Genomic DNA, 288358 nt, shown 5'->3' with positions numbered 1-288358 from the left:
CTCACAGAGCTTGTTTGTCCTTCAGTGTTAGTTATGAAGATGCGATGTTAATTTACATTTACATCATTTAGCAGACTGTCACGCTCGTCGAACAGAGAGGACCAAGGCGCAGCGTTGCGGGTGAACATATTTATATTTATTAACTAGATCACACGATCAAAACAATGAACGAAACGTGAAGTCCTTCGATGCACAAACCAAAAGGAACAAGAAACCACAACACAAAGTGAAAAGACCGATAGTTAAATATGGCTCCCAATCAGAGACAACCAGCTGTCACTCGTTGCCTCTGATTGGGAGTCACTCAGCCCAACATAGAAAATCAAACATAGAATACACACCCTGGCTCAACATAACATTGTCCCCAGAGCCAGGGCGTGACAGTACCCCCCCCCAAAGGCGCGGACTCCGGCCGCGCCAAACAACCACAACAGGGGAGGGACCGGGTGGGCACTCCGCCTCGGCGGCGGATCCGGCTCCGGACATGACCCAGGCACGGGTTGTGCTGGACTGACGACGCACACCCCTGGCTTGATGCGTGGAGGAGGAACGGGCCGGACCGGGCTGACGAAGCGCACCCCTGACTTGGTGCGGGGAGCAGGAATGAGCCGGACCGGGCTGACGACGCGCACCACTGACCCGGTGCGGGGAGCTTGGACGGGCCGGACCGGGCTGGCGACGCGCACCACAGACTTGGTGCGGAGAGCAGGAACGGGCCGGACAGGGCTGACGAAACGCACCATAGACTTGGTGCGGAGAGCAGGCACGGGCCGTGCCGGACTGACGACGCACACCACTGGCTTGGTGCGGGAAGCTTGGATGGGCCGGACTGGGCTGGCGACGCGCACCACAGACTTGGTGCGGAGAGCAGGAACGGGCCGTGCCGGACTGACGACGCACACCACTGGCTTGGTGCGGGAAGCTTGGATGGGCCGGACTGGACTGGCGACGCGCACCACAGACTTGGTGCGGAGAGCAGGAACGGGCCGTGCCGGACTGACGACGCACACCACTGGCCTGGTGCGGGAAGCTTGGATGGGCCGGACTGGGCTGGCGACGCGCACCACAGACTCGGTGCGGAGCGCAGGAACGGGCCGGGCTGGGCTGTCGACGCACACCGCAGGTCTGGCGCGGGGAGCAGGAATAGACCGGACCGTACTGGGGACACACACCACTGGCTCCACACCGGGATCTGGAACGGGCCGGACCGGACTGGCAACACACGCCAGTATCCCTCGCCGTGCCTCTACACCTTCCATCCCCTCTTCTACCAGTGGCCCCCGTAACCTGGCGGCCTCCTCTGCAACCCCGCTGGACCGCTCCATAGCGGCCTCCTGCTGCCCCGACGTCGTGAGCCCCCCCCCTAAAATTTTTCTGGGGGTCTCTCCTCCCCGTGGGCCAGGCCTCCATCATTCTCGCCCACCTCTCGCTCCTCTGTCTCCAACCCTCGTCACTCAGCTCCTCAATGGGCTTAACCCAGTCGAAGCTGCCACGGAGATCTATTAGCGATGGCTCCTGGACACGCTGCTTGGTCTGGTCTTGGTGGTTTCTTCTGTCACGCTCGTCGAACAGAGAGGACCAAGGCGCAGCGTTGCGGGTGAACATATTTATATTTATTAACTAGATCACACGATCAAAACAATGAACGAAACGTGAAGTCCTTCGATGCACAAACCAAAAGGAACAAGAAACCACAACACAAAGTGAAAAGACCGATAGTTAAATATGGCTCCCAATCAGAGACAACCAGCTGTCACTCGTTGCCTCTGATTGGGAGTCACTCAGCCCAACATAGAAAATCAAACATAGAATACACACCCTGGCTCAACATAACATTGTCCCCAGAGCCAGGGCGTGACACAGACGCTCTTATCTTATGAGGCAATAGAGGCAAATTTGAAGTCTTGAATCTTGTTTGCGTGTTCTAAAGTCTTGTAAAGATAGGGGGGACTGGGATAAGCAATGTAACATCATAACGTTTTTTAGGAAAAGGTTTTGTAAAACATTCACCTTACATCACCTTACATCGGATCATCTTGAAACGTTCTCTGTAAAGCTATCTTTCATCAAGGTTTTATATGGTCTGTAATTGGTTTCTCTCTTTTCATTGTCAGTGTCCTTTTTTAGCGTTATGATATCCATAACATCCATAACGGTTGTGGATGTGATGGATATTGATGTGTCAGATCTTGGCTTCAGAACCTTGTGCATTCACCACATTTTGTGGGCTTGTGCTGAGATGTATGCTTCAGACTTTGACAGAAGCAATTGTTGATATCTTGAAAATGATGTGTTTTAGCTAAGTTTATCTTGGAACATTTTTGCTGAAATGCATTTCTCATACATGGCAGTACAGTTTTTTTAGATAGAAAGATGAGCGTGTTTATAAAAAATCTGAATAGACCTGTATTGTCTTTTTCAAATGAAAGCCCCCCCCCCCCCCCCCAAATATACAGACTTCATCCAGTGGCCAGAAAAATAGATTGGCAGTATAGGAACGTGTATAGTCTAATTTGCATATTTTGTTGCAATATTTCAGAAACATTTAAATACAACAAAAATCCTATTTTTGTGTCTACATTCAACTGGTAAAGATTCATTTTGATTTATATAACTGGAAAAAAAGCGCCATGCTCTCTACCAATTGAGCTACAGAGGACCACAAAAAACATGTTAGGGTGTGGTGCCTGGCCTTGTGTTATACAGGCTATTCAATCCTAAGGTACTATGTCTTCTGCTGACCTTTTGTGTTATGATAGATTTTGATCATGACATCTTTATGATTTGTAATGTCTATTTCAGACTCTTAACATCCATAACGGAGGTTGTTATCCCTCTCTAAAGTAATAATGGAAAATAGATTTTGTGTTCAGCCAAGCCTTTTCTTAAAATTGGCAATCAATGTTTTATATACAAACTTAAACTTAACATTCATAACACTTCTTATTTGCTTTATTTCTCCAACATGCCAATATTTTGAAATCCGCTTTCTTGGGTATACACTCATCCAAGGGGTACTATAGACATGCACATCAAAAGTTGTATTTATATTTTGTCCATCTCTGATTATGCATTCTAATGTAATATCCATAACTCTGGAATCGCCCATACCTCAAATCAGGTCAACTCGACCCCGCGTAGCATTGAAGCTACATGTCTGAGGCTCACAAATCAAATCAAATCAAATTGTATTTGTCACATACACGTGTTTAGCAGATGTTATTGCGGGTGTAGCGAAATGCTTGTGCTTCTAGCTCCGACAGTGCAGTAATATCTAACAAGTAATATCTAATTTCACAACATATACCCAATACACACAAATCTAGTAAGGAATGGAATTTAAGAATATATACATATATGGACAAGCAATGACAGAGCGGCATGGACTAAGATACAGTAGAATATTATAGAATACAATATATACATATGAGATGAGTACTGCAAGATATGTAAACATTATTAAAGTGACTAGTGTTCCATTTCTTAAAGTGGCCAGTGATTTCAATAGCCAGCAGCAGCCTCTAATGTGCTAGTTATGGCAATTTAACAGTCTGATGGCCTTGAGATAGAAGCTGTTTTTCATTATCTCGGCCCCAGCTTTGATGTACTGACCTCGCCTTCTGGATGATAGCGGGGTGAACAGGCAGTGGCTCGGGTGGTTGATGTCCTTGATGATCTTTTTGGCCTTCCTGTGACATCGGGTGCTGTATGTGTCTTGGAGGGCGGGTAGTTTGCCCCCGGTAATGCGTTTGGCAGACCGCACCACCCTCTGGAGAGCCCTGCGGTTGCGGGCGTTGCAGTTGCCGTATCAGGCGGTGATACAGCCCGACAGGATATTCTCAATTGTGCATCTGTAAAAGTTTGTGAGGGTTTTAGGTGTCAAGCCAAATTTCTTCAGCCTCCTGAGGACCATTTCAGTTTGTCAGTGATGTGTACGCCAAGGAACTTGAAGCTTTCCACCTTCTTCACTGCAGTCCCGTCAATGTGGATAGGGGGGTGCACCCTCTGCTGTTTCCTGAAGTCCACGATCATCTCCTTTGTTTTGTTGACGTTGAGTGAGAGGTTATTTTCCTGGCACCACACTCCCAGAGCCCTCACCTCCTCCCTGTAGGCTGTCTTGCATTGTTGGTAATCAAGCCTACTACTGTTGTGTCATCTGAAAACTTGATGATTGAGTTGGAGGCGTGCTTGGCCACGCAGTCATGGGTGAACAGGGAGTACAGGAAGGGGCTGAGCATGCACCCTTGTGTGGCCCTAGTGTTCAGGATCAGCGAAATGGAGATGTTGTTTCCTACCTTCACCACCTGGGGGCGGCCCGTCAGGAAGTCCAGGGCCTCGAGGTTAATGATGAGCTTGGAGGGTACTATGGCGTTGAATGCTGAGCTATATTCAATGAACAGCATTCTTACATAGGTATTCCTCTTGTCCATATGGGATAGGGCAGTGTGCAGTGTGATGGCGATTGAATCGTCTGTGGATCTATTGGGGCGGTAAGCAAATTGAAGTGGGTCTAGGGTGACAGGTAAGGTAGAGGTGATATGATCCTTGACTAGTCTCTCAAAGCACTTCATGATGACAGAGGTGAGTGCTATGCAGCGATAGTCATTTAGTTCAGTTACCTTTGCTTTCTTGGGTACAGGAACAATGGTGGCCATCTTGAAGCATGTGGGAACAGCAGAGTGGGAAAGGGAGAGATTGAATATGTCCGTAAACACACCAGTCAGCTGGTCTGCGCATGCGCTGAGGACGCGGCTAGGGATGCCGTGTGGGCCAGCAGCATTGCGGGGGTTAACATGCTTAAATGTCTTACTCACGTCGGCCACAGAGAAGTAGAGGCCACAGTCCTTGGTAGTGGGCCTCGTCGGTGGCACTGTGTTATCCTCAAAGCGGGTGAAGAAGGTGTTTAGCTTGTCTGGAAGCGAGACGTCGGTGTCGGCGACGTGGCTGGTTTTCCTTTTGTAGTCCGTGATTGTCTGTAGACCCTGCCACATACGTCTCGTGTCTGAGCCGTTGAATTGCGACTCCACTTTGTCTCTATACTGATGTTTTGCCAGTTGAATTGCCTTGCGGAGTGAGTAGCTACACTGTTTTGTATTCTGACATATTCCCAGTCACCTTGCCATGGTTGAATGTGGTGGTTCGCGCTTTCAGTTTTGCGCGAATGCTGCCATCTATCCATGGTTTCTGGTTAGGGTGGGTTTTAATAGTGACAGTGAGCACAACATCAGCTATACACTTCCTGATAAACTCAGTCACCGTTTCAGTGTATTCTTCTAAATTATTTTCGCAAGCTACCTGGAACATATCCCAGTCCGCGTGATCAAAACAATCTTGAAGCGTGGATTCCGATTGATTAGACCAGCGTTGAAAAGTCCTTAGCACGGGTACTTCCAGTTTGAGTTTCTGCCTATAGGAAGAGAGGAGCAAAATGGAGTCGTGGTCAGATTTACATTTTAGTCATTTAGCAGACGCTCTTATCCAGAGCGACTTACAGTTAGTGAATACATATATATTTTTATACTGGCCCCCCGTGGGAATTGAACCCACAACCCTGGCGTTGCAAACGCCATGCTCTATCAACTGAGCTACATCCCTGCCGGCCATTCCCTCCCCTACCCTGGACGACGCTGGGCCAATTGTGCGCCACCCATGAGTCTCCCGGTCGCGGCCGGCTGCGACAGAGCCTGGATTCGAACCAGGATCTCTAGTGGCACAGTTAGAACTGCGATGCAGTGCCTTAGACCACTGCGCCACTCAGGAGTCTATTTGTCTATTTGCCAAAAGGATGGCCTTATAACCATCCCGGAAGTTCGAATAGCAATGGTCGAGGATTTTAGCAGTGCGAGTACAACAGTCGATATGTTGATAGAACTTCGGCAGCCTAGTCCTCAAATTTGCTTTGTTAAAATCCCTGGCTACAATAAATGCAGCCTCAGGATATGTGGTTTCCAGTTTGCATAACGTCCAGTGAAGTTCTTTGAGGGCCGTCGCGGTATCGGCTTGAGGGGGGATATACACGGCCGTGACTATAACCAAAGAAAATTATCTTGGGAGATAATACGGTCGGCATTTGATTGTGAGGTATTCTAGGTCGGGTGAACAAAAGGACTTGAGTTCCTGTATGTTACTACAATTACACCATGAGTCGTTAATCATGAAACACACACCTCCGCCTTTCTGTTTTCCGGAGAGAAATGTATTCCTGTCTGCGCGATGAACTGAGAACCCATCTGGCCTCACCGATTTCGACAGAATATCTCCAGAGAGCCATGTTTCCGTGAAACAAAGTGTGTTACAGGCCTTGATGTCTCTCTGGAAAGAAATCATTGCCCGGAGCTTGTCGACCTTGTTAACCAGAGACTGAACATTAGCGAGTAGTATACTTGGAACTGGTGGGTGGTGTGCGCACCTCTTAAGTCGAACCAGCAGGCCGCTCCAAGTGCCTCTCCTCCGCCGGCGATGTTTTGAGTCAGCCGCTGGAATCAGTTAAATTGCCCTGGAGAGAGCAAACAAAGGATCTCCTTCGGGAAAGTCTTATTCCTGGTCGTAATGCTGGTGAGTTACCGCCGCTCTGATATCCAATAGTTTTTCCTGGCTGTATGTAATGATACAAAGCACTTTCTGAGCTAATAATGTAAAAAAAATATACATAAAAAAGCTCCTAAGAGCTAGTAGCGAGGCCACCATCTTCGTCGGCGCCAGAGTCCAACAAAGCGGCATTGGGGAGATAACAACATCTTTGGCTCACGCTTGCCGGTGGACGAGCATCGGCGGGGCGCAGGGACAGAACTCTGGGAAAAGATGACAGAAATTGCGTGGGACTGGCGAAAAGAACCTGGACCCCTCTCCCTCCTCCTCCTCCTTAACGGCCCCTTCTCCAACGGCTTCCTCCTCCCCTTCGCCAATCGATGAAAAGTGATTCCTTTAACATTAGCCTAATTGAAGGACCCTTTTGAATTGGATGGAGAAAGACACAGCACACACACCCGCACGCACACACACACACACAGCACAGCCCACTGAGTCGTGGGTTGGAGTTCATTCTCTATCCACAGGGCCTTTTCTTCTCTGTAAATGGCAGGTTCTCACACAGGGGTCGGAGGTCAGATTGTGGGGCATCATGTGACCTGTGTCTCATGACAACTGAAGCCCCCCTGGGCCCTCCCTCCTCTTTAAGAGTACAGTAACACTATGTGCTGAAATCACACTGCTGTGCTAAATTCTGGATGGACATTCTCAGCATTCATACTGTACATGTAGAGAGAGAGAGGATGATGGGGGTTGGCAGGGAATGAGAGAGAAAGAGAGGAGGGTGGGGAAGAGAGAGATGTGGAGAGATAGAGTAAAGATTGAGAGTGTGAGATGGAGAGTAAAGATAGAAAGTGAGAGAGTAAAGAGATAATGTGAGTGCTAGACAGTCTATGTAAGAGAAAGAAGATTCAGAAAGCATCTGCGTCACTATGACTGTCTTGTGTTATCACTCCATAAGATTGACTCAGTGAAGGTGCTGACCTTCCACTTATTCTGATATTATATTGAACAATGATGAGGCCGTCTATTTGTAATGCCTGCCAAACACGTCTGCCAGCCCAGGGAACCTGATGAGATTTTTTTAGCCGGCAGAGAACCGTTGGTTAAGGTAGCCTGTGTCGTATAGTTCACTTTAGATTAAGGATGGCTGTGTCTGCCTGAGGGTCCCATCTCTCTCTCTCTCTATAAATTGGTCATTTAGCAGACGCTCTTATCCAGAGCGACTTACAGGAGCAATTAGGGTTAAGTGCCTTGCTCAAGGGCACAGCGACAGATTTTTCACCTAGTCGGCTCGGGGATTAGAACCAGCAACCTTTCGGTTACTGGCACAACGCTCTTAACCACTAAGCTACCTGCCTCTCTCTCGCTCTCTCTCTCATACTAGTGCTGCAATAAGAGACAGAGAGGATAAAGACAAGATGTTTCCTCTCACTCTTCTCTATGTCCTCTCTCTATATCTCTGTGGTCTGTCAGAAGGCATTGTGTGGCTACCTGCTCGCCTCCAATCGACACGGAGGTACAAAGCTCCTTTTCTTTCTTTCTCTTTTTCTCCCTCTCGCTCTTCCTCCCTCCACCTTCCTCTCATTTCTTATCAGCAGGCATATTTCAAGACCTGGGCATTCACTCGATTGTTTGGTGGGGATGGCTAGCAGACTGGTGAGGGAGTGTGTGTGTGTGTGTGTGTGTGTGTGTGTGTGTGTGTGTGTCTGTCTGTCTGTCTGTCTGTCTGTATCAGGGCCGTTAAGGAGGAGGAGGAGGGAGAGGGGTCCAGGTTCTTATCGCCAGTCCCACGCAATTTCTGTCATCTTTTCCCAGAGTTCTGTCCCTGCGCCTCGCCGATGCTCGTCCACCGGCAAGCGTGAGCCAAGGATGTTGTTATCTCCCCAATGCCGCTTTGTTGGACTCTGGCACCGACGAAGATGGTGGCCTCGCGACTAGCTCTTAGGAGCTTTTTTATGTATTATTTTTTTACATTATTAGCTCAGAAAGTGCTTTGTATCATTACATACAGCCAGGAAAAACTATTGGATATCAGAGCGGCGGTAACTCACCTGCATTACGACCAGGAATACGACTTTCCCGAAGGAGATCCTTTGTTTGCTCTCCCCAGGGCAATTGAACTGATTCCAGCGGCTGACTCAAAACATCGCCGGCGGAGGAGAGGCACTTGGAGCGGCCTGCTGGTTCGACTTAGGAGGTGTGCACACCACCCACCGCTTCCAAGTATACTACTCGCTAATGTTCAGTCTTTGGTTAACAAGGTCGACGAGCTCCGGGCAAGGATTTCTTTCCAGAGAGACATCAAGGCCTGTAACACACTTTGTTTCACGGAAGCATGGCTCTCTGGAGATATTCTGTCGAAATCGGTCACCAACTGTTAGTCGGGAGCTTCATGAAATGGGTTTCCATGGCCGAGCAGCCGCACACAAGCCTAAGATCACCATGCGCAATGCCAAGCGTCGGCTGAAGTGGTGTAAAGCTCTGGAGTGATGAATCACGCTTCACCATCTGGCAGATCGACGGACGAATCTGAGTTTGGTGCAGTTGGAACAATGGTCTGGGGCTGTTGTTCATGGTTCAGGCTAGGCCCCTTAGTTCCAGTGAAGGGAAATGTTAATTCTACAGCATACAATGACATTCTAGATGATTCTGTGCTTCCAACTTTGTGGCAACAGTTTGGGGAAGGCCCTTTCCTGTTTCAGCATGACAATGCCCCCGTGCACAAAGTGAGGTCCATACAGAAATGGCTTGTCGAGATCGGTGTGGAAGAACTTAACTGGCCTGCACAGAGCCCTGACCTCAACCCCATCGAACACCTTTGGGATGAATTGGAACGCCTACTGTGAGCCAGGCCTAATCGCCCAACATCAGTGCCTGACCTCACTAATGCTCTTGTGGCTGAATGGAAGCAAGTACCCGCAGCAATGTTCCAACATCTAGTGGAAAGGCTGTTATAGCAGCAAATGGGGGACCAACCCATGATTTTGGAATGAGATGTTCGACGAGCAGGTCTCCACATACTTTTGGCCGTATAGTGTATTAGGCTATCATATTATTGGGCTATATCAGTCAATAAGGTAGACGTAGTTTGAAAGAGAACAGAATAGGAGAGTGGATACTGACTTGAGCAACGTTTTGCATAACTTCGATAGGAGCGGGACGATTTGCAGGCAGACAAATGTTTTATCAATATTTATTTCCAGTCAATGTCGGAGCCTAAACCATAGCTTATCATATTTAGGAAGTTAATTTACCATGGAAAGACAACTTTGCTGTGCTTCTTCACCCATGCATGTAGCCTACAGGCTATTTAATTGAGACCACGCATAGGCGCCCAGCAAACATGTCCACATTGGCACGATGTGTGTCCAATGCAGGCTAAAATATTGGCCCCACGTAGGCTTCCCACCAAATTGGCCCCCATGGCATTGTCCCAGTGTGGCCCAGTGTGGGCAGCCCATATCTGGTGATGGCAGCCCATTTTTTCCCAGCAAACAACACATGTAGGGTGCCCACATTGAGCCGGTGCACCTTTGCTCATCGGCTCCACATTGGCCCCAAGGCAGGTGGCCCCAAGAAGAACGATTTCCCAAATAATCCTGTTTACATGGACACATCTTAAATCAGGCTACCTGACGGCACTCTGATAAATGCAGAAAATCGGCAATCAAAATAAACGTTCTACCACAGCGACCATGATATTTTTGGGAAGCATATTTGATTCTGAGTTCGGACATATAAAGTTTGTATGTGAAAACTATTTTAAATACGCATACATTCAGTTGTTCCGAACTCACTTCACTCACTCAATAGAGGGAGGCTCTCTCAGCTGGTGGTGGCACATGCGCAGATCAAAAACACAGCTGGAAAGCCGATTTAAGGTGCTAAAAAAACCAAGTGTTCGAAACCAGCATATGTTTACTTTGATTTTGACCTTACAACGATTAAGATAAGCAGAGTAAGGTGTTTACATGACTATTGCATAATCTGCCTACGGCCAAAATCAGTTTAATATCAAATTATTACTGTTTATGTAAACGTACTCATTGGCAGTGTATGTATAAGATACCTTTTTGTTGACATTACACAACAGAACACTTAAACTTGAACTCTTATTAACGTTTGCATAAAAATAACTTGTGATAATTGGCTTTAAAGTTCCGAACTCTCATTGGTTTGAATGGTGTCAGCAATTCCCACTTTGCCCACCAAACACCCAATGGGGTCATTTTTGCTGGGTGGTTACATCACACACAGTTAACTCATCTGTGAGTAAGTTAAAAAACCAAAGGAGGGGGCAACGAGGGGAGAGTGGGGGATAGAGACATGAGGTAGGTAGAGACATTAGGAATGAGGGGGAAAAAAATCAATACAGTAGAGTATCGCAATATTTTTTCTGTCGATACTGTGACTCCAAGTATCAATTTGTAAAATAAAATAAATATTAAAAAAATGAGGGGTGCGTGTCTCTGTGTTCTGTGTCGGCCCTGTATAAGGGCCCTTGACCTGACCTCTTGTGTGGCCCCATGCTCCATTGTGCTGCCATGTGAGTGAGTTAATGCTCCATTAGTATTCATTAGCTCCTCTCTTTGCCATATTGTGCTCCCTTCATTGACATATTGTTCAGAGAGCAATGAGCCAAGAGAGAGGAGGGCCCTGCACTATACAGACACGTGCTGCACACACTCCCTCCGCTAGTCCCTTTGTGTCGCACAATTGACCAATACTTTTTGATCTCTCTCTCTCTCTCTCCCTCTCTCACTATCTCTCTCTTTCTCTTTTTCTCGCTCCTGCTCTCGACCTTGTGCTTTCTCTTGCTCTATCTCTTCTCTCCGTGCACACTTCTCTGACTCTGTCCATCTTCTCTTTTTTTCCTCTTCTTTTTTTTTTCTTCTCCTGGGGTAGTGACCAGCATCCCAATGGTCTGTTGCCTTGGCGATGAGTGACAGGGAGGACGCACCACCCAAGCAGGGTGGAGATGGATGAAATGGGGTGAGCTGAGGTGGGGGTTGGGAGGTTGGAGCAGTAGGGAAAGAGACTACTGATTTGAAGAGGAGCAAGAAAAAGAGGAATAAGAAGCCACATTGAAATGGTGTTTGCAGTTGTAATGATTCTTTGTGGAGAGATCAACCTTGATTATTCTCATTCTCTCATATCTGTTCCTATGTGCTGGTGGCTTAGTGGAGAAGGAATCCAATCAGGGTTGTCAAGGTCCAGGGCAACTGAGGGAGACAATGCTCTTCCATTTTGTCTGAAGGATGTCCCAGTCAATGAAAGAGGAAAGCGAGGGGACGAGAAAGAAATGAATGAGTTGATTTCCAGGAGAGTGATCAGAGTACCATCTCAAAATAACAATAGTTAATTGAGGGAAATTCTCCATTCTCACGCATCCTTATTAAACAGGGAGAAAAGAGAGAAGACAACATTCTGGCGGATTGGAATGAATCTCATTCTGAGCCACCATTTTGAAACCTTCATTGTTATGTTAATTTGACTGACCCCTGGTAAGCGTCTGTAAAATGGCAGGTCGAGTAGGAGATACAGTATCTTGATTGAACACAAAGGCCACCCAGTGTTGTTAAGGAACTACTAGTAGCCTAGATCATATCGTAGCTGGTTCCCTCCAGTGTGTGGCTTTAACCATCCACCTGCATTTACACAGGCAGCCTAATTCTGGTCAATTGTTCACTAATTGGTCTTTTTATCAATTAATTTCAGCTATTTTGCCAATAATTGGGCAAAATATCAGAACTAGTGTATCACTACTACCACCAGTATTCCCTTCCTGTCATCTCATCTGTTTGTGTTAGGCTGCATTTAGACAGGCAACCCAGTTCTGATCTTTTTTACACTAATTGGTCTTTTGACCAATCAGATCAGCTCTGAAAAAGATATGATGTGAAAAGATCTGATGTGATTAGTCAAAAAACAATTAACGGTGTAGGATCTTAATTTGATCACCCTGTTGCAGGATAACTTTACTGCAATGCAGGAAATGTAAATTATTAATGTAGTGTATTTGAGGTTTATAAAAGCTTCTGAAGTTTGTAATTCCCACTTTGAAATTTCAGACCTGATTTTCCCTTACGAGAAACCCCTACATAAATGTCCATGAATTATAATCCACATAACAATTCACATTTCCTGTTGCTGTATGATTAAATACCTGCTGTAGCAAACTGGCTCAAATTAAGATCCTACATCTGTAGTGGAAAAAATATCAGAATTGAGCTGCCTGTGTAAATGCAGCCCTAGTTGCTCTTTTGATTACAGTGTCACATCTTCCCTGCCTGGTCTAAATTAGCTCCAGCCTTTTGCCTGGTTGACTACACCTCGTTAACATAATTCATTTTTATGGTACAGAATGAGTGTTCTTCGTTAATAGGTGATTGCTCGTTAAGTCCCCAAGCCTGTGGAGGACTCAATATGTAGTTATTGCTTCTCGTTAAGTCCTTGAGTGTGGGTGATTTAAAAAGTCATAGTCAATCGACTAATAATATAATAATACTCTTAGCAAAAATGTTTATCTTTATTTACAATCTGTAGAAACTATGAAAATAGAAAGGTTCAGAACCTTTGTGAAACATTACAGCACAGTTGAAAAATATAATACAAATAGAACTGGATGGTGTTCAGAGATAGACGGGAGGGGTTGAGTGGAGCTGAAGGGTGGGACAAAAAATAAGATAACTAATGTAGAATATACTGCGTCCGTAAAATGTATATAGGTTCAGAACTTTTGTGAAACAGCACAGTTGAAAAATATATGGCAAATAGAAATCAAAACTGGATGGTGTTCAGAGATAGATGGGAGAGGTTGAGGGTAGCTGAAGGATGGAACTAAAATCAAACAAAATATAACTATTGTAAAATATACTGTGTCTGTAAAATGTATATAGTATGTATAAGCTGGAAGTAGAAGTGTTGTTGTCAATTAGTTTACTTCGATTAGTGGAGGGGTGGTAGGGTTAGGGGAAAATAATAAAGGAAAATATATTTTAAAGTATATATACAGTACCAGTCAAAAGTTTGGACACACCTACTCATTCAAGGGTTTTTCTTTATTTGTTCATATTGTAGAATAATAGTGAAGACATCAGAACTATGAAATAACACATATGGAATCATGTAGTAACCAAAGAAGTGTTAAACAAATCAAAATATATTTTATATTTGAGATTCTTCAAATAGCCACCCTTTGCCTTGATGACAGCTTTGCACACTCTTGGCATTCTCTCAACCAGCTTCATGAGGTAGTCACCTAGAATGCATTTCAATTAACAGGTGTGCCTTCTTAAAAGTTAATTTGTGGAATTTCTTTCCTTCTTAATGCGTTTGAGCCAATCAGTTGTGTTGTGACAAGGTAGGGGGGTATACAGAAGATAGCCCTATTTGGTAAAAGTCCATATTATGGCAAGAACAGCTCAAATAAGCAAGGAGAAACGACAGTCCATCATTACTGTAAGACATGAAGGTCAGTCAATACGGAACATTTCAAGAACTTTGAAAGTTTCTTCAAATGCAGTCGCAAAAACCATAAAGCGCTATGATGAAACTGGCTCTCATGAGGACTGCAACAGGAATGGAAGACCCAGAGTTACCTCTGCTGCAGAGGATACGTTCATTAGAGATACCAGCCTCAGAAATTGCAGCCCAAATACAGTGAGGGAAAAAAGTATTTGATCCCCTGCTGATTTTGTACGTTTGCCCACTGACAAAGAAATGATCAGTCTATAATTTTAATGGTAGGTTTATTTGAACAGTGAGAGACAGAATAACAACAACAAAATCCAGAAAAACGCATGTCAAAAATTTTATAAATTGATTTGCATTTTAATGAGGGAAATAAGTATTTGACCCCCTCTCAATCAGAAAGATTTCTGGCTCCCAGGTGTCTTTTATACAGGTAACGAGCTGAGATTAGGAGCACACTCTTAAAGGGAGTGCTCCTAATCTCAGCTTGTTACCTGTATAAAAGACACCTGTCCACAGATGCAATCAATCAGATTCCAAACTCTCCACCATGGCCAAGACCAAAGAGCTCTCCAAGGATGTCAGGGACAAGATTGTAGACCTACACAAGGCTGCAATGGGCTACAAGACCATCGCCAAGCAGCTTGGTGAGAAGGTGACAACAGTTGGTGTGATTATTCGCAAATGGAAGAAACACAAAATAACTGTCAATCTCCCTCGGCCTGGGGCTCCATGCAAGATCTCACCTCGTGGAGTTGCAATGATCATGAGAACGGTGAGGAATCAGCCCAGAACTACACGGGAGGGTCTTGTCAATGACCTCAAGGCAGCTGGGACCATAGTCACCAAGAAAACAATTGGTAACACACTACGCCATGAAGGACTGAAATCCTGCAGCGCCCGCAAGGTCCCCCTGCTCAAGAAAGCACATATACAGGACCGTCTGAAGTTTGCCAATGAACATCTGAATGATTCAGAGGAGAACTGGGTGAAAGTGTTGTGGTCAGATGAGACCAAAATCGAGCTCTTTGGCATCAACTCAATTCGCTGTGTTTGGAGGTGGAAACATTATGCTTTGGGGGTGTTTTTCTGCTAAGGGGACAGGACAATTTCACCGCATCAAAGGGACGATGGACGGGGCCATGTACCATCAAATCATGGGTGAGAACCTCCTTCCCTCAGCCAGGGCATTGAAAATGGGTCGTCGATGGATATTGCAGCATGACAATGACCCAAAACACACGGCCAAGGCAACAAAGGACTGGCTCAAGAAGAAGCACATTAAGGTCCTGTAGTGGCCTAGTCAGTCTCCAGACCTTAATCCCATAGAAAATCTGTGGAGGGAGCTGATGGTTCGAGTTGCCAAACGTCAGCCTCGAAACCTTAATGACTTGGAGAAGATCTGCAAATAGGAGTGGAACAAAATCCCTCCTGAGATGTGTGCAAACCTGGTGGCCAACTACAAGAAACGTCTGACCTCTGTGATTGCCAACAAGGGTTTTGCCACCAAGTACTAAGTCATGTTTTGCAGAGGGGTCAAATACTTATTTCCCTCATTAAAATGCAAATCAATTTATAACATTTTTGACATGCGTCTTTCTGGATTTTTTGTTGTTGTTATTCTGTCTCACACTGTTCAAATAAACCTACCATTAAAATTATACACTGATCATGTCTTTGTCAGTGGGCAAACGTACAAAATCAGCAGGGGATCAAATACTTTTTTCCCTCACTGTAAATGCTTCACAGAGTTCAAGTAACAGACACATCTCAACATCAACTGTTCAGAGGATACTGTGTCAATCAGGCCTTCATGGTCGAATTGCTGCAAAGAAACCACTACTAAAGAACACCAATAATAAGAAGAGACTTGCTTGGGCCAAGAAACACGACCAATGGACATTAGACCGGTGGAAATGTGTCCTTTGGTCTGGAGTCCAAATTGGAGATTTTTGGTTCAAACCGCCGTGTCTTTGTGAGAAGCGGTGTGGGTGAACAGATGATCTCCGCATGTGTAGTTCCCACCGTAAAGCATGGAGGAGGAGGTGTTATGGTGTGGGGGTGCTTTGCTGGTGACACTGTCTGTGATTTATTTAGAATTCAAGGCACACTTAACCAGAATGGCTACCACAGCATTCTGCAGCGATACGCCATCCCATCTGGTTTGGGCTTGGTGGGTCTATCATTTGTTTTTCAACAGGACAATGACCCAACACACCTCCAGGCTGTGTAAGGGCTATTTGACCAAGAAGGAGAGTGATGGAGTGCTGCATCAGATGACCTGGTCTCCACAATCCCCCGACCTCAACCCAATTGAGATGGTTTGGGATAAGTCGGACCGCAGAGTGAAGGAAAAGCAGCCAACAAGTGCTCAGCATATGTGGGAAATCCTTCAAGACTGTTGGAAAAGCATTCCAGGTGAAGCTGGTAGAGAGAATGCCAAGAGTGTGCAAAGCTTTCATAAAGGCAATGGTTGGCTATTTGAAGAATCTCAAATATAAAATATATTTTGATTTGTTTAACACTTTTTTGGTTACTACATGATTCCATATGTGTTATTTCATAGTTTTGATGTCTTCACTATTATTCAATTTTAAAATAAAGAAATACCCTTGAATGAGTAGGTGTGTCCAAACTTTTGACTGGTACTGTGTATTTACAAAAAAAAATATATTGGGGATCGAAAATGATGCCGACAATTACATTGATGGAAGCCACATTCTATCTGCAATATTAAAGCTTATCTACCCCTTTACATTTTTTTTTTGTTAAGTTGACCCCTGATTCTGACGAGCTCTCGTTAAATCCTAATATCGCTAGTGTTACCTCCTCATTAGGTCTCCCAGGTTGTTTGTTTGTTGACGTGGTATGTAATGACACCAAGACTGTGGTTGGTAGGGCTCCTCTCCTCTATACTGCCTGCTGTCTAAGCCTGCTGTCTATTGATCAGGGGATTGGAGGAACACAGGACAGGTTAGGAGGGATTTGAGCGAGCAGCACCACTTTGACACTGAGCAGCATTAGACATTCCTGTGGTCAGGAATCTCTCTGGAACAGACAGACAGACAGACATACAGACAGACAGACTGGCTGACAGACAGAGAACCTGTAGCTGTACTAACAGACCTGAGGAGAGGAGGGCTGGAAGGCACTGCTCACAGACATATACACTGACTGTACAAAACAATAAGAACACCTGCCTAATATTGAGCCCTCTGAAATAAAATCACACACATGCGGTTGGTAGGTACAGTGCCTTGCAAAAGTATTCATCCCCCTTGGCGATTTTCCTATTTTGTTGCATTGCAACCTGTAATTTAAATGTTTTTTTATTTGGATGTCATGTAATGGACATACACAAAATAGTCCAAATTGGTGAAGTGAAATGAAAAAAATAACTTATTTCAAAAACTTCAAAAAAATAAATAACAGAAAAGTGGTGCATGCAAATGTATTCACCCCCTTTGCTATGAAGCCCCTAAATAAGATCTGGTGCAACCAATTACCTTCAGAAGTCACATAATTAGTTAAATAAAGTCCACCTGTGTGCAATTTAAGTGTCACATGATCTCAGTATATATACACCTGTTCTGAAAGGCCCCAGAGTCTGCAACACCACTAAGCAAGCGGCACCACTAAGCAAGTGGCACCATGAAGACCAAGGAGCTCCCCAAACAGGTCAGGGACAAAGTTGTGGAGAAGTACAGATCAGGGTTGGGTTATAAAAAAAAATATCTGAAACTTTGAACATCCCACGGAGCACAATTACATCCATAATTAAAAAATTGAAAGAATATGGCACCCAAACAAACCTGCCAAAACTCACGGAGCAGGCAAGGAGGGCATTAATCAGAGAGGCAACAAAGAGACCAAAGATAACCCTGAAGGAGCTGCAAAGCTCCACAGCGGAGATTGGAGTATCTGTCCATAGGACCACTTCAAGCCGTATACTCCACAGAGCTGGGCTTGACGGAAGAGTGGCCAGAAAAAAAGTAATTGCTTAAAGAAAAAAATAAGGAAACACTTTTGTTGTTCGCCAAAAGGTATGTTGGAGACTCCCCAAACATATGGAAGAAGGTACTCTGGTCAGATGAGACAAACATTTTGCTTTTTGGCCATCAAGGAAAACGCTATGTCTGTTGCAAACCCAACAGCTCTCATCACCCCGAGAACACCATCCTCACAGTGAAGCATGGTGGTGGCAGCATCATGCTATAGGGATGTTTTTCATCGGCAGGGACTGGGAAACTGGTCAGAATTGAAGGAATGATGGATGGCGCTAAATACAGGGAATTCTTGAGGGAAACCTGTTTGTCTTCCAGAGATTTGAGACTGGGACGGAGGTTCACCTTCCAGCAGGACAATGACCCTAAGCATACTACTAAAGCAACACTCGAGTTGTTTAAGGGGAACCATTTAAATGTCTTGGAATGGCCTAGTCAAAGCCCAGACCTCAATCCAATTGAGAAAATGTGGTATGACTTAAAGATTGCTGTACACCAGCGGAACTCATCCAACTCGAAGGAGCTGGAGTTTTGCCTTGAAGAATGGGCAACAATCCCAGTGGCTAGATGTGCCAAGCTTATAGAGACATACCCCAAGAGACTTGCAGCTGTAATTGCTGCAAAAGGTGGCTCTACAAAGTATTGACTTTGGGGGGGGTGAATAGTTATGCACGCTGTTTTTTTTTCTGTGTCTTATTTCTTGTTTGTTTCACAATAAAAAAAGATTTTGCATCTTCAAAGTGGTAGGCATGTTGTGTAAATCAAATTATACAAACCCCAAAAAAATCCATTTTAATTCCAGATTGTAAGGCAAGAAAATAGGACAAATGCTAAGGGGGGTGAATACTTTCGCAAGCAACTGTATGAGAGAGATGTTTTACAGTTAAACCCACCATCATCCATCGCTCTCCTTTATAGAGGGGAAGAGAGATGGAGGGAGAAAGGGGGAGAGGGGGGAGGAGAAAAGAGGAAGCAGCACAACCTTGTCCAGCAGATACATTAGTCACCCTGCTCTTATGCGGTGTGTGTGTAGAGTTTGTGTGGCTGTGCTCTATCGCATGTATAAGGGACCTTCGCTGCACAAGGAATCGTACAGTACACTAGGAGAGTTAGTTACACATACAGTATTCAGACCTCTTGACTTTTTCCACATATCTTCCTCATCAATCTACACACAGTACCCCATAATGACAAAGCGAAAAAAAACATGGTATTGTGTGTGCAAAAAACAGATACATAAGTATTCAGACCCTTTGCTATGACACTCGAAATTGAGCTCAGGTGCATCCTGTTTCCATTGATCATCCTTGATGTTTCTACAACTTGTTTGAAGTCCACCTGTGGTAGATTCAATTGATTGGACATGATTTGGAAAGGCACACACATGCCTATATAAGGTCTCACAGTTTAAAGTGTATGTCAGAGTAAAAACCAAGCCATGAGGTCGAAGGAATTGTCCGTAGAGCTCCGAGACAGGATTGTGTCGAGGCACAGTTCTGGGGAAGGGTACCAAAAAGTTTTTGCAGCATTGAAAGTCACCAAGAACACAGTGGCCTCCATCATTCTTAAATGGAAGAAGTTTGGAACCATCAAAACTCTTCCTAGAGCTGGCCGCCCGGCCAAACTGAGCAATCAGGGAGAAGGGCCTTGGTCAGGGAGGTGACCAAGAACCCGATAGTCACTTTGACAGAGCTCCACAGTTCCTCTGTGGAGATGGGTGACTCTTCCAGAAGGACAACCATCTCTGCAGCATGGCACCAATCAGGCCTTTATGGTAGAGTGGCCAGACGGCAGCCACTCCTCAGTAAAAGGCATATGACAGCCCGCTTGGAGTTTGCCAAAAGGCACCTAAAGACTCTCAGACCATGAGAAACAAGATTCTCTGGCCTGATGAAAACAAGATTGAACTCTTTGGCCTGAATGCCAAGCGTCACGTCTGGGGGAAACCTGGCACCATCCCTACGGTGAAGCATGTTGGTGGCAGCATCATGCTGTGGGGATATTTTTCAGCGGCAGGGACTGTGAGACTAGTCAGGATCGAGGGAATGATGAACGGAGCAAAGTACAGAGAGATCCTTGATGAAAACCTGCTTCAGATCACTCAGGACCTTGGACTGGAGTGAAGATTCACCTTCCAACAGGACAACGACCGTAAGCACACAGCCAAGACAACACAGGAGTGGCTTCGGGACAAGTTTCTGAATGTCCTTGAGTTGCCCAGCTAGAGCGTAGACTTGAACCTGATTGAACATCTCTGGAGAGACCTGAAAATAGCTATGCAGCGAAGATCCAATCAGAGAGAATCTGCAGAGAAGAATGGGAGAAACTCCCCAAATACAGTTTTCCAAGCTTGTGGCATCATACCCAAGAATACTTGAGGCTGTAATCGCTGCCAAAGGTGCTTCCACAAAGTACTGAGTAAAGGGTCTGAATACTTATGTAAATGTGATATTTCAGTTGTTGTTTTTTTATACATTTGCAAAAAATGATAAAAACCTGTTTTTGCTAAGTCATTATGGGGTATTGTGTGTAGATTGATGAGGGAAAAAACAATTGAATCTATTTTAGAATATGGCTGTAACGTAACAAAATGTAGGAAGGTCAAGGGGTCTGAATACTTTCTGAATGCACTGTCCAGTATGTTGAGGTTGACGGAGCATCAAATTGCCTCTCAGCACTGGTAACCAAGGGGTGGCAACAGGGTCCTGAAAAAGGTCACCACACACAGGGTCAACTGGAGGCCCAACTGGAAGTGTGTTTGAGCATGCGTGCATAAGACATCGAGAGGGAGCGAGAGAGCGAGAGACTAAGGGGGATGGATGAGAGGAGGGTAGGAGGTGTAGGCTAGTAGTTCGTGGGGGTTGGGCTACTATGGTGCTCTCATCATGTTTTATGGTTTTTAAGAATGTGTCACAGTAGTTTGAAATACATCCGATAGATGTTAAAGCCCTCTTAGATAAATACGAGGGCTGATCATTACCCTATATGGAGGCGGCTGAGATCTATTAAGAGCATTCTAACATGACTCACATCAGCAAACCATTTAACAGGCTTCCTACTAGCCCATAAAGAAGTTTGTCCTTAGTTGCTAGTGCTAGTAATGCCTCTTCTGGACTACTTTTTGAGGGGGATATGCTTCATGATCATATTAATTGTTCCATGACTGTAACATCATTATAGAGTCCTATAGAAATTAAATACATCAGCGATTAATTAAGACATAGAATACTAGTTGATACTAATGACTGTTTCTTTAGTAGCTGGTTTATCAGTCAGCATATTGCACCTTGTCTGCTTTCCACTCCATCAAACATGTGTCTGCCTTGATTACAGAGCTGATTCATTAATGTCATTATGATTAATTAATGTCAGGGAGGGAGAGGATGGCTGGTTGGACATGATAGACTACCATTGTCTCACAGAGAAAGAGCCTGTCATTTAGTCTGCTGTTGAGCCTAAATGTCCCTCTTGGTTAATTTACAGTAAATGGAGCCTATTCTTTCTTTCATCTTTCTTTACCCTCACTCGCTGTAAATGTCTTTTTTATTTATTTATTTCCTCTTTCTTCTCCTCCAGTCCTCTCCTCTCTCCATCTCCCTCCCTCTGTTTCAGAATCTTTCTTTACCCATTTAGTTAAATGGAGCTTCACGATTGAAGAGAAACAGTGTCAGTGGGGAAAATGCTTAGTAAGAAAAGCTACCTGAGAATGAGTATTTTCTACAAGTACAGTGCATTCAGACCCCTTGACTTTTTCCACATTTTGTTACATTACAGCCTTATTCTAAAATGGATTAAAACACATTTTTCTCATCAATCTACACACAATACCCCATAATGACAAAAGAACAGAAATATCACATTTACATAAGTATTCAGACCCTTTACTCAGTACTTTGTTGAAGCACCTTTGGCAGCAATTACAGCCTCGGGTCTTCTTGGGTATGACGCTACAAGCTTGGCATACATGTATTTGAGGAGTTTCTCCCATTCTTCCCTGCAGATCGTCTAAAGCTCTGTCAGGTTGGATGGGGAGCATCACTGCACAGCTATTTTCAGGTCTCTTCAGAGATGTTAGATCGGGTTCAAGTCTGGGCTCTGGCTGGGCCACTCAAGGACATTCAGAGACTTGTCCCGAAGCCACTCCTGCGTTGTCTTGGCTGTGTGCTTATGGTCGTTGTCGTGTTGGCAGGTGAACCTTCGCCCCCAGTCTGAGGTCCTGAGCGCTGCTTCACTGTAGGGATGGTGCCAGGTTTCCTCCAGAAGTGACGCTTGGCATTCAGGCCAAAGAGTTCAATCTTGGTTTCATCAGACCAGATAATCTAGTTTGTCATGGTCTGAGAGTCTTTAGGTGCCTTTTGGCAAACTCCAAGCGGGCTGTCATGTGTCTTTTACTGAGGAGTGGCTTCCGTCTGGCCATAAAGGCCTGATTTGTGGAGTGCTGCAGACATGGTTGTCCTTCTGGAAGGTTCTCCCATCTCCACAGAGGAACTCTGGAGCTCTGTCAGAGTGCCCATTAGGTTCTTGGTCACCTCCTTGAACAAGCCCCTTCTCCCCCAATTGCTCAGTTTGGCCGGGCGGCCAGCTCTAGGAAGAGTCTTGGTGGTTCCAAACTTCTTCTATTTAAGAATGATTGAGGCCACTGTGTTCTTGGGGACCTTCAATGCTGCATAAATGTTTTGGTAGCCTTCCTCAGATCTGTGCCTCCACACAATCCTGTCTCGGAACTCTACGGACAATTCTTTCGACATCAGGGCTTGGTTTTTGCTCTGACATATACTGTCAACTGTTGGACCTTATATAGACAGGTGTGTGCCTTTCCAAATCATGTCCAAATAATTGAATTTACCACAGGTGGTCTCCAATCAAATTGTAGAAACGTCTCAGGGATGATCAATGGAAACAGGTAGCACCTGAGCTCAATTTCGAGTCTCATAGCAAAGGGTCTGAATACTTATGTAAATAAGGTATTTCTTTTTTTCATTTTTAACAAATGTTCAATACTTTCCAAAAAGCTGTTTTCGCTTTGTCATTATGGGGTATTGTGTGTAGATTGATGAGGACATTTGTTTTATTTAAAAAAAGGGAAGGGGTCTGAATAATTTCAGAATGCACTGTATGTGTTTTAACTTTCCCCCATGTGTACTGTATGCATTATTCATTAGAGAGAGAGAGAGAGAGAGAGAGAGAGAGAGAGATTCTAGGTTTGGTTGCTTTCAGTGAGCTAGTGTGAGTGTAAAGCGTTTTTATTTTTTTCTTTCATAAGCATTGCCTTATTTTTATTACTGTCATTCATATTCCATTTACCCAGCTCAATGTAACATCGATAGGTGTAGGCTACTACATTATACTAAAATTGTCCCTATACCCATCATGAGATTGCTACAACCTAGCCTATGAATGAAAGTTTACAACGTAGGTGCACAGGTCGAGAGAAGTTTGAGTAGTCAGGGTGACAGACATTGACACATTCAAAACCGCCTTGCACAATCTTGCATGCATCTAGCTGATCTAGGGTGTAATCATTAGTCCAACAGTTGCAAACAATATTTTCTATTGGACAATTCGGGTATGTTCATCCCAGTTTCGTTCCATTTGCTTCTGTTTAAGAAACGTTTTTCAACAGAATCAGCGGAATTAATACACCCCTGATCACACGCAAACACAGTTCACTTTCATAGCAGCCACATATAAACATCATGATCCCTTTGATAGTTGGATCATTCCTTCTCGCATCTACACACTCTCCTCCTCTCACCTTTTCCCTTCACTTGTGGACTTCAGTGCACAACACATCAGCTGTCTGTGACCAGGCTATCATTTTTTTTCAAGCCAAACCTTCATATTATAACCACTAACCGCTACACACAGCCTACATCGTTGTCACCATATTAGCTAACGTCAAGTCAACATAGCTACTAGAACTAGTGCGTTAGTAAACCCGCTACAATCATGCAGTACAGTGTACATTTAGCAAGCAGTTTAGTTACACCTGTCATGCTAAATAAATTCCCAAAGTGTCCCCCGGCCAAAAAGTGTCCCCCTCTGCATCACAATGGGATTCGCTAAACTATTAGCGTCCGTTTCTATATCAACGGTGTGATGACCTAATGATTAGAATTTTGGAGATCATTACAGCCTAAATTACGTTCTTTTCATCATCGCTATGCAAACAAGGCTGATTTCCGCGACAGTTTCGCTGTTAACAACATAAAATCCATGTCTTAAACATTGCTACATTTCGGAAATAGCAAAGAAAACTGCTTGACACATGAAAGTTACTTACCTTACAGATCAAAAAGTCAGTTAATCTCCACTCCATTCATATGCAAATCCATTTGATTCATACACTGGCTTGTCTGGCTGTCATATTTTTATTTTAACCTGCCCTTTCCTTATCTACACTGACATAATATGATTTCAGAAGTCCTCTATTATGATTCAGTTTTTTCTATCTCGCATAGCTCATTAGTACACCCTTGTGGTTGAATATATATGTATATATTTTAGGTCCTAGGATACAACAATGAATAATGTGGAACAAATAAATACCATCAAAGGATACCTTACAACTTACAATAATGAACACCTCGTGAAACAGCTGTGAAAACCAACCTGGTAATATTTAAGATTTTAATACATACACTTTGATATTTTATTGGTACAGTTGTGCCATTAATTTATTTTCACAGATTTTTTTTTCTACACTCACATGGCAATCATAGACTAAAATACTTATTTCTGGTGTGTGGAATATAGAGGAGGTGGTTGCTGTGTGAGTGGGAGGTTCTGCCTGTCACTTGTTCTCAACAGGCAGCCAGTCTCAGAAGGGGGACTCGAAGAGGGAGAGTGCAAAGTCCAAGCACTGCTGCTCTCTTTGTTCTGAGTGTTTTTAGTTAATCTGTGTATCTCACATATTATGTGCCCAGTATGATAGAGCAAGAAAATTTTCTTAGCAGATATAAAGTATTCACCCCTCTTGGCAAAAAAATTGAATTTGAGTGTGGATAACTATTCACCCCCCCCCCCTCTCTTGGGGTATGTCTCTATAAGCTTGGCACTGGGATTTTTGCCCATTCTTCAAGGCAAAACTGCTCCAGCTCCTTCAAATTGGATGGGTTCCATTGGTGTACAGCAATCTTTAAGTCATACCACAGATTCTAAATTGGATTGAGGTCTGGACTTTGACTAGGCCATTCCAAGACATTTAAATGTTTCCCCTTAAACCACTCGAGTGTTGCTTTAGCAGTATGCTTAGTGTCATTGTCCTGCTGGAAGGTGAACCTCCATCCTAGTCTCAAATCTCTGGAAGACTGAAACAGGTTTCCCTCAAGAATTTCCCTGTATTTAGTGCCATCCATCATTCCTTCAATTCTGACCAGTTTCCCAGTCCCTGCCGATGAAAAACATTCCCAGAGCATGATGCTGCCACCACCATGCTTCACTGTGGGGATGGTGTTCTCGGGGTGATGAGAGGTGTTGGGTTTGCTCCAGACATAGCGTTTTCCTTGATGGCCAAAAAGCTCAATTTTAGTCTCATCTGACCAGAGTACCTTCTTCCATATGTTTGGGGAGTCTCCCACATGCCTTTTGGCGAACACCAAACGTGTTTGCTTATTTTTTTCTTTAAGCAATTACTTTTTTTCTGGCAACTCTTCCATAAAGCCCAGCTCTGTGGAGTGTACGGCTTAAAGTGGTCCTATGGACAGATAGTTCAATCTCCGCTGTGGAGCTTTGCAGCTCCTTCAGGGTTATCTTTGGTCTCTTTGTTGCCTCTCTGATTAATACCCTCCTTGCCTGGTCCGTGAGTTTTGGTGGGCGGCCCTCTCTTGGCAGGTTTATTGTGGTGCCATATTCTTTCCATTTTTTAATAATGGATTTAATGGTGCTCCGTGGGATGTTCAAAGTTTCTGATATTTTTTTATAACCCAACCCTGATCTTTACTTCTCCACAACTTTGTCTCTGACGTGTTTGGAGAGCTCCTTGGTCTTCATCTCGCCGCTTGCTTGGTGGTGCCCCTTGCTTAGTGGTGTTTTGCGGACTCTGGGGACTTTCAGAACATGTGTAAATATACTGAGATCATGTGACACTTAGATTGCACACAGGTTAACTTTATTTAACTAATTATGTACTTCTGAAGGTAATTGGTTGCACCAGATCTTATTTAGGGGCTTCATAGCAAAGGGGGTGAATACATACAGTGGGGAAAAAAGTATTTAGTCAGCCACCAATTGTGCAAGTTCTCCCACTTAAAAAGATGAGAGAGGCCTGTAATTTTCATCATAGGTACACGTCAACTATGACAGACAAAATGAGAAAAAAAAATCCAGAAAATCACATTGTAGGATTTTTAATGAATTTATTTGCAAATTATGGTGGAAAATAAGTATTTGGTCAATAACAAAAGTTTCTCAATACTTTGTTATATACCCTTTGTTGGCAATGACACAGGTCAAACGTTTTCTGTAAGTCTTTACACACTGTTGTTGGAATTTTGGCCCATTCCTCCATGCAGATCTCCTCTAGAGCAGTGATGTTTTGGGGCTGTCGCTGGGCAACACGGACTTTCAACTCCCTCCAAAGATTTTCTATGGGGTTGAGATCTGGAGACTGGCTAGGCCACTCCAGGACCTTGAAATGCTTCTTACGAAGCCACTCCTTCGTTGCCCGGGCGGTGTGTTTGGGATCATTGTCATGCTGAAAGACCCAGCCACGTTTCATCTTCAATGCCCTTGCTGATGGAAGGAGGTTTTCACTCAAAATCTCACGATACATGGCCCCATTCATTCTTTCCTTTACAGGGATCAGTCGTCCTGGTCCCTTTGCAGAAAAACAGCCCCAAAGCATGATGTTTCCACCCCCATGCTTCACAGTAGGTATGGTGTTCTTTGGATGCAACTCAGCATTCTTTGTCCTCCAAACACGACGAGTTGAGTTTTTACCAAAAAGTTATATTTTGGTTTCATCTGACCATATGACATTCTCCCAATCCTCTTCTGGATCATCCAAATGCACTCTAGCAAACTTCAGATGGGCCTGGACATGTACTGGCTTAAGCAGGGGGACACGTCTGGCACTGCAGGATTTGAGTCCCTGGTGGCGTAGTGTGTTACTGATGGTAGGCTTTGTTACTTTGGTCCCAGCTCTCTGCAGGTCATTCACTAGGTCCCCCCGTGTGGTTCTGGGATTTTTGCTCACCGTTCTTGTGATCATTTTGACCCCACGGGGTGAGATCTTGCGTGGAGCCCCAGATCGAGGGAGATTATTAGTGGTTTTGTATGTCTTCCATTTCCTAATAATTGCTCCCACAGTTGATTTCTTCAAACCAATCTGCTTACCTATTGCAGATTCAGTCTTCCAAGCCTGGTGCAGGTCTACAATTTTGTTTCTGGTGTCCTTTGACAGCTCTTTGGTCTTGGTCATAGCGGAGTTTGGAGTGTGACTGTTTGAGGTTGTGGACAGGTGTCTTTTATACTGATAACAAGTTCAAACAGGTGCCATTAATACAGGTAACGAGTGGAGGACAGAGGAGCCTCTTAAAGAAGAAGTTACAGGTCTGTGAGAGCCAGAAATCTTGCTTGTTTGTAGGTGACCAAATACTTATTTTCCACCATAATTTGCAAATAAATTCATAAAAAATCCTACAATGTGATTTTCTGGATTTTTTTCTCATTTTGTCTGTCATAGTTGACGTGTACCTATGATGAAAATTACAGGCCTCTCTCATCTTTTTAAGTGGGAGAACTTGCACAATTGGTGGCTGACTAAATACTTTTTTTCCCCACTGTATGCACGCACCACTTTTCCGTTATTTATTTTTTAGAAATTTATGAAACAAGTTATTTTTACTAAATTGTGTATGTACATTACATGAAATCCAAATAAATCCATTTAAATTACAGGTTGTAATGCAACAAAATAGGAAAAACGCCAAGGGGGATGAATACTTTTGCAAGGCACTGTAATGACAACATGACAATAACAGTAGCTGTAGATGATTTAATGAAAAGTTGGAAAGTGGTTAGTAATGGAGGAGATCAGGTGGATCCACGTCTGGGTGTTGGGCAGAACCCCTAGGTCCTGGAGAACAGGAGAAGACTTAAAGGGAACAGGGTAGGAGACAGAGACGTAAATAAGCAAACACACAGGTTACACTTTACTGTGAGAACATGTGATGGATTAGTGCAGTGTTATAAATGGGAGATATGTACTTTTCAACACTTTTGGAAGGTATAGCCTACCTCAAGCTGGTCCCCCTCTGACTCAGAGCACAGAGAATCAGACTCATCCGAACTCACTGGCTCTGGTGGATGGGATACCTCCTGGAGGGGTTCGGACAGTCGATGGTCCTAAAGTCATTTGGAGACGTAAATTGAAGAGGTACATTTTTATAAGCTCAGCATAACTACAATTTCTTGCTTTCTCAAATCTCAACCAAAGCTTAACATACTTTGTCTATTGGGCTTCACAGAAGTGTAGGGCGTCAGTGCTTTCAGTGGTCGACCGTCCAACTGCTCCAACTGGAGAATATTGTTGGCTTCCACCGAGGTAACCCTAGGAAGACAAAGAGAAAAATATCAGTGTTAGGTAAACTAAAACTATCTTTAGGTTATTTTGTGTGCAAGTGCAAATAGTTATTATCTGAGATGTTTTATATTCACCTTAACAGATGGTGACCGCAGCTAGGAGCGAAAGAGCAGAGAGGTTTCCCAGGTCTCACCTTCCTTTCGTCCTTCTTCCAAACCAAGTAATTTGCCCGGATGTCGTAGCACTTGGTCCCCTTCTTGATTCTGCTCCGGTAGCTCTCCTTCTGTTTCTCCTGCGCCTTGTCGATGTTCAGTCTCACCTTGATTGATAACAGGAATAAATGCAATTATATTTCATATTACAAATACATTTCTTACATATCTCTTGGAGGGCCAGAAAATAAATGAACAGTGGACAAACATTTTTAGCTGGTCAAAAACCTCCACATCCTTCTCAGTCCGTGCCTGAAGGTGGTCCTCGAAGGCGTTCTGTTCTGGTTTGAGAACTTCCACTACATCAAGTGTGGTTTCAGTGATCTGAAAGTATGTTATACAAAAATAGCAATAGACAAACAACAACACTAAGTAAATCCCAAATTTGAAACACTACAGTATATGCAATAATTGTATATACAGTCGTGGTCAAAAGTATTGGTCTTCACAAAGTTCGCTGCTTCAGTGTTACGAGATATTTTTGTCAGATGTTACTATGGTATACTGAAGTATAATTACAAGCATTTCATAAGTGTCAAAGGCTTTTATTGACAATTACATTACGTTTATGCAAAGAGTCAATATTTGCAGTGTTGACCCTTCTTTTTCAAGACCTCTGCAATCCGCCCTGGCATGCTGCCAATTAACTTCTGGGCCACATCCTGACTAATGGCAGCCCATTCTTGCATAATCAATGCTTAGAGTTTGTCAGAATTTGTGGGTTTTTGTTTGTCCACCCGCCTCTTGAGGATCGACCACAAGTTCTCAATGGGATTAAGGTCTGGGGAGTTTCCTGGCCATGGACCCAAAATGTCGATGTTTTGTTCCCCGAGCCACTTCGTTATCACTTTTGCCTTATGGCAAGGTGCTCCATCATGCTGGAAAAGGCATTGGTCATCACCAAACTGTTCTTGGATGGTTGGGAGAAGTTGCTCTCGGAGGATGTGTTGGTACCATTCTTTATTCATGGCTGTGTTCTTAGACAAAATTGTGAGTGAGCCCACTCCCTTGGCTGAGAAGCAACCCCACACATGAATAGTCTCAGGATGCTTTACTGTTGGCATGACACAGGACTGATGGTAGCGCTCACCTTGTCTTCTCCGGACAATGTGTTTTCCGGATGCCCCAAACAATCGGAAAGGGGATTCATCAGAGAAAATGACTTTACCCCAGTCCTCAACAGTCCAATCCCTGTACCTTTTGCAGAATATCAGTCTGTCCCTGATGTTTTTCCTGCAGAGAAATGGCTTCTTTGCTGCCCTTCTTGACACCAGGCCATCCTCCAAAAGTATTCGCCTCACTGTGCGTGCAGATGCACTCACACCTGCCTGCTGCCATTCCTGAGCAAGCTCTGCACTGGTGGTGCCCCGATCCCGCAGCTGAATCAACTTTAGGAGACGGTCCTGGCGCTTGCTGGACTTTCTTGGACGCCCTGACGCCTTCTTCACAACAATTGAACCTCTCTCCTTGAAGTTCTTGATGATACGATAAATGGTTGGTTTAAGTGCAATCTTACTAGCAGCAATATCCTTGCCTGTGAAGCCCTTTTTTGTGCAAAGCAATTATGACGGCACGTGTTTCCTTGCAGGTAACCATGGTTAACAGAGGACAATGATTTCAAGCACCACCCTCCTTTTAAAGCTTCCAGTCTGTTATTCTAACTCAATCAGAATGACAGAGTGATCTCCAGCCTTGTCCTCTTCAACACTCTCACCTGTGTTAACGAGAGAATCACTGACATGATGGCAGCTGGTCCTTTTGTGGCAGGGCTGAAATGCAGTGGAAATGTTTTTTGGGGATTAAGTTCATTTTCATGGCAAAGAGGGACTTTGCAATTAATTGCAATTAATCTGATCACTCTTCATGACATTCTGGAGTATATGCAAATTGCCATCATCAAAACTGTGGCAGCAGACTTTGTGAAAATTAGTATTTGTGTCATTCTCAAAACTTTTAACCACGACTGTACAATTGCATTGTTTACCTCAGTCAACAGCTGCGGCTCTGGTCCGTACTCGGTGGAGGCCTGGATGCTGCTGTTGTGTGCAAAGAGAATTACCTTCAGGTTGTTCTCCCACCCTTCCTGGTACCAACCAAGGGACTTGCCCATGGCAGTCTTGAGGGTCTGGTTGGTCCATTCACCAAACCTGGAGGAGGGGGTAGGAAAGCGATATCTATTGGCAATGTAAGATTTTGAAATATGTCTGATTATGTACCATGGAAAAACAAAAACAAATTGTAAAAAAATAATTAAAACAAACCATTGGTGACAGAATATAACCTATAACATCCGTACCTTGTTCCAGCATTCATGACCTCGGTCACTCAAGATAACCTCAGGAGAACCGTGGGTGTTGAAGATGTCCATCATCACCTTGGAGTTGGCCTCGCCAGTCTCGTCCTTGATGGGTATCATAAAAAACTAAAATAAATGTTTGGTTCCAAGTACCCTTTTTAATGGGTTACAGAAGGGAATTTATAGTTAAGCACGTTCTCTTCCTTTACTGACTTTAATGGGTATTGCCTCCACCCACATGGTAAAGTGATCAGTCGCCGTCAGACACCAGCTGTTGCCATTCCTGGATTTCGTGAAGGGTCCGATGAGGTCCACCCCTAACATTTAAAGTGTTAGAGAGAAGATTACTTTATTCTTACCCGTATCTGTGTTATACAGTATGCAGATTTTCATATTTGTAAGGATACTGACACACACACACACACACACACACATTCTATAATATTGAACTCTGCTGTGGTCAAATAAAGCAACCATTACAAAACAACTTGTCAGGGCAAAATTTGAATTGGGACACTTACCGATCATGTGCCATGGTGAAACAACTTTGATGGGCTTCAACTCCGACGACACAGTCTTCGCTCTCTCAAACTTCTGGCAGGCTAGACAGGGTACTGAGCTTTTAAGCAAAAAGTGACACACTGAAACATTGTGTGCTCTCTGAAATGACATTCATTGAAATCATAATAATTTCAGATATAATAGAATGCGATTGATAAACAAAAGGTTATTTCACTTGCCCAGCTGTCCACCTCATTGACAATTCCCCGTCAGAAGAAGCGTAGGTTGATTTTGGCAATCATGTGCTTCACTCCGAAATGGCCAGCATGCATCTCGGTCAGCACGGCCTCCTTCTCCTCCTTAGTAAAAATCTCCCTCCTGTGTGGCTGTCCATCCTTGCCCCGTAGGTACATATGATTGCCTAACAAGTTGGAAGAGAAGAGTTGTTGAAATACTCAAGTCTAAGTACATTTGCACTGCTGTCTTTCTCTGTTTCTCTCTCTCCATTTCTCTCTCGGTCTGTCTTCCACTCTCTTCCCACCTCTCTCTCTCTCTCCCTCTCTCTCTCTCTCTCTCTCTCTCTCTCTCTCTCTCTCTCTCTCTCTCTGTGTCTGTTTAGCGAAGACACCTAGTTAAGGGCATTTTGAATTACCATAATTGCTTACACCTATCCATTTGATTGATCAGGTTGAACTTATAGCTAGATACCTCAATATGACAGACATATAACTATATCAAACCATTCCATTGACTCCATTCCAGACATTATTATGAGCCATCCTTCCCTCAGAAGCCTCCACTGAACTATATGTGTAGCTAGCAACATTGGCCATACTGTGTCTATTCCATGTAATGCTCTACTTTTGAGTCCTATAATTTACATTTTCGTCATTTAGCTGACACTTTTATCCAGAGCTACTTACAGGAGCAATTATGGTTAAGTGCCTTGCTCAAGGGCACATCGACAGATGTTTCACCTAGTCAGCTCTGGGATTTGAACCAGCGACCTTTCAGTTACTGGCCCAACGCTCTTAACTGCTAGACTACCTGCCGCCATAGGAATGGATCACTACACCTCTACAGAGGGGGACTACTTTTCGTGGATGTTTGGAACAAATGGAGCCTATTATTTGTGTGTGTAGGCTAGTTCATGCTGTGTTGGAAGCCTTGTAGCAGTCTGTACTGTAATTAGTACATAATTGCAACATAATTGTACAGTAATAGGCCTAATTGTACAGTAATAATTGTATAATTGTACATTATTAAAGGCTTAATATAACTCAACTATTGAGTTTTATCCGCTTTAGGTGTGGTAGTGGTAAAGGTAGAGGTATCCAGGGATGTAATAACTTAACTCTCCCTCCCTCCTTTCTCCAGGTGTGGTAGCCGTGGTCGAGGTATCCCAGGATGCCGTTGGTGAAGAGGACTATCGAGCCCAGGCACCTGTGCCACACGGTGCTGCCGCGGGCCATCAAGAACGAGCTGGAGTGTGTGACCAATGTGTCCCTGGCTAACGTCATCCGACAGCTCAGCAGCCTCAGTGAGTCACACACAATGTCTGCACACATACACACCTTAATAATACACACACACGGACACGCCGAAAACACGTTGTTGCACACGCATGCTCACACACACTGTTCACACTCACACCTAAACAACACACTTCGTACCCACATTTTTCTGTTAGGTAAGCACGTTTCTTCTTTTATTATGCTTGACTGTATTACTGCATTATACTTAAGTGTGTGTATTAAGTGTATGTTCTCTGTGTGTGTGTGTTCTACAGGTAAGTACGCAGAGGATCTGTTTGGGGAGCTGTTCAACGAGGCCCACTCCTTCTCCTTCCGGGTCAACTCCCTCCAGGAGCGCGTGGACCGCCTCTCTATCAGCGTCACTCAGCTAGATCCTAAAGAGGAGGAGCGTGAGTACCACACACCATGTTTTACATATCTCAACCTAAAGAGGAGCGTGAGTACCACACACCATGTTTTACATATCTCGACCTAAAGAGGAGTGTGAGTACAAACACACACACACCAGTGTCAAACACAAACACACATATATGCAGGCAACCGTACTCTCACACTCAGACACTCTATCCTCACACACTCCTTTCTCTAGCACTTCCACCACTAATTATTCCTTATCAGGATAAACCCATTCCTGTGTGTGTGTGTGTGTGTGTGTGTGTGTGTTAATGGCCTTATTAGAGGAACAGGCCACAGTGAGACGGTGTCATCTATCATCCCAGCAGCTCCAAAGAGCCACACTGTATAAACCAAACCCTTCACACACACAGACACTCCCTCATCCGCAGGCTCAATAAGCCCTCATTATAGCCATTCTAACCAGACGTCCACTGATTCACTTAGCTCTGCCTCACACAATGGCCTGTCTTTGTGAGCAAATGAGATATCCAGATATATGTGATATGTAATAGTGGTTTAATAAAAAGGAGAGGGATAATGCCCGGCTGTCAGTGGAGGGGCCTGGTTAGGGCTGTCAGGTAAAACAAGTTCTAGAGAGAGTGGAGTAGGGGGAGAGAGAGAGAGATGGAGAGAGAGACAGAGAGAGAGGGGAGAGAGAGAGAGGGACTTAGAGAGAAGGAGTGTAGTAGTAAACCAATACCACGCTTCTGTTGCGCCATATCGATTTCCCATTGGCCAACAGGGTTTTTACAGCTTGGATTAGAGAGGTAGAGGTAGATAGATATAGTGCCTTCCGAAAGTATTCAAAACCCATGACTTTTTCCACATTTTGTTGTGTTACAGCGTGAATTTAAAATGGATTAAATTGAGATGTTTTTGTCACTGGCCTACACACAATACCCCATAATGACGAAGTGAAAACAGAAAAGTTTGCAAATGTATTGACAATGAAATACAGTGAGGGAAAAAGGTATTTGATCCCCTGCTGATTTTGTACGTTTGCCCACTGACAAATAAATTATCAGTCTATAATTTTAATGGTAGGTTTATTTGAACAGTGAAAGACAGAATAACAACAAAAAAATCCAGAAAAACGCATGTCAAAAATGTTATAAATTGATTTGCATTTTAATGAGGGAAATAAGTATTTGACCCCCTCTCAATCAGAAAGATTTCTGGCTCCCAGGTGTCTTTTATACAGGTAACGAGCTGAGATTAGGAGCACACTCTTAAAGGGAGTGCTCCAAATCTCAGTTTGTTACCTGTATAAAAGACACCTGTCCACAGAAGCAATCAATCAATCAGATTCCAAACTCTCCACCATTGCCAAGACCAAAGAGCTCTCCAAGGATGTCAGGGACAAGATTGTAGACCTACACAAGGCTGCAATGGGATACAAGACCATCGCCAAGCAGCTTGGTGAGAAGGTGACAACAGTTGGTCCGATTATTCGCAAATGGAAGAAACACAAAAGACCTCTCAATCTCCCTCGGCCTGGGGCTCCATGCAAGATCTCACCTCGTGGAGTTGCAATGATCATGAGAACGGTGAGGAATCAGCCCAGAACTACATGGGAGGATTTTGTCAATGAGCTCAAGGCAGCTGGGACCATAGTCACCAAGAAAACAATTGGTAACACACTACGCCGTGAAGGACTGAAATCCTGCAGTGCCTGCAAGGTCCCCCTGCTCAAGAAAGCACATATACAGGGCCGTCTGAAGTTTGCCAATGAACATCTGAATGATTCAGAGGAGAACTGGGTGAAAGTGTTGTGGTCAGATGAGACCAAAATCGAGCTCTTTGGCATCAACTCAACTCGCCGTGTTTGGAGGAGGAGGAATGCTGCCTATGACCCCAAGAACACCATCCCCACCGTCAAACATGGAGGTGGAAACATTATGCTTTGGGGGTGTTTTTACTGCTAAGGGGACAGGACAACTTCACCGCATCAAAGGGACGATGGACGGGGCCATGTACTGTCAAATCTTGGGTGAGAACCTCCTTCCCTCAGCCAGGGCATTGAAAATGGGTCGTGGATGGGTATTCCAGCATGACAATGACCCAAAACACACGGCCAAGGCAACAAAGGAGTGGCTCAAGAAGAAGCACATTAAGGTCCTGGAGTGGCCTAGCCAGTCTCCAGACCTTAATCCCATAGAAAATCTGTGGAGGGAGCTGAAGTTCGAGTTGCCAAACGTCAGCCTCGAAACCTTAATGACTTTGAGAAGATCTGCAAAGAGGAGTGGGACAAAATCCCTCCTTAGATGTGTGCAAACATGGTGGCCAACTACAAGAAACATCTGACCTCTGTGATTGCCAACAAGGGTTTTGCCACCAAGTACTAAGTCATGTTTTGCAGAGGGGTCAAATCCTTATTTCCCTCATTAAAAAGCAAATCAATTTATAAAATATTTGACATGCATTTTTCTGGATTTTTTTGTTTGTTATTCTGTCTCTCACTGTTCAAAGTGTCAGTAGGCAAACGTACAAAATCAGCAGGGGATCAAATACTTTTTTCCCTCACTGTACAAAAATATCTAATTTACATAAGTATTCACACCCACAGTTTTTCTGGGTAAGTCTCTAAGAGCTTTGCACACCTGGATTGTACAAGATTTGCACATTATTCTTTTTAAAATTCTTCAAGCTCTGTCAAGTTGGTTGTTGATCATTGCTAGACAGCCAGTTTCTTGCCATAGATTTTCTAACCGATTTTAAGTCAAAACTATAACAAGGCCACGCCGGAACATTCAGTGTCGTCTTGGTAAGTAACTCCAATGCATATTTGGCCTGGTGTTTTAGATTATTGTCCTGCTGAAAGGTGAATTTGTCTCCCAGTGTTTGTTGGAAAGCAGACTGAACCAGGTTTTCCTCTAGGATTTTGCCTCTGTTCTGTTTCTTTTTATATATTAAAAACTCCCTAGACCTTGCCGATGACAAGCATACCCATAACATGATGCAGCCACCACCATGCTTGAAAATATGAAGAGTGGTATCGCTTTGTATTCAGGACATAAAGTTAATTTATTTGCCACATTTTTTGCAGTTTTACTTTAGTGCCTTATTGCAAACAGGATGCATGTTTTGGAATATTTTTATTCTGCACAGGCTTCATTCTTTTTACTCTGTTATTTAAGTTAGTATTGTCAAGTAACTACAATGTTGTTGATCCATCCTCAGTTTTCTCCTATCACAGCCATTCAACTCTGTAACTGTTTTATAGTCACCATTGGCCTCATGGTGAAATCCCTGAGTGGTTTCCTTCCTCTCCGGCAATTGAGTTAGGAAGGATACCTGTATCTTTGTAGTGACTGGGTGTATTGAGACACCATCCAAATTGTAATTAATAACTTCACCATGCTCAAAGGGATATTCAATGTCTGCTTTTTTTATTTTTACCCATCTACCAATAGGGTACCCTTTGTGAGGCATTGGAAAATGTCCCTTGTCTTTGTGGTTGAATCTGTGTTTGAATTTCACTGCTCGACTGAGGGACCTTACAGATAATTGTATGTGTGGGGTACAGAGATGAGGTAGTCATTCAAAAATCATATTAAAAATGATCATTGCAGACAGAGTGAGTCCATGCAACTTATTATGTGACTTGTTAAGCAACATTTTACTCCTGAACTTATTTAGGCTTGCCATAAAAAGGGGTTGAATATTTATTGACTCAAAACATTTCAGCTTTTCATTTTTAATTAATTTGTAAACATTTATAATAACATCATTCCACTTTGACATTGAGTGTAGGCCAGTGACAAAAATGTAATCCATTTAATCCATTTAAAAATCAGGCTGTAACACAACAAAATGTGGAATTGTGGAAAAAGTCAAGGGGTGTGAATACTTTCTGAAGGTACTGTATACTATACTGGACTGGGCTACCTCTGTACGTTAGCTCAACACATTGGTACCCAGGCTAGGGGGGAGGGGGCTGTAGTAGAGTTTGTAACTTAGAAGTAAGAGGTAATAATGTTTATTAGTTCACATGATCAATACTTAAAGATTTGAGCATGGCATGTATCAGTGCTGTGTGTGGAGTTGTTGCCTTCTTGGAGTTATTCTTGTATTCACTTTTAGTTATATTAGTGTCCCACTTAGGTCCCTCACAACTTTCACACACACTCCTCCTTTTCTCCTCTTCCTCCATTCTTCCACTGCATCTTCATCCCTCTCTTCCCCCTTCTCCACATATTTGTGCTAATGTTATGATGGGTGTGATTTAATAGTCCAGTCTGCTATAGAGTGAGAGGATATAATACACTCCCCCCCCCCTGCCTTCTGTGTTGTAGCTCCGGCTCTGTCCTATAGGTGACAGTGAATAAGGATCAGATCCATTTGGGTTGGGGTGTGGGGTTGGGGCAGGGTAGTGTGGGTTTGGGTTTGGGTTTGGGTTGGGGCAGGGTGGGGTAGAGGGACAGAGACACGGCTGTATTGCATAATGCTGAGCACTGCAGTAAAAGCAGTAGAGTGTTAAGTCTTTGTACTGCAGACTGCAGCGGAGGTTAAAATGGCCGAACTGTCTGCAGGTTAGTTAGAGATCTCCAGCTGCAGAGAGTTGCAGTATGTGCCATTAGACTCCACACAACAGTGTGTGTGTGTGTGTGCCATTAGCCTCCAAACAATAATCATTATAAGATAATTTAATCATCACAGAACAGCAGGAGTTACTGTAAAGATACAACAGTACAGAAAGTAACACAGCTTGTTCTGCAACTATATGACAAAATGGGGAAAGAAGTGGTAAAGAGATAAAAATGGGGGATGTAGTAAAAAGAGCGAGAGAGATGGACGTTATGGGAGGGGCTTAAGATTTGTTTCCTGTAAAATGTACGTTTCATCCCCCACCGCACACACACACCCCTCTCCACCGCAGGCATTCTGGGTAATGGTCTGTGTGAGTCTGTAATCCATGATGAGAGACCGTCAGGAGGCCGCAGAGCAAGGGAAGGAGAGGAGGATGAGAGAGAATGATTGCAGGCGGCGTCACGTTGTAAATCAAGGCAGGGGGTAAGGAGATAAAGAGAGGTCGCTGAGAGGAGGACGGGAGTGGGGGATGAAGAGGATAAAGGGGGGCTCTTGAAGGAATAGAACCATTGAGGGGGATGAGGTTTACATTAACACAAGGGTGGGAAGGGCTGGTGTGTGTGTGTGTGTGTGTGTGTGTGTGTGTGTGTGTGTGTGTGTGTGTGTGTGTGTGTGTGTGTGTGTGTGTGTGTGTGTGTGTGTGTGTGTGTGTGTGTGTGTGTGTGTGTGTGTGTGCGCATATTGGAGTAAGGTGGAGTGGTTGTATGTAGGTGAGCTATCTAAAGAGAGAGCATGCAGGATGACTAGCTCATGGGTAGAGAGGAGAGAGAGGACACTGTTTTGATGCATACAGCAGCGTCACTGTCCTATACACATATTTAGCAGATGTTATTGTGGGTGTAGCGAAATGCTTGTGTTCCTACCTCCAACAGTGCAGTAATATCTAACAATTCACAACAATACACACAAATCTAAAAGTAAAACAATGGATTTAAGAAATATATAAATATTAGGATGAGCAATGTCGGGTCCGGAGTGTATATATATATATATATATATTACACTACCGTTCAAAAGTTTGGGGTCACTTAGAAATGTCCTTGTTTTCGAAAGAAAAGCAATTTTTTTGTCCATTAAAATAACATCAAATTGATCAGAAATACAGTGTAGACAATGTTAATGTTGTAAATGGCTATTGTAGCTGGAAACGGCTGATTTTTAATGGAATATCTACATTGGCGTACAGAGGCCCATTATCAGCAACCATCAGTCCTGTGTTCCAATGGCACGTTGTGTTTGCTAATCCAAGTTTATCATTTTAAAAGGCTAATTGATCATTAGAAAACCCTTTTGCAATTATGTTAGCACAGCTGAAAACTGTTGTGCTGATTAAAGAAGCAATAAAACTGGCCTTCTTGAGACTAGTTGAGTATCTGGAGCATCAGCAATTGTGGGTTCGATTACAGGCTCAAAATGGCCAGAAACAAATAACTTTCTTCTGAAACTCGTCAGTCTATTCTTGTTCTGAGAAATTAAGGCTATTCCATGCGAGAAATTGCCAAAAAACTGAAGATCTCGTACAACGCTGTGTACTACTTCCTTCATAGAACAGCGCAAACTGGCTCTAACCAGAATAGAAAGAGGAGTGGGAGGCCCTGGTGCACAACTGAGCAAGAGGACAAATACATTAGAGTGTCTAGTTTGAGAAACAGGCTTTTTCTTTGCAACTCTGCCTAGAAGGTCAGCATCCCGGAGTCGCCTCTTCACTGTTGATGTTGAGACTGGTGTTTTGCGGGTACTATTTAATGAAGCTGCCAGTTGAGGACCTGTGAGGCGAGTTGCTGGCTCCAGGTGGTGGAGTTGGCAGCGAAGAGTCGTCTCCATGTCCTGATTGTCTCGCTCCGACTGGCCATTAGACTGTGGGTGGAACCCGGAGGACAGGCTGGCCGACGACCCAATGAGCGTGCAGAACGTCTTCCAGAACCGGGACAAGAACTGAGGACCCCGGTCGGACCCCATGTCCACCGGGAGTCCATGGATCCGGAAGACATGTTGCACCATGAGCTGGGCCCTGGCAGAGGGTAGTTTGGGGAGAGGAATGAAATGGGTGGCTTTGGAAAACCGGTCCACCACAGTAAGGATGACGGTGTTGCCATCAGACAGGGGGAGACCAGTGACGAAGTCCAGGGATATGTGTGACCAGGGACGCTGAGAGACAGGAAGGGGTTGAAGGAGACCAGCCGGTGCTTGCTGAGGAGTCTTATTCTGTGCACAGATCGTGCAGGGGGCGACGAACGCGGAGACTTCAGGGACCATGGTAGGCCACACCAAAAGCGTTGTCACACAAAGGTCAGGGTCCGACGGAAACCTGGGTGGCAGGTAAGCCGTGAGGCCCACTCCAGGTCTGTGGAACGGACAGTGTCAGGAACAAACAGCCGGTTATCTGGGCCCCCGGGGTTCGGCTGGGAATGCTGCGCCTCACGGACCTGCTTCTCAATTCCCCAGCTGAGAGCCACCGCCAGACACGAGTTGAGAGGATGGTCTCGGGGTCCGATGGGGTAACCGCGGGGCTATAGTGGTGTGAGACCGCATCCGGCTTGATATTATTGGAACCCGGGCGGTAGGAGAGGGAGAAGTTAAACCGGGTGAAAAGCAGGGCCCACCTAGCTTACCTGGAATTGAGACACTTGGCGGTGCGGAGATATTCCAGGTTCTTATGATCCATCCACACAATGAAAGGATGTTCCGCCCCCTCCCACCAGTGCCTCCACTCCTCCAACACCATCTTCACCGCAAGAAGCTCACGATTCCCCACATCGTAATTCCTCTCAGTGGCGTTAAGATGATGGGAGAAGAAGGCGCAGGGATGCAGCTTGAGGTCCATGGCAGAACGCTGGGACAGGACCGCCCCTATTCTGACATCCGACGCGTCGGCCTCCACCACGAACTGACGGGACGGGTCAGGATGAACTAATATGGGAGCTGTGGTGAAGCGGTGTTTGAGGTCCTGGAATGCCCGGTCTGCAGCTGGGGACCACGTAAACGGAACCTTGGGAGAGGTGAGTGCAGACAGGGAAGAAGCCAGGGTGCTGTAACCCCGGATAAAGTGCCGATAAAAATGGGAAAATCCCAGGAAGTGTTGCATCTGCACTCTGGATGTAGGTTGGGGCCAATCCACCACCGCTCTCACCTTTCCGGGATTCATCTGTACATTCCCCGCAGTGATGATGTAACCAAGGAAGGGGATGGTGGAGCGATGGAATTCGTATTTTTCCGCTTTCACAAAAAGCTGGTTCTCCAGGAGGCGATGGAGGGACCTGTCGGACGTGGAGCACGTGTTCTTCGGCTGAGCGGGAGAAAACGAGGATGTCGTCGAGGTAGACGAAGACAAACCGGTTCAACATGGCGCGCAGAACGTCATTAACCAGGGCCTGGAACACAGCTGGAGCGTTGGTAAGACCATATGGCAGGGTTCTTCAATTCCGGTCCTGGAGGGCCGAAACACCTCTGTTTTTCATCCTCTCCTTCTAATCAGGGGCTAATTCAGACCTGGGACACCAGGTGAGTGCAATTAACTACCAGGTAGAAATAAAAAACAGAAGTGTTTTGGCCCTCCAGGACCGGAATTGAAGAACCCTGCCATATGGCATGGCTAGATATTCGTAGTGACCGCTGGCCGTGTTGAAGGCAGTCTTTCACTCGTCCCCATCCTGTATCCGCATCAGGTGGTAGGTGTTCCGCAGGTCCAACTTGGAGGAAACGGTGGCCCCATGGAGCATCTCGTGGCCGAGGCGATGAGTGGTAGCAGGTAGCGGTTCTTAACCGTGATGTCATTGAGGCCCCGGTAGTCGATGCACGGGCGCAGGGTTTTGTCCTTCTTCTCCACAAAGAAGAACCCTGCGCCGGCGGGGGAGGCAAAAGGCCGGATACACCCTGCAGCCGGGGAGTACTCAATTTAGGTCTCCATAGCCTTGGTCTCCAGACCCGACAGTGAATACAGTCATCCCCGGGTGGTGTGGTGCACGGGAGAAGGTTGATCCCGCAGTCATAGGGTCGGTGCGGAGGAAGTGAAGTGGCCCGGGCCTTACTAAAAACCTCCCGGAGGTCCTGGTACTCTTTGGGAATGGCGGAGAGGTCCAGGGCAACTTCCGAGCCCACAGGAAGGCGTCCCAGGGCAGGCTGTGCCGACTTCAGGCAATGGGCGTGGCAGAACGGGCTCCAGCCCATGATGGCACCAGCAGTCCATTTGATGCGGGGATTGTGTTGCTGGAGCCAAGACAATCCCAATACCAAGGGAACCTGAGGGGACTTAATAAGTAGGAATTGGATAGTCTCGCTGTGGTCCCCTGACACTCGTAGGTTGATGGGAGTGGTATTGTGGGTGACCCTGGCTATAGTGTGCCCATCTAGCGCTCTAACGTCCATGGGAATGGAGAGTGGGGATGTTCAGCTCGGACGCCAGAGTAGCGTCCATAAAACTCTCATTCACTCCTGAGTCAATGAGTAATCAAATCAAATCAAATCAAATTTGATTTGCCACATGCGCCAAATACAACAGGTGTAGACATTACCATGAAATGCTTACTTACAGCCCTTAACCAACAATGCATTTATATCTTAATAAAAAAGTAAAATAAAACAACAACAACAAAAAGTGTTGAGAAAAAAAGAGCACAAGTAAAATAAAATAACAGTAGGGAGGCTATATACAGGGGGGTACCAGTGCAGAGTCAATGTGCGGGGGCACCGGCTAGTTGAGGTAGTTGGGGTAATATGTACTGTACATGTGGGTAGAGTTAAAGTGACTATGCAGCAGCGTAAAAAGATGTAGTGTGGGTGCAAATAGTCCGGGTAGCCATGATTAGCTGTTCAGGAGTCTTATGGCTTGAGGGTAGAAGCTGTTGAGAAGCCTTTTGGACCTAGACTTGGCGCTCCGGTACCGCTTGCCGTGCGGTAGCAGAGAGAACAGTCTATGACTAGGGTGGCTGGAGTCTTTGACAATTTTGAGGGCCTTCCTCTGACACTGCCTGGTATAGAGGTCCTGGATGGCAGGAAGCTTGGCCCCAGTGATGTACTGGGCCATACGCACTACCCTCTGTAGTGCCTTGGGGTCGGAGGCCGAGCAGTTGCCATACCAGGCGGTGATGCAACCAGTCAGGATGCTCTCGATGGTGCAGCTGTATAACTTTTTGAGGATCTGAGGACCCATGCCAAAACTTTTCAGTCTCCTGAGGGGGGATAAGCTTTGTCGTGCCCTCTTCACGACTGTCTTGGTGTGTTTGGACCATGATAGTTCATTGGTGATATGGACACCAAGGAACTTGAAACACTCAACCTGTTCCACTACAGCCCCGTCAATGAGAATGGGGGCGTGCTCAGTCCTCTTTTTTACCCGGAGAGATTTCGACTGGTTCCACCACAGCAGGGTGGGATGGAGAGGGGAGAGGGAAAGTTCTCCTTATTGCCCACCAGAGTACTCGCCCCTACCGTGAGCCTGGTCTTCTAGTGGACAGGAGGACACGAAATTACCAGTAGTCCCGCAATACAGACAACTCTTAGTGTAAAGCCTGCGTAAACGTTCGGCTGGAGGTAACCTAGCTCTGCCTAGATGCATCGGCTCAGGAAGAGACGAATCGGTAGACTTCGGAAACTCTCGGGAAACTCAGGTAACCTCGGATTCTGTCAGAGACGGAGATGTCGGGGACTTCCGGGATGCCTCGGAGGCGAGGTGGAATCGGACCTCCTCTCCTTCATACGTTCCCGCAGCCACCCATTGATCCGGATAGTCAAGGCGATAAGCGAGTTGAGATCCGTAGGTAGTTCCGGGGCTGCTAGCTCGTCCTGAACTTCCTCCGATAACCCGTGCAGGAACATGTGTCGAGCAGCGATTCCGGGTTCCATGCACTCTCAGCTGCCAATGTGCGGAAATCCACTGCATAGTCTGCCACACTGCGGGAGTCTTGCCGAAGCTGGAGTAACTTCTGGGCAGCCTCTCTCCCGGACAATGGAGCATCGAAAACTTTCTTCACCTCGTCCATGAACTCCTCCAGACTGAATCACACGGCAGACTGTTGTTCCCACACTGCCGTAGCCCAGGCGAGAGCCCTCCCGGACATCAGCGTGATGAGGTATGCTATCTTTGAGCGGTCCGAGGGGAAGGAGGAGGGCTGCAGCTCAAAGATGATGGAACACTGAGCGAGAAACGCCTGACATGTTCCCGACTCTCCAGCGAACCGTTCCGGTGGATTTAAGCGGGGTTCTGTTGACAGCCGGGCTACTGAGGGGCTGGGAGGTTACCGTCGTGGTAGGCTGCTAAACAGACAACCTGCAGAATTGCTCCAGCAATGTATTCAACGTGCGGTCATGGCGTTCGGCCAAGGTCTAGAAACCCTCCATGGACATTTCCTTCCACCTAATGGCATGGTTTTTGCACTGACATCCACTGTCAACTGTGGGACCTTATATAGACAGGTGTGTGCCTTTCCAAATCATGTCCAAACAATTGAATTTACCAAAGGTGGACTCCAATCAAGTTGTAGAAACATCTCAAGGATGATCAATGGAAACAGGATGCACCTGAGCAAAGGGGCTGAATACTTTAAATAAGGTATTTCTGTTTTTTATTTGTAATAAATTTGCAAAAATTTCTACAAACCTGTTTTTGCTTTGTCATTATGGGGCATTATGTGTACATTTATGAGAAAAATAAATAATTTAAGCAATTTTTGAATAAGGCTGTAACGTAACAAAATGTGGAAAAAGGGGTCTGAATATTTTCCGAATGCACTGTATAATAAGGGTTACATGGAGAAAATCTGACCTCTCTAAAATGAAAATGGATTGCCATGCCTTCAGCAAAATATATTTGACCTAAACCCTCCATGAACACTTGAAAAAATAGAAGTGACCCTCCCCTATACCCAAAATAATAATTAAAACAAAAAGTGGATATTAAAAAACTGGTCTACCGTACCCTCACTTCTTGGACAAAACAGAGCCTTAGATATGCCATTTTAGAAACTGTTCTTCATCCTGTAAGCATTACATTGCAGGAATTTTGATAGTGCACAGGGCTGCGGGCCAGAAGGTTGTTCACAGACCACTGTGGACAAGAGTAGGAGTGGAAAGATCTCCTTTATACTAAAATAATTGCATGAATGTATCATCATATTTGCAGGTCCGAGATAAAATAGCCTTTTATAAAAATGTCTTGCAATTCTACATCATTTTACAAATTAGCAGAATCTTTTTTAATATCACTCAAATTACACAAATTACAGGCTAGGAATGGACAGAGAGATAGATAGGCCTATGTGTTCATCTTATCATATTTCTCCAATGCCAAATCAGTGTGTCTTGTTTGCAATTAATTACATCTGAGACTTCAGGAATCTGAGCATAGTACTTTCAAAAGTTAGGTCTACCTTTCCACCCAAGACAAAGTAGGCCTACCAACGCAGAAAAATATAAGCATTAACTGCTGGCTACTCTTCTTCCGTGGCTTAACCCAACGAGATAAGATCACAAGTGTTTCCCTAAAAGCTGTCTGGGTTTAAACGTCTTCTATTGTACAGAAAGTGAATAGCTTAATCAATTGATAGTGACAGAATTAGATTACTTCCCAAGCAAAGTCTATTTTTTGTCTCCTCGACTATAGAAGGTTGTAGCTCAGCCTCAATGTCAAAGAAACTAAACAATGATATCCCCATATGCATCGGAGTCACGTCTTTCCCGGGAATTATACAGCTTGTTTCTATCATAAAGCATTGCGGACCAAAGCGCTGTCATAGATCACTTTATATAATCAGATCTGTTTTATTCTCTTTAAAATCTTAAGCTAACAATGGGTAGGCCGGTGCTTTTTGCCATTATTTGAATAAAAGGTAGGCCTATGGCATACCCTCTCATACCCCTTCATTTCGAGTCCTGGTTTTAACTTAACAGCCCTTCACTGACACGGAGGTAGTCTATTTAAAACCAGTTAAATGTAACTAAATGGAATCTACGTAATCCTCAAAAGTACTTATTTATCATGAGAGGGCCATAAATAATAACTAGTAATGCTGCATACTCAAAGAAAGGTTGAAATCTCATCTTTCTGGTAAAAATAATTATACATTGCTGAGGTGTAGTCACTTTTGAGGACACAAGCTCAAGTACAGTCGTGGTCAAAAGGTTTGAGAATGACACAAATTCTAATTTTCGCAAAGTCTGCTGCCTCAGTTTTGATGATGGCAATTTGCATATACTCCATAATGTCATGAAGAGTGATCAGATGAATTGCAATTAATTGCAAAGTCCCTCTTTGCCATGAAAATGAACTTAATCCCCCAAAAACATTTCCACTGCATTTCAGCCCTGCCACAAAAGGACCAGCTGACATCATGTCAGTGATTCTCTCGTTAACACAGGTGAGAGTGTTGATGAGGACAAGGCTGGAGATCACTCTGTCATGCTGATTGAGTTAGAATAACAGACTGGAAGCTTTAAAAGGAGGGTGGTGCTTGAAATCATTGTTCTTCCTCTGTTAACCATGGTTACCTGCAAGGAAACATGTGCCGTCATCATTGCTCTGCACAAAAAGGGCTTCACAGGCAAAGATATTGCTGCTAGTAAGATTGCACCTAAATTAACCATTTATCGGATCATCAAGAACGTCAAGGAGAGAGGTTCAATTGTTGAGAAGAAGGCATCAGGGCGCCCAAGAAAGTCCAGCAAGCGCCAGGACCGTCTCCTAAAGTTGATTTGGCTGCGGGATTGGGGCACCACCAGTGCAGAGCTTGCTGAGGAATGGCAGCAGGCAGGTGTGAGTGCATCTGCACGCACGGTGAGGCGAAGACTTTTGGAGGATGGCCTGGTGTCAAGAAGGGCAGCAAAGAAGCCACTTCTCTCCAGGAAAAACATCAGGGACAGACTGATATACTGCAAAAGGTACAGGGATTGGACTGCTGAGGACTAGGGTAAAGTCATTTTCTCTGATGAATCCCCTTTCCGATTGTTTGGGGCATCCGGAAAACACCTTGTCCGGAGAAGACAAGGTGAGCGCTACCATCAGTCCTGTGTCATGCCAACAGTAAAGCATCCTGAGACCATTCATGTGTGGGGTTGCTTCTCAGCCAAGGGAGTGGGCTCACTCACAATTTTGCCTAAGAACACAGCCATGAATAAAGAATGGTACCAACACATCCTCCGAGAGCAACTTCTCCCAACCATCCAAGAACAGTTTGGTGACGACCAAATGCCTTTTCCAGCATGTTTGATGGAACACCTTGCCATAAGGGGACCTTACATCTGAGGTCTATTTAAAGAGTGCATGGTGGGTGGAGGAATTGGCCGACAAATCTATGGATATAGCTGCCTATAGCCTAATTTCATCTGTCAAACAGGTAGACCTACCTCTTATTTCTTAAATAGGAAGAAATAGGCTCCAACACAAAGCCCTCTTGTTGTTAGTAAAGTCTAATTAAAATGAAGTCTTTTGAAATTAATTATGCCTACTTGAATTTGCCTACTTTCAGCACCATGAGCTGTCCGATTGATTGTGCCACAGCTGCTGCTTCAAGTTTCAGCACCACAATGTAAGTTGCTCAAATCTGGTTTATTGTGAGGTCCATTGTTTTTATTCAAGTTAATTATAGTAGTAGCAAGCTATCAAAGTTGACCTCCGGTCCTCCTTCTCATCTCCTTCTAAAACTGAACAGAACATAGGCTAAAGGCGAGTCGGCGCACAAGATATTGGATTTTTTGAACTAGGCCTAATCAAAAAAAGAAATCTGCAGAATTCTTTGACTCTACTCCTGAACTGCCTTGATATTGCACGCCCAGCAGAGAATCAGAGATGAGGGGCAGCATCAGGCACACAGTGATATATAGCCTAATAAGAAACTAATTCTAAATACTGAGAAATATTGAAATGTAATTCATTACAAATTACATGACCCACCCCTGGACTAGATTAAGAAAAGACTAAACCCTCTCCTTGACAAACATTTTAGAAGCATGACCCTCCCCCATTTTCTTCCAGGCACCCATTATGTAAATGTCGACCCAGCCCTAATTATCTTTCTGTTCTTTTTCTATTTTTCTCTCTGCATTTCACTGTTAGTCTGCACCTGTTGTTGACGAAGCATGTGACTATATATATACAGCTGCAGAAAAAATTAAGAGACCACTGCAAAATTATCAGTTTCTCTGGTTTACTATTTATAAGTATGTGTTTTTAAAAATAACATTTTTGTTTTATTCTATAAACTACTGACAACATTTCTCCCAAATTCCAAATAAAAATATTGTCATTTAGAGCATTTATTTACAGAAAATGACAACTGGTCAGACCTCGAATAATGCAAAGATAATAAGTTCATGTTCATTTTTAAACAACACAATAGTAATGTTTTAACTTAGGAAGAGTTCAGAAATCAATATTTGGTGGAATAACCCTGATTTTCAATCACAGCTTTCATGCGTCTTGGCATGCTCTCCACCAGTCTTTCACATTGATGTTGGGTGACTTTATGCCACTCCTGGCGCTAAAATTCAAGCAGCTCAGCTTTGTTTGATGGCTTGTGACCATCCATCTTCCTCTTGATCACATTCCAGAAGTTTCAATAGGGTTCAGGTCTGGAGATTGGGCTGGCCATGACAGGGTCTTGATCTGGTGGTCCTCCATCCACACCTTGATTGACCTGGCTGTGTGGCATGGCGCATTGTCCTGCTGGAAAAACCAATCCTCAGAGTTGGGGAACAATGTCAGAGCAAAAGGAAGCAAGTTTCCTTCCAGGACAACCTTGTACATGGCTTGATTCATGCGTCCTTCACAAAGACAAATCTGCCCGATTCCAACCTTGCTGAAACACCCCCAGATCATCAACGATCCTCCACCAAATTTCACAGTGGGTGCGAGACATTGTGGCTTGTAGGCCTCTCCAGGTCTCCGTCTAACCATTAGACGACCAGGTGTTGGGCAAAGCTGAAAATTGGACTCATCAGAGAAGATGACCTTATTCCAGTCCTCTACGGTCCAATCCTTATGGTCTTTTGCAAACCTCAGCCTGGCTCTTCTTTGCTTCTCATTGATGAAGGGCTTTTTTCTAGCTTTGCACGACTTCAGCCCTGCCCCTAGGAGCCTGTTTCGAACTGTCCTCGCCGTGCACTTCACCCCAGCTGCCGTTTGCCATTCTATTTGTAGGTCACTTGATGTCATTCTACGGTTGTTGAGTGACATTCGAATGAGTTGGCGGTCATCCCGGTCAGTAGAGAGTCGTTTTCACCCTCTGCCGGTCTGTAGCTTTGTTGTCCCCAATGCCTGCTGCTTGACCTTGTTCTTATGATCCGCCGTCTTTGAAATTTTAAGGATGGAAGCAACCTGACGCTCACTGTATCCCTCTGCCAGTAAAGCCAGAATTGAACCCTTCTTTTCCTCACTCAAAACGTTCCTTTTCAACTCTTTTGGCATGGTCAATAGTTATTTTTTGATTAATATTACTTTTGAGGTACTGTTAGCCATCCAGCTGGTCCTATTGCAAGAGGATAGTGATGACCACAGCAGTGGTTTTTATACTTTTCCTCGTTAAATAAGATTTGGTTCATGTGATCACCAAATCAGTACCTAATTCAGTAGAATGAGGTGTGCCTGTGTTGGAATTCAACAGACACTGGAATGGAATGGCTGTCATACATGTAGAGATGTGGTCTCTTAATTTTTTCCACAGCTGTATGTATATATATATATATATATATATATATATATATATAATTTATTTTTCTGCAGCATGCCAACAAAAGACTACACATACACAATCAAACACAGTCCCGGAAAATTGCCAAAGAATTCGGACACCCGAGACATGGACTGTTCTCCATGTTCCCGTCTGGCGGTGCATCAAGCCTCAGACCAACAGACTCCTAAACAGCTTCTATCCCCTGGCTATCAGACTGTTAAATGGCTAACAACTACTGCTCTCACTCTCCCACAAACTATCAACATTGACTCTATGCCCATCCACAGGTCTCTACCCACTCAGACACAACCTATGCTGCTGCTAAAATTATTATTGATTAAAGATGTATTACTCCATTACTCTGCTGTCCATTGATTATTTATTGCTATTACCATTAATACCTACAGTATCTATTTTATCCTGCTACTGGTCACTATTAATCCTGTTTACATGTATATATTACCACTAGTACAGTGCCTTGCAAAAGTATTCATCCCCCTTGGCGTTTTTCCTATTTTGTTGCATTGCAACCTGTAATTTAAATAGATTTTTATTTGGATTTCATGTAATGGACATACACAAAATAGTCCAAATTGGTGAAGTGAAATGAAAAAAAGTACTTATTTCAAGAAATTCTAAAAAATAAATAACGGAAAAGCGGTGCTTGCATATGTATTCACCCCCTTTGCTATGAAGCCCCTAAATAAGATCTGGTGCAACCAATTACCTACAGAAGTTACATAATTAGTTAAATAAAGTCCACTTGTGTGCAATCTAAGTGTCACATGATCTCAGGATATATACACCTGTTCTGAAAGGCCCAAGAGTCTGCAACACCACTAAGCAAGGGGCACCACTAAGTTGTGGAGAAGTACAGATCAGGGTTGGGTTATAAAAAAATATCAGAAACTTTGAACATCCCACAGAGCACCATTAAATCCATTATAAAAAAAATGGAAAGAATATGGCACCACAACAAACCTGCCAAGAGAGGGCCGCCCACCAAAACTCACGGACCAGGCAAGGAGGGCATTAATCAGAGAGGCAACAAAGAGACCAAAGATAACCCTGAAGGAGCTGCAAAGCTCCACAGCGGAGATTGGAGTATCTGTCCATAGGACCACTTTAAGCCGTACACTCCACAGAGCTGGGCTTTACGGAAGAGTGGCCAGAATAAAGCTATGTATGTTATGTACGCTCAAGCTTTCTGTTTTTTTTTTGGTCTTATTTCTTGTTTGTTTCACCCCCCAAAATATTTTGCATCTTCAAAGTGGTAGGCATGTTGTGTAATTCAAATGATACAAACCCCCCAAAAATCCATTTTAATTCCAGGTTGTAAGGCAACAAAATAGGAAAAATGCCAAGGGGGGTGAAAACTTTCGCAAGCCACTGTATATTACCATATTATTTATATATCCCTGAAACTATACACTTTTCAGCCTTCTTTACATGTATATCCTAATACCAGTCAGTTTTTATGTATAAACCCACCTCAACCACTCCAGTACCCCTGCACATTGAATAAGGTACTGGCACTGACCTGTATATACTTGGTTGCATTCTCGTGTTTCTTTAACTCACATTGTAGTTTTTGTGTGTTTTTTATAATATTTTCTATACGATGATTATTAATTTCACTGCATTGTTGGGAAAAAGCTCTCAAGGTATGAATTTCCCTGTACTGTTTTACACCGGTTGTGTCCTGTGCACGTGGCGATTAAACTTTGAAACCACAAACTAGCACAATACCAAACATATGTAGATAGATTTTACTATCGCTCTCTTTCTCTCTCTCTCTCTTGCTTAAATCACTGAACACAACAGTCGCTTATTAGAGACAGGCTTCTATTTGAGCCAGACGTCTATTTCCGTTAGTGTTTAATTCCAGCATATACTTCCAGCATATTAATGTTAAATGTGCATCCATAGGAGAAAAATAAACTCTAGACCACCTTTACACCACACACAGAGACACGTACAAAGCTCTCCCTAGCCCTCCATTTGGCAAATCTGATCATAACTCTATCCTCCTGATTCCTGCTTATAAGCAAAAACTAAAGCAAGAAGCACCAGTGACTCGGTTAATAAGGAAGTGGTCAGATGATGCAGATGCTAAGCTACAGGACTGTTTTGCTAGCACAGACTGGAATATGTTCCGGGATTCTTCCGATACCATTGATGAGTACACCACATCAGTCACTGGCTTCATCAATAAGTACATCGATGACGTCGTCCCCACAGTGACCGTACGTACATACCCCAACCAGAAGACATGGATTACAGGCAACATCCGCTTTCAAGGAGCGGGACTCTAACCCGGACACTTATAAGAAATCCCGCTATGCCCTCCGACGAACCATCAAACAGGCAAAGAGTCAATACAGGATTAAGATTGAATCGTACTACACTGGCTCTGACGCTCATCGGATGTGGCAGGGCTTGAAAACAATTACAGACTACAAAGGGAAGCACAGCCGCGAGCTGCCCAGTGACACAAGCTTACCAGACAAGCTAAATCACTTCTACATTTACATTTACATTTTAGTCATTTAGCAGACGCTCTTATCCAGAGCGACTTACAGGAGCAATTAGGGTTAAGTGCCTTGCTCAAGGGCACATTAACGTCATTTAGCAGACGCTCTTAGCCAGAGCGACTCACAAATTGGTGCGTTCACCCTATAGCCAGTGGGATAACCACTTTACAATTGGGGGGGGGGGGGGGTAGAAGGATTCCTTTATCCTATCCCAGGTATTCCTTAAAGAGGTGGGGTTTCAAATGTCTCCGGAAGGTGGTGAGTGACTCCGCTGTCCTGGCGTCGTGAGGGAGCTTGTTCCACCATTGGGGTGCCAGAGCAGCGAACAGTTTTGACTGGGCTGAGCGGGAACTATGCTTCCGCAGAGGAAGGGGAGCCAGCAGGCCAGAGGTGGATGAGCGCAATGCCCTCGTTTGGGTGTAGGGACTGATCAGAGCCTGAAGGTACAGAGGTGCCGTTCCCCTCACTGCTCCATAGGCAAGCACCATGGTCTTGTAGCGGATGCGAGCTTCAACTGGAAGCCAGTGGAGTGTGCGGAGGAGGGGGGTGACGTGAGAGAACTTGGGAAGGTTGAACACCAGACGGGCTGTGGCATTCTGGATGAGTTGTAGGGGTTTAATGGCACAGGCAGGGAGGCCAGCCAACAGCGAGTTGCAGTAGTCCAGACGGGAGATGACAAGTGCCTGGATTAGGACCTGTGCCGCTTCCTGTGTAAGGCAGGGTCGTACTCTCCGACTGTTGTAGAGCTATGCTCGCATTGAGGCAAGCAACACTGAAGCATGCATGAGAGCACCAGCTGTTCCGGATGACTATGTGATCACGCTCTCTGTAGCCGATGTGAGTAAGACTTTTAAGCAGGTCAACATGCACAAGGCCGCAGGGCCAGACGGATGTGTCTTCACTGACATTTTCAACATGTCCCTGACTGAGTCTGTAATAACAACATGTTTCGAGCAGACCACCATAGTCCCTGTGCCCAAGAACACTAAGATAACCTGCCTAAATGACTACCGACCCGTAGCACTCATGTCTGTAGCCATGAAGTGCTTTGAAAGGCTGGTCATGGCTCACATCAACACCATTATCCCAGAAACCCTAGACCCACTCCAATTTGCATACCGCCCCAACAGATCCACAGATGATGCAATCTCTATTGCACTCCACTGCCCTTTCCCACCTGGACAAGAGGAACACCTACGTGAGAATGCTATTCATTGACTACAGCTCAGCATTCAACACCATAGTGCCCTCAAAGCTCACCACTAAGCTAAGGACCCTGGGACTAAACACCTCCCTCTGCAACTGGATCCTGGACTTCCTGACGGGCCGCCCCCCAGGTGGTAAGGGTAGGGAACAACACATCTGCCACGCTGATCCTCAACACGGGGGACCCTCAGGGGTGCGTGCTCAGTCCCCTCCTGTACTCCCTGTTCACCCATGACTGCATGGCCACGCAGGACTCCAACACCAACATTACGTTTGCCGACAACACAACAGTGGTAGGCCTGATCACCAACAACGATGAGACAGCCTATAGGGAGGAGGTCAGAGACTTGGCCGTGTGGTGCCAGGATAACAACCTCTCCCTCAACGTGATCAAGACAAAAGATATGATTGTGGACTACAGGAAAAAAAAGAGGACTGAGCACGCCCCCATTCTCATCGATGGGGCTGTAGTGGAACAGGTTGAGAGCTTCAAGTTCCTTGGTGTCCACATCACCAACAAACTATCATGGTCCAAATACACCAAGACAGTCGTGAAGAGGGCATGACAAAGCATATTCCCCCTCAGGAGACTGAAAAGATTTGGCATGGATCATCAGATCCTCAAAAAGTTCTACAGCTGCACCATCGAGAGCATCCTGACTGGTTGCATCACCGCTTGGTATGGCAACTGCTCGGCCTCCAACCGCAAGGCAATACAGAGGGTAGTGCGTACGGCACAGTACATCACTGGGGCCAAGTTTCCTGCCATCCAGGACCTCTATACCAGCTGGTGTCAGAGGAAGGCCCTAAAAATGAACAACGACTCCAGCCACCCTAGTCATAGACTGTTCTCTCTGCTACCGCACAGCAAGCGGTACCGGAGTGCCAAGTCTAGGTCCAAAAAGCTTCTTAATAGCTTCTACTCCAAGCCATAAGGCTCCTGAATAGCTAATCATGGCTACCCTGACTATTTCAGCCGATTTCTGTGGGTCTGTACCCGAAGTTGTTGACTGTTTTTGTGCTTGCAAGTTAGCTAGCAGTTCTCAGCTGTTAGCAGCCAATGGCTAGCAGTTTCTTACTGGCAATAAAAACGAATGATTTACATAATGTTTTCAAGTCATTAATGAATGATTTAATGTAACAAATCAAACATTAAACTTTGTAAACAATTCATGGTAACCTTGTAAACAATTCATTTAGACCCAGAGTTTATTTGAAACAGGCGTTTATTTGCTGAAATGTGTGCCGATGCCTGGCTATTTAAAGGGACAGGTGACTATTTGAGACTCTGCGTTTTAATTGAAGTTTTACTGTAGTTCAGGGACCTCAGTCCACCGTCACCACATTATGATTAAAATGAGGTCTCTAAAATGAGCACCTGCAGCCTCACCCAGCATCATTATACACCCATACATTAACTCCTTATACAGAACATCCTCCCTCCCAGTCCCAGTGCCTTAAAATGGCTGTTGTCAGCTGTCAGCGAGCTATGTCCACATCCAGAGAGTGAGTCTGACAGAGAGAGCCCAGAGCCATGGGAGGTGTTACACACACATACACAGAGGAAGCAGGGACCGCAGCACTAGCACTGACTTGTTCTCCTTCTACGTTCACCTGCTGAGCACAACACAACTGATTTGTAGCGCAGTGGAGAGAGTGAGGGATGAATGAAGGGACTCGACACATTTAGGAGGAGAGTGAAAGGAAAAGTATTAGAGGGGATAGAGAGAAGAAAAAAGGAGAAAGGGAATGGAGAAATATTTGGAACTGAGAGAGGAGGACTGGAAGTGAGAGATGAAGAGCATAGAGGGAAGAGAGAGCGATTGAGGGCAGAGAGAGGAAAGATACAGATGGTGAAATCAAGGGCATCTCTCTTCTCTTATCCCCAGAGCTGTGTAGCACTGCCTATCTACCTATATTCAATCATAAAGAAAGAGGGAGTTGGGGGTTGTGGGGAAATAAAAAGCAGAGAGCGAGAGTTAGCAGAAAAAGAGAGAGAGAGAGCAGGTGGTGTGGGGAGATGAATGAAGCAGGGGGGTAGAGGAAGAGAGAAGGAAAAGAGAGAGGGAGAGAGGTGTCTGTACTTCTCCCTCTCTCTCTATCTCCGTGTGTGTGTGGCTGAGGGTAGATTAGGTAGATGTTATCAGAGGGCTAAAGGAAGATAGGAGGGAGAGTGATACACTATACCCCCTCATTCTGAACAGATAGCTGCACAGATAAGGAACTCCAACAGAGATACAGCACCTGCTACTGCTGCTGGTGTCCCTGCAATCCAGAGAAACATACAGACTCACACACCCTGTTCAAATATGCATATGTTAAATGCATCCTCCCCTCCACCGAAGTCCCGACTAGATAAAGGGATGAAGAAATACACTGCTCAAAAAAATAAAGGGAACACTAAAATAACACATCCTAGATCTGAATGAATGAAATAATCTTATTAAATACTTTTTTCTTTACATAGTTGAATGTGCTGACAACAAAATCACACAAAAATTATCAATGGAAATCAAATTTATCAACCCATGGAGGTCTGGATTTGGAGTCACCCTCAAAATTAAAGTGGAAAACCACACTACAGGCGGATCCAACTTTGATGTAATGTCCTTAAAACAAGTCAAAATTAGGCTCAGTAGTGTGTGTGGCCTCCACGTGCCTGTATGACCTCCCTACAACGCCTGGGCATGCTCCTGATGAGGTGGCGGATGGTCTCCTGAGGGATCTCCTCCCAGACCTGGACTAAAGCATCCGCCAACTCCTGGACAGTCTGTGGTGCAACGTGGCGTTGGTGGATGGAGTGAGACATGATGTCCCAGATGTGCTCAATTGGATTCAGGTCTGGGGAACGGGCGGTCCATAGCATCAATGCCTTCCTCTTGCAGGAACTGCTGACACACTCCAGCCACATGAGGTCTAGCATTGTCTTGCATTAGGAGGAACCCAGGGCCAACCGCACCAGTATATGGTCTCACAAGGGGTCTGAGGATCTCATCTCGGTACCTAATGGCAGTCAGGCTACCTCTGGCGAGCACATGGAGGGCTGTGCGGCCCCCCAAAGAAATGCCACCCCACACCATGACTGAGCCACCGCCAAACCGGTCATGCTGGAGGATGTTGCAGGCAGCAGAATGTTCTCCACGGCGTCTCCAGACTCTGTCACGTCTGTCACGTGCTCAGTGTGAACCTGCTTTCATCTGTGAAGAGCACAGGGCGCCAGTGGCGAATTTGCCAATCTTGGTGTTCTCTGGCAAATGCCAAACGTCCTGCACGGTGTTGGGCTGTTAGCACAACCCCCACCTGTGGAAGTCGGGCCCTCATACCACCCTCATGGAGTCTGTTTCTGACCGTTTGAGCAGACACATGCACATTTGTGGCCTGCTGGAGGTCATTTTGCAGGGCTCTGGCAGTGATCCTCCTGCTCCTCCTTGCACAAAGGCGGAGGTAGCAGTCCTGCTGCTGGGTTGTTGCCCTCCTACGGCCTCCTCCATGTCTCCTGATGTACTGGCCTGTCTCCTGGTAGCGCCTCCATGCTCTGGACACTACGCTGACAGACACAGCAAACCTTCTTGCCACAGCTCGCATTGATGTGCCATCCTGGAAGAGCTGCACTACCTGAGCCACTTGTGTGGGTTGTAGACTCCGTCTCATGCTACCACTAGAGTGAAAGCACCGCCAGCATTCAAAAGTGACCAAAACATCAGCCAGGAAGCATAGGAACTGAGAAGTGGTCTGTGGTCACCACCTGCAAAACCAGTCCTTTATTGGGGGTGTCTTGCTAATTGCCTATAATTTCCACCTGTTGTCTATTCCATTTGCACAACAGCATGTGAAATCTATTGTCAATCAGTGTTGCTTCCTAAGTGGACAGTTTGATTTCACAGAAGTGTGATTGACTTGGAGTTACATTGTGTTGTTTAAGTGTTCCCTTTATTTTTTTGAGCAGTGTATGTTGTTTAGAAAGATTTTAAAAGGCCAAATGCCAATTAATTCCTGTAAAACATGTTGTTTAGAAAGATTTGCCTTTAGTCCAAGTGTTTGGGTTTGCACACCTTACCTGTTTGAGTATGCAGTAGAACACTTGACCATGCTAAAGAACCTTCTATCTGTCTGTCTGTGTGCATTGCATCCTGTGCTGTGTAGTGTGTATCTGTAGAGCCCAGCACTGCTTGGCAGAGTTGTTTTTGGCTCTTCACGACATTGAAAAATGTGTTCTGACACCGGCTGCTGTGATGCTTCTCTGTGCTGTCACGCCCACGGTTAGCATGATGTGACAGCCACCGCACAGAGCAGCATGGCTCTCCTCTTCTGAATCCACCTGTATGCTAAATGTCTTATATCTGTCTGTTTCCATCACTGAACAGAATAGAACGAGATTTCCTATTCACTTGTAAATGAATTGGCCCATGTGTCAAGGGAAACTATATTGCTCTGCGAAGTGGGTGTCTAGCAAGAGGCTAAACAGCTCACCCAGAACACACACCAGCATGCACACACACACACACACATCCAGCACACACAAACAGTATACCAACTGTACTGTATGGAGTTTCAGCCTCTGTTCAGCTTTCATGTAAAGGAAAAAGGGTAATGGAGAGTGTGGAGTGTAGGATAGAGTGTCCGAGTAGGGAATAAGAGAGGGAGTGTTTAGGGAATAAGAGATCAGAAGCACTTAGGGATGTGACAAGACCACTTCTACCTCCAGCAGAACTCTCAGGGAGGAGGACACAGGAGGCTTGAGGGACATGTTGGGACAAACCCATTCTTCCTCCATCTGGGTTGGATTTAGTTTATATTTACCACCAAGACCGAGAGTCCTAGGTGAAGGTCCCCTGTGTGTGTGTGTGTGTGTGTGTGTGTGTGTGTGTGTGTGTGGTGCCCTGGGAGAATACTGTGGCTGTCTACTGTGTCAGTTGCTGAGGAGGAAGTCCTTCACATCCAATACTCTCACTACTGCTTAGGTTACAGCAGTGGACCTCTCTCTCTCTCTTCCAGTCTGAGAGCTCTTGCGTGGCTCTGTTCATCCCTACTTAATTGTGTTTATTAGTCTCCAAGCCCCTCAGGCCATCCCTTAGCTTTGTGGAAGTTATTTCCTGCCCTCTAATAGGTGACGAGAGAGAGACGGAGAGACAGAGAGGGAAATGGGGAGAGAGAGAGATAGGGAGAGAGACAGAGGGAAATAGGAAGAGAGCGACAGAGAGGGAAATGGAGAGAGGGGAATAGAAAGCTAGAGAGACAGAGAGGAAAAAGGAAAAAGAGGGAGACAGACCGAGATGGGAATGGATAGAGAGCGAGATGTTTAACTCCCAGTCTATCTGTCTTTGATAAAAAATTATTTTCTGTCCTGTGAGATCGATTGGGTTCGTTGTCTTGTAGATTTGTTCCTCTCTCAGCAATTTCTCCAGGCTGTTTTCTGAGAACAGTCTTGCACTATTGGCAGCGCAGCATTGATTTTCCTCTCGTTATTCTCCTTCTGTTCCAAAATGTCAGTTGGTTTAGTATTAAAGAAGGCCAATTACACCCACTGCCTTTGACCAATGGGTTAGCGGTTCGCTTTAGAGTTAGCTTAGCCGTCTACCCAGGCTTTGGAGCGGATGGAGGCAAAGTTAGCCAATTAGCACAAATTGCGTCTATAGAACATTAGCCTGTAGGCAGATGACAATGGTTGTGAATGAATTTGACATTTTCTGACACCAATTGTGACTATCATAATGATGATGATGATGGCTAATACGGGCCCTTCTTTTATTGCAGCCTCATTCAGTGGTATTAAGTACTGTACTTAAGTAAAAATACTTTAAAGTACTACTTAAGTCGTTTTTGGGGGTATCTGTACTTTACTTTGCTATTTATATTTTGGTCAACTTTTACTTCACTACATTCCTAAAGAAAATAATGTACTTTTTACTCCATACATTTTCCCTGACACCCAAAAGTACTTGTTACATTTTCGAATGATTAACAAGACAGGAAAATGGTTGTCAGGTCGTGTTGTAGGTGTTGTGTAGGAATCAAACGCAGGAAGCAGACTGAATTCCAAAAAGCTGTATTACTGCCTAAACACAGGCAACAGGACAAAATAAGCCTGACAGCAAAATACGCACGAAGGCGAAAAGACAATGCGCACAAACAGGTGCGTCAAAATGAATAAGTGCACACACAAGTGCAACGAACGCTCCAGCAAACAGTGGAGAAGATAACGCTCAACCGAGCAATACACAAACTGACGGTAACAATCACACACAACACAAGACAAACACAACGAGAAACTTATAGGACACTAATTACTACAAAACAGAAACAGGTGTAGAAACAAACAGACAAAAGCAAACGAACATGAAACATCAATCGGTGGCAGCTAGAATTCCGGAGACGACGAACGCCGAAGCCTGCCCGAACAAGGGAGAGAGGCAGCCTCGGCCGAAACCGTGACAGTACCCCCCCCTTGACGCGCGGCTCCAGACGCGCGCCGACTCCGGCCTTGGGGACGACCCGGAGGCCGCGGCGCAGGGCGCGTCGGATACCCCCGATGGAATTCCGTCAGGAGCGACGGGTCCAAGATGTCTCTCCTCGGCACCCAGCACCGCTCCTCCGGACCGTACCCCTCCCACTCCACTAGATACTGAAGACCCCCTCTCCGACGTCTAGAATCCAAGATGGATCTCACGGTGTACGCCGGTGCCCCCTCGATGTCCAACGGGGGCGGGGGGGTCTCCAAGATCTCATGTTCTTGGAGTGGGCCTGCTACCACCGGCCTGAGAAGGGACACATGGAACGAGGGGTTAATACACTTATACTCAACTGGTAACTGTAATCTATAACATACCTCGTTCAACCTTCTCAGGACTTTAAATGGCCCTACAAACCGCCGACCCAGCTTCCGACAGGGCAGGCGGAGGGGCAGGTTTCTGGCAGAGAGCCAGACTCGATCTCCAGGTGCGTACACTGGCCCCTCACTGCGGTGTAGGTCGGCGCTCGTCTTCTGTCGACGTATGGCACGCTGCAGATGGACGTGTGCAGCGTCCCACGTCTCCTCCGAGCGCCGCACCCACTCATCCACAGCGGGGGCCTCGATCTGGCTCTCATGCCATGGTGCCAGAACCGGCTGGTACCCCAAAACACACTGAAAAGGGGTTAGTTGGGTGGAGGAGTGGCGGAGAGAGTTCTGTGCCATCTCGGCCCAGGGCACATATCTCGCCCACTCCTCCGGCCGATCCCGGCAGTACGTTCTGAGAAACCTACCCACATCCTGGTTAACGCGTTCCACCTGCCCATTACTCTCCGGGTGGTAACCCGAGGTGAGGCTCACCGAGACCCCCAACCGCTCCATAAAAGATCTCCAGACTCTGGAGGTGAATTGGGGACCTCGGTCAGCCACAATGTCCTCGGGCACCCCGTAGTGCCGGAACACATGGGTGAATATAGCTTCGGCGGTCTGCAGGGCAGTAGGAAGACCCGGCATGGGGAGCAAACGACAGGCCTTAGAGAACCGGTCCACAACGACCAGGATGGTAGTATTCCCTTGAGAGAGGGGAAGGTCAGTTATAAAATCCACCGAGAGGTGGGACCATGGTCGTTGTGGAACGGGCAGGGGCAGTAACTTACCCCTAGGCAGATGTCTAGGCGCCTTACACTGGGCGCACACCGAGCAGGAGGAAACATAAACCCTCACATCCCTGGCCAACGTGGGCCACCAATATTTGGCACTAAGACAGTGCACTGTCCGGCCGATACCCGGGTGTCCAGAGGAGGGTGACGTGTGAGCCCAATAGATCAATCGATCCCGACACTCGAGCGGAACATACCTCCGGCCCTCCGGGCATTGTGGTGGACTAGGGTCGGTGCGTAATGCCCGCTCGAGCTCAGAATCGAGCTCCCACACCACCGGTGCCACTAGACACGACTCCGGCAGTATGGGAGTGGGCTCCACGGACCTCTCCTCCCCGTCATACCGCCGAGACAGCGCATCTGCCTTACCGTTTTGTGACCCAGGGATGTAGGTGATCTTAAAAGAGAAACGGGTCAAAAACATACTCCATCTAGCCTGCCGAGGGTTTAGCCTCCTCGCTGCCCGGATGTACTCCAGGTTACGGTGGTCCGTCAAAATGAGGAAAGGGTGTTGAGCCCCCTCAAGCCAGTGCCTCCACACCTTAAGGGCCTGTACCACAGCTAACAGCTCCCTGTCCCCGACGTCATAATTTCGCTCCGCCGGACTGAGCTTCTTGGAATAGAAGGCACAGGGGCGGAGTTTAGGTGGCGCGCCTGACCGTTGTGAAAGCACGGCGCCAATACCGGCCTCAGACGCGTCCACCTCTACCTGAAATGGTAAAGAGGGATCCGGATGCGCCAGCACCGGAGCCGAGGTAAACAGGTCCTTCAGCCTCCCAAACGCCCTGTCCGCCTCGACTGACCACTGCAGACGCACCGGGCCCCCCTTCAAGAGAGACGTGATGGGAGCTGCCACCTGCCCAAAACCCTGGATAAACCTCCGGTAGTAATTCGCAAACCCCAAAAACTGCTGCACCTCTTTCACAGTGGTTGGTGTTTGCCAATTACGCACGGCTGACACTCGGTCTACCTCCATCTTCACCCCTGAAGCTGACAACTGATACCCCAAAAAGGAAATCGACTCCTGGAAAAACAGACACTTCTCTGCCTTCACATACAGGTCGTGCTCCACCAGCCTCCGCAACACCCGGCGCACCAGGGCCACATGCTCGACACGGGTAGGTGAGTACACGAGAATGTCATCTATGTACACAACGACTCCCTGTCCCTGCATGTCCCTGAAGATCTCATCCACGAATGATTGGAAAACCGACGGAGCATTCATCAACCCGTATGGCATGACTAGATACTCGTAATGGCCCGAGGTGGTACTAAAGGCTGTTTTCCATTCATCATCCTTCCTGATGCGCACCAAGTTGTACGCGCTCCTGAGATCTAATTTCGTGAAGAAGCGCGCCCCATGCAACGACTCAGTCATGGTCGCAATCAGCGGGAGTGGATAACTATACTTCACCGTAATCTGATTGAGACCACGGTAATCGATGCACGGACGCAAACCACCATCCTTCTTCTTCACGAAAAAGAAACTCGAGGACGCGGGGGAAGTGGACGGCCGTATGTATCCTTGTCTCAGTGATTCGTCTATGTAAATCTCCATAGCTTTCTTCTCCTCCTGAGACAGAGGATACACATGACTCCGTGGGAGCGCAGCTCCTGCCTGAAGGTCTATCGCACAATCCCCCTGCCTATGGGGTGGCAACCGCGTCGCCCTTGCCTTACTAAACGCAATAGCCAAATCCCCATACTCAGGTGGAATGTGCAATGCGGGCACCTGGTTTGGACTCTCCACCGAGGTAGCCCCTACGGAAACGCCTAAACATCTACCCACACACTGAGCAGACCACTCCATCAGAGCCCTCTCCTGCCACGAAATAGCGGGGTTATGGGTACTCAACCAAGGTAGGCCCAGCACCACCGGATACGCAGGAGAGTCAATCAGGAACAGCTGAATCATCTCCTGATGACTCCCCTGCGCACACATCCTAAGTGGCGCCGTGACCTCCCTGATCAAGCCCGTACCCAACGGACGACTATCTAGGGCATGAACGGGAAAAGGAACGTCAACAGGAATACGGGGAATCCCTAACCTTAAACAAAACTTTCTATCAATAAAATTCCCAGCCGCGCCTGAATCTACCAGCGCCTTATGCTGGGATTGAGGTGCTACCTGTGGAAAACTGACAGGTATACAAAAATGGGCAACAGTGAGCTCTGGGTGAGTGGGGCGCCTACTCACCTGGAGGGAATCCCCAGTGCGGGACCTGTCGTCATCTCCCCTAGGAGGCCATCCCCAGCACCTAGCCGCGGTGTGTCCTCCCCGACCACAGTTGGTGCAGTGGATGGACCCCCTAGTCTGCCGACTCCTCCTATCTCTAGCGCCAGCGCCCCCGAGCTCCATAGGACACGGCTCGGATGCGCTGGAGGATGGAATGGACGGACCCCCCTCAGGACGTCCGCGGGTAGCCAATAGGTTATCTAACCTGATTGACATGTCGACCAGCTGGTCGAAAGTGAGACTGGTGTCCCTACAGGCCAGCTCCCGACGGACGTCCTCTCTGAGGCTACATCGGTATAGATCGATGAGGGCCCGCTCATTCCACCCTGCATCTGCCGCTAGAGTACGGAATTCGAGTGCGAATTCCTGGGCACTCCTCCTCCCCTGCCTGAGGAAGACCAGACGCTCCCCCGCCGCCTTCCCCTCCGGGGGATGGTCGAACACCGCCCTAAAGCGGCGGGAGAACTCGGTGTACGTAATAGTCGTGGCGTCGATCTTCCTCCACTCCGCGTTGGCCCACTCCAACGCTTTACCGGCCAGGCAGGAGATCAGGGCAGACACGCTCTCATGCCCTGAAGGTGCCGGATGTGCTGTGGCCAGGTACAGCTCTACCTGGAGCAGGAATCCCTGACACCCAGCTGCGGTCCCGTCGTAGGACCTCGGGAGAGATAGTCGGACTCCGCGAGGTTCCGGCGCTGGACTGGGTGGGCTGGCCGATGGTGCTGGCAGGGCGGCTGGCGGTGGAGGCGGACCCCAGCCTCGGATGGTGGTCATCACCTCCTGCAGGGCGGCCCCCATCTGCAGGAGCTGCTCTTGCTGTTCCCGAACCTGGGCTTCCAGTCTTGTATGTGCTGCTTCGGCTCCTGCTGATTCCATACTGTGTGGTGTGTGATTCTGTCAGGTCGTGTTGTAGGTGTTGTGTAGGAATCAAACGCAGGAAGCAGACTGAATTCCAAAAAGCTGTATTACTGCCTAAACACAGGCAACAGGACAAAATAAGCCTGACAGCAAAATACGCACGAAGGCGAAAAGACAATGCGCACAAACAGGTGCGTCAAAATGAATAAGTGCACACACAAGTGCAACGAACGCTCCAGCAAACAGTGGAGAAGATAACGCTCAACCGAGCAATACACAAACTGACGGTAACAATCACACACAACACAAGACAAACACAACGAGAAACTTATAGGACACTAATTACTACAAAACAGAAACAGGTGTAGAAACAAACAGACAAAAGCAAACGAACATGAAACATCAATCGGTGGCAGCTAGAATTCCGGAGACGACGAACGCCGAAGCCTGCCCGAACAAGGGAGAGAGGCAGCCTCGGCCGAAACCGTGACAATGGTCCAATTCACGCACTTATTAAATCAAATCAACTCAAATTTTATTGGCCACATGCGCCGAATACAACAGGTGCAGACATTACAGTGAAATGCTTACTTACAGCCCTTAACCAACAGTGCATTTATTTTTTACAAAAAATAAAAAATAAAACAACAACAAAAAAAGTGTTGGGAAAAAAAGAGCAGAAGTAGAAATAAAATAACAGTAGGGAGGCTATATATACAGGGGGGTACCGGTGCAGAGTCAATGTGCGGGGGCACCGGCTAGTTGAAGTAATATGTACATGTGGGCAGAGTTAAAGTGACTATGCATAAATAATTAACAGAGTAGCAGCAGCGTAAAAGGATGGGGTGGGGGGGCAGTGCAAATAGTCTGGGTAGCCATGATTAGCTGTTCAGGAGTCTTATGGCTTGGGGGTAGAAGCTGTTGAGAAGTCTTTTGGACCTAGACTTGGCACTCCGGTACCGCTTGCCATGCGGTAGCAGAGGGAACAGTCTATGACTAGGGTGGCTGGAGTCTTTGACAATTTTGAGGGCTTTCCTCTGACACCGCCTGGTATAGAGGTCCTGGATGGCAGGAAGCTTGGCCCCAGTGATGTACTGGGCCGTACGCACTACCCTCTGTAGTGCCTTGCGGTCGGAGGCCAAGCAGTTGCCATACCAGGCGGTGATGCAACCAGTCAGGATGCTCTTGATGGTGCAGCTGTAGAATTTTTTGAGGATCTGAGGACCCATGCCAAATCTTTTCAGTCTCCTGAGGGGGAATAGGCTTTGTCGTGCCCTCTTCACGACTGTCTTGGTGTGTTTGGACCATGATAGTTCGTTGGTGATGTGGACACCAAGGAACTTGAAGCTCTCAACCTGTTCCACTACAGCCCCGTCGATGAGAATGGGGGCGTGCTCAGTCCTCTTTTTTTTCCTGTAGTCCACAATCATCTCCTTTGTCTTGGTCACGTTGAGGGAGAGGTTGTTGTCCTGGCACCACACGGCCAGGTCTCTGACCTCCTCCCTATAGGCTGTCTCATCGTTGTCAGTGATCAGGCCTACCACTGTTGTGTCGTCGGCAAACTTAATGATGGTGTTGGAGTCGTGCCTGGCCATGCAGTCATGGGTGAACAGGGAGTACAGGAGGGGACTGAGCACGCACCCCTGAGGGGCCCCCCTGTTGAGGATCAGTGTGGCAGATGTGTTGTTACCTACCCTTACCACTTGGGGACGGCCCGTCAGGAAGTCCAGGATCCAGTTGCAGAGGGAGGTGTTTAGACCCAGGATCCTTAGCTTAGTGATGAGCTTTGAGGGCACTATGGTGTTGAATGCTGAGCTGTAGTCAATGAATAGCATTCTCACGTAGGTGTTCCTCTTGTCCAGGTGGGAAAGGGCAGTGTGGAGTGCAATAGAGATTGCATCATCTGTGGATCTGTTGGGGCGGTATGCAAATTGGAGTGGGTCTAGGGTTTCTGGGATAATGCTGTTGATGTGAGCCATGACCAGCCTTTCAAAGCACTTCATGGCTACAGACGTCAGTGCTACGGGTCGGTAGTCATTTAGGCAGGTTATCTTAGAGTCCTTTGGCACGGGGACTATGGTGGTCTGCTTGAAACATGTTGGTATTACAGACTCAGTCAGGGACATGTTGAAAATGTCAGTGAAGACACTTGCCAGTTGGTCAGCACATGCTCGGAGTACACGTCCTGGTAATCCGTCTGGCCCTGCTTAAAAGTCTTACTCACATCAGCTACGGAGAGCGTGATCACATAGTCATCCGGAACAGCTGGTGCTCTCATGCATGCTTCAGTGTTGCTTGCCTCGAAGCGAGCATAGAAGTGGTTTAGCTCGTCTGGAAGTCTTGTGTCACTGGGCAGCTCGCGGCTGTGCTTCCCTTTGTAGTCTGTAATAGTTTTCAAGCCCTGCCACATCCGACGAGCGTCAGAGCCAGTGTAGTACGATTCAATCTTAGTCCTGTATTGACTCTTTGCCTGTTTGATGGTTCGTCGGAGGGCATAGCGGGATTTCTTATAAGCGTCCGGGTTAGAGTCCCACTCCTTGAAAGCGGCAGCTCTACCCTTTAGCTCAGTGCGGATGTTTCCTGTAATCCATGGCTTCTGGTTGGGGTATGTACGTACGGTCACTGTGGGGACGACATCATCGATGCACTTATTGATGAAGCCAGTGACTGATGTGGTGTACTCCTCAATGCTATCTGAAGAATCCCGGAACATGTTCCAGTCTGTGCTAGCATAACAGTCCTGTAGCTTAGCATCTGTGTCATCTGACCACTTTTTTTATTAACCGAGTCACTGGTGCTTCCTGCTTTAGTTTTTGCTTATACGCAGGAATCAGGAGGATAGAGTTATGGTCAGATTTGCCAAATGGAGGGTGAGGGAGAGCTTTGTATGCGTCACTGTGTGTGGAGTACATTTACATTTTAGTCATTTAGCAGACGCTCTTATCCAGAGCGACTTACATGAGCAATTAGGGTTAAGTGCCTTGCTTAAGGGCACATCGACAGATTTTTCACCTAGTCGGCTCGGGGATTAGAACCAGCGACCTTTCGGTTACTGGCACAACGCTCTTACCCACTAAGCTACCTGCCGCCCTAGGTGGTCTAGAGTTTTTTTCCTCTGGTTGCACATTTAACATGCTGGTAGAAATTAGGTAGAACAGATTTAAGTTTCCCTGCATTAAAGTCCCCGGCCACTAGGAGCTCTGCATCTGGATGAGCGTTTTCCTGTTGATTTATGGCCTTATACAGCTCATTAAGTGCAATCTTAATGCCAGCATTGGTTTGTGGTGGTAAATAGACAGCTATGAAAAATATAGATGAAAACTCTCTTGGTAAATAGTGTGGTCTACAGCTTATCATAAGATACTCTACCTCAGGCGAGCAAAACCTCGAGACTTCCTTAGTATTTGATTTTGTGCACCAGCTGTTGTTTACAAATATACACAGACCGCCACCCCTTGTCTTACCGGAGTCAGCCGTTCTATCCTGCCGATGTAGCGTATAGCCCGCTAGCTGTATGTTATCCATGTCGTCGTTCAGCCACGACTCGGTGAAACATAATATATTACAGTTTTTTATGTCCCGTTGGTAGGATAACCGTAATCTTAGGTCATCCAATTTGTTCTCCAATGATTGAAGATTGGCTAATAGGATTGATGGGAGAGGCACTTTACTCGCTCGCCGTCGGATCCTTACAAGGCACCCCGACCTACGTCCACGATATCTCCGTCTCTTCCTCATGCGAATGACGGGGATTTGGGCCTTGTCGGGTGTCTGTAGGATATCCTTCACGGCCTCCTCGTTGAAGAAAAAATCTTCGTCCAATACGAGGTGAGTAATCGCTGTCCTGATATCCAGAAGCTCTTTTTGGTTATAAGAGACGATGGCAGAAACATTATGTACAAAATAAATTACAAATAACGCGGAAAAACACACATAATAGTACAATTGGTTAGAGGGCTGTAAAACGGCAGCCATCCCTGGTCATCCCTACTGCCTCTGATCTGGCAGACTGACTTAACATACATGCTTCGTATGTAAATTATGTCTGAGTGTTGGAGTGTGCCCCTGGCTATCCTTTCATTTAAAAAAAAACAAGAAAATGGGTCCGTCTGGTTTGTTTAATATAAGGAATTTGAAATGATTTCTACTTTTACTTTTGATACTTAAGTATATTTTAGTAACTACATTTACTTTTGATACTTAAGTATATTTTAAACCAAATACTTTTAGACTTTTACTCAAGTAGTATTTTACTGGATGACTCACTTTTACTTGAGTCATTTTCTATTAAGGTATCTTTACTTTTACTCAAGTATGACAATTGGGTACTTTTTCCACCACTGGTCTCAGTGACATGATCCAATGATCCACAGCGGGAGTGTAAAACACACACACATACACACGTGTTCCTGTTGCATATCTCTCTTTCTCTCTCTCAATTCAAATTGCTTTATTGGCATAACGTGACAATGCACATATTGACAAAGCTTACTTTGGAAATAAAGTTATCAATTTACAATATTAACATAATTAAAATAATAATAATCAAGATTGTCAATGGGATAATCAGTAACAACAATAATCAAGAGTATAAATAACCATACAATGGACAATAACAATGGCATAGAAGACATGTGCAGGTTGGTCTGTCAGACACTGTCTCTCATCTTATGGCAAGCAGCATTGTAGTGTGCTACCAACCCATAGCTCTCTGCGTCCTCCCCCAACAGGATGGGTAGCCTATTATCATCAGAGAGGTCTTTGAAACTTTGAAAAAGGGTTTCAGATTTGGGGAAATTACACTCTCTAGTTGTTTTATATTTTACAGTTTGTCAGGAAATGCAGCTCTGTCTCCGGTTCTGCTGTGATGCAGTGGTTGCACAGCCTTTTCTCTACAAGGAGCCAGGTTTTCCTGTGTCTACACTTCTCAATGTTAAGGCTATGCTCACTAAGCCTGTACTCTGTCAAGGTTTTTCAAAGGTTTTGATCAGTAACCATGGTCAAATAGTTTGCCATGGTGTACTGTCGATTTAGGGCCAGGTAGCATCCCATTTTGCTTTGTTTGTTTCCCAATATGTAATGTAGTTTTGTTTTGACTGTGTTGTAATTTAATTTATTCTGATTGATTGGATGTTCTGTCCTGAGGCTTCAGTGGGTTAGTAGAACAGGTTTGTGACCAGCTGGATGAGGGGATTCTTTTTTCTCAGTTATTGGCATTGCAGGGCTTGGTAATGATATGAGAGGGGGGTCACTGTATTTGAGATGTTTCCCAAATGTACTGTAATTGCTATTTTTTGAGTTTTTATTATTAGTGGATATTGGTCTAATTCTGCCCTGCATTAATTGTTTGTAGTTTTCCTCCTGGACATGTAGGAGAATATTACAGAGCTCTGCATACAGGATTTCAATGGGGTGTTTGTCCCATTTGGCGAAATCTTGTTTTGCAAGTGGACCCCACACCTCGCTGCCATGAAGTGCAATTGCTTCAATGACACATTACAATTAGTTTTAGCCAAATGTGTATAGGTATTTCCATTTGAATTTGTTTTTTAATGGCGTAGAATCCCCTGCATGTGTTCTCTCAGTTCATTCACTGCCTCATTTAGGTGTCCAGTTGAGCTTATTTTTAAACCTATGGAATTGTAGTGTTTGCAGTACAGTATTTTGTACCAATTGAGAACTTTGGTCTAATTCCCTGAGATCTGGATCTTCTCTATTTTTGTATTTTTGGGGTTTACTGCCAGGGCCCAGGTTTGACAGTACTGCTTTAGCAGGTCCAGGCTCTGCTGTAGGCCATGTGCTGTGGGTGACTGCAGGCACAGGTCATCTGCATAGAGCAGGCATTTAACCTCTGAATTGTGGTCAATTCGTTGATGTAAATATTGAAGAGCACGGGGCTGAGATTGCAACCCTGGTGAAGGCCCCGCCCCTGGTTCTGTTCTTTTCTTGCCAATTTTGATGCTTTACGTCATATGTTTGCTGCACCACTTTAAATAATTTTGTAGAACACTGCTGTATGCCACATAATATAATCAAATGCTTTTTGGAAGTCAATAAAGAAAGCATACATTTTGGTCTTATTTTGGTGGACATGTTTATCTATTAGGGTGTTTAGGGTGTAAATATGATTGGACGTGCGATGTTTTGGTATAAATATATTTAGGCTTTTACTCAAGGCATTGTGCTTATTAAGGATGTTTAGAACACTGACATTTATAATACTACAGAAAACCTTCCTCAGGTTACTGTTCACATATACAGTGCATTCAGGAAAGTAATCAGACCCCTTCCCTTTTCCCACATTCCTCATCAAATCTACACACAATACCCCATAATGAATTTTAGCAAATGTATAAAAAAATAAAAAACAGAAATACCTTATTTACGTAAGAATTCAGACACTTTGCTATGACACTCGAAATTGAGCTCAAGTGCATCCTGTTTCCATTGGTCATCCTTGAGATGTTTCTACAACTTGATTGGAGTCCACCTGTGGTAAATTCAATTGATTGGACATGATTTGAAAAGGCACACACCTGTCTATATAAGGTCCCACAGTTGACAGTGCATGAACCAAGCCATAAAAAAAAAAAAATGTTTTCCTTTATTTAACTAGGCAAGTCAGATAAGAACAAATTCTTATTTACAATGACGGCCTACACCGGCCAAACCCGGACGACACTGGGCAAATTGTGCACCGCCCTATGGGACTCCCAATCACGGCCGGTAGTGATACAGCCTGGAATCGAACCAGGGGGTCTGTAGTGACGCCTCAAGCGCTGAGATGCAGTGCCTTAGACCGCTGCGCCACTCGGGAGCCCATGAGGTCGAAGGAATTGTCCGTAGAATTCTGAGACATAATTGTGTTGAGGCACAGATCTGGGGAAGGGTACCAAAACAATTCTGGAGCATTGAAGGTCCCGAAGAACACAGTGGCTTCCATCATTCTTAAATGGAAGAACTTTGGAACCACCAAGACTCTTCCTAGAGCTGGCCGCCCTGCCAAACTGATCAATCAGGGGAGAAGGACCTTGGTCAGGGAGGTGACCAAGAACCCGATGGTCACTCTGACAGAGTTCCAGAGTTCCTCTGTGGAGATGGGAGAACCTTTCAGAAGGACAACCATCTCTGCACTACTCCACCATTCAGGCCTTTATGGTAGAGTGGAAGCCACTCCTCAGTAAAAGGCACATAACAGCCCGCTTGGAGTTTGCCAAAAGGCACCTAAAGGACTCTCAGACCATGAGAAACAATATTCTCTGGTCTGATAAAACCAATATTGAACACTTTGGCCTGAATACCAAGCGTCACGTCTGGAGGAAATCTGGCACAATCCCTACGGTGAAGCATGGTGGTGGCAGCATCACGCTGTAGGGATTTCTTTCAGCAGGAGGGACTGGGAGACTAATCGGGATCGAAGGAAAGATGAACGGAGCAAAGTACAGAGAGATCCTTGATGAAAACCTGCTCCAGAGCGCTCAGGACCTCAGACTTGGGCGAAGGTTCACCTTCCAACTGGACAACGACCCTAAGCACACAGCCAAGACAACGCAGGAGTGGCTTCGGGACACGTCTCTGAATGTCCTTGAGTGGCCCAGCCAGAGCCCGGACTTGAACCCGGTCTAACATCTCTGGAGAGACCTGAAAATTGCTGTGCAGCGACGCTCCCCATCCTACCTGACAGAGCTTGAGAGGATCTGCAGAGAAGAATGGGAGAAACTCCCCAAATATAGGTGTGCCAAGCTTGTAGCATCATACCCAAGAAGACTCAAGGCTGTAATCGCTGCCAAAGGTGCTTCAGGAAAGTACTAAGTAAAGGGTCTGAATACTTATTTAAATGTGATATTTCCATTTTTTTTTTTTATACATTTGCAAAAATTTATAAAAACCAGTTTTTGCTTCGTCATTATGGGGTATTGTGTGTATATTGATCATATTTTTTTACATTTTAGAATAAGGCTGTAACGTTATCAAAATGTGGAAAACGTCAAGGGGTCTGAATACATTCTGAATGCAATGTAAAGGCCTCTGTAATTGTTAGGGTCAAATATGTATCTTTTCTCAAAGATTGGGGTTATGAGTCCTTGGTTCCAGATGTCAGGGAAATAACCTACACTGGGGATCAAATTAAACAGCATGCTTTTTTAAATTTGAGGACCTGAAGTTTCTTATTGAGCTCCTGCTCAGTAATTGGGGAGTCCAATGGATTTTGATTGTCCTTCATAGCTTTTTCCAATGTATTCAACTTCTCATGAATTTGGCATTGTTCTGCATTTGCATCAATTTGAACAGGTGTAGAGTGTTTTAAAATGGGTTATCCATATGTCACCGTTTTGTATTGCTAATTCCTATTGTTTAGATTTTTGTTTAGGTTTTTTCCTATTTTTCCAGAAGTTGCTTGTGTTTATGGACTCTTCAATTAGTGTCAGTTGCTTGCTGTTGTACTGTGCTTTTTTGTTGAGTGTACGTTTATAGAGTTTTAAAGTCTCACAGTAATGAAGGCGTAATTCACCATTATTTGGGTCTCCGTGCTTTTGGTTTGATACTGTTCTAAGTTTTTTTCTGAAAATGTTACAATCTGTAATCAAACCAGTTGTCATCTGTAGTCTTTTTTGCTGTTGTTTTTTGTCAATTTCAGTTGTGCTTCTTTTGGTGAATATATTGTTGCTTTTTACTGCTAAAATGATGGCTTCTTTACTGTGAGTGCATGTGATTTCCAGAAAGTTACCTAGGAGTGTTTTGATTTTTTAATTACTGGTTGGTTTCTGGTATTCTTCTGTGCTGTTTTGGGCTCATCTGTATGAATTTCTTATGTGGTATTGCTTACTGGGCTGTGAATGTGTGGTTGTTTCCATGTCAGATTTTTTGAGGAACAAGGTAATTTGGCTGTGATCAGATAGAGGTGTTAGTGGCTTAACTGTGAATGAGCTGAGAGAGAAAGTGTCAATGTCTGTAATCACATAGTCTATTGTGCTGTGGCCAAGAGCTGAGCAATAGGTGAATCTCCACTAGCATTTACTAAGTACAGACCCAGGCTTCGACAGAACTGCAACAGATCCCTTCCGTTTTTGTTGATGGTTCTGTCACAGTTGTTTCGATGGGGGAGATTAAGACAGTTAGAAATAGTATGGCCTGTAATAAAGCAGGGTTCATACACATTTTGACAGATGGAATTTTTACTTTTCCATGACTTCTCCATGCCTTTTAACCACATTTCCATGACCAACAATTGGAGGCATCTCTATGTACATATAAAAAGTAAGCGTAATATGGTATCGTCACTGAGAGGCTGCTCTCTGATCCCATGTACCATCTCCTGTCATTGTGCAAGGCTCTTAACCCCCAAAAGTAGGATCAAAGTAGCCAAAATTAAAAGTAAGACAAAGAGCTTCTCTCTTTAGTAGGTGTCCCCATGTTAGCCTCCTTGCTGACTAGGGGTGTGGGTAAATGGTGTTTGGTGCGGGGAAGGGGGGGGGGGTACAGCTTCTCTCTAGGAGTCTCTACAGTCTGTTCTCTGTGCTGCAGCACTCTCTTGATGACAGGCAGCTCCTTTGCCATCTCCTCCTTTACCTGCACTAGCTCTCTCAGTTCCTGGACAGAGTTCTTCAGTCTGGGCTGGAGGTGGTGAGAGCTTGTCTCTCAGCAGGCTTATAGTGGTGTGGTCTTGGCTCTAGTGGTCGTAGGCAGGCAGGTGGGAGGATAGACCTGTTACGTGGGGGGGAGGGGGGGGGGCTCTGTCTCTGCTAGTGGTGGAGAGTAGACTCAAAAATAATAGATTCTTCGACTCCTTGCCCGTCGACTCCCATTTCTGGTTGTCAAGCTTTCATTCCGCTAGGAATCGAGTCCTCGACTCCTAAGATTCAGTATTTTTGCAACGGAGGTGACCAAGTAGGCTAGTTGCCGTAGGCTACTTCCGAGAACAAACTTTCACAGCAAAGAAAGAACGAACTAGCGAGAGAGAGAGAGAGGGGAGGTGCACAGCCAGGCATAGGTAGGCAGGTCGGCCACCAGGCAGACAGTCAGAGCCGTGCATCTGTAATCAAAAGCTGTATCTCGCAATGCTGTAACTTGCAATTTCTTGGCTTGCAATGTCTCACAAGTTGTCAAAGTAGGAGCTATCAATTAGTAGGCTAAGCTATTCTACACGCAACAGACTGAAGACTGAACACACACTTGCATCTTTCATAGCGAAGAAAAAAGAGCAGGCGAGCCAGCGAGAGAGAGAAAGGACGGGCAGGCAGACGGAATCGTGTACATACAGTGAGGGAAAAAAGTATTTGATCCCCTGCTGATTTTGTACGTTTGCCCACTGACAAAGAAATGATCAGTTTATAATTTTAATGGTAGGTTTATTTGAACAGTGAGAGACAGAATAACAACAAAAAAATCCAGAAAAACGCATGTCAAAAATGTTATAAATTGATTTGCATTTTAATGAGGGAAATAATTATTTGACCCCCTTTCAATCAGAAAGATTTCTGGCTCCCAGGTGTCTTTTATACAGGTACCGAGCTGAGATTAGGAGCACACTCTTAAAGGGAGTGCTCCTAATCTCAGTTTGTTACCTGTATAAAAGACACCTGTCCACAGACGCAATCAATCAATCAGATTCCAAACTCTCCACCATGGCCAAGACCAAAGAGCTCTCCAAGGATGTCAGGGACAAGATTGTAGACCTACACAAGGCTGGAATGGGTTACAAGACCATCGCCAAGCAGCTTGGTGAGAAGGTGACAACAGTTGGTGCGATTATTCGCAAATGGAAGAAACACAAAAGACCTGTCAATCTCCCTCGGCCTGGGGCTCCATGCAAGATCTCACCTTGTGGAGTTGCAATGATCATGAGAACGGTGAGGAATCAGCCCAGAACTACACAGGAGGATCTTGTCAATGATCTCAAGGCAGCTGGGACCATCGTCACCAAGAAAACAATTGGTAACACACGCCGTGAAGGACTGAAATCCTGCAGCGCCCACAAGGTCCCCCTGCTCAAGAAAGCACATATGCAGGCCCGTCTGAAGTTTGCCAATTAACATCTGAATGATTCAGAGGAGAACTGGGTGAAAGTGTTGTGGTCAGATGATACCAAAATGGAGCTCTTTGGCATCAACTCAACTCACCTTGTTTGGAGGAGGAGGAATGCTGCCTATGACCCCAAGAACACCATCCCCACCGTCAAACATGGAGGTGGAAACATTATGCTTTGCGGGTGTTTTTCTGCTACGTGGACAGGACAACTTCACCGCATCAAAGGGACGATGGACGGGGCCATGTACCGTCAAATCTTGGGTGAGAACCTCCTTCCCTCAGCCAGGGCATTGAAAATGGGTCGTGGATGGGTATTCCAGCATGACAATGACCCAAAACACACGGCCAAGGCAACAAAGGAGTGGCTCAAGAAGAAGCACATTAAGGTCCTGGAGTGGCCTAGCCAGTCTCCAGACCTTAATCCCATAGAAAATCTGTGGAGGGAGCTGAAGGTTCGATTTGCCAAACGTCAGCCTCGAAACCTTAATTACTTGGAGAAGATCTGCAAAGAGGAGTGGGACAAAATCCCTCCTGAGATGTGTGCAAACCTGGTGGCCAACTACAAGAAACGTCTGACCTCTGTGATTGCCAACAAGGGTTTTGCCACCAAGTACTAAGTCATGTTTTGCAGAGGGGTCAAATACTTATTTCCCTTATTACAATGCAAATCAATTTATAACATTTTTTACATGCGTTTTTCTCGATTTTTTGTTGTTGTTATTCTGTCTCACACTGTTCAAATAAACCTACCATTAAAATTATAGACTGATCATGTTTTTGTCAGTGGGCATACGTACAAAATCAGCAGGGGATCAAATACTTTTTTCCCTCACTGTAGGCTATATCTTGATAATCTGTTTCTCGCAATGCCTCATAAATTCATCAAAGGTATATTAAAGTATACATAAGCTATCAATGAGTAGGCCTATGGCTAAGCTATTCTACATTGTGGCAGTGAATTGAAGTTGAACATAGCCAAATGCGTCAGTTTAATTAGGCCTAAATGTGCAATAAAAAGTAGTGCCTATTTAGCTTATTTAATGAAACCCTGGCGGTTAAAGTCCTAGCTACGCCATAGATCGCAAAGCAGGGTATCCCCAATTCCCCACTGAGCTATACTTTTTGGAAATGGCAAGTTCAATTTCTCACCCATAAACGCATCTCAAGTGCAAATACTGTCTAGCAGCTCAATGTTATTAATAGGAGGGACATCTACAGTACCATGGATCGCTAAAATAATGAATAGATCACACTTCCTCAATTTAAATATAATAATAAATAAATATTATGGGGACACCTATACATTTGGGAGCCAAGCTCGAGTTATCTGTTCCCTTTTATCGTCTAGACGTTGACTTGAAATATCTTTACGCCTAGAATAAAAACCAGGCTTCCGTCATAAGAGTCAATTTAATTATAAAAAATTACAGGGGGCAGTTTGGAAAAATGAATCCTGTGTGAATCGTCCTCTGGAATAACGCACATGCTTGCATAATAATAACCAACGTCTCTAGTAATAGTAGTCCCGTCTGAATAGGGCTATATCACACGGCAAATAATACGTTTATCAGTGTAGAGAGTGCGCCGCATCATCCTATGGGATCCGTCAAAGCTGCGCACAGCAAAAATATCACTGAAATATTCTAGTTCCTACATATCACCTTCTATGTTCAAACAGAATAGGCCTTTTATATGTTGATAAGCAAATGAACCATTATGGCGCAGCCTTTCAACTTGTTTTGGGAGTCGAGCAAGAGTCGACTCCTTTGATTACAACCACAGGAGCCGGAGTCGACTCCAAAAATCCTGGAGTCGTTCACCCCTAGGTGCTGCTAGCAGTGCCTCAGTGGCCATGTTGCTATGGTTAACACCAGTAAACAGCTGGAGCTAGCTAGTAAGCTGATTTTTATAACTAAACCAAGATAGACCACAGCCCGTTGTTTCAAATGGTAACAAATGAGGCATAGTGGGCAGAGCAAGCGAGGTGGGATTCTAGTAGCGCATTCTAGCATAAATTTGCATATTAACGTTAGGGAACACCTACTTTGTGAAGTGTGCATGAGCAATAACTCAATTTAGCCTTTGCTCTCTTTTTAAACAATGCCATTTTTATAAACTTTGGCAAAGGGTAAAGTCTACAAAACTTAGTCCACTCTGTTTGTAGGTAACAACACATCTGCCATGCTGATCTTCAACACGGGGGCCCCTCAGGGGTGCGTGCTCAGTCCCCTCCTGTACTCCCTGTTCACCTATGACTGCATGGCCAGGCACGACTCCAACAACATAATTAAGTTTGCCAACAACGATGAGACAGCCTATAGGGAGGAGATCAGAGACCTGGCCGTGTAGTGCCAGTATAACAACCTCTCCCTCAAAGTGATCAAGACAAAGGAGAGTATTGTGGACTACAAGAAAAAAGAGGACTGAGCACGCCCCCATTCTCATCGACAGGGCTGTAGTGGAACAGGTTGAGAGCTTCATGTTCACCAACAAACTTTCATGGTCCAAACACACCAAGACAGTCGTGAAGAGGGCACGACAAAGCCTATTCCCCCTCAGGAGACTGAAAGGATTTGGCATGGGTCCTCAGATCCTCAAAAGGTTCTACAGCTGGACCATCGAGAGCATCCTGACTGGTTGCATCACCGCCTGGTATGGCAACTGCTCAGCCTCCGACCGCAAGGCACTACAGAGGGTAGTGCGTACGGCCCAGTGCATCACTGGGGCCAAGCTTCCTGCCATCCAGGACCTCTATACCAGGCGGTGTCAGAGGAAGGCCCTTAAAATTTAATCCAGCCACCCTAGTCATAGACTGTTCTCTCTGCTACCTCACGGCAAGCTGTACCGGAGTGCCAAGTCTAGATCCAAAAGGCTTCTTAACAGCTTTTACCCCCAAGCCATAAGACTCCTGAACAGCTAATCATGGCTACTGAGTGGCGCAGTGGTCTAAGGCACTGCATCGCAGTGCTAGCTGTGCCACTAGAGATCCTGGTTCGAATCCAGGCTCTGTCGTAGCCGGCCGCGACCGGGAGACCCATGGGGCGGCGCTCAATTGGCCCAGCGTCGTCCAGGGTAGGGGAGGGAATGGCCGGCAGGGATGTAGCTCAGTTGGTAGAGCATGGCATTTGCAACGCCAGGGTTGTGGGTTCGATTCCAGTATAAAAAAAATACAAATGTATGCACTCACTAACTGTAAGTCGCTCTGGATAAGAGCGTCTGCTAAATGACTAAAATGTAAATGTAAAATGCTACCCGCACTATTTGCATTGTCCCCCCCACCCCCCACGCTGCTGCTACTTATTTATGCATAGTCACTTTAACTCTACCCACATGTACATATTACCTCGACTAACCGGTACCCCCGCACATTGACTCTGTACCGGTACCCCCTGTATATAGCCTCCCTACTGTTATTTTATTTTACTGCTGCTCTTTAATTATTTTTTACTTATCTATTTTTTACTTAAAAATGCATTGTTGGTTAATTACATTTACATCATTTAGCAGATGCTCTTATCCAGAGCGACTTACAAATTGGTGCATTCAACTTATGATAGCCAGTGGGACAACCACTTTTTTTTTCTTTTTCTTTTTTAAATGGGGGGGTAGGTAGAAGGATTACTTTATACTATTCCAGGTATTCCTTAAAGAGGTAGGGTTTCAAGTGTCTCCGGAAGGTGGTCAGTGACTCCGCTGTCCTGGCGTCGTGGGGGACCTTGTTCCACCATTGGGGTGCCAGAGCAGCAAATAGCTTTGACTGGGCTGAGCGGGAACTGTGCTTCCGTAGAGGTAGGGGAGCTAGCAGGCCAGAGGTGGATGAACGTAGTGCCCTCGTTTGGGTGTAGGGTCTGATCAGAGCCTGAAGGTAAGGAGGTGCCGTTCCCCTCACAGCTCCGTAGGCAAGCACCATGGTCTTGTAGTAGATGCGAGCCTCAACTGGAAGCCAGTGGAGTGTGCGGAGGAGCGGGGTGACATGAGAGAACTTGGGAAGGTCGAACACCAGACGGGCTGCAGCGTTCTGGATAAGTTGTAGGGGTTTAATGGCACAGGCAGGGAGCCCAGCCAACAGCGAGTTGCAGTAATCCAGACGGGAGATGACAAGTGCCTGGATTAGGACCTGTGCCGCTTTCTGTGTAAGGTAGGGTCGTACTCTGCGAATGTTGTAGAGCATGAACCTGCAGGATCTGGTCACCGCTTTTATGTTAGCGGAGAACGACAGGGTGTTGTCCAGGGTCACGCCAAGGTTCTTTGCACTCTGGGAGGAGGACACAATGGAGTTGTCAACCGTGATGGCGAGATCATGGAGCGGGCAGTCCTTACCCGGGAGGAAGAGCAGCTCCGTCTTGCAGAGGTTCAGCTTGAGGTGGTGATCCGACATCCACACTGATATGTCTGCCAGACATGCAGAGATGCGATTCGCCACCTGGTTATCAGAAGGGGGAAAGGAGAAAATGAATTGTGTGTCGTCTGCGTAGCAATCATAGGAGAGACCATGTGAGGATATGACAGAGCCAAGTGACTTGGTGTATAGAGAGAATAGGAGAGGGCCTAGAACTGAGCCCTGGGGGACACCAGTGGTGAGAGCACGTGGTGGCTTGTTGTATTCGGCGCATGTGGCAAATAAAATTTGATTTGATTTGTAGTTTTGGGAACAGAAAACTGCATTGAGATCAAATCTTTCATCGATGAGAAAATTAACAGAATGTCAGCTAAAATCCATCTCGTTCCGTCTTCTTCCACAGCCGGCCACTGGACTTCCTCTCACTACCACATTTGGTAGTGAGTGGAAACGCCAAGCGGATGCTTCACATTTATACAGTCGGTGAAATATCTGTCTCATTGTTCTGTGTTTGAACTCAGCTAGCTAGCACCATTAAAGTGGAACTGAAAGCGTTTGAACTACTTTGCAGGTATGAAACAAACAGACAATAAAATCAGTCAAAAATATAAAATTCCCAGTTTATGCTACAAAATCAACTTTATAAGAGGTTTTAAAAATATGTTCTATTTCACTCAACATTCCATGACATATACTAAGGCATTGTTGGCAGAATAGATGGATGCAGTTCAATGCATGATTAACATAATTCACCAATACATTTCTTGGTAGTCCAAAAAATATTGCTATCAGGTTGTAAATCACAGCTGGCCTGGTACATTGTTTGCTGCCTCCATTCGGGGTGCACTGTTTCAGTTTCAATGACTCAATATTTTGGACAAAAACGGACGAGTGTAACTAAAGCTGGGAATGTCAATACAATCAAACTAGCAAGGGCAATGATCACAAGTCGGTCAGTTGGTAGAGCATGGCGCTTGCAATGCCAGGGTTGTGGGTTCGTTTCCCACGGGGGGCCAGTATGAATAAGAGCATCTGCTAAATTACTAAAATGTTAAATGTAAAAATGTAAATAATGTGGCTAATAAGCTAGCGTATCTATTTATGTAGCAAGGTAAAAGCAAGGAGCATAACATTAGCTAGATAGGAGCTAATCATAACATTAGCTGCTAGGAGGATGTCATGTCATTAGCGGAGTGGGTGAGTGTGACTTCTCCTAATATCGTTTTTCTGTGGCTGTACACAGCTAGAGATGCAGGTGTCAGTTGGTTAACTAGCAAGACATGTGAATCGTTTTGCTAGCTAGCTATGCTAAACATTAACGACTGTTATCGAGTGAGCCTCTCTTGCCTTCACAAATTCACAGAATGCACAGAATAAAATATGAATTTACGACCGCGCATCACATTTTTACATTTTAGCAGATGCTCTTATCCAGAGTGACTTACAGTTAGTGAGCGTATACATCACCCACTGAATATGAACGGTGTCAGTAAACCTAGGCCCAAAAAAATAATAGTTAGTCACGAACACTCTAGATAACATGTAAACAGCCTAACCAGTTTTGCTAGGATGAGAAAAATGGTCAGTGAGATGTTCTCTCATTTGTGGCTGGAAGTGACTAGCTAGCCAGTTAGCTTGGGTGCTTGGTTGGGACAGTTGAACAATTTGCCACAAATTTGCAGCAAGCACATATTTTCACATCCAAATTAGTTTTGTGGCAAACTGTTGAGGTAAATTTGTAGCAACTTGTGAACTTCTGGCAAACAATTATGGGAAACTTGTGGCGAACATTCTGTTTGCTGCAAACTCAGCATGAATATGCAAACTATATATGTTTTTAGGTTACTGTGTGTTAAACAGTGAGGGAAAAAAAGTATTTGATCCCCTGCTGATTTTGTAAGTTTGCCCACTGACAAAGACATGATCAGTCTATAATTTTTATGGTAGGTTTATTTGAACAGTGAGAGACAGAATAACAACAACAAAATCCATAAAAACGCATGTCAAAAATGTTAGAAATTGATTTGCATTTTAATGAGGGAAATAAGTATTTGACCCCTCTGCAAAACATGACTTAGTACTTGGTGGCAAAACCCTTGTTGGCAATCACAGATGTCAGACGTTTCTTGTAGTTGGCCACCAGGTTTGCACACATCTCAGGAGGGATTTTGTTCCACTCCTCTTTGCAGATCTTCTCCAAGTCATTAAGGTTTCAAATAAAATAAAATAAAATGTTATTGGCCACATGCGCCGAATACAACAGGTGCAGACATTACAGTGAAATGCTTACTTACAGCCCTTAACCAACAGTGCATTTCTTTTTAACAAAAAAAAATGCACTGTTTAAAAATAAAATAACAACAAAAAAGTGTTGAGAAAAAAAGAGCCGAAGTAAAATAAAATAACAGTAGGGAGGTTATATATACAGGGGGGTACCGGTGCAGAGTCAATGTGCGGGGTAACGGCTAGTTGAGGTAGTTGAAGTAATATGTACATGTGGGTAGAGTTAAAGTGACTATGAATAAATAATTAACAGAGTAGCAGCAGCGTAAAAGGATGGGGTGGGGGGGGGGGGTGCAAATAGTCTGGGTAGCCATGAGTAGCTGTTCAGGAGTCTTATGGCTTGGGGGTAGAAGCTGTTGAGAAGTCTTTTGGACCTAGACTTGGCACTCCGGTACCGCTTGCCGTGCGGTAGCAGAGAGAACAGTCTATGACTAGGGTGGCTGGAGTCTTTGACAATTTGGAGGGCCTTCCTCTGACACCGCCTGGTATACAGGTCCTGGATGGCAGGAAGCTTGGCCCCAGTGATGTACTGGGCCGTACGCACTACCCTCTGTAGTGCCTTGCGGTCGGAGGCCAAGCAGTTGCCATACCAGGCGGTGATGCAACCAGTCAGGATGCTCTCGATGGTGCAGCTGTATAATTTTTTGAGGATCTGAGGACCCATGCCAAATCTTTTCAGTCTCCTGAGGGGGAATAGGCTTTGTCGTGCCCTCTTCACAACTGTCTTGGTGTGTTTGGACCATGATAGTTCGTTGGTGATGTGGACACCAAGGAACTTGAAGCTCTCAACCTGTTCCACTACGGCCCCGTCGATGAGAATGGGGGCGTGCTCAGTCCTCAATTTTTTCCTGTAGTCCACAATCATCTCCTTTGTCTTGGTCTCGTTGAGGGAGAGGTTGTTGTCCTGGCACCACACGGCCAGGTCTCTGACCTCCTCCCTATAGGCTGTCTCATCGTTGTCGGTGATCAGGCCTACCACTGTTGTGTCGTCGGCAAACTTAATGATGTTGTTGGAGTCGTGCCTGGAGGCTGACGTTTGGCAACTCGAACCTTCAGCTCCCTCCACAGATTTTCTATGGGATTAAGGTCTGGAGACTGGCTAGGCCACTCCAGGACCTTAATGTGCTTCTTCTTGAGCCACTCCTTTGTTGCCTTGGCCGTGTGTTTTGGGTCATTGTCATGCTGGAATACCCATCCACGACCCATTTTCAATGCCCTGGCTGAGGGAAGGAGGTTCTCACCCAAGATTTGACTGCCTTGAGATCATTGACAAGCTCCTCCCGTGTAGTTCTGGGCTGATTCCTCACCGTTCTCATGATCATTGCAACTCCACGAGGTGAGATCTTGCATGGAGCCCCAGGCCGAGGGAGATTGACAGTTATTTTGTGTTTCTTCCATTTGCGAATAATCGCACCAACTGTTGTCACCTTCTCACCAAGCTGCTTGGCGATGGTCTTGTAGCCCATTCCAGCCTTGTGTAGGTGTACAATCTTGTCCCTGACATCCTTGGAGAGCTCTTTGGTCTTGGCCATGGTGGAGAGTTTGGAATCTGATTGATTGCTTCTGTGGACAGTTGTCTTTTATACAGGTAACAAGCTGAGATTAGGAGCACTCCCTTTAAGAGTGTGCTCCTAATCTCAGCTCGTTACCTGTATAAAAGACACCTGGGAGCCAGAAATCTTTCTGATTGAGAGGGGATCAAATACTTATTTCCCCTCATTAAAATGCAAATCAATTTATAACATTTTTGACGTGTTTTTCTGGATTTTGTTGTTGTTATTGTCTCTCACTGTTCAAATAAACCTACCATTTAAATTATAGACTGATCATTTCTTTGTAAGTGGGAAAACGTACAAAATCAGCAGGGGATTAAATACTTTTTTCCCCTCACTGTATCTACATAGACCAAATCACATAACTTTAAATTTACATTTACATTTTACATTTTAGTCATTTAGCAGACGCTCTTAACCAGAGCGACTTACAGGAGCAATTAGGGTTAAGTGCCTTGCTCAAGGGCACATTAACGTCATTTAGCAGACGCTCTTAGCCAGAGCGACTCACAAATTGGTGCGTTCACCCTATAGCCAGTGGGATAACCACTTTACAATTTGGGGGGGGGGGGGGGTTAGAAGGAATACTTTAGCCTATCCCAGGTATTCCTTAAAGAGGTGGGGTTTCAAATGTCTCCGGAAGGTGGTGAGTGACTCCGCTGTCCTGGCGTCGTGAGGGAGCTTGTTCCACCATTGGGGTGCCAGAGCAGCGAACAGTTTTGACTGGGCTGAGGGGGAGCTGTGCTTCCGCAGAGGAAGGGGAGCCAGCAGGCCAGAGGTGGATGAACGCAATGTCCTCGTTTGGGTGTAGGGACTGATCAGAGCCTGAAGGTACAGGGGTGCCGTTCCCCTCACTGCTCCAAAGGCAAGCACCATGGTCTTGTAGCGGATGCGAGCTTCAATTGGAAGCCAGTGGAGTGTGCGGAGGAGGGGGGTGACGTGAGAGAACTTGGGAAGGTTGAACACCAGACGGGCTGCGGCATTCTGGATGAGTTGTAGGGGTTTAATGGCACAGGCAGGGAGCCCAGCCAACAGCGAGTTGCAGTAGTCCAGACGGGAGATGACAAGTGCCTGGACCAGGACCTGCGCCGCTTCCTGTGTAAGGCAGGGTCGCACTCTCCGAATGTTGTAGAGCATGAACCTGCAGGAGCGGGTCACCGCCTTGATGTTGGCGGAGAACGACAGGGTGTTGTCCAGGGTCACGCCTAGGCTCTTCGCACTCTGGGAGGAGGACACAGCGGAGTTGTCTACCGTGATGGCGAGATCATGGAACGGGCAGTCCTTCCCGGGGAGGAAGAGCAGCTCCGTCTTGCCAGGGTTCAGCTTGAGGTGGTGATCCGTCATCCATACTGATATGTCTGCCAGACATGCAGAGATGCGATTCGCCACCTGGTGATCAGAAGGGGGAAAGGAGAAGATTAGTTGTGTATCGTCAGCGTAGCAATGATAGGAAAGGCCATGTGAGGATATGACAGAGCCAAGTGACTTGGTGTATAGGGAGAAAAGGAGAGGGCCCAAAACCGATCCCTGGGGGACACCAGTGGTGAGAGCACGTGGTGCGGAGACAGCTTCCCGCCACGCCACTTGGTAGGAGCGACCGGTCAGGTAGGACGCAATCCAGGAGTGAGCCGCGCCGGAGATGCCCATTTCGGAGAGGGTGGAGAGGAGGATCTGATGGTTCACAGTATCAAAGGCAGCAGACAGATCTAGAAGGACAAGAGCAGAGGAGAGAGAGTTAGCTTTAGCAGTGCGGAGAGTCTCTGTGACACAGAGAAGAGCAGTCTCAGTTGAATGACCAGTCCTGAAACCTGATTGGTTTGGATCAAGAAGGTCATTCTGAGAGAGATAGCAAGAGAGTTGGCTAAAGACGGCACGCTCAATAGTTTTGGAAAGAAAAGAAAGAAGGGATACTGGTCTGTAGTTGTTGACATCAGTGGGGTCGAGTGTTGGTTTTTTGAGAAGGGGAGTAACTCTCGCTCTCTTGAAGACGGAAGGGACATGGCCAGCGGTCAAGGATGAGTTGATCAGCGAGGTGAGGTAGGGGAGAAGGTCACCGGAGATGGTCTGGAGAAGGGAGGAGGGGATGGGGTCAAGCGGGCAGGTTGTTGGGCGGCCTGCAGTCACAAGTCGCAGGATCTTATCTGGAGAGAGAGGGGAGAAAGAAGTCAAAGCATAGGGTAGGGCAGTGTGAGCAGGACCAGCAGTGTCATTAGGCTTAACAAACAAGGATCGGATGTCGTCAACCTTCTTTTCAAAGTGGTTGACGAAGTCATCCACAGAGAGAGAGGAGGGGGGGAGGGGGGGGGGAGGATTCAGGAGGGAGGAAAATGTGGCAAAGAGCTTCCTAGGGTTAGAGGCAGATGCTTGGAATTTAGAGTGGTAGAAGGTGGCCTTAGCAGCAGAAACAGATGAAGAAAATGTAGAGAGGAGGGAAAAATCACAGAGAAAAATAACTAAACATACTAAATGTAGTAAATATACTAAACATGTATTCAATGTCTATAACAGATAAAAAATTAATCCAATACAACTTGAAATCATCAGCATGGTAATGAAGAAAATAGAAAAGACTGGATATTTCCCAAATAAATTGTTTGTTTAATCTTTTTATGTAGCTATAGCATTTACATGAGAGAAATGTGAACACTATTGGGATGTTGACATTAGGATGTTTAAAGAGACAACTACATAATTATTTAGATGAGCCAAGTGATAACAGAGCAATAGATTCCCCAATGGAAGTTTAAAAGATCATTAACAAAATTGTAATAATTAAAACAAAAACTAAATCAAACCCAGTTCAGAACTATTGCCTTTTTGAGTGAACTTGAGATGGCAGCCCTGTGGAAGTCCTTTGTCCAAAGCTTGTTGAATGCATGCACTGAAACAATCAGAAAACAACAAAAAAGTAGGATTCTGAAAACATTTCTATTTTAGCATTTTAAAAAGGTAGAAATTTAGTTATGCCTAATATGGCAGTTCATATTATTTTTCCAAAATAATTTATTGTTACTCAAAAAAATGCTGGGTTAAAAATAAGCCAATTTGCGTAATTTCGACAACCCATTGCTGGGTCAATATAGGCATACACAGCATTGGGTTAATTCAACCCAGCGGGTTTGGGTTGTGTTTCTAACCTAATGCCTTGGGTTGAGCGCTTGACCCAACTGCTGGGTAAATTAGACTATATTGCTGGATTAAAACAACCCAGTGTGTTGGGTTGTGACATAAACCTAGCACATTGGGTTGGGGGTTTGACCCAGCAGCTGGGTAATTTATGTAATCCTTGGGTTATTTTCAGTGTTTCAATTTCGCTTGCATATTTTTGCCTTCCCTACCATCACACCCCCTCTGTTTCTTACACACACAATCAAGATACAGTGTTGAATTTCAAATAATGAATTTGTATTGCCTGCATTTCAGAACATACTGTACATCACATCAGAGAATGTGCAAGAATATATATATATTTTTAAATAGCACATTAAAATAAAGCCCTATTGTTTGAATATGTATTATTTCACAAGATAAGATTTCATAAGATAGGATCGATTATTATAATTTATTTATATTATTTCATGAACCAAACAGTCCAAAACATCAGACTAAAGCCTCAGTTGAACTTGATGTGCACACTCAGATTGCAATCTCAGAAAAACAAAGCATGCGTGCGTGTGATGTTAACACCGATCTGTCTATCAGACAGTGCCAGAGCTATTCAATAAATATTCACATTCACTGACACACTTCGGCTATCTTAAGTGACAGCACACACACATATTTTTTACATTTGACATTTTAGTCATTTTAGCAGACGCTCTTATCCAGAGCAACTTACAGTTAGTGCATACATTTTTATTTTTATTTTTTCATACTGGCCCCCCGTGGGAATCGAACCCACAACCCTGGCGTTGCAAACACCATGTTCTACCAACTGAGGTACATCCCTGCCGGCCATTCCCTCCCCTACCCTGGACGACGCTGGGCCAATTGTGCGCCGCCCCATGGGTCTTCTGGGTCGCGGCCGGCTACGACAGAGCCTGGACACACACACACACACACACACACCATGCTGTTTTGCCATACAATAATGGTCTACATTTCAGTCGAGTTAAAACATTGTTACACAGAACAAGTGTAAAATATTACATTTGAAGGTCACTCTACTAAGGACATGGACTAATGACTCATTACTTAATAACTGTATTTAATTCATAAAGCATTTTCACAATCCCCAAAATGTAACATTTGTATTTAAAATAAATTGTTGTGATAGAATGAAATCGTACCAGAACACGCTTCAATAGTTGAACTAAAGGCAAATTACCACATACCGTGCTGTAGGCAAAAAGCAGGCACAAATGCATTCACATTTTTTTTAGCAGAGCTAAAAATTGTGGTTTAAGAGCATATTAGCAATGGAATGAGATACTCATGGCTCATCCATCCACTGATCTATTACTTCACAGGAACACATCAGCAGGAGGGCTGTGCTTCCTCCTGTCACTTCTCACAAACCATACAAGAGCAGATACTTATCCACTATTGTTCAGTGGAAAAAGACATTCTCGCAACAGTCTTATTGCAATGTTCTGTTCCTGGCGGCTGATACACAGTGGTCTGTAGGAATTTCCATGCTGGGGCACAGTGGGAAAGTTGATAACACATATACTGAACAAAAATATAAACGCAACATGTAAAGTGTTGGTCCCATGTTTCATGAGCTGAAATAAAAGATCCCAGCAATGTTCCATTGTGGGGAAAAACTCATTCTCATTGGCTGGGCCTGGCTCCCCAGTGGGTGGACCTGGCTCCCAAGTGCATGGGCCTATGCCCTCCTAGGCCCACCCATTGCTGTGCCCCTGCACAGTCATGTGAAATCCATAGATTAGGGCCTAATTCATTTATTTGAATTGACTGATTTCCTTCCATGAACTGTAACTCAGTAAAATCGTTGAAATTGTTGCATTTATATTTTTGTTCAGTATAATAGGACTAGAATCACACATCCAGTGCCCCAAGCAGTGTACCTTTAGAGCAGTGCTCTAATGTCGGTTCACTAATGACTGTAAACACCTGTGAGCAGTCCCCAAGAGCCAACACAAATGGGTAGGGTCAGGTCCCCTCCGCCTGGTGCAGGTACTCAACCATGTTGGTCCCAACCTGTCAGAGAAATCATTTGATTTTAGAATATGAGGACTTCTGCAAACCATGGAGGCACACTGACAATGCCATCACAAACAATTTATTTTGTATATTTTATAGCCATTAACATCAGTCAACACCCAATCCCTGTATGATACCTACATCTTCCATTCATTTGGGGCTGGGGCTCAACATTAACCACGTTTCCATCCAACCATTTCATACGGATGAATTAGCTGACGCATGAAAAAAAGTAACGACTGGACTGTGGAAACATGAAATACCTGTACAATTTTATAAATGCCTACAGACAATTTGTTTGTTCGACATGGTGGAATCTTTGTGTCGTAAAAATGTATTATGCGAGAAATGTCAGTTGAAACTCCTTTATGTGCAAATATTAATATAATAACCATCATATCGAAGTAAACTTGGAGTCACGCAATTATATACTACATGACTAAAAGTATGTGGAAATCTGCTTGTCAAACATCTCATTCCAAAATCATGGGCATTAATATGGAGTTGGTGCAGGGCTCTGTGCAGGCCAGTCATGTTCTTCCACACCGATCTCGACAAACCATTTTGTATAGACCTCGCTTTATGCACGGGGATATTGTCATGCTGAAACAGGAAAGGGCCTTCCCGAAACTGTTGCCACCAAGTTGGAAGCACAGAATCATCTAGGATGTCGTTGTATGTTGTAGCTTTAAGATTTCCCTTCACTGGAACTAAGGGGCCTGACCCATGAAAAACAGCCCCAGACCATTATTCCTCCTCCACCAAACTTTACAGTTGGCACTATGCATTCGGGCAGGTAATATTCTCCTGGCATACGCCAAACACAGATTCATCCATCAGACTGCCAGATGGTAAAGCGTGGTTCATCACTCCAGAGAACATGATTCCACTGCTCCAGAGTTCAATGGCGGCAAGCTTTACACCATTCCAGCCAACGCTTAGCATTGCACATGGTGATCTTAGGCTTGTGTGTGGCTGCTCGGCCATGGAAACCCATTTCTGAAGCTCCCGACAAACAGTTATTGTGCTGACGTTGCTTCCAGAGGCAGTTTGGAACTCGGTAGTGACAGAATTTTTACGTGCTACGTCCTTCAGCACTCAGCGGTCAAGTTCTGTGAGCTTGTGTGGCCTACCACTTCGACAGCTGAGCAGTTGTTGCTCCTAGATGTTTCCACTTCACAATAATAGCACTTACAATTGAATGGGGCAGCTCTAGCAGAGGCAGAAATTTAATGAACTGACTTGTTGGAAAGGTGGCATCCTATGACGTTGCCACGTTGAAAGCCACTGAGCTCTTCAGAAAAGGCCATTCTACTGCCAATGTTTGTCAATGGAGATTGCATGGCTATGTGCTCGATTTTATACACCTGTCAGCAACAGGTGTCGCTGAAATAGCCTAATACACTAATTTGAAGGAGTGTACAGATACTTTTGTATATATAGTGTATGTTGTGTGGTCCTCCCACTACGACTCGGGAAAGCATGCAGTTTATTAGGCTACAGATTAAATCAATGATGAACTTCACAGAATGGTGAATGTGCAAGGTGATGAGCTTGATGCTCCTTTCCAATAAATATTGAGGGTCTTATTCTGGTGACATGATGATCGATGCTTGGCTGCCGTTTGACATACAAATAATATCGCTCTTACTCATAATAATCTCATAATGTAGATAGCCTACCCCCAATGTATGTGCAAGTGGGGGTAGCTGCTTTCATGATGGCTAGCATCTAACTGCTACTTAGCAGGAATCCGGGACACAAACTTGCGGTCCCAGCCGTAAACCAGTACAGTAACTCTAGCTAACTCAATCAATCACCATGCAGCCTGAGATAAGTCTGCCAAATAGCTTGGTTAAATTAACCCAGATGGAGAATAAGTAAAATCTAGCTATGGTAACTTAGCTAGCCATCTAATTTAGCTAACATTACCTAACGAGTGAAACAGTGACCGAGACAGTCCAGAAGAAGTGTCAGACTTAGCAAGCTAAGGTAGCTAGCTACCGTTACAGACATTGACATAGTTAGCTTGTTAGCAAGCCAAACGTCAACAAACATTGTACATTTAGTTATATTCTGTGACAACAAGCTAGCGTCGCAAGCAGGCTCGTGAGGCTAACTTTATGCCTATCCACGGGTAGGGGATGAGTATCCATCTGCAAAAGTGAAGTTTTGCTCTGATGTCAAATTAACAAATATTGTCGCTAGCTACCTTAGCAGATGTGCTAGCTACTGAACCGTGACACTAGCATATTGACATGCATATTAGTATTAAAAGACAACAACGTATTCACCTAAACATAAGTGTTTACGCAAATCATTAGTTAGCTACCTACCTATCAAATGATTTGTGCAAAAATATGAAAGTTAATGTTAGCTAGCTAAGCGCTAGTCAGTCAGTCAGTGGCGCTGATAGAATGTAACTGGTATCAGCAAAATGTCTTTCAATCTATCCCATAAAACATGACATTGCTAACTAGGCATAATTTAGCTAATAAAATGTTGAAGTTTATTATGAACTTTAATGAATAAGTTACACTCACCGGACAACTTTGGTAGGTGCTGTAGCTAGCTAGATAGCTTTGTTTCCATTTTCCAACAGATGTTTCTAATCCCCTTGATTGGTCGTCAACGGTCAACGTTACTGGTCTTGGAACTCATGTGTTCACCAGAAACGGCTTCTGGTAAACTGTTTGCCACTAGTGGCAATAAATATTATTGTTGCCAAAGGCTTGCTGCAGATTCACCACTAGCATTTGCAAACTTCTGGCAACATTTTGTGGCACACTATTTAGTTTGCAGCAAATTTGCCACAAACTTGCAGGAAGTTTGTAGCAACAAATACATTTTTGTAATTTTTATGGTTGTTTGATCAATAGGTTTGTAAAGTTCCCAAATGTAAGAGGACTCCCGTGGTATTTACATATTTGCAGAAATCCATTCAGGTGGCTTTTGGCGAATGGCGTTCTAATGATTTAAAGTCGCGCTGTTGCAACTGCCTGTACAGTCCTGGTCAAAAGTTTTGAGAATGACACAAATAATAATTTTCACAAAGTCTGCTGCCTCAGTTTTGATGATGGCAATTTGCATATACTCCAGAATGTCATGAAGAGTGCTCAGATGAATTGCAATTAATTGTAAAGTCCCTCTTTGCCATGAAAATGAACTTAATCCCCAAAAAAACATTTCCACTGCATTTCAGCCCTGCCACAAAAGGACCAGCTGTCATCATGTCAGTGATTCTCTCGTTAACACAGGTGAGAGCGTTGACGAGGACAAGGCTGGAGATCACTCTGTCATGCTGATTGAGTTAGAATAACAGACTGGAAGTTTAAAAGGAGGGTGGTGCTTGAAATCATTGTTCTTCCTCTGTTAACCATGGTTACCTGCAAAGAAACACGTGCCGTCATCATTGCTTTGCACATATAGGGCTTCACAGGCAAGGATATTGCTGCTAGTAAGATTGCACCAAAACCAACCATTTATCGGATCATCAAGAACTTCAAGGAGAGAGGTTCAATTGTTGTGAAGAAGGCGTCAGGGCGCCCAAGAAAGTGCCAGGACCGTCACCTAAAGTTGATTCAGCTGAGGGATCGGGGCACCACCAGTGCAGAGCTGGCTCAGGAATGGCAGCAGGCAGATGTGAGTCCATCTGCACGCACAGTGAGGCAAAGACTTTTGGAGGATGGCCTGGTGTCAAGAAGGGCAGCAAAGAAGCCACTTCTCTCCAGGAAAAACATCAGGGACAGACTGATATTCTGCAAAGGGTACAGGGATTGGACTGCTGAGGACTGGGGTAAAATCATTTTCTCTGAGAAATCCCCTTTCCGATTGTTTGGGGCATCCGGAAAACACCTTGTCGGGAGAAGACAAGGTGAGCGCTACCATCAGTCCTGTGTCATGCCAACAGTAAAGCATCCTGAGACCATTCATGTGTGGGGTTGCTTCTCAACCAAGGGAGTGGTCTCACTCACAATTTTGCCTAAGAACACAGCCATGAATAAAGAATGGTACCAACACATCCTCTGAGAGCAACTTCTCCCAACCATCCAATAACAGTTTGGTGACGACCAATGCCTTTTCCAGCATGATTGAGCACCTTGCCATAAGGCAAAAGTGATAACTAAGTGGCTCGGGGAACAAAACATCTACATTTTGAGTCCATGGCCAGAAAACTCCCCAGACCTTAATCCCATTGAGAACTTGAGGTCGATCCTCAAGAGGCAGGTGGACAAACAAAAACCCACAAATTCTGACAAACTCCAAGCATTGATTATGCAAGAATGGGCTGCCATTAGTCAGGATGTGGCCCAGAAGTTAATTGGCAGCATGCCAGGGCGGATTGCAGAGGTCTTGAAAAAGAAGGGTCAACACTGCAAATATTGACTCTTTGCATAAACTTAATGTAATTGTCAATAAAAGCCTTTGACACTCATGGAATGCTTGTAATTATACTTCAGTATACCATAGTAACATCTGACAAAAATATCTCATAACACTGAAGCAGCAAACTTTGTGAAGACCAATACTTGTGTCATTCTCAAAACCTTTGACCATGACTGTAGACACACAGTCCAGTTCAAAGTAAATGATGGCAGCCCTGTGTGGCAAATGGCTTGTTTGCATAAAGGCAGACTGTAGCTTTGATTGGCTATGGCACACCGGTCTGCGTAGACTCTGGTCCTGGACGAGACAGATGTTTTTATTAGGTTTTATTTACTGCAGTGTCTATTAATTGTCCAAACTCAAGGCCGCTTTCCCACTCTATATTGCTATATAATTTTCACAAATGCTTTAGTATATGTAATTCCCAAACATTCTAAGAATTTATGAAAATGTGAAAATGACCGTATTTAAGTGCTCGCTTGTCAGATTTTTTTTTTAAAGTGTAATATTCTTCCTGGGGGTGTACAGTATGTGAACAGATTTAAATAAGATTTCATGTTGCTAAAATGCTGTCAGTTCCACTTTAAGATCGCTCTTTTAACTCACACTCTGTCAATCTTTTCCTCTTGTGTTGATCTTCAGTTGTACAATTTGATAACTTATATATGTTTTTCTAATCGTGTTCATCTCACCTTTAACAACCAAAAAGTTATAAAAAGTCAGGAGCTGTTCTTCTGCATGACTCTCTCTCTCTCTCTCTCTCTCTCTCTCTCTCTCTCTCTCTCTCTCTCTCTCTCTCTCTCTCTCTCTCTCTCTCTCGCAATTCAATTTCAATTTAAGGGCTTTATTGGCATGGGAAACGTATGTTAACATTGCCAAAGCAAGTGAAGTAGATAGTAAACATAAGTGAAATAAACAATACATATTAACAGTAAACATTACACTCAGAAGTTCCAAAAGAATTAAGACATTTCAAATGTCATATTATGTATATATACAGTGTTGTAACAATGTGCAAATAGTCTCTCTCTCTTTCTCTCTCTCTCTCTCCAGTATCTCTCCAGGACATTACTATGAGGAAGGCGTTTAGGAGCTCCACCATCCAGGACCAGCAGCTGTTTTCCCGACAGTCGCTGCCCATCCCCCTGCAGGAGACGTTTGACCTCTGCGAGCAGCCACCACCCCTCAACATCCTCACACCCTACAGGTTAGCATCACAGCAACCTCTCTCCAGATTGGGTAGTGTTATTGCAACCTGACACCTTATTAGTCAGCACCTGAACAGCCCATAGCCTATAAACATACCATGATGTCATTGGTAAGAACCTCTTCAATATCACGCCCCATTGGTTAGAATCTTAGTCTGTCTGTGTGTCTGTGTGTGATAACACTACTGATGCAACCACTGCATTATTGATCACACCAAGCAAATACTACCAGGCCAATAGCAGCTTTGACCTGAGAGGGAAAACTCTGCCTGGTGGATCTTTATACTGTGTTCATGCTTGCTTGCTTGGTTCTCCGTTTGTGTGTGTGCGTGTGTGCGTGCACGTGTGTGTGTACACTCCCCTGCAGACGTGTGAATGTGTGTGTATCCTTATCAATATTTTTGTGTCTCTTCACACTCTGTCTGTCTTGGCTGTTAGCTCAGGTTGCAGGCGAGAGAGAGAGAGAGAGTCAGCTGGAGATAAATAATCCATAATGAAACCCCAGCCAGCAGTCCGGGCCTTTTATTTTTCTGGGTTCTCAGTTTAATAGTGTGGGTTTAATAGCTGTATGGCTCAGTGTCTGTTTCTTTTCTAGGATAGATGTCGGCTGTTGAGCTAGTCTATACTGAGAAGCAGCTGTAGATATCACTATGGACTGCATACAGACAGACCCCTTTACCCAGCATGCTCTCTGACCACTTCTGAAGGACTCCTGGACCACTTTTTGAGTTTCTGTCCTCTCTTTCATTCCATGCCCCCCCTTTCTTCTTTTCTTTCTCTCTCGCTCCTGAACTTCTCACCAGGGGGCTGTCTGTCACCTCAGGCTGTTATTCTTCAGATCCAGCTGCTGTTGCCCTGTCACACACATTAAGAGGTGCATTATGGGTTATGTAACCCTGTAATGGATTCCCTCGTCACAGGTGGTTTTGAAGTGATGATTGCCTCCTTCCAGTTGTATTATTCCTGGTCATGGGTGAAGTTAGGATGAAATAAAAAGACAAATTAAAAGATAAAAAGAGAGAGGTCAAACTTGACCCTCATCAGCCTTCTCTGGTTTGCAACGCTCCGAGTAGCAGTCACCCATAGGCGCAGATCAGCAAACTGACCTTAAATCAGTGTCTAGGGGTAACTCTGGTTTCCTACTGCTCCTACAGGGATGATGGTAAGGAGGGGCTGAAGTTCTACACCAACCCCTCCTACTTCTTTGACCTGTGGAGAGAGAAGATGCTGCAAGACACAGAGGACAAGAGGAAAGAGAAGAGGAAACAGAAGGTAAGGAAGGGCTGCCATTGGCCAGTGGGCCGGGCCATCACCAGCATCCTGTCTACTTATTGGAGGATTCAGCGTGGTGTTGTTTGGCCATTGGTACTTAGCTGAGGTGCTGTGTCACCAAGTAGCTTCTGGACCCTAACTCATTTCAGATCAGCTCTCCCTATTATAGCCTTAATCTCAGCCATTATGAGCTCAATATTGGAACTGTTCTTGGGTCAGAATTGCCTCTATTATTAGCATCTAGAACTACAGACCATATATAGTACCAGTCAAACAATTGGACACACCTACTCATTCAAGGGTTTTTCTTTATTTTTACTATTTTCTACATTGTAGAATAATAGTGAAGACATCAAAACTATGAAATAACACATATGGAATCATGTAGTAACCAAAAAAGTGTTAAACAAATCAGAATATATTTGACATTTGAGATTCTTCAAAGTAGCCACCCTTTCCCTCAATGACAGCTTTGCACACTCTTGGCATTCTCTCAACCAGCTTCATGAGGTAGTCACCTGGAATGCATTTCAATTAACAGGTGTGCCTTGTTAAAACTTAATTTGTGGAATTTCTTTCCTTCTTAATGCGTTTGAGCCAATCAGTTGTGTTGTGACAAGGTAGGGGTGGTATACAGCAGATAGCCCTATTTGGTAAAAGTCCATATTATGGCAAGAACAGCTAAAATAAGCAAAGAGAAATGACAGTCCATCATTACTTTAAGAAATGAAGGTCAGGCAATCCGGAAAAGTTGAAGAACTTTGAACGTTTCTTCAAGTGCAGTCGCAAAAACCATGAAGCGCTATGATGAAACTGGCTCTCATGAGGACCGCCACAGGAAAGGAAGACCCAGAGTTACCTCTGCTGCAGAGGATAAGTTCATTAGAGTTAACTGCACCTCAGATTGCAGCCCAAATAAAATATTCACGGAGTTCAAGTAACAGACACATCTCAACATCAACTGTTCAGAGGAGACTGCGTGATTCAGGCCTTCATGGTCGAATTGCTGCAAAGAAACCACTACTAAAGTACACCAATAAGATGAAAAGACTTGCTTGGACCAAGAAACACGAGCAATGGACATTAGACTGGTGGAAATCTGTCCTTTGGTCTGATGAGTCCAAATTTGAGATTTTTGGTTCCAACCGCCGTGTCTTTGTGAGACGCAGAGTAGGCGAACGGATGATCTCCATATGTGTGGTTCCCACCGTGAAGCATGGAGGAGGAGGTGTAATAGTGTCACCAGCAAAGCACCCACACACCGTCTGTGATTTATTTAGAATTCAAGGCACACTTAACCAGCATGGCTACCACAGCATTCTGCAGCGATACACCATCCCATCTGGTTTGCGCTTAGTGGGACTATCATTTGTTTTTCAACAGGACAATGACCCAAAACACACCTCCAGGCTGTGTAAGGACTATTTGACCAAGGAGAGTGATGGAGTGCTGCATCAGATGACCTGGCCTTCACAATCACCTGACCTCAACCCAATTGAGATGGTTTGGGATGAGTTGGACTGCAGAGTGAAGGAAAAGCAGCCAACAAGTGCTCAGCATATGTGGGAACTCCTTCAAGACTTTTGGAAAAGCATTCCTCATGAAGCTGGTTGAGAGAATGCCAAGAGTGTGCAAAGCTGTCATCAAGGCAAAGGGTGGCTACTTTGAAGAATATAAAAAATATATATATATATTTTGATTTGATTAACACTTTTTTGGTTACTACATGATTCCATATGTGTTATTTCATAGTTTTGATGTCTTCACTATTATTCTACAATGTAGAAAATAGTACAAATAAAGAAAAACCCTTGAATGAGTAGGTGTGTCCAAACTTTTGACTGGTACTGTATGTGGCGAAGGAGACAGTGAAATGAATGAGAACACTGTAGTCTGTGGTCAGCGATTCATACAAACACACACACACAAACACAGAAACACACTGGTCAATATGGGTCAGTGGGGTGGAGAAAGATGGGGTGAGCATAAATCACTGAGATACAGAGTGACTTCAGTATATCGACCCAATAGCATACTCTACACACTCACACACACACACACGGATCCATTAACTATGTATCTCTGTAATAGTTGAGCATTAGGGAGGGAAGGATACAGAGTGGTTCTCTGTTGTCTAGTTATTTACTCTAATTAATGTTTGGATCTGCCCTCTCTCTGCCCTCGCACCTCATGAGGGAGCCTTTGTTTGTCCTTAGAGACACTCAAACTGTACACACACACATATGCATACACCCACATACCGTACACACAATTGCTCTCATGAGGGAGAACACTGTGTATACTCAGTGAGATTTACAGACACTCATAGTGAACACACACACACACACAATCATGAGGGAGTGTTTGTGTGTCCTCCGAGATCTCCTCCTTCCCTCTCCCCCCACAGTCCCTAAATTACAGAGCAGTCAGCTCCTGTGCAGATGGAGGGGTCTCCCGCGGCTAGCCACAGGGGCTCCCTACGATGCTACTCAGCACCAGCTTGTCTCTCCACGCTTGATAGGTGGGCTATAGCCCTCTCTTCACCATAACCATCCAATCAGAGCCCAACGTGGTTAGATTTTCGAGCACAACCAACCAATGAGGAGGGAGCTTCCAGAGGGAACCCTGCTAGAGAGGTTTGGGGATATAAAAATTGAGGTTTGGGTTTTTGTGGTGGTGATGAATGGTTCAGTCACAAGACACAGTCAGGGAACAGGGGACAGTAACAGTCACACCACAGTGTGTTTAGAGAAGGACTGGGAATACAGAAATTGTATACAGAAATATTTCACAGAACAATATATAGCTAGAACAGTATTTAATAGGACTTTTTTGGTGTAGACAGAGTATTGAGTTGGGATGGTGGGGAGTTGAGGCCAGATCCCAGTCTCATAAAATACCTAACTCAGTGGGGTTATAAAGCCCTATTAATTTCCCCTGCACCACAATACACTGGCAGCCATTATAGTACAGAGTGCAGACCACGTACAAAGAGCGAGGATGGCAGCCCACTGAGCCCAGGGAGGGAGGATTACTGGACTTTACACACAGTTCTGGTTTGGGTTCAGACACATCATGAGATACAGCCATTCAACTACAGGATAGTGAGTTAAGAAGAGAGAGAGAGAGAGAGAGCCTTGCTATTGAGAAAGGCCACCGTAGGCAGACCTGGCTCTCAAGAGAAGACAGGCTATGTGCACACTGCCCACAAAATGAGGTGGAAACTGAGCTGCACTTCCTAACCTCCTGCCAAATGTATGACCATATTAGAGACACATATTTCCCTCAGATTACAGCGATCCACAAAGAATTAGAAAACAAACCCAATTTTGATAAACTCCCTTATCTACTGGGTGAAAAACCACAGTGTGCCATCACAGCTGCAAGATTTGTGACCTGTTGCCACAAGAAAAGGGCAACCAGTGAAGAACAAACACCATTGTAAATACAACCCATATTTATGTTGATTTATTTTCCCATTTGTACTTTAACTATTTGCACATTGTTACAACACAGTATATATACATAATATGACATTTGAAATGTCTTTATTCTTTTGAAACTTCTGAGTGTAATGTTTACTGTTAATATTTATTGTTTATTTCACTTTTGTTTACTATCTACTTCACTTGCTTTGGCAATGTTAACACACGTTTCCCATGCCAATAAAGCCCTTAAATTGAAATTGAATTGAATTGAGAGAGAGAGAGAGAGAGAGAGAGAGAGAGAGAGAGAGAGAGAGAGAGAGAGAGAGAGAGAGAGAGAGAGAGAGAGAGAGAGAGAGAGAGAGAGAGAGAGAGAGAGAGAGAGAGACTCAATACTTTGTAGGGACACCTTTTGCAGCAATTACAGCTGCAAGTCTCTTGGGGTATGTCTCTATAAGCTTGTTACATCTAGCCACTGGGATTTTTGCCCATTCTTCAAGGCAAAACTGCTCCAGCTCCTTCAAGTTGGATGGGTTCCGCTGGTGTACAGCAATCTTTAAGTCATACCAGAGATTCTCAATTGGATTGAGGTCTGGCCTTTAACTAGGCAATTCCAATACATTTAAATGTTTCCCCTTAAACCACTCGAGTGTTGCTTTAGCAGTATCCTTAGGGTCATTGTCCTGCTGGAAGGTGAACCTCCGTCCCAGTCTCAAATCTCTGGAAGACTGAAACAGGTTTCCCTCAAGAATTTCCCTGTATTTAGCGCCATCCATCATTCCTTCAATTCTGACCAGTTTTCCAGTCCCTGCCGATGAAAAACATCGGATGGTGTTCTCGGGGTGATGAGAGGTGTTGGGTTTGCGCCAGACATAGTGTTTTCCTTGATGGCCAAAAAGCTCAATTTTAGTCTCATCTGACCAGAGTACCTTCTTCCATATGTTTGGGGAGTCTTCCACATGCCTTTTGGCGAACACCAAACGTGTTTGCTTATTTTTTTCTTGAAGCAATGGCTTTTTTCTGGCCACTCTTCCGTAAAGCCCCACTCTGTGGAGTGTACGGCTTAAAGTGGTCCTATGGACAGATACTCCAATCTCCGCTGTGGAGCTTTGCAGCTCCTTCAGGGTTATCTTTGGTCTCTTTGTTGCCTCTCTGATTAATGCCCTCCTTGCCTGGTCTGTGAGTTTTGGTGGGCGGCCCTCTCTTGGCAGGTTTGTTGTGGTGCCATATTCTTAGCATTTTTTAATAATGGATTTAATGGTGCTCCGTGGGATGTTCAAAGTTTCAGATTTTTTTTTTATAACCCAACCCTGATCTGTACTTCTCCACAACTTTGTCCCTGACCTGTTTGGAGAGCTCCTTGGTCTTCATGGTGCCGCTTGCTTGTTGGTGCCCCTTACTTAGTGGTGTTGCGGACTCTGGGGCCTTTCAGAACAGGTGTATATATACTGAGATCATGTGACAGATCATGTGACACTTAGATTGCACACAGGTGGACTTTATTTAACTAATTATGTGACTTCTGAAGGTAATTGGTTGCACCAGATCTTATTTACGGGCTTCATAGCAAAGGGGGTGAATACATATGCACGCACCACTTTTCTGTTATTTATATTTTAGAATTCTTTGAAATAAGTAATTTTTTTCATTTAACTTCACCAATTTGGACTATTTTGTGTATGTTCATTACATGAAATCCAAATAAAAATCCATTTCAATTACAGGTTGTAATGCAACAAAATAGGAAAAACTCCAAGGGGGATGAATACTTTTGCAAGGCACTGTAGATAGATAGATAGATAGATAGATAGATAGATAGATAGATAGATAGATAGATAGATAGATAGATAGATAGATAGATAGATAGATAGATAGATAGATAGATAGATAGATAGATAGATAGATAGATAGATAGATAGATAGATAGATAGATAGATAGATAGATAGATAGATAGATAGATAGATAGATAGATAGATAGATAGATATCTAAGGGTGTCGTCAGGTTGAGTGTGTGTCCATGACTCATTATAAGACTTACACTCGCTTGTTGAGCTCATTGAATAATGCAGCTACATCAGCTTAATATGCCTCTCAAGTAGAGGTGTGTGTGATAGAGATAGTGTACAAGCATCTCTAGAACATCTTTGAGGATATCAGGGAACTTTTTTCCATTACTGCCCTCAAACACAGTGTTACCGGTCAGGTTCCCCACCCCATGCTCCAACCCCCCTACCCCTCATTGGGGTTGCCATAGCAACCCTACATTGTATTGCCGTGCTGAGCTGGCCAGAGACTGAAAGCAGATGCAGTAAGATGGAGAGACAGACACACTGTCAATAAGCAGCGATGGCCACAGCTAATGCACACATCACTGCGTGTTACACTGTCTGGCAAACACATACAGATAGGCTACATGGGGATGTAATCTTGGACAAGGGGCTACGCTATAGCTATGTGTGTTGTTTCTGGAGCTACTAGGGCACAGGACAGTTATATTTGACATAGGGAAGTATATGTACCTGCTGTATATATTCTTATGAAGGATTACTGCCCCTTTCTAATACATCTAGACACCTGAAACCTCTCATGCCTTAGCTAGTATCCCTCTCTTCCCTACCTCCCACTCTTCCCTACCTCCCTCTCTCTTTCCCTTCGTCCTCTCCTCTGTCTCTGTTGTCTCTGACTCTGTGCAGATGGAATTGCCTTTTCATGTGTGGCCGGCAGGCCTTATCAGAGTCCCCTCTGAACCCCCTCCCCTCCTCGCCCCCCCAGAGGTAAGACTGCCCCGCCCCTCACCCCTCAGACCCCGTCCTGGGACCCTCAGGTTAGCCTGCTGCCCCTCTATCTACCCCTCTCCTTTTGCCTTTGCCGTTCCTCACGGCAGTACATTAGATCCCCACTAATTCTGCTTCAAACCCCTGCTACTTACCAGGAAACCCTTGCTAATTACCTCCCTAACTACGAGGTGCACCTGAGATGATCACTGGCTGGCCGCTAGTTGGATTCTGCTTATATCACAGGGATTGTAACCTTTTGGGTTAACCTGCCGCCCTCGTCCCTCACCTGCACCCGGGACCACTGTGTGGTGCCCACTAACACAGACCCCTCCCTCCACTCTTTGGGTTTCTTTGGGTTTCCACTAACTGCCAGGATGGTTGTGATCTGATGTCAGAGCTTGGTCTTAATCACATATTTCTCACTGTACTTCACTACCTGTACTTTACAAGTAGGTATTTTCTACAATGTACTTAGTATACAGTCTCCATGCTAATGACCTAATGATGATTAGGTAACTGTACCAGGCTGTAAAGGGGACCATAGCTCCCCTCCTTCCCACGCCCAGGCTGGGTTAGGACCTCCACAGGGGAGTAGAGAGACCGCTGGGGGTGGCATTATGCTAAGCCTGTCACATTACACACACACACTCACACACACTGTATATACACACACACACACTCCTGTGCCACTGCCACATTCAGATGAAGGAGGACTGCATGAGTTAGTCATACAGGGCCCTGACATCAGCCACATTTATAACATCAGCATAATGGCCTCTGATTAATCGTGGCTAATCAATGTGCATTACTTTTAGGATTCATTATGTTTCCTTCTCTCTGCTGTGTGACTACTGACTACCCTGGGCACCACAGGGACAGGGTGGGGGCGGGGTCAACTACAATTAGCCAAACACAACGAGGCTGACACCGGCCCAATACATGTCTCGTCAAATCACAACCCGACGTTGTGTCACACGCCCACCTGATTGTCTGTCACACAAATGAGCATGTGTCACAGAAACAAACTACACTGAACAAAAATATGAACGCAACATGTATATTTTGTGCTCAAATTTGTTTCCATCCCTGTTAGTGAGCATTTCTCATTTGCCAAGATAATCCATCCACCTGACAGGTGTGGCATAACAAGAAGCTGATTAAACAACATGATCATTACACTGGGGGAAATTGTGTTGGGGACAATAAAATACCACTTTAAATGTGCAGTTTTGTCACACAACACATTGCCACAGATGTCTCAAGTTTTTAGGGAGTGTGCAATTGGCATGCTGACTGCAGGAATGTCCACCAGAGCTGTTGCCAGAGAATTTAATGTTCATTTCTCTACCATAAGCTGCCTCCAACGTCGTTTGAGAGAATTTGACAGTATGTCCAACTGGCCTCATAACCGCAGACCACGTGAAACCACGCCAGCCCAGGACATTCACATCCGGCTTCTTCACCTGCGGGGTCGTCTGAGGGGGGGTGCTGAGGAATATTTTTGTCTGTAATAAAGTCATTTTGTGGGGAAAAAATATATTCTGATTGGCAGGGCCTGGCTGCCAAGTGGGTGGGCCTATGCCCTCCAAGGCCCACCCATGGCTGCACATTTATATTTTTGTTCAGTATGACGACACAACATGAGTTCTCTGCATGAGTTAGATTAGAGTTACACTGTACTTACTAACAGGAATGTTGATTGATCAACAATCGATCAAGCAATTTTTTGTGCGTGCGTGTGTTATTAATTCTACAGTACATACAGTGCATTGGGAAAGTGTTCAGACCCCTTGACTTTTTCCACATTTTGTTACTTTACAGCCTTATTCTAAAATGGATTAAATTGTTTTTTCCCCTCATCAATATACACACAAAATACCCCATAATGACAAAGCAAAAACAGGTTTTTAGAAATTTGTGCAAATCTATTAAAAATACAAAACTGAAATATCAAATTTACATACATAAGTGTTCAGAGCCTTTACTCAGTACTTTGTTGAAACACCTTTGGCAGCGATTACAGCCTCGAGTCGTCTTGGGTATGATGCTACAAGCTTGGCACACCTATATTTGGGGAGTTTCTCCCATTCTTCTCTGCAGATCCTCTCAAGCTCTGTCAGGTTGGATGGGGATCGTCACTGCACAGCTATTTTCAAGTCTCTTCAGAGATGTTCGATCGCCGGCTAAACCCGGACGATGCTGGGCCAATTGTGCGCCGCCCTATAGGACCTCATGGCTTGGTTTTTGCTCTGTCATGCACTGTCAACTGTGGGACCTTATATAGACAGGTGTGTGCATTTCCAAATCATGTCCAATCAATTGAATTGACCACAAATGGACTCCAATCAAGTTGTAGAAACATCTCAAGGATGATCAATGGAAACAGGATGCACCTGAGCTCAATATCGAGTCTCATAGCAAAGGGTCTGAAAACGTATGTAAATAAGGTATTTCTGTTTTGTTTTTTTATGTGCAAACATTTCTAAAAACCTGTCTTTGCTTTGTCATTATGGGGTATTGTGTATAGATTGATGAGGAAAACAATTGATTTAATCAATTTTAGAATAAGACTAATGTAACAAAATGTGGAAAAAGTAAAGGGGTCTGAATACTTTCCGAATGCACTGTATGGTCACATACAGTCCAGTCCAGCGATGTGACCTCCACCTGCTATGTCTCACAACTCCAGATATTTTACTGCATATTCATCTAAACCATTGTCTCACAACAACTATTTGTTATATCTTAGTGCATCATAAGTGTCTCATTATGCTTGTGTGTAGGATGTTTAAGCAAGGTGTTACATTAAGATTATAAAAACAATAACATGTGCCTAATTAGCATAATGATTTGAGGCAGATGCTTTGTTTAACTAAAGTGTTTGGCCACATTGTTGAGATTTCTGCTGGATAGCAACAGAGTAGAAACACCAACTGTCTTTGTGTAGGATGTTGTTGGTGGTAAGCTAGCCAGGTGTTTCTATGAAGGATGACTCCCTCTTGTTATTTTGCTGCCTTGTGCTTCCTTCCTTCCATGGCGCTAACCATGTTGTGCTAATGCTAAACAACTTTGTCATGTGTTTGTTGTGTCAGGCTGCACTGTGTTGTGCATGGGGTGCTTGCTTTGTGCTTTTTGTGTGTTCAAATAGGCTATTTTCTTTTATGTTGAATTCTTGTTTTGTACTGTCTCTTCATTATCTTTGTATGGCTGAACAGCTCTGTTATCTTTGAGTTTGTTTGGCGCTGCGTGTGTGTGTATGCGCTCCAGTCCACTCTGTCATTTGGTTTGTAAGTGGTGAATGTCAAATTGTATGTTTTGCGCTCTATCGCTGTGTCTGACTGCGCTGCCATGGAGTCCAGCTGTGTCATGTCATTTTGTGTTTAACAGAGTTTTGCTTCCTCATCTGTTTCAATGCTCTGCTGCTGCTGTCCTATTTTTGCTACGCTCAGCAGCCAGTGGTGTTGCGTTCTATTGCGCTGTGTGGTGTTAATTTGTGCGCCCCTGGTGCTTCTCTTGTCATTTTGTTCTTGTAGTTGCAGGACCCCCGCATGTATGATCAGGTCTATAGGTACTTAGACCTCCCTGGGCAGGTATGTGATCTCATTACAAACCGTGTGTCTTCCAGTATCAGTGTGTGACGTGTTGGCAGCTCTTAGTCCCTAGAACAACATTTAGACATGCTATAATGCATTATAAAGACCTAACATCACTTTCTCAGTGCTGTAGATATGGGAACTAGGGAATCTGTAGTGTGTTTGGGCAAAAATGCATAAATTACTAAAGTACAGTAACATTTAATTGACTATTATTTGGATCTTATCTTTTTTAAACTTTGGTGTAAAATACACACAATGTTTTGTGTGGTACTGTACATGTAAGAAGCCCTGTAATGTAAATGTCAGCATTGTCTTGTTCTACCCAGTCAGTCAGTCCTTTCTCACCTACTCTAAGTTCTGCCTTCAACTTCTTCTGTCTTGTGTGCCACCTTCTGTGTGTCCTGTTTATATACACTGCATTCGGAAAGTATTCAGACCCCTTTACTTTTACAGCATTACGTTACAGCATTATTCTAAAATGGATTTAATAGTTTTTTCCCCTCATCAATCTACACACAAACCCCATAATGACAAAGAAAAACAGGTTTTTAGACATTTTGGGGGGGGGAAACGGAAGAAAAAAAAATCTGACCCTTTACTCAGTACTTTGTTGAAGCACCTTTGGCCACAGAGTTCTATCTTGGTTTCATCAGACAAGAGCATCTTGTTTCTCATGGGGGCTGTCATGTGCCTTTTACTGAGGAGTGACTTCTGTCTGGCCACTGTACCATAAAGGCCTGATTGGTGGAGTGATGCAGATATGGTTGCTTTGTCATTATGGGGTATTGTGTGTAGATTTCTTTGTCCATTTAATCAATTTTAGAATAAGGCTGTAACGTAACAAAATATGCAAAAAGGGAAGTGGTCTGAATACTTTCCGAATGCACTGTATGTGTAGACTGAGCATCCTATTCCTATGTGAGTAGAATGAGCATCCTACTCTGTTTCTATGTAAATATACCATATTGCTTAGTCTCCAATGAAAATGAGAGGAGTCGCTATGACAACAGCAGCTGTGCAAACCCAAGAGCGGAAATTATATTTGCTTATGAGGCTTTACTGGAGTGTGTGTGTGTATGTGTGCTTGCCGCCTGGATGATGGATCTTTAGTTTTTAGTTATTGGCACAGAAATGTATGCATCTCTCCCTCACTCTCTCTATTCAAACCTCTCTCTCCCTCTCTCTCTCTCTCTATTCAATCCTCTCTCTCTCTCTCTCTCTCTCTCTCTCTCTCTCTCCCTCAATCTCTCTATTCAATCTCTTTTCTCTCTTTTCTCTCTCTCTCTCGCTCTCTCTCTCTCTCTCTCTCTCTCTCTCTCTCTCTCTCTCTCTCTCTCTCTCTCTCTCTCTCTCTCGCTCTCTCTCTCTCTTTCTCTCTAAATGTAAAATAAACAGATAGTTATTCCCCCTACTTGTGATCAAAGCAGACATGACTGGTTAAATGAGGTGTATAGGAAACTTCAATGAAGTTCTGTGTTTCTGTCTAATAGTTCTGTGCAGATTAAAACTCTAGTTTATCCCTCTCTTGCCTCTGTCCTCTCTTCCCTCTCTATCTTCCTCCCTCCCTCCCTCCCTCCCTCCTCCTCCAGGTAAGGGGAAATGACCGTACTCTGGAGACTGAGAAGGTACCGCGGGCGCCTCACGACCGGAAGAAGGAGTGGCAGAAACTGGCACTCGGGGCGGAGCTAGCTGAGGACAACTCTGAGGAAGCCTTAAAAGAAAGAGAGGCTAACGGCTCCGCCACCTACCACGACAGGTCTGGGTGAGTGTGTGTGTGCGCATCCTTGTATCTCTGTATATGGAGCACTGTGGAACGCTATTAAACCCCAACGCTACTCTATATGGAGCATTTGTGACCCCCTCTCTCTCTCTCAGAGCTCCAATGTACTTGGAAGGGATGGACGGGCCGTTCTCCCTAGCAGCGTTGCCCTACAGTCAAATGAACAAGCTGCTGAACCGTCCTGGGGACAGAATGTACACGCGACCCCACGACCCCCCACCACTGCCCCCCATGCACACTCTGGGAGACATCAAACCCCCCTCCATGATCAGGTGGGTAACACACACAGAGGCAGAGACACACATACCCACACACACGCACACAAAGGCACTCACACCCACACAACGGAGAACGCATTACCACATGGGAGTGTCTCCCCACCACCTCTTTGGCTCTCTGGCTTTGTGACTCTGAGGACGCTTTTCACTCCAAGTGCATACAAATCTCATTTTTTTGTTTTCAGTTCTTTTCTCTACTCTGTTGCTCTGTTTTCTAGCCAATTGTGTTAACTCTAATGATGGGATGCGAGCGGCTGAAGGTGTGTTTCCATCCCCAGACTTTTGTGCTCCGTTGGAGCGTGGGCAGAAGAAAAGAGGGAAGGATGAACAGATGGATGGGTGGGCTGGGAGGGGAGGGGGGATAGTGGATCGAAGTTGAGGACAGAGGGAGCTGTGGAGGGGATCGATAAGGTGCTGAGGCTAGCGAGGGCCGAGGCAGACGTTTTCCCTGTAGAGCAAACACAGCCCTTACTGTTCCAATCTCTGGAGCGATCAGAGAAGAGGGGATAAGGAAACTGGAGCAGAGGAGAAATGTGCCATTGATTCTCACTGTTGCTGTTTCTATCCAGTTTCTCTCTCTTTTGCTCTCTCTCCTCTCTCCCCCATCTCTCCTTTTGCTCTTTCCTCCCCATCTCTCATTTTGTTCTCTCTCCGGATTATTGTTGTGTTTCTATCTTTCTTTTGCCTTTTCTCTAGTTCTGTATAGACCATGCATGTCAGACTAATTTATCTAGATAGGTTTGATGCATGCAGTGTTTGGATGACTAGACATCAGTTATGTAATGCTTAGCATGACAAGTAAGTGTTAGTCAGGGACAGGAAGAGATTGGGAGAAATGGGGAGAGAGAGAGAACATGTCAGGAGAAATTACCTCAAAGAGCTTGAGAGAGAGAGAGAGAACCTGCAGTACACTCACCCTTTGTGTTGACCTTTGTTGTCAGCCCAGCCATATAGACTCTAGAGCAGTGTTTCCCAACCCTGGTCCTCGAGTACCCCCAACAGTACACATTTTTATTGAATCCCTGGACAAGCACATCTGATTCAACTTGTCAACTAATCATCAAGTCCTTAATTAGTTAATTGAGGTGTGTTTATCAAGGGCTACAACGAACTGTGTACTGTTGGGGGTACTCGAGGACCAGGGTTGTGAAACACGGCTCTAGATGGCGTCGGACATAACACAGTACAGCTAATTAGCTTGTTGCACTCTGAGTGTACAACAAGAGTTTAAAGCTAGATGTCTTTCTCCTTCTTGCTTCACTCTCCAACTCCCTGTTATCTCCGCTAGATTTCCTTCCATTTCTTGCTCTCTCTTGCCCCCCCCCGATTATAAGTTAGCTTCCGATTAACAGTATCTCTTTATCTTTGTTTCTCTCTCTCTTTCCGTCTCTCTCGCTCTCTCCTCAGCTCCAGTTCAGGTTTTTCAGACAGCAGACCCCAGTCTCCAGCACAGATGCACGGCTTCAACTCTAACACCCCTCCCCCTCCGCCTCCCCCCTTGCCCCCACCACCTCCCCCTTTGCCTTCCATGTCCGGGTCTGGCCCACGGGGCACCCCTCCTCCCCCTATCCCTCCTCTACCAGTCCAGCAGCAGCCCCCGGCCATCCCCCCTCCCCCCACCCCCCTCCAGATCGCCCCTGGCGTCCTACACCCTGCCCCTCCCCCCGTGGCCCCTCCCCTCCACCTCTCCTCCCCGGCCCGCCTCCAACAGGTCCTGGATAAGGGCCCGCGCCCTGGCCAATCAGATGGCACAGTGCTGCCCCCTCCCCCTCCTCCTCCTCTGCCTCTCCCAGGAGCACGGAGCTCCTCCCCCTGCCCGCCGGGCCCGCCCCCCGTGCCTTCGTTCCTGTCAGGTGCCGTGGGGTCCCCAGCCTCTCACTCCAGCGGGAAGAAACATTCTGCCAGCCTGCCACCCATCAGCGACGCACGCAGCGTCTTATTGGAGGCCATCCGGAAAGGTGGGTGGGGCCTCAGTGTATAAGCCAGTAGATCTGGGTATTGTGGTAATATGGTAGCATCCGAAGCTCAATGTGTGTGGTCATTGGACAGTTTTATAACAGAAGAAAGCTGTTCCACTCTGTCTTATAGGTTGCCGTAATCAAAAGTAGTGTTCCTTTTAAAGGTAACTAGCTAGCCGTTTGTCTTGTCCTTGATGTTGAGGACAGAGAAAGAGAGTTGGACTTATGTGACCTCTCCCTCTCTGCCTCCCTCCCCCCAGGTATCCAGCTCAGGAAGGTGGAGGAACAGAGGGAGCAGGAGGCGGCCAAACACGAACGTGTGGGGAACGACGTGGCCACCATCCTGTCCCGACGCATCGCCGTCGAGTACTCCGACTCGGAGGACGAGTCCGAGTTCGACGAGGGAGACTGGATGGAGTGAACGAGATGGAGGGAGAGGAGAAGAGAAGGGGACAGAGGGCAAAACTGTCGCCCAACTATACTCCCCATCCTTACAACCACTATCCTCTGTCAGTCCTGTTTTGCTTCCCTTTCATACACTACTCTACACCTCTCTCTGCCTCTCCCCCTCTCTCTCTCTCTCTCTCGCTCACTCTCTCTCTCTCTCTCTGTCAATTACTGTTCTTCTATGTGTGTTTGGATGAAAAGCTCCATGTCAGTTGTTTGTTCCACGTGTTCTGGTCGGAAGAGATTTTTGTACTCATTTTTCAACACTACTGCACATCGTTCAGTTGCTCTCATGTTCTTTTCCTTCTTTATCCTCCAATTGTATGAAATCCTCCTCGTGTACAGTTGTTTCAAAAATGAAAAATAACCAAACTGTTTTTTTCTTTTCGATAACCTTTTAAAGAAAAACTATTGATGAAGAACCACTCATTTTTTATTTCCTGTTTGTTTCTCGCTGTTCAGTATTAATGTAACAAGGTGGCATGACACTACTGTCCTTAGTACTATCCTGCCTCCTGGTGGGCCAAAGTGGAGGTGAATGGATTCTGTATTTTATTTTCTCTACTTTGAGTTTCTTTTCTAACAGAAAAACACATGCCGTTTTTAAATGGGCCAGTTGTTACCAATATGAACTACTTGAAGGATGGTAGCCATCCTGAATATCAGTCGGCTGTGGTTATTTGCTGAGGAGATTTATTGGAGTCGTTCTTTGTTTTTATATTATCAGCATTTGACTTATCACCTTAGAACAAGGAAAATATTGTGATGATGAGATGTTATGTGATGGTTGTTGTATGATTAAAGAAGGATAATGGTGAGATATTAGAATAATCAGAACCACTTAACAGTAGTTTCCCACTGGGCACACACTGGTTTAATCAACGTTGTTTCCACGTCATTTCAATTAAATTACGTTGAACCAACGTGGAATAGACGTTGAATTGAAGTCTTTGCCCAGTGTGGTCTGACCAACAAGAACCACTTTACAGTAGTGTCTGACCAATAAGAACCACTTTACAGAACCAATATCGAAGGCAGCTTATTTCCCAGGTTCCCCCTCTCTCTGTGTGTCAACTAACGAGAAGCCTTATCTCGTTTGACTCTAGAACACTAAATAAGGGCTCTGTTCAATCTGTATCACTGAAGCGTTACAGATTGTGCAATACACATTTTAAGGTAATTTCCAATTGCGCCGACAGGTGCTGCGTTTACTGTGAATGCAGTCTCCGCTAACTCGTGAATATTACCTTTCAATTTCAATCACGCTGTAACGCTGAACTTCAGCGATACAGATTGAAGAGAGCCTTAACAGTTGCTATGAAGAATTTAAATTAAATAATGCCGTTGGTCTACCTGTGTTTCTGCTGCCAAGGGGGCGGGGCCATGGTGAGAAAGAAGGAGTCATCTGCCTTCACGGCTCCCTTTGAAGAAGATGTCTACCGTCCTTTTCTTTCTTTCTCTTTCTTTTCTTTCTTTCGTTCTTTCTTCTACTTGCCTTACTCTTTGTACAGACATATCGTTGAGTTGATTAATGTATTGTGCTGTTACTACTTTTTTGCCTGCGCTGGTATGAATTAGCTGTTTCTATGTTTGGGGAGTGGGAGAGTGGAAAATGATACCTGTGTTAAAAAAAACTTATGTAACTGTTGACTGTAACAGTTTGCTTGAATTAATAAAAGTTAATGTTATGTTTCAGGAGTTGTTGTTATGTGTTTTATTAGTGTGACTTTTAACTATTAAGCTTTTATTAAACCTCATCCACTTTAATAGGATTTCTTCAACATTCTAAAGCTCCCATTGTTAAAAAATCCCCTTTTTAGCTGTGACTTCCAAAAGTTTTTTCACTGTAAACGCAAATCAGCTACATTTACCGCTTTCCCAACAAGTTAGACAAAATCATAGTGTATGGAATCTTAGTGTACTTCTCTGCTATTGGAAACAGAAAAAATATATATTCAACCAATCAAACGATACAGCTGTTTTAGTAACCGCATCAACTACATTTTCTCGACTTTTTTAAAACAAATGCTACTTTGACCACTTTCCAAACAAGTTAGACAAAAATTTAAAGCATATCAAATCTTAGTTTACTTCTCTGCTATTCAAATCTGAAATCAGAACAGAAATAACTTCTACCAATCAAGGTGTTTTAGCAATCGCATCAAATTCATTATATCATTTATTTTATTTTTATTTTTTACAAATAACATACATTTTGACCACTTTCCCAACAAGCTTATGAAACCGTATGAAAACTTGGTATAATAATCTGGTATAATATAAACACACATAACACATGAAAAAATATGTAGAATTGCAGGAAATTCACTTTAAAACTGCAACATTTTCTCTCTGCCAACAAGAGGGGTGTGAACAGTATGGGTTTGTTACTATGCCGATAAATTACAATAACCATCTGGAACTTTGCCACCTAGGAAATGTTTATGACTGGACCTTCTCAAATAGTACTTGAGTACCTCTGCACTAAACTAACCCATTATAAAGAAAAAAAGCATTTGACCCCTTTATAATTTTCTCTACTTTTGCATATTTTATATACTGAATGTTATCAGATCTTCAACCAAAACCTAATATTAGATAAAAAAGGAACCTGAGTGAACAAGTAACACAACAATTACATACTTATTTGATTTATTTCATTAAACAAAGTTATGCAACACCCAATGCCGCTGTGTGAAAAAGTAATTGCCCCCTTACACTCAATACAGTGAGGGAAAAAAGTATTTGATCCCCTGCTGATTTTGTACGTTTGCCCACTGACAAAGAAATTATCAGTCTATAATTTTAATGGTAGGTTTATTTGAACAGTGAGAGACAGAATAACAACAAAGAAATCCAGAAAAACGCATGTCAAAAATGTTATAAATTGATTTGCATGTTAATGAGGGAAATAAGTATTTGACCCCCTCTCAATCAGAAAGATTTCTGGCTCCCAGGTGTCTTTTATACAGGTAACGAGCTGAGATTAGGTGCACACTCTTAAAGGGAGTCCACAGAAGCAATCAATCAAACCAGATTCCAAACTCTCCACCATGGCCAAGACCAAAGAGCTCTCCAAGGATGTCAGGGACAAGATTGTAGACCTACACAAGGCTGGAATGGGCTACAAGACCATCGCCAAGCAGCTTGGTGAGAAGGTGACAATAGTTGGTGCGATTATTCGCAAATGGAAGAAACACAAAATAACTGTCAATCTCCCTCGGCCTGGGGCTCCATGCAAGATCTCACCTCGTGGAGTTGCAATAATCATGAGAACGGTGAGTAATCAGCCCAGAACTACACGGGAGGATCTTGTCAATGATCTCAAGGCAGCTGGGACCATAGTCACCAGGAAAACAATTGGTAACACACTACGCCGTGAAGGACTGAAATCCTGCAGCGCCCGCAAGGTCTCCCTGCTCAAGAAAGCACATATACATGCCCGTCTGAAGTTTGCCAATGAACATCTGAATGATTCAGAGGAGAACTGAGTGAAAGTGTTGCGGTCAGATGAGACCAAAATGGAGCTCTTTGGCATCAACTCAACTCGCCGTGTTTGGAGAAGGAGGAATGCTGCCTATGACCCCAAGAACACCATCCCCACCGTCAAACATGGAGGTGGAAACATTATGCTTTGGGGGTGTTTTTCTGCTAAGGGGACAGGACAACTTCACTGCATCAAAGGGACGATGGACGGGGCCATGTACCGTCAAATCTTGGGTGAGAACCTCCTTCCCTCAGCCAGGGCATTGAAAATGGGTTGTGGATGGGTATTCCAGCATGACAATGACCCAAAACACATGGCCAAGGCAACAAAAGAGTGGCTCAAGAAGAAGCACATTAAGGTCCTGGAGTGGCCTAGCCAGTCTCCAGACCTTAATCCCATAGAAAATCTGTGCAGGGAGCTGAAGGTTCGAGTTGCCAAACGTCAGCCTCGAAACCTTAATGACTTGGAGAAGATCTGCAAAGAGGAGTGGGACAAAATCCCTCCTGAGATGTGTGTAAACCTAGTGGCCAACTACAAGAAAGTCTGACCTCTGTGACTGCCAACAAGAGTTTTGCCACCAAGTACTAAGTCATGTTTTGCAGAGGGGTCAAATACTTATTTCCCTCATTAAAATGCGAATCAATTTATAACATTTTTGACATGCGTTTTTCTGGATTTTTTTGTTGTTATTCTGTCTCTCACTGTTCAAATAAACCTACCATTAAAATTATAGACTGATCATGTCTTTGTCAGTGGGCAAACGTACAAAATCAGCAGGGGATCAAATACTTTTTTCCCTCTCTGTAACTGGTTGTGCCACCTTTAGCTGCAATGACTCCAACCAAACGCTTCCTGTAGTTGTTGATCAGTCTCCAAGATGGCGTAGCAGTGCGGTCGTGTACTCTTGTGTGTCCGTGTAAATAGCCTGTTTTTCTCATTTTTTTGGTCTTTTGATGTATATATTCCCCTATCACACTTTTCATCCTTCTACTAAATATGCTTTCCTGCAACCCGCCTCACTCAATGTGGAACGGATTCTATTATTTACTTACCTTTTATCTAGAATCTCCAGTTGAAACTAGCTAGCCAGCTAACTAGCTACTTGCTATTAGCCACCATTAGCGGTTTTCACCCAGAACATCGGATTTTCTGCCGGAATAACTGAATCACTGGACCTTAACACCGGATCGCAACCAGCTAGCCGCAACCAAATGGATGTTGCTGTTGGCTAATCACCACTGCTTCCGAAGCAAACACCAGTTAGCCTTGAGCTAGCCTCGAGCCAGGCCCATATCCCGGCTATCTACCTCTCTGTCTACCGGACGGGAGTAGCCAGCTAACTAGCTACTTGCTATTAGCCACCGTTAGTGGGGTTTTTTCACCATTGTCCGTGGCCTGCACTACCTACCAGCCAGCTCTAGCCTGGACTATTATCGGCCAGTCTGCACAGCGCGTTATCGACCCAGAACATATCGGATTTTCTGCCGGAATCACTGAATCACTGGACCTTTAACACCGGATCATCGCAACTAGCTAGCTGCAACCGAATGGATGTTGTGGTTGGCTAATCAGCCTTGAGCTAGCCTCGAGTCAGGCCCATCTCTAGGCTATCTACTTCTCTGTCAACGGGACGGGACCTCCTAGTGTCGACACGGAGTCCCGCCGATCCATCACGACTGGTCTGCCGACGTAATTATCTGTGGTATCAACAGGCTTCCCGTTGCGATGACCACAAAGATCCATCTGCTAGCCCCGGCCCGCTAGCACACGCAATTCAACAGCCGTGCTTCCTGATCACCTGTGCTGTAGCACCAATTCGAACTGCTCTCGGACTCACATTGCTGTTCACTGGACCTTATGATCACTCAGCTGCACAACTGATGCCTGCTGGACTGTTCCTTTACACGGTACCCTGTCCTGTTTTATCTGTTTAGCCTCAGCCCAAACTTTCATCGCCATTACCAGTTGTTGTCTTAGCTCTCTCGAATAACACCTGTGATTGCTTTATGCCTGTCGGCGTTCGTCGTTCCCGGAGTACTAGCTACTACCGTTTGATGTTTTCGATGTTTGTTTTGTCATGTCTAGTTAGTGCACCTGTTTCGTATTCTGTATTGATTATGTCACCTATAAGTTCCCCTATGTTATGTTTGTATTTTGTGTGTTATTGTCCGCCTGTCATGTATGTATAGGTTCGGTACCTTGGCATTTCGTTTGATTTTACGCACTCGCGTATTTGTTTCGCCTCTTGTGTTTTTGAGGTCGTTTATTTGTGTGTACCTATAGAGGTGATTAGTAAAGTCGTCTTGACTTATTCCTCTGTGTCCTGCGCTTGACTTCACCACCGCATCCACATCAGCACCTTGACAGAATAACACACCACCTATGGAGTCAGCAGGAGCAGCGGCGGTGACAGAGTCACTGGAGGATCGGGTGAGCAGCCAGGACGCCATGATCCAGCGACTCGGCTCCGCCATGCAAGGCGTCATGGACACTCTGCGCCGATGGGAAAGAGAAGGCCTGCCCACACCTCCTCCTACCTTACCACCCCCATCGGCCAGCCCCATCATACCAGCTCCGGAGTCCAGTGGGATTCGGCTCTCGCTCCCGAGGGCATATGATGGCACCGCAGCCGGGTGTCAGGGGTTCCTCCTTCAGGTGGAACTCTACCTGGCAACCATACACCCGGCGCCCTCGGGATTCGAGAGTGTTTCCGCCCTCATCTCCTGTCTCTCCGGCAAGGCTTTGGAGTGGGCCAATGCCGAATGGAGGGGAATAGACGCCGCCACCATCAGCTACGCGGAGTTCTCCCGCCGCTTCAGGGCTGTTTTCGATCATCCCCCAGAGGGTAAAGCGGCGGGGGAGCGTCTGTTCCACCTCCGACAGGGGAAGAGGAGCGCACAGGAGTTCGCCCTGGACTTCCGGACTCTAGCGGCGGATGCGGGGTGGAATGAGAGGGCCCTCATCGACCACTATCGGTGCAGCCTGCGAGAGGACGTTCGACGAGAGTTGGCCTGCAGGGACACCAATCTAACCTTCGACCAGTTGGTGGACATGTCAATCCGTCTGGATACCCTGCTGGCTACCCGCGGACGTCCGGAGTTGGGGCCGTCTATTCCATCCCCCAGCACCTCCGAGCCGAGCCCTATGGAGCTCGGGGGTGCTGGCGCTAGAGAGAGGAGGAGAGAGATCCGGAGGGAGGTCGTCCCCTGCACCAACTATGGCCGTAGAGGACACACTGCGGTTCGGTGCTGGGGAGGGCCTCCAGGGGATCGAGGCAACAGGTCACGCACTGGGGAGTCATTCCAGGTGAGTAGGCGCCCAACTCACCCAGAGCTCTCTGTTGTTCATCTGTGTATACCTGTAGTATTTCCCCAGGTTGCATCTCATTCCCAGCATAAGGCGCTAGTCGATTCAGGCGCAGCTGGGAATTTTATAGATCGTAATTTTCCTTGGTTAATCACCCATGACCCCACCATTTCGTGGCAACAGAGGGCTCTCAAGGAGTGGTCTGACCAGTGTGTTGGGCGATGTCTAGGTGTTTCCGTAGGGGTGACCACGGTGGAAAGTCCGAAACCAATTGCCCGCACTGCACATTCCTCCTGACTATGAGGATTTGGCACTCGTGTTCAGCAAGACTAGGGCGACGTGATTGCCACCTCATAGACAGGGGGATTGTGCGATAGACCTCCAGGCAGGCGCTGCACTTCCACGTAGTCATGTGTATCCTCTGTCTCAAGAGGAGAAGGTGGCTATGGAGACATACATAGCCGAGTCTCTGAGACAGGGATACATACGGCCCTCCACTTCCCCTGCATCCTCGAGTTTCTTTTTTGTGAAGAAGAAGGATGGTGGGTTGCGCCCGTGTATTGATTACCGTAGTCTCAATCAGATCACTGTGAAATACAGTTATCAACTCCTTCTGATTGCGAGAATGACGGAATCATTACACGGAGCGTGTTTCTTCACAAAACTGGATCTCAGGAGCGCCTACAACTTGGTGTGCATTAGGGAGGGAGATGAATGGAAGACAGCATTTAGTACCACCTCGGGTCACTATGAGTATCTCGTCATGCCATACGTGTTAATGAATGCTCCTTCAGTCTTCCAATCCTTTGTGGACGAGATCTTCCGGGATTTGCATGGGCAGGGTGTAGTAGTGTATATTGATGACATACTAGTTTACTCTTCTACACGAGCCGAGCATGTAGCCCTGGTGCGTCGAGTGTTGGGTAGGCTGTTGGAGCATGACTTGTAGGTCAAGTCAGAGAAATGTCTGTTTTTCCAGGAGTCCATCTCCTTCCTGGGCCATCGATTGTCCGCGTCAGGGGTGGAGATGGAGATTGACCGCGTTTCAGCCGTGCGTAATTGGCAGACTCCAACCACGGTTAAGGAAGTGCAGCGGTTTTTGGGTTTTGCCAATTACTACCGGAGGTTTATCCGGGGTTTTGGACAGGTAGCAGCTCCCATCACCTCCCTGCTGAAGGGGGGCCCGGTGCGTTTGCAGTGGTCAGCTGAGGTGGACAGGGCGTTTGGTAAACTGAAGGACCTGTTCACCTCTGCTCCGGTGCTGGCGCATCCGGATCCCGCTTTAGCGTTCCAGGTGGAGGTGGACGCGTCAGAGGCCGGTATTGGGGCTGTACTATCTCAACGCTCAGGCACGCCCCCTATACTCCGGCCCTGCGCATTTTACTCTAAGAAGCTCAGCCCGGCGGAACGTAATTATGACGTGGGGGACAGGGAGCTGCTAGCCGTGGTTCAATTCCTAAAGGTGTGGAGGCATTGGCTTGAGGGGGCTCAACACCCTTTTCTCATTCTGACTGACCATCGTAACCTGGAGTACATCCGGGCAGCTAGGAGACTGAACCCTCGTCAGGCTAGGTGGACCATGTTTCTGGCCCGGTTTGTGTTTAAGCTCACTTACATCCCAGGGTCCTAGAACGGTAAGGCAGACGCCCTGTCCCGGCGATATGACACAGAGGAGAGGTCCATTGAGCCCACTCCCATACTGCCGGAGTCTTGTCAGGTGGCACCGGTGGTGTGGGAGGTCGATGCGAAAATCGAGCGGGCGTTACGCACCGACCCTACTCCTCCAGAGTGTCCAGTGGGGCGGACGTACGTTCCGCTCGAGATTCAGGATCGTCTCATATATTGGGCTCATACGTCACCCTCCTCTGTACATCCTGGTATTGGCCGGACAGTGCACTGTCTTAGCGAAAAGTACTGGTGGCCAACATTGGCTAAGGACGTGAGGGTTTATGTCTCCTCCTGCTCGGTGTGCGCTCAGTGTAACTTCCACCTGCCCAGGGGGAAGTTACAACCCCTTCCCATTCCACAACGGCCGTGGTCTCACCTCTCGGTAGACTTTGTCACGGACCTTCCCCCCTCCCAGGGGAATACCACCATTCTGGTCGTTGTGGATCGGTTCTCTAAAGCCTGTTGTCTCATCCCAATGCCGGGTCTCCCTACTGCCCTACAGACTGCTGAGGCTTTGTTTACCCACGTCTTCCGGCACTACGGGGTACCCGAGGATATAGTGTCTGATCGGGGTCCCCAATTCACCTCTAGAGTCTGGATGGGCGTTCATGAAACGCTTGGGGGTCTCGGTTAGCCTTACCTCGGGTTTCCACCCTGAGAGTAATGGGCAGGTGGAGAGAGTGAACCAGGATGTGGGTAGGTTTCTGAGATCATATTGCCAGGACCGGCAGGAGGAGTGGTCGGGGTATATCCCCTGGGCGGAGATTGCCCAGAATTCTCTTCGCCATTCCTCTACTAATCTGACCCCTTTCCAGTGTGTGTTGGGGTATCAGCCGGTTCTGGCACCATGGCATCAGAGCCAGATCTAGGGTCCTGCGGTGGATGAGTGGTTTCGGCGCTCGGAGGAGACATGGAACGCTGCGCATGTACATCTTTAGCGGGCTATCCGTAGGCAAAAGGCGAGCGCCGATCTCCACCGCAGTGAGGGTCCAGTGTACACACCCGGAGAGCGAGTCTGGCTCTCGACTCGAAACCTGCCCCTTCGCCTGCCCTGCCGGAAGCTGGGTCGGCGGTTTGTGGGGCCATTTAATGTCCTGAGGAGATTGAACGAGGTATGATACAGGTTACAACAGCCTAATGATTATCACATTAACCCCTCGTTCCATGTGTCTCTCCTCAGGCCGGTGGTAGCTGGTCCACTCCAGGACAATGAGATACGGGAGACTCCTCCGCCCCCACTGGACATCGAGGGGGCTCCGGCGTACTCAGTCCGGTCCATCGTGGATTCGAGACGTCGGATGGGGGGTCTGCAGTATCTCGTGGAGTGGGAGGGGTACGGTCCAGAGGAACGGTGCTGGGTGCCTAGGAGGGACATTTTAGATCCCTCCCTCCTGACGGAGTTCCACCGGAGTCATCCCACGCGCCCTGCTCCGCGTCCTCCTGGCCGTCCCCGAGGCCTGGGTCGGCGCACGGCTGGAGCCGCGCGTCAAGGGGGGGGGTACTGTCACGGATGCCGCCGAGGCTGCTCCTCCTCCTTGCTCGGGCAGGCTTCGGCGTTCGTCGTCCCCGGAGTACTAGCTACTACCATTTGATGTTTTCGATGTTTGTTTTGTCATGTCTAGTTAGTGCACCTGTTTCGTATTCTGTATTGATTATGTCACCTATAAGTTCCCCTATGTTATGTTTAAATTTTGTGTGTTATTGTCCGCCTGTCATGTATGTATAGGTTCGGTATCTTGGCATTTCGTGTGATTTTACGCACTCGCGTATTTGTTTCGCCTCTTGTGTTTTTGAGGTCGTTTATTTGTGTGAGGTGATTAGTAAAGTCGTTTTGACTTATTCCTCTGTGTCCTGCGCTTGACTTCACCACCGCATCCACATCAGCACCTTGACAATGCCTCTCTCCCATGTCAATATGCCTTGCCTATTGCTGTTCCAGTTAATTCTTATTATACAATTTCACTGTAGAGCCCCAAGTCCCTCTCAAACTGCCTCAAATAGCTCCTTGTTCCACCCCCCATACACGCGGAGACCGGCTCAATCGGTGCCTCCAGTGATGCTATCTCTTTCATTGTTACCCAACGCTTAGGTTTACCTCCACTGTACTCATATCCTTCCATATCCCTGAATCTATTCTACAACGCCCGGAAATCTGCCCCCTTTATTCTCTGTACCCAACGCACTAGAAGACCAGTTCTTAAAGCCTTTAGCCGTATCCTTATTCTAGTCCTCCTCTGTTCCTCTGGTGATGTAGAGGTTAACCCCTGCAGCCCCCAGTATCACTCCTACTCCCCAGGCGCTATCATTTGTGGACTTGTGTAACCGTAAAAGCCTTGGCTTTTTAAATGTTAACATCAGAAGCCTCCTTCCTAAGTTTGAGTTATTCACTGCATTAGCACACTCCGCCAACCCTGATGTTCTAGCAGTGTCTGAATCCTGGCTTAGGAAGGCCACCAAAAATTCAGAAATGTCCATCCCCAACTACAACATTTTCCGTCTAGATAGAACTGCCAAAGGGGGTGGAGTTGCAATCTACTGTAGAGATAGCCTGCAGAGCTCTATCATACTATCCAGGTCTGTGCCCAAACAGTTTGAGCTCCTACTTCTAAAAATCTACCTTTCCAAAAATACGTCTCTCACTGTTGCCGCTTGCTACAGACCCCCCTCAGCCCCCAGCTGTGCCCTGGAAATCATATGTGAATTGATTACCCCCCATCTATCCTCAGAGTTCGTATTACTTGGTGACCTAAACTGGGATATGCTTAACACCCCGGCCATCCTACAATCCAAACTAGATGCCCTCAATCTCACACAAATTATCAAGGAACCTACCAGGTACAACCCTAAATCCGTAAACATGGGCACCCTCATAGATATCATCCTGACTAATTTCCCCTCTAAATACACCTCTGCTGTCTTCAAACAGGATCTCAGCGATCACTGCCTTATTGCCTGCGTCCATAACGGGTCCGCGGTCAAACGACCACCCCTCATCACTGTCAAACACTCCCTAAAACACTTTAGCGAGCAGGCCTTCCTAATTGACCTGGCCCAGGTATCCTGGATGGATATCAATCTCATTCCGTCAGTAGAGGATGCCTGGTTGTTCTTTAAAAGTGCTTTCCTCTCAATCTTAAATAAGCATGCCCCATTCAAAAAATTCAGAACTAAGTTCCCTGGTTCTCCTCAGACTTGACTGCCCTTGACCAGCACAAAAACATCCTGTGGCGTACTGCATTAGCATCGAATAGCCCCCGCGATATGCACATTTTCAGGGAAGTTAGGAACTTAACAAGCAGTTAGGAAAGCAAAGGCTAGCTTTTTCAAACATAAATTTTCATCCTGTTTTCAAACTCCAAAAAGTTTTGGGACACTGTAAAGTCCATGGAGAATAAGAGCACCTCCTCCCAGCTGCCCACTGCACTGAGGCTAGGACACACTATCACCACCGATAAATCTACAATAATCGAGAATTTCAACAAGCATTTTGCTACGGCTGGCCATGCTTTCCACCTGGCTACCACTACCCCGGCGACCAGCTCTGCACCCTCCGCTGCAACTTGCAACAGCTGATGTTCTGAAAGAGCTTCAAAATCTGGACCCCTACAAATCATCTGAGCTAGACAATCTGGACCCTTTCTTTCTAAAATTAGCAGCCCAAATTGTCGCAACCCCTATTACTAGCCTGTTCAACCTCTCTTTCGTAACGTCTGAGATCCCCAGAGATTGGAAAGCTGCCGCAGTCATCCCCCTCTTCAAAGGGGGTGACACTCTAGATCCAAACTGTTACAGAGCTATATCTATCCTGCCCTGCCTTTCGAACGTTTTTGAAAGACAAGTTAACAAACAGATCACCGACCATTTCGAATCCCACCGTACCTTCTCCGCTATGCAATCCGGTTTCCAAGCTGGTCATGGGTGCACCTCAGCCACGCTCAAGGTCCTAAACGATATTATAACCGCGATCGATAATAGACAGTACTGTGCAGCCGTCTTCATCGACCTGGCCAACGCTTTCGACTCTGTCAACCACCGCATTCTTATTGGCAGACTAAATAGCCTTGGTTTCCCAAATGACTGCCTCGCCTGGTTCACCAACTACTTCTCAGATAGAGTTCAATGTGTCAAATCGGAGGGCATGTTGCTGGACCTATGGCAGTCTCTACGGGGGTGCCACAGGGTTCAATTCTCGAGCCGACTCTTCTCTCTGTGTATATCAATGATGTCGCTCTTGCTGCTGGTGACTCTCAGATCCACCTCTACGCAGACGACACCATTTTGTATACATCTGGCCCTTCATTGGACACTGTGTTAACAAACCTCCAAACGAGCTTCAATGCCATACAACACTCCTTCCGTAGCCTCCAACTGCTCTTAAACACTAGTAAAACTAAATGCATGCTCTTCAATCGAACGCTGCTGGCACCCACCCACCCGACTAGAATCACTACTCTCGGCAGGTCTGACCTAGAGTATGTGGACAACTACAAATACCTAGCTGTCTGGTTAGACTGTAAACTATCCTTCCAGACTCACTTTAAGCATCTCCAATCCAAAGTTAAATCTAGAATCGGCTTCCTATTTCGCAACAAACCTCCTTCACTCATGCTGCCAAACATGCCCTTGTTAAACTGACTATCCTACCGATCCTTGACTTCGGCGATGTCATTTACAAAATAGCCTCCAACACTCTACTCAGCAAATTGGATGTAGTCTATCACAGTGCCATCCGTTTTGTCACCAAAGCCCCATATACTACCCACCACTGTGACCTGTACGCTCTTGTTGGCTGGTCCTCACTACATATTCGTCGCCAAACCCACTGGCTCCAGGTCATCTATAAATCACTGCTTGGCAAATCCCTGCCTTATCTTAGCTCATTGGTCACCATAGCAACACCCACCCATAGTATGCGCTCCAGATGGTATATCTCACTGGTCATCCCCAAAGCCAACACCTCCTTTGGCCGCCATTCCTTCCAGTTCTCTGCCAATGACTGGAACGAACTGCAAAAATCTCTGAAGCTGGAGACTCTTATCTCCCTCACAAACTTTAAGCATCAGTTGTCAGAGCAGCTTACCGATCACTGCACCTGTACACTGCCCATCTGAAATTAGCCCACCCAACTACCTCATCCCCATATTGTTATTTATTTTGCTCATTTGCACCCCAGTATCTCTATTTACACATTATCTCTTGCACATCTATCATTCCAGTGTGAAATGTAGTCCCCTGTAGCTCAGTTGGTAGCGCATGGCGCTTGCAACGCCAGGGTTGTGGGTTCGTTTCCCACGGGGGGCCAGTACGAAAATGCATGCACTCTCTAACTGTAAGTCGCTCTGGATAAGAGCGTCTGCTAAATGACTAAAATGTAAATGTGATTATTTTGCACTATGGCCTATTTGCCTTACCTCCATAACTTGCTACATTTGCACACACTGTATATATATTTTCTGTTGTATTTTTGACTTTATGTTTTGTTTACCCCATATGTAACTCTGTGTTGTTTTTTATCGCACTGCTTTGCTTTATCTTGACCAGGTCGCAGTTGTAAATGAGAACTTGTTCTCAACTGGCTTACCTGGTTAAATAAAGGTTAAATAAAATAATAATAAATAAAAAATCCCAAAACCATCACACTACCACCTCCATGCTTGACCGTTGGTATGAGGTTCTTACTGTGGAATGCAGTGTTTGGTTTTCGCCAGGCATAATCAAATCAAATCAAATCAAATTGTATTGGCCACATGCGCCGAATACACCAGGTGCAGACATTACAGTGAAATGCTTACTTACAGTCCTTAACCAACAGTGCATTTATTTTTAATAAAAAAGTAGAATAAAACAACAAAAAAGTGTTGAGAAAAAAAGAGCAGCAGTATAATAAAATAACAGTAGGGAGGCTATATATACAGGGGGGTACCGGTGCAGAGTCAATGTGCGGGGGCACCGGCTAGTTGAGATAGTTGAAGTAATATTTACATGTGGGTAGAGTTAAAGTGACTATGCATAAATAATTAACAGAGTAGCAGCAGCGTAAAAAGATGCGGTGGGGGTGCAAATAGTCCGGGTAGCCATGATTAGCTGTTCAGGAATCTTATGGCTTGAGGGTAGAAGCTGTTGAGAAGCCTTTTGGACCTAGACTTGGCGCTCCGGTACCGCTTGCCGTGCGGTAGCAGAGAGAACAGTCTATGACTAGGGTGGCTGGAGTCTTTGACAATTTTGAGGGCCTTCCTCTGACACCGCCTGGTATAGAGGTCCTGGATGGCAGGAAGCTTGGCCCCAGTGATGTACTGGGCCGTACGCACTACCCTCTGTAGTGCCTTGCGGTCGGAGGCCAAGCAGTTGCCATACCAGGCGGTGATGCAACCAGTCAGGATGCTCTCTATGGTACAGCTGTAGAATATTTTGAGGATCTGAGGACCCATGCCAAATCTTTTCAGTCTCCTGAGGGGGAGTAGGCTTTGTCGTGCCCTCTTCACGACTGTCTTGGTGTGTTTGGACCATGATAGTTTGTTGGTGATGTGGACACCAAGGAACTTGACCCTCTCAACCTGTTCCACTACAGCCCCGTCGATGAGAATGGGGGCGTGCTAAGTCCTCTTTTTTTTCCTGTAGTCCACAATCATCTCCTTTGTCTCGGTCACGTTGAGGGAGAGGTTGTTATCCTGGCACCACACGGCCAGGTCTCTGACCTCCTCCTATAGGCTGTCTCATTGTTGTCGGTGATCAGGCCTACCACTGTTGTGTCGTCGGCAAACTTAATGATGGTGTTGGAGTCGTGCCTGGCCATGCAGTCATGGGTGAACAGGAATTACAGGAGGGGACTGAGCACGCACCCCTTAGGGGCCCCCGTGTTGAGGATCAGTGTGGAAAATGTGTTGTTACCTACCCTTACCACCTGGGGGCGGCCCGTCAGGAAGTCCAGGATCCAGTTGCAGAGGGAGGTGTTTAGTCCCAGGATCCTTAGCTTAGTGATGAACTTTGAGGGCACTATGGTGTTGAATGCTGAGCTGTAGTCAATGAATAGCATTCTCACGTAGGTGTTCCTCTTATCCAGGTGGGAAGGGGCAGTGTGGAGTGCAATAGAGATTGCATCATCTGTGGATCTGTTGGGGCGGTATGCAAATTGAGTGGGTCTAGTGTTTCTGGGATAATGGTGTTGATGTGAGCCATGACCAGCCTTTCAAAGCACTTCATGGCTACAGACATCAGTGCTACGGGTCGGTAGTCATTTAGGCAGGTTATCTTAGAGTCCTTGGGCACGGGGACAATGGTGGTCTGCTTGAAACATGTTGGTATTACAGACTCAGTCAGGGACATGTTGAAAATGTCAGTGAAGACACTTGCCAGTTGGTCAGCACATGCTCGGAGTACACGTCCTGGTAATCCGTCTGGCCCTGCGGCCTTGTGAATGTTGACCTGCTTAAAAGTCTTACTCACATCGGCTACGGAGAGCGTGATCACATAGTCATCCGGAACAGCTGGTGCTATCATGCATGCTTCAGTGTTGCTTGCCTCGAAGCGAGCATAGAAGTGGTTTAGCTCGTCTGGAAGTCTTGTGTCACTGGGCAGCTCGCGGCTGTGCTTCCCTTTGTAGTCTGCAATAGTTTTCAAGCCCTGCCACATCCGATGAGCGTCAGAGCCGGTGTAGTACGATTCAATCTTAGTCCTGTATTGACTCTTTGCCTGTTTGATGGTTTGTCGGAGGGCATAACGGGATTTCTTATAAGCGCTGCCGCTCCTTGAAAGCGGCAGCTCTACCCTTTAGCTCAGTGCGGATGTTTCCTGTAATCCATGGCTTCTGGTTGGGGTATGTACGTACGGTCACTGTGGGGACGACATCATCAATGCACTTATTGTTAAGCCAGTGACTGATGTGGTGTACTCCTCAATGCTATCTGAAGAATCCCGGAACATGTTCCAGTCTGTGCTAGCAAAACAGTCCTGTAGCTTAGCATCTGCATCATCTGACCACTTTTTTATTAACCGAGTCACTGGTGCTTCCTGCTTTAGTTTTTGCTTATAAGCAGGAATCAGGAGGATAGAGTTATGGTCAGATTTGCCAAATGGAGGGCGAGGGAGAGCTTTGTATGCGTCTCTGTGTGTGGAGTAAAGGGGGTCAAGAGTTTTTTTTCCTCTGGTTGCACATTTAACATGCTGGTAGAAATTAGGTAGAACGGATTTAAGTTTCCCTGCATTAAAGTCCCCGGCCACTAGGAGCGCCGCCTCTGGATGAGCGTTTTCCTGTTGATTTAAGGCCTTATACAGCTCATTCAGTGCAATCTTAATGCCAGCATTGGTTTGTGGTGGTAAATAGACAGCTATGGACAATATAGATGAAAACTCTCTTGGTAAATAGTGTGGTCTACAGCTTATCATAAGATACTCTACCTCAGGCGCACAAATGGGACCCATGTCGTCCAAAAAGTTATACCTTTGAATCATCTGTCCATAGAACATTCTTCCAAGAGTCTTGATGATCATCCAGGTGCTTCCAGGTGCTTTTTGGGTCCCAATTCATTGACGTCACCAGACCTGGGCTTTCGGGGCTATAGCCCCGAATGATTTTGTCTCATTCCCGAGTCTTTTTCCCTGCTGGGATGGTGTAAAACAAGCTAGGCTACACTGCATTACACACTGCAATGAATACTCCAAGCATGAGCCCTGGCCTGCTTTGCCATTTTAATGCTACCTAAAATCAGCATTTCTGTGTATGTTGGCACTTTAGGAGGCGGAGTTAAAGTGGTTTTCCAAAGTCATTTTTGATTCGCCCATTAAAAAAAATTAAAACGCTGCTGTCACGACTTCCTCTGCGTTCATCGTCACTGGTCTTCTAGCCACTGCCACTCCTCATCATTCCATTTGTTTTGTCTTGTTTATTAGACACACCTGGTTTCAATTCCCCTCATCAGTACCTGTATAAGTGTTCCCTCTGCCCCCTTGTCTTTGTGTGTGATTGTTTATTGTGGAGGTTAGTTTAGCTTGGTGGAGCTCTTGTATTTTTGTATTTTGTATCGCCGGGATATTCACCCGTGTGCCTTGTTGTTTCCAGTGCGCTGTATATTTCCACACTGGAGTGTTTGACGCATTGCTGCATACCGCTATGCCAACGGAATAAACCTGTTATTCTGTGATTTACACTCCTGCGCCTGACTCCTTCAAATCACAACACCACAAAATCACACACCCGCCATGGAGTCAGCAGGAGAAGAGCCCATGGAGAAGAGCCCAACGCGGTCTGGAAAGAAGGAGGAACCGCGTTGGACAACTACGGGGAGTTCACTCGCCTATTCCAGGCATTCTTCGACTACCTGCCCGAAGGATGTCTGGTCCAACTGAGGCAGGGGACGAGGACCGCGCAGGACTTCGCCCTGGAGTTTCGGACCCTAGCGGCTGGGTTCGGGTGGAACAAGCGGGCCCTGATCGACGGATTCTGGTGCAGCCTGCGAGAGGACGTCCGAAGGGAGCTAGCCTGCTGGGATGCCATGTTAACCTTCGACCATCTGGTGAACATGGCCATCCGGTTGGACAACCTGCTGGCTGCTAGAGGACGTCCTGGTAGTGGCCTGCCGGTTTCGTGCGCATACCCCTACCCCCCCCCCCCCCCCCCCGCCCCCCCCCCCCCTGAATACCTCGTTTTGGTGCATGTGTTTTCCAAAATTACCACCTCATCGGGGCGGGGGGGATTGCGCGATAAACCTACGAGTAGACGCTGCGCCTCCCAGGAGTCATGTACAGTGAGGGAAAAAAGTATTTGATCCCCTGCTGATTTTGTATGTTTGCCGACTGACAAATACATGATCAGTCTATAATTTTAATGGTAGGTTTATTTGAACAGTGAGAGACAGAATAACAACAACAAAATCCTGAAAAACGCATGTCAAAAATGTTATAAATTGATTTGCATTTTAATGAGGGAAATAAGTATTTGACTCCCTCTGCAAAACACGACTTAGTACTTGATGGCAAAACCCTTGTTGGCAATCACAGAGGTCAGACGTTTCTTGTAGTTGGCCACCAGATTTGCACACATCTCAGGAGGGCTTTTGTCCCACTCCTCTTTGCAGATCTTCTCCAAGTCATTAAGGTTTTGAGCCTGACGTTTGGCAATTTGAACCTTCAGCTCCCTCCACAGATTTTCTATGGGATTAAGGTCTGGAGACTGGCTAGGCCACTCCAGGACCTTAATGTGCTTCTTCTTGAGCCACTCCTTTGTTGCCTTGGCCGTGTGTTTTGGGTCATTGTTATGCTGGAATACCCATCCACGACCCATTTTCAATGCCCTGGCTGAGGGAAGGAGGTTCTCACCCAAGATTTGATGGTACATGGCCCCGTCCATCGTCCCTTTGATGCGGTGAAGTTGTCCTGTCCCCTTAGCAGAAAAACACCCCCAAAGCATAATGTTTCCACCTCCATGTTTGATGGTGGGGATGGTGTTCTTGGGGTCATAGGCAGCATTCCTCCTCCTCCAAACATGGCGAGTTGAGTTGATGCCAAAGAGCTCGATTTTGGTCTCATCTGACCACAACATTTTCACCCAGTTCTCCTCTGAATCATTCAGATGTTAATTGGCAAACTTCAGACGGGCCTGTATATGTGCTTTCTTGAGCAGGGGGACCTTGTGGGCGCTGCAGGATTTCAGTCCTTCACGGCGTAGTGTGTTACCAATTGTTTTCTTGGTGACTATGGTCCCAGCTGCCTGACAAGATCCTCCCGTGTAGTTCTGGGCTGATTCCTCACCGTTCTCATGATCATTGCAACTCCACGAGGTGAGATCTTGCATGGAGCCCCAGGCCGAGGGAGATATTTTGTGACAATTATTTTGTGTTCCAAGCTGCTTGGCGATGGTCTTGTAGCCCATTCCAGCCTTGTGTAGGTCTAATAACCTGCCCAGGGACTGCGGTTGAAAATTAGCCGGCTGGCTAAAACCGGCACTTTTACTGAAACGTTGATTAATGTGCACTGTCCCTGTAAAAATAAACTCAAACTCAAACTCAAACAATCTTGTCCCTGACATCCTTGGAGAGCTCTTTGGTCTTGGCCATGGTGTAGAGTTTGGAATCTGATTGATTGATTGCTTCTGTGGACAGGTGTCTTTTATACAGGTAACAAGCTGAGATTTGAAGCACTCCCTTTAAGAGTGTGCTCCTAATCTCAGCTCGTTACCTGTATAAAAGACACCTGGGAGCCAGATATCTTTCTGATTGAGAGGGGGTCAAATACTTATTTCCCTCATTAAAATGCAAATCAATTTATAACATTTTTGACATGTGTTTTTCTGGTTTCTTTGTTGTTATTCTGTCTCTCACTGTTCAAATAAACCTACCATTAACATTATAGACTGATCATTTCTTTGTCAGTGGGCAAACGTACAAAATCAGCAGGGGATCAAATACTTTTTTCCCTCACTGTATACAGAGACGATGGAGACATACATCTCCGAGTCCCTGCGCCAGGGGTTCATACGTCTCTCCATTTCGCCCGCTTCCTCGAGTTTCTTTTTTGTGAAGAAGAAAGATGGAGGTCTGCGCCCGTGCATTGATTACTGAGCATTGAACAAGGGGACAATACATTATAGTTATCCTCTGCCCCTCATCCCATCTGTGATCGAGTCAGTGCAAGGGGCGCCCTTTTTTACAAAATTAGATCTCCGGAGTGCGTATAACCTGGTGCGTGTCCGAGAGGGGGACGAATGGAAGACAGCATTCAGCACAACCACGAGGCATTACGAATACCTGGTGATGCCGTATGGTTTGAAGAATGCTCCATCCGTTTTACAGTCCTTTGTGAATGAGGTGTTTTGGTACATGCTTGGTCACGATGTAGTGGTCTACATCAATGACATTCTGGTGTATTCCGCTACGTGCGCCGAGCATGTGTCCCTGGTTCGCAAAGTGCTGGGCCGATTGCTGGAAAATGACCTTTATGCCAAGGCAGAGAAGTGTCCATTACCACCTCAGGTGTGGAGATGGAGAGAGATCGCATTTCAGCTGTGCGTAATTGGCCGACTCCAACCACGGTAAAGGAGGTGCAGCGCTTTATTGGCTTTGCCAACTACTATCGGAGGTTTATCCAGGGTTTTGGCAAGGTTGCAGCTCCCATCATATCTCTGTTGAATGGTGGGCCATCCCGGCTCTGCTGGTCTACTGAGGCTGACAGGGCCTTCAGTAACCTGAGGGTTCTGTTCACCTCAGCCCCGGTACTGGCCCATCCCGATCCATCACTACCATTCGTAGTGGAGGTGGATGCGTCCGAGGTAGGGATAGGCACTGTCCTGTCTCAATGCTCGGGCACTCCACCCAAGCTCCACCCCTGCGCCTTCTTCTCCAAGAAGCTCAGCCCGGTGGAGCAGAACTACGACATTGGTGATCGGAAGCTATTGGCTGTAGTCAGAGCCCTGACAGTGTGGAGGCACTGGCTCGAAGGGGCGAAACACCCTTTCCTCGTCTAGACGGACCACCATGACCTGGAGTACATCCGGGCAGCGAGGAGGCGGAACCCTTGCCAGGCCAGGTGAGCCCTATTCTTCACCCGGTTTGAGTTTCCTCTGTCATACATCCCGGTACGAAGAACGTGAAGGCAGACGCGCTGTCACGACTGTACGACACAGAGGAAAGGCCCATAGACAACACCCCTATACCCCCGACCTCCTGCATTGTGGCGCCGGTAGTATGGACGCGGACATAGAGTGGGCGGTACGCACAGAGCCATCTCCACCTCAGTGTCCAGCTGGGCTGCAGTACGTGTCGTCTCTTGTCCGTGACCGTCTGATCTATTGGGCCCACACGTCTCCCTCCTCTGATCACCCAGGTATCGGTCGTACAGTGCGCTGCCTGACCGGAAAGTACTGGTGGCCTACCTTGGCTAAGGACGGGAGGGTGTATGTCTCCTCCTGCTCGGTGTGCGCCCAGAGTTAGGCACCTAGGCACCTCTCAGCGGGTAAGTTACAGCCCTTACCAGTTCCACAATGGCCATGGTCCCACCTGTGTATTGACTTTCTAACTGATCTTCCCCTCTCTCAGGGTAACACCACCATCCTGGTCGTTGTGGACCGCTTTTCAAAAGCTTGCCGCCTCCTTCCTCTGCCTGGTCTCCCCACGGCCATGCAGACGGCGGAGGCCCTGTTTACTCATGTCTTCCGGCACTACGGGGTGCCAGAGGACATAGTGTCTGACCGTGGTCCCCAGTTCACATCCAGGGTCTGGAAGGACCATGGAACGTCTGGAGGTCTCGGTCAGCCTGACCTCTGGGTTTCACCCCGAGTCTAATGGGCAGGTGGAACGGGTGAGTCAAGATGTGGGTAGGTTCCTGCGGTCCTACTGCCAAGACCGGCCGCGGGAGTGGTCGGTGTTCTTGCCATGGGCCGAATATGCCCAGAACTCTCTCCGTCACTCCTCCACTAACCTAACTCCCTTTCAATGTGTCTTAGGTTATCAGCTGGTTCTGGCACCGTGGCATCCGAGCCAGACCGAAGCTCCTGCGGTGGATGACTGGTTTCTGTGCGCGGAGGAGACGTGGAACGCTGCTCATGTTCACCTCTAGCGTGCCGTGCGTCGCCAGAAGGCCAACGCTGACCGCCACCGCAGTGAGGCCCCGGTTTCTGTACCGGGTGATCGGGTCTGGCTCTCGACCCGGAATCTGCCTGCCCTGCCGGAAGCTGAGCCCGTGGTTTGTGGGCCTGTTCAAAGTCCTGAGGAGAATCAACGAGGTCACATATAGGTTACTACTCCCTCCTGATTACCGTATTAACTCCTTGTTTCATGTGTCTCTCCTAAGGCCAGTGGTGGCTGGTCTGCTCCAGGAGTCTGAGGTGCGGGAGGTCCCTCCGCCCCCTCTGGACATCGAGGGGACCCGGCGTACTCCGTCCGTTCCACCCTGGATTCGATGCGTTGGGTGGGGGGCCTTCAGTACCTCGTGGAGTGGGAGGGGTACGGTTCCGGAGGAGCGGTGTTGGGTCCCAGTGAGGGATATCCTCGATCCCTCCCTGTTTCAGGATTTCCACCATCGCCATCTGGCTCGCCCTGCTCTGTGTCCTCCTGGCCGTCCCCAAGGCCGGTGTCGGCACGCTGCTGGAGCTGCGCGTCAAGGGGAGGGTACTGTCACGACTTCCTCCGAAGCTGCCTCTCCTTGTTCGGGCAGGCTTTGCGTTTGTTGTCACCGGTCTTCTAGCCACTGCTGCTCCTCATCTCATCATTCCATTTGTTTTGTCTTGTTTATTACACACACCTGGTTTCAATTCCCCTCATCAGTACCTGTATAAGTGTTCCCTCTGCCCCCTTGTCTTTGTGTGTGATTGTTTATTGTGGAGGTTAGTTTAGCTCGGTGGAGCTCTTGTATTTTGTATTGCCGGAATATTCACCCGTGTGCCTTGTTGTTTCCAGTGCTCTGGAGTGTTTGACGCATTGCTGTGTACCGCTGTGTCAACGGAATAAACATGTTATTCTGTGATTTACCCTCCTGCGCCTGACTCCTTCAAATCACAACACCACAGCCGCTCGCGGACGACTGTTCATTCTCTGAGGGAGAGAGCGCAAAGATGGGAAGGAGAACCGGAGGTAAACTTTGTTAGCTTGCTATTACTATAGCACAGTTTGTTAGCCCATGATTATGTTATTGACCTCACAGTAAGCCCGATTCTAGTAACTTACATTTCAACATGTTGACTCAACAGCTGCACTGACAGATAACATTAAGCTAACTAACTAACGTGAGGGACTACCCAGTCTAGCTAGCAGTGCTGCTTTATTAGCAACCTAGCAGATTTTATGAGCAGTATTTTGACAGTCAAATTGTATTTGTCACATGCGCCGAATACAACAGGTGTGTAGACCTTACAGTGAAATGCTTACTTACAAGCCCTTAACCAACAATGCTTTTTAAGAAAGAATACCAAAATAAATAAAAAAATGAAAAAAACTTTAAATGAGCAAATAAAAAAATACAAAAAAAGAGAAGATTATCACAAAAAATACAATGTAAAATAATACAAAATAAAAGTAACAAATAATTAAAGAGCAGCAGTAAAAATAACAATAGCGAGGCTATATACAGGGGGTACCGGTACCGAGTCAATGTGCGGGGGCACCGGTTAGTTGAGGTAATTAGGGTAATATGTACATGTAGGTAGAGTTATTAAAGTGACTATGCATAGATAATAAACAGAGAGTAGCAGCAGCGTAAAAGAGGGGTGGGGTCTGGGTAGCCATTTGATTAGATGTTCAGGAGTCTTATGGCTTGGGGGTAGAAGCTGTTTAGAAGCCTCTTGGACCTAGACTTGGCGCTCCGGTACCGCTTGCCGTGCGGTAGCAGAGAGAACAGTCTATGACTAGGGTGGCTGGAGTCTTTGACAATTTTTAGGGCTTTCCTCTGACACCGCCTGGTATAGAGGTCCTGGATGGCAGGAAGCTTGGCCCCAGTGATGAACTGGGGATGTACGCACTACCCTCTGTAGTGCCTTGCGGTCGGAGGCCGAGCAGTTGCCATACCAGGCAGTGATGCAACCAGTCATGATGCTCTCGATGGTGCAGCTGTAGAACCTTTTGAGGATCTGAGGACCCATGCCAAATCTTTTCAGTCTCCTTAGGGGGAATAGGTTTTATTGTGCCCTCTTCATGACTGTCTTGGTGTGCTTGGACCATGTTAGTTTGTTGGTGATGTGGACACCAAGGAACTTGAAGCTCTCAACCTGCTCCACTACAGTTATTGATTAGCTATCTGTACACTGAATCCAAATGCTGGAGCTCTGTTCACCACCCGACAAAGTATCACTAACTAACCAATTACTGTCTAATCCAAGTACTGTCCAAATATGCTAATAATTATTAATAAAGATAGCTAGCTAACTTAAGGCTAACATGACGTTAGCTACTTTTGGTAAAGTCGTCAGCTCAATTAGCTATCTGTTGAAAAAACAAAGCTGGATAGCTGACATTTTTTCAAATTTATAGAAGATGGACATACCGTACGGAATTGAAGATGCAGCTCAGCAAACACAGAGATGGTTGTTGTATTTGCAGCAGTAAGTGAATAGATAGTGTGTGTGTGTGTTTACAATACAATTATTTAGCATCCAGTTACATAGATGGGTTGGCTGACAACGTCACGAAAACTATGTGCGCGCTTCCATGGGGCATAAATCAGCCTGTTGTGATTCTGGATGGCCAGATTGCTAGCAAGAATGACACTGCCATGTGGGGAATCATAAGTGGCTTATTTCAGCAGTTTTCATCATGTACCATGTAGCATGTCTTGTTTTGACGTGTTTTGATTGATTTCATGTCAATGCAAATATTTGAAACAACAAGTGGACATGTATTTGTTTTCAATAAACATTGGAGACGAAATATAGCTTACATGTTAACAATCTAAGCCAACCTCATCTGTTTTGCCCCAAGGTTACACGCATTTCGATTTTGTTGCTAAAGCGACAGAGAGAAAACACAGTTATTGTGGTTAGTGAAGGGTAAGACAGTTGAATGTTAACCAGGTTTAAGATTGAGTGAACTGCTAATATCATTAAGGAACAGAAATGATCCCAGATTTGACCTTTAGCTCAATTCAGGTAAACATTATTTGTTCATTTTGTTTGTGTGCGTATATTGCTTCTGTGTGTGTTTGTCTGTTCAGAATACTCCATATTGTTACGGCACTGATACTATGCCGTTTCTGTAATAATATAGGAGATCCAGGAAAGCAGAACTTCAGACAGCAAGGAAGAGAGGGGAGCAGACAGGACAGAGCGAGAACACAGAACATAGAGAGAGGGGAGGCCCACACAAGACAAACATGGCATATTCCTCTCAAGCCAGAGGAAGTAGTCCTTGCTAAACATTACCTCTCAAAAAAATAAAGATGCCACTTCTGACATGTCCTGTGTGTATAAATTGTTAGACAATGATATGTTCCCATCACTGAAGGCAATCATACAGGCCGCGCTGACCATCCCAGTTAGCAGCTGTGAGAGATCTTTCATTAAAACGTCTACATAGCTGGCTTAGGAGCCCAATGACCCAAGATAGAATGCATCATGACAATTGACAAAGATATACATACTAACAGGCTTGGGAAAGAGTGAAGTCATAGACAGGTTTGCACCTACAGTTTCATTTTGTTTAATTTCTAATCTTTATGGATGGACTAACATCCTAGTACTGTGTAATATAACTCACAAACATTGTGAATATTTAGTTGGAGAAAGGATTGTATGCTGATATGTACATGTGTGTCAACTTGTGAAGTGTTGTTACTACAGGGGTGTTGGAGGGTGTATTTGTTTTTGTGTAAATAATTAGGTAGAAATATTGTCCTGTAGCTAATTGACCTTGGAATCTGTGATTTATTACCACAAATATTATAAAATCATGATGTTCAAGCGTGTTTGGTGCCTGCGTTTGTACATATTATCTGCAAAAGTTGTCCCCCCCCACTCTACAGTTATAGTACAAACCTACTGTTAATGTGAGTTTATGCAGTTCCAACATAATCCAAAGGATGGCAGCCTAAAATCCCAATCCTGCTATATTGCACAAAACTAGATTATTTTTTTCATGCAAAACATTAATTTGTAGTTTTGGCTGCCACCATTTGGATTATTTTGGAACTGCATAGTGCGCACAGCATGACTAGCTCACGTTAGTTAGCAGTAATGTGACCCAACAACAACATGAGGCTTTTTTTATTGGCAATCAAATATTGGACAAGGTTTATGAAAAAATTGCTACAAAATGATAAATACTTTTTCCAACAATCTTTCTTCATGGAAAATTACGATATAGTTATGCACTTGTAATTTGTACTTGCTAATAGATTTTTTAAAAATATTATTGACACCATATGTCATGGGTTTACTGACCACAATCCATTGAATTAATATTAAGAAGTGTTAATTATTTGGCGTCAGGAGAGCACAGTGCATGGAAGAAAGCAGTGACATATGCAACATAGTGTTGTTTCTGCAAAATGTTAGCGTGCGAGTCCAAGAGTGCGGGGCTCTTTATTTCGGTTGTGAGGGGATCAAATCTCCCCCCGGAGTCAGCCCCAGGTCTTCAGGGCTGAGCCCCAGATGTTCTGAATGTCTAGTGACATCCCTGGGTCCCATTATGTCTGGAAAAAAACAAACGCCGGGATTGTGTGTTTTTATTCCAGCTGGGACCACCCATACCAAAAATGTATGTATATAAGTCCCTTTGGAAAAAAGCATCTGCTAAATGGCTGTTTTTTAAATAAATACTTTGAAAGAGCTGAAGCAAGCCAAACTATGTTTCTTTATGGAAAATTACCTTCTAGTTCTTTACTCAATTATATGGTAGATACAGTGGTTAGAGAAAGTTTCTGAACCCTTTAGGATTTTCTGTATTTCTGCATAAAGTTAACCTAAATGGCATCTTTTCACTCCCTCCTCTCTACATTTTTTTCATCTGTTTCTGCTGCTAAAGCCACTTTCTACCACTCTAAATTCCAAGCATCTGCCTCTAACCCTAGGAAGCTCTTTGCCACCTTCTCCTCCCTGCTGAATAAAAAGCTTTGAAAAGAAGGTTGACGATATCCGATCCTCGTTTGTTAAGTCAAATGACACTGCTGGTCCTGCTCACACTGCCCTACCCTATGCTTTGATTTATTTTTCCCCTCTCTCTCCAGATGAAAACTTGCGACTTGTGACGGCCGGCCGCCCAACAACCTGCCCGCTTGACCCTATCCCCTCCTCTCTTCTCCAGACCATCTCCGGTGACCTTCTCCCTTACCTCACCTCGCTCATGAACTCATCCTTGACCGCTGGCTATGTCCCTTCCATCTTCAAGAGAGCGAAAGTTGCACCCCTTCTCAAAAAACCAACACTCGATCCCTCTGATGTCAACAACTACAGACCAGTATCCCTTCTTTCTTTTCTCTCCAAAACTCTTGAGCGTGCCGTCTTTAGCCAACTCTCTTGCTATCTCTCTCAGAATGACCTTCTTGATCCAAACCAGTCAGGTTTCAAGACTGGTCATTCAACTGAGACTGCTCTTCTCTGTGTCACGGAGGCTCTCCGCACTGCTAAAGCTAACTCTCTCTCCTCTGCTCTTGTCCTTCTAGACCTGTCTGCTGCCTTTGATACTGTGAACCATCAGATCCTCCTCTCCGCCCTCTCCGAGCTGGGCATCTCCGGCGCGGCTCACTCTTGGATTGCGTCCTACCTGACCGGTCGCTCCTACCAAGTGGCGTGGCGAGAAGCTGTCTCCGCACCACGTGCTCTCACCACTGGTGTCCCCCAGGGCTCAGTTCTAGGCCCTCTCCTATTCTCGCTATACACCAAGTCACTTGGCTCTGTCATATACTCACATGGCCTCTCCTATCATTGCTACGCAGACAACACAGAACTAATCTTCTCCTTTCCCCCTTCTGATAACCAGGTGGCGAATCGCATCTCTGCATGTCTGGCAGACATATCAGTCTGGATGACGGATCACCACCTCAAGCTGAACCTTGGCAAGACGGAGCTGCTCTTCCTCCTGGGGAAGGACTGCCCGTTCCATGATCTCGCCATCACAGTTGACAACTCCGTTGTGTCCTCCTCCCAGAGTGTGAAGAGCCTTGGCGTGACCCTGGACAACACCCTGTTGTTCTCCGCTAACATCAAGGCGGTGACCCGATCCTGTAGGTTCATGCTCTACAACATTCGGAGAGTACGACCCTGCCTTACACAGGAAGCGGCACAGGTCCTAATCCAGGCACTTGTCATCTCCCGTCTGGATTACTGCAACTCGCTGTTGGCTGGGCTCCCTGCCTGTGCCATTAAACCCCTACAACTCATCCAGAATGCCGCAGCCCGTCTGGTGTTCAACCTTCCCAAGTTCTCTCACGTCACCCCGCTCCTCCGCACACTCCACTGGCTTCCAGTTGAAGCTTGCATCTGCTACAAGACCATGGTGCTTGCCTACGGAGCTGTGAGGGGAACGGCACCTCCGTACCTTCAGGCTCTGATCAGTCCCTACACCCAAACGAGGGCATTGCGTTCATCCACCTCTGGCCTGCTGGAAGCACAGTTCCCGCTCAGCCCAGTCAAAACTGTTCGCTGCTCTTGAACCCCAATGGCGGAACAAGCTCCCACACGACGCCAGGACAGCGGAGTCACTCACCACCTTCCGGAGACACTTGGAACCCCACCTCTTTAAGGAATACCTGGGATAGGATAAAGTAATCATTCTACCCCCCCCCCCCTTACACCACCCCACCCCCCACCAAAAATAATAATAATAATAATAATAATAATAATAATAATAATAATAATAATAATAATAATAATAATAATAATAATAATAATAATAATAAATAAATAAATAAATAAACAAACATTGTAAAGTGGTTATCCCACTGGCTATAAGGTGAATGCACCAATTTGTAAGTCGCTCTGGATAAGAGCGTCTGCTAAATGACGTAAATGTAAATGTAAGTCAGTGGTGTCAAACATACGGACCATGGATCAGATCTGGCCCACGAGGGGGTCTCAAACCACCCGTTTGACACAAAGTCAAAATACACTTTCAAATGACTAAAACCAAATGGAAACTGTGTGGAAATTATAATGGACCTACATTTATACAGTGTATTGACTGTGTCCAGCTCGCTAATAATCACAGAAATTAAAGCTAGAGTCAGGGATTATTCAAAATTCCAAAAACGATGGATAGAGGACTAGCTTTTCAAAATTTTGACGGCAGGGAAATATAACCAATTTGCAATGCGGCCCCCCAGACATAGTTGATGACCGAATGGGGCCCGCAGGGCAAAATGAGTTTGACACCCCTGATCCAAGTCCTCATAATCAATCAAGTGAACCTGATTCAACAAATAACACAAAAACAATTGTACGTTTTCATTTCTTTATTGAGCAAATTGATCCAACATTCAAGTTATTTGTTGGAAAAAGTATGTGAAACTGTAGTTTAATCAGCTCAATTAAGTGTATTAAAGTAGTCAAAAGTGTTGTATTTGGTCCAATATTCTGTGCACATAATGACTACATATAGCTTGTGACTCTACAAAGTTGCTGGATGCATTTGCAGTTTGTTTTGGTCGTGTTTTGGGTTGTGCTTTGCCCAATACTAAATCAACAGTGAATGATGAGTAATTGTATTTTTAAGTCAGTAGATAAGCTGTTTCTGAACACTTCTAAATTAATCTTGATAATGCCATGATTAAGAAAAACATGAATGAATCATGAATAATGATGATGAGAAAGTTACAGAGGCTACAACAAAACATTCTAACCTCTCACCATTTTCAATAATGGGGAGGAAGGCGTTTTTTGGGGGGGTATGATCTTTTTTGGCTCTGTAACCTTCGCGCTCAACATTATTCATTATTTATATTTTCCATAATCATGGTAGCATCCACATAAATGTAGAAGTGTTCAGAAACATGTTTTATTCTTACTTACAATAATTATTCACTATTCAGTTCCGGTGGTGCAAAACATACCCCAAAACATGACCATAACAAACTGCAAATGCATCCAACGAGTTTGTAGAGCTACAAGCTTAATGTAGTCATTGCATGCAAGGAATATGGGACCAAATACTAAACTTTTGACAACTTTAATACGCTTTATTGAGCTGATTAATCTAGAGGTTTACATACTTTTCCCGAAAAGAAATGTAATGTTGGATCAATTTGCTCAATAAAGAAAGGAAAAAGTACAATTGTTTTTGTTTTATTTGTTTAATCAGGTTCACTTGATCTATTATTAGGACTTAGATGAAGATCTGATCACATTTTCGGTAAAATGTATGCAGAAATACAGAAAATCCTAAAGGGTTCACAAACTTTCTCTCACCACTGTAGCTGATCCAGGGTTAGTCATTCCATCTATAGCCCCAAACCCCCAACTTCCCTTCATGAACCATGAGGTAACCACTGGTCCAGGGCCTGTATATGTTTTTCAGTAATGGTGTACCAATAGGCTAAGGTTCAGAGAACTCTTCCTGAATCATTAATGGGGACACCATGCAATACACCTCATGAAGATAACCTTCCCTCTCTTCACTCTCACGCACACACAAACAGCCTTCAGCACTGTATGTATAAACTGCCTATGTGAACTTCTGAACTCCATTTCTCGCCTTGGTGCACAAATGGTGAAGAGGAGCTGCTCCAGTCCTCCTTCTCCTCCTCGCTCCAGTTCCTCTATTTGTGTTCCTCCTGCCATCGCTTTCCCCCCTCCCACTGTTCTACTCCATCTGTAACCACATTGTAACCTCTCCTGGAGACCCATGTGAAAAAATACTACAGTTTACTATAGAATACTACAGTACTTACTATATAATTATATAGTAAACTGTAGTATGCTGTAGAATACAATACGGCACACTGTAGTATCCCTCGTACTTACTATAGAATGTTGTAGTATACGGTAGAATAATACAGTTAACACTACAGTATTATCCGAAAAACAAATACTGTAGTAAATACTATAGTAAAGTTCCGCAAAAACACTACAGTCCGCAAAAACATAACACTTTTTAACTATAGTAAATACTACAGTATTTAATTTGCATATACCCTGCCCATTCCACTCCCCATATCGCAATTTGTGCCACCCAAGTGAGAAACCTACATGCCAAGTATAGACCATATTGTGTTCCCTACAGGTTATGGAAAATAGCAGAAGCTCTGAACTATCTGTTCAGACCCCAGTCCTACAATACCTACAGGTTATGAAACATTTCTCCGGTAGGTTTTCTGAAGGAGAAAGCCTCCATTTCTGTGTCAAAGATAATAAAACAAAAACACAACAGCAAATACTACAGTTATGTCTGCAAAAACACTACATGAATTACTATGGTGTATATACACTGAGTATACAAAATATTAAGAACACCTTCCTAATATTAAGTTGCATCCCCCCTTTTGCCCTCAGAACAGTCTCAATTTGTCAGGGCATGAACTCTACAAGGTGTCGAAAGCGTTCCACAGGGATGCTGGCCCATGTTGACTCCAATCCTTCCCACAGTTGTGTCAAGTTGGCTGGATGTCCTTTGGTTGGTGGAACATTCTTGATACACACGGGAAACTGTTTAGCGTGAAAAACCCAGCAGCGTTGCAGTTCTTGACATGTAATTCCCGCGGAGTACCAGGACCTCCAGGAGGTGTTCAGTAAGGCCCGGGCCACTTCGCTTCTGCCGCACCGACCCTACGACTACAGAATCAACCTTCTCCCGGGTCCGGAGACCAAAGCTATAGAGACCTACATTGAGGACTCCCTAGCTGCCGGGTTCATCCGTCTTTCTGCCTCCCCTGCCGGCGCAGGTTTCTTCTTTGTGGAGAAGAAGGACAAAACCCTGCACCCATGCATCGACTACTGGGGCCTCAACAACATCACGGTGAAGAACCGCTACCCGCTACCACTTATCTCCTCTACCTTCGAGCTGCTCCAGGGGGCCAACGTGTTCTCCAAGCTGGACCTACGGAACGCCTACCACCTGGTGCGGATACGGGATGGGGACGAGTGGAAGACTGCCTTCAACACGGCCAGGATCCAAGAATGTCAAGCCAGATGCGCTGTCACGCCGCCCCGCGGCTACACCCCCGGAATCCGAGACCATCCTTCCCACCTCGTGCTTGGCGACGGCACTCAGTTGGGGAATAGGGAAGCAGGTCCGGGAGGCGCAGCGTTCCCAGCCGAACCCCGGGGAGGGGGCCCAGATAACCGGATGTTTCTTCCTGACGCTGTCCGCTCCTCGGTCCTGGAGTGGGCCCACTCCTCCAGGCTTGCCTGTCACCCAGGCTCCCGTCGGACCCTGGCTTTTGGCGACAATGCTTTTGGTGGCCTACCATGGTTCCTGACGTCTCCGTGTTCATCGCCGCCTGCACTTCATCTGGGTCTTCTCCTGAAATGTGATAAAAAGGGCACATATTTGCACATGTTATGGTCTTGTGAAAACTGCCTGAATTCTGGCAAAGAGTATGTTCTTTTATCTCAGCATGTCTACAGATCCTCCCTTCTCCCTGTTTATTTCAAGATTAAGGGTATACTGGGCAACTTTCATAAGGTCTAGATGCCTTATATGGAATAAAGTACGACTAAAGGAGTCTGTATTGAAAACATGGACACATCAGGGGAGATACCTATTTAGGCAATCCCTAGCTGCTGAACTGCTCAGTCCTGTGGGTTGTTACTCTGGCCTTGGCCTAACACACCCAAATCCAATAATGAATGTTTCACTAAGATCCTAAAGCTGAGTGGGGTGTGTTGGGTTGGGGAGCTGCAGGGTGGTGGACCCGTAGGGACAGGACATGGCGACCCAGCTATATTGTGTGCAAGTTAAACGAGCTCTACAGTACTACATTTACATTGACGTCATTTAGCAGACGCTCTTATCCAGAGCGACTTACAAATTGGTGCATTCAACTTATGATAGCCAGTGGGACAACCTCTTTTTATATATTTTTGTTTTTTTTATGAGGGGGTGGGGGAGGGGGGGGGGGGTAGAAGGATTACTTTTATACTATTCCAGGTATTCCTTAAAGAGGTAGGGTTTCAAGTGTCTCCGGAAGGTGGTCAGTGACTCCGCTGTCCTGGCGTCGTGGGGGAGCTTGTTCCACCATTGGGGTGCCAGAGCAGCGAATAGCTTTGACTGGGCTGAGCGGGAACTGTGCTTCCGTAGAGGTAGGGAGCTAGCAGGCCAGAGGTGGATGAACGTAGTGCCCTCGTTTGGGTGTAGGGTCTGATCAGAGCCTGAAGGTAAGGAGGTGCCGTTCCCCTCACAGCTCCGTAGGCAAGCACCATGGTCTTGTAGTAGATGCGTGCCTCAACTGGAAGCCAGTGGAGTGTGCGGAGGAGCGGGGTCACATGAGAGAACTTGGGAAGGTTGAACACCAGACGGGCTGCAGCGTTCTGGATAAGTTGTAGGGGTTTAATGGCACAGGCAGGGAGCCCAGCCAACAGCGAGTTGCAGTAATCCAGATGGGAGATGACAAGTGCCTGGATTAGGACCTGTGCCGCTTTCTGTGTAAGGTAGGGTCGTACTCTCCGAATGTTGTAGAGCATGAACCTGCAGGATCGGGTCACCGCTTTGATGTTAGAGGAGAACGACAGGGTGTTGTCCAGGGTCACACCAAATTTCTTTGCACTCTGGGAGGAGGACACAATGGAGTTGTCAACCGTGATGGCGAGATCATGGAGTGGGCAGTTCTTCCCTGGGAGGAAGAGCAGCTCCGTCTTGCCAAGGTTCAGCTTGAGTTGGTGATCCGACATCCACACTGATATGTCTGCCAGACATGCAGAGATGCGATTCGCCACCTGGTTATCAGAAGGGGGAAAGGAGAAAATGAATTGTGTGTCGTCTGCGTAGCAATGATAGGAGAGACCATGTGAGGATATGACAGAGCCAAGTGACTTGGTGAATAGAGAGAATAGGAGTGGGCCTAGAACTGAGCCCTGGGGGATTCTCGCCACGCCACCTGGTAGGAGCGGCCTGTTAGGTAGGACGCAATCCAAGAGTGAGCAGCGCCGGAGATGCCCAGCTCGGAAAGGGTGGAGAGGGGGATCTGATGGTTCACAGTATCAAAGGCAGCAGATAGGTCTAGAAGGATAAGAGCAGAGGAGAGAGAGTAAGCTTTAGCAGTGCCGGAGAGCCTCCGTGACACAGATAAGAGCAGTCTCAGTTGAATGACCAGTCTTGAAACCTGACTGGTTTGGATCAAGAAGGTAATTCTGAGAGAGATAGCAGGAGAGTTGGCTAGAGACGGCACGCTCAAGAGTTTTGGAGAGAAAAGAAAGAAGGGATACTGGTCTGTAGTTGTTGACATCGGAGGGATCGAGTGTAGGTTTTGTGAGGAGGGGTGCAACTCTCGCTCTCTTGAAGACGGAAGGGACATGGCCAGCGGTCAAGGATGAGTTGATGAGCGAGGTGAGGTAAGGGAGAAGGTCACCGGAAATGGTCTGGAGAAGAGAGGAGGGGATAGGGTCAAGCGGGCAGGTTGTTGGGCGGCCGGCCGGCACAAGTCGCAAGATTTTATCCGGAGAGAGAGGGGAGAGAGAAGTCAAAGCATAGGGTAGGGCAGTGTGAGCAGGACCAGCGGTGTCATTTGACTTAATAAATGAGGATCGGATGTCGTCAACCTTCTTTTCAAAATGGTTGACGAAGTCATCCACAGAGAGGGAGGAGGGAGGGGGAGGAGGAGGAGGATTCAGCAGGGAGGAGAAGGTGGCAAAGCGCTTCCTAGGGTTAGAGGCAGAGGCTTGATATTTAGAGTGGTAGAAAGTGGCTTTAGCAGCAGAAACAGAGGAAGAGAATGTAGAGAGGAGGGAGTGAAAAGATGACAGGTCCGCAGGGAGTCTACTATTGGTCCTATGAGAGTAATTAAATGGAGGATTTGCTATTTTTGTGTGTTAATGTATATTTGAGGTGTATGTGGGTTTTTTTGTTTAGTTTTTTGTTTCCAAACCTTTCCAAGGTAAAAAAAAAATGTATGTGCGAACTGGGAAGGAAATTGTGTTGGGAGAGAGTTGAGTTATTGACTAGACAGGTGGTTTGGGCTGGCTGGTCGGTCTGGCTGAAATTTGATGTAGAGGATGTCTTAATAAAGACAATCAAAAGTCTTTGTATTTTTGCAAGAGATGTTCATTTGTTAGGCTATTGGTTAAAGGTACAACACAATATTTATTATTGAATTACCTTTGATCTAGTTCAGTCTTATGAATCACTTAAACATATTTAATAATGATCTCTTACCTAGCTTGATGACTGTTGGCATTTTTGCTTACTTTTTGTTCTAAATGGAGTCGGCATATTGGATTGTGTTAAAATGCAGGAAATGAGCTTAAAATGTCCCAAATATTCTGGGTGAGGACCCCCTAACCCCCCGCCAGGTTACGTCCCCGTCACTTCTAAAACCAAACCCTGTTATCCATGACTGTAGGGAGTCTTCTTATAGTTTATTTTTCTAACTCCAGCCTTGTAGACAACATTTACTCTGCCTGCTATGTCTTTAACACATTCACACAAGTGAATTTGAGTTGACTCAGTGACATTGCCTTTCCTCCTCCTCCTGCCTGGCCTAAAGGACTCAATGTGATTTATTACCATCTATTTAATGTAACTGTGAGGACTTTGTTTCAACATGCTTTGTGTTGTAGTCACGGCAGAATAGTTAAGCAAACTTGACTATGCATGTTGTTAACCACCACATCAAGTACATGAAGACGGTAAGTAACAATTGGTTTCCGTTTCCTGTGTAACATCAATATTGCTACAGACCCCATGGGCCAGTTTCCTGGACACAGATTAGTCCTAGTCCTGTTTCAAAGGAGAAAGTCCATTTAAAGTGCTTTTTTAGTCCAGGACTAGGCGTAATCAGAGGCAAGGAAACTGTCCCCATAAATTTAACAGAAAAATGGCCACGTTGTCCGGCCCATCCACACACTTGGCAAAGATCTGTTGTAAAATTTGTGTAACACTGTCCTCTGCTGGCTAAGGTAGACTCTTACATGATGAGCTACTCTCAAGCACTCTAACTAAATCAATATGACCGGTAGGTGGCAGCAACATCCTTTCTATGTAATTGACACGGCCAGACTTCTGGTGCCAGACCAAAACCCCTTTATTTAACACGTAGGGTGTCCATATTAGGACAGCCACAGTCTCAGCAGTAAGGCAACTCCTGCTGACACTAAGGCTGTTCTTATATGGATACCATATTCATGATTTGTGTAAAAACATAATTGCACTGAGCAAGCAATTGGGTGAATATCAATAGTCTGAAGTGGCTTCCTCCCTTCGTCTCCTTTCCCCCATTTGCACTGGCAGGTGACAGGTGAATGCATATTCCTGGTAGTCATCCACCATATTGCTTTCTGTTTTCAGACCAGTAAAGATTAAGGAGAGGAGACAAGGAGAGAGAGATACTTTATTTAAACTATTGAGATGCTCCCATAGTTTTCCTTTGGAGAGGGAGCATAGAGGCTCATTGGGGTTTGTACTTACCTGAACGGCTTTATTAAACACAAGTAAAGTGTTAGAAGACAGGGATAGAAGACAGGCTTTGGTATGATTCGGTCAGCATATGGGCATGTTCAGAGGACATAAAGCAAGACATGGTAAAAAGAGGAGGGAATAGAAGATTTATAGTAGCTGCATTTCCTAATATTTATTCCACAGTCCTTTGGAGGAAGGATGTTTTATCTTTTTATCTAATAAAAGGATTCTTGAGAAATAATTCAATTATGACAAGTACTGTATCTGAACTGTCTGCTGTTTTGTTATTGCTCGGTCAAGTAAGGCAGCCAGGGATGGGAGACAGGTAGTGGTATGGTTCAGTCAAGCAAGAGATCTGTAAAACTAATATAATAATATAGTAAGGAATAAAATAATTTAGTAAGACATATCTTGACACTAACTAAATATTATACATTTAAATCGAGTTTTTGTTCATTTATAAATCACATCAGCGGTCTATTATACACATTAGTCTGTTGTTGACAATGGTAAGATTGAAGTGAGCAACTAAGGCCGATGATCTTTTGTTGTTGTGGTCATGTAAAGGATAAGAAGCCTAGTACAGTAGGCTTCTGTAGAAACAAATGCTTCCTCCTACTCTCCCCTCCTACTCATACTCCTAACTTTTGATTGAAAAGGCCTTGTCATCCCCCTCTGTGATCAGATAAAGAGATGGAGCAGGGGTGAAAAGGAGGAGAGGAGGAGTCATCAAGGTCAGTGGTAGTCATAACCCACTAGTCTCCATACAATAAAAAATTATCGATTGATTAGTTGTTGTTTTTCCACATTTCACTGAGGTACTAACACGAGTGGAAACTGTGTAGCTGGCACATAAGATACCCAGTGATGTGCTCAATGATTTGAAATATTTGATGCCAAAAATGTATTAGCTTCTGAGAATTCCGTAGGTGGACATACATCATTGTTGTCAGTGTTCTATTCTAAGACTTCCATTACTATGCCCAGTTAGGCCAGGCACCACACCCTAATAGGTAAAACAAACTAAATCCCTTAATCATATCACAATCAACTTTTACCAGTTGAATGTGGACACAAATATAATACTTTTCTGTATGACATATTTTTACTTAAAATATACAAATAAGGTGATATCTCATAAAATATGTGCATATTTGCATTTCACACAAATACATTTTTCTGGACACTGGATGAAGTCAGCCTTAATATTTCTGTTGAATTTTGTTAAGACACTCCAGGACCGGACTTATACATAAATATTTTCTATCTGTACAATACTAAGAAAAGGTACGTAAAATGCATTTTTGCCACATTTTTCAGAAGAAAATATCATCTAGAAACCGCACACCCAGAGGCAGCGTTTTTGGTGGGAGACTTAAAACCTTTCTACCTCATGACTGCGTGGCCACACACGACTCCAACACTATCATCAAGTTTGCTGATGACACAACGGTGGTAAGCCTAATGAAACGATAGCGACGAGACAGCCTACAAGGAGGAGAACAGACACTTGGCAGTGTGTTGCCAGGACAACAGCCTCTCCTTCAACGTCTGTAAGACCAAAGAGCTGATCGTGGACTACAGATGAAAGAGGGGAGAGGATGCCCTCATCCACATACACAGGGCTGTAGTGGAGCAGGTTGAGAGCTTCAAATTCCTTGGCGACCACATCACTAAGGACTTAACATGGTCAACACCCGCACAGTCATGAAGAGGGCACCACCTCTTCCCCCTTAGAAGGCAGGAAAGATTTGGCATGGGCCCTCGGATCTTCAAAAAGTTATACAACTGCACCATCGAGAGCATCTTGACTGGCTGCATCAACGCTTGGTATGGCAAATGCTCCGCCCTCGACTGCAAAGCGCTACAGAGGTTGGTGCGGATGGCCCAATACATCACTGGGGTCGAGCTCCCTGCCATCCAGGACCTCTACAAATTGCCAAAGACTTCAGCCACCCAAGCCATAGACGGTTCACTCTGCTACCGTCCGGCAAACAGCACCGGAGCGTCGGCTCATGGACCAACAGGCTCCGAGGCTGCTTTTACTCCCAAGCCATAAGACTGCTAAATTGTTAATTAAATGGTTACCCGGACTACAGTATCTGCATTGACACTATCTTGCACTGACTGTGCACACTCACAAGACTATATATGCACACTATATACACACTCCCTTACACACACTACACTGACACTCTCACACAAAACCCACACACATTCACATACATTACATACATACGCACACACACATAACACACGCAGACATACTGAGACACACACACTTTCACACTCATCATATGCTGCTGCTACTCTGTTCTTCTGTTCTTCTTCTTATTATGTATCCTGATGCCTAGTCACTTTACTCTGCCTTTATGTACAAATACCTTGTACCCCTGCACATTGATCTGGTACTGGTAATCCCTGCATACACAATAAACACAAATATAAACACAACATGTAAAGTGTTGGCCCCATGTTTGTCCCATGTGTCAAGTTTTGAGGGAGCATGCAATTGGCATGCTGACTGCAGGAATGTCCACCAAAGCTGTTGCCAGAGAATTTAATATTAATTTCTCTACCAAAAGCCGCCTCCAACATCGTTTTAGAGAATTTGGCGGTACGTCCAACTGGCTTCACAGTCGCAGACCACGTGTATGGCGTTGTATGGGCGTGCGGTTAGCTGATGTCAATGTTGTGAACAGAGTGCCCCATGGTGGCGGTGGAGTTATGGTTTGGGCAGGCATAAGCTACGGACAACAAACACAATTGCATTTTATCAATGGCAATTTGAATGCACAGAAATACCATGACGAGATCCTGAGGCCCATTGTGAGGCCAACAGGTATCTGTGACCAACAGATGCATATCTGTATTCCCAGTCATGTGAAATCCATAGATTAGGTCCTAATTTATTTATTTAAATTGACTGATTTCCTCATATGAACTGTAACTCAGTAAAACCTTTGAAATTGTTTCATTTATATTTTTGTTCAGTATAGCTTAATTATTGTGTATTTTCTTACTCTTGTGTTACTACTTTTATATATTTTTTAACTGCATCATTGGGAAGGGCTCATAAGCAAGCATTTTACGGTAAAATCAATTTGATTTGATTTGACACACATATGCACATACACAATATTTTTATGAGGGTGGGCTCAACAACTTTCCATAGCCTGATTGGCCTTTAAAAAATGTCACTGCATATTTTACTCAGAGAGAAAAGTATTTACGGTCCTCACACACACACACACACACACACACACACGTTTTAACAACACAGAGGGACAGGATTACATGTCCTAGGAACTAGGTAGGTTTAGACCAGTCTGCCCCTGTATACACCACATTATACCACACCATAATACACCACACAGGGGGCTGGGGAGGGGGGCACAAACAGTTCCCTGTCAGATTCTGGAAGGAGCCAGAACATGCTAACAAGCTCTGAGTAAACAAATACACGCACACACACACAGAGACACACACACACACACACACAGCTTGTTTGTTACAGACGCCGGGGAAGAAGTTTAGATGAGTGTGACGTTTATAGCGGGGCTGTTGTTCTACACAAGAAATGTGGACAATGGATATAACCTAACTTGCCTGTCTGAGACCCTGGTGTGTGTGTGTTTACTTATTAGCCTGTTCTGGCTCCTTCCAAAATCTTTCAGAGTACTGTTTGCGCCCCCCTCTCCAACCCCCTGAGTGGTGTGATTGGTGCTTGTGTGTGTGTGCTTACATGTGTACAAATATCTTTCCAACTGTCTGACTTCACACAGTGAGGGAAAAAAGTATTTGATCCCCTGCTGATTTTGTACGTTTGCCCACTGACCAAGACATGATCAGTCTATAATTTCTATGGTATGTTTATTTCAACAGTGAGAGACAGAATAGCAACAAAATAATCCAGAAAAACGCATGTAAAAAATGTTACAAATTGATTTGCATTTTAATGAGGGAAATAAGTATTTGACCCCTCTGCAAAACATTACTTAGTACTTGGTGGCAAAACCCTTGTTGGCAATCACAGAGGTCAGATGTTTCTTGTAGTTGGCCACCAGGTTCCACTCCTCTTTGCAGATCTTCTCCAAGTCATTAAGGTTTTGAGGCTGACGTTTGGCAACTCGAACCTTCAGCTCACTCCAAAGAGTTTCTATGGGATTAAGGTCTGGAGACTGGCTAGTCCACTCCAGGACCTTAATGTGCTTCTTATTGAGCCACTCCTTTGTTGCCTTGGCCGTGTGTTTTGGGTCATTATCATGCTGGAATACCCATCCACGACCCATTTTCAATGCCCTGGCTGAGGGAAGGAGGTTCTCACCCAAGTTTTGACGGTACATGGCCCCGTCCATCGTCCCTTTGATACGGTGAAGTTGTCCTGTCCCCTTAGCAGGAAAACACCCCCAAAGCATAATGTTTCCACCTCCATGTTTGACGGTGGGGATGGTGTTCTTGGGGTCATAGGCAGCATTCCTCCTCCTCCAAACACGGCGAGTTGAGTTGATACCAAAGAGCTCGATTTTGGTCTCATCTGACCACAACACTTTCACCCAGTTCTCCTCTGAATCATTCAGATGTTTATTGGCAAACTTCAGACGGGCCTGTATATGTGCTTTCTTGAGCAGGGGGACCTTGCGGGCGCTGCAGGATTTCAGTCCTTCACGGCGTAGTGTGTTACCAATTGTTTTCTTGGTGACTATGGTCCCAACTGCCTTGAGATCATTGCCAAGATCCTCCCGTGTAGTTCTGGGCTGATTCCTCACCGTTCTCAATGTCATTGCAACTCCACGAGGTGAGATCTTGCATGGAGCCCCAGGCCGAGGGAGATTGACAGTTATTTTGTGTTTCTTCCATTTGCGAATAATCGCACCAACTGTTGTCACCTTCTCACCAAGCTGCTTGGCGAGGGTCTTCTAGCCCATTCCAGCCTTGTGTAGGTCTACAATCTTGTCCCTGACATCCTTGGAGAGCTCTTTGGTCTTGGCCATGGTGGAGAGTTTGGAATCTGATTGATTGATTGCTTCTGTGGACAGGTGTCATTTATACAGGTAACAAACTGAGATTATGAGCACTCCCTTTAAGAGTGTACTCCTAATCTCAGCTCGTTACCTGTATAAAAGACACCTGGGAGCCAGAAATCTTTCTGATTGAGAGGGGGTCAAATACTTATTTCCCTCATTCAAATGCAAATCAATTTGTAACATTTTTGACATGCGTTTTTCTGGATTTTTTTGTTGTTATTCTGTCTCTCACTGTTCAAATAAACCTACCATTAAAATTATAGACTGATCATTTCTTTGTCAGTGGGCAAACGAACAAAATCAGCAGGGGATCAAATACTTTTTTCCCTCACTGTATGTGTTGGGGTGTTTGTTTTAGGTTCTCCACTTGTAGGACACAGCATGATAGTTCAATCAATACTGTATGATTGTAGAGAATCACCATACTAGAGCCTCAGGTTTTCCTTTGGTCTTCCCTGCCCCACCCCCACCTGCAATGGCTGAGGAAAGACGATGTGAATCCCTGAGGGGAGATCGAAGAAGTAATGGAGATGCAGTAAGGGATATTACTATTGATTAGTGTGTGTGTGTGTGTGTGTGTCTGTGTCTGTGTCTGTGTCTGTGTCTGTGTCTGTCTCACAGAGCTGGTGTCAGTCTCACAGAGCCTCCTTCGTCCCTCCATCCCTTCCCCCTTCATTAGGTACACAGCTAATAACAAATATTCCCACAACTTTAGAGAACGTTGCCTTAAGAGTCGCATTAGGTCATTACCTAACATTTTCATAGGAATGTTCCAGTGACGTGCAAGGACTGTTTCCAAGAGACCATTCCCTTAATGTCAAACAAAACTTACCCATAACGTGGTTGCCATGTTCTCAGAATATAATATATTAATGTTCTATACACATTTCATTGGTTTCACATGACTGGGCAGGGGCGCAGCCATGGGTGTGCCTGGGAGGGCATAGGCCCACCCACTTGGGAACCAGGTCCACCCACTGGGGAGCTAGGCCCAGCCAATCAGAATTAGTTTCCCCCCCCTCAGACGATCCCGCAGGTGAAGAAGCCGGATATGGAGTTCCTGGGCTGGCATACCAATTGCACGCTCCCTCAAAACTTGAGACATTTGCTCCTGAGTGGCGCAGCGTTCTAAGGCACTGCATTGCAGTGCTAAAGGCGTCACTACAGACCCGGGTTCGATCCCAGGCTGTGTCGCAGCCGGCTGCGACCGGGAGACCATGAGACGGTGCACAATTGGCCCAGCATCGTCCGGGTTAGGGGAGGGTTTGGCCGGCCGGGATGTCCTTGTCCCATCGCGCTCTAGCGACTCCTTGTGGCGGGCTGTGCACATGCACGCTGACTTGTGTCACCAGTTGTACGATGTTTCCTGCGACACATTGGTGCGGCTGGCTTCCAGGTTAAGCGAGCAGTGTGTCAAGAAGCAGTGCGCCTTGGCAGGGTCGTGTTTCGGAGGATGCATGGCTCTTGACCTATGCCTCTCCCGAGTCCGTACGGGAGTTGCAGCGATTGCACAAGACTGTAACTACCGATTGGGGAGGAAAAGGGGTAAAAAGTAAAAAAAATCAATAACTTGTGGCATTGTGTTTTGTGACAAAACTGCACATTTTAGAGTGGCCTTTTAATGTCCCCAGCACAAGGTGCACCTGTGTAATGATCATGCTGTTTAATCAGCTTCTTGATATGCCATACCTGTCAGATGGATGGATTATCTTGGCAAAGGAGAAATGCTCACTAACAGGGATGTAAACAAATTTGTGCACAATATTTGAGAGACATTTCTGGGATATTTTATTTCAGCTCATGAGAAAAGGGACCAACACTTTACATGTTGCGTTTATATTTTTGCTTTTGGAGATGTAGTCACACAAACTGAGAGAGAGAGAGAGAGAGAGAGAGAGAGAGAGAGAGAGAGAGAGAGAGAGATTGTGTGGCTGAATGGGCCCACATTAATTCTGTCCAAGAGGCGTAAGGAAAGCTAGGTTTTATTCAGTGGTTTGACATGAGAGAACAAGCAGAGTGTGTGCTGTCCATTCAGCACTACCAGAGCACAATGCATCTTCAGCAGCATGGACAGCACCTAGCCGCCTAACCTACCTACACTGAACACTCTTTCAGTGATGACGAGCAATTAACACAGTATGTATGTGTATGCGTGGCCATAATTATGAAAGCCCGTGAAGATTGAGAGAACTGAATAAAACGTCAAACAGTGGTGGAGAGGGGACAAGAGAAGAGTGAGAGTGGATCTTAGAGTTCCTCCATCCTGTCTTCCTCTGTGCTGTAACCCTCACAAACGTGTCCCCTGTGAAGGTTGTGGTATGGTTGTTATTTACTATTTCGTTGCACATTAGGCCCGCCTATGCATGAGCGAGTTATAAAGTGATGACTCTGTCATGTTATAAAGCGCAAACAAACAGGCGGCGAGGCAGACCACTTATGATGACGACACCCTTAAGTGGATCGACTCGGTTAAAAAAAGATGGAACATCTGTCCAGGTATAGATTTCACTACAATGAACAAACAACTCAAACTCGATGGTCCATTACTGGCATGTGGCAACCTTTCCTCTAGTTTCCCTTGTACGGCACAGAGCACAACCATCTAAGAAACAACCTGATATCGACTTTTGATAACTCTGTGGCCCCCAGGAGCGATGTGATGTTGTAGGCCTACTGCCGAGAAACAGAATCAGACGGGGCGAATAGCTTCAAATTCAATAGGAAAACTATGAGAGGAACAGTCAGTTGGGCAGCGCGTGATAAAGTCATTCACGAGCAGGAGAGATGCTTGTTCAAACAGAGTCCTGGGACCCCAATCCTCCATCGTTCGCAGCTGCTGGACGTCATCACTGCACGGGATGGATGTCTGTTTAAACAGGCTCACAGATAAACCACTGTGTGGGAGCTTTCGGAGGCTGCGACAAACTCCTGTTCGGTTTAATCAGTGGTTACCAAGTAGCATCCGAAGGAGTGATAAGCCAACAGGCTGCCCCATAACCAGAGTATGAATGAGGCCCAACACCGAGAGATAGAGAGAGACAGAGAGAGAGAGTGAGAGATCTGATTACCTCAGATTGACATTATTATCATTATTCACTGTGAATATTAAAAAGTTTGTCATGCCAGATAATCAACATTGGTTGAACTTTTTTTATTATCAGTCTAGCTCAGTGAGATGTGGTCATATAGGCTAATATCATTGTAGTAACATTATCTTATCAAACCAAAGTGGATCTGTGTGCACAGGTTCAATACGCACCATGTACTTAATAGGCCTACAGACGGTTCATTCAGCGCAGCCGTGACTGCGATGTTGGAGCATTAGGTCCTTTTGGCTAATGTGCTCTAGACTGGATTAAGTGTACCATTACCACTTTACAGTAAGTAACAGCCGTGCTTGGCTCATGTAATATTTCCCAATCTTTGTTTTAGTTCAGTTACTGTCCCCAGCTTGACAGTCTGTTGTTGATGGTAATCCTACATATCAAACCAGCTCATCGAGTAGTGAAAGTCTACACACCCCTTGCACAGTTTTCACATTTTGCTGCCTTAAAATGAAATCTTAAATCTTCAAATTAATAAAAAACAAAGATGTCTTGATTTCATATGTCTTTACACTCCAGAGTTAATAGGCCTTCTTGGCGGAAGTACCTTCGGCAGCCATTACAGCTAAGAATAATTTTGAATAAGAATCTAATAACTTTGCACAACTCTTAGGGCAATATACACTGAGTGTACAAAACATTATGAAAGATATGATCCCTTATTGATGCCACCTGTTAAATTCACTTCAATCAGTGTAGATGAAGCGGAGGAGACAGGTTAAAGAAGGATGTTTAAGCCTTGAGAGAATTTAGACATGGATTGTGTATGTGTGCCATTCAGGGGGTGAATGGGCAAGACAAAATATTGAAGTGCCTTTGGACGGGGTATGGTAGTAGGTGGACATGAAGGAGAATGAAAAGAGAATCATGGATGACTCTTTCCTTTGTAACGAGTTTTTGTAAGGCTGCTTTTCCTTCACTCTGCTGTCTGACTCATCCCAAACCATCTCAATTTGGTTGAGGTCAGGGGATTGTGGAGGCTAGGTCATCTGATGCAGCACTCCACCACTCTCCTTCTTGGTAAAATAGCCCTTACACAGCCTGGAGGTGTGTTGGGTCATTGTCCTGTTGAAAATCAAATGATAGTCCCACTAAGCCCAAACCAGATGGGATGGCATGTCGCTGCAGAATGCTGTGGTAGCCATGCTGGTTAAGTGTGCCTTGAATTCTAAATAAATCACAGACAGTGTCACCAGCAAAGCACCCCCACACCATCACACCTCCTCCTCCATGCTTTACGGTGGGAACTACACATGCAGAGATCATCCGTTCACCCACAGCACGTCTCACATAGACACTGCGGTTGGAACCAAAAATCTCAAATTTGGACTCCAGACCAAAGGACAGATTTCCACCGGTCTAATGTCCATTGCTCATGTTTCTTGGCCCAAGCAGGTCTCTTCTTATTATTGGTGTCCTTTAGTAGTGGTTTATTTGCAGCAATTCATCCATGAAGGCCTGATTCACACAGTCCCCTCTGAACAGTGGATGTTGAGATGTGTCTGTGACTTGAACTCTGTGAAGCATTTATTTGGGCTGCAATTTCTGAGGCTGGTAACTCTAATGAACTTATCCTCTGCAGCAGAGGTAACTCTGGGTCTTCCATTCCTGTGGTGGTCCTCATGAGAGCCAGTTTCATCATAGCGCATGATGGTTTTTGCGACTGCATGATGGTTTTTGCGACTGTTGTTTTTCTTTGCTTATTTGAGCTGTTATTGCCATAATATGGACTTTGTCTTTTACCAAATAGGGCTATCTTCTGTATAACAGCCCTACCTTGTCACAACACAACTGATTAGCCCAAACGCATTAGGTAGGAAATAAATTCCACAAATTAACTTTTAAGAAGGCACATCTGTTAATTGAAATGCATTCCAGGTAACTACCTCATGAAGCTGGTTGAAAGAATGCAAAGAGTGTGCAAAGCTGTCATCAAGGCAAAGGGTGGCTTTTTGAAGAATCTCAAATATAAAATATATTTTAATTGATTTAACACTTTTTTGGTTACTACATGATTCCATATGTGTTATTTAATAGTCTCGATGTCTTCACTACTATTCTACATTGTAAAAAATAGTAAAAATAAAGAAAAACCCTTGAATGAGTAGGTGTGCCCAAACTTTTGACTTTTGAACCGCTGTAGTTTACAACAATTATAGTTTCTGAGGTGGAAGTTGGGAGAGTTATATTTGGGTGTTGTGGTGAGGGAAGCCCCGCTCTCTCCTTTCCCAGATGTTTAGTTCATTTCATTCCGATCTCCTTTGCATTATTGTAGCCATTTTCTGTAGCCTGTCAACTATGCCTCTGTCTATCCCTGTTCTCTCCTCTCCGCACAGGCTATACAAACGCCTCACACCACGTGGCTGCTGCCTCTCTAACCTGGTGGTCCCTGCACGCACCACCCACGTGGAGTTCCAGGTCTCAGGCAGCCTCTGGAACTGCCGTTCTGATGCCAACAAGGCAGAGTTCATCTCAGCCTATGCTACCCTCCAGTCCCTCGACTTCTTGGTGCTGACGGAAACATGGATTACCACTGAAAACACTGCTACTCCTACTGCTCTCTACTCCTACTGTTCTCGCATTCCCTGAGAGCATCTGGTCAGCGGGGTGGTGGCACAGGAATCCTCATCTCTCCCAAGTGGACATTCTCTATTTTTCCCCTGACCCATCTGTCTATCTCCTCATTTGAATTCCATTATGTCACAGTAACTAGCCCATTTAAGCTTAACATCCTTGTCATTTATCGCCCTCCAGGTTCCCTTGGAGAGTTCATCAATGAGCTTGACGCCTTGATAAGTTCCTTTCCTGAGGATGGCTCACCCCTCACAGTTCTGGGGGACTTCAACCTCCCTACGTCTACCTTTGACTCATTTCTCTCTGCCTCCTTCTTTCCACTCCTCTCCTCTTTTGACCTCACCCTCTCACCGTCCCCTCCTACTCACAAGGCAGGCAATACGCTTGACCTCATCTTTACTAGATGCTGTTCTTCTACTAATCTCACTGCAACTCCCCTACATGTCTCCGACCACTACTTTGTATCCTTTTCTCTCTCGCTCTCCTTCAACACTACTCACTCTGCCCCTACTCAGATGGTAATGCGCCGTCGCAACCTTCGCTCTCTCTCTCCCGCTACTCTCTCCTCTTCCATCCTATCATCTCTTCCCTCTCCTGATTCTGCCTCCTCAACCCTCCTCTCCTCCCTTTCTGCATCCTTTGACTCTCTATGCCCCAATTCCTCCCGGCCGGCTCGGTCCTCCCCTCCAGCTCCGTGGCTTGATGACTCATTGCGAGCTCACAGAACAGGGCTCCGGGCAGCCGAGTGGAAATTGAGAAAAACTAGACTCCCTGCAGACCTGGCATCTTTTCACTCCCTCCTCTCTACATTTTCTTAATCTGTTTCTGCTGCTAAGGCCACTTTCTACCACTCTAAATTCCAAGCATCTGCCTCTAACCCTAGGAAGCTCTTTGCTACCTTCTCCTCCCTGCTGAATCCTCCTCCCCTACTCCCTCTCTGTGGATGACTTCGTCAACCATTTTGAAAAGAAGGTTGACGACATCCGATCCTCGTTTGTTAAGTCAAATGACACTGCTGGTCCTGCTCACACTGCCCTACCCTATGCTTTGACTTCTTTCTCCCATCTCTCTCCAGATAAAATCTTGCGACTTGTGACAGCCGGCCGCCCAACAACCTGCCCGCTTGACCCTATCCACTCCTCTCTTCTCCAGACCATCTCTGGTGACCTTCTCCCTTACCTCACCTCGCTGATCAACTCATCCTTGACCGCTGGCTATGTCCCTTCCGTCTTCAAGAGAGCGAGAGTAGCACCCCTTCTCAAAAAACCAACACTCGATCCCTCTGATGTCGACAACTACAGACCAGTATCCCTTCTTTCTTTTCTCTCCAAAACTCTAGAGCTTGCCGTCTTTAGCCAACTCTCTTGCTATCTCTCTCAGAATGACCTTCTTGATCCAAACCAGTCAGGTTTCAAGACTGGTCATTCAACTGAGACTGCTTTTCTCTGTGTCACGGAGGCTCTCCGCACTGCTAAAGCTAACTCTCTCTCCTCTGCTCTTGTCCTTCTAGACCTGTCTGCTGCCTTTGATACTGTGAACCATCAGATCCTCCTCTCCACCCTCTCCGAGTTGGGCATCTCCGGAGCGGCTCACTCTTGGATTGCGTCCTACCTGACCGGTCGCTCCTACCAAGTGGCGTGGCGAGAAGCTGTCTCCGCACCACGTGCTCTCACCACTGGTGTCCCCCAGGGCTCAGTTCTAGGCCCTCTCCTATTCTCGCTATACACCAAGTCACTTGGCTCTGTCATATCCTCACATGGCCTCTCCTATCATTGCTACGCAGACGACACACAACTAATCTTCTCCTTTCCCCCTTCTGATAACCAGGTGGCGAATCGCATCTCTGCATGTCTGGCAGACATATCAGTGTGGATGACGGATCACCACCTCAAGCTGAACCTTGGCAAGACGGAGCTGCTTTTCCTCCCGGAGAAGGACTGCCCGTTCCATGATCTCGCCATCACGGTTGACAACTCCGTTGTGTCCTCCTCCCAGAGTGCGAAGAGCCTTGGCGTGACCCTGGACAACACCCTGTCGTTCTCCGCTAACATCAAGGCGGTGACCCGATCCTGTAGGTTCATGCTCTACAACATTTGGAGAGTACGACCCTGCCTTACACAGGAAGCGGCACAGGTCCTAATCCAGGCACTTGTCATCTCCCGTCTGGATTACTGCAACTCGCTGTTGGCTGGGCTCCCTGCCTGTGCCATTAAACCCCTACAACTCATCCAGAATGCCGCAGCCCGTCTGGTGTTCAACCTTCCCAAGTTCTCTCACGTCACCCCGCTCCTCCGCACACTCCACTGGCTTCCAGTTGAAGCTCGCATCTGCTACAAGACCATGGTGCTTGCCTACGGAGCTGTGAGGGGAGCGGCACCTCCGTACCTTCAGGCTCTGATCAGTCCCTACACCCAAACGAGGGCATTGCGTTCATCCACCTCTGGCCTGCTGGCTCCCCTACCTCTGCTGAAGCACAGTTCCCGCTCAGCCCAGTCAAAACTGTTCGCTGCTCTGGCACCCCAATGGTGGAACAAGCTCCCTCACGACGCCAGGACAGCGGAGTCACTCACCACCTTCCGGAGACATTTGAAACCCCACCTCTTTAAGGAATACCTGGGATAGGATAAAGTAATCCTTCTACCCCCCCCATTACCCCCCCCCCCAAAAAAAAAAATATATATAATAATTTGTAAGTCGCTTTGTAAATGTAATATGTAAAACGTGCTGAATGAACTGTTTCGCTGCCAGACAAGGCTCTGCTGATAGCCAGGTGTAGCAGTGGTAAGGATTCACTCCATGGTGCTGAAAAGAAAGCTCTGCTGTTGGGACAGCTATATGTAGGCCCTAACAGTTTGTGGGCACCGTTTGTCACCATTATAGTGCAATTAATGTATTGTTTAGTGTTGTGTTGTGTAGTGTAGTGGCCACATCCCACATTGTTTTTTTTTGTTTGCCCCACCAAGATTTACATGCTAAAATCGCCACTGCCTCTATGGTACAGTGTTATTGCCATCCTAGTTCTTATTTTTCCTTTGTTAGGTCCTCTATCTCTTTTGACCTAAAATGTATTTGTTTTAAAGATGATTATTGAATTGCATGATATCTGAAGGCACATTTGAAAGTCTTCCATGCAATGAGAGGCTCTGCTGTACCTATGTTATGCAGGAAAAGTATGTTATAAATTATTTTGTCTTGCTTAAGAACAGATTGTTATTCAACACAACACATACTGAAACCCACTGTATTTTCAAGAATTGTGGTGGCAGCATCATGTTGTGGGTATGCTTGTCACCGGCAGGGACTGGGAGTTTGTCAGGATCAAAATAAATATGAAAGGAGCAAAGCCCAGGTAAAAGATAGAGGAAAAACTGCCTCAGTCTTCTGAAAACCCTGCCTCAGTCTTCTGAAAACCCTGGGATAGAGTTTTATTTCACAGCGGGACAATTACAAAACATGTAATGCCAACGACACACCAGAATAGCTTGCCAAGAGGTGTTGAGTGTTCCTAAGTGGTCTTGGTCCAGTCTCAGTCCTGACTCAAATGTGCTTAAAAATCAGAGACAAGGTTTGAATATTGCTCTCCATCAATGATTCTCAACCAAATTTACTGAGCTTGAGCAATTTTGACAAAAAGAGTTGTGCAAAGTTGGTAGGATCTTGTTCAAAATTATTCACATCTATTAGGGCTGCCAAAGGTGCTTCCACCAAGTATTAACTCTGGGGTTTGAAGATATACACAATCCATTTTTAATTTTTAATTATTCATTATTTACTTTCACTTTGAAAATGTGGAGTAGGTTGTGTAGCTCGGTATGGAAAATAATCGAATGTAATTCCTTTTTAGATTGAATTTTAAGGCACCAAAATGTGAAGACTTTGCAAGGGGGTGTGTAGACTTTCACTATGCACTATGATCCTGCCATTACCACCTTGCTGCTGTAGCTTCATTCACCTCAGTCGATAAAGGACAACAGTCTACAAACACATCCTACAGTAATTAGCTGCTACCATATGCACTAGCTCAGCACCGGGATTGAAAACTCTGGTTTAGTATCATGTCAAGTCAAAAAGCAGTTACCAAGCCATCTACAGCCATCTTCCACCTCTGTACTGTTTTGAGAGAAAAGTCGCTCTGTTCACTGCAGCTGCGTCAATGTGCTCTTTCAAAGGCGTCCAGCCAGACAAACATCCTTCCCGCGTTGGTGCGCATGGTCCTAAAGCCAACTGCATGTGCCTTTTAATTGGGATTGGAAAGATTTTAGTAGCCTACTTTAAATTGTTGGTGTTGAGCCAGGGTATGGAGACTTCCATACTCTGCCATACCCAATTGACGCCCCTAGTCATAGACTGTTCTCTCTGCTACCGCACGGCAAGCGGTACCGGAGTGCCAAGTCTAGGTCCAAAAGACTTCTCAACAGCTTCTACCCCCAAGCCATAAGACTCCTGAACAGCTAATCATGGCTACCCGGACTATTTGCACTGCCCCCCCACCCCATCCTTTTTACGCTGCTGCTACTCTGTTAAGTATTTATGCATAGTCACTTTAACTCTACCCACATGTACATATTACCTCAACTACCTCAACTAGCCGGTGCCCCCGCACATTGACTCTGCAACGGTACCCCCCTGTATATATAGCCTCCCTACTGTCACTTTATTTTACTTCTGCTCTTTTTTTCTCAACACTTTTTTTGTTGTTGTTTTATTTTTACTTTTTTATTAAAAATAAATGCACTGTTGGTTAAGGGCTGTAAGTAAGCATTTCACTGTAATGTCTGCACCTGTTGTATTCGGCGCATGTGACCGATAAAATTTGATTTGATTTGATTTGATTTGATTTGATTTGAGAAGACAGGAAGATGCTGATCGAAAAGTAAACAACCCAGGTGCGGCAAGAGAACACTTACAGAGAAACATGCGGCAGTCAAACACATGAGGTGCACACTTATTTTCTCATTTTATTCATATACTCATCTCGTATAAAATGTACAATCAAATAGACAACTTAACAAAATCGAAAATGACCCACAGTACTGACAAATACAAAGTAACCAATAACTCCAACATATATCGGCCTATGCAATACTGCTTTGGATTTCAAATACATTCAATAAAGTGCTCGCTTTTTCATTCTTTTCTCATATAAATACATAATGCCGTTTTTTTTTTATCACAAAAGCTGTTGTTCACAGCATTTCAGACAGACTGTGTCCTTGTCTTCAGTCGCATTAAAGTGCATATGCTTATGTTAGACATACATTTAAGGGCAGAGTCCTCTTGTTTAAAGGATTTAACGGTCAACTGAAAGCGAATCGTCGAAGGTCAACATGCGCACGCACACACACACACACACACACACACACACACACACACACACACACACACACACATTGTCCTCAAAGTTCTCACTCAGCACCCCTCTAAACTTCACTGGGTGACCTGGAGCGGGTGGCTACGTTGGTCTGAAAGCAGCCGCAGAAGAGCGCGTAGAGCGAGCGCTGGATCTCGGCATTACGGTAGGCGTAGATGATTGGGTTGATCATGGAGTTGTAGGTGGCCGGAAGCAGCGTGGCATACGTGTATACAGACGGGTACTCGCGCTCTCCCACCAGGCAGTAGATGGCGAAGGGTAGCCAGCTCGTGCCGAAGGTGCCCAGGATGATGGCAAGCGTGGCCACACCCTTCTTGGTGGCCACGTAGTGCGACGTGGTGAAGAAGTGCTGTTGGAGAGCGATCTGGTGCGCGTGGCGGCACACGATCTTGCAGATCTTGAAGTAGAGGGTCAGCATGAGTATGAAGATGATGACGAAAGAGACCGCCAACAAGGTCACATTGCTGCGAGTGAGCGGGCGCACAATGCTACACAAGCTCGGGTCATCCAGGCAGTTCCAGCCCAGCACAGGCAGCAGGCCCAGGCACAGAGACACGCCCCATGTGCTGACCAGCATCAGGTGCACGTAGTGGAGTGTCTTCTCCGAGAAGTAAGTCAGTGCGTTGTATAAAGAGAAGTACCGGTCAACTGTTATAGCCAGCAGGCTACTTATGGACGCCGTGAAGGAGGCCACTAGGAACCCAACAGTAACAAGGCTGACAGTCTCTGAGGAGATGACATACTGGAACACGAAGTTGAGGATTAATCCCATGCCTGCTAGTAAATCCGCTGTGGCTAGGCTCCCTATGAGCACGAACATGGGGGTGCGCAGGGTGGGCGTATAGAAGATGATAGCCACTACGATGGCGTTCTCGCAGGCGATGACAGTGCCCGACATGCAAAGCATGATGTCCCACGGGTTGATGGGGAAGTCCAGAGGGGCGGTGGAAAGCTCCAGGCTGCCATTGCGCTCTGGAAAGTCAACCTCCATCCACGGGAGAGCCTCTCCAGCCACTGCGACCGTCATTGCGGTGTCGTTACACAGGAAAGTCTTGTTCAAGTCTACGCACATGTCTGCTTTCCCCTCCTGAAGAGAGAATGAGATACAGAGAGATTGTTGTTTAGTTTCAAATTTGCAATATGTAAAAAGATGCAATGCCTACCCATACAGAAACCTCACGCATTAAAATATACAGTTGAAGTCGGAAGTTTACATACACCTTAGCCAAATACATTTAAACTCAGTTTTTCACAATTCCTGACATTTTATCCTGGTAAAAATGTCCTGTCTTAGGTCAGTTAGGATCAACACTTTATTTTAAGAATGTGAAATGTCAGAATAATAGTAGAGAGAATGATTTATTTCAGCTTTTATTTCTTTAATCACATTCCCAGTGGGTCAGAAGTTTACATACACTCAATTAGTATTTGGTAACATTGCCTTTAAATTGTTTAACTTGGGTCAAACGTTTCGGTTAGCCTTCCACAAGCTTCCCACAATAAGTTGGGTGAATTTTGGCCCATTCCTCCTGACAGAGCTGGTGTAACTGAGTCAGGTTTGTAGGCCTCCTTGCTCGCAAACGCTTTTTCAGTTCTGCCCACTAATTTTCTATAGGATTGAGGTCAGGGCTTTGTGATGGCCACTCCAATACCATGACTTTGTTGTCCTTAAGCCATTTTGCCACAACTTTGGAAGTCTGCTTGGGGTCATTACCATTTGGAAGACCCATTTGCGACCAAGCTTTAACTTCCAGACTGATGTTGCTTCAATATATCCACATAATTTTCCTTCCTCATGATGCCATCTATTTTGTGAAGTGCACCAGTCCCTCCTGCAGCAAATAATTGCGGAGGGAGTCGAAAAGAGAACACACAGAAGAAGGCTGTTGTATAAAACACCTGTCTCCGGATTACATCTTCAAACTAAAGGAAACCATGGCATCCATGACAGAGAGGGAGAAGCGTTCCCATGTAAATGGGTAAGATAGTCTAGCTAGCTACATTTTCAGATATTATAAGTTTCACATTTTGTCAAAGTCAGTTTCATTGCAAGTTAAAGCGTACTGTTAGCTAGCTAGCTAACATTAGCTGGCTGGCTCACTAGCTAACGTTACATGTATGATCTGTGTAGTAATATTATTCGTATCTCAGAGCCATTTGCATTGCTATTTATAGCCTATTTATAGCTAGCTAACATTGAACCTAGCTAGTTGGTTAGCTTTAGCTACCAGTAGATTCAGGTAGTAACATTATGAGTTGGGATTATGGTTCATTGTTGAGTGGAGTCTTTATGTCTAAACAAAAGACTCCACTCTGCAACTAACCATTTCACTGTACCGTTTACACCTTCTGTATCCTGTTTATGTGACAAATAAATGTACGTTGTATTTGATATAGTGTGTGTTTACCAGAGACGGTAATGTGAAGAACAACATGACCTGCTCCAAAGTCAAATTAGGATATAACGTTAGGACAATGAGATAGAGTCCAAGTTCTAAAATTCTCCTGTAGAATGCCCTGCTTTTATTTCGTCACACTCACAACCGTAAGCTATTTTCTGTAATTAGCTTGCCATTCACTTTTAAATAATGATCTTGTTGTGATTTTCTTTTCTTGTAATAACAAATAAAAAATTGCTAAAGTTAAGACGTTGTCAGCTATATGATATAGTCATAACAACTTAACATTAGCTAGTAATTCATAAGCTAGAAACGAACCAAAACATTGTTTAGAAAGTTGCCTGGTTTGCTAGATTGACATATAATAAATTAATTTTTAAACAGATGGATTTATTGGTGTTAAAATACACCAGTTATGCTATTTTGGACCACGAGGCTGCTGATGTAATGCATCCTGTCGGTTTTGTGTTTATACTTTTTCATAACGAAAACAACAAGTTTGATGTAGGACGACAATAGAATGTACATGATGTCACTGCGACAACTGTCTACAGACATGTCGATAGACGTAGTATAAACCAGCCTTTAGTCTTGAAATCTTTGGTTGTTTAGTACAATACTCTGTATAGCACAAGGCCAAGTGAATCCTTAAAGAGATGGGTGGGGCTTAAGAGGGTGTGAATGATGCTGAATGGGTGTAGACAAAGAAGAGCTCTCCAGTAGGTGTACCAAAACATTCAAGGATCATTTTCTCAAAAGTTTATCAACTTTCAAAGCAGAATTACTTTCCCATTGTTCCTCAACTGTAGTGTATGATATACAATTTTCTAGCTCTGAGTCTCTACTTTTATCCAAAGTAAAAAAACGTAATTTTCAATTTTGCTACATAAGACCGAATCGAGCCGGTCGGACAGGTATATAACTAGAGCACATCATAGAATATGTATGTAAATATATTTTAAAATATATGTTAATTAAATATATTTTTGCCCCACATGTATCATGCTGAATTGTAATGAGTCTATTGACCTCTCAAAGGGGGGTTTGCATGCAAAAGTTGAAAATAAATTATACAGCTATTGAGGCTACCTGCAATGAAACATTGCAAAATTAGCTATGTTTATTTCGAAAAGAGACACATGAACATTTTTCTTCTGAGATGTCAATCCCAATTTGAAATATGTTCCCAAGCCCCGCCTCCAACTGTTGCAATTTATAATTTTTCTTCAGATGAAGGAGAAGAGCATCTGTCAGCACCAAAAATCTTTCTCATGGATAATGGCATTTTATTTGATGATATAATCATAGCACAGATTTTAAATCAGTTTTTCACAAGGCGGGTGAACAAGATATTTTCTTCAACTCCCTGCAAGCAAGAGTTTTCACCGAGCTAGCTAACACAGCTAGTTATTTAGCTAGCTCTTTTAGCTTGCCACCACATCATGTACTGTATGTGTTGGATATAATTGAATTGCCAAAGCTAGCTAGTTAATGTTAAATGTTTATTGCCAAGCAATGTGTTGCTTGCTAGCTAGCTTTGTTGTGAGGGTTGGGTTTCTCTGACCGCAATATAGCTAGAACTGGCTAACTAGCTAGATTATTTCTAGCTAAAAATAATCATAGTTTTCCCAGCAGTGGATCCTTCTGGTCTGGAGCCTTAACTGCCTATGGACAGACCAATAGCCAATGTAAGTTAGTCTTTTGTATAATTTAGCTAGCTAGTTCCTGAACATCAACCCCTTATTCTTCATCTTGTGTGGAATTGTTTCACTGACTCTCTGTCTCTGCATTATCCACAGGGTAACTGTCAACTTGTGAGTCTGAAAATTGGCACTGGAGGTTAAGGAACCTGCATTGTAAGTATACATTTGATGTTCATGAACATTAACCCCGAATTCTTCATCTTGCGTGGAATTTATTTTGACGCTCTGTCTCTGCATTATCCAGGGTTAACTCAGATAGTCTGTGTAGCTATTTATTTGAAATATACACTGAGTGTACAAAACATTAGGAACACCTGCTCTTTCCATGACACAGACTGACCAGGTGAATCCAGGTGAAAGCTATGATCCCTTATTGATGTCACCTCTTAAATCCACTTCAACCAGTGTAGATGAAGGGGAGGAGACAGGTTAAAGAAGGATTTTTAAGCCTTGAGACAATTGATACATGGATTGTGTATGTGTGCCATTCAGAAGGGGAATGGGCACGACAAAGATTTAAATGCCTTTGAACGGGGTATGGTAGTAGGTTTCAGGCGCACCGGTTCGAGTGTGTCAAGAACAGCAACGCTGCCTTGTTTTCACGCTCAACAGTTTCCCATGTATATCAAGAATGGTCCACCACCCAAAGGACATCCAGCCAACTGTGGGAAGCATTGGAGTCAACATTGGACAGCATCCCTGTGGAATGCTTTCAACACCAACGAATTGAGGCTGTTCTGTGGGCAAAAGGGGGTCCAACTCAATATGAGGAAGGTGTTCCTAATGTTTTGTACACTCAGTGTATGTCACTAAATTAGGCTTCGGTATGAGTAGACAACAAAGTAGGAGCCATCCATGGTGCTGAAACTTGGGCAACTCAACAACTGTAGGCTAAAAACGTCAACCCTGATTCATGAAAACCTCACAAAAGACAGATATCTAAAACTGTTATGACAACAAGGTAATGTTATCCAAAAGCGTTGTGTCCAAGTTTAGAGACCACAGGAAGAGCAGCACTCGAGGAGCTATCCATGGTGCTGAAACTTGAAACTGAATAATAGGCTATGATCGTGGATAAAACTTCAACCCTGTCCCACTTAACTCCTAAAAACGAAACAAACTGATAAACAATATTATCATAAGTCAATAAAGTAACATACGGTCTATCCACCAAGTTTTTGTTTCCATGTAAATGGACGATGTAGGCTACATACCTTCGTTTCACACAGAGCTTTAGGAGAAAACCGTCTTTATAGAAAATCAAAACCGTCCCTTTCTTCTAAACCGCTCAGGTAAAGCCCTCGTTTTGTTCTGTTTCCCTCGCATGGGCGAGACACCGAGGGCAGGTGCGACCTGAAGCATTGACCGGCGCGGAGGAGAGTGACTAGAGCTCGAGAGCCAGAACTGTAAAGGCTGAAGTCTGTGAGCGGTGGAGCGCTATTACACCCAAGTGACGTCAGACTCACTGTTGCGCGCGCGAGAGAGATCAAGAGAGAGAGAGAGAGAGAGAGAGAGAGAGAGAGAGAGAGAGAGAGAGAGAGAGAGAGAGAGAGAGAGAGAGAGAGAGAGAGAGAGAGAGAGAGAGAGAGAGAGAGAGAGAGAGAGAGAGAGAGAGAGAGAGAGAGAGAGAGAGAGAGAGAGAGATGAGAAGCCCGCCTCGCCATCACATGCTCAAAGGGAACCTCTACCCCTGCATGGTGTGTTGATGTGAGGCGATAGATGAGTGAGATTGATTTTGTGAATACAGCTATGTATTGACTCCCATGGCCGGGGGAAGATGTTTAGGTGTGGGGGTGCTGAGATAATTGTTTCTCCCTTTTTGTGCGCTCATACAGTAGTAATTGAGGATTCAACACAGCACCACCACTACTCTATCCCCCTTAGTGCTGCTCCACGTGTTACCAGGCCTTAACAGGCAGGCGGAAGAGGGCTCAGTCAGCAGTCCATCTTTTCTGGACATAGATCCTGTTCTGTTTGTCCTGCACTACCCTCTCCAGTCCACTCCACACAACAGTTTAAATGGCAACCGTGGTAACCAAAATTTACACTGGGTGTCCAAGCTTACTGTACTACTTATTACCTAATGCAGGGATGGTCAAGTGGTGGCCGCCCCTCTTTTGTAGGCTCACAGACGAATCCCCCCCTCCCCATTTTTGTAATAATAACAATAATAATAATAAAATAAATAAATAAATATATATATATATATATATATATATATATATATATATATATATATATATATATATATATATATATATATATATATACAGTACCAGTCAAAAGTTTGGACACACCTACTCATTCCAGGGTTTTTCGTTATTTTTACTATTTTCTACATTCTAGAATAATAGTGAAGACATCAGAACTATGAAGTGGTCCTCTGTAGCTCAATTGGTAGAGCATGGCGCTTGTACTCAGACCCACGAGCCACTGCGGCTCCTCATGATGAGTTCCGTTTTTTTGTGGCCCCCACCCCCATCAAAGTTGCCCATCCCTGACTTAACACCAACTCATTCTCCCTTCATTCCCTTAATTTGTTTCTTCCTTAATCAATTCTATGTGATGATCACAGCGGGTGTACTACTATTAAGACCTGTTATAGCTATCACAGTACATACATACTGTACTGTACAGGGTAACAGCCTGCTGCTGTGTGTCCAGGCCAGGGAACATACCGGCTGTACCTAGACACTCCTCTATCCATAATTTACTCTCCTACCTTTCTACATTTACAGCTGAAGTTGGAAGTTTACATACACCTTAGCCAAATACATTTAAACTCAGTTTTTCACAATTCCTGACTTTTAATCCTAGTAAAAATTCCCTGTCTTAGGTCAGTTAGGATCAGCACTTTATTTTAAGAATGTGAAATGTCAGAATAATAGTAGAGATAATTATTTATTTCAGCTTTTATTTCTTTCATCACATTCCCAGTGGGTCAGAAGTTTACATACACTCAATTAGTATTTGGTAGCATTGCCTTTAAATTGTTTAACTTGGGTCAAACGTTTCGGGAAGCCTTCCACAAGCTTCCCACAATAAGTTGGGTGAATTTTGGCCCAATCCTCCTGACAGAGCTGGTGTAACGGAGTCAGGTTTGTAGGCCTCCTTGCTCACACACGCTTTTTCAGGTCTGCCCACAACTTTTCTATAGGACTGAGGTCAGGGCTTTGTGATGGCCACTCCAATACCTTGACTTTGTTGTCCCTAAGCCATTTTGCCACAACTTTGGAAGTATGCTTGGGGTCATTGTCCATTTGGAAGACCATTTGTGACCAAGCTTTAACTTCCTGACTGATGTCTTGAGATGTTGCTTCAATATATCTACATCATTTCCTTCCTCATGATGCCATCAATTTTGTGAAGTGCACCAGTCCCTCCTGCAGCAAAGCACCCCCACAGCATGATGCTGCCACCCCCGTGCTTCGCAGTTGGGATGGTGTTCTTGGGCTTGCAAGCATCACCCTTTTTCCTCCAAACATAACGATGGTCATTATGGCCAAACAGTTCTATGTTTGTTTCATCAGAGCAGAGGACATTTCTCCAAAAAGTAAGATCTTTGTCCCCATGTGCAGTTGCAAACCGTAGTCTGGCATTTTTATGGCGGTTTTGGAGCAGTGGCTTCTTCCTTGCTGAGCGGCCTTTCAGGATATGTCGATATAGGACTCGTTTACTGTGGATATTGATACTTTTGTACCTGTTTCCTCCAGCATCTTCACAAGGTCCTTTGCTGTTGTTCTGGGATTGATTTGCACTTTTCACACCAAAGTACGTTCATCTCTAGGAGACAGAACGCGTCTCTTTCCTGACCGGTATGACGGCTTCTTGGTCCCATGGTGTTTATAATTTTTGTACAGATGAACGTGGTACCTTCAGGCGTTTGGAAATTGCTCCCAAGGATGAACCAGACTTGTGGAGGTCTACAATTCTTTTTCTGAGGTCTTGGCTGATTTCTTTTGATTTTCCCATGATGTCAAGCAAAGAGGCACTGAGTTTGAAGGTAGGCCTTGAAATACATCCACAGGTACACCTCCAATTGACTCAAATGATGTCCATTAGCCTATCAGAAGCTTCTAAAGCCATGACATCATTTTCTGGAATTTTCCAAGCTTTTTAAAGGCACAGTCAACTTAGTTTATGTAAACTTCTGACCCACTGGAATTGTGATACAGTGAATTCTAAGTGAAATAATCTGTCTGTAAACAATTGTTGGAAAAATTACTTGTGTCATGCACAAAGTAGATGCATTAACCTACTTGCCAAAACTATAGTTTGTTAACAAGGAATTTGTGGAGTGGTTGAAAAACGAGTTTTAATGACTCCAACCTAGGTGTATGTAAACTTTCGACTTCAACTGTACATTTTAGTCATTTATCAGACACTCTTATCCAGAGCGACTTACCGTTAGTGCATTCATCTTAAGATAGCTAGCCACATATTTATATTTGTATGTTTTATGGATCCCCATTAGCTGCTGTCAAGGCAGCAGCTACTCTTCCTGGGGTCCAGCAAAATTAAGGCAGTTTATACGATTTTACAATTACAATCCATTCACAGATTTGACAACCCACTGTGTGCCCTCAGGCCCCTACTCCACCACTACCACATATCTACAGTACAAAATCCATGTGCACTTGTGTGTATAGTGTGTATGTTATCGTGTGTGTGTATGCCTGTGTCTGTGCCTATGTTTGTGTTGCTTCACAGTCCCCGCTGTTCCATAAGGTGAATTTGTATCTGTTTTTTAAATCTAATTTTACTGCTTGCATCAGTTACTTGATGTGGAATAGAGTTCCATGTAGTCATGTAGGCTCTATGTAGTGCTGTGCACCTCCCATAGTCTGTTCTGGACTTGGGGACTATGAAGAGTGCTCTTGTGGCATGTCTTGTGGGGTATGCATGAGTGTCTGAGCAGTGTGCCAGTAGTTCAAACAGACAGCTCGGTGCATTCAACATGTCAAGTAGTGATGAAGTCAATCTCTCCTCCACTTTGAGCCAGGAGAGATTGACATGCATATTATGAATATTAGCTCTCTATGTACATCCAAGGGCCAGCTGTGCTGCCCTGTTCTAAGCCAATTGCAATTTTCCTAAGTCCCTTTTTGTGGCACCTGACCACACGACCGAACAGTAAAAACTAGGGCCTGTAGGACCTGCCTTGTTGATAGTGCTGTTAAGAAGGAAGAGCAGCGCTTTATTATGGACAGACTTCTTCCAATCTTTGTTACTGTTGTATCAATATGTTTTGACCATGACAGTTTACAATCCAGGGTTACTCCAAGCGGTTTAGTCACCTCAACTTGCTCAATTTCCACATCATGTATTACAAGATTTAGTAGAGGTTTAGGGTTTAGTGAATGATTTGTCCCAAATACAATGATTTTAGTTTTAGAAATATTTAGGACTAACTAATTCCTTGCCACCCACTCTGAAACAAACTGCAGCTCTTTGTTAAGTGTTGCAGTCATTTCAGTCGCTGTAGTAGCTGACATGTATAATGTTGAGTCATCCACATACAGTGGGGAAAAAAGTATTTAGTCAGCCACCAATTGTGCAAGTTCTCCCACTTAAAAAGATGAGAGAGGCCTGTAATTTTCATCATAGGTACACGTCAACTATGACAGACAAATTGAGAAAAAAAGATCCAGAAAATCACATTGTAGGATTTTTTATGAATTTATTTGCAAATTATGGTGGAAAATAAGTATTTGGTCACCTACAAACAAGCAAGATTTCTGGCTCTCACAGACCTGTAACTTCTTCTTTAAGAGGCTCCTCTGTCCTCCACTCGTTACCTGTATTAATGGCACCTGTTTGAACTTGTTATCAGTATAAAAGACACCTGTCCACAACTTCAAACAGTCACACTCCAAACTCCACTATGGCCAAGACCAAAGAGCTGTCAAAGGACACCAGAAACAAAATTGTAGACCTGCACCAGGCTGGGAAGACTGAATCTGCAATAGGTAAGCAGCTTGGTTTGAAGAAATCAACTGTGGGAGCAATTATTAGGAAATGGAAGACATACAAGACCACTGATAATCTCCCTCGATCTGGGGCTCCACGCAAGATCTCACCCCGTGGGGTCAAAATGATCACAAGAACGGTGAGCAAAAATCCCAGAACCACACGGGGGGACCTAGTGAATGACCTGCAGAGAGCTGGGACCAAAGTAACAAAGCCTACCATCAGTAACACACTACGCCGCCAGGGACTCAAATCCTGCAGTGCCAGACGTGTCCCCCTGCTTAAGCGAGTACATGTCCAGGCCCGTCTGAAGTTTGCTAGAGTGCATTTGGATGATCCAGAAGAGGATTGGGAGAATGTCATATGGTCAGATGAAACCAAAATAGAACTTTTTGGTAAAAACTCAACTCGTCGTGTTTGGAGGACAAAGAATGCTGAATTGCATCCAAAGAACACCATACCTACTGTGAAGCATGGGGGTGGAAACATCATGCTTTGGGGCTGTTTTTCTGCAAAGGGACCAGGACGACTGATCCGTGTAAAGGAAAGAATGAATGGGGCCATGTATCGTGAGATTTTGAGTGAAAACCTCCTTCCATCAGCAAGGGCATTGAAGATGAAACGTGGCTGGGTCTTTCAGCATGACAATGATCCCAAACACACCGCCCGGGCAACGAAGGAGTGGCTTCGTAAGAAGCATTTCAAGGTCCTGGAGTGGCCTAGCCAGTCTCCAGATCTCAACCCCATAGAAAATCTTTGGAGGGAGTTGAAAGTCCGTGTTGCCCAGTGACAGCCCCAAAACATCACTGCTCTAGAGGAGATCTGCATGGAGGAATGGGCCAAAATACCAGCAACAGTGTGTGAAAACCTTGTGAAGACTTACAGAAAACGTTTGACCTATGTCATTGCCAACAAAGGGTATATAACAAAGTATTGAGAAACTGCAAATAAATTCATTAAAAATCCTACAATGTGATTTTCTGGATTTTTTTCTCTTATTTTGTCTGTCATAGTTGACGTGTACCTATGATGAAAATTACAGGCCTCTCTCATCTTTTTAAGTGGGAGAACTTGCACAATTGGTGGCTGACTAAATACTTTTTTCCTCCACTGTACATAGACACACTGGCTTTACTCAAAGCCAGTGGCATGTCATTAGTAAAGATAGAAAAAAGTAAGGGGCCTAGACAGCTGCCCTGGGGAATTGCTGATTTGGAGAGGCTTCCATTAAAGAACACCCTCTGTGTTCTGTTAGACAGGTAACTCTTTATCCACAATATAGCAGGGGTGTAAAGCCATAACACATAATACATATGTTTTTTCAGCAGCAGACAATGGTCGATAATGTCAAAAGCTGCACTGAGGTCTAACAAAACAGCCCCCACAATCTTTTGATCATCAATTCTCTCAGTCAGTCATCAGTAATTTGTGTAAGTGCTGTGGTTGTTGAATGTCCTTCCCTATAAGCATGCTGAAAGTTTGTTGTCAATTTGATTACTGTAAAATAGCATTGTATCTGGTCAAACACATTTTTTTACAAAAGTTTACTAAGGGTTGGTAACAGGCTGATTGGTCGGCTATATCACAGGCATGGTTCAGGTTCTCTCTCTTCCTCTCTCTTTTTCTTTTCATCTTCATTACATTTTACATAATTTGTTCCATTACGTCTCTCCTTGACTTTCACCCCCTCTTTTTTTCATTTTCTTCTCTCTCGTTAACACTATTATCTCCTGAGCCACTCCTATCATGATTCCCTTTACCTTTCTGTCCATCTCTCTCTCTCTTCTCACTCATCTATCTGTAGTGACACACGTGGATGGGGAGATGTGGCCTACAGATAGACAGTTCCCATTAAAGGAGAGAGTTGACTTCCTGACTCAGTCACCACTCCTTCTGTATATGTCACTGGCTCTTATTGTGGTCATCATTAACATCACACACTTCTTTCTTTCAAAAGCTTTTCTTTTTGCATTTTTTGTTTTAGATAGAGAGCCAAATAAGCACAGATGAGACCAGAGACATATTGGCAAACAAACAACATTTAATTGGACCAATTCATATTACTGTTAATTGCTGTTAACAATGGTAAAATTAAGAAAATGACGAGGTCCATTAACGTCAGCAGAAATGCACTCGAAACAGAGGTCACTGCTCTGAAGCAAGTGTGACAAGCAGTAGGATCACAGGTTGACAACAACCTGAGTGGTGTTTCATCAGTGGTGTGTGTGTGTGTGTGTGTGTGTGTGTGTGTGTGTGTGTGTGTGTGTGTGTGTGTGTGTGTGTGTGTGAGAGAGAGAGAGAGAGAGTAGGAGTGAGAGAGAGAGAAAGACAGTGAGTGAGAGAAAGAGAGTGAGAGTGAAAGAGCAAGAGAGAACCAAGGGTTGATTTGGGGACGCATAGGACCCGATTCAGACTTAGGAAATGTACACCTTTCCTATGCACGCCTTCAGTAGTTGGTATTCAGACTTACCTTATGCAGGTGCGTAATGGGCTTTGCAGATGTGGTTCCCTTGCGCGCTGAATATAATTTAATTAAACCGCTGAAAACCCTCCCACTTACTGAGTAACAGATTGTCTCGTGAAGTTTTCATTCAATCTAAAGCCATCCCTTTACATTTAGTGTATCTTTTCATTAGAATTTTCTTGACAGACTCATTAGAATATATGGAGAGAACGGTTCAGAATATTAGGGATCAATGAAAGAAAGCCATGTAAATACACACATATTTCTCTCACGTTCAGCACCAATTGGTAGATTTTAAAATACTCTGATCTTATATTATTTAGGGTTAGGAAAGTATTTATGAATAATACTTTTAAAAAACAGGTTTGGAGAGCCTTTACTCACAAAATATATTTGTGAATCAAAAATACAGTGGTTCGATTCATCCTGAAAGTTGCCATATTCAATTGTTCAAACTATGAAATATTGGAAGGTGAGAAAAGTGTACAATAGGGTTTGAGTAGTAGCCCTATACATCTACCCTATAATTCCCATTAATCATGGAACTGTCCAGTCGCCGTGAACCGTGCGCCAGGTTCCAGGTTTAAACTGCTGTATGGTCTGTGTTCCATTATGATTCAAATAGGCTACATGTCCCAAATTATTGCACAAGTTGTAATTGGTTAGCCTAATATGATCCACTATTGTTAGCGATCCTCATGAACAACCACACGAACGTGTCAGAGGAAAGAAAGGTAAACTAACAATGTAACGTAATGATGCAAAATGTAAGGAAACTAAATCTAAATTGACAATTATAAATGTATGTGGGTATAACTAAAGGTGGCTACCATATTTCATATTTAGCACTATACAAATTGTTTTAAAAAAATACATTGGAAAATTTCGCCATATAATTAAAACATTCTAGAAATCAAATAAACTCTGTAAGTTTGCCGTTATACTGTCATTTGGACTTTGCTACAAAAGCCTATAGCTTGGGTCTTAAAATTTCATCCTGGCAAGTTATAAGGTCAGCATTTCATAAACGTTACTGTGGAAAAGGTGATATGTTGATACGCTTCAGTTTGCTGCCATATGACTGGTTTCACATTCTACTCCAGCGATCATAAGGTAAAATAGATCTAAAACAAATGTCATTTATATTTACAATCCCCTTATCCAAATGGCTTACTCATTTACCTAGCCCTTATCAATAGCTCTTTATTTGATCTTTACCCCAAATGAACAGCGGGTGAATAGCATGCTATGCTCATGCTTAAGTTCAAGGTCAGAAAATGCCTAGAGAGAAAAGTGCATAAATATGGAATTGCGTTCCATTTACGTGCACTTAAATTAGGTCAGAATTCCCCCCTTTTGCTTATTTCCAAGTGTTGCAGTCACTGCTATATCCTTTAACCACTGTCGGTCTCCTGGTTACCAAGCAACAACAGCCCTCTACCAAGATTTGGGGAGAGTGTGAGAGAGGAGGAGAGAGAGAGGGGGGGGGGGGGGGGGGGTGTAATAGGTGGAACAGAGGGAGGGAGAGACATGGGTAAAAGGGAGAGAGGGAAAGAGAGGGAGATAATTGTCTGTTTTATATAGCCTGCCATTGACTCGTTCTCCCTTCTATGTGCTGATCACAGCAGGTGTACTAGTATAAACCATGCAACTGCACAGAGGGAGGTACACCTCCACTGGCCAACTGGCCATGCAATGTGTTTTTGTGGACATACACTACCAGTCAAACGTTTGGACACACCTACTCATTCAAGGGTTCTTCTTTATTTTTACTATTTTTTACATTGTAGAATAATAGTGAAGACATCAAAACTATGAAATAACACATATTGAATAATGTAGTAACCAAAAAAGTGTTAAACAAATCAAAATATATTTTATATTTGAGATTCTTCAAATAGCCACCCTTTGCCTTGTTGACAGTTTTGCATACTCTTGGCATTCTCACAACCAGCTTCATGAGGTAGTCACCTGGAATGCATTTCAATTAACAGGTGTGCCTTGTTAAAAGTTAATTTGTGGAATTTCTTTCCTTCTTAATGCAATTGAGCCAATCAGTTGTGTTGTGACAAGGTAGGGGGGTATACAGAAGATAGCCCTATTTGGTAAAAGACCAAGTCCATATATGGCAAGAATAGCTCAAATAAGCAAAGAGAAATGGCAGTCCATCATTACTTTAAGACATGAAGGTCAGTCAATACGGAACATTTCAAGAACTTTGAAAGTTTCTTCAAATGCAGTCGCAAGTTAGCTAGCTAACTCCTTGATCTTTCTTCTTTCTGGTCGTTCATCAAAGTTGTCCGGCTAACTAATTGATTTAGCTTTGTAGTATACCCCTCAGGTGAGTGAGAGGTGTGTGACCAAAACAAGTCACTGATATTTTACACTTGCTGTTTGGGTCAAAAAACGAATTAGAAAAACAGGCTTATAAAAAGACCCTGCTTCTCCTAACTCATTGATTCTCACACACACGCACGTATGCACACACACACACACACACACACTCACCGTGAAATCTATCTTGTTTACCTCGATACAGCTGTGCATGCCTACTAAGGCCAACAGCCATTTGCAATGAAGGAAAAAAAAAAAAAAAATAGAGGGAAAGGAGAGAAAGAGAGGATGAACAATGAGAAGACAGGGTCAGGAGAGGGTGGAGATAGAGTGGTTTAGAGTGGAGCGAAGAATGAAAGGGCAATGGAAAGAGAGGAATTTGTGTGGTGGGAGATGGAGAGAGAGATGAATGGAGCAAAAGAAAGAGATGTGGGTGGATAGATAGAGTGGAAATTGGGTTATAGCTGAGGTACACTGAGGCCTGGTCTTACAGTAAGAACTGGTAGAAGTGGAACAACTCAAACTCCCAGCTCTTGACCCAAAACAGAGGGATATACTACAAAGGAAGATCAAGGAGTTAACCAGCTAACTTGCCTGAATATCCTGTATAAAATTCAAGTTTATCTGTATAAAGATAAACTTGAAATGGGCATGGTCTAATTGACTCAACAACTATGTTGAGCTTTGTTAATGTAACATAAAATCAACTGTTATTTCTGGTTGTTTAACAAAGTTAGCTGGCTAACTCATTGATTCTGCTATGTAGTATACCCCATTAGATATGGAAAACAACAAATCTCTCACAAAAACATGATGATTCATACACACAGGCCTCTCGTCCATAAGAATGGAAAATCACACACACATGCAAGAATTAAAAATTCAGCGATAGGCGAAGGAGGATGTGGTTTCAGGAGGCACGTTTTCCCATGTACAGTGGGGAAAAAAAGTATTTAGTCAGCCACCAATTGTGCAAGTTCTCCCACTTAAAAAGATGAGAGAGGCCTGTAATTTTCATCATAGGTACACGTCAACTATGACAGACAAAATGAGAAAAAAAAATCCAGAAAATCACATTGTAGGATTTTTTATGAATTTATTTGCAAATTATGGTGGAAAATAAGTATTTGGTCAATAACAAAAGTTTCTCAATACTTTGTTATATACCCTTTGTTGGCAATGACACAGGTCAAACGTTTTCTGTAAGTCTTCACAAGGTTTTCACACACTGTTGCTGGTATTTTGGCCCATTCCTCCATGCAGATCTCCTCTAGAGCAGTGATGTTTTGGGGCTGTCGCTGGGCAACACGGACTTTCAACTCCCTCCAAAGATTTTCTATGGGGTTGAGATCTGGAGACTGGCTAGGCCATTCCAGGACCTTGAAATCCTTCGTTGCCCGGGCGGTGTGTTTGGGATCATTGTCATGCTGAAAGACCCAGCCACGTTTCATCTTCAATGCCCGTGCTGATGGAAGGAGGTTTTCACTCAAAATCTCACGATACATGGCCCCATTCATTCTTTCCTTTACACAGATCAGTCGTCCTGGTCCCTTTGCAGAAAAACAGCCCCAAATCATGATGTTTCCAACCCCATGCTTCACAGTAGTTATGGTATTCTTTGGATGCAACTCAGCATTCTTTGTCCTCCAAACACGACGAGTTGAGTTTTTACTAAAAAGTTCTATTTTGGTTTCATCTGACCATATGACATTCTCCCAATCCTCTTCTGGATCATCCAAATGCACTCTAACAAACTTCAGACGGGCCTGGACATGTACTGGCTTAAGTAGGGGGACACGTCTGTCACTGCAGGATTTGAGTCCCTGGCGGCGTAGTGTGTTACTGATGGTAGGCTTTGTTACTTTGGTCCCAGCTCTCTGCAGGTCTTTCACTAGGTCCCCCCGTGTGGTTCTGGGATTTTTGCTCACCGTTCTTGGGATCATTTTGACCCCACGGGGTGAGATCTTGCGTGGAGCCCCAGATCGAGGGAGATTATCAGTGGTCTTGTATGTCTTCCATTTCCTAATAATTGCTCCCACAGTTGGTTTCTTCAAACCAAGCTGCTTACCTATTGCAGATTCAGTCTTCCCAGCCTGGTGCAGGTCTACAATTTTGTTTCTGGTGTCCTTTGACAGCTCTTTGGTCTTGGCCATAGTGGAGTTTGGAGTGTGACTGTTTGAGGTTGTGGACAGGGATCTTTTATACTGATAACAAGTTCAAACAGGTGCCATTAATACAGGTAACGAGTGGAGGACAGAGGAGCCTCTTAAAGAAGAAGTTACAGGTCTGTGAGAGCCAGAAATCTTGCTTGTTTGTAGGTGACCAAATAATTATTTTCCACCATAATTTGCAAATAAATTCATTAAAAATCCTACAATGTGATTTTCAGGATTTTTTTTCCTCAATTTGTCTGTCATAGTTGACGTGTACCTATGATGAAAATTACAGGCCTCTCTCATCTTTTTAAGTGGGAGAACTTGCACAATTGGTGGCTGACTAAATACTTTTTTTCCCCACTGTACATGACATCGTGGGATCTGTTTGCTTATGTTCACCAACTGTCTGTTTGTGATGTCACTAGAAGAGGAAACCAGAAAGATGAAGTATAAATAGACATGTCATAATGGTTGTTGTTTCTCTCTGACGTTTGATTGGCCTTTCTTATCTCTCTAGGCTGTGAGAGGGAGACGCCGGCACACGTTTTCTCTCCCTCCATTGTTATTCCTATCTGCTTTAATCTGGGTTTAATAACAGCTAATAGATGTTCGCTCCCTGTTTCATTCTCTCTCTTCTACAAGCGGGCATGTTCAGCAGGCCGTTTCCCCCCCACTCCTCACACCTTTTTCACCTATCCTTCCTTCTCTCTCTCCCCCTCCTTCAGTCTCATTCTTGTATTCTCGTGCAGAGCCTCACAAGGCACACAGACACAGAGGCAGCCAGGGTGAAAGGACCAGCTGCCAGTGTGTGTGTTTGTGGGAGTGTGTGTGTTAACTGAATGTGTGTGTCATATCTGTGAGTGTGAGAGGATGTGATAAGGCCAGTTTCTCCTCACATTGTCTGTCTGACACCTGTGGCTGCAAACCTTTCTGAGTCACGAGAAAGGGGGAGAGAAAGAGCGAGATGGAGAAATTAAGAGAATGAATACGACAATATATTGTCACAACCAGATAACTAATTCTCAATAAATGAGCTAGAAACACACTATGACAGCACTGTGTACTGTCATGTGCAGTTATTTTAGAGTGACAGCAGTAGAGGATGGAAACTGGCAAAGTAGGAGAGGAAAGAAAGAAGAGACTATGAAGAAGTATCAACTATGGCCTGGTCTTATTTTCAATGACATAGCTTTCTGTATGATGCTACCGTATTGTTATCACCAGTCACCAACCTAGCCCACTCACCAATACAACCCTCTTATATTTCAATTTACATTAAATGTAATAAATATACAAGTTTAATATGGAGCTACACACTCATTGGCCCGCAGTATTTACAGTAAGGCAGTTGTCCTAAACATATTCAAGTAAACCAAAAGCAAAAGCAAACCAAAAGGTGCAACATACTAAAACGTTTAATTTGGCTCTAGATTCCAGGCGACAGTACAGAATGTCACCTTTTATTTGAGGGTATTTTCATACATATCGGTTTTACCGTTTAGAAATGAAAGCACTTTCTATATCTAGTCCGCCCATTTGAAGGTGTCCTAAGAATTTGGACCAATTCTCTTATATGTGTATTAAAGTAGTCAAAAGTTTAGTATTTGGTCCCATATTCCTAGCACACAATGACTACCATCAAGCTTGTGAATACAAAATGTTTGATGCATTTGCAGTTTGTTTTGGTTGTGTTTCAGATTATGTTGTGCCCAATTAGAAATGAAAGGTAAATAATGTATTGTGTCATTTTGGAGTCTCTTATTGTAAATAAGAATAGAATGGGTCCATACTTGCAAACATTAAACTTTTAAGTGTAAACTTTTTTGCACGTAATAAAACGATAGGTTGGCTTTTCTCATTACATAACCTGGCACATTTAGCCCTATGCTAAGCTAACCAGGTGGCAGTGATTATTTCCTGTAACAAATTCTGCATCAGCCTATCAAAGATCTTAGACTTTATATCCACCAACAAATGGCATTTCTTAAAATAGGTCAACTTGGCCACCAGAGGGATATTTTAAACCTCCAAATTCAAGGTAAACTTTTGTTCCACTTGGTCTCTGTAAAGTTTATTGTCCCAATATTGCATGATGCATTCTTGACTAGGCTACTAGCTACTAACGTTAGACAACATTCAAAAGGTATGTTTTTGCATATATGAAGAAAATAAATAGCACGTTTCTGTTTATCCGTTTCACACAAATCCATATGCTTTTACGGGAAAAGATAAAGGAGGTCTATACAACATTTATGTTTATCATACATAATTTTAAAAAGTTGATGAGCCTTATGATCTTGTAAAATAGCTGTCATATATCTCCATTACAATCACTGCCAAGTGGCATACACTACTAAATCGGTTAACTGTGAATCTATGGGGCACAGTAACAGTGGGTTTCGAGGAACCCTCATGTCAAGCTTTTTTGTTAAGGATAAAACTGTTCACCGCTGGTCCTCGATGCTCGATTCAAATAACACATATATGACGAAGTGGATGTTTCTAATGCATAAAAAACGTCTAAGTAACGTCTATGTAATAACGCCTAAACGTCTATGTAATATACACTGAGTGTACAAAACATTAGGAACACCTTTATAATATTTTTGCCCTCAGAACAGCCTCAATTCGTCGGGGCATGGACTCTAATAGGTGTTGAAAGCGTTACACAGGGATGCTGGCCCATGTTGACTCCAATGCTTGCCACAGTTGTGTCAAGTTGGCTGGATATCCTTTGGGTGGTGGACCATTCTTGTTACACAAGGGAAACTGTTGAGTGTGAAAAACCCAGCAGCATTGCAGTTCTTGACACACTCAAACCGGTGTTCCTGGCACCTACTACCATACCCCGCTCAAAGGCACTTATATATTTTATCTTGCCCATTCACCCTCTGAATGGCACGCATACACAATCCATGTCTCAATTGTCTCAAGGCTTAAAAATCCTTCTTTAACCCGTCTCCTCCTCTTCATCTACACTATGTATTTAACAAGTGACATCAATAAGGGATCATATCTTTCACCTGGATTCACCTGGTCAGTCTATGTCATGGATATAGCAGTTGTTCCTAATGTTTTGTACACTCAGTGTACGTAGGCCTAATAAACTTGATTATTATCAGTGTGCTTGTCTACAAGGCTGAAGACATTTTGACTATTCTTAATCTTCATTTTCACTTCCCTACGCAACACACTAACACAATAAATGTAATTCAACGTTTCAAAGGAAAAAACTAAATCTCACCTGGGATTCAAACTTGCCACAAACAGAGAAAATTACCTGGAGCCAGGCTCGATACACTGTGAGCTATTCGTCCAGTCAAAATTTTGCACGCTTTAGTAACTTTGATTAGCAGATGGTGCCGTTTGACTTCTGTTAAGGTCGCTCTCATGGAAAAGTGTTTGATCACGACCAACTAAGTCAACATCTGTAATTTGCCAATGCAGAATTTGTTAGCGGACATAATCACTGCCACCTGGTCAGATTAGCATAGGGCTAAATGTACCAGGTTATGTAATGGGAACAGCTAACGTAACGTTTTATCACATGCAACGACGTGAACGATTTTAATTGGATGATGTGCCTTTTGAGACAGAGATTATTATTTTTTTCAACTTTTTCTAATGTTCGTAAGAATGGACCCAGTATGTTTCTGAACACGTGTATATTAATGTGGGTGCTACCATGATTGAAGATGATCATGAATGAATCATGAATAATGATGAGTGAGAAAGTTTTAGGCACAAAGATAATACCACCAAAAGTTTACCTTGACATCTCAACATTACCAATAACAAGGGAGGTTAGCATTTTTGGGGAGGTATGCTATTTATGCCTCTGTAACTTTCTCACTCATCATTATACACGATTAATTCATGATTATCCACAATCATGGTAGCATCCACATTAATGTAGAAGTGTTCAGAAACATATTATATTCTTATTTACAATAAAAGTGACCCCAAAATGACAACCATTCATTTTTATTGGGCACAACATAATCTGAAACACAACCAAAACAAATGCATCCAACAAGTTTGTAGAGTCACAAGCCTGATGTAGTCATTGCGTGCTCGGAATACGGGAACAAATACTAACCTTTTCACTACTTTAATACACATAAGTGAATTTGTCCAAATACTTATGACACCTTCAAATGGGGGGACTAGATACATAAAGTGCTTTCAATTTTAAACGGTAAAACAGATATGTATGAAAATAGCCTCAAATAAAAGTATAGAGACAAATTAAATGTTTTAGCTTCACTGTCCAAATAAATACGTAGGGGCGTGTATCATAATGAAAATAATCATATAATCTTCATTATTTATATGACATGGACTCAAATCAATTATTCGTTTTTTAAACATGATATACATTTCTTTTGTCCAACATCCTTCTGATACAGAAAATAACTACAGCTGTGCGAAATGTGTATAAAACTCAAAAGCTGTATTTGAAAATGCAGGGATGTGTTTAAAATGGAATGAGAGAAAATGTACTAAACAAAAAACTAAAAAAGTTAACACTTTATTTTAAGGGTCCATAATAAACCATTTAAAAGGTGTGTGTTCACCATTTATTAATCATTACTCCCACACTTATAAACCATGTATGTAATGAATACTCAGGGAGAAAAAGGTGTAGATTCACGCACAGAGCGCGGCAGGTGTTTATTTATCCTTCGCAGAAGGCAGGAATCGTGGTGACAGGCAGGCAATGGTCATACACAGGTAGGCAAACAGGCAGGTGAATCAAAACTAGGACTGAAGGCTATAACTGGTTCTCACAAACGAGCTAGGAAAAGGGTTAGTAGAGTCAAAACGAACAATACCTCACAAGGCACAAACAGAATGAACTGAACTAAATAAGGAGCTGATGAAACCAGGTGAGTAACTAACACAGGTGAAATCAATTAACAAAAATGAAAGACAGGGCTACGTTCAAGAACACAAAGAAACAGGGCTACGTTCAAGAACACAAGGTGAACTAAGAAAATAAATACAGAACCTTACAATGTACTAATAATTAGTAAAGTATTTTTGCAGCCCTTAATCCAAAGTGAGCGCTATTTATGCTATAAATACGTATTTAATGTTTTGTGACCAGTGTAATTTCTCACAAAAAGATGGTCATGCCATTGATTAATAAATGGTGAACAAATTGTTTTTAAATGCCTTATAAATGGTTTATTACAGACCCTTAAAATAGTGTTACCAAAAGTAACACTTGCTTGTTTAACCTTGGAACGCTTACGTAAGCATTAATAAAATAACACTGAACTGAAAAATGTAAAATCAAGTAATATAAAATGAAATTGAAAAGGACTTATATTCCTGCCTCTTCCAGAAATACTTCCTAACTGTCATATTCTCCGTTGGAGAACCCTTTGTTTGGGAGTCGACTGTACACCCTGATACTACGATACAACATTCTCCTCTCCTAGCTGGTTATGTTTGGGCTGTAGTAAAGTTGTATGTTCTGAGAGTGACTTGTGAAGGTTTGGTGCTTTGTGTCTCCTCCAATGGTTTCTCTGAGTTGTGGTCCCTCCCATAAGGCTTGGCTAGGATCTTTCCCCTCATAGGGCCTGGTTGATTAATGTCTGATCCAACGTTGAGGTGTGGTTAAGATGTGGTTGATCCATGGTTGCTCCATGGTTGAGGTGTGGTTATGGCTCCTCTCTCACATCACATGTATCTGTTGTTGATGTACTCTCTGTCTGTACATGAGTATGTCCTCTGAAACGGTCGCAAAGCATGACACAAGAACCCAGAGGGGAGAGAGGGAGAAGAGAAGGGAAGAGAGGTGAGAGATGGGAGCAAGAAGGAGAAAAATGAAAAGATTACTGAACCAACCGTAATTTGGATAATTGGGTAATATTTGGTTGAGACGTTGATCAATGAGATTACAACATTTATTCACCCATTCAAGAAGACAGTCAAAAGTTTGTCGACTTTCCAATATGTTATCATTATGCTTTCAACCATCTAAAAGCACAACCAAATTCCAATGGAAAAACAGTCAGATTTTTGGTTTAGTTGTCACCGAAATGTCTATCACTGCGCTTTCAACGATTTAAACCACAGCAAAGTTGAAATAGGAATACAATGTCAGATATTTCACTGTGTTTCATCTAATAGCAGAACCAAATGACTTGTATTGCAATTGAGATTACATAAAAAATGCATAGTGCAAGTGATCAATGCCGTCCGTTCGAGATTCTGCAGATTAGTACAGCAATTGTGAAGATCTCCACAGACCTGCGACAACCTACAGTGCCTTGTAAAAGTATTCATCCCCCTTGGCGTTTTTCCTATTTTGTTGCATTACAACCTGTAATTTAAATTGATTTTTATTTGGATTTCATGTAATGGACATACACAAAATAGTCCAAATTGGTGAAGTGAAATGAAAAAAAATAACTAGTTTCAGAAAATTCAAAAAAATCAGAAGTCACATCATTAGTTAAATAAAGTCCACCTGTATGCAATCTAAGTGTCACATGATCTGTCACATGATCTCAGTATATATACACCTGTTCTGAAAGGCCCCAGAGTCTGCAACACCACTAAGCAAGGGGCACCACCAAGCAAGCGGCACCATGAAGACCAAGGAGCTCTCCAAACAGGTCAGGGACAAAGTTGTGGAGAAGTACAGATCAGGGTTGGGTTATAAAACAATATCCGAAACTTTGAACATCCCATGGAACACCATTCAATCCATTATAAAAAAATGGAAAGAATATGGCACCACAACAAACCTGCCAAGAGAGGGCTGCCCACCAAATCTCACGGACCAGGTAAGGAGGGCATTAATCAGAGAGGCAACAAAGAGACCAAAGATAACCCTGAAGGTGCTGCAAAGCTCCACAGCGGAGATTGGGGTATCTGTCCATAGGACCACTTTAAGCCGTACACTCCACAGAGCTTGGCTTTATGGAAGAGTGGCCAGAAAAAAGCCATTGCTTCAAGAAATAAATAAGCAAACACGTTTGGTGTTCGCCAAAAGGCATGTGGGAGACTCCCCAAACATATGGAAGAAGGTAATCTGGTCAGATGAGACTAAAATTGAGCTTTTTGGCCATCAAGGAAAACGCTAGTTATGCAAGCTCAAGTTTTCTGTTTTTTGTGTCTTATTTCTTGTTTATTTCACAATAAAATATATTTTGCATCTTCAAAGTAGTAGGCATGTTGTGTAAATCAAATGATACAAACCCCCAAAAAATCCATTTTAATTCCAGGTTGTAAGGCAACAAAATAGGAAAAATGCCAACGGGGTGAATACTTTCTCACGCTACTTTATGCATGCTATCTTGAACATGCACACTTTATATGATTACATAAGAATAAATGGACAGTTACAATAACCTCAATATGGCCACGGATGTGTTACTCGTTTTACATTAGTTTAGAAGAAAGCCTTAACTTTAGGCTATTTACGGTATTACAAAAGTCATATTGAATTGTGTTTGGTTGACAACGCAACCAAATAACAACATTTGAAGGACATGTATCTACTGTTCTATCTGTGCCACTGACTTTAATTCCAGTTCTTTAACTTTTATGTTTGGTTGAGTTGGAGACGTGAATCCAACATATAATTTGTTAACTTGTCGACAAGTTAATAGGCTGTTGTATTTCAGAGATGTATCTTCTGCTTGGATAGTTCCATCTGTGCCACTGACTTTAATTCCAGTTTGTCTACAAATTAATAATTAATATGTTGGATTCACGTCTCCATCTCAACCAAAATCGAAGTTAAAGAAAATGTACTTTAAATCAAGTTTGATTTGATTTAGTCCTATTCTTTCACTTAGATTTTTGGTTGAGATGGAGAAGCGAATCTAACATATCAATTATTCATTTGTAGACAAAATGGAATTAAAGCCAGACTATGTCAGTGGCACAGATGGAACAATCCAAGCAGAAGATACAGTACATCTCCTTCAAATGTTGGTATTTGGTTGTGTTGACAACCAAACACAATTCAATATCACTAAATATCATTACATTTGAAATCAACCAGAGCTTGAAACCCTAGGCCTATTATTGTATTGTCTATTTTTTGTTGAATTCTGGGTTGAATCAATAGCTGTTGATGACTTGCAAATGCTATATACTGTAGGCCTAAATACCATCATTGATGATATAAGTGATAAAGTATGGTCACATTTAATTTGCTCTGTTAATCCTACCATTTGGAATGACTTCGATAGCAACAGTGAATCTACCTAGCTTTTAAGTGGAGAGCGCACAACAATTTCTCGCATGATAGCACATTGGTAATAGTCAGTGACAAATATCAAAGCTAAGCAGGACTGGGTTTAGTTAAAACCCTGGATTGGAGACCAAAGGGTAGCTGTAGATAGATCAATTCTCCAGTAGGAGGTGCTGCCCAGCCTATTGTTTTTTTTTGTTGTCTTATAGTGAACATTACGTTGAAGATCTGACGTTGTTTTAAAGACACAAATTCAACAGATTTTATACAAGATTTGTCTATGTTGGACTAGATGACATAATCCTGTAGTTGAAATTTCACCCGCAAAACAACAGTTTAGATCTTTTTTCAAATCCAATGTATTTTCCACGTAGATTCCACGCCACAATACGTTGACAAATTACGTTGAAACAACGTTGATTCCACCAGTTTGTGCCCAGTGGGAAGAGAGCAAAATGCATTCTGCAGAAGACAACAGAAACATTTGAAACTGAGAGAAATGTGTTCATAAAAGAAGAGAACATGGGGCACAAGACAGATTTGGAGATGATTGAGGAGACAGGGAGGGAGAAAGAAATGTGGGTATTTTTACAGCCCTGATAATGACCAATAATAACTAGTAAGTGTGGAAGCTGAACCGTGTGCATGTTCAGTCATCTACAAAGGTGATTAGCTACCTCAGGGTTCTTATGTCATCCTGTTGAAGGGTGGCCACTCTACACCACACGCCAGCCTCATGCACGTGCCGCCCATTTATGACTGTCTGGAGCCAAAATTGAGTTAAAAAGTATTCACACCCCTCAACTTTTTCCACATTTTGTTGTGTTACAGACTAAAATGCCTACAATGGATGTATTTTGTGTCACTGGCCTACACACAATACCCCATAATGTCAAAGTGGAATAATGTTTCTAGACATTTTTACAAATTAATTAAAAATGAAAATCTGAAATGTCTTGAGTCAATAAGTATCCAACCCCTTTGTTATGGCAAGTCTAAATAAGTTCAGGAGTAAAAAGTTGCTGAACAAGTAACATGACCCAGTTGGGTCCCGCTTTAAATAACGTTCAGCTTAGAAAGGCATCATAAAGCCTTCATAATGCCTTCATAAGCACTGCATAAATGTGTTACAAAGCATCTATAACCGTATGTCATGCTTTATAAAGGGTTCATAAATAGTAGTGGAGGAAAAGTAAAAGTAGTAACCAAAACTAGTAATTTAAAGTATAGTTACTTAAAGATGCACTCTCAAAGGTTTGTATAATTACAGCCAGTAGTTTTGAAAGTGGTGCGCATGAGCCAAAGGTGGTCCCCATTTTTTGTGTGTACTACGTTATCAAATTGTGTACTACGTCATCCATTACGTATGATATGTTACGAATGCAATTCGTACTACGGTGCATTTGGAAAGTGTTCAGACCCCTTGACTTTTCCCACATTTTGTTGTGTTACAGTCTCATTCTAAAAATGATTAATTGTTTTTTCCCCTCATCAATCTACACACAATGCCCCATGGTGACAAAGTGAAAACAGGGTTTTAGATTTTTCTTTTGAAAAATTTATTTACATAAGTATTCAGACCCTTTGCTATGAGACTCAAAATTGAGCTCAGGTGCATCCTGTTTCCATTGATCATCCTTGAGATGTTTCTACAGCTTTATTGGAGTCCACCTGTGGTAAATTCAATTGATTGGACATGATTTGCAAACATTTCTGGAAACCTGTTTTCGCTTTGTCAGTATGGGGTATTGGAATGGGGCTGTAACGTAGCAACATGTGGAAAAGGTAAAGGGGTCTGAATTCTTTCCGAATGCACTGTATAATTTAGAAATGTATTGTGCATAAGATCCTGGAGTGCATCTTGAAGTACCGGTACTTTAGTTTACACCACTGCCCATAGCATCCCAAAACACCATATTTCAGCCTGCACAAAGCCCGTTATATGTGTTAGCCAACTGAGAACAGATCTCCTCATTGACACAACTCTGCTTAGATCGCCAAGTAGTAACTTTAACTTTTTTGTTTTGTTCAGTAGTTTAGTGAGCTGGCTAATGCTGTTGCTTCTGGCAAGTACTGAGCTAGCCTAGCTAGATAGCTAATTGGCTAATAATGTTAAGTATACAGACCTTCGTGGTCCTCTGTAGCTCAATTGGTAGAGCATGGCGCTTGTAACGCCAGGGTAGTGGGTTCGATCCCCGGGACCACCCATACGTAAAAATGTATGCACACATGACTGTAAGTCGCTTTGGATAAAAGCATCTGCTAAATGGCATATTATTATTATTATTTATAAATGTGGCATAACTGTGTGACATAATCACCAATGTCAAGTGTGACATAGCCCACTACAGTATGTCGAATATGACATAAACATGTGCTTTATAAAGGGTGACATGTTGTGCTGAAGGATGGCATACGCTCTAAAGTGATTTCATGTTAGTCAAATTACACCTAATCTCGTTCCCAGACACTTCCGCCCAAATGCGAGGAAGGTCTGGAGGACCAACGCATCAAACTGCATTCCAGGTGACTACCTCATGAAGCTGGTTGAGAGAATGCCAAGCGTGTGCAAAGCTGTCATCAAGGCAAAGGGTGGCTACTTCGAAGAATCTCAAATATAAAATATTTTTTCATTTGTTTAACACTTTTTTGGTTACTACATGATTCCATATGTGTCATTTCATAGTTTTGATGTCTTCACTATTATTCTACAAAGTAGAATATAGTAAAAATAAAGAAAAACCCTGGAATGAGTTTTTCAAACTTTTGACTGGTACTGAATGAGATATTTCTGTATTTCATTTTCAATACATTTGCAAACATTTCTAAAAACATGTTTTCACTTTGTCATTATGGGGTATTGTGTGTACATGGGTGAGATTTAAAAAAATGGATATACAGTGGGGAAAAAAAGTATTTAGTCAGCCACCAATTGTGCAAGTTCTCCCACTTAAAAATATGAGAGAGGCCTGTAATTTTCATCATAGGTACACGTCAACTATGACAGACAAAATGAGAAAACAAATCCAGAAAATCACATTGTAGGATTTTTTATGAATTTATTTGCAAATTATGGTGGAAAATAAGTATTTGGTCAATAACAAAAGTTTCTCAATACTTTGTTATATACCCTTTGTTGGCAATGACACAGGTCAAACGTTTTCTGTAAGTCTTCACAAGGTTTTCACACACTGTTGCTGGTATTTTGGCCCATTCCTCCATGCAGATCTCCTCTAGAGCAGTGATGTTTTGGGGCTGTCGCTGGGCAACACGGACTTTCAACTCCCTCCAAAGATTTTCTATGGGGTTGAGATCTGGAGACTGGCTAGGCCACTCCAGGACCTTGAAATGCTTCTTACGAAGCCACTCCTTCGTTGCCCGGGCGGTGTGTTTGGGATCATTGTCATGGAGGTTTTCACTCAAATTCTCACGATACATGGCCCCATTCATTCTTTCCTTTACACGGATCAGTCGTCCTGGTCCCTTTGCAGAAAAACAGCCCCAAAGCATGATGTTTCCACCCCCATGCTTCACAGTAGGTATGGTGTTCTTTGGATGCAACTCAGCATTCTTTGTCCTCCAAACACGACGAGTTGAGTTTTTACCAAAAAGTTATATTTTGGTTTCATCTGACCATATGACATTCTCCCAATCCTCTTCTGGATCATCCAAATGCACTCTAGCAAACTTCAGACGGGCCTGGACATGTACTGGCTTAAGCAGGGGGACACGTCTGGCACTGTAGGATTTGAGTCCCTGGCGGCGTAGTGTGTTACTGATGGTAGGCTTTGTTACTTTGGTCCCAGCTCTCTGCAGGTCATTCACTAGGTCCCCCCGTGTGGTTCTGGGATTTTTGCTCACCGTTCTTGTGATCATTTTGACCCCACGGGGTGAGATCTTGCGTGGAGCCCCAGATCGAGGGAGATTATCAGTGGTCTTGTATGTCTTCCATTTCCTAATAATTGCTCCCACAGTTGATTTCTTCAAACCAAGCTGCTTACCTATTGCAGATTCAGTCTTCCCAGTCTGGTGCAGGTCTACAATTTTGTTTCTGGTGTCCTTTGACAGCTCTTTGGTCTTGGCCACAGTGGAGTTTGGAGTGTGACTGTTTGAGGTTGTGGACAGGTGTCTTTTATACTGATAACAAGTTCAAACAGGTGCCATTAATACAGGTAATGAGTGGAGGACAGAGGAGCCTCTTAAAGAAGAAGTTACAGGTCTGTGAGAGCCAGAAATCGTGCTTGTTTGTAGGTGACCAAATACTTATTTTCCACCATAATTTGCAAATAAATTCATTAAAAATCCTACAATGTGATTTTCTGGATTTATTTTTCTCAATTTGTCTGTCATAGTTGACGTATACCTATGATGAAAATTACAGGCCTCTCTCATCTTTTTAAGTGGGAGAACTTGCACAATTGGTGGCTGACTAAATACTTTTTTCTCCACTGTATGTGGATGACTCAACACTATACATGTCAGCTACTACAGCGACTGAAATGACTGCAACACTTAACAAAGAGCTGCAGTTAGTTTCAGAGTGCGTGGCAAGGAATAAGTTAGTCCTAAATATTTCTAAAACTAAAATCATTGTATTTGGGACAAATCATTCACTAAACCCTTGGTGGCTGACTAAATACTTTTTTCCCCCACTGTAATCAATTTTTTATTCAGGCTGTAACACAAAAGTCAAGAGGCATGAATACTTCTGAACCGTTTAAGCTACTAAATATTATGGAATACATATGTGTCTTTTGCTTCCCTATCCAATCCCACGTGTTGCGCAACACTCAGAACAGAGCGGACAAGACCAGGCACTAAATCAGAATGGGTGAAAAAGAACATCAGATTAGTCAGAAGCTAGCTCGGATAAACAAAACCTGAAAGTGGAGAAGAACTCATGTAATTGTGTCACATGTGCCACCTTAACACCTTTCCTACCACCATTTCCTGTTGCAACACTGTCTTCCTCTCCGTTGTCCAAGCATGTTTGATGACACACTTCCTCTACAGTAAATCAAATTACTTGCAAGAACATTTCTCTCCTCACTCTTTATACCAGTTCCCCTGTCCCCTTAGTCTCAGGCAGTGATTTGAGTGTGTAGGTTTCTGTGTGGTGTCTGGGAGCCCTGAGAGAGAAACAGTTGAGGTGTGGTAACAAGTGAGAGCATTTGTGCGTGTGTTTTCAAGAGCAAGGGTGGGTTGCCCCAACATGGTTTAAATTAATCTTTGTAACTCTAGGTTTATGTGTTGCACCACTTAATTTTAAAGACTGGATTAGTTCATCTAAGGTTAAATCACTAAACTATGATTAGTGACACGTGTCATAATGGATTCACCATTGCAATATGATTTAACCCAGTTTGAGATAATAATCCATGTTGGTGCAACCCACCCTAACGGGGTGTGAGAGAGCAGACACTGACACTTTAGGAGTGTCCTAAAACATATTATCGAGTGGAACATGTTCTTACACAAACACACACATACACTCGCGAGTCAAGGGAGGGGGTGTGGGATAGATTTTTTTTAAACATGGAAGTGCAGCACTAACCTACCGAAATACACATTCCAAAAAAACAGGTGAGGGAGCAGACGATGGAATAGGTAAAAAAAAATGCTGATGGCTGGTTCCTACTAACAAGTGCATGTGAGATGAGTGCACACACACATATGTTTTGCAAAGAAAGACATGACCTTTTCGGCACTGCCTGAAAGAAAGAAGTCAGACTATATAGATCACTGCACCACACTGTCCAATGATCAGCCAATCAAAACACTGATATTGCTTTTCTCTTTTTTTCAGCCTTTCCCACCAATAGGGTGTCTCCGTTCAGCTCAGCCAATGCATGATGGGTCAAACGGATAAAGCCAAGCGCAAATGATGGAGTCGAAGAAAAGAGAGAGAAAGGGATTGGGAAAAAAATTTAAGATAAAAAACGTTTGAGAATAGCCTTGTTATGTAATGGCAGGCACACCTGCTGGACCCGTGGCCGTGACATGAGAGAGAGATGGAGGGAGGGATGAATGGAGAGGGGGAAGAAGGGAGGGAGAGAGGACTAGAATGACAGTAATGGAGAGCAAGTGCTTGAGCGAGAGAAAGAGGGGGGAGAGAGAGAAAAGGGGGAGAGCGAGAGATTGATCCAAAGATAGCTGTATGAATGAATGAGTTTGTTTCCCTAGCCACATACACCTGGGGCCCATCAGGGCTGGATGACTGGCTGACAAAGCTCTCCATAGAGAATACAGAGTGATGAGGAGAACACTCAGCCAGCTTCACTGAGACGGTAACATCATCACAGAGAATCAGCTAGAACATTCAACAAAGGATAACACGTGTCCATCCATACCCCTCCACAAAGGGTTAAAATATCAAATCAGGCAGCAAATCATATGAGGGGGGGGGGGGGGGGGGGGGGATAAAAGACCACAAGTACACGAGTGAGCCCTTTCCAATTTGTCTGTATAGGCACACTCATCTATATGATCGGTGATACAGGCCTCTTCCTATAAGAGAACAGTACATGTCCAGTCATAAATATGAACAGACCAGGGCACCGGGCACATCCATGTGTATGCATTAAAAGCATGGATGGGTCCGTGGGGAATTGGAAAAGCTTTTCAGAACCTGGTCTTGTCAGGGCTGGGTTCATTGTTTGACATCAGCCTTCAGATCAACCAGAACTAGGCTTTTTTTATTTATTTTATTTTTTAATCCAGATCTTCTTAACATGTCAATTCAACTTCCTGTGAGATAGATCTCAGAGGTCTTTCTCTCTCTTTTGAAAGTTCTGGGTCTGTGTTGCTGGGCAGTGATCTCTGCAGTGATGTGAAACCATGTGAGTGTATGTGTGTGTTGAAGTGTCAGTGTAGTATGTGTGAGTGTGCATATAGCCAATGCAAGAGAATCAGTGCAGATAAGAAGTGGGTCAATACAAATAGTCAGGGTAGTAATTTGGTTAACTGTTCAGCAGTCTTATGGCTTGGGGGTAGAAGCTGTTCAGGAGTCTTTTGGTCCCAGACCGGTACCGCTTGACGTGCAATAGCAGAGAAATAGTCTATGGGTGGCTGGAGTCTTTTACAATTTTTAGGGCCTTCCTCTGACACCGCCTGGTTAGAGGTCCTGGATGGAAGGGAACTCGGTCCAAGTGGTGTACTGGGAAGTACGCACTACCCTCTGTAGCGCCTTACGATCGGATGCCAGCAGAGTATGTGAGCGGAGCTGGAGCGGAGTGAGGAGCAGAGTGTGCCCAATTTGACTGGAGCTTGGAGTGAGATTCACAAAGGCTTAGAGATTCTTCTTTCTCGCTCGCTCCAATTTTGCTCCAGTAACGCTCACTTCACAAGCTCAGGGCATGCCCGGCCGAGCATTCATTTGTAGTCTACTTGTGTGCTGCTATAGCCCCTTGCTTTAGCTACTGTCATGGAGTTCGCTAAATATTTTCATAAAGAAACTGACAAAACCCACAGGGGCAAAATCAAGGTGACTTACAATGATGAAGAGCAAGAGTAAGAGGGGGGGGGGGGTGCAGTGATGTAGTCCACAACTAAAGAATCATTGTGGAATCTGAAAAGACACGTTTCCCGAAAGCATGATGGTGTGTACTTACTACGTGCACATGCTAAACAAGGTGGTAGATAACTAAGTGTGTCATTGTGGCAAAGTATTTATAAACTAAAACTCAGATCTCTTAAAAGTTTCATTCATTTTTGTTCTATTATCTATACAATAGGCCATAATAGATTTTGGCCCAATAGGCCTGGCATATTCCCACTTTCAAGGAGCTTTCCTTTTTGATCGGGTTATTTTGCCTAAAAACCTTTAGGCCTACCTATAAAAAAATGAAATAAAAACAATTATTCATCTCTGCCAGCCTGGCAAGTGTGACCAAAAGAGTGTTTAGCATCCCCAGTGGCTCTGCAAGCATGGATAGGATATTCTCCGCTGCTGGCCTGCTCTCCAAGCACCACCCTCACATGAGCCTGAAGCCACAGACTGGCCAAACTCGTGTTTCTAAAAATGAATTGAAAGGCACGAAGGCCAAACACAATTTTCAAAACAATTCTGTATTGTGATTATTTAATTTTTTTATGTCATTCCATTGGTTTTGTGATTGAACATTCCAATCCTTAGTTATGAGAAGTGTGTTGAACTGTGGTCAACAATCCTGGCTGTGGTAAATGTTATTGTAGGCAACTGAGCCTAATAAGCCATTTTTCAATTAATTTGTATTTTATTCTATGTAATTTACGGCCTATATGTGCAATTTATAGACTTTAATGATTTAATACAACGAAATGTTGTTAAATGCTGAGCGCTTTTTGCCCCTACCAGCCTATTGTGTCACACTCGCAAATGCTTCACAATGTATTTCTTTGTAGGCTATAGCCTTGAAAGAATTGAAATAATATAGCCTAAATAATTCATTTTTGTTACTCCTAAGGCTCCCTGTCTGGCTCCTGACCTATTTACAGTATGTATATGCTGTTTAATATTACATGTAGCCTATGTGAAATGATGAGCGCTTCTTACATTCACCTTTTCATGTTTATTCAAATACTTTTCATTAAAATCATTTGGTTTGGTTTCAATACTTCAAAATCAAATGGTAGGTCACAAAAATAGACGAGTGATGGTTAAATTTAAGATTTTAATGAATGGAGCGAATTTGGAACAGCATTATTTTTTTGTGAGCGTGGAGCGGTTTTTAGCGTAGCGGTTGGAAAGGAGGTGGAGCGGGATTTCCAACCACTCAACTACACTAAGATACTCTGGATGCCAGGCAGTTTCCATACATATACATTTTACATTTACATTTACATCATTTAGCAGACGCTCTTATCCAGAGCGACATACAAATTGGTGCATTCAACTTATGATAGCCAGTGGGACAACATTTTACATGACATTTTAGTCATTTAGCAGACGCTCTTATCCAGAGCGACTTACAGGAGCAATTAGGGTTAAGTGCTTTGCTCAAGGGCACATCGACAGATTTTTCACCTAGTCGGCTCGGGGATTAGAACCAGCGACCTTTCGGTTACTGGCACAACGCTCTTACCCACTAAGCTTTTTATGGGGGGTGGGGGAAGGAGGATTACTTTTATACTATTCCAGGTATTCCTTAGAGGTTTCAAGTGTCTCCAGAAGGTGGTCAGTGACTCCGCTGTCCTGGCGTCGTGGGGGAGCTTGTTCCACCATCGGGGTGCCAGAGCAACGAATAGCTTTGACTGGGCTGAGCGGGAACTGTGCTTCCGTAGAGGTAGGGGAGCTAGCAGGCCAGAGGTGAATGAACGTAGTGCCCTCGTTTGGGTGTAGGGTCTGATCAGAGCCTGAAGGTAAGGAGGTGCCGTTCCCCTCACAGCTCCGTAGGCAAGCACCATGGTCTTGTAGTAGATGCGAGCCTCAACTGGAAGCCAGTGAAGTGTGCGGAGGAGCGGGGTGACATGAGAGAACTTGGGAAGGTTGAACACCAGACGGGCTGCAGCATTCTGGATAATTTGTAGGGGTTTAATTGCACAGGCAGGGAGCCCAGCCAACAGCGAGTTGCAGTAATCCAGACGGGAGATGACAAGTGCCTGGATTAGAACCTGTGCCGCTTTCTGTGTAAGGTAGGGTCATACTCTGCGAATGTTGTAGAGCATGAACCTGCAGGATCGGGTCACCGCTTTGATGTTAGCGGAGAACGACAGGGTGTTGTCCAGGGTCACAAAAAGGTTATTTGCACTCTGGGAGGAGGACACAATGGAGTTGTCAACCGTGATGGTGAGATCATGGAGCGGGCAGTCCTTCCCCGGGAGGAAGAGCAGCTCCGTCTTGCCGAGGTTCAGCTTGAGGTGGTGATCCGACATCCACACTGATATGTCTGCCAGACATGCAGAGATGCGATTCGCCACCTGGTTATCAGAAGGGGGAAAGGAGAAAATGAATTGTGTGTCGTCTGCGTAGCAATGATAGGAGAGACCATGTGAGGATATGACAGAGCCAAGTGACTTGGTGTATAGAGAGAATAGGAGAGGGCCTAGAACTGAGCCCTGGGGGACACCAGTGGTGAGAGCACGTGGTGCGGAGACAGATTCTTGCCACGCCACCTGGTAGGAGCGACCTGTCAGGTAGGACGCAATCCAAGAGTGAGCGCCGGAGATGCCCAACTCAGAGGGCAGGAGAGGAGAGACAGTTAGCTTTAGCAGTGCGGAGAGCCTCCGTGACACAGAGAAGAGCAGTCTCAGTTGAATGACCTGACTGGTTTGGATCAAGAAGGTCATTCTGAGAGACATAGCAGGAGAGTTGGCTAGAGACAGCACGCTCAAGAGTTTTGGAGAGAAAAGAAAGAAGGGATACTGGTCTGTAGTTGTTGACATCGGAGGGATCGAGTGTAGGTTTTTTGAGGAGGGGTGCAACTCTCGCTCTCTTGAAGACGGAGGGGACATGGTCAGCGGTCAAGGATGAGTTGATGAGCGAGGTGAGGTAAGGGAGAAGGTCTCCGGAAATGGTCTGGAGAAGAGAGGAGGATAGGGTCAAGCGGGCAGGTTGTTGGGCAGCCGGCCGTCACAAGTCGCAAGATTTAATCTGGAGAGAGAGGGGAGAAAGAAGTCAAAGCATAGGGTAGGGCAGTGTGAGCAGGACCAGCGGTGTCATTTGACTTAATAAATGAGGATCGGATGTCGTCAACCTTCTTCTCAAAATGGTTGACGAAGTCATCCACAGAGAGGGAGGAGGGAGGGGGAGGAGGAGGAGGAGGATTTAGCAGGGAGGAGAAGGTGGCAAAGAGCTTCCTAGGGTTAGAGGAAGAGGCTTGAAATTCAAAGTGGTAGAAAGTGGCTTTAGCAGTGGAAACAGAGGAAGAGAATGTAGAGAGGAGGGAGTGAAAAGATGACAGGTCCGCAGGGAGTCTAGTTTTCCTCCATTTCCGCTCGGCTTCCCGGAGCCCTCTTCTGTGCGCTCGCAATAAGTCGTCAAGCCACGGAGCAGGAGGGGAGGACCGAGCCGGCCGGGAGGATAGGGGACATAGAGAGTCAAAAGATGCAGAAAGGGAGGAGAGGAGAGTTGAGGAGGCAGAATCAGGAGATCGGAGGGAGAAGGATTAAGCAGAGGGAAGAGATGATAGGATGGAAGAGGAGAGAGTAGCGGGAGAGAGAGAGCGAAGGTTGCAACGGCACATTACCATCTGAGTAGGGGCAGAGTGAGTAGTGTTGGAGGAGATTGAGAGAGAAAAGGATACAAAGTAGTGGTCGGAGACTTGGAGGGGAGTTGCAGTGAGATTAGTAGATGAACAGCATCTAGTAAAGTTGAGGACAAGTGTATTGCCTGCCTTGTGAGTAGGGGGGGACGGTGAGAGGGTGCGGTCAAAAGAGGAAAGGAGTGGAAAGAAGGAGGCAGAGAGAAATGAGTCAAAGGCAGACGTAGGGAGGTTAAAGTCACCCAGAACTGTGAGGGGTGAGCCATCCTCAGGAAAGGAACTTATCAAGGCGTCAAGCTCATTGATGAACTCTCCAAGGGAACGTGGAGGGCAATAAATAACAAGGATGTTAAGCTTGAATGGGCAAGTGACTGTGACAGCATGGAATTCAAATGAGGAGATAGACAGATGGGTCAGGGGAAAAAGAGAGAATGTCTACTTGGGAGAGATGAGGATTCCTGTGCCACCGCCGCGCTGACCAGATGCTCTCGGGGTATGCGAGAACACATGGTCAGACGAGGAAAGAGCAGTAGGAGTAGCAGTGTTTTCTGTGGTAATCCATGTTTCCGTCGGCACCAAGAAGTCGAGGTACTGGAGGGTAGCATAGGCTGAGATGAACTCTGCCTTGTTGGCCGCAGAACGGCAGTTCCGGAGTATGCCGGAGACCTGGAACTCCACGTGGGTCATGCACGCAGGGACCACCAGATTAGAGTTGCAGCAGCCACGTGGTGTGAAGCGTTTGTATGGCCTGTGCAGAGAGGAGAGAACAGGGATAGACAGACACATAGTTGACAGGCTACAGAAAAAGGCTACAATAATGCAAAGGAGATCGGAATGAAATGAACTAAACATCTGGGAAAGTGAGAGAGCGGGGCTTCCCTCACTTACGTTTCACTGAAACACTCAAATATAACTCTCCCAACTTCCACTTTAGAAATTATAATTGTTTTAAACTACAGCGGTTCAATGTTTTCTAGGAATAGACTAACTTAGTTTATTCAGCTAGCTAACATGGTACAGTATTCTTCCTTGAAAACTGCCCAGGGCACCGAATCCTATGACGCCATAGCCAACTAGCATGCCAGCCTCCAATAACACGGTTTAGCACCAATACTCGGTTACAACAAACCACCAGTGTGTTAACACGCCAAACAGATCATTTGTGTCTGTGTCTAACGTTGTGTAAAGTTTTGGGTTAGTTTTGACAGTTTGAGTGAGTACGTCGTCAACTTATTCAGCCAGTTAGTTAGCTAGAATAGTTAGCATACTAGCTAGCTATTGCTCTCTGCCAACGAACCAACCCCTCCTCCCACGGCATGAAACACACAGAGAGAGCCAAGCTAACCTTAACTAGTCACCCATGTCCCGAATTCCCTTGAACGACTCTGGTTACCAGTATGTAAAAACAAAACAAAATTAAATGTAGGTTATAACTTACCCTTAGTAGCTACTGTTAGCCAGTTAAGTGCAAAACTAACCACTGAATCGATTCAACCAGTTCGTGTCTGTCCCAACGGAGAGAAAGCGTCTCCAAACATTACAGCTAGGTCGTTCCAGCTATTGTTTAGTTAGCTATCCAGGTAGCAACAAGCTAGCTACATTTAGAGTACAGTAGCTACTAACTACCTAACGTTAACGCTTCAGATAATGAGGTTAGAAAAACAGCTGAATGGTAGGTAGCTAGCTGGCATAATTACAGGTACTCTTAAGCGTGAAATAACATTGGAAACAACTATCCACAGTTGCTAATAGTTACCAGTAGCTACCCGCTAGCTAGCTAGCTTTATTGGTCCAGGGAGTGGGTTAGCTAGCCTCGTGCTTCTACGTGCTCAGCCGAATACAATACTTACCTACAATAATTACCTACAATAACCTACATTAACTACCTAGATAAACTACCTACAATACCTAACTACAATCTAAATACATGGTTTAAGCTTTACTCAACACCATATAGGAAGCCAAGCTTACCTCCCGCTTAGACACCCCACGACCAAGCAGTGATGCAGCCAGTCAAGATGCTCTCAATGTATCAGCTGTAGAACTTTGAGGATCTGATAACTGTTGTATGTGTGTGTGTGTGTGTGTGTGGATTCAAATAAAGTATTTAAAATATGTAGATGATTGCTATGTGTCTACCACTTCAACATCCAGGACGTGGATGAGACAAGAGTGTTACCTTGACAACAGGCTGTGGAGATGAGCAAGGGTTCTATGTTGAGGGCACTCAGGCAGGTTTGTGAGTGGTGGTGAAGAGGGATTGAGGTTTCAGAACCCCCCCCCCCCCACACACAAACACACACACACACACCTCACCTCACCTCTGGCACACACACACACACACACAACAAATTAACAAAACAGGTACACACATGTGCACACTCCCTATTAACTAGATCCAACAGGCACTGAATGAGAGTACAATATTTAATCTGGAACGAGTCTGGAATGAGTCTGGAACTGCCTAGAAGGAAACCACTGCAAAGGGGACAACGCACGTGTTCCTACACTTTCACTTTGCTTTAATGAAAAAGGAAATTAAATGATAAATGTGATCAAGATTATACTGTGAGCCTATGAGTCAGGGACGGCTTGTTCAATAGGGCGATATGGGCGACGCAATGCCAAACGGGAAAAGGAAGGGATTTTTTTTCTAATCAATTATAAAAAAATAAAAAAATAAAAAAATATATTTTTTTTTTAAATAAATTTATAAAAAATTATATCACGGCAACAGCAGTTATCAGTGTTCACGTCTGATCTGACAGCCACTAAATGTCAAATCAGGCTAAAGTCGTGCTTCAAATGGCCCCGCCCGTTTTTTGGGCGATTTCAGTCAGGTTGAAAATCGCCCAGAAGTCTCTCATAGCCTGTCATGTAAAATCTATTTTTTTCACATTTCAAAGCTTTCAATACATTCTCTATGGGTGTCTGTGGGCTTGCACTTACGCGCTTTCGTCATACATAACGTAACCACGAATGAACGTAACTAAGAAAAGACCAGGTAGCAGCCTCAATCAATTCACTACTACTATCAAAATGGCTAGGCTTCAGTCCAACTCGATTGTGTCTTTGAAATAAGTTCATTTTTGTCGGCGAACAAATTAAGATAAATTGGCAACGAAACAATTAGGACCTCCCAGACCAAATTTAATAATTCAACAGGTTTCTACTAAAGGCGGAAAGTCCTACACCCGAGGATTTTCCAAAAATTGGTACGAACGAAAAAAGACATTGCCACTCACTCAACTGGATGACGAGGGATACAGGCTAGCTGTCCGCCGCCACAACGATGAGGTTAGTGTTGATAATCACAAGTTTACTGGATGTGGATATGGTGTAATAAAGGCAGTTTATTCAGAGGTAAATATATCTGGAATCGCGTTCACGGACCAGTTCGTCAAACTCTTAGGGAGCTATAAATTAAGCCCCATTACTTACCATATCAGATAAGAAAAATTGCTGCAGCTACATATATTTTACATCCTGGCCCTACATAGTTCACTATTTGCATCACTTACCAAAATATTACATGTGGTCATATATGCTTGGAAAGTGGAGATGCCATAGAACGTCAAAAAAGTAAACATTGCTGGAGACACATTGTCGTTTTGGAGAAGACATCGCGTTTGCTAGCGAAGAGATTTGTTGTGGCAAATGAACTTGGCCTGGGAATTGCCAGGAACCTCACGATAAGATATATGCATCAGCATTGCGAGTCTCATGATTCTATACGTATTGCGATTCGATACTGTGATTTTATTGCGCACCATATGTCTGTTGCAGAGGGATCAGAAAGCCATGAGAACGAGTTTTGATCAGTCATGGAAATAAAAGTGCTGAAAACTAATTGGCTCCCAATGCGAAAAGATTGAGAACAAGCTATGAAGGAACAATAATGGTGTTTTGGTGCAGGTACAGCCAACTAGCGCTAAAATATTGCGATATTGTCAATACAGTATATCGTAAAGTATCACTATGTAACTCGATTTCTTTCACCCCAATCCCTCAAATTAACGGTAAATAACTGAATTGTTTGCCCCACATTTAGCTAAGATGATTAGCTAGCCAGCTAAAATGTTTTATTTAGTTAGCAGTCGCATCTACAATAGTTTACTGTCAATAACATGTCTCCAAAAATGACGTGGTGTCTCCAATTGTGTTGACATTTTACAATTGCAATGCGCATCCATGAGTATCCACTTTCTGTAGCTCAGCTGGTAGAGCATGGTGCTTGTAACGCCAAGGTAGTGGGTTCGATCCCCGGGACCACCCATACACAAAAATGTATGCACGCATGACTGTAAGTCGCTTTGGATAAAAGCGTCTGCTAAATGGCATATTATTATTATTATTATTATTATCTGAAGAGAGCCCCGAAACATTGTGTGCAGACATTTTATGCAATAAATGAAGTAGGTTCAATCTAGTAGTTCTGATCTTCTGATTGGTCCTGATGAGTTGGGCGAGGTCACCTCCAGGCTACTGTCACTGTTGCATTGGCTCTGAGTCGGGTTCTCTGTCTTCAAATGTTCAGCCTAAGAGAGGGGATTTTTGTGTGTGTGTGTGTGTGTGTTTAACAGTGATGATGTGTGTGTGTGTGTGTGTGTTTAACAGTGATGATGTGTGTGTGTGTGTGTTTGTGTGTGTGTGTGTCCTCAGAGCAAGAACTCGTGAGTTGGAAGAACTGAGAGGCCTATGGCGTGGGTGTTGTCCTTGGCCACCTGCTGACAAGGCTGACAAGATAGGACCCTTTTGTCCATTGTTATTGGATAGGAACAGAACTTATAACCAGCTCCTGACCTAAATAGATCTTAGCACAACATTTTACTCAACATATCATATTCCATATTCACTATAACAAATATATTTACTACGACATTAGCAAGAACCGCCACATCCTCAGCCGGCTAATCCAGTGTGTGAAGTTTTGCGGAGTGTTTGAGTTAGCTTTGCGAGGCAAAGATGAAACTGAGGGCTCCACCAACCCTGGTAAGCCAACACTTTTGAGATCAGTCAATAAATGCTTCTGGTATTGACTTATATGCTGCCCCTGTCTTCATGTTGTTGCTGGACATATCTTTTTTTTAAATGTGTGTAGGTCACCTAAATCATCAGAAAAATTGCCCCTCCTGAGAATTTTTTCAGGAGCCGCCACTGCTATGAGTATGTCCTTGTGTAATATCATCCCCTCCATGGCTTAGTCAACGGTTTAGCAGGTCTCAAGGGGGATGAGGCTGTGGATGGAGGGAGTGGGGTGCCAGGGGAGGAGAGGAGGAGAGGCAAAGGATAGAAAGCAAACACAAATCCAGCAGCAGCATTTTGCCCTCCCTCTCTCCTATGATCAGAGAGCATTAGATGAAGTATGATTGAGGTTCCAGAGGTACGGTTGGCCAACAGTGACGGCTGTGAAGTATGGCGAGGGAAAGAGATGGAGAGTGAGAGAGAAAGAGCGAGGGAAGACAGAGGGGTAGGGCTGGGAATTGCCCGAGACCTTACGATATTATCATGATTATCAAACATATTCCTCACTACATGTCTGCAGCAGAGAGACAAAAGAGAGCATAAGAAAATGAGTTTGGATCAGTCAGGTAAATAAAAGTGCTAAACAAGCTATAGGATGAAAAATACAGGAGTTTTGGCGCAGGTACACTATACATACAAAAGTATGTGGACACCCGTTCAAATGAGTGGAATCGTCTATTTCAGCCACACCCGTTGCTGACAGATGTATAAAATTGAGCACACAGCCATGCAATCTCCATAGACAAACATTGGCAATAGAATGGCCTTACTGAAGAGCTCAGTTTCAACGTGGCACCGTCACAGGATGCCACCTTTCCAACAAGTCAGGTCGTCAAATTTCTGCCCGGCTAAAGCTGCCCCGGTCAACTGTAAGTGCTCTTATTGTGAAGTGGAAAAGACTAGGAGCAACAACGGCTCAGCCGCGAAGTGGTAGGCCTCACATGCTCACAGAACCGGACCGGCGAGTGCTGAAGTGCATAGCGCGTTAAAATAATCTGTCCAAGGTTGCAACACTCACTACCGAGCTCCAAACTGCCTCTGGAAGCAACGTCAGCACAATAACTGTTAGTCGGGAGCTTCATCAAATGGGTTTCCATGGCCGAGCAGCCGCACACAAGCCTAAGTTCACCATGAGCAATGCCAAGCGCCGGCTGGAGTGATATAAAGCTCGCCGCCATTGGAAACGCGTTCTCTGGAATGATGAATCACGCTTCATCATCTGACAGTCCGACAGACAAATCCTGGTTTGGCGGATGCCAGGAGAATGCTCCTGCCCGAATGCACAGTGCCAACTGTAAAGTTTGGTGGAGGATTAATAATGGTCTGGGGCTATTTTTTATGGTTCGGGCTAGGCCCCTTAGTTCCAGTGAAGGGAAATCTTAACGCTACAGCATACAATGACATTCTAGACGATTCTGTGGTTCCAACTTTGAGGCAACAGTCTGTGTCAGCATAACAATGCCCCCGTGCACAAAGCGAGGTCCATAAAGCATAAAGAAATGGTTTGTCGAGATCAGTGTGGAAGAACTTGACTGGCCTGCACAGAGCCCTGACCTCAACCCCATTGAACACCTTTGAATGAGATGAATTGGAACGCTGACTGCGAGCCAGGCCTAATCACCCAACATCAGTGCCCGACCTCATGAATGCTCTTGTGGCTGAATGGAAGCAAATCCCCGCAGCAATGTTCCAACATCTAGTGGAAAGCCTTCCCAGAAGAGCGGAGGCTGTTATAGCAGCAAAGGGGGGGACCAACTCCATATTAATGCCCATGATTTTGGAATGAGATCTTCAACGAGCAGGTGTCCACATACTTTTGTTCATGTAGTGTACATCCGACTAGCGCTAGCTAACGCTAACTACAGTAGCACATCGATACTTGGGAGTCAAATATCGATATAAATATCGAAATAATATTGCAATATGTAACGGTATCAATCTTTTCCCCCATCACTAGGGGTGGTGGAGAGTGGTGGGATATCCCCAGGAGACGGTTGGTCATACACTTCCCAACGGATGGTTTGTGTGTGTGTATCCTTTTTGTAGACTGAATCAAATATTAAACATAAAATTATGAAAAGTATGTAAATAAGGTTTGAGTAAACATGGAACACTAAAAACACACTTACAGTGCCTTCAGAAAGTATTCACACCCCTTTACTTTTTTCCCATTTTGTTGTGTTACAAAGTGGGATTAAAATGGATTTAATGGTCATTTATTGTCAACGATCTACACAAAATACTAATGTCAAATTGGAGGAAAAGTAAAATAAAAGAATTAACGGAAAATAAAATACTAATATATTTTGATTAGATTAGTATTCAACCCCCTGGGTCAATACATGTTACAATCACCTTTGGCAGCAATTACACCCGTAAGTCTTCTGGGTAAGTCTCTAAGAGCTTTGCAAACCTGGATTGTACAATATTTTCCCATTATAGATTTCTAAAATTCTTCAAGCTCTGTCAAGTTGCTTGTTAATCATTAATAGACTGCCATTTTCAAGTCTTGCCATAGATTTTCAAGCCGATTTAAGTCAAAACTGTGACTACAACATTCAGGAACATTCACTGTAGTCTTGGTAAGTAACTCCAGTTTATATTTGGCCTTGTGTTTAAGGTTTTTGTCCTGTTGAAAGGTGGATTTGTCTCCCATTGTCTGTTGGAAAGCAGACTGAACCAGGATTTCCTCTAAGATTTTGGCTGTCCTTAGCTATATTCTGTTTATTTTTATCCTATAAAACTCCCTAGTCCTTGCCAATGACCAGCTACAACCATAACATGATACAGCCACCACCATGCTTGAAATATGAAGAGTTGTACTCAGTGATGTACTGTGTTGGATTTGCCCCAAACATAACACGTTGTATTCAGGACATAAAGGTAATTTCTTTACCACATTTTTTGCAGTTTTACTTTAGTGCCTTTTTGCAAACAGGATGCATGTTCTGTACATGCTTTCATCTTTTCATTCTGTCATTTAGGTTAGTATTGTGGAATAACTACAATGCTGATCCATCTTCAGTTTTCTCATATCACAGATATTTAACTGTAACTGATTTAAAATCACCATTGGCCTCATGGTGAAATTCCTGAGCGGTTTCCTTCCTCTCCGTTAACTGAGTTAGGAAGGACATCTGTATCTTTATAGTGACTGGGTGTATTGACACACCATCCAAAGTGTAATTAATAACTTCACCATGCTCAAAGGGATATTCAATGTCTGCTTTTTAAAAAAAACCAATCTACCAATAGGTGCCCTTCTTTGTGAGGCATTGGAAAACCTTCCTGGTCTTTGTCGTTGAATCTGTGCTTGAAATTCATTACTCAACTGAGGGACCTTACAAATAAACTCAGCAAAAAAAGAAACTTCCCTTTCTCAGGACCCTGTCTTTCAAAGATAATTCGTACAAATCCAAATAACTTCACAGATCATTGTAAAGGGTTTAAACACTGTTTCCTATGCTTGTTCAATGAACCATAAACAATTAATGAACATGCACCTTAACCGTCTTTAAGACACTAACACCTTACAGACGGTAGGCAATTAAGGTCACAGTTACGAAAACTTAGGACACTAAAGAGGCCTTTCTACTGACTCCGAAAAACACCAAAAGAAAGATGCCCAGGGTCCCTGCTCATCTGCGTGAACATGCCTTAGGCATGCTACAAGGAGGCATGGGGACTGCAGATGTGGCCAGGGCAATAAATTGCGATATCCGTACTGTGAGACGCCTAAGACAGCGCTACAGGGAGACAGGACGGGCAGCTGATCGTCTTCGTAGTGGCAGACCACATGTAACAAAACCTGCACAGGATCGGTACATCCGAACATCACACCTGCGGGACAGGTACAGGATGGCAACAAGTGCCCGAGTTACACCAGGAACGCACAATCCCTCCATCAGTGCTCAGACTGTCCGCAATAGGCTGAGAGAGGCTGGACTGAGGGCTTGTAGGCCTGTTGTAAGGCAGGTCCTCACCAGACATCACCGGCAATAATGTTGCATATGGGCACAAACCCACCGTCGCTGGACCAGACAGGACTGACAAAAAGTGCTCTTCACTGAGGAGTCGCGGTTTTGTCTCACCAGGTGTGATGGTCGGATTCGCGTTTATCGTCAAAGGAATGAGTGTTACACCGAGGCCTGTACTCTGGAGTGGGATCGATTTGGAGGTGGTGGGTCCGTCATGGTCTGGGGCGGTGTGTCACAGCATCATCGGACTGAGCTTGTTGTCATTGCAGGCAATCTCAACGCTGTGCGTTACAGGGAAGACATCCTCCTCCCTCATGTGGTACCCTTCCTGCAGGCTCATCCTGACATGACCCTCCAGCATGACAATGCAACCAGCCATACGGCTCGTTCTGTGCGTGATTTCCTGCAAGACAGGAATGTCAGTGTTCTGCCATGGATCTGAAGAGCCCGGATCTCAATCCCATTGAGTACTTCTGGGACCTGTTGGATCGGAGGGTGAGGGCTAGGGCCATTCCCCCCAGATATGTCCGGGAACTTGCAGGTGCCTTGGTGGAAGTGTGGGGTAACATCTCACAGCAAGAACTGGCAAATCTGGTGCAGTCCATGAGGAGGAGATGCACTGCAGTACTTAATGCAGCTGGTGGCCACACCAGACTGTTACTTTTGACCCCCCCTTTGTTCAGGGACACATTATTCCATTTATGTTATTCACATGTCTGTGGAACTTGTTCAGTTTATGTCTCAGTTGTTTAATCTTGTTATGTTCACACAAATATTTACACATGTTAAGTTTGCTGAAAATAAACGCAGTTGACAGTGAGAGGACGTTTCATATTTTTCTGAGTTGAATTGTATGTGTGGGGTACAGAGATGGTGTAGTCATTCAAAAATTATGTTAAGCACTGTTATTGCACACAGAGTTAGTCCTGAAGTTATTTAGGCTTTCCATGACAAAGGGGTTGAATACTTATTGACTCAATACATTTTAGCTTTTTAGTTTTTATTCATTTGTAAAAATTTCTAAAAACATAATTCCACTTTTACATTGTGGGGTATTGTGTAGTCCAGTGACACAAAATCTACATGTAATCAATTTTAAATTCAGGCAGTAACACAACAAAATGTGGAAAAAGTAAAACTGTAACTTTGGTGCATAGCTGTATCACAAAACTACAAGATCCATAGTGTTACGGTACAGTGTATGGTAAATATAACACATATGTTAAGGTAAAAGCAAGATTACGTATAACCAATGAGTTTTCTACAATAGCTCCTAGTACTCTACAATGGCTGTGTTCAGCTCCTCCAACATGTGACGTCTGAGTGGCCAGGGAACAGGACGACACAGGGACAGAAGGACAGTATGACGAACAGCAGCTATAAATACAAGGCTGTGAGGTGAGAGAGAATCACAAAACTTTATTGTTACACTGATTAATCTCTCCAGTCCTGCCGTTCCATCGGGAACCCACAGGTATGGTAATGTGTGTGTGTGGGTGTGTGTGTTTGTTTGTGTGTGTATACTGTATATACAGTGGGGGAAAAAAGTATTTAGTCAGGCACCAATTGTGCAAGTTCTCCCACTTAAAAAGTTGAAAGAGGCCTGTAATTTTCATCATAGGTACACGTCAACTATGACAGACAAAATGAGAAAAAAAAAATCAAGAAAATCACATTGTAGGATTTTTTATGAATTTATTTGCAAATTATGGTGGAAAATAAGTATTTGGTCAATAACAAAAGTTTCTCAATACTTTGTTATATACCCTTTGTTGGCAATGACACAGGTCAAACGTTTTCTGTAAGTCTTCACAAGGTTTTCACACACTGTTGCTGGTATTTTGGCCCATTCCTCCATGCAGATCTCCTCTAGAGCAGTGATGTTTTGGGGCTGTCGCTGGGCAACACAGACTTTCAACTCCCTCCAAAGATTTTCTATGGGGTTGAGATCTGGAGACTGGCTAGGCCACTCCAGGACCTTGAAATGCTTCTTACGAAGCCACTCCTTCGTTTCCCGGGCGGTGTGTTTGGGATCATTGTCATGCTGAAAGACCCAGCCACGTTTCATCTTCAATGCCCTTGCTGATGGAAGGAGGTTTTCACTCAAAATCTCACGATACATTACCCCATTCATTCTTTCCTTTACACGGATCAGTCGTCCTGGTCCCTTTGCAGAAAAACAGCCCCAAAGCATGATGTTTCCACCCCCATGCTTCACAGTAGGTATGGTGTTCTTTGGATGCAACTCAGCATTCTTTGTCCTCCAAACACGACGAGTTGAGTTTTTACCAAAAAGTTATATTTTGGTTTCATCTGACCATATGACATTCTCCCAATCCTCTTCTGGATCATCCAAATGCACTCTAGCAAACTTCAGAGGGGCCTGGACATGTACTGGCTTAAGCAGGGGGACACGTCTGGCACTGCAGGATTTGAGTCCCTGTCGGTGTAGTGTGTTACTAATGGTAGGCTTTGTTACTTTGGTCCCAGCTCTCTGCAGGTCATTCACTAGGTCCCCCCGTGTGGTTCTGGGATTTCTGCTCACCGTTCTTGTGATCATTTTGACCCCACGGGGTGAGATCTTGCGTGGAGCCCCAGATCGAGGGAGATTATCAGTGGTCTTGTATTACATTTACATTTACATTTTAGTCATTTAGCAGACGCTCTTATCCAGAGCGACTTACAGTCGGGAATCGAACCCACAACCCTGGCGTTGCAAACGCCATGCTCTATCAACTGAGCTACATCCCTGCCGGCCATTCCCTCCCCTACCCTGGACGACGCTGGGCCAATTGTGCGCCGCCCCATGGGCCTCCCGGTCGCGGCCGGCTGCGACAGAGCCTGGATTCGAACCAGGATCTCTAGTGGCACAGTTTGCACTGCGATGCAGTGCCTTAGACCACTGCGCCACTCAGGAGTAATGTCTTCCATTTCCTAATAATTGCTCCCACAGTTGATTTCTTCAAACCAAGCTGCTTACCTATTGCAGATTCAGTCTTCCCAGCCTGGTGCAGGTCTACAATTTTGTTTCTGGTGTCCTTTGACAGCTCTTTGGTCTTGGCCATAGTGGAGTTTGGAGTGTGACTGTTTGAGGTTGTGGACAGGTGTCTTTTATACTGATAACAAGTTCAAACAGGTGCCATTAATACAGGTAACGAGTGGAGGACAGAGGAGCCTCTTAAAGAAGAAGTTACAGGTCTGTGAGAGCCAGAGATCTTGCTTGTTTGTAATAATAATTGGTCATTTAGCAGACGCTCTTATCCAGAGCGACTTACAGGAGCAATTAGGGTTAAGTGCCTTGCTCAAGGGCACATCGACAGATTTTTCACCTAGTGGGCTCGGGGATTAGAACCAGCGACCTTTCGGTTACTGGCACAACGCTCTTACCCACTAAGCTACCTGCCTCCCTTGTAGGTGACCAAATACTTATTTTCCACTATAATTTGCAAATAAATTCATAAAAAATCCTACAATGTGATTTTCTGGAAAAAAAATCTCAATTTGTCTGTCATAGTTGACGTGTACCTATGATGAAAATTACAGGCCTCTCTCATATTTTTAAGTGGGAGAACTTACACAATTGGTGGCTGACTAAATACTTTTTTTCCCCACTGTATCTTTCTGATGGGATTAGGCTCCAAGGGCTTCAAAGGAACGACACACACTCAGAGTTGTTCATTCAGGAGGAGACGGCCTTGGCTAACCTGAGGTTCTCCTCTGTGTTCTGAGTTCCATCTCTACTCTATGATGGCTGATGTAATACATGGGGGATTATAGATATGGATATTTATGTATGAGGTCTACATGACCATGAGTCATGTATCATATGTGTCCGACAGGCACAGGCTAGCTACAGAGACTGAGAGAGGACACAAGCTGCCATTGTGGCAATAAAGATAGAAGAGTTCACCGTCTAACAGTCCAGTCTGCTATATCGAGAGATAGATGTAATGTTGAGTTAATAATTGACAATTCGCCAATGTGTGTGTGTGTGTAAAGGGGCAAAGAGAAGAGGGAGCAGATGGTGATGAGATGAGAATAATTCACATCCCTGACAACCACACACACACACGGTCTTGCCGGTTTTATCCATGTATAGTTAAAAACACTACAAGCTTTCACTTTATGGCTTGCCAACTTGAGTAGCAAGTCTAGTGAAAGCAACGGAAGCCTTAGGTAAGCCTTCAACAGTGTCCACACCAAACCGCTTTCCATTTCTTCCACCTAAGGACAGTTGTCCTCATAACGTGCAGCTAAAATATGCGAAATAACTTGTTAAGAACATCCTTCAGGCCAAAGCTGCACTTTATTAATATTCATGATATTGCTGTCTCCAATTCAGAAGCATTTTGGACTGATTCCAAAAAAAGGAGGAAGAAAAAAACAGGTCTGCCTTCTTTAAGGGCCTTCCTATCACAAAGACAGCACTTACAGTTGATCGGGGCAGCTCTAGCAGGGCAGAAATTTGACAAACTGACTTGTTGGAAAGGTGGCATCCTATGATGGTGCCACGTTGAAAGTCACTGAGCTCTTCAGTACGGGCCATTCTACTGCCAATGTTTGTCTATGAAGATTGCATGGCTGTGTGCTCAATTTTATATACCTGTCAGCAACGGGTGTGGCTGAAATGGCCGAATCCACTAATTAGAAGGAGTGTCCACATACCATGCAGTGTACATACACATTACACATTCACACACACTTTTACACTCATAATTTGCTGCTGTTACTCTATTCTTTATTTCACTCGTATTATCATAGCTGCAGGAAGTAGGGGTGCTGAGGGTGCTGCAGCACCCACTGAAAAAAATTATCAATCATAATCATAAAAAATAATCATAAGTAGCGCACTCAGCCTTTACTAGTATTAGCAGACGTCTGTAGCACGCAGGAGGAGGTTGTCGGGTGAGGTCGTCGGGTAAGCTTGGCTTTATACATAGTTTGGGCTTAGTCAAGTAAGGCTTAAACTATGTATTTAGATTGTAGTTAGGTATTGTAGTTAGGTATTGTAGGTAGTTATCATGGGTTGTTGTATGTAATTATTGTAGGTTAGTATTGTATTCGGCTGAGCCCGGTGAAGCACGAAGCTAGCTGGCTAACCCACTACCTAGCGGGTAGCTACTGGCAACTATTAGCAACGGTATAGTTGTTTCACACCTGAGAGTGCCTGTAATACGCCAGCTGGCTGCCTACAATAATCACATACAATAATTTCCTACCATTCAGCTGTTTTCTAACCTCATTGTCTGAACCGTTAACATTAGGTAGTAAGTGGCTACTGTGCTTGAAATTTAGCTAGCTTGTTGCTACCTGCATAGCAACTAGTAAACAATAGCTGGAACGACCTAGCGAACAGACGCGAACTGGCTGAGTCAATTCAGTGGCTAGCTTTGCACTTGGCTAGCTAACAGTAGCTGCTAGGGGTAAGTCATAACCTACATTTGTGTTTTATTTTTACATATTGGTAGCTAGAGTCGTTCAAGGAATTCGGGACATGGGTGACTAGTTAACGTTAGTTTTGCTCTCTCTGTGTGTTTGTGCCGTGAAAGGAGGGGTTTCTTCTTTGTCTGAAAGCAATGGCTAGCTAGTATGCTAGCTATTCTAGCTAACTAACTGGCTAAATAAGTTGACGACGGACTCGCTCAAGCTGTCGGGACTAACCCACAACGTTAGACACGGACACAAACAATCTGCTTGGCGTGTTGACACACTGGTGGTTTGTTGTGGCCGAGTATTGGTGCTAAACCGTGTTGTTGGAGTCCGGCATGCTAGCTGGCTGTGGCGTCTTATGACTAGGTGCCCTGGACGATTTTCACGGAAGAATACTGTACCTAGTTAGCTAGCTGAATAAACTAAGTTAGTCTATTCCTAGAAAACATTGAACCGCTGTAGTTTACAACAATTATAGTTTCTGAGGTGGAAGTTGGGAGAGTTATATTTGGCTGTTGTGGTGAGGGAGGCCCTGCTCTCTCCTTTCCCAGATGATTAGTTCATTTCATTCCGATCTCCTTTGCATTATTGTAGCCATTTTCTGCAGCCTGTCAACTATGCCTCTGTCTATCCCTGTTCTCTCCTCTCCGCACAAGCTATACAAACGCATCACACTGCGTGGCTGCTGCCTCTCTAACCTGGTGGTCCCTGCACGCACCACCCACGTGGAGTTCCAGGTCTCAGGCAGCCTCTGGAGTTCATCTCAGCCTATGCTACCCTCCAGTACCTCGACTTCTTGGCGCTGACGGAAACATGGATTACCACTGAAAACACTGCTACTCCTACTACTCTCTCCTCGTCTGACCATGTGTTCTCGCATACCCCGAGAGCATCTGGTCAGCGGGGTGGTGGCACAGGAATCCTCATCTCTCCCAAATGGACATTCTCTATTTTTCCCCTGACCCATCTGTCTATCTCCTCATTTGAATTCCATGCTGTCACAGTCACTAGCCCATTTAAGCTTAATATCCTTGTCATCTATCGCACTCCAGGTTCCCTTGGAGAGTTCATCAATGAGCTTGACGCCTTGATAAGTTCCTTTCCTGAGGATGGCTCACCCCTCACAGTTCTGGGGGACTTCAACCTCCCTACGTCTACCTTTGACTCATTTCTCTCTGCCTCCTTCTTTCCACTCCTCTCCTCTTTTGACCTCACCCTCTCACATTTACATTTTTGTCGTTTAGCAGACGCTCTTATCCAGAGCGACTTACAGTTAGTGAGTGCATACATTATTTTAATATATTTTTTTTTTCATACTGGCCCCCCGTGGGAATCGAACCCACAACCCTGGCATTGCAAACGCCATGCTCTACCAACTGAGCTACATCCCTGCCGGCCATTCCCTCCCCTACCCTGGACGACGCTGGGCCAATTGTGCGCCGCCCTATGGGTCTCCCGGTCACGGCCGGCTACTCAGTGCTTTAGACCACTGCGCCACTCGGGAGATATCTCACCATCCCCCCCTACTCACAAGGCAAGCAATACGCTTGACCTCATCTTTACTAGATGCTGTTCTTCTACTAATCTCACTGCAACTCCCCTCCATGTCTCCGACCACTACCTTATATCCTTTTCTCTCTCGCTCTCCTCCAACACTACTCACTCTGCCCCTACTCAGATGGTAATGTGCTGTCGCAACCTTCGCTCTCTCTCTCCCGCTACTCTCTCCTCTTCCATCCTATCATCTCTTCCCTCTGCTCAATCCTTCTCCCTCCAATCTCCTGACTCTGCCTCCTCAACCCTCCTCTCCTCCCTTTCTGCATCCTTTGACTCTCTATGTCCCCTATCCTCCCGGCCGGCTCGGTCTTCCCCTCCAGCTCCATGGCTTGATGACTCATTGCGAGCTCACAGAACAGGGCTCCGGGCAGCCGAGCGGAAATGGAGGAAAACTAGACTCCCTGCGGACCTGGCATCTTTTCACTCCCTCCTCTCTACATTTTCTTCATCTGTTTCTGCTGCTAAGGCCACTTTCTACAACTCTAAATTCTAAGCATCTGCCTCTAACCCTAGGAAGCTCTTTGCCACCTTCTCCTCCCTGCTGAATCTCCCCCCCCTCCTCCTCCCTCTCTGTGGATGACTCCGCACTGCTAAAGCTAACTCTCTCTCCTCTGCTCTTGTCCTTCTAGACCTGTCTGCTGCCTTTTATACTGTGAAACATCAGATCCTCCTCTCCACCCTCTCCGAGCTGGGCATCTCCGGCGCGGCTCACTCTTGGATTGTGTCCTACCTGACCGGTCGCTCCTACCAAGTGGCATGGTGAGAAGCTGTCTCCGCACCACATGCTCTCACCACTGGTGTCCCCCAGGGCTCAGTTCTAGGCCCTCTCTTATTCTCGCTACACACCAAGTCACTTGGCTCTGTCATATCCTCACATGGCCTCTCCTCTCATTGCTACGCAGACGACACACAACTAATCTTCTCCTTTCCCCCTTCTGATAACCAGGTGGTGAATCACATCTCTGCATGTCTGGCAGACATATCAGTATGGATGACAGATCACCACCTCAAGCTGAACCTTGGCAAGACGGATCTGCTCTTCCTCCCGGGGAAGGACTGCCCGTTCCATGATCTCGCCATCACGGTTGACAACTCCGTTGTGTCCTCCTCCCAGAGTGCGAAGAGCCTTGGCGTGACCCTGGACAACACCCTGTCTTTCTCCGCTAACATCAAGGCGGTGACCCGATCCTGTAGGTTCATGCTCTACAACATTCGGAGAGTACGACCCTGCCTTACACAGGAAGCGGCACAGGTCCTAATCCAGGCACTTGTCATCTCCCATCTGGATTACTGCAACTCGCTGTTGGCTGGGCTCCCTGCCTGTGCCATTAAACCCCTACAACTCATCCAGAATGCCGCAGCCCGTCTGGTGTTCAACCTTCCCAAGTTCTCTCATGTCACCCCGCTCCTCCGCACACTACACTGGCTTCCAGTTGAAGCTCGCATCTGCTACAAGACCATGGTGCTTGCCTACGGAGCTGTGAGGGGAACGGCACCTCCGTACCTTCAGGCTCTGATCAGTCCCTACACCCAAACGAGGGCATTGTGTTCATCCACCTCTGGCCTGCTGGCTCCCCTACCTCTGCTGAAGCACAGTTCCCGCTCAGCCCAGTCAAAACTGTTCGCTGCTCTGGCACCCCAATGGTGGAACAAGCTCCCTCACGACGCCAGGACAGCGGAGTCACTCACCACCTTCCGGAGACATTTGAATCCCCACCTCTTTAAGGAACACCTTAAAAACCTGGGAACACCTGGGATAGATAAAGTAATCCTTCTAACCCCCCCCCCCCCCCATTCCAGAAAGAACAAAACCCTGTCCTCAAACATTTACATCAAAAGGTGCAACGTTATGTGCAAAGACACAAAACATCCACCAAAATATTGATCAAATAACATGTAAAACATCCACTTTTTGTGCAGTATTATTGACCATCCTTACAAACCACTTAATTCAAATTACTGTATTGTACATAGGCTGGTCATATAGGTTTGTACCTGTAGACTTCCCATCACCATGAAGAAAAACAATGCACAATACAGTAATTGAGTACATTGAGACATCAAGTGGTTTGTGATGATGTGGCTCAGTTGGTAGAGCATGTCGCTTGCAATGCTAGGGTCATGGGTTTGATTCCCACGGGGACCAGCACGAAAAAGTATGCATTCACCACTGTAAGTTGCTCTGGATAAGAGCATCTACTAAAATGGAAAAGGAATAAATAGACCATTTTAGTTTTCACATCGAAATAAGTTGCATTTGCAAAGTATTTCAAGAAACTGGAAAACATATACAAAGCAAGTATTTTTATATTCCACAAGTATTATCAGATTAACTGTTTTGTACAGATAATTATCAGACTGAAGTTACAAATGCTGGTAAACACTCAAACACATTTAAAAAAAAATGTATTCATAAAAATAGTGCACTGGGCCTTTACGAGTCCTGTACTAGCAGACCTACAGTATATAGATGTCATCAGCGCTGGCAATTTATTTTTCTGCATCAAATACTTCATACCTCTGCACATTTATCTGGTACTGGTACTCCCTGTATTTACAGTGGGGGAAAAAAGTATTTAGTCAGCCACCAATTGTGCAAATTATCCCACTTAATAAGATGAGAGAGGCCTGTAATTTTCATCATAGGTACACGTCAACTATGACAGACAAATTGAGAAAAAAAAATCCTGAAAATCACATTGTAGGACTTTTAATGACTTTATTTGCAAATTATGGTGGCAAATAAGTATTTGGTCACCTACAAACAAGCAAGATTTTTTGGCTCTCACAGACCTGTAACTTCTTCTTTAAGAGGCTCCTCTGTCCTCCACTCGTTACCTGTATTAATGGCACCTGTTTGAACTTGTTATCAGTATAAAAGACACCTGTCCACAACCTCAAACAGTCACACTCCAAACTCCACTGTGGCCAAGACCAAAGAGCTGTCAAAGGACACCAGAAACAAAATTGTAGACCTGCACCAGGCTGGGAAGACTGAATCTGCAATAGGTAAGCAGCTTGGTTTGAAGAAATCAACTGTGGGAGCAATTATTAGGAAATGGAAGACATACAAGACCACTGATAATCTCCCTCGATCTGGGGCTCCACGCAAGTTCTCACCCCGTGGGGTCAAAATGATCACAGGAACGGTGAGCAAAAATCCCAGAACCACACGGGGGGACCTAGTGAATGACCTGCAGAGAGCTGGGACCAAAGTAACAAAGCCTACCATCAGTAACACACTACGCAGCCAGGGACTCAAATCCTGCAGTGCCAGACGTGTCCCCCTGCTTAAGCCAGTACATGTCCAGGCCCGTCTGAAGATTGCTAGAGTGCATTTGGATGATCCAGAAGAGGATTGGGAGAATGTCACATGGTCAGATGAAACCAAAATATAACTTTTTGGTAAAAACTCAACTCGTCGTGTTTGGAGGACAAAGAATGCTGAGTTGCATCCAAAGAACACCATACCTACTGTGAAGCATGGGGGTGGAAACATCACGCTTTGAGGCTGTTTTTCTGCAAAGCGACCAGGACGACTGATCCGTGTAAAGGAAAGAATGAATGGGGCCATGTATCGTGAGATTTAGAGTTAAAACCTCCTTCCATCAGCAAGGGTATTGAAGATGAAACGTGGCTGGGTCTTTCAGCATGACAATGATCCCAAACACAACGCCCGGGCAACGAAGGAGTTGCTTCGTAAGAAGCATTTCAAGGTCCTGGAGTGGCCTAGCCAGTCTCCAGATCTCAACCCCATAGAAAATCTTTGGAGGGAGTTGAAAGTCTGTGTTGCCCAGTGACAGCCCCAAAACATCACTGCTCTAGAGGAGATCTGCATGGAGGAATGGGCCAAAATACCAGCAACAGTGTGTGAAAACCTTGTGAAGACTTACAGAAAACGTTTGACCTGTGTTATTGCCAACAAAGGGTATATAACAAAGTATTGAGAAACTTTTGTTATAGACCAAATACTTATTTTCCACCATAATTTGCAAATAAATTCATTAAAAATCCTACAATGTGATTTTCTGGAGAAAGAAATTCTCATTTTGTCTGTCATAGTTGACGTGTACCTATGATGAAAATTACAGGCCTCTCTCATCTTTTTAAGTGGGAGAACTTGCACAATTGGTGGCTGACTAAATACTTTTTTCCCCCACTGTAGCTCCATTCTTGTTTATTTTATTTTATTCCTTGTGTTACTATTTTATTTGTATTATTTTTTAACTGCATCATTGGGAAGGGCTCATAAGCATGAATTTCATGGTAAACCCTACACCAGTTATATTCGCATGTGACAAATACAATTTGATTTGATTTGAAAGCGCGCGAGAGAGAAATTAGGGAAGAGAATGGAGAGATAGAAAGGGAGGGGGAGAGAAGAAATGGGAGAAAGAAAGGAGCTTCACAACGTGGCATGAGGCCACTAGTGTGCCGTTCTCACCCAGCAGGCTCCAGTTGACAGAGTCCCTTTAGAACATCCTCCTAATAACCAGAGGAATAACAGTGACATGGGATGGCCTGTTCCCATCTTCCTAACAGGTCTAGGACAGGATGACTTCTATCATCATTATCAACATCATTACAGAGAAAAGGATCACAATCATCCAGACTGACTGACTGGCTGAATAGCTTGCCCAGCCACGTCCATCATCAGTTCCGTTCATCTAACCACTTTCAACGTGACATAACAAAACGTGGCTCTGTCATGATTAGACAGTTTTGTGTCTGTAGGTCAGGGAGGTTGACATTCAGCACAGGGAGGTCAACATTCAATACATTGACATTCAGCTCAGGGAGGTTGACATTCAATACCTAGTGTGAAGGCAGTGTGACGATCTGTTCTGCATTCAGTCAATCATCAACTGTCAACCTGACTCTGTCTCACCAGGGTTTTACACTCACTTTTTCCACTGGTGGCACTGGTGCTACCACCCTTTTCAGTTGGTGGCACCAGCACATGATTTGGTCAAACCAATATATTATATAAATATATATTTATTAATAATGACCTGGCCTGTGTCCCACAATGTGCCTGCATACCATAGAGAACCAGGCTAACAATGACTAGCCATATTTTAAATAAGCATGCCCTTGTGTTCTTACATTGATTTGGATAGATTTCCTGTAACAGCAGATTTCAAAGTGCCATGTGTTCTTTTCTGCGAAATCCTCTAGAGGGCAGAATAAAAAATAAAAAAAGATAGTTGATAGAAAAACAATAATGCTGCAAAAGAAAAAAGTGGGACTGATTTCTCCCTGTTTTTTTTTTATTCAGGTGAGCACCAGCCAGACAGTTGTGTTTGGCTAGCAGTGTTTCTGTAGGGCAGTTGTGATGGGAGGTTTCAAAACAAATACCACTGGATTGATGCAAATAGTCATGATTTGAATAAATCATGATAATAAAAAAAGCAATTTTTTAACCAAAAGCTAATCGGACCAGGTAAAAAATTGTCACTGTCACCCTTGCGACCAATTAAAAATGTGTGTCGCACTGCCAAGTCAAAAGGTAGCAAATGTGACTGTTGAACCCTGCTCACATGATGGGTGGAAGCACCTCTTTTTCACGGTGTGTGTGTGTGTGTGTGTGTGTGTGTGTGTGTGTGTAAAGGTCTTACCTCTCATATATGAGCATGTCCTCCTCATCAGGGAACACGGCCAGGTTGAGTCTGTAGGTTTCCCTTATGGGCTGCTACAGGAAGTTCTGTGTAGGGGCAGAGGTCAAAGGTTAGGGCTTAGGGGTCAAAAGCTTTACAGCGAGCTGAGAGGTAATGGTGTCGAATGGGATAAAAGGGGGTAAGAGATAGGAGACAAACACACTTCCTCAAACTCACTCTAACTGTTCTGTACAACCATTCAGCTTGTTCATACCCTAACCAGGGACCAAACCTGAGGAGAACATATCAACACATCCTCCCCTCTTGAGAAACACTAGACATGGAAAGTGTAGTTTACTGTGGGAGGGGTGCTTTGTAGTCCGCAGGGAAAAAATACATGGTTTTCAGCTCACACAAAGCTACATAGGAAAACTACAGACTGGAACGCCTGTGATTGTCACCACAAGAGACGAGTGAGAATCAATAATAACAACACTAGGGACGAAGTGTATAGCTCTCCTCTTTGTCCCTACATAACCTGGATGGTCCAGAGGAGGTTACGCAACAGCAGTAGCCTTTGAAGCACCTCCTTCTGCTCTGAGGCGATGGGACAACGATATGTTGAACACAGTACATTTCATTTCCACTCAAAGGCTAGTGATTCAGCCTGCCGCCTTTGATTGTGCCCAAGAGAAGAGAGAACTGGAGAGAAGTGGAGGGATACAACTGAATACAAGAGAGTGAAGCTCTGCCAACACTCACACAAAAACACACAAGAACACACGCACACAGACACACACACAGACACACACACAGAGAGGGGAATATGGAATTAGTGTGTGTAATCACGCGGCAAGCAGCAAGGTAATGATCAGATGTTTAAATATTTTATCAGTTTTGCGCATTTCTGGCGACACAGCGATCCATTCTCGAGGACAGGCTCGCAGGCAGCGACACAAGACACGCATGTGTGCGCCGACACATGAGCTAAATGCTAAATGGCCTCCCCAAAATATTCATGACCACCTCCCCGCTACCCACTCCAGGCCCAAGAAGAAGAAGAAGAGAAAACATGTAGGTGAGGAAAACATATTATAAGTCAACCTTGAGAATCAGGGAGAAAACATGTAGGTGAGGAAAACTCCCTGTGGTATCTGCTGTTTAGATAGTATGAGATGGCCGTTACCTTAAATGCTTCACTCAAGAATTTAAACGGAGGAAGCAATTACCCACAAGCCTCCAGCTGGCACCGGAAGCCATCTTGTGTGGCGGACTGGCATCACTTGAAAAACAAAAACGAGGGTTTAAACAAGTGGGATTAAAATGGATTTAATGGTCAAAATTTAAATAAACGATCTACAAAAAATACTGTAATGTCAAAGTGGAAGAACGTTTTGAACATTTGTAGAAAACAAAAAAGAAAACACTAATATATCTTGATTAGATAAGTATTCATCCCCCTGAGTCAATACATGTTAGAATCAGCTTTGGCAGCGATTACAGCTCTGAGTCTTTCTGGGTACGTCTCTAAGAGCTTTCCACACCTGGATTGTGCAACATTTGGCAATTATTATTTTCAAAATTCTTCCAGCTCTGTCAAATTGGTTATTAATCATTGCTAGACAACCATTTTCAGGTCTTGCCATAGATTTTCATGCCGATTTAAGTCAAAACTGTAACTCGGCCATTCACTGTTCTTGGTAAGCAACTCCAGTGTAGATTTGGCCTTGTGTCCCTGAGCGATTTCCTTCCTCTCCGGCGACTGAGTTAGGCAGGACGCCTGTATCTTTGTAGTGACTGGGTGTATTGATACACCATCCAAAGTGTAATTAATAACTTCCCCATGCTCAAAGGGATATTCAAAGTCTTTTTTTTTTTTATCTACCGATAGGCGCCCTTCTTTGCGAGGCATTGGAAAACATCCTTGGTCTTTGCGGTTGAATCTGTTTGAAATTCACAACTTGACTGAGGGACCTTACAGATAATTATACAACAGGTGGGTTTAATCCTGAATGCTGATTGGTTAAAACCGCATTCCAACCGGTGTCTATTCCACAAGTTACCACCAGCTAAATCTATGACGTTAAAATGCCTGTTTATTATGTTCCATCTGACGCGCAATACACTGTCTCATCAGCCCAGCCAGGCAATTTATAAACTTGGTCTCCACTATAAAATCTAAAATGTAAATGTATAAAAAGCATCTAGACATTATCTCACATTTCTTATTGGCTAACATTTAGTTTTCAACAGCGGAGATTTGTATAAACCTTGCTGTCTGTCTCTCCAACATTTGCAAAAATGTTTCAATATTCAAATTCGATCTCCAGCTGTCCCATAGTAATGAACGTGTCGGGAGTCGGGACGAGACAGACAGGCAGGCAGGGTTTCTCAGCCTGTCGAAATAATGAATCAGTTGGCATCATTTTTATGGATATATACAGTACAAAGAAATGTCAATTGAAAAAAGGTCAAACGAAACAAAGTGCAGCTAGTTTGCAGCCTTTCAAGCTTCAGTTTGAAGTGGTTGTGTTAGCTGTGTTGTTGGCTAGCTCCTCTAAACAACAGTGTCCTGACTTGTGAGCACATTTTCTATGCCAGGCGAAACGGCTGGTCACGTCTCTGGCAACCAAACTGATAGAACGAACGACCAGCTGGCTTGGGTAGCAATCCTAGATTTGTGTCAGGACTACATCTTGTGGAAGGATGAAATAGCATTTTTAATGAAAATATGTCAATCAATATTTTAATATGTTGGTAACCCGTTGTATAAAAGTGATAATATCCTCGAAGCCGGTGTTTGGAGAATATATTGGCACGGTTTGCCAAAGTCTTGGGCCTAACAACACCCATGCCAATGTATCCTCCAAACACCAGTTTCTCGGGCATTATCACTTAATTGTATGTGTGGGGTACAAAGATTAGGTAGTCATTCAAAAATCGTGTTAAACACAATTATTAGTCCATGCAACTTATGCGACTTAAGCACATTTTTACTCTTGAACTTATTTAGGCTTTCCATAACAAAGGGGTTGAATACTTAAACTCAAGACATTTCATATTTTCATTTTTAATTACTGTAATTTGAAAAAAATTCAAAAAACGTAATTCCACTTATTTTCCTGCAGCCATTGGCTGTGGGGTGGATTCTCAGACATTTACATTTTCATTTTCGTCATTTAGCAGACGCTCTTATCCAGAGAGACTTACAAATTGGTGCATTCACCTTATGATAGCCAGTGGGACAACCACTTTACAATATGTTTTCTTTTTTCTTTTCTTTTTCTTTTTTCTCTTTGGGGTGGGGTAAGGGGGGGTAGAAGGATTACTTTATCCTATTCCAGGTATTCCTTAAAGAGGTAGGGTTTCAAGTGTCTCCGGAAGGTGGTCAGTGACTCCGCTGTCCTGGCGTCGTGGGGGAGCTTGTTCCACCATCGGGGTGCCAGAGCAGCAAATAGCTTTGACTGGGCTGAGTGGGAACTGTGCTTCCGTAGAGGTAGGGGAGCTAGCAGGTCAGAGGTGTATGAATGTAGTGCCCTCATTTGGGTGTATGGTCTGATCAGAGCCTGAAGGTAAGGAGGTGCCGTTCCCCTCACAGCTCCGTAGGCAAGCACCATGGTCTTGTAGCAGATACGAGCTTCAACTGGAAGCCAGTGGAGTGTGCGGAGGAGCGGGGTGACGTGAGAGAACTTGGGAAGGTTGAACACCAGACGGGCTGCGGCGTTCTGGATAAGTTGTAGGGGTTTAATGGCACAGGCAGGGAGCCCAGCCAACAGCGAGTTGCAGTAATCCAGACGGGAGATGACAAGTGTCTGGATTAGGACCTGTGCCGCTTCCTGTGTAAGGCAGGGTCGTACTCTGCGAATGTTGTAGAGCATGAAGAAGGTAATTCTGAGAGACATAGCAAGAGAGTTGGCTAAAGACGGCACGCTCAAGAGTTTTGGAGAGAAAATAAAGAAGGGATACTGGTCTGTAGTTGTTGACATCAGAGGGATCGAGTGTAGGTTTTTTGAGAAGGGGTGCAACTCTCGCTCTCTTGAAGACAGAAGGGACATAGCCAGCGGTCAAGGATGAGTTGATGAGTGAGGTGAGGTAAGGGAGAAGGTCTCCGGAAATGGTCTGGAGAAGAGAGGAGGGGATAGAGTCAAGCGGGCAGGTTGTTGGGCGGCCGGCCGTCACAAGTCGCAAGATTTCATCTGGAGAGAGAGGGGAGAAAGAAGTCAAAGCATAGGGTAAGGCAGTGTGAGCAGGACCAGCGGTGTCATTTGACTTAACAAACGAGGATCGGATGTCGTCAACCTTCTTTTCAAAATGGTTGACGAAGTCATCCACAGAGAGGGAGGAGGGTGGGGGAGGGGGAGGAGGATTCAGCAGGGAGGAGAAGGTGGCAAAGAGCTTCCTAGGGTTAGAGGCAGATGGAAGAGTGGTAGAAAGTGGCTTTAGCAGCAGAAACAGAGGAAGAAAATGTAGAGAGGAGGGAGTGAAAAGATGCCAGGTCCGCAGGGAGTCTAGTTTTCCTTCATTTCCGCTCGGCTGCCCGGAGCCCTGTTCTGTGAGCTCGCAATGAGTCGTCAAGCCACGGAGCAGGAGGGGAGGACCGAGCCGGCCGGGAGGATAGGGGACATAGAGAGTCAAAGGATGCAGAAAGGGAGGAGAGGAGGGTTGAGGAGGAAGAATCAGGAGATTGGAGGGAGAAGGATTGAGCAGAGGGAAGAGATGATAGGATGGAAGAGGAGAGAGTAGCGGGAGAGAGAGAGCGAAGGTTGTGACGGTGCATTACCATCTGAGTAGGGGCAGAGTGAGTAGTGTTGGAAGAGAGCGAGAGAGAAAAGGATACAAAGTAGTAGTCGGAGACTTGGAGGGGAGTTGCAGTGAGATTAGTAGAAGAACAGCATCTAGTAAAGATGAGGTCAAGCGTTTTGCCTGCCTTGTGAGTAGGGGGGGACGGTGAGAGGGTGAGGTCAAAAGAGGAGAGGAGTGGAAAGAAGGAGGCAGAGATAAATGAGTCAAAGGTAGATGTAGGGAGGTTAAAGTCACCCAGAACTGTGAGGGTTGAGCCATCCTCAAGAAAGGAACTCATCAAGGCGTCAAGCTCATTGATGAACTCTCCAAGGGAACCTGGAGGGCGAAAAAAATAAGGATGTTAAGCTTGAATGGGCTAGTGACTGTGACAGCATGGAATTCAAATGAGGAGATAGACATATGGGTCAGGGGAGAAAGAGAGAATGTCCACTTGGGAGAGATTCCTGTGCCACCACCCCGCTGACCAGATGCTCTCGGGGTATGCGGTAGGAGTAGCAGTGTTTTCTGTGGTAATCCATGTTTCCGTCAGCGCCAAGAAGTCGAGGGACTGAAGGGTAGCATAGGCTGAGATGAACTCTGCCTTGTTGGCCGCAGAACGGCAGTTCCAGAGGCTGCCAGAGACCTGGAACTCCACGTGGGTCGTGCGTGCAGGGACCACCAGGTTAGAGTGGCATCAGCCACGCGGTGTGAGGCGTTTGTTTAGCCTGTGCGGAGAGGAGAGAACAGGGATAGACAGACACATAGTTGACAGGCTACAGAAAATGGCTACAATAATGCAAAGGAGATCAGAATGAAATGAACTAAACATCTGGGAAAGCGAGAGAGCGGGGCCTCCCTCACTTACGTTTCACTGAAACACTCAAATATAACTCTCCCAACTTCCACTTTAGAAATGATAATTGTTGTAAACTACAGCGGTTCTATGTTTTCTAGGAATAGACTAACTTAGTTTATTCAGCTAGCTAACTTGGTACAGTATTCTTCCATGAAAACCATCCAGGGCACCGAATCCTATGACGCCATAGCCAACTAGCATGCCAGCCTCCAATAACACGGTTTAGCACCAATACTCGGTTACAACAAACCACCAGTGTGTTAACACGCCAAGCAGATCATTTGTGTCCGTGTCTAACGTTGTGTAAAGTTTTGGGTTAGTTTTGACAGTTTTAGTGAGTCCATCGTCAACTTATTCAGCCAGTTAGTTAGCTGGAATAGTTAGCATACTAGCTAGACATTGCTCTCTGCCAAAGAAAAACCCCTCCTCCCACGGCACGAACAAACAGAGAGAGCCAAGCTAACGTTAACTAGTCACCCATGTCCCAAATTCCCTTGAACGACTCTGGTTACCAGTATGTAAAAACAAAACACAAATGTAGGTTATAACTTACACTTAGTAGCTACTGTTAGCCAGTACGAAGCTAGCCACTGAATCGATTGAACCAGTTTGCGTCTGTTCGCTAGGTCGTTCCAGCTATTGTTTAGTTAGCTATCCAGGTAGCAACAAGCTACATTTCGAGTACAGTAACTACTAACTACCTAACGTTAACGCTTCAGATAATGAGGTTAGAAAAACAGCTGAATGGCAGGCAGCTAGCTGGCATAATCTTAAGCTTGAAATAACATTGGAAACAACTATCCACAGTTGCTCATAGTTACCAGTAGCTACCCGCTAGCTACTCCAGGTAGTGGGTTAGCTAGCCTCGTGCTTCACCGGGCTCAGCCGAATACAATACTTACCTACAATAACCTACGATAACTACCTAGATAAACTACCTACAATCTAAATACATGGTTTAAGCTTTACTCGACACCATATAAGCCAAGCTTACCTCCCGCCAGAGAGAGACACAACCTAACCCGAAGACACAATAATTATCACCTCCTCATGTCTCTGGGATGTCTGCTTTCCCTACTTGGAGTAAACTAGTGAACAACAATGCTTAGGCCTCTACTTCCAGCTTATACTACTATCTACATTTTATGGACACAGTCAATTTTACAATAATGTTTTTTCTCCTGAACTTCCTCTACTCTCAACCTCTCCGATCATTTTCATGATGTCCATCCGGTTTGCTTCTATATACCATATCTTTCTAACTGTGCTCTTCCACAAAAGCTCCCAACCTACAACCTACATACTTATTATGGACACAGTATGCTTACATTATTAGTTATCTTGTTATTATTTGTTGTTAGTTGTTATTAGTCCCATCCTTCAACTCCATTCAACACCACCCATCTATCTCTTAACACCATCCATATTGGATTTCTATTTATTCATTTATATTTGCCATATATATTTCAACTGTACTGTGATGTTTTACAAAAGTTCTGAACCTTTCTATTCTCATTGTTTCTACAGATTGTGAATTGAAAATAAACAGGTGAAGGATTGTTTGTAAATGATAGCAGGAGGATGTGCTGTGTTAACATAATTTCTTAATGATAGCAGGAGGATGTGCTGTGTTAACATAATTTCTTAACCATGTTTGTTTGGCAGCAAGGCTGTGTCTCTACTGCATGTGTGCTCTGGAAAACGCTATGAACAGTCACAGGGTGAATTCTGTAAGGGCTGTTCACTGGTTTAATGTTTGACTGTGTCTTACCTGTAGTATGTTGAAGGCTTTGAACAAAGCGGGGACAGGGGAGCACCTCCGGGAGTCCACCAGGACTGTCAACCCTAGGGAACGCACCTCCTTCCTGAGCACGGTGCAGACATGAACTCAGAGGAAGGGGCCATTCCAAAATAACTAACCTGAAGGATGGTAGAATGGATAGAGAAGCAGTGACTTTTCAACTGGTTGTGTTCTCTCTCTCATAGGGCAAAGTACTTAATTAAGTATATCTAAGTCATCTACTTCGTTAGGACCGGGTATGAGTCAGTTCAATACAATTCATGAATTCGTAATTGGTCCTCATCTTCAATTGAGCTACAATCTACTGACATCGTGCTTCAAATCTAAATACCCATTTTACGGTAGCACTCAGATGAGGTCTTATTTCCTACCATAGAGTAATGGATAGTGGGACTACCACCTTGGTAGGAGTTATACAGTATGTCTATGTCCCAAATGGCACCCTATTGCCCTTGTAGTGCACTACTTTTGAACAGGGCCAATAGGGCTCTGGTCAAAAGTAGTGCTCTATGTAGGGCAATAGGGTTCATTTGGGATTCACCCACACAATGTGTTCTGACTGAGGCTGGCATCATGACTCAAGTCCAGCTCCATTTATATGTTGTCCTATTCAAATTCAAACTCCCATTCTCTTCCCTCTGCTCCCTTGCTTGCTCACTAAGGAGAATATTCAAACAGTTGTCGTAGCAACACAGAAAGAGACCTTGAGTCACACAAGTGATGAGAGCCCCCGTTTTTGTTGTGGTGTGTGTGTGTGTGTCCATGAAAAGGATCAGTCAGAATTTTTTTTTTTCATTCACTCTAATATAATCATTATGATACAATGTATTAGACTGGTAACTGTGTATAATACTTACATTACTGGTTGAAATCGATTGCTTTTCAGCTATGTTAGTCTTGTACATTCTGCTCTAGTCTAAAAAGCCAAATCAGAAAATCAAACCATCAAACCAATCCATCCAAAACAATCACAGTGTCCTGGTGCGTTCAATCAAACCATTATAAGAATTCAAACTGTGTAGTGATGAATTAAGTAACAAAACCAATCTGATATGTAGGCCATGTTATGTTTTCTTTGGATTCATTATCTCTGAATGATTATGTGATCATTGTGATCATCTGTATGGATAGGGGGTGAAATCTATGTGGCGTGGGTGGCGCTGAGTTCTCAAACAATAACTAATTTCAGAAAGAAAACGCCACGTAGAAATATGTTTAACCATTTAATAAGCAATGAATAATGCAAGTCTTTGCAATATAGGCTCTGCTCCTTCAGGGTAGCTCATTGCCCAAGCAAAGCATCAATATAAAATAGCCTACAAGCAGTGAGCGCGGTAAACTATACCAATACCCCAAAAACAGCAGAACCTTATGCCAGCCAACTATAGCTACGCCAGAGTGTCATTTAGATATTATAAATACACCAGCTAAAGTAAACCTACCGTCACAAGAATAAATACATATTTGGGAATGTCAATCACATGTGGCATAACCTGCGAAGTATGCCTCCTATCCCTCGTGACGCACCGCTGGGTACCATCGCTTAAGGCAAAATGAGCTTAATGTTGGCACGTGTGAACTATCTGCCTATCTTGTCAACGTAGCAGTGTGAACCCAGCTGACCTAGAGACGCACCACCGGGTGCTCTCACTGAACAATACGAGCAGCCTGATCATCTGTGGGCCTACATTAAATATCTACCATCTAACAAGCAACCTAACCAATATGCACACAGCCAACCACCTGTGCTAATATGCACTGAACTTTATTACGATAACCACCAAAGCAATACTATTGACTGTGGGCTGAATGCCGACAGTGAATATATATAGTTTTCTAAGTAATGACTCGGGACGTCGGTTGTAAAAATGAAAGCTTATTTTTAGTAATAATACTTGAGCACGTGTCACGAACGTTGAGAGACGGGTCGGACCAAGGTGCAGCGTTTAAGTCAAATAAACATACAACGTAACGTGAAGTCCAAAGGGCTATACACATACCAGCCTAACAGGAACAAGATCCCACAACTAAGGTAGGCAAACAGGCTACTAAAGTATGATCCCCAATAAGAGACAACGAGCGACAGCTGTCTCTGATTGGGAATCACACCCGGCCAAACATAGAAATACAATACCTAGATCACAAACATAGAATTTCCAGCATAGATTCTCACGCCCTGACCAAACCAACTAAAGACGACCGGCCTCTTAAGGGCGTGACAGTACCCCACCCCCGCCAAAGGTGCGTACTCCGGCCGCACCATCCTGACTCAAAAGGGTAGGGTCCGGGTGGGCATTCAGCCTCGGAGGCGGATCCGGCTCCGGGCGTGACGACCTCTCCCTCTCTGCCTCCCTGTTGTGCCCCTGGTCTGATCTGGACCTCGGCGCGATGCTTCCCCTCTCCTTCCTCCCACGATGCACCAAGCCCTGTCTGGACCCTGGTGTGGAAGACCCCGAACCTGGAGAGGGGCTGACGTCTGGGCCTGGATCGGCAATCCTCCCGCGATGCACCAAGCCCTGTCTGGACCCTGGTGTGGGAGGCCCCGACCCTGGAGAAGGGCTGACTTCTGGGTCTGAAGTGGAGCCGCTGACCGGAGCTGAACTGGAACCCGGTGGAGTGGACTGCTCTGGCTCCGGAGTGGAATCGCTGACTGGAGCTGGACTAAAAACCGGTGGAGCGGACTACTCTGGCTCCGGAATGGATCCACTGACCAGGGCTGGATTGGTGCGAGGAGCAGGCACGGGCCGGGCCGGACTGGGAACACGCACCACTGGTCTGGTGCGAGGAGCAGGAACGGTCCGGGCCGGATTGGGAACACGCACCACTGGTTTGGTGCGAGGAGCAGGGACGGGCTGTACTGGACTTGTAACACGCACCACTGGCTTGGTGCGGGGAGCAGGTACGGGGCGTACCGGGCTGGCGACACGCACCACTGGTTTGGTGCGAGGAGCAGGGACGGGCCGTACTGGACTGGGAACATGCACCACTGGCTTGGTGCGGGGAGCAGTTACGGGGCGTACCGGGCTGGGAACACGCACCACCGGCCTGGTGTGGGGAGCAGGTACGGGGCGTACCGGGCTGGGAACCGGCGCTGGAGGTCTATGACTGTACCAGTCCTTTACTCTCCGCGCCCAGTCCTCCTCCAGTGAGGACTCCTCCTTGAGCCCCCACGAGTGTAGTGGTTTGGGCTCTTCTCTATCGATCCCTGACCACCCTTTTAGCCCCCAAAAAAATAAATATTGGGGCTGTCTCTCGGGCTTCCTCCTCGGTCGGCACCTTCTGTGTTGCCGTTGCTCCTCTCTAACCCGGGCCTCCTCTGTCTCTTCCCAAGGACGGCGATCCATCCCAGCCTGGATCTCCTCCCATGTCCAAGATCCCTTACCATCCAGGATCTCCTCCCATGTCCAGGATGTCCGCTCCTGGCCACGCTGTTTGGTCCTCGTTTGGTGGGATCTTCTGTCACGAACGTTGAGAGATGGGTTGGACCAAGGTGCAGTGTGAAAAGCATACATGTTTATTAAGTAAAATAAACATACAACAAAACACGAAAACAACGTAACGTGAAGTCCAAAGGGCTATACACATACCAGCCTAACAGGAACAAGATCCCACAACTAAGGTAGGCAAACAGGCTGCTAAAGTATGATGCCCAATCAGAGACAACGAGCGACAGCTGCCTCTGATTGGGAATCACACCCGGCCAAACATAGAAATACAATACCTAGATCACAAACATAGAATTTCCAGCATAGATTCTCACGCCCTGACCAAACCAACTAAAGACGACCGGCCTCTCAAGGCCAGGGCGTGACAGCACGTTACATCTTACCACTTTAGATTCTACAAAAAATCTAATAAAGTTGCTAGCGAAAGCCAGGATAATCACTTGCCACATAACTGCCGCGTTCTCGTTTTTCTTACTTCCTGTCATTAGGCATTCTGGCACTTGCAGTCAATAGCGTAATCCGATACTAACCAATACAACATAAATATGTACATGGTTCTATCAATCTTATACTAATACAATAACTCTTGTACATACAGTACCAGTCAAAAGTTTGGACACACCTACTCATTCCAGGGTTTTTTACTATTTTCTACATTGTAGAATAATAGTGAAGACATCAAAACTATGAAATAACACATATGGAATCATGTAGTAACCAAAAAAGTGTTAAACAAATCAAAATGTATTTTAGATTTGAGATTCTTCAAAGTAGCCTCCCTTTGCCTTGATGACTATTGGCATTCTCTCAACCAGCTTCATGAGGTAGTCACCTGGAATGCATTTCAATTAACAGGTGTGCCTTGTTAAAAGTTAATTTGTGAAATTCCTTTCCTTCTTAAACCAAGTCCATATTATGGCAAGAACAGCTCAAATAGGCTAAGATAAACGACAGTCGATCATTACTTTAAGACATGGAGGTCAGTCAATCCGGAAAATGTCAAGAACTTTGAAAGTTTCCTCAAGTGCAGTCGCAAAAACCATCAAGCGCTATGATGTAACAGACACATCTCAACATCAACTGTTCAGAGGAGTCTGCGTGAATCAGGCCTTCATGGTTGAATTGCTGCAAAGAAACCACTACTAAAGGACTCCAATAATAAGAAGAGACTTGCTTGGGCCAAGAAACCCGAGCAATGGACATTAGACTGGTGGAAATGTGTCCTTTGGTCTCGAGTCCAAATTTGAGATTTTTGGTTCCAACCGCCATGTCTTTGTGAGACGCAGAGTAGGTGAATGGATGATCTCTGCATGTTAGGTTCCCACCATGAAGCATGGAGGAGGAGGAAGGATGGTGTGGGTGTGATTTGCTGGTGACACTGTCTGTGATTTATTTAGAATTCAAGGCACACTTAACCAGCATGGCTACCACAGCATTCTGCAGCGATACGCCATCCCATCTGGTTTGCGCTTAGTGGGACTATTATTTGTTTTTCAACAGGACAATGACCCAAAACACACCTCCAGGCTGTGTAAAGGCTATTTGACTAAGAAGGAGAGTGATGGAGTGCTGCATTAGATGACCTGGCCTCCACAATCCCCAAACTCAACCCAAATGACATGGTTTGGGATGACTTGGACCGCAGAGTGAAGGAAAAGCAGCCAATAAGTGCTCAGCATATGTGTGCATAGCTGTCATCAAGGCAAATGGTGGCTACTTGAAGAATCTAAAATATATTTTGATTTGTTTAACACTACTTTTGATGTCTTCACTGTTATGCAGAAAATAGTAAAAATAAAGAAAAACCCTTGAATGAGTAGGTGTGTCCAAACTTTTGACTGGTACTGTATGTAAATAACTGTAAAATAAAAATATCTTTAGATACAGCTCAATTAATTAACTGTAAACATGAACTCTGTTACCCATTTTACATTTTAGTCATTTAGCAGACACTCTTATCCAGAGCGACTTACAGTTAGTGAATACATATTTTTTTATACTGGCCCCCCGTGGGAATCGAACCCACAACCCTGGCGTTGCAAACGCCATGCTCTATCAACTGAGCTACATCCCTGCCGGCCATTCCCTCCCCTACCCTGGACGAATTGTGCGCCGCCCATGAGTCTCCCGGTCGCGGCCGGCTGCGACAGAGCCTGGATTCAAACCAGGATCTCTAGTGGCACAGTTAGCACTGCGATGCAGTGCCATAGACCACTGCGCCACTCATTAAAGTTACATCTTCCCCCCGACGAACAACTGTGTTAATCTAAATCTCTAAGCAGTATATCAACTGAATAGCTCTTCTCAACAAAGTCCCTGAGGCAGTACAAACAGAACATGACCTAACTAGGCCATCTCGGCCTGGAAACAGTTCCTCAATCTTCCCTAGTTTCCAGGTTTGTCTGGGTGTGTTATCTTCTCCAATGAGTGCAACGTCACCCACTTTCAGTGGTGTGGGCTGTGGTGCCACAGTGGTGTGCTGACTTTAGATCCAGTAAGTAGTTTCTTCGCCAGCTGTTCCAGAAGCTGGTCACAAGTCTCTGCCTGTACTTCCATCTGCGTGTCATTTCCTCCTTGTTGAGCGTTGGGTGCTGAGTGTCAGCTGGAAATGTCTTGAGCGGCAAAGAGGTTAGTATTTTACCCACCAGGAAGTGTGCTGGTGTCAGGGGTTGTGGTTTATCCACTTCATTGTGGAAAAAGGTCAGAGGCCTAGAATTTAGGATAGCTTCAACCTCTGTCAGGACTGTGCACATCTCTTCAAAGTTGAGCGAAGCTCTCCCGAGAACCTTTCTCAGGCATGTTTTCACTGACCTGACTAGTCTTTCCCAGAATCTGCACCACCAGGCTGCTAGCTCGGCAATTAACCTCCAGGTGATGCCACTTTCTGAGAAGAACACCAAGAGTTGGGGCTCTTTGATTGCCTTCCACATCTCTTTCAAGTCCTGATCAACTCTCTTGAAAATGTTTGCATTGTCCGAATAGATTACCTTGCATAATCCTCTCCTTGAGATGATTCTTTTCAGCGCTATCATGAATGTCTCTGTTGACTGATCTGAGACCAGTTCCAAATGCACTGCTCTGGTTACAGCACAAGTGAACAGCGCAACATATGACTTCTTCACAGAATCATTTTCTTTCACGTAGAGCGTCCTGCAAAATCCACACCTGTGATTTTGAATGCTAGGGATTGAGTTATTCTGTCTTTTGCCTTGAATCTGTTGCAGACTATGCAGTGGGGAAAAAAGTATTTAGTCAGCCACCAATTGTGTAAGTTCTCCCACTTAAAAAGATGAGAGAGGCCTGTAAATTTCATCATAGGTACACATCAACTATGACAGACAAATTGAGAAAAAAAAATCCAGAAAATCACATTGTAGGATTTTTAATGAATTTATTTGCAAATTATGGTGGAAAATAAGTATTTGGTCACCTACAAACAAGCAAGATTTCTGTCTCTCACAGACCTGTAACTTCTTCTTTAAGAGGCTCCTCTGTCCTCCACGCGTTACCTGTATTAATGGCACCTGTTTGAACTTGTTATCAGTATAAAAGACACCTGTCCACAACCTCAAACAGTCACACTCCAAACTCCACTATGGCCAAGACCAAAGAGCTGTCAAAGGACACCAGAAACAAAATTGTAGACCTGCACCAGGCTGGGAAGACTGAATCTGCAATAGGTAAGCAGCTTGGTTTGAAGAAATCATCTGTGGGAGCAATTATTAGGAAATGGAAGACATACAAGACCACTGATAATCTCCCTCGATCTGGGGCTCCACGCAAGATCTCACCCCGTGGGGTCAAAATGATCACAAGAACGGTGAGCAAAAATCCCAGAACCACACGGGGGGACCTAGTGAATGACCTGCAGAGAGCTGGGACCAAAGTAACAAAGCCTACCATCAGTAACACACTACGCAGCCAGGGACTCAAATCCTGCAGTGCCAGACGTGTCCCCCTGCTTAAGCCAGTACATGTCCAGGCCCATCTGAAGTTTGCTAGAGTGCATTTGGATGATCCAGAAGAGGATTGGGAGAATGTCATATGGTCAGATGAAACCAAAATAGAACTTTTTGGTAAAAACTCAACTCAACGTGTTTGGAGGACAAAGAATGTTGAGTTGCAGCCAAAGAACACCATACCTACTGTGAAGCATGGGGGTGGAAACATCATGCTTTGGGGCTGTTTTTCTGCAAAGGGACCAGGACGACTGATCCGTGTAAAGGAAAGAATGAATGGGGCCATGTATCGTGAGATTTTGAGTGAAAACCTCCTTCCATCAGCAAGGGCATTGAAGATGAAACGTGGCTGGGTCTTTCAGCATGACAATGATCCCAAACACCTTATGAAGACTTACAGAAAACGTTTGACCTGTGTCATTGCCAACAAAGGGTATATAACAAAGTATTGAGAAACTTTTGTTATTGACCAAATACTTATTTTCTACCATAATTTGCTAATAAATTCATTAAAAATCCTACAATGTGATTTTCTGGAAAAAATTTTCTTATTTTGTCTGTCATAGTTGACGTGTACCTATGATGAAAATTACAGGCCTCTCTCATCTTTTTAAGTGGGAGAACTTGCACAATTGGTGGCTGACTAAATACTTTTTTTCCCCACTGTACATCTTACCACTGTGCTCTTGACTAGCTACAGTACCTAGCACGCAATATCCAGTATTGCTCTCTGATTTGTTTAGAGTGTCTCTTACTCCAGAATGCATCACCTTCTCATGATGGTACTGTATCAACATTTCTGAGTATCTGTGCTTGTTGGGCAGAACCCATGGGTGTTGCTCTCTGAATGTGAAGTTGGACTGTTGCAGTCTTCCTCCTACACTGAGTGGTTTGTGTTCGTCCAGGAACGGTTTCAGTTCTCTAATTTTACAGTCATTGTTTAGGCTTTTTCCTGCCTTCAGTAGTTTGATCTCCTGACTGAAACTATGTTGTTGTGTTACCTTTATCCAGTACTTTTTTGCCTCGAACAGTTCGTCAGCAGTCAGTTCACCTTGCATCTTTATGTTTGTACGAGCATTGGCTATGAATCTCTTTATCCAGCCGGTCACTCTGAACACTCTTTTCAGTTTGCTGTACCTTTCAAGCATGCTGTTTGCTGTGAACTGTACAGTGACCTGGCGACTGGACATGAGTTCTGTATTCACCTCTTCTGGAAACTTGTCGTCATCATTCTCCTCCGACTGATTGGGTGATGTCAGAATGCTGGGTCCATTCCACCATAGCTGGCTCTGTGTCAAGTTTCAAACAGTTTGTCCTCTTGTAAGGAGGTTGGCTGGATTTGTTTTCCCTTCAATATGTGACCATGACTCTAGACTGATCAAGGACTGGATCTCTGTCGCTCTGTTTGCGACAAACTGTTTCCATTTCTAAGCTCAGCTGCAAATCCAATGCAGCACGATCATCGAGACTGTCCACATTTTGATCTGTTTTTGTTCCATTTTCAGTGTGGTCATCAGGTTGTTTGCTAGTCTCCAATCACAGCTCCCATGACCTCTCATGACCTAATTTTCTTGAGTGGGGCTACAATGGACTTGGATGCGACTAAACTTGTCTTTGTTTCACCGTCTTGTGATTCACCTTGCAGGTAAGCTAATGCACTGTAAGCCCTTTCACTTGCGTCACAGAACACGGGTAGTTTCAGTGTGTGGCTGTTCTGTGGCTGCATATCTGTTCTGTACAACCTTGGTATGACGAGCAGGTGTAGCTGGTATAGTTCTGAACACCACTGTTGCCATTCTCGTGTAAGATCAGATGGTAACTTTTCGTCCTAGCTGAGTCCCCTCTCCCACATTTCCTGGAACATGCATTTCATCCTGATGGTGAAGGGTTTCAGGAAGTCAAGAGGGTCGAAGATGCGTGCAGACGACTGCAGAACACTTCTCTTTGTGTTTTCCTTTTGCTTTAGAATGCTCAGTAGCGGCCTGAGGTCAAACACAAAGTAATCTGTTTCCGGTCTTTACAGTAAACCTAAAACTTTCAGCATTACACCTTGTGTTTCTAGCGCCAACGGGTGGTCAGTTGTCGTACTCTCCTCCCATTTTGTTTTCAGTTCAGGAGAGTTGGTCATCCACTTGCAGAGGTCCATGCCTGCAGTCGACAGCATTCGCTTTGCAGTTGTTGTCACAAAGTAAGCCTCTTCAACATCGTGTGAACTTGCAATGAAGTCATCTACATAGAGTGACTCTCTCAATGTCTCTAGAACTTCTGGTTGTTCTGTTTCATATTGTTTCAGGTGCTTTCTGTAGCTGCGAGCAAGAATGTACTTGGGGAAGCTCCAAATACCACTCTGTTCATCCTCAGCACGCGCAGCTCCTCTTCATTTTCTCCCCTTGGTGGGCCTTTGAGCCACAGGAATCTCACGGCATCTTTGTCTCTCTCTGCAATGGATATCTGCAGGAAAGCCTTCTTGATGTCTGCGATCTCATGTAGTCTGAACTTTATCAGAACGCTGAGCAGATCCGGATTTAGGTTTAGTCCTGTGAGTAGACAGTCATTAAGGAATTGACAGCCATCTTCATAGGACGAGGCATCAAATACCACTCTCAGTTTTGTTGTCACCTTGTCCTCTCGGAGTACTGCATGCTAAGTAGTATTTCACGTTGTCTGCGCTTGATGCGTTGTCCTTGGGCACATCCTCTGCCAGATCCTGTTGTAGGTAGTCCTCCACTACTTCATTGTATCTGCTGTACAACATCACATCCTTCTTTAGTCATTTCTTCAGACCTTCAAACTGTTTCTTGGCGATTCTATAGTTGTCTTGGAGTTCTGGCATTTCTCGTTTCCATGGCAACTCCACATGGTATTGTCCATCTTTGAAGGTGGTTGTTCTCTTGAACCTCTGTAGAGTCTCGTCTCCCTCTGCGTTCTCTCGCTTGTGATACCCAGAGACTCAAGCTCCCAGAATGCAGGCAGTTGCTTGGAGACTAGTGTGTCTTCATCAAGTGGGATGAGCATGCATGTTAGCTTGGCGATACTTGACATGGACACTGGTCCCTGCACCGACCATCCAAAGGTGCTCTCTAAAGCAACCAGCGCATAAGGCATGGAATTTGCAGATGAACTCATCACTTTTGGCATCCAAAATCTCCTTGGCGTTTAATCTAATATATTGTTCATTGGAAGCAAAGGACAGACGCCCCATGATCTTCAGTGTGGATGCAGGGACAGGTATAGAGACCGTTGAAGCAGCGCCGATGCTAAATGTATGGGCTGCGTATAGCTCAGGAGATAGCCCACAGTGTTGGCAGAGGAGACAGCGGCGTGATGAATAACCAGTATCTCGTCATTGATTTGCCAGCATCAGTGATGAATAATGGATTGGCCGCCGTGGCCAGTGGTTGCCATCACAGGTAGCATAACATGGAATAAAGGACAGAAAACAGTGTTAGTTTGAGCAATGATTCCTGGCGTACATTACCCCTTCCTATCAGTTTGGGAATGCTTTACCAACACAGTGAACATGTGAGTGTCCATAATTATATCAGAAAATCGTGAGATCATGCAATGATTTGTCACGCCCTGACCTGGAGAGACTGTTATTCTCTAGGTAGTTTGGTCAGGGTGTGAAACTCTATGTTAGAATTTCTATGTTTAGGATCTAGAATTGTATTTCTAGGTTTGGCCGGGTGTGATTCCCAATCAGAGGCAGCTGTCGCTCGTTGTCTGTGATTGGGGATCATACTTAAGTAGCCTGTTTGCCTACCTTAGTTGTGGGATCTTTTTTATGTTCTGTGTTTAGGCTTGTATGTGTATAGCCTGAGGACTTCACGTTACGTTGTTTCTTGTTTCGTTTATGTTTATTGAGTTTAATAAACATGTACGCTTTTCACGCTGCACCTTGGTCTGACCCGTCTCTCAACGATCGTGACAGAAGATCCCACCAAAAACGGACCAAGCAGCGTGCCCAGGAGCAGAAGACACCCTGGACACAGGTGGGGAAGTCATTTTGGACTTGGGAGGAGATATTGGCAGGTAAAGGACCCTGGGCGAAGGAGGAAGCCCAGGCAGGAGAGGATCAACGGCGACATCAACGGTGCCGGCCGAAGAGGAAGCCCGAGAAGCACCCCCAAGAAAATGTTTTTGGGGGGCTCACGGGGTGAACGACGAGGCAGCAGGAGGCTGGGAAAGGGCTGACTAGAGAGGAGGAGACGCTATTCTAGAGGTCCTCCAAGAACTGCTGGAACTGGATCGAGAGTCTGAGAGAGGAGGCCACCACGTTACGGGGGCTGTTAGAACAGAAGGAGTGTGTGTTCATAGAGGAACTTAAGTATGCGAAGATACGCACTGTGTCGCCAGTGCGCATGCACAGCCCAGTACGTCCTGTGCCAGCGCCCCGCACGTGTCGTACGAGATACGCCATTCGAGTAGCACAAGATATCACACTGCTCGACTGCTGAACAGTTAATGTATACACAGCCTAACCAGCACGTGCTCCCACAATGGAATATTGGCAGCCATGCTATTATGCATACTATGTGTAGAAAATGAAGCAAAGAATATCAGCTAACACCTGAATGTGCACGCATTCACCACAGCATTAACAGTTGCAGCCTAAACACATAATATAACTAGTGTGTAAGACATGAAAGTAACGAAATGCAACAGAAAATGAATTAATAACAGTAATAATACATGATGACTAGAATGAAGTGATTGCTACAATAGCATAAGATAGAATAATGCAGACTGAGCAATCGGGGGTGAAGGGTTTTGGTCAGGGAGGTGACCAAGAACCTGATGGTCACTCTGACAGAGCTCTAGAGTTCCTCTGTGAAGATGGGAGAATATTCCAGATGGACAACCATCTCTGCAGCACTCCACCAATCAGGCTTTTATGGTAGAGTGGCCAAACGGAACCACTCCTCAGTAAAAGGCACATGACAGCCTGCTTGTAGTTTGCCAAAAGGCACCTAAAGACTCTCAGACCATGAGAAACAAGATTCACTGGTCCGATGAAACCAAGATTGAACTATTTGGCCTGAATGCCAAGCGTCAAACCTGGTACCATCCCTACGGTGAAGCATGGTGGTGTTAGCGTCATGCTGTGGGGATGTTTTTCAGCATCAGGGACTGGGAGACTAGTCAGGATCGAGGGAAAGATGAACGGAGCAAAGTACAAAGAGATCCTTGATGAAAACCTGCTCCAGAGCTCTCAGGACCTCAGATTGGGGCGAATGTTCACCTTCCAACAGGACTACGACCCTAAGCACACAGCCAAGACAACACAGGAGTGGCTTCGGGACAAGTCTCTGAATGTCTTTGAGTGGCCCATCCAGAGCCCAGAATTAAACCTCTGGAGAGACCTGAAAATAGCTGTGCAGCAACGCTCCCCATCCAACATGACAGAGCTTGAGAGGATCTGCAGAGAAGAATGGGAGAAACTCCCCAAATATCAATGTGTGCCAAGCTTGTAGCATCATACCCAAGAAGACTCGAGGCTGTAATCGCTGCCAAAGGTCCTTCAACAAAGTACTGAGTAAAGGGTCTGAATACTTATTTAAATGTAATATTTCCGTTTTTTATTTTCAAAATATCTGTTTTTACTTTGTCATTATGGAGGATTGTGTGTAGATTGATGAGTGGGAAAAATGTTGAATAAGGCTGTAACCTAACAAAATGTGGAAACGGTCAAGGGGTCTGAATACTTTCCGAAGGCACCGTATGTATGGACTATCTACAGACTATCTGTAACATTTGAACTTACTAACCCTAGCTCTAACCCTAACCTTAACCCTTATCCTAACCCTAAACTTAACCCTTACCCTAGACCTAAACCTTATTCTAAACCTAACCCTAACCATAGCAAGCAGTTGCTTATCAACAGATAGTTTGTTGATAATATAACCATCTGTAGAGCATCTACAGATGAAAATCCAGACTATCCAAATAAAGTGTGACCAAACCCAGGAAGTACTGTAGCTGTGAAAGCCTTGGTGTGAGAGGAGAGGAGAGCTGAGAGGTTGTGAGAACAGACTGATACGTGTGGAAAGAGCTTAGGCAGGAGGACAGGGGGGAGTAGGGTAGAAGGCAGCGAGAGAGGTTTGCTGACACAGTCAAGTCATGGGTGTAAACAAAGCACTCGGTCCGCTCTTTCTCCAACAGATGGACACAACTCCAATCTGGCTACCTACATAACACCCTGAGAGAGAATGATACCGGACACTGAATCATGAATTAGTAGGTGACGTTACTGTGCTTTGATGGCCATTATTGTAAATAAGAATTTGTTGTTAATTGACTCTGGATAAATAAAGGTTAAACAAAATAAGATGAATGACTAAACACAACCAATGACCGGTTCACATTAAGTCAGTAACACATGCATTTTTAAGATTTCAATTTTGAGTACCTCAACAAGTAGGTCTTATGGAAGTCTTCCAAGCATGTTAAGAGATTGTGTGTGTGTGCTCGTGGGCACTTATGAGTCAGCAAATGGAAGATGAGGGTCTTTTTTAAATGTTTTGTAAGCCCACAGCTTCCAGGTACACGAGCAGAGTGACACAGAAATATACAAATGCACATAAGTAACACCTGTACGAGTGCACATAAACACACACAAGTAAAATACACTCACCCAATCACAGAAGATTTCCCAGTCTCCTCTGGCTTGCGCACAGTAAAGAGACTGGGGTCCACTCCTACTGTCTTAGGCATGAACTCCCTTCACACATTGAGAAAACAATCGCCACATTATCGCAGGAAAAACACATCATAGTTAACCTCATCTCTGCACCCAGAAACAAATCTAGCATGCGTGCCAGCCACAGTCTGTCACAACAAACTACAGTTAACCCAACCCAGACTGATACAGTCATTACAAACATGTTATTTATTTAATTCAGACATCTCTAGCCAAATGGGAAAAAACCTGAATCAGGGAAAGTGTACTGTGTGTACAGTCAGTAACCATTTACACTGGAAGATCAGTTGTCCTTGAAGGTTGAGTGTTGATTTGAAAAAGTGGGCCAGTACAACACAACATAACCTAGTCTAGCTGATGCTCACTCAGATAGAAATATCCTCTTAAAGCACATTTGAACAGTAGGGGGGGGGGGGGGGGGGGGGGGGGGGGGGGGGGGGCAGACAGGCTGTCGATTTGGAGGAGGAGGAAGATTAGGGCGATGCCAGACTGGCCGTTGATTTTATCCGTATCTGTGATTTCAAAGCTTTCTCAATGGGAGTCGTACTTTGAGGGTCAGCAGAGATGTGGCGTTCACATGCATACAATTTCCATCCATTTTCATAGACAAAAAGTTCAGATGAGTTGAACATTTGACGGGCCAACGGATACGTAACCATCCGTTTAGCCAATTAGAAAAGAGGAGGCACCGCAAGGACCAAAATTAATCCGTTCTAATTTGGTGTTCGTTCTCCACAGATCCGTCTGGCCTCGCCCTTAGGAGGAGGAGAAGGAGAAGGGTAGTCTAGTCATTTAGACAGTGTTCTGTCCTGTATGAGGATGTTACATCTATCTAGTTCAAGACCAACTTATATTAGATATGTGAGGGTGACTGACTTATCGCATAAGATTACCATATAATATTGATGACCATTGTATTCTTCTATTATATCACACAATATATACTCCCCTCCATATGTATTTGGACAGTGAAGGTAACATTTAAAATGTGGCTCTTTACTCCAGCTTTCTTGATTTGAGATAGAATGTTTCTTTATGTACTGTATATAGTCTCTCCATTTGAAGAAGTCATAAGTATTGGACAAATTCAAATTGGTTTGGTGCGGTTTGTCCGAACTCTGGTGCGTTTACCCCCTTAGTTCTACCCCCTTAGTTCGGTTCGTTTGGACTGCTGTGAACACTCTAGCTACACTATGGAGCGCACGAAACAACGCACCGTGGTTCGCTCAAAAAGGGTGGTTTCGGCCCTATTCAATTCATAGCGTGGTGCAGTTCGCTGCAGGTGAGAGCGCAGTCCGGACCAAACACAATAAAATAAATAGAGTGATAAGTTATTATTGGTTGTTTGACCACGAGCATTTGATGAATTTATGAAATGTCTGCAGCATCATAACTTGAGATCTCTGAAACAGTAGCAGCGCATTTATGAGCGCATCGGGGCTATACCGGGGATATAGGCTACTGAATATAGCCTATTCACGTCACAGAGCAGCTATTGGGCTTTTCCTCCCGCATGTTGTTGGAAGACCAAAGCGAAAGTAATATGAAGATTGGGACACACAAGTGATGCTTCATGATAATCATAAATGGGTTTAACCTGAGCATTTTTGAACAATAAACAAATGACTTGCATGGACACATGGTTTTATTTAGGAACTTTAGTTCATTTGACATTTGGCAAAGTGAAACCAACTGGACCAAATGAAAGAAATATGAAAAACATTCAATGTAATAAATAGTCAAACTCTGATTCAAACTATAGCTCAAAACTACAGTTGAAGTCAGAGGTTTACATACACTTAGGTTGGAATCATTAAAACTCGTTTTTCAACCACTCCACACATTTCTTGTTAACAAACTATAGTTTTGGCAAGTCAGTTTGGACATCTACTTTGTGCATGACACAAGTCATCTTTCCAACAATTGTTTACAAGATTATTTGTCATGTGAATTTCTATCTCTAATTCGAGCTTGAATCATTACCAGAGGTTGTAAAGCTCTGGTTTTAATCATCAATGATTCAAGGTCCACAATCCACAAGTAATTATCGGTACATTTTATTCAAGGAGAGCTCTGCTCAAAAACACAAATATCCTGTTTTTTATACCCCTTGACAAACAAAGACACTATGCTCCTCCCACCTTTAGGTGGCTTTCTTAAACAGTTCCCGCCTTCCCCCTTGAATGGTTAGTAACGCCCCCTCTGTTAGTGGGTTGACACTACATGATAATTCTAACATTTATACTGTGTTTGGGGTGAAATTCTTTAGTCATTATTCTTAAAATCCAAATTAATCTAACAATCCACCCCTTTGACTAAATATTCCCACATTCAGGATAAATGTATTTTACAAGCATGATTAATCTCAGAGATCACATCAGAACTAATAAACATTTCATCCAATTGCGGTCTTTCAGGGTCCAAATCCTCGTCATCCACCAAGCCTGGAGGATTGTTTTTCACATTCCCCTGGTCAGAGTCCGGAGTCAGTCCATCTCTCATCATTGTTTAGATACTGCATTTCACCAACGCCTGACTCACCAATCCTCGGACACAGGGAACAAGACAACAACCACATAATACAAGAATACCCATACAAACACTGATCGCTCCTAAGATGGTGGCTGCTAGGGTTTTCCATTTACCAAATATTTAATCAAACCACCCTATCCACAATGTACTAACTTCTGAGTTCAGTTCATCCTTCACTTAGTGCAGTTAATTCTGTAAGAGCTCTGGTGACTGTCCCATCCAGTGTGGTGTTGTTAGGGATAAATATGCAACAATGGCTTATCTTTCTATAGACACCGGCCCTTTCTGCCTGATCTAGAACCAACCTCTACTAAGTTATGAGCGGGATGGCGGATAATCGCTCAGAGATCCCCTTTACTGCATCACTAGTCTTGTCAATAAATCGTTGTTGGTTGTAATAGATATAATTTATCCAATCCATATTTTTGTTTGTCACCCACCAGAAAAATGTTGTAGTAAAACTCTCCCATATTTGATTTATAGCTTTGTATTCGTCTGGAACACCCCTGGGGATGCCTATACCATCTATCCAAATTGGGCTATTTCCTTCCTGACTTATTTATTTTTCTCCTAATTATTCTTCCTGTCACTGGTCTTTGATGACCAATTCTTACAGGTTGGACCAAAAATACTGGTGCCCAAGTACCCACCCATCCCTCTGGTAATGTCTGCCGAATGCTCCCTTTTTTAGTGTACGCCCACCACACATCAGTCAGAGGGATGGTTAGGTTCCTAATTTTTTTTCCCTCCCTTCCTTATCTAAATCAGTCACATTAATTATCTCCTTACAGCCATCAAAATCACCCAAGTTACGGGTGCCATTTCTATGTCTGTAACACTGGTATTCGCCAGGAGTTAAAGTGAATCTAGGTGGGCTGGCCCAGTATGTCAATTTTGCCAGCCCAATCCCTGTGCAATTTGGCTCTTTTTGATTGGACCCCAGGTCTAATACACAGGGAAACATTGCCTTTGGCATTGGGGCGGTCAACATTGTTGGTCGCCCAATGGAGCATGCATAACAATTGGTCTCCCCCAAGGCCCTAGCGGTGTATTTCATCCACTTTAACCAGAGATTCTCATCAGGGACCCCCTCCACTTCCCCATTGTTCCATTCTTGGAGGAGAAAATCTTTCATAGTGGACGGGTTAGTTGAATTGACTCCGTCATCCCTTGACTGATTTACTCGGTCCCTTGCTGTTAGTGGATTAATGACAGTACCTGCTCCCTCTATATCTTTTGACTCCATCAAATATAATCTTAGACAAGTATCCCGTCCGTATACGTCCGCGCAAGCCCAGTAAGTTCTTTTCATGTCCTCTTTAGTGACTTTTACTATCGTTACTACCATCTCCGTGGGGATGTCGTTATACCTTCTTATCCTCCATCTGGACGTCCAGCCCCCCCCCCCCCCGTCTCATATCTCCTTCCCCCAGTATGTCTAAATACCTGAGCCCAGGAACAATCCGCTGAGGGGGCTGAACATAAATACAACGGGATCTTATAATCCCATGTTGCTTGCTTATCCGCTCTGATAAGATCCCTAATCATAATTTTGAATCTTACTCCCCACCCTTCTCTGACTCCTATTTTGTAGATCACTCGCCCTTGATGGTCAGTATGTCGGGTCACTTTCCCTTTATTTCTTAATAATGGTAAGGCCATAGCGTAATTGGTGCGAGGTGGTGGTGGATTTTGACCTACCACGACTATTGCCGAGACTATGATGCAGCTCAGGGTCACCCATATTCCCAAAAACCGCCAACCCTCTCCTGTCTTGAGTCCTTCTGCTCGGTACCACCCCATACTCACACCCTAGGAACACACTACAGTGATGATAGGTCTGGGTAGGAGATCTTCGTTGACAGAGATGACCCCCAGTTCCGCTCGTCAACACTGCATGTGCTAAGCGGTGCTTGTATGTGGTCTTACCTTCTTGCAGTGGGTAACATGGACCCAGGTTCCTCTCTCTGCTATTCTAATGGCCAAGGTGGTGACCAACATAACCTGATAGGGCCCTTCCCAACAGGCCTGCTTCCAGTTTTCCTTCTAGTGACTGGATGCTCACCAGTCACCTGGTTAGATAGTGGGTCACCTTCTCCTTTAGTTCACCTGTGGGGCACAAAACCTCTGACATACGGGTGTGGTTAATAAACTATCTTCACACATGTTCAGATTAATTTAACAATTTCTGACTGCCTTCTCTTTTTAGACTATCTAAAAAATGTTTTTTTTTTAAAGTATTTTGTCCTCTCCTTCGTATATTATCTAATACAATTAGCCTCTTCCCCCCTCTTGACACATAGTTCTGCTTATGTGTCAATTTTTTCCACCTTCCTAAACATTCCCTTAGGTTATTTATCAACCAATTGCCATGCCTTTCATTTTTGAGATTGTCTTTTGCTTCTTTATTGCTCCTCCCACTTCCTTTGTCTTTATGGCGGCTAAATTAGACTTTCATTCAGTTCAGAATCAATTAGTAATCCAATCAAACAATCTCTTATCTTGTAAAAACACTTATGTTTAGTTCAACCTCTGTTCTACCCCGGCTCTCCCGGGCTTGACCTGAAGACTGATTGTTGGACATGACAAGTCCATTTTTTTTTAGGTCACCTAAGTATTCTGCCTAGCAACAAAGAATAAAAACCTCTATGTTCGTGATTAACCCAGTTATCTCTAATAGCCCACCAAAAAAACCCATCATCTTTAAACCACGACCAATGTCATCCCTCTTTACTCTCTACCATTTGGGTAACATCCCTGATATATTTATGAAAAGCTAAGACTGTTTGGGAAGAGAGCAACAACATAACCTGTTCTTCCTCCTCAGAGTTCCAAATGATTTTACCATGGGCTGCCATTGCCTTCCCATAGATAAGATCACTTGATTTACCCGTATGCAGTACATAATGACGACCCAAGCTTTACAGCAGTCTATCCTTACCAAAAAGCTCATCATTCTTCATCTAATTTTTTTTCTTTTTTTTTTCTAGTCCTTATCTACCTGACCCTATTGCTAAATCAATGATATAGGCAATAGTTGTCTCGCCTTAGATTGTACATTCTTCTGATTACTGCAGCTTATTCCATGAATTTAGTTTCAAATATCACCCAATAAACCGTTCCATCCCACAGCATAGTAAACACCACCTATGAACTGTTGAAAATTCCCTAAATTCAACATAACAACCCTTTATAAACATCATGCTGGGTGTGTTTTTATTTTATTTGAAAAACCCAATTGAAAAATAACAATCAAAGATAGTTAGGCTCAACTTAATTTGGTAGCTCCCTCTTATGACCTAAATACTGCCTAACTTCATAAAATCCCTCAAAATTTCTCGAGTATACAATGATTATTTAATTGATTACTCTAAATCTGCTACATGTGATCTCATTCAAATGATCCATTATCAATTATTTGATCCACCCCCTAGTAAAATCTCTCTCCTCTTCTATCCTGGAGTTCTACCTCTCCCAGCTATTTCCCCTAGTGGCCATTAAATACTCTGCTCTCGTCTGTTCCTTTTCTTACTCTGTTAGTCTCTGCTTTTCAAGCTCCAGAAACTGTTATCTCTGTCTCTCAGCCTGCTTGTTTTTCAAACCTAAACAGTTTCCTTCTCTCTTTTTCTTTTATTCTCTCCCTCTCTAACTTCCTCTGTCTCTCTAAGTCTGTCTCTGCCTCTCCTTTTTCCCGCCAACCAGAGCCACAAATCATTCTCCTTGTCCTCAACTAAACCCTCACAGCTCTATCGCTACTTCCCTTCTATCATTACTGAATCAATGATAATACATTTACATTCTAGTCACCCAGCAGACGCTCCTATCCAGAGCAACCTAGTGAATACATTTTTATTATTTTTATCTTTATTTTATTTTTTTACTGGCCTCCCCCCGTGGGAATCGAACCCATAACCCTGGCGTTGCAAACACCATGCTCTATCAACTGAGCTCCATCCCTGCCGGCCATTTTCCCCCCTACCCTGGACGATGCTGAGCCAATTGTGCGCCGCCCATGAGTCTCCCGGTCGCTGTCGGCTGCGACAGAGCCTGGATCCGAACCAGGATCTCTACTGGCACAGTTAGCCCTGCGATGCAGTGCCTTAGACCACTGCGCCACTTAGGATAATAATAACTGCAATAACTATCAATAATAATTATAATAACTATTACGAATTATATTGTCCTTTTTCTGATGTTCCAATTGTAGTCTATTCATTTTAGTTTAAAATATAAAGTTATTTATAACAAATCCAGAACCCACCACAGGCTGGCGCTATTCCCCCAGCACAACAGCCAATGCCACTTGCTTCCCTGTAACGAAAATAAATTATTGTTTTAAAATCTTCCAACCATTTGTATTTTCCTGTCTCTCACTCCCCCCCCTCTCCTGCTCCTTCCTACATTATGGGGGAGGCGCGGGAAACTTCCCTACAATCTACCTTCTTAGGAAATAATGTCATTCGTACTTGTAACATATTTTCATAGATTATTTAGAATACTACTAGTTATCTTATGCAACTTTTAATACACGTAAAAACTCTCTCTCCACCCATTCTCTATTGAATAAGTGTGTCTTCCTAGTTACCCCATAACCACGCCTCAAATCTTTTATTTAGCATTTAACCAACCAAATACTAAGTAGTATCCGGTTATCATTTATACCCGCCGTTGAATTTCCTCATACACACATATTTCACCTTATGCCATTCAAATGCCCAACACAACAGAATAGTTCAATTCAACTCTCTATTGGTTTTTCAAGTCGCTCCGGACCAGAGCGTCTGCCAACTGACCAAAAACGCAAATATTCTCCACCTTCTCACCCATTACGTACGTCTACGTTTGAGTGCGAAAGTTCAGACACATGCATAATAATATGCCATCTAGCAGACGCTTCTATCCAAAGCGACTTACAGTCATGCGTGCATAAATGTTTTATTATGGGTGGTCCCGGGGATCGAACCCACTACCTTGGCGTTACAAGCGCTGTGCTCTACTAGCTGAGCTACAGAGGACCACATCGTTGGACTTTATAGGTACCTCTCAAATAATCGCTTTGTGATGTTTTTAGCCAATTCTTAATTGACACGAATCATTTTTTCAAACATTTTACCCGTTGAACCAAAAATATTGACTGTCATCCTCCTTTTCCCCTGCAGTCACAATGGTTAAATATTCCTTTGTCCCCGTTAAAGCATTTTCGCGCTTTAAAAAAACACACTCGCTGTCTCTAGGCCCTCCTTTCGCTGTTCTTTCAAATTAGTTCCAGTCTACATGCATCTGTTTGATCATAAATTCTAATTTTTCTACTTCGAGATGCCCAATAAATTCATACCTCTTCTCCCAAATGGATCCATAAAACATATTTCTTTCATCTCCCGTTAATTCTCGGACTTGTTTAGAAGATGTCTTTCCCATGGCGGAACAATAAGAAATCCCTCCCCCCCTTTTAGTTTTTTAAATAATTCACTCCCGAATTATTTTCGTAGGAGCTAATCTCTTAGTGCGCCTCTTGCTTTTGTAATTAACCCTTTAAAATTATTTAACCCCTAACCCAGAGTTTCTATTTAAAACTCCGGTTTCATGAAAAGAGTAAGTTACCCAATTTTCCTCATGCGACTTATTTTTTCCTCCACCCCTGAAATAATGACCACGTCTCCCGAGGGATTAAGTCTCACACATACACGACCTTATCCTCTGCCAAACTTGTTTGCAAAGTTCTAGCAAATGCCCAGTTGTATATAGAACTCCCGACCCATCCCTCTCATACGATGATAATTATTTCCCTGTTTATACTGAACATTGCAATTCGTACAATGACAATATTAACTAGTTTACATTTGTGATTGCAATTCACTTCCATGTCATTTCGGAATAGTTTTTTTTTTGTAATAGCTATTTTCCTCTAGGATCAATTGCGGACCCTCCCTGTCGTAATAATTATTACCTTCTTTGACTTTGGTAACTAAGTTCAACTCATTTTACCAAAATCCATAAATAAAAATTACTGACCTTTTCCTCGCAGTCTGGATTAAAATGCTTTTTCAAACTTGTTAACGTCTTTATCGTTCATAAAGAGTAATCACCGGCCTGTCTTATAACCTTAACGTCGAAGGCCAGGACTATTTTTCACAGATGTAATCACCCGGCCGTGCACGGATTTCGGTGTCTTTAGAACGATAAAGATGTATTAAAGCTCCGCTCAGAAGGACCAATCTGTCATGTGAATTTCTATCTCTAATTTGACCTAAGCTTGAATCATTACCAGAGGTTGTAAAGCTCTGGTTTTAATCATCAATGATTCAAGGTCCACAATCCACAAGTAATTATCGGTAAATTTTATTCAAGGAGAGCTCTGCTCAAAAACACAAATATCCTGTTTTTTATACCCCTTGACAAACAAAGACACTATGCTCCTCCCACCTTTAGGTGGCTTTCTTAAACAGTTCCCGCCTTCCCCCTTGAATGGTTAGTAACGCCCCCTCTGTTAGTGGGTTGACACTACATGATAATTCTAACATTTATACTGTGTTTGGGGTGAAATTCTTTAGTCATTATTCTTAAAATCCAAATTAATCTAAAATTATTTCACTTATAATTCACTGTATCACAATTCCAGTGGGTCAGAAGTTTACATACACTAAGTTGACTGTGCCTTTAAACAGCTTGGAAAATTCCAGAAAATGATGTCATGGCTTTAGAAGCTTCTGATAGGCTAATTGACATCATTTGAGTCAATTGGAGGTGTACCTGCGGATGTATTTCAAGGCCTTCCTTCAAACTCAATGCCACTTTGCTTGACATCATGGGAAAATCAAAATAAATCAGCCAAGACCTCAGAAAAAGAATTGTAGATCTCCACAAGTCTGGTTCATCCTTGGGAGCAATTTCCAAATGCCTGAAGGTACCACGTTCATCTGTAAAAACAATAGTACGCTAGTATAAACACCATGGGACCACGCAGCCGTCAAACTGCTCAGGAAGGAGACGCGTTCTGTCTCCTAGAGATTAACGTACTTTGGTGCGAAAAGTGCAAATCAATCCCAGAACAACAGCAAATGACCTTGTGAAGATGCTGGAGGAAACAGGTACAAAAGTATCTATATCCACAGTAAAACAAGTCCTATATCGATATAACCTGAAAGGCCGCTCAGCAAGGAAGAAGCCACTGCTCCAAAACCGCCATAAAAAAAGCCAGACTACGGTTTGCAACTGCACATGGGGACAAAGATCGTACTTTTTGGAGAAATGTCCTCTGCTCTGATGAAACAAACATAGAACTGTTTGGCCATAATGACCATCGTTATGTTTGGAGGAAAAAAGGGGTCACTTGCAAGCCGAAGAACACCATCCCAACCGTGAAGCACGGGGGTGACAGCATCATGCTGTGGAGGTGCTTTGCTGCAGGAGGGACTGGTGCACTTCACAAAATAGATGGCATCATGAGGAAGGAAAATAATGTGGATATATTGAAGCAACATCTCAAGACATCAGTCAGGAAGTTAAAGCTTGGTCGCAAATGGGTCTTCCAAATGGACAATGACCCCAAGCATACTTCCAAAGTTGTGACAAAATAGCTTAAGGACAACAAAGTCAAGGTATTGGAGTGGCCATCACAAATCCCTGACCTCAATCCTATAGAACATTTGTGGGCAGAACTGAAAAAGCGTGTGCGAGCAAGGAGGCCTACAAATCTGACTCAGTTACACCAGCTCTGTCAGGAGGAATGGGCCAAAAGTCACCCAACTTATTGTGGGAAGCTTGTGGAAGGCTACCCAAAATGTTTGACCCAAGTTAAACAATTTAAAGGCAATGCTACCAAATACTAATTGAGTGTATTTAAACTTCTGACCCACTGGGAATGTGATGAAATATTCTGACATTTCACATTCTTAAAATAAAGTGGTGATCCTAACTGACCTAAGACAGGGAATTTTTACTAGGATTAAATGTCAGGAATTGTGAAGAACTGAGTTTAAATGTATTTGGCTAAGGTGTATGTAAACTTCCGACTTCAACTGTATGTGTGAGTAGCCAAAAGTTTAGTATTTGGTCCCGCATTCCTTGCATGCAATGAGTACAACATGACTCTTCAAACTTGTTGAATGCATTCGTCACTCGTTCGTCCTACGGTTGTGTTTTCAGTCATAATGGAACCACCAGTAGCTGTTGTGTGTGCTTTATATCTACAGTCAATTATGATTCTATTTCATATCTTGGCTGGAAGACAACGCATCCACAGACATCAAATAATAGCCATCCGACGATATCAGGTAAATCGAAAATTACAATGTATAAGTGTGATGTCAGAGAAAGTTGTATGCACTAGCTAACGTTTCTAAATGCTAACCAAACAAAAACATAATTACTTTTACAATATGTGTTTATGCCATCGTGCATTAGTAGCACAATGTCTAACTTATTTACATTCATTTTACTTACACTTGTATGTTGACTTCTCCATATTGATGTTGATTTTAAATTCTGGCTGACTTTTCTTAGCGGATCTACAATCATCAAATTACTGTGGCTTGCGAAAGTATTCACCCTCCTTGGCATTTTTCCTATTTTGTTGCCTTACATCCTGGAATTAAAATTGATTTTTGGGGAGTTTGTATAATTTGATTTACCTATGCCTATCACTTTGAAGATGCAAAATATTTTTTTGCGTGAAACAAACAGCAATTACAGCTGCAAGTCTCTTGGGGTATGTCTCTATAAGCTTGGCACATCTAGCCACTGGGATTTTTGCCCATTCTTCAAGGCAAAACTGCTCCAGCCCCTTCATGTTGGATGGGTTCCGCTAGTGTACAGCAATTTTTAAGTCATACCACAGATTCTCAATTGGATTGAGGTCTGGGCTTTGGCCATTCGAATACATTTTAATGTTTCCCCTTGAACCACTTGAGTGTTGCTTTAGCAGTATGCTTAGGGTCATTGTCCTGCTGGAAGGTGAACCTCCGTCCCAGTCTCAAATCTCTGGAAGACTGCAACAGGTTTCCCTCAAGAATTTCCCTGTATTTAGCGCCATCCATCATTCCTTCAACTCTGACCAGTTTCCCAGTCCCTGCAGATGGTGTTCTCGGGGTGATGAGAGGTGTTGGGTTTGCGCCAGACATTTTCCTTGATGGCCAAAAAGCTCAATTTTAGTCTCATCTGACCAGAGTACCTTCTTCCATATGTTTGGGGAGTCTCCCACATGCCTTTTGGCGAACACCAAATGTGTTTGCTTATTTTCTTTTTTAAGCAATGGCTTTTATCTGGCCACTCTTCCGTAAAGCCCAGCTCTGTGGAGTGTACGGCTTGAAGTGGTCCTATGGACAGATACTCCAATCTCCGCTGCGAAGCATTGCAGCTCCTTCAGGGTTATCTTTGGTCTCTTTGTTGCCTCTCTGATTAATGCCCTCCTTGCCTGGTCCATGAGTTTTGGTGGGCGGCCCTCTCTTGGCAGGTTTGTTCTGGTGCAATATTCTTTCAATTTTTTAATAATGGATTTAATGGTGCTCTGTGCGATGTTCAAAGTTTCCGATATTTTTTTAGAACCCAACCCTGATCTGTACTTCTCCACAACTTTGTCCCTGACCTGTTTGGGAGCTCCTTGGTCTTCATGGTGCCGCTTGCTTGGTGGTGCCCCTTGCTTAGTGGTGTTGCAGACTCTGGGGCCTTTCAGAACAGGTGTATATATACTGAGATCATTTGACACTTAGATTGCACACAGGTGGACTTTATTTAACTAATTATGTGACATCTGAAGGTAAGTGGTTGCACCAGATCTTATTTAAGGGCTTCATAGCAAAGGGGGTGAATACATATGCACGCACCACTTTTCCATTATTTATTTTTTTGAATTTTTTGAAACAAGTTATATTTTTCATTTCACTTCACCAATTTCGACTATTTTGTGTATGTCCATTACATGAAATCCAAATAAAAATCAATTTAAATGACAGGTTGTAATGCAACAAAATAGGAAAAATGCCAAGAGGGATGAATACTTTTGCAAGGCACTGTATGAGTTATGGGGCGTTTCAGGCCTCGGAGTTAACAGAATTGTACACTCACACACTCGATCACAAACGAGGGCTGAGGGGCTTACGTTGCCAACTTCCCTTGCTTGGCAAATTCTTTGGACTGACGGCAACAATGGCCGCGGGGATTCCCCCAAGGTTATAAGGTGAGGGTAAGTGGAGGAGGGTGTGTCTTTTACGTGTTTGAAACGCAGCCTATGTTTTGCCCAAAAGGAACTGAATGGTGAATAATGTCTTGTGCCTTTTTGCATCTGGCATCTTCCTCAATACTTGGAACCAAGGACTGACACCCCAATCCACAAAAGTGGAGACAAATTCGACTCCAATAACTACTGTGGGATATGCGTCAACAGCAACCTTGGGAAAATCCTCTCCATTAACATTAACAGCAATCTCTTACATTTCCTCAGTGTAAACAATGTCCTGAGCAAATGTCAAATTGTTTTTTTGCCAAATTACCGTACGACAGACCACATATTCACCATGCACACCCTTATAGACAAACAAAACAAAAACAAAGTATTCTCATGCTTTGTTGATTTCAAAAAAGCTTTAAACTCAATTTGGCATGAGGGTCTGAAATATAAATTGATGGAAAGCGGTGTTGGGGGAAAAACATACAACATTATAAAATCCATGTACAAAAACAACAAGTGTGTGGTTAAAATTATGGGTGCGTGCTTAGTTCCCTCCTGTACTCCCTGTTCACCCAATACTGCATGGCCAAGCACGTCTCCAACACCCTCATTAAGTTTGCTGATGACACAATGGTGGTAGGCCTGATCACCTACAACAGGGTTCTTCAATTCCGGTCCAGGAGGGCCGAAACACCTCAGCCTATAGGGAGGTCAGAGACCTGGCAGTTTGGTGCCAGGACAACAACATTTCCCTCAACGTGAGCAAGACAAAGGAGCTGATTGAGGTCTAAAGGAAAAGGAGGGCAGAACACGCCCCCATTCACATTGACGTGGTGTGAGTCGAGAGCTTCAAGTTCCTTGGTGTCCACATCACCAACAAAATATCATGGTCTAAACACACCAAGACAGACATGAAGCGGGCACGACAACGCCTATTCCCCATCAGGAGACTGAAAAGATTTGGTATGGGTCCCCAGATCCTCAAAAAGTTATACAGCTGCACCATTGAGAGCATCCTGACCGGTTGCATCACTGCATGGTGTGGCAACTGCTCGGTATCCGATGGTAAGGCGCTACAGAGGGTAGTGCGTATGGCCCAGTACATCACTGGGGCCAAGCTTCCTGCCATCCAGGACCTATATACTAGGAGGTGTCAGAGGAAGGCCCCAAAAATTGTCAAAGACTCCAGTCACTCAAGTCATAGACTGTTCTCTCTGCTACCGCACGGCAAGCGGTACCGGAGCGCCAACTCTAGGTCCAAAAGGCTCATTAACAGCTTCTACCCCCAAGCCATAAGACTGCTGAAGAATTAATCAAATGGTTACCTGGAATAATTGCATTGACCCCCCATCCTTTACATATTACCTTAATTACCTCAATTAACCTGTACCCCCGCACACTGACTATATATATATACAGTGGGGAGAACAAGTATTTGATACACTGCCGATTTTGCAGGTTTTCCTACTTACAAAGCATGTAGAGGTCTGTCATTTTTATCATAGGTACACTTCAACTGTGAGAGACGGAATCTAAAACAAAAATCCAGAAAATCACATTGTATGATTTTTAAGTAATTAATTTGCATTTTATTGCATGACATAAGTATTTGATCACCTACCAACCAGTAAGAATTCCGGCTCTCACAGACCTGTTAGTTTTTCTTTAAGAAGCCCTCCTGTTCTCCACTCATTACCTGTATTAACTGCACCTGTTTGAACTCGTTACCTGTATAAAAGACACCTGTCCACACACTCAATCAAACAGACTCCAACCTCTCCACAATGGCCAAGACCAGAGAGCTGTGTAAGGACATCAGGGATAAAATTGTAGACCTGCACAAGGCTGGGATGGGCTACAGGACAATAGGCAAGCAGCTTGGTGAGAAGGCAACAACTGTTGGCGCAATTATTAGAAAATGGAAGAAGTTCAAGATGACGGTCAATTACCCTCGGTCTGGGGCACCATGCAAGATCTCACCTCGTGGGGCATCAATGATCATGAGGAAGGAGAGGGATCAGCCCAGAACTACACGGCAGGACCTGGTCAATGACCTGAAGAGAGCTGGGACCACAGTCTCAAAGAAAACCATTAGTAACACACTACGCTGTCATGGATTAAAATCCTGCAGTGCACGCAAGGTCCCCCCGCTCAAGCCAGCGCATGTCCAGGCCCGTCTGAAGTTTGCCAATGACCATCTGGATGATCCAGAGGAGGAATGGGAGAAGGTCATGTGGTCTGATGAGACAAAAATAGAGCTTTTTGGTCTAAACTCCACTCGCCGTGTTTGGAGGAAGAAGAAGGATGAGTACAACCCCAAGAACACCATCCCAACCGTGAAGCATGGAGGTTGAAACATCATTTTTGGGGATATTTTTCTGCAAAGGGGACAGGACGACTGCACCGTATTGAGGGGAGAATGGATGGGGCCATGTATCGCGAGATCTTGGCCAACAACCTCCTTCCCTCAGTAAGAGCATTGAAGATGGGTTGTGGCTGGGTCTTCCAGCATGACAACGACCCGAAACACACAGCCAGGGCAACTAAGGAGTGGCTCCGTAAGAAGCATCTCAAGGTCCTGGAGTGGCCTAGCCAGTCTCCAGACCTGAACCCAATAGAAAATCTTTGGAGGGAGCTGAAAGTCCGTATTGCCCAGCGACAGCCCCGAAACCTGAAGGATCTGGAGAAGGTCTGTATGGAGGAGTGGGCCAAAATCCCTGCTGCAGTGTGTGCAAACCTGGTCAAGACCTACAGGAAACGTATGATCTCTGTAATTGCAAACAAAGGTTTCTGTACCAAATATGAAGTTCTGCTTTTCTGATGTATCAAATACTTATTTCATGCAATAAAATGCAAATTGATTACTTAAAAATCATACAATGTGATTTTCTGGATTTTTGTTTTAGATTCCGTCTCTCACAGTTGAAGTGTACATATGATAAAAATTACAGACCTCTACATGCTTTGTAAGTAGGAAAACCTGCAAAATCGGCAGTGTATCAAATACTTGTTCTCCCCACTGTATATATATATATATATATATATATATTTTTTTTTTTTCTTTACTTTAGTTTATTTAGTAAAAAAAAAAATTTCTTAACTCAAACCGTTAATTAACATAAACACCATTAGCATCTCCTGGCTTCCACGCATAGCCTACAAGCCACTGATGCAGACCTTCGGAACATTTACATTTAAAAAAGTTGAATAAATCTATTTAATATAGCCTACACCCTTCAAACTCAACTCTGGATCTCGAAGCCAGTTCTACTGCATTTTTTCGTTGTTCCCCTGTAATCAGGGACTGATTTAGACCTGGTATACCAGGTGTGTGCAATTCATTATAAAGTAGAACAGAAAACCAGCAGGCTCCGGACCTCGTAGGGTAACACTTGAATACCCCTGGCCTACACCATCACAATAAATACATTATTTATTTTAGACAGGTCTAAAGAAACATGATTTGAAGAAAATGTAGTGTATTTCAGAAGAACAGAATAGCATACTCTGAGGCCCTGATCTGGCTATGCCGTATGGCTGTGGGCTACACTAGTTCATTTAGCAGACAAGATTTGCTTAGAATTCCGTGGCATTATTTTTAAATAATGTTATAGTATGAAGAACATAGCTCAATAAAATAGAAAGGATATTTTCTCCAAACGATTTCAAAGGAAGTGCGCACATGTGGCTATTCTGTGTTGAGCGGTTAACAAATAAACTGGTCCTCCTATATGCTTAATTAAGAGTTATTTATGCAACTTTAGTTGTGATACAAACATTGGGCTATATGTTTTGATTGAGGCCTTGAATTTCCCGGCGGCATCCCCCTTGTGTGGCCGTGATGCCATCTAAAAAAGTAATGCCTTTTGCGGCCCAAGTGGCCGTTGTGCCCTTGGGCTGAATATAATAATTATAATTCCCTTCTCCCGGCTACCATGCTCCGAAGCACCTCTCACTCACATGGCTCTCTCAAATATCTCAATTCTTATTAGCAAATGCACGTCACGTGATCAGGTCCTTGTCACAGGCATTTCAGCCTAGAAGTAGGCTACAAGTGAATGAAGACAGACACGTCGGGGACACAACTGCGCACGTCCCACTTATCGAATTCCGAGGCGCGTTAGAACTGTCCACATTTAGCCTACTCTTCATCAGCCAACAAGATGAGTAGGCCTAACGAACAGCAAAAGCACTAGCCTATGTCAATCTACTATGCCCTATAGTACAAAAGTTGAACCTATTCTATTGGTCAACTTGTCCTTCTGTGCAATAAATAAATATTCCAAACATTCTACGGGACAGTTGTGGGATGCTATCACGGCTCAGGAAAAGACCCAGATGCAGACAGTTTGAATAACGGACGTTTATTATATAAACAGGGGTCAGGCAAAGGACAGGTCAAGGGCAGGCAGAGGTCGGTAGTCCAAGGCACAGTCCGTAAGGTACAGAGCGACAGGCAGGCTCAGGGTCGGGGCAGGCAGTGGTCAGTAATCCAGGGTAGTGTCAAACGGGCAGGAAGGATGATCAAAACCGGGAAAACTAGAAAACAGGGCTCAAGAAAACAGGAGTACGAAAAACACGCTGGTAGGCTTGACGAGACAAGACGAACTGGCAACAGACAAACAGAGAACACAGGTATAAATGCACAGGGGATAATGGGGAAGATGGGCGACACCTGGAGGGGGGTGGAGACAAGCACAAAGACAGGTGAAACAGATCAGGATGTGACAGGATGCGATAGATCCCAGATTAATACAACCACTCGCATCAAAAAACCTTTTAAAATCAATGAGGCTGATGCAACAGACCAGAACGTTTAGCTTAAAATGTTGATAAACTATTAGGCTATTTCTTCACATTATAAGTGCAGCAATGCGAACACGGCAGTAGGCTATAAGCGCGAATTTTCCAAAATGCAATCAATTAGCGGGAAAACACAGTTCTCGAAAGTGACGGCAAATGCGATTATGCATGTAATGCTTTATTATAAAGGTGCATTTTTATGGTGAAAATTATCTTCCCCAAACTTGAAACTCACGCGCAGCCTATATATGCCAGTTCTACACCGGTTATAAAGCGGATTAATGTGCTTAATCTTAAGAAGTTATTTGGCCACCTTAGTTGGATACAAACCTTATCAAAACATATAGGCCTATGGGCTAGGCTACAGGAGGTGTGCGACTATGATTTGAAAAAGTAAATAAATAAAAATGCATGTGCTGTTTCTTGCCTTACTGCACAAGCTGGTCATCATTAACAAGAGATAATACAACATTGACAAGTGATAGGCCAATATTGTCACCAATCAGACTTTTCTTAATTTAATGTTGTCTTTACATGTACTAAATAATATATCTGTGAAATTAGTTTTGATTTAAAACGGGCAATTATCATTCGCCTGTCTCGGAACAGGGGCAAGGGAAAACAAAAAATTAATCTATGAACTTAAAGAGCGAATGGAGGACACCTTTCCCGTGGTTCATTTTCATGCCAGCCAGGTAGGCTATACTCCTGTTGTAAAGCAAAGCAATGTGCTTCATATTTGGAAAGTTGATAAATAAATATAGTAGGCCTAGCCTATAGAAAGCTGATGGGATCCTCCTCTTTCTAATAGAGGCCATCAAAACTGTTTTCTCATGCAATTGCATAGCCTATAGAATTGTTGCGCAACATGAGCTCATGGGCTCTCATGAAGTGTTTGATTAGATATTCGATTACATTTGCATTGATGTCAGAGTGATTAGAAGGACAATAAGAATGCTGAGTATCAGGCAGTTAGCAAGTTTGGTAGGCTACTAATGACCATCAGCAGCATCCGAGCTTGGAGAAGCCTAATTACCATGACTAAATGGTCACATGGAATTTGACTACAGCCATGGCTTGTGACTGCCGGTGTGGCGGTAATACGGTCACCATAACAGCCCTACTCTGAAGTCAAATGTTTACTGTTTACAGATTATCTGGTGCTTCTGTCCCCAATCAAGGAGGGCCTACAGCAGCACCTAGATCTTCTTCACAGATTCTGTTAATCTCACTAAGACAAAAATAATGGTGTTCCAAAAAAGGTCCAGTTGCCAGGACCATAAATACAAATTCCACCTAGACACTGTTGCCCTAGAGCACACAAAAAGGAAAATACACCATCAAAAGGAACGTAACATTTGACATCCCAATTAGGATCTGGCTTAAAATACTTGAATCAGTTATAGAACCCATTGCCCTTTATGGTTGTTTGGGGTCCACTCACAACCAAGAATTCACAAAATGGGACAAACATCAAATTGAGACTGCATGCAGAATTCTGCAAAAACATCCTCAGTGTACAACGTAAAACCCCAAACAATGCATGCAGAGCAGAATTAGGATGATTCCCACTAATTATCAAAATCCAGAAAATAGCAATTCAATTCTACAACTACCTAAAAATAAGTGATTCTCAAGCCTTCCATATGTCACGCCCTGGCTCTGGGGACACTTGTATGTTGAGCCAGGGTGTGAGTTTCCTTTGTGTATTCTAGTTGTTGTATTTCTATGTTGGCCAGAGTGGTTCTCAATCAGAGGCAACAAGTGTCAGCTGTTGCTGGTTGTCTCTGATTGGGAACCATATTTAGACAGGCTGTTTTCCCACAGTGGTTGTGGGATCTTGTTCCTGTATAGGTTTGTACCTTTGGACGTCACGTTATCGTTTGTTGTTTTTGTTCGTGTTATCATTCAAATTAATAAAATATGTTCACCTTCCACGCTGCGCCTTGGTCCTCTGTACCCGACGATCGTGACAGAAGATCCCACCATACCTGGATCAAGCAGCGTGAAGAGGAGAGAGGATGGACTTTGGAGCAGTGGAGTAAGAGTCTCGACTGGGCCAAGCCAAGTGAAGAGCAGAGAGGTTGGACTTTGAAGCAGTGGAGTGAGTGTCTGGCTAGAGACATGGAGGCCTGGTCCAAGAGGAGAGCCGCCCAGAATTTTTAGGGGGGGGGGCTCACGCCGTGGACGACGGGGCAGCAGGAGGCCGCGATAGAGCGGTCCAGCGGGTTGGCAGAGGAGGCCGCCAGGTTACGGGGGCCACTGGTATTAAAGGGGAAGGAAAGTGTAGAGGCACGGCGAGAGGTACTGGGGTGTGTTACCAGTCCGGTCCGGCCCGTTCCTGATCCCCGCGTAGGGCCAGTGGTGTGTGTCCCCAGTACGGTCCGGCCCGTTCCTGATCCCCGCGTAGGGCCAGTGGTGTGTGTCCCCAGTACGGTCCGGCTTGTTCCTGTCCCTCGCATCGAGCCTGTGGTGCGCGTCGCCAGCCCGGTCCGGCCTGTTCCTTCTCTCCGCACCAAGCCAATGGTGCGCGTCGTCAGCCCGGCTCGGCCCGTTCCTGCTCCCCGCACCAAGTCAGTGGTGCGCTTCGTCAGCCCGGCTCGGCCCGTTCCTGCTCCCCGCACCAAGACAGTGGTGCGCTTCGTCAGCCCGGCTGGGCCCGTTCCTGCACCCCGCACCAAGCCAGTGGTGCGCTTCGTCAGCCCGGTCGGGCCCGTTCCTGCTCCCCACACCAAGCCAGTGGTGTACGTCGTCAGTCCGGCACAGCCCGTGCCTGTTCCACCGGTGCCTGGTCCGGCACCGGTCAGCTGCTCCACGCCGGAGCTAGAGCAATCCGCTCCACCAGTGTTCAGTTCAGCTCCGGTCAGCAGGGCCAGACCGGACCAGGGGTACTTTGGGGGGTTAGAGAGGGAGTGGGGATCATGCCTGGAGCCGGATCCGCCGCCAAGGCGGAGTGCCCACCCCGTCCCTCCCCTGTGGTATTTGGTTGGCGCGGTCGGAGTCCGCGCCTTTAGGGAGGGTACTGTCACTCCCTGGCTCTGGGGACACTTGTATGTTGAGCCAGGGTGTGAGTTTCCTTTGTGTATTCTAGTTGTTGTATTTCTATGTTGGCCAGAGTGGTTCTCAATCAGAGGCATCGAGTGTCAGCTGTTGCTGGTTGTCTCTGATTGGGAACCATATTTAGACAGGCTGTTTTCCCACAGTGGTTGTGGGATCTTGTTCCTGTATAGGTTTGTGTTTTGCACCTTTGGACGTCACGTTATCGTTTGTTGTTTTTGTTCGTGTTATCATTCAAATTAATAAAATATGTTCACCTTCCACGCTGCGCCTTGGTCCTCTGTACCCGACGATCGTGACACCATAACAAAGCCCTCACCTAAAGAGAGATTAACCTGGAGAAGAGTCCCCTCTACCAGTTGGTACGGGGACTCTGTTCATACACACAAACAGACCCCACAGAGCCCAAGGACAGCAACACAATTAGACCCAATTAAAATATGAGAAAAAGCTAAAAGATAATTACTTGACACATTGGAAAGGATTTACAAAAAAACAGAGCAAACTGGAACGCTATTTGGCTCTAAACAGAGAGTACACAGTAGCAGAATACCGGACCACTGTGACTGACACAAAATTAAGGAAAACTTTGACTATGTACAGACTCAGTGAGCATAGCCTTGCTATTAAGAGAGGCCGCCGTAGGCAGACCTGGCTCTTATGAGAAGACAGGCTATGTGCACACTGCCTACAAAATGAGGTGGAAACTGAGCTGCACTTCCTAACCTCCTGCCAAATGTATGACCATATTAGAGACACATATTTCCCTCAGATTACACAGACCCACAAAGAATTTGAAAACAAATCCAATTTTGATAAACTCCCATATCTATTGGGTGAAATACCAGTGTGCCACCACAGCAGCAAGATTTGTGACCTGTTGCCACAAGAAAAGGGCAACCAGTAAAGAACAAACAACACTGTAAATACAACCCATATTTATGTTTATTTATTTCCCCTTTATACTTTAACTATTAGCACATCATTATAACACTGTACATAGCGATAATGACATTTGAAATGTCTCTATTCCTTTGAAACTTTTGTGAATGTTTACTGTTCATTTTTTGTTCTTTATTTCACTTTAGTTTATTAACTATTTCAGTTGCTTTGGCAATGTAAACATATGTTTCCCATGGCAATAAAGCCCTTTGAATTGAATTAGAGAGAGAGAGAGAGAGAGAGAGAGAGAGAGAGAGAGAGAGAGAGAGAGAGAGAGAGAGAGAGAGAGAGAGAGAGAGAGAGAGAGATTAAATTGAATTGAATTGAGAGAGAGACAGAAGACAAGGGTAATGAGTGAGAGAAAAGACAGTGGGATGGTGGGTGGGGTTACAGTGAAAGGAAGCAGGGTAAGTGGAAACCCAGGTGCACTCTAAGCCCCAGAGAAAATGGCAGGTTGGGGGGAGTTGATAATTTCCCATGACTTAAATTGGCATGTCTCCTGCTATCATAAAGTAGAGGTGATAGAGAAGTGAGGAAGCTATAATTTACAGTACCCACAGAGATGAACCCTTTGCCCTCTCCCTGCTGTGAATAAACCCTCTCTAGACTCACACAGCAAGTGTAAAAGCGCTTACAGACGGGCCGCGGTAAACTGAAATTTAACCGCCACAAAATCTGCCTACCGCGTGTAGAGACCACCGGTCCCGGTTGTTGTCAGCTCCAATGTTGTCATTAAAATATTGTTTGATGGGTTGACAAGATTAACTCTGCTCATTGATCAACAATGCGCGGTGGCCGCTCAAGACTTCAGCTAATTTCAGATTTTGGCGCCTCAAGCGCGGAGCCATTGGCGCCGCTCACGGGAGTGAGTTCCTCGAATCGCACTGCTTGCAAAACTGCTTGCGCTTTGCCGCCCGCCGCCATACTCCCATTGGTCCGTCTGTAAGCGCCTAAAAGTGGCCCTTTGTCTGCTCAGAAACAAACAAAAGCTCACGAACAGTGGTGGTGACAGCTTTCTATACAGAGGTAGATATGCACTCACGTGCGCACGTGTGTTCTCAGGCAAGCACACGTTCACACACACACACACAGTGCTGTGCTGCAGGAATTCCTTATAAGTCTCTGCTGTAAAAGCTGTTACAGAAACACAGGTGCTGCTGGTAATCTTGTCTAAGTGATCTCCCACCATGCCAGTTGAAAGAAAGACACAGGAGGGTATTTAAGACCGCCGCACAAAGACCCTACCCATATTCTAACTGGCGCAGTGGTCTAAGGCACTGCATCGCAGTGCTAACTGTGCCACTAGAGATCCTGGTTCGAATCCAGGCTCTGTCGCAGCCGGCCGCGACTGGGAGACCCATGGGGCGGCGCACAATTGGCCCAGCGTCGTCCAGGGTAGGGGAGGGAATGGCCGGCAGGGATGTGGCTCAGTTGATAGAGCATGGCGTTTGCAACGCCAGGGTTGTGGGTTTGATTCCCATGGGGGGCCAGTACAAAAAAAAATATGTATTCACTAACTGTAAGTCGCTCTGGATAAGAGCGTCTGCTAAATGACTAAAATGTAAAATAAAAAATTTTTAAAATGTGTGTGCGCATCTGCCATGGTATTTGTGTGTGTCTGCCCTGGTGTGTGTGTGTGCAGTGGTGGGAAAATTACTCAAATGTCATATCTGAGTAAAAGTAAAGATACCTTAATAGAAAATGACTGAAGAAAAAGTAAAAGTCACCCAGTAAAATATTACTTGAGTAAAAGTATTTACAAATATCTGGTGGAAAAAGTACTCAATTGACATACTTGAGCATGGCCTTGAGAAGATGTTTTGGGTTGGGGGTGCTGACGAGTATTTTTCTCCACTCATTCAGGCGCAATAAAGGCCTAGTTCACAAAATTTGTTAAAACAAAAATAGATTTATCAGGGGATGCTGCAGCACCCTCAGCACCCTTACTTCCTGTGGCTATGTACTTCCTGTGGCTATGTACTATGTACTTCCTGTGGCTATACTATACATCAAATTCCTTATATTAAGCAAACCAGACGGCACAATTTCCTTGTTTATTTTTATTTACGGACAGACAGGGGCACACTCCAACACTCAGACATAATTTACAAACGCAGTATTTGTGTTTAGTGAGTTAGCCAGGTCCGAGGGCGTAGGGATGACAACGTGTTGATATACGCGTGAATTAAACCATAATTCTGACCTGCCTGAGCATTCGAAATATAACAAGTATTTTTTGGTGTCAGGGAAAATGTATGCGAGTAAAAAGTTCATATTTTCTTTAGGAATGTAGTGAAGTAAAAGTAAAAGTTGTTAAAAAATATAAATAGTAAAGTAATGTACAGATACCCCAAAAAACGACTTTAGTACTTTAAAGTATTTTACACCACTGTGTGTGTGTGTGTGTGTGTGTGTGTGTGTGTGTGTGTGTGTGTGTGTGTGTGTGTGTGTGTGTGTGTGTGTGTGTGTGTGTGTGTGTGTGGACGTGTTTAACTATTCTTGTGGGGACCAGAAGTCCCCAGAAGAATAGTAAACAAACAAACATTTGACCAACTGGGGACATTTTGTTAGTCCCCATAAGGTCAAATGCTATTTCTAGGGGGGTTAGGGTTAAGGTTAGAATTAGTGTTAGGGTTAGAATTACGTTAAGGGTTAGGGTTAGGAGCTAGGGTTAGTTTTAGGGTTAGGGTTAAGAGCTAGGGTTATGTTTAGGGTTAGGGTTAAGGTTAGGTTTTTGGGTAAAGGTTAGGGTTAGCGTTATACTAAGAGTGCGGGTAAGGTTTAGGGTTAGAGGTTAGGGAAAATAGGATTTTTAATGGGACTTAATTGTTTGTCCCCACAAGGTTAGCTGTACAAGACTGTGTGTGTGTGTGAACTGTATGTGTGTGTGCGTGTACCTGCGCCCCCAAAAGTACACATTTTTATTGTAACCCTGGACAAGCACACCTGATTCAACTTGTCAACTAATCATCAAACCCTCAATTAGTTGAATGAGGTGTGTTTGTCAAGGGTTACAAGGAAACTGTGTACTGTTGGGGGTACTCGAGGACCAGGGTTGGGAAACACTGCCATAAAGTTCCTCTGGTGCAGGTAGAAGTCAGTGGGCAGCTCCCAGAGGTGAGGCTTAGGCTCTAATGGCTGGTACACCTGCAGAAACAGGTTGATGGCATCCTGCCGGTCTGAAACTGAGTAAAAAGGGAGAGAGACAGAGACAGAAGGAGAGAAAGAGGAGACAGAAGAGAAATGAGACAATAAGCACAATATGCTCAGGACTGAGGTGTAACAGGGAGTCAAATTGTTCTATAGTGTTGGTCAGTTGAGCCTCTGCTGTGGTCAGTCGGCTCAAAGTTGACCTTAAATCAGACCTTGGTCTGAGGTGCCCACACGGTCATGTTGAAGTCAGTTGAAATTGAAGATGAGGATAGAGAGAGAGAAAAGGAAAATGTATCATCTAATCAAACTATATCTACATGAAAAGCTCCAGGGGCTCCTGAGATGAAAGCATCACAGAAAGGAAAACACAATTAAAACCAGACTACATCATGACAATGACTACATGGTTTGGGGTGTGGCAGGTGGGTGCTGCAGAGATAATAGTTTGGTTGGTGCGGGCGCGCATGTGTGTGTGCATTTAGTGTCTGTGTGTCACCTGTTGTACCATGTTGCGGTGGCGCGAGGTGTGATTGGTAAGATACACCTCCCTCTCTGCCGCGTAGCCACGTGCTAATGTACTAACGGCCGTGGTGGGTAATTAGCCATTAAACGAGGGTGTTTGGCTGCAGTTACAGGCTCTCACTCTCTCTCCCTGGTAATTTCTACAGGGAAGTTTCAGCTGAAGTTTATTCAAAAAATCAGGGGATAGGAGTTAATGTCAAACAATGGAAGTACACACGCAGGCACACAAGGCCACAAACGTCAATGAGAAGAAAATAAAAGTGTTTTTGTCACATTATGGGGGGGTGTCATCGGTGTGTGTTGTACATGGGAGGCAGGTTAGGGAACAGTGTGTGTGTGTGTGTGTGTGTGTGTATAGTGTGTATAGTGTGTTACAGCTTGTGTTCTTTTAATTAAACAATGTAGTTTCTCTGTGTTCTGAACATCCTCCACAGCTCACAATGTAATTGATTACGCATGTACAGTACAATGTGATGTCAATGCATTTACTGTCCTTGTATATAATAACAGTTATTTAAAGTATAAAACTGAGAAAGGAGTGAACTGTTGTGGAGCTGATGTGTGTGTGCTTGTACGGTCTCTATCATGATACTTAGTCAGGGACCCTATGACATCATACACAGAGCTCCAAAGCTCACGTCCAGCCAAAAGTTTTACATGAGTCAGTGAGGCAAGAGTTATATTGGGAGTGATGGGGGGTGGGGGGGAGGTGCAGGGGCCATGACAAAAATATTAGCCTTGCCTGTGTCAGTGAAAGCACACCGTCTCTGGTCCACACATAAACATCCTGTATGGTCAGGGACAGAATGAGAGGAGAGGAGGGAGGGAGGGAGGAAGGAACAGGAAGGGGTGGGACTGGGACTAAACTGGAGGAAACAAAGTAGAAAGGCAAAACAATTGACACAGGTGCACATGTTCAAGGCTGTACATCGATTACATCAATTTCCAAGAAAGACACCTGAAGTTTCAAAGCATCTAGAAGGCAGAATGTCATTGGGGCTTTATGACTGTTCTATTAAAAAAACAGCTAAATAGACTAGAGGTATCATGGCCTTGGGGAGGACATTGGAATTTAATTGAATGAATTAAGGAATATTCAACAGTAAGAGAACATATGACTTGTCCTTGAAAAAAAGAAAACATTCCTCTTGTGTTTTTAGCGACAGAAAAAGCAATATATGGCAGAAATAGAAACTGCTGGTTGAAAAAACAATTTCGTAAACATTATGTTGTTATGGCACTCTTACACAACAACTGAACGAGTCCGTATGTCTTCTTCTCATGGATCCTTAAAAAGTGAGGTTATGAATATATTCTTGAAGCTTTACAGTACGGTTATCTAATCACTACCCAACAATACCAACTGATAACCTGGCGCTGACGAAGATGGCGGCCTCGCAACTAGCTCTTATGGAACTTAGCTGTATTTAGTTTTTTATGTATACTTTTTTACTTTATTTGCTCAGAAAGTGTTTTGTGTCATTACATACAGCCGGGGCAAACTATTGGATATCAGAGCGGCGGTAACTCACCAGAATTACGACCAGGAATACGACTTTCCCGAAGCAGATCCTTTGTTTGCTCTCCCCAGGGCAATTGAACTGATTCCAGCGGCTGACCCAAAATATCGCCGGCGGAGGAGAGGCACTAAGAATGGCCTGCTGGTTCGACTTAGGAGGCGCGCACACCACCCACCGCTTCCAAGTATACTACTCGCTAATGTTCAGTCTTTGGATAACAAAGTTGACGAGCTCAGGGCAAGGATTTCTTTCCAGAGAGACATCAGGGCCTGTAACATACTTTGTTTCACTGAAACATGGCTCTCTGGGGATATTCTGTCGAAATCGGTCCAGTCAGATGGGTTCTCAGTTAATCACGCAGACAGAAATACATATCTCTCCTGGAAGCAGAAGGGCGGAGGTGTGTGTTTCATGATTAATGCCTCATGGTGTAATTGTAGTAACATACAGGAACTCAAGTCCTTTTGTTCACCTAGAATACCTCAATCAAATGCAGACCATATTATCTCCCAAGAGAATTTTCTTTGGTTATAGTCACGGTCATGTATATCCCCCCTCAAGCCGATACCACGACAGCCCTCAAAGAACTTCACTGGACTTTATGCAAACTGGAAATCACATATCCTGAGGCTGCATTTATTGTAGCCGGGGATTTTAACTAAGCAAATTTGAGTACTAGGCTGCCGAAGTTCTATCAACATATCGACTGTTGTACTCGGGCTCATAAAAACCTCGACCAATGCTATTCGAACTTCCAGGATGGTTATAAGGCCCTCCCCCGCCCTCCTTTCGGCAAATCTAACCACGACTCCATTTTGCTTTCCTATAGGCAGAAACTCAAACAGGAAGTACCCGTGCTAAGGACTATTCAACGCTGGTCTGACCAATCGGAATCCACGCTTCAAGATAGTTTTGATCACGCGGACTGGGATATGTTCCGGGTAGCTTGCGAAAATAATTTAGACGAATACACTGACACGGTGACTGAGTTTATCAGGAAGTGTATAGGAGATGTTGTGCCCACTGTGACTATTAAAACCTACCCTAACCAGAAACCGTGGATAGATGGCAGCATTCGCGCAAAACTGAAAGCGCGAACCACCGCATTTAACCATGGCAAGATGACTGGGAATATGGCAGAATACAAACAGTGTAGCTACTCACTCCGCAAGGCAATTAAACTGGCAAAACATCAGTATAGAGACAAAGTGGAGTCGCAATTCAACGGCTCAGACACGAGACGTATGTGGCAGGGTTTACAGACAATCATGGACTACAAAAGGAAAACCAGCCATGTCGCCGACACCGACGTCTCGCTTCCAGACAAGCTAAACACCTTCTTCGCCCACTTTGAGGATAACACAGTGCCACTGACGCGGCCCACTACCAAGGACTGTGGGCTTTCCTTCTCCGTGGCCAACGTGAGTAAGACATTTAAGCATGTTAACCCACACAAGGCTGCCGGCCCAGACTGCATCCCTAGCCGTGTCCTCAGAGCATGCGCAGACAAGCTGGCTGGTGTGTTTACGGACATATTCAATCTCTCCCTATCCCAGTCTGCTGTCCCCACATGATTCAAGATGGCCACCATTGTTCCTGTACCCAAGAAAGCAAAGGTAACTGAACTAAATGACTATCGCCCCATAGCACACACCTCTGTCATCATGAAGTGCTTTGGGAGACTAGTCAAGGATAATATCACCTCTACCTTACCTGTCACCCTTGACCCACTTCAATTTGCTTACCGCCCCCACTGCCCTATCCCATCTGGACAAGAGGAATACCTATGTAGGAATGCTGTTCATTGACTATAGCTCAGCATTCAACACCATAGTACCCTCCAAGCTAATCATTAAGCTCGAGGCCCTGGGTCTGAACCCCGCCCTGTGCAACTGGGTCCTGGACTTCCTGACGGGCCGTCCCCAGGTGGTGAAGGTAGGAAACAACATCTCAATTTTGCTGATCCTCAACACTGGGGCCACACAAGTGTGCATGCTCAGCCCCTCCTGTACTCCCTGTTCACCCATGACTGTGTGACCAAGCACGCCTCCAACTCAATCATCAAGTTTGCAGAGGACACAACAGTAGTAGTGGCGCAGTGGTCTAAGTCACTGCATCGCAGTGGTAGCTGTGCCACTAGAGATCCTGGTTCGAATCCAAGCTCTGTCATAGCTGGCCGCGACTGGGAGACCCATGGGGCGGCGCACAATTGTCCCAGCGTCGTCCAGGGTAGGGGAGGGAATGGCCGGCAGGGATGTAGCTCAGTTGGTAGAGCATGGTGTTTGCAACGCCAGGGTTGTGGGTTCGATTCCCACGGGGGGCCAGTATGAAAAATTTAAAAAGTAATGTATGCACTCACTAACTGTAAGTCGCTCTGGATAAGAGCGTCTGCTAAATGACAAAAAATGTAGTAGGCTTGATTACCAACAATGACGAGACAACCTACAGGGAGGAGGTGAGGGCTCTGGGAGTGTGGTGCCAGGAAAATAACCTCTCACTCAATGTCAACGAAACAAAGGAGATGATCGTGGACTTCAGGAAACAGCAGAGGGTGCAGACCCCTATCCACATCGACGGGACCGCAGTGGAGAAGGTGGAAAGCTTCAAGTTCCTTGGCGTACCCATCACTGACAAACTGAAATGGTCCTCAGGAGGCAGAAGAAATTTGGCTTGGCACCTAAAACCCTCACAAACTTTTACAGATGCACAATTGAGAGCATCCTGTCGGGTTGTATCACCACCTGGTACGGCAACTGCACCGCCCGCAACCGCAGAGCTCTCTAGAGGTTGGTGAGGTTTGCCGAACGCATTACCGGGGGCAAACTACCTGCCCTCCAGGACACCTACAGCACCCGATGTCACAGGAAGGCCAAAAAGATCATCAAGGACATCAACCACCCGAGCCATTGCCTGTTCACCCCGCTATCATCCAGAAGGCGAGGTCAGTACAGGTGAATTAAAGCTGGGACCGAGAGAATGAAAAACAGCTTCTATCTCAAGGCCATCAGACTTGTTAAATAGCCATGACTAGCACATTAGAGGCTGCTGCAGCCTATTGAAATCACTGGCCACTTTAAGAAATGGAACACTAGTCACTTTAATAATGTTTACGTATCTTGCATTACTCATCTCAAATGTATATACTGTATTCTATAATATTATACTGTATCTTAGTCCATGCCGCTCTGTCATTGCTTGTCCATATATGTATATATTCTTAAATTCCATTCCTTACTTAGATTTGTGTGTATTGGGTATACAGTGAGGGAAAATAGTATTTGATCCCCTGCTGATTTTGTACGTTTGCCACCTGACAAAGACATGATCAGTCTATAATTTTAATGGTAGGTTTATTTAAAAAGTGAGAGACAGAATAACAACAACAAAATCCAGAAAAACGCATGTCAAAAATGTTATGAATTTATTTGCATTTTAATGAGGGAAATAAGTATTTGACCCCTCTGCAAAACATGACTTAGTACTTGGTGGCAAAACCCTTGTTGGCAATCACAGAGGTCAGATGTTTCTTGTAGTTGGCCACCAGGTTTGCACACATCTCAGGAGGGATTTTGTCCCACTCCTCTTTGCAGATCTTCTCCAAGTCATTAAGGTTTCGAGGCTGACGATTGGCAACTCGAACCTTCAGCTCCCTCCACAGATTTTCTATGGGATTAAGGTCTGGAGACTGGCTAGGCCACTCCAGGACCTTAATGTGCTTCTTCTTGAGCCACTCCTTTGTTGCCTTGGCCATGTGTTTTGGGTCATTGTCATGCTGGAATACCCATCCACAACCCATTTTCAATGCCCTGGCTGAGGGAAGGAGGTTCTCACCCAAGATTTGACGGTACATGGCCCCGTCCATCATCCCTTTGATGCGGTGAAGTTGTCCTGTCCCCTTAGCAGAAAAACACCCCCAAAGCATAATGTTTCCACCTCCATGTTTGACGGTGGGGATGGTGTTCTTGGGGTCATAGGCAGCATTCCTCCTCCTCCAAACACGGCGAGTTGAGTTGATGCCAAAGAGCTCCATTTTGGTCTCATCTGACCACAACACTTTCACCCAGTTCTCCTCTGAATCATTCAGATGTACATTGGCAAACTTCAGACGGGCCTGTATATGTGCTTTCTTGAGCAGGAGGACCTTGCGGGCGCTGCAGGATTTCAGTCCTTTACAGCGTAGTGTGTTACCAATTGTTTTCTTGGTGACAATGGTCTCAGCTGCCTTGAGATCATTGACAAGATCCTCCCGTGTAGTTCTGGGCTGATTCCTCACCGTTCTCATGATCATTGCAACTCCACGAGGTGAGATCCTGCATGGATCCCCAGGCCGAGGGAGATTGACAGTTCTTTTGTGTTTCTTCCATTTGCGAATAATCGCACCAACTGTTGTCACCTTCTCACCAAGCTGCTTGGCGATGGTCTTGTAGCCCATTCCAGCCTTGTGTAGGTCTACAATCTTGTTCCTGACATCCTTGGAGAGCTCTTTGGTCTTGGCCATGGTGGAGAGTTTGGAATCTGATTGATTGATTGCTTCTGTGGACAGGTGTCTTTTATACAGGTAACAAGCTGAGATTAGGAGCACTCCCTTTAAGAGTGTGCTCCTAATCTCAGCTCGTTACCTGTATAAAAGACACCAGGGAGCCAGAAATCTTTCTGATTGAGAGGGGTCAAATACTTATTTCCTTCATTAAAATGCAAATCAATTTATAACATTTTTGACATGCGTTTTTCTGAATTTTGTTGTTGTTATTCTGTCCCTCACTGTTCAAATAAACCTACCATAAAAATTATAGACTGATAATTTCTTTGTCAGTGGGCAAACGTACAAGATCAGCAGGGGATCAAATACTTTTTTCCCTCACTGTATGTTGTGAAATTGTTAGATATTACTTGTTAGATATTACTGCACTGTCGGAGCTAGAAGCACAAGCATTTCGCTACACCAACAATAATATCTGCTAAACACGTGTATGTGACAAATACAATTTTATTTTATTTGATCAACAACACTCCAGAAAACCTAGGAGCTAAATGCAGCCCATATCAAAATGCCACGTATTATTCAATAGGGAATGAAATAAAGCTACTAGAGGTTTGTTTGTCATCTACAGTAATTATGTAATGTTTAAAACATGGCCAAGGTGAGTTCATTATTACTCATTCCTCCTCAGTGAACAGAAAACACAGAGTTCTTAACATCATTAAACTGTAGCTAATATGTACTCCAGCCAGACAAAATATGTGCCTTCTATAATAGAGCGCTGCACATGCATGAATTTTAAGCCCAAGCCCTACTCATGCCTGCGACGCTCAGGCCCTACCCTAACCAGGCCTGATTGTTTTTGCCAAATTTAAGGCCCAGCCCTGCCCGAAATCAGCAAGAACTTCCTCCATTATTAAATCCATTAGCTGCTCCTCTCTGTCTGTCACTTGCTCCCTGCGCGTAGCTCGCTCTGCATGTGCTCTGCTCATGGCGCTCGGAGTCTGTGAGTATCCATAGCAACGGCTCCGCTTGGGCTGCTCTGTTCAATGAAGGCCACCACCTGATTCCCACTCTCACTCAGCAGACAGTGAAGCTACAACAGGGTGAGAATGCACTTATTGAACTTAAGTGCATCACACTCTCAGGCCCCTGATCCCCTCTTTTCTCCCACTCACTCCGTCTCAGGTCCCTGAGCCCCTCTTTTCCTCCACTCACGCCGTCTCAGGCCCCTGATCCCCTCTTTTCTCCCACTCACCTCTCAACCCCAATTTTTTCCCCACTCACTCCATCCCAGCCAGGCCCCAGCAGAGCTCTTTGTGGATATCTTATATGACCCCTGGGGTTCTAGTGCACATCATTTCACTGAACTAAAGTTGCATTACCACCACAATCATATGACTCACCTCCAAAGCCCAGTGTGTGTGTGCGTCTCTGTGTCTGTGTACAGGGGCAAAGGGAGCAGATGGTGATGAGATGAGAAGACACAGCCACACACTCAAACACATACACACACACTGTGTGTGTGTGTGTGTGTGTGTGTGTGTGTGTGTGTGTGTGCATGTAGTCAACACACAAGGTCAATTACATCAGCCTAGGGAGCCACAAAAGTTTTAATATAAAAAGACCATGATGCAATAACAGCAACGATAATAATCTCATCCAAATAAACAATTCTCCCTATATTCCAATATTACCATCTCTCCCATTAGGCCTCTCTGTTGAGTGGATCAATCCCATGACTCACTACGATTGAGTTAAATTGAACAAGGCCCCCAGTAAAATACTTCAGAGCCTTCCAGTAAAACACAAACGTCCTTTGCAGGAAGTCATGTGTTGGTTGATGAGGTGAGAAGCCATTTTGTCCTCTGTAAGATGTCAGTGTGACTGAAGGGAGATATGGGTCCTGTGGTGATGATAGACTGAATGGGGGAGGTGGGTGTGTGTACGCATGTGTGTGAGAGAGTGAGAGTTTGTGTGTGTGAGAGCGTTAGAGTGTGTGTGTGTGCACGCACATGTGCATGCGTGTGTGACTAAGTCTTTTCACATACGAGTGTGTGAGGGTGATTCAGAAAAATGTTCTCTGGGAGACCCAGGGGAATTTCTACAGCTCTGTTAAATCCTCCAGCAAACAGGAGAGATATGAGACAGAGACAAGGGGAAGCTTTTCTAATCAACCCTGTGTCTACAGTGTTCTACAATACCAGAGGCTGTGAAGTAAGACATAGAGCCATGGGGATTTAAAGGGATAAAGGGAACATTTGTAAGCCAAGAACATAACACTTAGTGCTCTATATTGAAGATTTCCCCTGTGTTCTATATCGGCTGTTCTAAGGTACTCCAAGGCAACAACAATGGAGCGTTCAATCCCTCTGCTCTCTACTGTAACTCTTCCCTAGAATGTTGTTGGAAATGAGAATGTGTCCTCAAACAATGTTGCCAGTAAATACAATAAATAAATCAATGGACACATTTACATTTAGGGTTGATTTATGATGGCCTTTATGGCAATGCTGAAGACTGATGTGAAGAAGGGGGATAAAGTCCAGCTCTGTACAAAGTGTTTGTCTACCAGAATAATCTACAGCCATAGTATCCACTGTAATGCTGACAATGTGCCTTCACAGTGTGTGTGTACGTGCGTGTGTGTGTGTAAGGTCGTGGGAGAGAGTATGTACAATTCACTTGATGTATGACATTATTAAGAGGTTGCCACTCACCCTACACTGGGCCTACAAACTCATCATTGATTTTCTTTGAAATGTAAAGCTTTGGGGAAATGAAAGATGATGGGGAGAGGGAGGATGGGGGAGAGCTGGATCTTTTTATGTAACAAGAATTCAGGTCTGGATGCCGAATCAGCATTTCCATGGTAACGGGGAGAGGCAGGGGTGGTAGGTTCATGGGGGGCAGGGCAGGTGTGGGTGGAAGGAAAGACATATGAGTTAGGAGGGGGCGGGGGGGGGTCACATTATCTGACAAAGAGAGCATGGAGGTAGTGGGAGCACTGGTTCAACAGTAGTGGGAGAACGGGAGGGGGGTGAGGGGATGAGGAGGGGGTGGAAGGAAGAGGAGGAAGAGTCACTAGTGGATGAGTAAGCAGTGGTCTCATAATGACAGAGCAGGGGTGAACGGAATGTGTGTGTGTGTGTGTGTGTGGTGTCTACCTGAGAAAGCATTGCTGTCGTAGTGGGACAGGGTCTGTATGATGTCTTTGGAGTGCTGTGTCCAGAGGGTTATCTTGCGGTAGGTCTTGACCCTGTGGACCAGCTGGGAGCCCCCGTACTGCAGAGACAGGGTGTCCCCATGGTCTTCATACAGCTCCGCATTCAGCTCCTGAATGTTTTAAGTTCTAATGTCAGCTTTTAGTAATGTTTAAGTGCATCTCTGGCGAGAGTAGGGTAGGGAGTAGGGTAGGGTTTAATCTGACACAGTCTGTGTCGAACTGCAACCTTGGCTTGTCAATCATGCCCAGAGAGTAGAGCTGATAGGCCAGAGCACACTTCTCCACCATGAACTGGCCGGTGTTAGTACGGTCCAGACAGTCCACACAGTTATTCCTCAAAACACCCCGTCTGAGGGGAGGAGAGGAGATCTCAACAACAACAATCTCAAAGTGGGCGCTGATAAAAGACGGGCATCATCTCCATCTTGATGTTTCCATGTCAACAGCCACCGTCGGCTCAGGTGTTCAATACCTATCTAAATCTCCTGACCCAGATCCACTGCAGATTCATAGCAAATAAACATGACCAAACAACATATTTACTCCATCATTCATCACTTATATAAGCTACAAAACAGCTAAGGGGAAAAAACATGACTGACATGCGAAGAGCAGCCAGGCCACAGGAAAACAGGAAGTTGGTAGGTGTTGTGTGTATATTTCCTGGGGAGGTGTGCATGTCCTGCGTGTAGGTGTGTATATACCGTACCCACTTGAGGTGAGACTTTCACCAAGGTTTCCCCACCTGAGGAGAGTATGTTTAGTATGTTTGTTGTACTTTTATACTCCTGAAATTCAAATGAATTGCCTAGAGATGGCACAACTCCAAGTTTCTGAATCTGAACACATTTAAGACAGGTGCATCAAGGAGTAATTCTCCAATGCCACAATGGCCTAAAGCACTGTATGATAACAACCAGAGGAACATAGGTTCTACCCATAGCATTTCTTTCCTCTCCAAGATTACCATCCAATCTTCTCTGTTTATCAATTGCTTCATTGCCAGGTCCAGCCCCAGGCTCTAATGCAAAGCATGATAAGCTAATGTTTATTCCATCCATGTATTGATTTGATGGATCTGAACTCAAGATGCAATCTAATCATAGCTAGAGATACAGTAGTAAGAACTAGCTGTACTAGCCTGATAACAGATAATATAAGCGGTCATGCTGACATCTCATACAGGAGACAAGGTTACATGCAAGGCAGTGCCAACCAAGGCTGGCTTAGGAACCAGTATTGTCCTGCCTCTTCCGCAGCAGAGCCCAAAATCTATTTCATTTAATTCCTTTTCTTTCATTCTTTTTCCGGCTTTTTAATTCATTTTCTTTTAAAAAACTATTGCGGTTGTCTTAGAAGGCTGGCCCTCCAGACAGCAGCATGGTAGCCTCCACGTGAGAAACTCGAGAGCTACTCAGAACGTCAGATGTCTGAAAGTAAGGGAAAAATAATAAATTAAGAAGTGAGGTCTCTTCATTTGCGAAGCACGTCTGCTCAGGAGCCAAGACTAGAGTGGACTCACCAACCCCGCCGGAGACGAGAGAGTTGGCGGCTTTGTGTGTGTGTTTCTTAGGAATGAGCGCTTGCATAAAAGCAAGGGTGTGGGAGGGTGTTTGATAATGTAACATAAGGCTAGTAAATACAGGCATTAGAAGCATGGCTAGTAGGTTATGTAACCAGATGGAAATGTCAATGCATGTGATTAAGATATGCAGATATTGTGAGCAGAGCACCCCTCCACACCCTGCTGCTGCATGAACTGTAATTTACTCAGATAGTCAGGGAAACTCTGGTCATGACTATAAAGCAAGACCAACTCCCATCTTACACACCCATCCATTCCCATTACTGGATATTAATTCATATTGGAAGTAAAAATCTACATTAAATTGCTATTAATGCATGATTGTGAAATATGATTCCCTCTCACCCAAAAAAATTATTGCTTAGGGCCCCCAAAAGGGGGCATGTTTTCATGAGCTTGGGTCCCAGGAAAACCCTGAATTTCTCATTTGGGTCCCAGGTTGAACATTTTTAAGAACCCCTGGTCTAACCCTTTAAAACAAACTTAGCAATTATCACAACTGAAACCAATTATGACAATTTAACACCAACCCCGCCAACAAATCTAGAGGGTGAGTGACCATAGAGAATAAGAGCACCTCCTCCCAGCTGCCCACTGCACTGAGGCTAGGAAACACTGTCACTACCGATAAATCTACGATAATCGAAAATTTCAACAAGCATTTTGCTACGGCTGGCCATGCTTTCCACCTGGCTACCCCTACCCCGGCCACCAGCTCTGCACCCTCCGTTGCAACTTGCCCATGCCCCCCTACAAATCAGCTGGGCTAGACAATCTGGACCCTTTCTTTCTAAAAATTAGCCACCGTAATTGTCACATCCCCTATTACCAGCCTGTTCAGCCTCTCTTTCGCATCATCTGAGATCCCCAGAGATTGGAAAGCTGCCGCGGTCATCCCCCTCTTCAAACGGGGTGACACTCTAGATCCAAACTGTTACAGACCTATATCCATCCTGCCCTGCCTTTCGAAAGTATTTGAAAGCCAAGTTAACAAACAGATCACCGACCATTTCGAATGCCACCGTACCTTCTCCCCTATGCAATCCGGTTTCCGAGCTGGTCATGGGTGTACCTCAGCCACGCTCAAGGTCCTAAACGATATAATAACCGTGATCGATAAAAGACAGTACTGTGCAGCCGTCTTCATTGACCTGGCCAAGGCTTTTGACTCTGTCAATCACCGCATTCTTATTGGCAGACTAAATAGCCTTGGTTTCTCAAATGACTGCCTCGCCTGGTTCACCAACTACTTCTCAGATAGAGTTCAATGTGTCAAATCGGAGGGCCTGTTGTCTGGACCTCTGGTAGTCTCTATGAGGGTGCCACAGGGTTCAATTCTCGGGCCGACTCTATTCTCTGTGTATATCAATGATGTTGCTCTTGCTGCTGGTGACTCTCAGATCCACCTCTACGCAGACAACACCATTGTGTATACATCTGGCCCTTCATTGGACACTGTGTTAACAAACCTCCAAACGAGCTTCAATGCCATACAACACTCCTTCCGTGGCCTCCAACTGCTCTTAAACTGACTATCCTACCGATCCTTGACTTCGGCGATGTCATTTACAAAATAGCTTCCAGCACTCTACTCAGTAAATTGGATGTAGTCTATCACAGTGTCATCTGTTTTGTCACCATAGCCCCATATACTACCCACCATTGTGACCTGTACGCTCTCGTTGGCTGGCACTCACTGCATATTCGTTGCCAAACCCACTGGCTCCAGGTCACCTATAAATCACTTCTAGGCAAATCCCGCCTTATCTTAGCTCATTGGTCACCATAGCAACACCCACCCGTAGTCTGCGTTCCAGCAGGTATATCTCACTGGTCATCCCAAAAGCCAACACCTCCTTTGGTCGCCATTCCTTCCAGTTCTCTGCTGCAAATGACTGGAAGAACTGCAAAAATCTCTGAAGCTGGAGACTCTTATCTCCCTCACTATCTTGACAACACTATCAGTTGTCAGGGCAGCTTACCGATCACTGCACCTGTACACAGCCCATCTGAAATTAGCCCACCCAACTACCTCATCCCCATATTGTTATTTACATTGTCATTTATTTTGCTCATTTGCACCCCAGTATCTCTATTTGCACATCATCTTCTGCACATCTATCACTCCAGTGTTAATACTAAATTATAATTGTAATTATTTTGCACTATGGCCTATTTATTGCCTTACCTCCATAACTTACTACATTTGCACACACTGTATATAGATTTTCTATTGTGTTATTGACTGTACGTTTTGTTTATTCCATATGTAACTCTGTGTTGTTGTTTTTACCGCTCTGCTTTGCTTTATCTTGGCCAAGTTGCAGTTGTAAATGAGAACTTGTTCTCAACTGGCTTACCTGGTTAAATAAAGGTGAAATAAAAAATTAATAAAAAATGTGAGTGTTAGGGGTGGTAGGCATAGAGGTATAGGTTGGGGTGTAAAGGGCAGGGGTTTGCGCCCCTCTGGGCTCACCTCTAGTCTGGCCTAAGAGTGTGGAAGTAGAAGGGCAGATGTGGGTAAATGTGTGTGTGTGTGTGTGTGTGTGTGTGTGTGTGTGTGTGTGTGTGTGTGTGTGTGTGTGTGTGTGTGTGTGTGTGTGTGTGTGTGTGTGTGTGTGTGTGTGTGTGTGTGTGTGTGTGTGTGTGGTGGCGGCTCACCTCTCGTCTGGCCTGCAGTAGGAGTCGGAGCGGTTGATGAAGAAGGCGATGTAGTCAATGCAGTTTTCCGGAGGGAGGAACTGGTTGAGGTTGATGACGGCTGGGAAGAGCTCTTCACTAAGGATCTTCTCATGCTTCCGCTTTTCTCGTTTCTACACACAGACACAGAGACACACACATAGTCAGCTTTACGCATTTAGACTGAAAGAAAAGTCTCTGATTTATCAAAAAAGGCATGGAAGTCTATGGTAATGTCATTGTTTTTGTCTTGGGCAAAATTGCTTCTGCTGCAAAACTAGGTTTTTGAACATCTCGATCCATTAACTACCTAGCTAAGATCAGCTGGAGCTACTTTATAAGAGAGAAGGGGAGACAGGAGAAACTGTGAATAAGGGGTGACCACCCTACCCTCCTCCCTCCCTAACACCACCCCCCAGTCCTCTGCCTGCACATGGCCGGAGCTTGTGCAAGCAATGGAGGGTTGTGATGGGCTATTCCCGTCCTCGCTCCCTTGTGACAACGTGAGCAGGACACCTGAGCTCAACAGCAAGAAGGGGGGTTCACAACACTGTTTGAATAGCAAGTGTGTGTGTGTGTGTGTGTGTGTGTGTGTGTGTGTGTGTGTGTGTGTGTGTGTGTGTGTGTGTGTGTGTGTGTGTGTGTGTGTGTGTGTGTGTGTGTGTGTGTGTTGTGTGTGTGTGTGTGTGTGTGTGTGTCTGTTTGCCTGTCTGTATTTAAGGTGGTTTTCCAACTGCTTAGAATCACTAGCCCCTAACCAGTTTCATCCCTCTAGGGTCCCTCTTTTATCCCTCTTTCTGTCAGAGTAACCACAGCAACTGTTATTTTCCAATGGATTGACAAAGCTAGGGATTTAGTCTATACCTTCACTAGCTAATTAAAACAACACACCAGGCTGTTGTCCAATCACACAGAGGTGTAATTCCAGGAATCCTTGTTTCTTAGAACAATTCTGAATTGAAATTCTTAGTCATTTTGATGCGTCTGTCAACACTTAATTATCACCATGTTAGATTTTACATCAGATTTCCCTTTTTTCTTCCTCTCCTTTTGTTCACTCCCCCACCGCCCACAGGGAAAGAGATATCAGAGACACACACTTGAGAAGCAGTAATGTCATAGAACGCTTGGAAAAGAACAGTATAGTTTCCAACACGTATTGTAGAATCAAAGAACGAGGAACAATCACTTTCCTTCAAAGAGAGAATAAAACAACATGGCTGATTGAGTCATAGAAGTGCATTTATAACCACAATGACAGAGGCCTTTGACTTTGAAGTCAGAGCAGCATCAAATTGGCAACAAAAGGATGGCTTGCAAGTTAAGTCCTCTCACTACTGCTGGAGTGGGCTATAAAGGCCAAGGCAGTAGTAGTGTCTTTCATTGATTGTGGTGTGTGAAGAGGCATTGTTTCCCCTATATTCATATAGCAGTGTCGGACCACCGCTCAGGGTTTCCATTAGGAAGATTTGGCGCAGGACAACATGACCGGCAAGATTGAAATTTACCTGACAATTGAGAAATTTACCGGACATCCATATGCATTGGGTGCGTAACGCATTAGGGCGTCCATCAAGGGTGCTCAAAAACAAATTTAGGTTATTGCAATTTATCTTAACAGAATAGAAATTAGCCTTTAAAGTTGTACTAAAATAAAGTAGAACGATGTTCTTGCGTCTTCATCCCTGCTATAAAACATAAATGATTTTTTTAAACACATATGGAATCATGTAGTAACCAGAAAAGTGCTAAACAAATCAAAATATATTTTAAATTTTAAATTCTTCAAAGTAGCCACCCTTTGCCTTGATGACAGCTTTGCACACTCTTGGCATTCTCTCAACCAGCTTCACCTGTAATGCTTTTCCAACGGTCTTGAAGGAGTTCCCACATATGCTGAGCACTTGTTGGCTGCTTTTCCGTCACTCTGCGGTCCGACTCATCCCAAACCATCTCAATTGGGTTGAGTTCAGGGGATTGTGGAGGCCAGGTCATCTGATGAAGCACACCATCACTTTCCTTCTTGGTCAAATAGCCCTTACACAGCCTGGAGGTGTGTTTTGGGTCATTGTCCTGTTGAAAAACAAATGATAGTCCTACTAAGCCCAAACCAGATGGGATGGCGTATCGCTGCAGAATGATGTGGTAGCCATGCTGGTTAAGTGTGCCTTTAATTCTAAATAAATCACAGACAGTGGCACCAGCAAAGCACCATCACACCTCCTCCTCCATGCTTCACGGTGGGCACCACACATGTAGATATCATCCGTTCACCTACTCTTTGTCTCACAAAGACACGGCGATTTGAACCAAAAATCTCAAATTTGGACTCATCAGACCAAAGGACAGATTTCCACTGGTTTAATGTCCATTGCTCGTGTTTCTTGGCCTAAACAAGTCTCTTCTTCTTATTGGTGTCCTTTAGTAGTGGTTTCTTTGCAGCAGTTTGACCATGAAGGGCTGATTCGCACAGTCTCCTCTGAACAGTTGATGTTGAGATGTGTATGTTACTTGAACTCTGTGAAGCATTTATTTGGGCTGCAATTTCCGAGACTGGTAACTCTAATAAACTTATCTTCTGCAGCAGAGGTAACTCTGGGTCTTCCATTCCTGTGGCAGTCCTCATGAGAGCCAGTTTCATCAGAGTGCTTGATGGTTTTTGTGACTTCACTTGAAAAAAGTTCTTGAAATGTTCCGTATTGACTGACCTTCGTGTCTTAATGTAATGATGGACTGTCGTTTCATTTGCTTATTTGAACTGTTCTTGCCATAATATGGACTTGGTCTTTTACCAAATAGGGCTATCTTCTGTATACCACCCCTACCTTCTCACAACACAACTGACTGGCTCAAACGCATTAAGAAGGAAAGAAATTCCACAAATTAACTTTTAACAAGGCACACCTGTTAATTGAAATGCATTCCAGGTGACTACCTCATGAAGCTGGTTGAGAGAATGCCAAGCGTGTTTAAAGCTGTCATCAAGGCAAAGGGTGGCTACTTTGAAGAATCTCAAATATAAAATACATTTTGATTTTTTTAACACTTTTTTGGTTACTACATGATTCCATATTTGTTATTTCATAGTTTTGATGTCTTCACTATTATTCTACAATGTAAAAAATAGTAAAAATAAAGAAAAACCCTGGAATGAGTAGATGTGTCCAAACTTTTGACCGGTACTCTATTTCTGAAGCCAGAGTGCTGTAAGCACTGAGTATGGACAGTGTTTGTTGGCGACTGATATTTACCCGTCCAGCCTCGGCTTGAACCTAAAGTGTTATCAAGGGGAGAGCTTTAGCTTGGAGGTCACTTTTGCACAGAACACACTGTGTTTTAGCCAAGCTTCAGCTAATGGTTGTAGCCTTGACGCGGTAGCTGTCTTGGTTGTATAGTCTCTTGGACCGGAGTACCGTGTAGGTGGGACCGATTAAGCAAGGATGACCGACTGAACGTAGGTGAACTATGGAAGAGAGCTTAGCTAGCCGTGTGCTAACTGAGGTAATTTGTGTGATCGTTAAGCCTAACTTAGTTTAGCAGAGGTAATGCTAGCCTTGCCACGTTAGCTAGCCTGTCTTATGCCGTCTCGTGGATTGGATCACTGAGTAGTGGGACCGAGTCAAACAGTAAGCACAAAGCAACTGGGTACTAGGCAAACTATATACAAGAGTTAGGCTAGTAATAGCCAGAAAGTAGTTAGCTAGCTGGTGTTTGCCGCAAGGGCTAGTAGCCTAGCTTAAGCTAGCACAGTCTGGTTCTCGGTAACGCCATACAATACTCACAGGACTCAGGGTCGCAGAGAGCTGCCTGAGCATGTTAACCTGGTTATGCGTGTGCTAGACGACCCTTAGCTGTGAGGATCTCGTAATTGACATTAGGTAGCTAGTGTTCACCCAGTGGGCTATTAGCCTAGCTTAGCTAGCACCGTGTTAGCCAAAGAGAAGGCTTGAGAGCCTCTTTTGACTGTAGTACCGTGTGGTGTATCTGGTCAGTTTAGCCATAGCTAGTAATTCCATGAATTCGAGTGCTTGGCTTAGTTCGCCCAGTACGGGGGAAAGCAATAGCCGTAACTCTGGGAGAGAAGTTTCTATCAGCCGGGTTATACATGTGCTACTCAAAGCCTGACCATAAGGTCTGTACAGCTTAGCTAGCTGGTAGTAGCCTCGTGGGCTAAAGCCTGTAATCCTGAACTCGGTGGCGAATCCTAGCGGATCACCTGTGAACAGTTAAGCAGGACAACAGTGATTAAAGTCGTGCTGAGAAGAGCTAGAGACAGCTTGTGATCTCTGTAAGGAAGAAAACAATAATGAGTTAGAGTGCAGGAGCGCAGCACCTTATAAGGAGTGGGGTTCCCCACTATTCACCATACTTCCTGCCTCGAAAGGCGTGTCCCCATAGTGAGATACTGAAATTAGTATTTGAAAGAGAACCAAATGTAGCATACAATAACAAATGTTTTTAGTGATAAGAAATGAAAATAAATGTATACAATACACTGTATTCACATGTTTTGAAACAAAACAGGTGTAAAAGCACCTGTTTTGAAATTGTTAAAAATGGGAGAAGAAATTAGGTAGAGTGTGAGAGGGCAGGAGCCATATGACCTTGTGTGGGCATACCCTTGTCCTCGAAGATGTCGAAGCTGTCCTGCCTGCTGCTCTGTGTGTGCACCTCCTCCACGGTGCCCGGGTCACATGGGCTATGCAGCAGCGTCAGGTTGTACTGCAGAAATGGCTCAGGTCATAGCTGTAGCTGGGGGTCAAAGATCATAGGTGAAAAGGTCAACAAGGATGGCGAGAAGAACAACAGTCGTTAATCAGAGAGTAAATCGATGAGATGGATGAATGGAGTGATTGGTATAAATAATAATATATAGAGGAATGACGGAAGATCCGATGAAATCAATAAGACATTTTTTATACATGACAGTATATATATTTTTAAATATCTTTAATGACAATAGATTTATCCTTGATGATATACAATATTTTTAATCCTTGAGGATATAAAAGGTAGGGTCCGAAATAAATCTTCACCTGTCGCTAGGGAGAAAAATGACCAGCTTGACAACAATTCCTTGTGAGAACTAATAGAAGGTAATCTGTGGAGTGAGTCGTGACTACACTATGTCAATACAGACCCTTCAGCACAGGTTAACCTTAAGAGTCAAGGGCACAAAACTGCTACTGTGGGCTGTAGATGGTAGGTGTTGAAGGGCATGATTCGAAGAGGCATTACGGGGGCACTTGGACTGTGCCTATATTACGTTGGGGTCCATTGTTGCATGAAGGATCAGAAGGCTATTTTGAGCTCTCTGTGTATCACGCTGGCTTTAGTGACAGCAAACTCTGACAGAAAGACAGACAAACTGACGGACAGCCAGACGGACACTTTTGAAAGGAGTCCAATTGTACATTGATGTTACATAACTATTCTTTCCCTCAAGTAGAGATGGGTGTGATGTCATCGTGTTTTTACCTACTTAACAAGAAGTGGATTGTACGAAGCCGTCACACCGAACAGCAGCCACAAGGCCATGTGTGAAACGTCAATTACCTACTGACCTCATGGGATGCTTGGTGTGTGTGTGTGTGTGTAGTGCATGCGTGCGGAAATTGAGTGAGAGAAAACATTTACGGAAAGAGGAAATTGGAAGGAAAGGAGAAAGTCTCCAGTGAGGTGTGGGTTATTTAACTGTCTGTTGTTCTATTGTACCTGGCCTCATAATGATGCATCACCACTCATGTTGGTATCGTCAATCTTCTATATCAGGGGTGTCCTTTCAATTAAGACCTAGACAACCAGGTGAAGGGAGTTCCTTACTAATTAGTGACCTTAATTCATCAATCAAGTACAAGGTTGGAGCGAAAAACCCTCAAACACTCGGCCCACCGTAGAATGAGTTGACACGTGTTGTATATGGAGTGACCACCAATGTCTGCCATTTAAAACCCTCCGCTTGGTGATCAAGACGATGTAATACCCCTCTAGGAATCAGACAAAACCTGCAAGACCAGGACAATAAATACATATAAACAGCACAAATTAGCCTATTATTACCGTAGCTTACAAGGATACCCCAAAGCACCCAGATAACGTACACAACTCGTATGCAACTTTTACCGTGAATTTCTCATCCACAATGCTTTTTTCAGGCCACCTTTTTATATACTGTATCTATTCTCATCCCAACAAGCAAATGAGTGCCCATCTGTGTGCGTGTGTGTCTTCATGATACATGAGACCACTTGTTTTTCATGCTGCATGATCACAATACACTCACAGCCTTTTCATCGGCCTTACATAATTCATTATAACCTTCAAAAGCTTTTTTCTTGAAATCATATTTTCGATTCCAAAATACGCTTTCAGTCCTCGAATGTGTATTCACTATTGTAATACTCTTTCTCTATTCACAGAGAAGCAGAATATATGTTCTCTGAGCGCTCATTATTGTTTCTCAATCATATTAGTCAGGCTCTTTTCCTTTTATCTCCTCTTGGAAGTCATTGACAACAGCTAGAAACACAGACTACTAGGGCCGTTTCGCTTAGATCAAAGTTGTATAAATGGGGTGGTTGAGACCAACAAGTAGTGATGGGGGAAAATAAATCGATACAGTTACATGTCGGAATATGATTTTTGAAGATATATCGTTTTTACAATATCACAATATAATTATTGCACTAGTTGGCTGTACCTGCATCAAAAAAGATATAGTTGTTCTCCATCTTTTTAAATAGGGAGCCAATTCGTTTTCAGCACTTTTATTTCCATAACTGATCAAAACTAGTTGGCTCATGGCTCTCTTGTCCCTCTGCAGCAGACATACAGTGGGGGAAAAAAGTATTTAGTCAGCCACCAATTGTGCAAGTTCTCCCACTTAAAAATATGAGAGAGGCCTGTAATTTTCATCATAGGTACACGTCAACTATGACAGACAAATTGAGGAAAAAAAATCCAGAAAATCACATTGTAGGATTTTTTATGAATGTATTTGCAAATTATGGTGGAAAATAAGTATTTGGTCACCTACAAACAAGCAAGATTTCTGGCTCTCACAGACCTGTAACTTCTTCTTTAAGAGGCTCCTCTGTCCTCCACTCGTTACCTGTATTAATGGCACCTGTTTGAACTTGTTATCAGTATAAAAGACACCTGTCCACAACCTCAAACAGTCACACTCCAAACTCCACTATGGCCAAGACCAAAGAGCTGTCAAAGGACACCAGAAACAAAATTGTAGACCTGCACCAGGCTGGGAAGACTGAATCTGCAATAGGTAAGCAGCTTGGTTTGAAGAAATCAACTGTGGGAGCAATTATAAGGAAATGGAAGACATACAAGACCACTGATAATCTCCCTCGATCTGGGGCTCCATGCAAGATCTCACCCCGTGGGGTCAAAATGATCACAAGAACGGTGAGCAAAAATCCCAGAACCACACGGGCTGGACCTAGTGAATGACCTGCAGAGAGCTGGGACCAAAGTAACAAAGCCTACCATCAGTAACACACTACGCCGCCAGGGACTCAAATCCTGCAGTGCCAGACGTGTCCCCCTGCTTAAGCCAGTACATGTCCAGGCCCGTCTGAAGTTTGCTAGAGTGCATTTGGATGATCCAGAAGAGGATTGGGAGAATGTCATATGGTCAGATGAAACCAAAATATAACTTTTTGGTAAAAACTCAACTCGTCGTGTTTGGAGGACAAAGAATGCTGAGTTGCATCCAAAGAACACCATACCTACTGTGAAGCATGGGGGTGGAAACATCATGCTTTGGGGCTGTTTTTCTGCAAAGGGACCAGGACGACTGATCCGTGTAAAGGAAAGAATGAATGGGGCCATGTATCGTGAGATTTTGAGTGAAAACCTCCTTCCATCAGCAAGGGCATTGAAGATGAAACGTGGCTGGGTCTTTCAGCATGACAATGATCCCAAACACACTGCCCGGGCAACGAAGGAGAAGGAGTGGCTTCGTAAGA

The 288358-nt window shown here is 44.5% G+C and overlaps 2 protein-coding genes across 2 annotated transcripts; one reads left to right on the top strand and one right to left on the bottom strand.

Annotated features, from left to right (window-relative positions):
• Positions 1-32949: 32949 nt before the first annotated feature.
• Positions 32950-109636, top strand: LOC311108333 (actin-binding protein WASF1-like; the record flags this gene model as incomplete). The annotated part of the gene is made up of 10 exons (XM_084150961.1): positions 32950-33082; positions 33332-33466; positions 93974-94127; positions 95283-95400; positions 101520-101600; positions 105137-105193; positions 106789-106961; positions 107075-107251; positions 108665-109215; positions 109476-109636. 10 exons carry the CDS (start codon positions 32950-32952, stop codon positions 109634-109636), a joined length of 1740 nt encoding a protein of 579 aa, XP_084007087.1.
• A 52568-nt stretch (positions 109637-162204) lies between these two features.
• On the bottom strand, positions 162205-284188 carry LOC311108417 (G-protein coupled receptor 12-like; the record flags this gene model as incomplete). Its single annotated transcript, XM_084151042.1, has 6 exons — positions 162205-163314; positions 266275-266393; positions 276051-276219; positions 276314-276458; positions 280356-280507; positions 284156-284188. The coding sequence occupies 6 exons, from the start codon at positions 284186-284188 to the stop codon at positions 162205-162207; spliced, it is 1728 nt and encodes a 575-aa protein (XP_084007168.1).
• Positions 284189-288358: the final 4170 nt, after the last annotated feature.

Source organism: Coregonus lavaretus (assembly GCF_964263955.1).
Source record: "Coregonus lavaretus genome assembly, chromosome: 33".
Taxonomy (NCBI): domain Eukaryota; kingdom Metazoa; phylum Chordata; class Actinopteri; order Salmoniformes; family Salmonidae; genus Coregonus; species Coregonus lavaretus.
This window is presented reverse-complemented; position numbering and strand designations above follow the sequence as displayed.